This window comes from Canis lupus, chromosome X (assembly GCF_011100685.1).
Source record: "Canis lupus familiaris isolate Mischka breed German Shepherd chromosome X, alternate assembly UU_Cfam_GSD_1.0, whole genome shotgun sequence".
Taxonomy (NCBI): Eukaryota; Metazoa; Chordata; class Mammalia; order Carnivora; family Canidae; genus Canis; species Canis lupus.
The window spans coordinates 45555195-45843552 of record NC_049260.1 but is presented as its reverse complement, the minus strand read 5'-3'; the positions used below and the strand labels follow the sequence as shown (position 1 = coordinate 45843552).

At 39.1% G+C, this 288358-nt stretch overlaps 1 protein-coding gene and 1 non-coding gene across 9 annotated transcripts; both read left to right on the top strand.

The window, feature by feature from the left end:
• Positions 1-96478: 96478 nt before the first annotated feature.
• Positions 96479-271602, top strand: HUWE1 (HECT, UBA and WWE domain containing E3 ubiquitin protein ligase 1). Of its 8 annotated transcripts, XM_038587503.1 has the most exons (85): positions 96479-96624; positions 96824-96931; positions 102665-102801; positions 141672-141740; positions 146042-146140; positions 146795-147001; positions 148211-148363; positions 171465-171527; positions 175994-176071; positions 177111-177158; positions 177241-177309; positions 177923-178022; positions 179305-179405; positions 179870-180020; positions 180158-180285; positions 180887-181027; positions 181237-181342; positions 183676-183810; positions 184287-184388; positions 184795-184875; positions 190853-190959; positions 191123-191300; positions 192707-192798; positions 193445-193656; positions 197976-198033; positions 199038-199214; positions 202481-202726; positions 203794-203927; positions 204723-204817; positions 214556-214747; positions 216432-216648; positions 217061-217183; positions 218119-218356; positions 218744-218974; positions 220003-220125; positions 220632-220727; positions 221541-221810; positions 223223-223375; positions 224825-224952; positions 225176-225257; positions 226306-226482; positions 226924-227083; positions 227371-227729; positions 230186-230381; positions 231854-232021; positions 233106-233251; positions 233661-233727; positions 234671-234885; positions 239936-240147; positions 240586-240768; positions 243393-243565; positions 243916-244064; positions 244811-244886; positions 245714-245812; positions 246400-246533; positions 246721-246889; positions 248233-248461; positions 249105-249283; positions 249570-249659; positions 249818-249972; positions 251506-251551; positions 253020-253307; positions 254720-255011; positions 255207-255337; positions 255860-256074; positions 256164-256452; positions 256590-256692; positions 257409-257955; positions 258837-259440; positions 260127-260248; positions 260357-260513; positions 261732-261864; positions 262154-262356; positions 262961-263088; positions 264243-264339; positions 265224-265379; positions 265820-266065; positions 266390-266507; positions 267160-267300; positions 268257-268544; positions 268658-268763; positions 269364-269481; positions 269746-269927; positions 270196-270386; positions 270972-271602. In XM_038587503.1, exons 4-85 carry the CDS (start codon positions 141696-141698, stop codon positions 271072-271074), a joined length of 13299 nt encoding a protein of 4432 aa, XP_038443431.1. In that variant the 5' UTR covers positions 96479-96624; positions 96824-96931; positions 102665-102801; positions 141672-141695; the 3' UTR covers positions 271075-271602. The 8 variants fall into 8 exon arrangements, with proteins under 8 accessions (XP_038443431.1, XP_038443432.1, XP_038443436.1 ...); XM_038587504.1 differs by lacking the exon at positions 96824-96931 and having other exon boundaries at positions 96519-96624; XM_038587505.1 differs by lacking the exons at positions 96479-96624; positions 96824-96931 and adding an exon at positions 99073-99268 and having other exon boundaries at positions 204723-204790.
• MIR98 (microRNA mir-98) lies at positions 252498-252577 on the top strand. The gene has a single exon (NR_049408.1). It is a non-coding gene; the product is annotated as a microRNA mir-98 (primary transcript).
• Positions 271603-288358: the final 16756 nt, after the last annotated feature.

Below are 288358 nucleotides of genomic sequence, written 5' to 3'. Positions count from 1 at the left end.
TCCAAGCCACTGAAAGAGAAAATGATTTTTGTGAGGTTTTGCAACTAGTGAGACTCAAAGACTGGAGTTTTAAAGGTAAGCGGGCGTGGCTGGAATAGAGCCCTGGGGCACTGCCCTACTCCTAGAGAGAAGGCAGGCAAACAACCCCAGGGCAGACTGTGCAATCTGAGGATGACCTAAGGCACAAAGAGAGATTGTTCACTCTTCTTGGAACCCATCTGTGAGAGGTGGTATTCACAGAGATGCATCTCTGGAGACTCAAGAGCCAGCAGGTGCCATTTCCCTCCTCCACCCCTTTGCATAGGCACAGAGACAGTTGCTGATGGCAACTAATCTAGACTGGCTGCTTAGGCTGCTGTGTTCCAAATCCTATACCCTTACACTCTGGCATGACAGTCCATTTTGGTCAAACCTGCATCTGTCCCAGCATGGTGAGACTCTCCCCCAGAAGATCACTGTAAGCCACCATCACAACGTGTCCCTAAAGTGTGGTGTTTTAAAAGTTGGCAGACTTGCCTGGGATACAGCCCAGAGTGCACTGTGCTGCTCCAGGCAGGCAAGCAATCTAGAGATGGATAGCATGAAAACAGTGATCTGAAAAGTGCCTGGGACACATGAGGGGGAATTATTCACTGTTCAGGGAATACTCCTTTGATAGCAGCAAGCACAGAGACCCCCCTCTCCAGGAACAAAGGAGCAGGCTGGCAGCATTTTATCCCTTTGCCCCTCAGCATAAGCCAACTTCAGTAAACAGTATAGCACCAACACTGACTGCCTAACCTGCTTACACCAAGTCCCATGCAGCCCCCACTCATGCCCTGCTGGTACTGCTTTTTTCAGGTAAGTGTGCCTAAGGCCCAGTTCAGTGAGCCCCTTTTCCATAAGACCAGCAGAAACACCTGCACATACCATGTCTACAAACTAGAGAGTTCTATGAGCCTTCAGTTCTAGTGGAAGTAGCAACATATCTCATATAATAAGCAGTCCAGAGCACACTTAGTTAAAACTTGCCACACTCTAGTCAAGGACCAAGCACTACCCAATGCAGTCAAGGAAAGCCTCTGCAGACAACTGCCCTGAAGGACAGAGCAGCCAAAACACAGTAGCAGAGAGCACACAGCACACATCAGAAACCCTCCCTGAAGCACCAGGCCCTGGATACTATATAACATTTTCTGCATTAAGCCATTACTATCAAAATCAGGAAACAGGCTTTTCTAACAAGAGAAGAAGACAGAGACTTAGACAAAATGCCAAGATGGAGGAATTCATGCCAAGAGAAAGAACAAGAAAGGTCATAGCCAGAGATATAATCAAAACAGATATAAGTAATATGCCTAAAGGAGAATTTAAAACAACTATCATGAGAATACTTGCTGAGCTTGAGAAAAGCATGGCAGACATTAGGAACACCCTTACCACAGAGATAAATGAGTCTAAAAAAAACCAGTCAGTAATAAATGAAAATTTCTATAACTGAGATTTGAAATAGACTAAATGTAATGGCCACAAGGATGAAAGAAGCAAAGGAATGACTAAGTAACATAGAAGATAGAATAATGGAAAATAATGAAGTTGAACAAAAGAGAGAAAGAAGAATTATGGATCACAAGAATAGACTTAGGGAACTTAGCGACTCCATCAAACATAATGACATTCATATCATAGGAGTCCCAGAAGAAGAACAGAGGGAAAAGGGGACAGAGATTTATTTGAGGAAATTATAGCTGAAAATTTCCCTAATCTGGGGAAGGAAACAAATGTCCAAATCCAAGCAGCACAGAGAACTCCTATGAAAATCAACAAAAGCAGGTCAACAACAAGACATATTATAGTTAAATTTGCAAAGTATAGCGATAAAGAAAAAAATCCTAAAAGTAGCAAAAGATGCCTGTAACTTACAAGGGAAGACCCATTAGCCTAGCTGCAGATCTCTCCACAGAAACTTGGCAAGCCAGAAGAAAGTGGCACAATATATTCAATGTGCTGAATGGGAAAAATCCGCAGCCACAGCTCTCATTCAGAAAATGAGAGATAAAGAGTTTCCCAGACAAAAGCTAAAGGAGTTTGTAACCACTAAACCTGCCCTGCAAGAAATATGAAAGGGGACTCTTTAAGTGACAAAGCGACAAAGACTAGAAAGAAAAAAAAGAAAATCTCCAGAAATAACAAAATAAATAACAAAATGGCATTAAATTCATATCTATCAAGAATTCCTCTGAATATAAATGGACTAAATGCTCCAATTAAAAGACATAGGATGTCAGAATGGATTACAAAAAAAGACCCATCTATATACGGCCTACAAGAGATTCATTTTGGACCTAAAGTCACCTGAAGATTGAAAATGAGGGGATAAAAAAATCATTTATTGTGCAAATGGACATCAAAAGCCAGAGTAGCCATACTTATACTAGACAAACTAGATTGTATTTATTTTTTTAATTTTATTTATTCATGAGAAACATACAGAGACATAGGTAGAGGGAGAAGCAGGATCCCTGTGGAGAGCCTGATATAGGACTCAATTCCAGGACCCCAGGATCATGACCTGAGCCAAAGGCAGACACTCAACCACTGAGTCACCCCAGTGCCCCAACAAACTAGTTTTTAAACCAAAGACTGTAATAAGAGAGGAAGAAAAGCACTATATCATCATAAATGGGTTATCCAACAAGAAGACTTAACAATTATAGTTATTTGGGGGAGCACCCAAATTATACAATAATTAATAACAAACAAAGGAATTCATTGACAATAATACAATAATATTAGTGGACTTTAACACCCCATTTACATCAATGGACAATTCGTCTAAGCATAAAATCAATAGGGAAATAAGGGCTTTGAATGACACAGTGGAGCAGATGGACTTAACATATATTCAGAACATTTCATCCTAAAGCAGCTGATACCATTCTTTCTGAGTGCACATGGGGCATTTTCCAGAATAGATCACATGCTAGGTCACAAATCAGGCCTCAACAAGTACAAAAAGATTGAGATCGTACCATACATATTTTCTGACCACAACAGCTTGAAGTCAACCACAAGGAAAAATTTGGAAAGACCACAAATTCAAGGAGGTCAAATAACATATTACTAAAGAACAAATGGGTCAACCAGGAAATCAAAGAAGAAATTAAAAATACATGGAAACAAATGATAATTAAAATATGATAGTCCAAAACCTTTGGGGTGCTGCAAAAGTGGTATGCCTAAAGCCAGCAGAAGAAAGGAAAAAATAAAGATCAGAGCAGAAATAAATGATGTAGAAACAAACAAACAACAAAAACCCCAGTAGAACAGATGAAAGAAACCAGGAGCTGGTTCTTTGAAAGAATTAAAAACATTGATAAATCCCTACTCAGACTTACTAAAAATAGAAAGGACCCAATAAATAAAATCAGAAATGAGAGAGGAAAGATTACAACCAGAAATACAAATTGTAAGAGAATATTATGGAAAAGTATATTCCAACAAATTGGGCAATCTGGAAGAAAAGGACAAATTCCGAGAAACATATAAAATACAAAACTCAAACAGGAAGAAATAGAAAACTAGAACAGACCAATAACCAGCAAAGAAATTGAATCGGTAATCAAAAGTCTTCCAACAAACAAAAGTCCAGGGCCAGATGCCTTCACATGGGAATTCTACCAAACTTTTAAAGAAGAATTAATACCTGTTCTTTTCACACTGTTCCAAAAAGTAGAAATGGAAGGAAAATTTCCAAACCCATTCTACAAGGCCAGCATTACCTTGATTCCAAAACCAGGCAAAGACCCTACTAAAAAAGAGAATTACAGGCCAATATCCCTGATGAGCATGGATGCAAAAATTCTCAAGAAAATATTAGCAAATCAAATCCAACATATAGCAAAAGAATCATTCACCACAATCAAGTGGGATTAATTCCTGGGCTGCAAGGATCATTCAATATTCACAAATCAATCAACATGACACACCACATCAATAAAAGAAAGGATAAGAACCACGTGATCCTCCGGGCACCTGGGTGGCTCAGTGGTTGAGCATCTGCCTTTGGCTAAGGTCGTGATCCCAGGGTCCTGGGATTGAGTCCCACAGTGGGGAGCCTGATTCTCCCTTTGCCTATGTCTCTGCCTCTCTCTGTGTGTCTCTCATGAATAAATAAATAAACTCTTTAAAAATAAAAAAAACATATGATCCTCTCCATAGATGCAGAAAAAGCAGACAAAATACAGCATCCATTTTTGATCAAAACCCTCCACAAAGTAGGGATAAATGGTGCATACCTCAACATCATAAAGGCCATATACAAAAGACCCACAGCTAATATCATCCTCAATGGGGAGAAACTGAGAGCTTTTCCTCTATGGTCAGGAACAACACAGGAATGTCTACCCTCACTGTTTTTTTTTTTAAGATTTTATTTATTTGTTCATGAGAGACACAGAGGGAGGCAGAGACACAGGCAGAGGGAGAAGCAGGCTCCATGCAGGGAGCCTAATGTGGGACTTGATCCCCGGACTCCAGTATCACATCCTGAGCTGAAGGCAGATGTGCTCAACCACTGAGCCACCCAGGCGTCCCTCACCAGTGTTATTTAACATAGTACTGGAAGTGCTAGCCTCAGCAATCAGACAACAAAAATAAACAAAAGGCATCCAAATCAGCAAGGAAGAAGTGAAACTTTCACCGTTTGCAGATGACATACTGCAGATACTCTATGCAGAAAATCTGAAAGACTCCACAAAAAAATTGCTAGAACTGTTACACAAATTCTGCAACATCGCAGGATACAAAATCAATGTACAGAAATCTGTTGCATTTCCATACACCAATAACGAAGCAGCAGAAACAGAAATCAAGGAATTGATTCCACTTACAATTGCACCAAAAACCATAAGATACCTGTGAATAAACCTAACCAAAGAGGTAAAAGATTTGTACTCTGAAAACTATAAACACTGATGAAATAAATTGAAGATGACACAAAGAAATGGAAGGACATTCCATGTTCATGGATTGGAAAAATAAATATTGCTAAAATGTCTATACTACCTAAAGCAATGTATACATTTAATGCAATTTCTATCAAAATACCAGCAGCATTTTTCACAGAGATAAACAATCCTAAAATCTGTATGGAACCACAAGAGACCCCAAATAGTCAAAGCAATCTTGATAAAAGGTGGTTAAATAGGTGATGGGGATTAAGGAGTGCACTTGTGATAAGCACCGGGTGTTGTACGTAAGTACATCATTAAATTCTACACCTGAAACTGGTATTATGCTGTATGTTAACTAACTGAAATTTAAGTAAAAATTTAAAGGAAAAAATATTTAAAGAAAGGAAAAAACTGAATTATTTGTTTTATAAGTCAAACATATAGGCTTCCTCATGTTGCTAGCTTTTTAAAAACCTGTATTAGGCCATACTTTCCGTTTCTTTATATGTCTCATAATTTCTATATTGAACTGGGTATTTTAAATAATATAATGCGGCAACTCTGGAAATCTGATATCCTCTCAATGGTTTGTTGTAATTGTTGTAGCAATTCTTCTTGCTTTTTGTTGTTTAGTGACTTTTCTGGAATATTTCTGTAAAGTCTTCATTCTTTTGTCATGTGTAGGCACTAAAGTCTCTTTTCATTTAGCTTCGTGGTCAGCTAATGATTGGAAGAGATCTCAAGTGAATTGAACAAATGAGTGTTCTATCATTTGCCAAGGGGTTTTGTATGTGTTAGGACGTGCCTTCAACACTATGGCAGTTTAAAACTATGAATTAGCCTTCACTTCCTTCTTGTGTCAGTTTTCAAGGCCAGTGACAAGTGATAGATAATGGCCTTCTCAGACATTCACTTGGCTTTCTAGACTCCGAGGAATAGGCTGAAGCTTTTCAAACCCCTCTATGGACATCTAATTCAAAAGATTCTTTCTCTTTCTTTCTTTCTTTCTTTCTTTCTTTCTTTCTTTCTTTCTTTCTTTTCTTTTCTTTTCTTTTCGTCTAGCCTCTTATTGATACAACTAGTAACACATTTTTAGGCATCTGCACTGTTAACAATTGTCACTGATTATTTCCTAGAAATGTTCTAGGGATAGAGCTTTCCTCATTGAGTGAGCAAGGTAAAATCAAGACAAATTCTGAGAATGGGGCTTTTTCCAGAGAGCTGCCAGACAGATCAGATAGTGACAGTTTTGTGGGAATGGGATTTTTTAAAAGATTTATTTATTTATTCATGACAGAGAGAGAGAGAGAGAGAGAGAGACAGGCAGAGGGAGAAGCAGGCTCCATGCAGGGAGCCCGACATGGGACTCGATCCTGGGTCTCCAGGATCACACCCTGGGCGGAAGGCGGCGCTAAACCGCTGGGCAACCGGGGCTGCCCGGGGCTGCCCGGGAATGGGATTTTGAAGGCATGAGTGAGCCTACTGTTCTAAAACTAATTTATGGTTATGGTTGTACACTCAGTAAAATTATTAATGATCATTGAACATTTGAAATTGGTGAATTTTATGTTAAAAATATAACTCAATATAAATGTTTAAGATAATCTAGACTAGCCATCAAAAGAAAAGACATAGGTATGTAACTTCCAACAGTTAGAAGGAAAGTAAATTAAGGAATGAAAAAAATTGTAAAACAATCCACACCAAGGTAAAATCAATATGTAAAGAATCATTTAAAAGGTGAATTTGAAAAAAAATTAAAAATAAAATAAATAAAAATAAAAGGTGGATTTGAATGGGAGGAAGGGACGCAAAACCTTAAAGTGTGAAAAGTAATGAATTGCTCAAAAAATGATGGGGACATGTCAAAATGACGCAAGACCAAACTTTAAAGAGCTCCTGGGATGCCTGGGTGGCTCAACGGTTGAGTGTCTGCCTTCGGCTCAGGACATGATCCCAGGGTCTGGGATCGAGTCCCACATGGGCTCCTGTAGGAAGCCTGCTTCTCCCACTGCTTATGTCTCTGCCTCTCTCTTTCTCTCTCTCTCTCTCTCTCTCTCTCTTTGTGTGTGTCTCCTGTGAATAAATAAAATATTTAAAAATAAATAAATAGCTCCCAATTCCCAAATCTGGGATAATTTGAGCAAAAAGAAAAAAAAATGTATACACAAATATCCCTCAATCCATCTGGAGTTAAATAAATTGAATAAACAGAAAATAGGGGGAAAAGGAAATCAGCAAAATTCCAAATTAATAAATGTATGCAGATTAATAGACATAGAAAACCACCATTTATGAAATAGCACAGGAAAAATTGTCTTAGGCCAGAAACTCAATGGATGTTAAAATTATTGGGCATATGATGAGAAACAAGATATTTAGATATTCTCAAAGTATCTTTCCACGAGATATTTATTAATTTCAAAGGGAAAACTTCTCAGCGGAAAATCCTGAAATATAGCACTTTTTTTCTGGAAGTCATCACCTTAGCCAAGTATCAAGATAATAGATATACAGAGTATGTATCCCATAATAATGATGTATTGAGAAAGGCATGATGGGATGAGCACTGAGTGTTATACTGTATGTTGGCAAATTGAACTCCAATAAAAAATATACATATACAAAAATTTAAAACAGCCAAAAAAAGAAAAAGGCATGATATCACTTTTATTGTGTTCTTGCCAAACTTGCATAATTTGGATTTGATGAACCATCAGACAAACTGAAATTGAGAGACATTCCACAAAATAACTGGTCAGTACTCTTCAAAAGTGTCAAGATTATGAAATACAAAGAGAGACTGAGAAACTGTCAAAAATCAGAGTAGATTAAGGTGACATGACAACTAATGCAATATGGAATCCTGAACCCTACATTACTGGAACAATTGACAAAATTCAAATGTGGTCTGTAGATCACTTAATAATATTTATCAATGTTAATTTCCTGTTTTCCATAATTGTATTGTAAAATGTTAGCAATTGGGAAAGTTGGGTGAAATATATTCAGAGATTCTTTGTACTAAGTTTGCAACTTTTTTGTAAATCTGAATTTTTTTCAGAATGAATGAATGTGGATAAAGGGGAACCCTCCTGCACTGTTGGAGGCGAAGCCACCCTGGAAAACATCATGCAGTTCCTCAAAAAGTTAAAAATAGAACTACTCTACTATCCAGAAGTTGTACTGCTAGGTATTTACCCAAAGAATAGAAAAATACTAATTCAGAGGGATACACGTAGCCCAGTGTTTATAGCAGCATTACTTACAATAGCCAGATTATGGAAATAGCCCAAGTTTCCAACAACCAATGAATGGATAAAGAAGATATGGTATACACATATACAATGGAATATTCCTAAGCTATGAAAAAGATTGAAATCTTGCTATTTGCAACAATATGGATGGAGCTAGTGAGTATTATGCTGAGCAAAATAAGTCACTCTGAAAAAGACAAATACCATATGATTTCACTTGTATGTGGAATTTAAGAAACAAAACGAATGAGCAAAGAAAAAAAAGATAGAGAGGCAAACCAAGAAACAGAACAAACTGATGGTTACCAGAGGGGAGGAGGTGGAAGTTGGGTTAAATAGGTGATGGGGATTAAGGAGTACACTTGTTTTGATGAACACAAGGTGTTGCATGGAAGTGTTGAATCACTATGTTGTACACCTGAAACTAATATTACACTGTATGTTAACTAGCCAGAATTTAAATAAAAACTTTTTTAAAAGAATGAATGGGGCAGCCCCAGTGGCGCAGCGGTTTAGTGCCGCCTTCAGCCCAGGGTGTGATCCTGGAGTCCTGGGATCGAGTCCCACATCGGGCTCCCTGCATGGAGTCTGCCTCTCTCTCTCACTCTGTGTCTCTCATGAATAAATAAAAAACAAAATCTTTAAAAAAAAAAGAATGAATGTTCCAAAATTTTAGTTTAAAAAAGAAGTAATGGGCTTATAGTTCTAGTACCATGGTGACTAAAAGCTTTGAGTGGTCTTCCACAACAACTAGACCCTAGATATGATATGTTGTGCCTCTAGCAACAGGTAGGGGAACTTTCTGGCAATATCCCATCACTGCTGCCACACAGCTGTATGAGCTGGACATGGGGTGCAGTTGGGAAAACATGCCATTTGGGTGGTAATACTGTGTAATAGAGTATCCAGGAGTCATCTACTAGGGTTCAAAGCCTTATAGGCAAGGAGACTTTCCAGGACAAGAAATCAAACAGCTCTGAAGCCAGAGTAGCAGGGACCAGGGAGGTGCTGAGTTTCCATAAATCCTGAGTTCTTTGGCAATAATTTGTGTAGATAATGGCAATTGGAACAGCAAGGAGGTAGGTAAGCTGAGTCTGAGACTCCAGCTCAGAGACAGACCTTTAAGAAAGAGGCTTATGTGATCCTAGAATGGGAATACCCACTTCTACCAGCAGAGTTTTTTTAAATTTTATTCATTTATTTATCAGAGACCCAGAGAAAGAGGCAGAGACACAGGCATAGGGAGAAGCAGGCTCCCCATGGGGAACCCGATGTGGAACTCAATTCCCAGACAGAGGATCACACTCTGAGCTGAAGGCAGATGCTCAACTGCTGAGCCACCCAGGCGTCCCCCACCAGCAGAATTTGAACCAAGTTCTTTTGAAAAGAAAGTTTTCTCAAGTTAAACCCATAGCACTTAACACTGATTAAATGGAATATGATTTCACAAATTAAGATTATCAAACACCAAATCCTCTCCATTAGTAAGAATCAGTAGAAATAAGATATTTTTTAAAGTATGTAAATCTTTAGGATGACAGATGTTGGAATAATCCAGGATGTAATAGTTATGTATAAAATGTTTGAAGAAATAGGGGCAGCCCAGGTGGCTCAAGCGGTTTAGTATCGCCTTCAGCCCAGGGCCTAATCTTGGATTCCCCGGATGGACTCGATGGAGTCGGTCAGGCTCCCTACAGGGAGCCTCCTTCTCCCTCTGCCTGCCTTTCTCTGTGTCTCTCATGAATAAATACATAAATTTTTTAAAAAAAAAGATTAGAAACAGTAACAAAGATAATTAGTGAATTGAAAGATAATATGGGAAGAATTTATTCCAAAAACACCATTGAGAGATACAGAGATGAAAAACATTAAAGAGGTTAAGAAATATGGAGAATAAGATGAGAAGATCAAACAAATGTTTAGAATCTTGGAGAAAGTGGAGACAGAAGAAGAGATAATATTGAAAAAAATAATGACAGCAATTTCCTGGTTGCAGTAATGCCATGCAAGGCTATTTGGATCAGTTATCCTACATAAAACTAAAAATGTATAAGGTTAAAAGGTATGAAATATACATCACACACATACACACTACACAATAGTATTGTGCATGTATGTGTATATGTGCATATAAAAATCTTAGAAAAGTGAAGAACTGAAAAGATAGTTAGTAAACTTCCAGGTTATATTTGGGAGGCAGTGGGTGGAAGGTGAAGCAAAGCCTGAATACAAAGAGGTAAGAAGAATATCAGAATATCAAAGAGGCTTTTGCCTTGAGGGTATTTGTTCACAATTATGCCTAGTTTCTCTTCAATGGTAAGGGGAATGAAAGTGAAGGCTCAGCTCCTCCTTCTGGGCAAAGAAGATGGAGAAATCCTCCCTGTGTTAACTGGGGCCTCCAAAAATCTACACTGTCAGGGTAAGGGCAAACCAAAACTAAACTTCTTTTTTCAATTCCAGGGGTTATAGAAGAAGCCATACTAGCGTGTCAACCTATAATTAGATAACCAACTCCTTCTCATTCAAGAATGAGGGCAAATGAAGGCATGTTCTTAGAAACAACAAACTTAGAGGGTTGATCACCATTGTACTCTCACTAAGGATGATCCTATAGGGTGCACTTCTGGAGGAAATAAAGATCCAAAATGGAAGGGCTGAGGTGCAAGAAGGAATAATAAGGAGTAAAAAATATGTGGGCAAATGTAAGTAACACTGACCATATTAAGCAGTAATAATAATAATAAGGATCAAAAAATTAAAGTAACATGTAGGTTGGGAGGGAATAAAGGGAAATATTTAGGATGAAGGTAAAGGTTTAATGAACTTTAGACTTTGATCAGATGCAGGATAACAAGTTAAATAATAGAAACCAAGGATATGGGATCCCTGGGTGGCGCAGCGGTTTGGCGCCTGCCTTTGGCCCAGGGCGCGATCCTGGAGACCCGGGATCGAATCCCATGTCGGGCTCCCGGTGCATGGAGCCTGCTTCTCCCTCTGCCTGTGTCTCTGCCTCTCTCTCTGTGTGTGTGACTATCATAAATAAATTTAAAAAAATTAAAAAAGAAACCAAGGATATAACTTCCAAACTAGTAGAGAGAGAAAAAATGGAGTGATAAAAATATTCAACCTAAAAGGAATAAAAAGCAAGATGGGAGAGAAAAGGAAATAGAATTGGTATCTGAAAAGAATGGAAAAAATGAGATGGAAGATATAAACCTCAATACATCAGTAACCATTTCAAAGGAAAATAAACTTAAATGTTCCAGTTAGGAGATAGAGATTATCACAGTGGATAAAACAAATAAGCAAAAGACAAAACAAAAAACAAAGTCCTTAACTTAATGAATAGGGTGTATAAAAACATATAGCAAACCTCATATTTAGTTGGAGAATTAATAGAACCACTCCATTATGGTCAATAACAAGGGGTGCCTGGGTGGCTCAGTCAGTTAAGCGTCCAACTCTTGGTTTCAGCTCAGATCAGGATCTCATAGGTTGTGAGATTGAGCTCCATGATGGGCTCTGTGCTCAGTGGGGAGTCTGCTTGAAGATTCTCTCCTTCTGCCCCTCCCCTCACTCACTCACTCTCTCTTACTCTCTTTCTCAAAAAAAATAAATAAATCTTTTTAAATTTTTTAAAAATAAATCAATAACAAGACAAGATTTCTTATGTCTTCTATCACAATGTTGTACTAAAGGACTTGACCTATGCAAAAATGGGGGGAAAAAGAGTCTAAGACTCAGGAAAAAAAGGACAAAATTGCCATTGTTATTATTATTCAATATGATTGTGCACATAGAAAATCTACAAATTATTAGGTCTAATAAGAAATTTCACTAGGGTATCTGGATAAAGATCAACATATAAACAATAATAGCTATTTATTTTTTAATTAAAATATTTAAAATATTTTATTAAAATATTTTATTTATTCATTCATGAGAGACACATGCACACACAGAGACAGAGACACAGGAAGAGGGAGAAGCAGGCTCCATGCAGGAAGTCCGATGGACTCAATTCTGGATTCCGGGATTGCGCCCTGAGCCAAAGGCTGATGCTCAACCGTTGAGCCACCCAGGCATCCCAATAATAGCTATTTTAAAACAAAACATTAAAATGAGCTCATTCACAGTGAGAAGAGAACAAACCTATTCACAGTAATAAGCAGAGGGGGAGCAAATGACATAGTTGATGTATATGTTTTTTCTTGCTGCATAACAAACTTAAATAAACTTAGAGGCTTAAAATGACACATTTATTATCATGGTTTCTGTAGACCAGAAGTCTGGATACAGCTGAGCTGGATTCTCTGCTCAGGGTTTCATCAGAATGCAATTAAGGTTTTGGCAGTGTCTGTGGTCTCATCTTGGACTCAGGGTCTTCTTCTTCTTCTTGTTTTAAAGATTTTATTTATTTATTTATTTATTTATTTATTTATTTATTTATTTATTTAAGAGAGAGACCACAAGCTGGGGGAGAGGCAGAGAGAGAGGAAGCACACTCCCCACTGAGCAAGGAGCCCAATGTGAGGCTCGATCCCAGGACTTTGGGATCATGACCTGAGCCAAAGGCAGACACTTAACCAATTGATCCACCAGGTGCCCCATCAGGGTCCTCTTCTAAGCTTACATGATTGTTGGCAGAATTCAGTTCCTTGCTGTTGTAGAATTTGAGGGCCCTAATTTCTTGCCATCAGCTAAAGACACTCTCATTTCCTAAAAGCCATCCTCAGGTCCGACCTGTAAGGCCTCCCTCTCATGGTATATCACCTTACTCCTTCAATGCCACCAGGGGAATCTCACTTCAGTCTGCTATGATGGAGTCTTACATAATGTAATGTAATCATGCGAGTGACTGTTCCATCACTTTTGCTAATGTCATTTAATCAAGGGAGCAACTATCCCATCGTATTCATACCCACACTCAAGGGAAGGTGATTATACTGGATATGCATACCAGCAGGTGGAAAATCTTGAGGGCCATTTTCAAATCCTGCCTACCAACTTAAGAATAAATATAACAGAAAAATATGGAAACATTTTTGGGAAAAATGTGAAATATAGGCCATCAAAACTCTACTCAAATAACTGGAGAGCTATAAAAACTTTGTACAGTAAGATTTATATCATAAAACTACTATCCCCAATTAATCTCTAAGTTAAATTAAATTCCAAATCCAATAGGATTTTCTCAAACTGATTCTAAAATTCATATGAAATAGATTTGTTGAAGAATAATTAGTACAGTTATGAAAAAAGAATGAGGAAAAAAGTGACTCATTTTACCAGATATCGAGATTTGTTTTACAGTTATAGTAATTAGAATAGATTATGGTGAAGAGAGAGACAAATGGATTACTGAAAGAGAATAGAAAACCCAGAAACAAGTCCATGGAAATTAGAATATTATAAAAATGGCATTTCAAACAGTTGGGAAAGGAAAGAATACTCAATAAATGATATCGGAACAACGTATTCTTTTTTTTAAAAAAACATTTTATTTACTTATTCATGAGAGACACACAGAGAGAGAGGCAGAGACACAAGCAGAGAGAAGCAAGCTCCATGCAGGGAGCCCAAGGTGGGACTTGATCCCGGGACTCCAGGATCACGCCTTGGGCCAAAGGGAGATGCTCAACTGCTGAGCAGTCCAGCCGCTCCCAGAACAACACATATTCTTATATGGAAAGAATAAAATTAGATCACTACTTTATATCTTACACAGAGAACAATTCTAGATGGACCAAAGCTCTAAATATGAAAAGCGAATTTTAAAACCTAATAGAAAAAAATTCTGAAAAAACAATATGACCTTGGAGTAGGATATTTTTTAAATCACTAATCCTAATGACACACTATTTTTTGTATATATATTCTTTTTCTATATTTCTTTATGGAGTTCGATTTGCTAACATATACCATAACACTCAGTACTCATCCCGTCAAGTGCCTCCCTCAGTGCCCATCATCCAGTCATCACATCCTCCCGCCCATCTCCCTTTCCACTACCCCTAGTTCATTTCCCAGAGTTAGGTTCTGTCACCCTCACTGATATTTCCCACTCATTTTCTCTCTTTTATAACCTTTCATTATTTTTTATATTCCCCAAATGAATGAGATCATGTTTGTACTTTTCCGATTGACTTACTTCACTCAGCATAATACCCGGCATTTCCATCCACATTGAAGCAAAGGTGGGTATTCGTCGTTTCTAATGGCTGAGTAATATTCCATTGTATACATAAACCACATCTTCTTTATCCATTCATCTTTCGATGGACACCGAGGCTCCTTCCACAGTTTGGCTTCTGTGGACATTGCTGCTGTGAACATCGTGGTGCAGGTGTCCCGGCGTTTCACTGCCTCTGTATGTTTAGGATAAATCTCCAGCAGTGCAATTGCTGGGTCATAGGGTAGCTCTATTTTTAACTCTTTGAGGAACCTCCATAGAGTTGTCCAAAGTGGCTGCACCAATTCACATTCCCACCAACAGTGCAAGAGGGTTCCCCTTTCTCCACATCCTCTCCAACATTTGTTGTTTCCTGTGTTGTTAATTTTCCCCATTCTCACTGGTGTGAGGTGGTATCTCATTGTGGTTTTGATTTGTATTTACCTGATGGCAAGTGATGCGGAGCATTTTCTTATGTGCTTGTTGGCCATGTCTATGTCTTCCTCTGTGAGATTTCTGTTCATGTCTTTTGCCCATTTCATGATTGGATTGTTTGTTTCTTTGCTGTTGAGTTTAATACGTTCTTTATAGGTCTTGGATACTAGCCTTTTTTCTGATAGGTCATTTGCAAATATCTTCTCCCATTCTGCAGGTTGTCTTTTAGTTTTGTTGACTGTTTCTTTTGCTGTGCAGAAACTTTTTATCTGGATTAAGTCCCAATAATTCATTTTTGCTTTTGTTTCCCTTGCTTTCATAGATGTATCTTGCAAGAAGTTGCTGTGGCTAAGTTCAAAAACTGTTTTGCCTGTGTTCTCCTCTAGGATTTTGATGGATTCTTGTCTCACATTTAGATCTTTCCTCCATTTTGAGTTTGTCTTTGTGTAAAGTGTAAGAGAATGGTCTAGTCTCATTCTTCTGCATGTGGCTGTCCAATTTTCCCAGCACCATTTAATGAAGAGATAGTCTTTCTTGCTTTGTCAATAGGAGTTGACCACAAAGTTGAGGGCCCATTTCTGGATTCTCTATTCTGTTCCATTGATCTATGTGTCTGTTTTTGTACCAGTACCACACTGTCTTGCTGATCACAGCTTTGTAGTAAAACCTGAAATCAGGCATTGTGGTGCCCCTGGCTCTGGTTTTCTTTCTTTCTTTTTAAAAATTTTTTTATTTATTCATGAGACACACAGAGAGAGAGAGAGAGAGAGAGAGAGAGAGAGAGAAAGGCAGAGACACAGGCTGAGGGTGAGGGAGAAGCAGGCTTCATTCAGGGAGCCCAAAGTGGGACTCAATCCCGTGTCTCAAGGATCACACCCTGGGCTGAAGCTGGCGCTAAACCGCTGAGCCACCCGGGCTGCCCTGGAATGCATTTATTTCTTTTTGTTGTCTGACTGCTGAGGCTAGGACTTCTAGTACTATGTTCAATAGTAGTGGTGAGAGTGGACATCCCTGTTGTGTTCCTGATCTTAGGGGAAAGGCTCCCAGTGCTTCCCCATTGAGAATGATATTTGCTGTGGGCTTTTCATTGATGACTTTTAAGATGCTGAGGAATGTTCCCTCTATCCCTACACTCTGAAGAGTTTTGATCAGGAATGGATGCTGTATTTTGCCAAATGCTTTCTCTGCATCTATTGAGAGGATCCTATGGTTCTTGTTTTTCTCTTGTTGATATGATCTGTCACGTTGATTGTTTTACAAGTGTTGAGCCAGCCTTGCATCCGGGGGATAAATCCCACTTGGTAATCGTGAATAATCTTCTTAATGTACTGTTGGATCCCATTGCCTAGTATCTTCTTGAGAATGTTTGCATCTGTGTTCATCAGGAATATAGGTCTATAATTCTCCTTTTTGGTGGGGTCTTTGTGGGGTTTTGGAATTAAGGTGATGCTAGCCTCATAGAACGAGTTTGGAAGTATTCCATCCCTTTCTATCTTTTGGAACAGCTTTAGTAGAATCAGTGTTGTTTCTTTAAACGTTTGATAGAATTCCCCCTGGGAACCCATCTGGCCCTGGACTTTTGTGTCTTGGGAGGTTTTTGATGACTGCTTCAATTTCCTCCCTGATTATTGTCCTGTTCAGGTTTTCTATTTCTTCCTAGTCCAGTTTTGGTAGTTTGTGTTTTTCCAGAAATGCATCCATTTCTTCTAGATTGTCTAATTTATTGGCGTATAGCTGCTCATAATATGTTTTTAAAATAATTTGCATTTCCTTGGTATTGGGTGTGATCTCTCCTTTTTCATTCGTGATGTTATCAGTCTTTTCTCTTTTGTTTTTAATAAGGCTGGCTAATGGTTTATCTATCTTACTAATTCTTTCAAAGAACCAACTCCTGGTTTTGTTTATCTGTTCTAGGGTTCTTCATGTCTCTATTTCATTGAGTTCTGCTCGAACCTTTATTAACTCTCTTCTTCTTCTTGGTGTAGGTTTCTTTTGCTGTTCTTTCTCCAGTTTCTTTAGGTGTAACGTTAGCTTGTGTATTTGACTTTTTTCCAATTTTTTGAGGGATGCTTGTATTGTGATGTATTTCCCTCTCAGGACTGCTTTTGCTGTATCCCAAAGATTTTGAAGGGTTGTATATTCATTCTCATGAGTTTCCATGAATCTTTTTAATTCTTCTCTAATTTCCGGGTTGACCCTTTGATCTTTTAGCAGGATGCTCTTTAACCTCCACATGTTTTAATTTCTTCCAAATTTCTTCTTTTGATTGAGTTCAAGTTTCAAAGCATTATGGGCTGAAAATATGCAAGGGACAATCCTAATCTTTTGGTATTGGTTGAGACCTGATTTGTGACCCAGTATGTGGTCTATTCTGGAGAAAGTTCCATGTGCACTTGAGAAGAATGTGTATTCAGTTGCATTTGGATGTAAAGTTCTGTAAATGACTGTGAAATCCATCTGGTCACAGTGTATCATTGAAAGCTCTTGTGTCTTTGGAGATGTTGTGCTTATAAAATCTTTCAATTGCAGAAAGCGTCGTGTTGAAGTTTCCCAGTAGTAGTGTATTATTATCCAAGTATGTCTTTACTTCGGTTATTAATTGATTGATATACTTGGCAGCTCCCACATTAGGGTCATAAAGATTCATGTTTGTTACATCCTCTTGTTGGATAGATCCTGGAGTATGATATAGTGTCCCTCTTCATCTCTTACTACAGTCTTTGGGATAAACTTTAATTTATCTTATGTGAGGATTGCTACCCCTGCTTTCTTTTGGGGATCATTTGAATAGTAAATGGTTCTCCAACCTTTCATTATGCATTCTGGAGGTGTCCTTAGGTCTAAAATGAGTCTCTTGTAGACTGCAAATAGGTGGGTCTTGCTTTTTTATCCAGTCTGAAACCCTGTGTCTGTTGATGGGATCATTAAGCCCATTCATGTTCAGAGTTACTATTGAAAGATATGAATTTAGTGTCATCATGATACCTATTCATGCCTGTTTTTGTGGATTGTTTCTTTGGGCTACCTCTTTCTTTTACAGAGTTCCCCTTAATATTTTTTGCAGAGCTTGTTTGGTGGTCACATATTCTTTCACTTTCTGCCTATCATAGAAGCTCTTTATCTCTCCTATTCTGAATGAGAGCCTTGCTGGATAGAGTATTCTTGGCTGCATATTCTTCTCCTTTAGGACACTAAACATATCCTGCCAGCCCTTTCTGGCCTGCCATGTTTCTGCGGAGAGGTCTGCTGTCAATCTACTATTTCTCTCCATATAAGTTAGGGATCACCTGTCTCTTGCTGCTTTAAGGATTTTCTCTTTATCTTTGGAAGTTGCAAGTTTCAGTATTAAATGTCGAGGTGTTGAATGGGTTCTTTTGATTTAAGGGGGGATCTCTCTATCTCCTGGATGTGAATGCCTCCCCACGTTATGGAAGTTGTCAGCTATGATTTGTTCAAATATGCTTTCTCTTCCTCTGTCCCTCTCAGCGTCCTCTGAAAAACCAATTAAATGTAGGCTTCATTTATTTTCCTTAACCTTTCCTCATGGTCTTTTAATCGTTTTTCTCTTTTTTTCCTCAGCTTCCTTCCTTGCCATCAACTTGTCTTCTATGTCATTCACTCTCTTCTACCTCATTAAGCCTCGTCATTAGGACCTCCAGTTTGGATAGCATCTCATTTAATTGATTTTTAATTTTGGCCTGATTAGATCTAAATTCTGCATTCATGAAGTCTCTTGAATCCTTTATGCTTTTTTCCAGAGCCACCAGTAGCTTTATAATTGTGCTTCTGGGGATCCCTGGGTGGCACAGCAGTTTAGCGCCTGCCTTTGGCCCAGGGCGCGATCCTGGAGACCCGGGATCGAATCCCACATCAGGCTCCCGGTGCATGGAGCCTGCTTCTCCCTCTGCCTGTGTCTCTGCCTCTCTCTCTCTCTCTCTCTCTCTGTGATGACTATCATAAATAAATAAAAATTAAAAAAATAATTGTGCTTCTGAATTCGCTTTCTGACATCGAATTGTAATCCAAATTCTGTAACTCTGTGGCAGAGAGCACTTTTTCTGATTCTTTCTTTTGTGGTGAGTTCTTCTTTCTAGTCATTTTGCTTAGTGCAGAGTGGCTAAAAACAAGTTTTACTGTAAAAATGAAGACAAAATGTAAAAAATAGGAGGAGTACCCTCTGGTTCTATATACTGTAAATCCCTCGACTTCCCCTGGAGTTTTTCAGTGCTGCTAGGTCCAGAACTTGCTCTTCTCCTGTCCTTCCAGCTGGTCTCTGGGAGAGGGACCTGCTGTGCTGATTCTCAGGTGTGTGTACCTGGGGGAGCTGCTCCACCCCCACCAGGTGCCAGGTTCAACGGAAGCTGTTTACTCCGTGAGGCGCATGTTCCCTGGTTGGTCCCGCTCCATCCCAGGCAGTGGGCGACACCAGGAGGAACAACACCACTGGCGGCGGCCAGCTCTCCAGCTCTGGAGTCAGCTCCTGCAGTAACTACCACAGTCTCCCAGTCCACACTGGCCTGGATGCTCCAGGGGGCGGGGGGGGGGGCGCTGATCTGCACAGCTCAGGGGTGCCCAGCAGCAGGAGAGTCCTTGCTGTCCTGTGCCCTCGCTGCCTCCGCCTGTCTGGGGGGATCACAGGATCGTGGGCTAGGGCTGCTTGGCGCCCTAGGACCTGGGGCCTGTGCTGCTGGAATTGCGCCCTGGGACCACAGCTTCCAAAGGCAGCAGGGCGCAGCCCCCTCTGTCCAGAGCCATCACCTGAGCTTCTCCCGAGGTCCCACTGGGTGCATGCTCCAACCCTTTACCGAGATTGGCTCGCAGTCTGTGGCATACTCTTCCCCGGGGTGCACTTCCTCTGTTAGTGACCCTGGGAACCTGGAGACTCCACTGCCCCTCCTGTGGTTCTGCCTGAGTTCTCTGCTAAGCACCTTTCTGTCTGGGAAGAATCTGGTGAGGATTTTTAAAGTTCCTGCTTCTCTGGGACTGGACTTTCCAGTCCCGAGATTCTTTCAGTGCCGGCCTTAGCTCAGCTCCTCACGGGTGCCCCTCCCCCACTGAATTCTTTTTTTTTCCGCCTTCCTACCTTGTTAGAAGGGAAAGCCCTTCTCTCTGTAGTGTTCTGGCTGTTCTCTCTTTAACTCTCAAGTCGAATTCATAGGTTTTCAGGATGATTTGAAAGTTATCTAGGTAATTTGGGGGGGACAGGTGACTTGGGGACCCTACTCCTCCACCATCTTGCAGGATATTTTTCATTAACCAGGTTACAAAAAGCCCCAACTATAGAGGAAAAGAATTATTTTGACTTTATTAAAATTAAACCTTCTATAATATGATAGCACTATAACCAAATTTATAAGACAAGTGCCAGTCTGGGAAAGGACACTTGTAACACATATAACAGACAAAAATTAAAAACTGGTATAAAGAATTCCAACAGCACAATAAGAAAAAGGCAAAACTCAACAGATGAATCAACAACATATATTAAAAGACTATTACAGAAAAGGAAAACCAAATGTAAAGATAATCTCACTAAATATCAAGAAAATATGAAATAAAATAATGAAAAACCATTTTGCATCCATCACACTGGCAAAAAGTTTCTCTTCTGATACAGAATATGTGGAACAACAGAAATCCTTATGTACCGCTATTGGAAGTGTAAATTGAGAGAATGATTTTGGAAAGAATTTTGACACTATTTAATGATATATAAGGTATGTTTACCATATTACCCAGTAATTTCACACCTACCTATTTTCCCTAGAGAAATTCTCCAACATGTGCACAAGGAGAATGTACTAAAATGTTCCTCATAGCATTGTAATAGTGTAAAATTGGATAATATGAAAATACCTTCAATAAGTAAATGGGCAAAAAAAATGTGGTATAGTCCTACAATCAAATATTACACACCAGCTAAAAGAAATGAACTAGATCTATGTATTATCAATATTTGACCAAAAAAGCAAGTTATAATGTAACATATATATTAATATATATTTAAATATAATATATGTGATAAATATATGCTTATATATGTTTATATAAATATATATTTAACAATTTAATATATTATTAAATATGTATTATGGTCTGAAGCTTTTTAAGTTAAAAAATGTACAATGCTATACTTTATCGCTTATAGAGATATAAATGTATGTAAATAGTATTAAATATTCATTTATTGAATAGTATTAAATTAGTTTGAACACCAAATTCACAATAGTGTTTGTACATGCCTAGGAACAGAAAAATAGGATTGAGGATTCATGGACAAAGCATACTTCAACTTAATTATTGAATTGCTTTTATCACTTTTAAAAACACAGATTTGAAGTAGAATCAATTAAACTTTAACAATGAAAAATCCTGGGGTGTGTGATTATTTGTTGTATTATTCTTTGTACTTTTCTGTATTTTTAAATTATAAAATAGAATATACCATAGAAGACAAAATTAGAAATTCTTCCCAAATGATGCTAGCAGACAAGGTCACGTTTTGGAAACAGTTACAGGATGTTTGTGATAAGCAGCAACCAAAAATACAAAGGGAACAAAAGAAAAGGAGCTATTATGCATTATCACTGTTCCCATGGATATGCTACTTAGGTATTCTTGTCTATTTGTAAATCTTATTAGTCTTCCCAAAGCTCAAAACAATATAAGATGACTAATACATCATTAATATTCCTATGTGTTCTATTAGAACAAAACTATAAGGCCCTGGGCAGCAGCTGTATGAAATATCATATTTTATAGGAAGATAAAGAACATAGGTACACAATTATTGAAAACCTTGCATATCAAAACAAGATTCCCAAAGAGGAATCTAATAGAAGCTGTCTTATCTGATGCAATTACAACTGCAAACAGTTAGCAAATGGGAAAAGTCAGTAAAGCAGAGAATCAGAGCCATGATATATTAAGTATATTAATACACTAAAACCTTTACTTTAACATATAAATGTCTATGTTTATCATACTTTAACATAAAAACATTCATTCACCAATCTGTTTTTAAGATCAAGGATTTTTCTTTGTGTATGCTCCCATTAAATGGCCTTATTCCTCATTTTTCCTATACATACCATACTAGGTGAATTATCAGTGAGTTATACTTTTGGTTTCTTCAAAGTGTAGCAAGAACCTAAAGAGGATTCTGAAGCAATCTGAGAGCAGAATCCTTTCAGAATTTTAAGAGTGGCTAATAAAGTTGAATGTATTTTTATATCCTCATTTGCCATTTCTTTTCTTGAGAAAAGAAATTTCTTCCTGTGTGTTTCCATTTAACACCCTGTTTAGCAATATGGCGGAAGAGTAGGGTCCCCAAATCACCTGTCCCCACCAAATTACCTAGATAACCTTCAAATCATCCTGAAAATCTACGAATTTGGCCTGAGATTTAAAGAGAGACCAGCTGGAATGCTACAGTGAGAAGAGTTCGCACTTCTATCCAGGTAGGAAGACGGGGGGAAAGAAATAAAGAAACAAAAGGCCTCCAAGGGGGAGGGGCCCCGCGAGGAGCCGGGCTGAGGCCGGGGCGAGTGTCCCCAGGACAGAAGAGCCCCGTCCCGGAGAAGCAGGAGCTGCACCAACCTTCCCGGGCGGAAAGGGGCTCGCAGGGAGTTGGAGCAGGACCCCAGGAGGGCGGGGATGCTCTCGGGCTCCCTGGGACACTAACAGACACAAGCACACCCAGGAGAGTGCGCTGAGCTTCCTAAGGGCTGCAGTGCAGACGGCGGGACCAGAGCAGCTCAGAGGGGCTCGGGCGGCGGCTCCGCGGAGGGGGCTGCGTGGCTGGGAGCGCGAATCCAAAAGCGCAGGCCCCGGAGCACAGGGCGCGGGGACACAGCCCAGGATCCGGCCTCCCCCGGGACAGGCAGAGGCTGGGAGGGCCCAGGACAGCAAGGAAGCTCCAGCCTGGAGCTAAGCAGATCAGCGGCCCCGCCCCGGAGCCTCCAGGCCCTGAAGACGGAGAGCTCCGGAGTTACTGAGGGGGGTGAATCCAGGTTTCCAGAGCTGCAGCAACCACTGGGGTTGTTCCTCCTGGGGCCTCATGGGGTAAACAACCCCCACTGACCCCTGCACCAGCAGAGCAGCTCCCCCAAGTGCTAACACCTGAAAATGAGCACAGCAGGACCCTCCCCCAGAAGACCAGCTAGACGGACAAGTTCCAGGGGAAGTCAAGAGACTTAAAGTACACAGAATCAGAAGATACTCCCCCGTGTTGTTTTTTTCTTTTTGATTTCTGATTGCTTCCTCCACCCTTTTTTTTCACCTTTCTTTCTTTTTCTTTCTCTTTTTCTTCTTTTTTCCTTCCTTTTTTCTTTTTTCCTTTTCTCTTTTCTTTCCTTCTCTCTCTCCCTTTTTCTCCTTTTCCCAATACAACTTGTTTTTGCCCACTCTGCACTGAACAAAATGACTAGAAGGAAAACCTCACCTCAAAAGAAAGAATCAGAAACAGTCCTCTCTCCCACAGAGTTACAAAATCTGGATTACAATTCAATGTCAGAAAGCCAATTCAGAAGCACTATTATAAAGCTACTGGTGGCTCTAGAAAAAAGCATAAAGGACTCACGAGACTTCATGACTGCAGAATTTAGATCCAATCAGGCAGAAATTAAAAATCAATTGAATGAAATGCAATCCAAGCTAGAAGTCCTAACAACGAGGGTTAACGAGATGGAAGAACAAGTGACATAGAAGACAAGTTGATAGCAAAGAGGGAAACTGAGGAAAAAAGAGACAGACAATTAAAAGACCATGAAGACAGATTAAAGGAAATAAATGATGGCCTGAGGAAGAAAAACCTACGTTTAATTGGGGTTCCCGAGGGCGCCGAAAGGGACAGAGGGACAGAATATGTATTTGAACAAATCCTAGCTGAAAACTTTCCTAATCTGGGAAGGGAAACAAGCATTCAGATCCAGGAAATAGAGAGATCCAACCCTAAAATCAATAAAAACCGTTCAACACCTCGACATTTAATTGTGAAGCTTGCAAATTCCAAAGATAAAGAGAAGATCCTTAAGCAGCAAGAGACAAGAAATCCCTGACTTTTATGAGGAGGAATATTAGGGTAACAGCAGACCTCTCCACAGAGACCTGGCAGGCCAGAAGGGGCTGGCAGGACATATTCAGGGTCCTAAAAGAGAAGAACATGCAACCAAGAATACTTTATCCAGCAAGGCTCTCATTCAAAATGGAAGGAAAGTTCCAAGACAGGCAGGAACTGAGAGAATATGTGACCTCCAAACCAGCTCTGCAAGAAATTTTAAGGGGGACTCTTAAAATTCCCCTTTAAGAAGAAGTTCAGTGGAACAATCCACAAAAACAAGGACTGAATAGATATCATGATGACACTAAACTCATATCTGTCAATAGTAACTCTGAACGTGAATGAGCTTAATGACCCCATCAAAAGGCGCAGGGTTTCAGACTGGATAAAAAAGCAGGACCCATCTATTTGCTGTCTACAAGAGACTCATTTTAGACAGAAGGACACCTACAGCCTGAAAATAAAAGGTTGGAGAACCATTTACCATTCAAATGGTCCTCAAGAGAAAGCAGGGGTAGCCATCCTTATATCAGATAAACTAAAATTTACCCCGAAGACGGTAGTGAGAGATGAAGAGGGACACTATCTCATACTTAAAGGATCTATCCAACAAGAGGACTTAACAATCCTCAATATATATGCCCCGAATGTGGGAGCTGCCAAATATTTAAACCAATTAATAACCAATGTGAAGACATACTTAGATAATAATACACTTATAATTGGTGACTTCAATCTAGCTCTTTCTACCCTCGATAGGTCTTCTAAGCACAACATCTCCAAAGAAACGAGAGCTTTAAATGATACACTGGACCAGATGGATTTCACAGATATCTACAGAACTTTACATCCAAACTCAACTGAATACACATTCTTCTCAAGGGCACATGGAACTTTCTCCAGAATAGACCACATACTGGGCCACAAATCGGGTCTGAGCCGATACAAAAGATTGGAATCGTCCCCTGCATATTCTCAGACCATAATGCCTTGAAATTAGAACTAAATCACAACAAGAAGTTTGGAAGGACCTCAAACACGTGGAGATTAAGGACCATCCTGCTAAAAGATGAAAGGCTCAACCAGGAAATTAAGGAAGAATTAAGAAGATTCATGGAAACTAATGAGAATGAATATACAACCGTTCAAAATCTTTGGGATGCAGCAAAAGCAGTCCTAAGGGGGAAATACATCGCAATACAAGCATCCATTCGAAAACTGGAAAGAACTCAAATACAAAAGCTAACCTTACACATAAAGGAGCTAGAGAAAAAACAGCAGATTGACCCCACGCCCAGAAGAAGAAGAGAGTTAATAAAGATTCGAGCAGAACTCAACGAAATCAAGACCAGAAGAACTGTGGAACAGATCAACAGAACCAGGAGTTGGTTCTTTGAAAGAATTAATAAGATAGATACACCATTAGCCAACCTTATTAAAAAGAAGAGAGAGGAGACTCAAATTAATAAATTCATGAATGAGAAAGGAGAGATGACTACCAACACCGAGGAAATACAAACGATTTTAAAAACATATTATGAACAGCAATACGCCAATAAATTAGGCAATCTAGAAGAAATGGACGCATTCCTGGAAAGCCACAAACTACCAAAACTGAAACAGGAAGAAATAGAAAACCTGAACAGGCCAATAACCAGGGAGGAAATTGAAGCAGTCATCAAAAACCTTCCAAGACACAAGAGTCCAGGGCCAGATGGCTTCCCAGGGGAATTCTATCAAACGTTTAAAGAAGAAACCAAAAAAAAAAAAAAAAAAACCAAAAAAAAAACCAAAAAAAAAAAAAAATAAAGAAGAAACCATACCTATTCTCCTAAAGCTGTTTGGAAAGATAGAAAGAGATGGAGTACTTCCAAATTCGTTCTATGAGGCCAGCATCACCTTAATTCCAAAACCAGACAAAGACCCCACCAAAAAGGAGAATTACAGACCAATATCCCTGATGAACATAGATGCAAAAATTTTCAACAAGATACTGGCCAATAGGATCCAACAATACATTAAGAAAATTATTCATCATGACCAAGTAGGATTTATCCCTGGGACACAAGGCTGGTTCAACACCCGTAAAACAATCAATGTGATTCATCATATCAGCAAGAGAAAAACCAAGAACCATATGATCCTCTCATTAGATGCAGAGAAAGCATTTGACAAAATACAGCATCCATTTCTGATCAAAACTCTTCAGAGTGTAGGGATAGAGGGAACATTCCTCATCATCTTAAAAGTCATCTACGAAAAGCCCACAGCAAATATCATTCTCAATGGGGAAGCACTGGGAGCCTTTCCCCTAAGATCAGGAACAAGACAGGGATGTCCACTCTCACCACTGCTATTCAACATAGTATTGGAAGTCCTAGCCTCAGCAATCAGACAACAAAAAGACATTAAAGGCATTCAAATTGGCAAAGAAGAAGTCAAACTCTCCCTCTTCGCCGATGACATGATACTCTACATAGAAAACCCAAAAGCCTCCACCCCAAGATTGCTAGAACTCATACAGCAATTCGGTAGCGTGGCAGGATACAACATCAATGCCCAGAAATCAGTGGCATTTCTATACACTAACAATGAGACCGAAGAAAGAGAAATTAAGGAGTCAATCCCATTTACAATTGCACCCAAAAGCATAAGATACCTAGGAATAAACCTAACCAAAGAGGTAAAGGATCTATACCCTAAAAACTATAGAACACTTCTGAAAGAAATTGAGGAAGACACAAAGAGATGGAAAAATATTCCATGCTCATGGATTAGCAGAATTAATATTGTGAAAATGTCAATGTTACCCAGGGCAATTTACACGTTTAATGCAATCCCTATCAAAATACCATAGACTTTCTTCAGAGAGTTAGAACAAATTATTTTAAGATTTGTGTGGAATCAGAAAAGACCCCGAATAGCCAGGGGAATTTTAAAAAAGAAAAGCATATCTGGGGCATCACAATGCCAGATTTCAGGTTGTACTACAAAGCTGTGGTCATCAAGACAGTGTGGTACTGGCACAAATCAGACACATAGATCAATGGAACAGAATAGAGAACCCAGAAGTAGACCCTGAACTTTATGGTCAACTAATATTCGATAAAGGAGGAAAGACTATCCATTGGAAGAAAGGCAGTCTCTTCAGTAAATGGTGCTGGGAAAATTGGACATCCACATTCAGAAGAATGAAACTAGACCACTCTCTTGCACCATACACAAAGATAAACTCAAAATGGATGAAAGATCTAAATGTGAGACAAGATTCCATCAAAATCCTAGAGGAGAACACAGGCAAAACACTTTTTGAACTAGGCCACAGTAACTTCTTGCAAGATACATCCACGAAGGCAAAAGAAACAAAAGCAAAAATGAACTATTGGGACTTCATCAAGATAAGAAGCTTTTGCACAGCAAAGGATACAGTCAACAAAACTAAAAGACAACTTACAGAATGGGAGAAGATATTTGCAAATGACCTATCAGATAAAGGAGTAGTTTCCAAGATCTATAAAGAACTTATTAAACTCAACACCAAAGAAACAATCCAGTCATGAAATGGGCAAAAGACATGAAGAGAAATCTCACAGAGGAAGATGTAGACATGGCCAACATGCACATGAGAAAATGCTCTGCATCACTTGCCATCAGGGAAATACAAATCAAAACCACAATGAGATACCACCTCACACCAGTGAGAATGGGGAAAATTAACAAGGGAGGAAACCACAAATGTTGGAGAGGATGGGGAGAAAAGGGAACCCTCTTACCCTGTTGGTGGGAATGTGAACTGGTGCAGCCAGTCTGGAAAACTGTGTGGAGGTTCCTCAAAGAGTTAAAAATAGACCTGCCCTATGACCCAGCAATTGCACTGTTGGGGAATTACCCCAAAGATTCAGATGCAATGAAATGCCGGGGCACCTGCACCCCGATGTTTATAGCAGCAATGTCCACAATAGCCAGACTGTGGGAGGAGCCTCGGTGTCCATCGAAAGATGAATGGATAAAGAAGAAGATGTGGTTTATGTATACAATGGAATATTACTCAGCCATTAGAAACGACAAATACCCACCATTTGCTTCAACGTGGATGGAACTGGAGGGTATTATGCTGAGTGAAGTAAGTCAATCAGAGAAGGACAAACAGTGTATGTTCTCATTCATTTGGGGAATATAAATAATAGTGACAGGGAATATAAGGGAAGGGAGAAGAAATGTGTGGGAAATATCAGAAAGGGAGACAGAACATAAAGACTCTAACTCTGGGAAACGAACTAGCGGTGGTGGAAGGGGAGGAGGGTGGGGGGTGGCGGTGAGTGGGTGACAGGCACTGAGGGGGACACTTGATGGGATGTGCACTGGGTGTTATTCTGTATGTTGGTAAATTGAACACCAATAAAAATTATTTTATTAACAAAATAACACCCTGTTTAATACATATTGTTGATTCATTATGATTGAACTCACAGCCAACAGCACTATAACTCATTCCCAAATAAAGCTTATCTAACACATGTAATTTTTCTATAAGGCATATCACAGCCTTCTTGTACTTAGAAACACTAGACAGCAAACCCTATCAAAATACCATCAACATTTTTCACAGAACTGGAACAAAAAATCCTAAAATTTGTATGGAACCATAAAAGACTCCAAATAATCAAAGGTATGTTGGGAAAAAAAAAAAACAAAGCTGGAGGCATCACAGTTCTGGACTTCAAGCAGTATTAAAAAGCTGTTATCAGCCACTCTGGACAACTGTGTGGAGGTTCCTCAAAGAGTTAAAAATAGAGCTACCCTACGACCCAGCAATTTCATTGCTGGGGATTTACCCCAAACATACGGAGGCAGTGAAACGCCAGGACACCTGCACCCCAATGTTTATAGCAACAATGTCCACAATGGCCAAACTGTGGAAGGAGCCTCAGTGTCCTCAGAAGATGAATGAATAAAGAAGATGTGGTCTATGTATACAATGGAATATTGCTCAGCCATTAGAAATGACAAATACCCACCATTTGCTTCAACGTGGATAGAACTGGAGGTTATTATCCTGAATGAAGTAAGCCAATTGGAGAAGGACAGACATTATATGGTTTCATTCATTCGGGGAATATAAAAAGTAGTGAAAGGGAATAAAGGGGGAAGGAGAGAAAATGAGTGGGAAATATCAGAGAGGGTGACAGAACATGAGAGACTCCTAATTCTGGGAAATGAACAAAGGGTAGTGGAAGGGGAGATGGGCTGGGGGATGGGGTGACTGGGTGATGGGCAATGAGGGGGGCACTTGACGGGATGAGCACTGGGTGTTATACTATATGTAGGCAAATCAAACTCCAATAAAAATATACCCCAAAAAAGAGAATAATAATTTTTAAAAAGCTGTTATCAAGTATGGTACTGGTACAAAAACAGACACATGGACCAATGGAACAGAATAGAGAACCCAGAAATGGACCCTCAACTCTATGGTCATCTAATCTTCAGCAAAGCAGGAAAGAATATCCAATGGAAAAAAGGACAGTCTCTTCAACAAATTGTGTTGGGAAAATTGGACAGCCGTATGCAGAAGAATGAAATTGGACCACTGTCTTACATCAGACACAAAAATAAACTCAAAATGGAAAGAAGACCTAAATGTAAGACATGAATCCATCAAAATCATAGAGAGCACAGGTAGCAACCTCTGTGACTTTGGCCACAGAAACTTCTTGCTAGACATGTCTCCAAAGGCAAGGGAAATAAAAGCAAAAATGAACTATTGGGACTTGATCAGGATAAAATGATTCCACACAAAAAAGGCAAAAGTCTACAAAACAAAAAGGCAAAACAAAACAAAACCCTAAAAGGCAATCTATGTAAAGGGAAAAGGATATTTGCAAATGACTTCTCAGATAAAGGCTAGTATCCCAAATCTATAAAGAACTTATCAAACTCAACACCCAAAAAACAAAATCCAGTTAAGAAATGGGCAGAAGACATGAACAGACACTTCTCCAAGGAAGACAAATAAGTGGCTAACAGACATGAAAAAGTGCTCACCATCCCTCAGCATCAAGGAAATACAAATCCACAATGAGATACCACCTCATACCCTTCAGAATGGCTCAAATTAACAGGTCAGGAAACAACAGATACTGACAAGGATGTGGAGAAAGGGGAACCCTCTTACACTGTTTGTGGGAATGAAAACTTTCCAGAATACAGCCACTCTGGAAAACAGTGTAGTTCCTCAAGAAGTTAAAAATAGAGCTATCCTGTGATCCAGCAATTGCCCTACTAGGTATTTATCCAAAGGATACAAACATGGGTGACGGGCACTGGGTGTTATTCTGTATGTTAGTAAATTGAACACCAATAAAAATAAAAAAAAAAAAAAAAAAAAAAAAAAGGATACAAACATAGTGATTCAAAGGGATACATGTGCCCTCATGTTTGTAGCAGCAATGTCCACAATAGCCAAAATATGGAAAGAGCCCAGATGACTTTTGACAAATTAATGGATAAAGATGTGGTATATATACACAATGGAATATTACTAAGCCATCAAAAATAATGAAGTCTTGCCATTTGCAATGATATGGATGGAATTAGAGGATATTATGCTAAGCAAAATAAGTCAGTTATAGAAAGACAAACACCATATGATTTCACTCACATGTGGGATTTAAGAAGCAAAACAGATGAACACAGAATAAGTAAAGGAAAAATAAGATGAAAACAGAGAGGGAGGAAAACCATAAGAGACTCTTAACTATGGGAAACAAACTGAGGGTTGCTGGAGGGGAGATGGGTGGGGGAAGGCATTAAGGAGGGCACTTGAAGTAATGAGCACTGGATGTTGTATGCAATTGAATCACTGAATTCTACTTATGTAACTAATTATACAGTACATGTTAATTAAATTGAATTTAAATTAAAAAATTGAAAAAAGAAACACTAGCCAGCACTTTAGCACTAAGTTTGGGGGCCATTTTAAACAGTAAACCACCTTATGAATAATGGAACAAGGGATTTTGAGGGCAGTGAAATTATTTTGCATGATACTGCAATGATGGGTACGTGATATTGTGCCTTTTGCAAAACCCATAGAATTATACAAAACAAATTATACAACACAAAGAGTGAACCCTAATGCAACTTATGGACTTTAGTTAAGGAAAACATATCTATATCAGTTCATCAGTTGTAATAAATGTACTGCACTAATGAAAGATACTAATAATGGGGGAAATTGGGTGAGGGGAGAGGGAGTATATGGGAACTGTTTATACATTCTGTACAACTTTTCTACAGACCTAAAACTTCTCTAAGAAGAAAATCTATTAATTAAAAATGTATTCAATTGACCATAAAAAATAAACAGTAAACCACCAACAAAAATCACAAAAATGTGAAAAACATGTCACTAAATATACCACAGAGAGGGCATTTGTTTACAGTATGAGAAAACATGAAGGCAGAATATCATCTTTTTTGTCTTCTACTGGGAACATGCACATTAGGCAATCCAAAAATTTTTAAAGATTTTATTTATTTATTTATTTGAGAAAAGAGAGAGAGCACACAAGCCAGAGGGAGGGCCAGAGGGAGAAGGAGAAGTAGACTTCCAGCTGAGTGGGTAGCCTAACAGGGGCCTTGATCCTAGGACCCTGAGATTATGACCTGAGCTGAAGTAAGATGCTTAATCCACTGAACCACCCTGGAGCCCCTGGTAACCCAAAGTTTTTGCCACTCTGCTAATCCACATGTCTGCAAATAACTGAGAGTACTGCAAGTATTGATTTTAGGGTGACAAATAAATTTTAGAGAGTAAGTGAATTCATAAATATAGGATCCATGAATAATGAGAATTGACTGACTATTCAAGATCACTCCATAATAAGGATGCCGCACCTGGCATATCACCACTATCAAAGGTCTCTTCGTGCTTCTATCAATTCTGTGAATAATTTCTCAACGTTTTCTGTCGCTCTGCATTACTCTCTTAAGATTCAATGTTGTAATGGAAGCACCTTATGAGAAAAACCCAGGGCCCTTTCTCTTACCAAGATTTATAATGGGAGATGATTTTTGCATAGAAAGGGTGTTCTGATGTTAGATAATACCCACAGTGATAAATGCTGAAGTTTACCACTTTGCTCAGAGTCTGCATACACCCTACTTTGCATGTTTACACTTCATATTTCAAATTGCTCCCACATAAATCATGCAGTTAAAATTCCAAAAACTGAAAATAGGCTCATTCTCTCCCTAAAATGAGAGACATCTCAAAGTCTTATCATTTACTGTATCTGGCTCCAGTTCCAGGATAGCTATGTAATGTTCATTCTTCCTCTAGCTCTGCTGCAAATACTATCACATACTGAAACTAGCGATCCCTGGGTGGCACAGTGGTTTGGCGCCTGCCTTTGGCCCAGGGCGCGATCCTGGAGACCCGGGATCGAATCCCACATCGGGCTCCCAGCATGGAGCCTGCTTCTCTCTCTGCCTATGTCTCTGCCTCTTTCTCTCTCTCTCTCTCTCTCTCTCTCTCTGTGTGTGACTATCATAAATAAATAAAAATTTAAAAAAAATACTGAAACTATGGTATAAAAGGTAAAGTTCACTCTTGCTACTAGCATTCCCCACATAAAGTAATGGGCAAAAAAAGAAGGAAAAGGGAGATTTATTAAAATATATTAAAACATATGTGGCATAATAAAAACTAAATTCAGGTGGTGTCTATAATTCACAGTCTTATACCTGGTGAAGATGTAATTTGTACAAAAATAATGGTACAAAAGGAAGGGAAAACAGGAATATATTGGAGCACAGCTTTGTACGTTATTGAAGTTAGTATGGAATCAATTCAAAGTCTATTGTTTAAAATACAGGTGTTCATTTTAATCCCCAAAGTAATTATAAAATACCTCAAAATGTATAAAAAGATGGTTCTGGTCCAAGATGGTGATGTAGGAAGACCCTGAACTCACCTCCTTCATGGAACACACTAAATTACACCTATTTATAGACAATTCCTCCTGAAGAAGAACAGAGGGGCAGGCAACTGAACAGCTTCTGCACAACAAAAGATAGAATGGTAAAAGAAAATAGCAAGAGAGATAGAGACATGGGTGCCCAATGCATGGCTGGTGGGACCCCCAGATCCCACTAGCCAAAGATCCAGCGAGCCAGCAAAAGTCATTAATCACATACAGTCTACACAGGGAAGAATCAGACATGAGACTATTCCTTCAAGTTAAGGAGAAGCATCTGTTCCATCTAATCCATAAAAACAAACACAGAAAAATCAAACAAAATGAGGAGACAGAGGAATATGCTCCAAAAGAAAGAACAAGACAAAAACCTCAGAAAAAGAGTTAAATGAAACACAGATAAGAAATATGCCTGATAAAGAATTTAAAGTAATGCTCATAAAGATATTCACTGGATTGGAGAGAAAGGTGAAAGAACTCAGTGAGACCTTCAATAAAGTGATAGAGAATATATAAAAAAGAACAAATCAGAGTTGAAAAATGCAATAACTGAAATAAAAAACACACTAGAGGGAATCAATTGTAGACTGGTGGATGCAAAAGAATGTATCAGCAATCTGGAAGACAGGGCAATGGAAAGCAACAAGCTGAACAACAAAAAGAGAAAAGAATTTTTTAAAATGAGGATAGGCTAACAGATCTGTTGGACAACATCAGGCAAGCAAACATTTGCATTATAGGGGTCCCAGAAGGAGAAGAGACAGAGAAAAGAGGACAATTTATTTGAAGAGATAATAGTTGCAAACTTCCTTAACCTAGGGAAGGAAATAGGTATCCAGATTGAAAAAGCATAGAAAGTTCCTAATAAGAAGAACCCAAAGAGATCCATACCATGACACATAATAATTAAAATGTCAAAGGTTAAAGATAAAGAAGAAATTTTAAAAGCAGCAAGAGAAAAGCAAAAAGTTACCTACATGGAAAAACCTATAAGGCCACTAGCTGATTTTTCAGCAGAAACTTTACAAGCCAGAAAAGAATGGCATGATATATTTCAAAGTGCTGAAAGGAAAAATCCTACAACAAAGAATATTCTAACTGGTAAGATTTGAAGGAGGGATAGTTTCCTAGACAAACAAAAGAAAAGGGAGTTTATCACCACCAAACCAGCCTTACACAAAATGCTAAAGATAATTCTTTAAGTGCAAAAGAAATGGCCATAATTATACGTAAGAATATTATGAATAAAAGAACGTAAAATGTGATAGCATATACATAAAACATGAAGGAAGGAGTAAAAAATAGACAGAAAGAAGTGTTTTTTAGAATGTGTTTGAACTTAAATGACCATCATATGAATATAGACTACTATATACTTAGGATGGTACATAAGAATTTCATGGTAACCACAAACCACAAACCCATAATAGTTACATAAAAAGATCAAGAGGAAGAAAGCCAAACATAACATTGCAGAAACTCATCAATCACAAAGAAAGAGTGTTAGAGAAGAAAGGAACAGAGAAGAACTACAAAAACACCAGAAAACAAATAACAAATTGTCATTAAGTACATGCCTATCAATAATAAATTTAAATGTAAATAGCTTAAATGCTCCAATCAAAAGACATAGATAAGGTGGCAGAATGGATAAATAAACAAAACCCATCTGTATGTTGCCTACGAGAGACTCACCACAGACCTAAAGACACATGCCGACTGAAAGTGAAAAGATGGAAAATAATTTACCATGCAAATGGAAGCAAAAAAAAAGCCAGAGTGGCAATACTTATACTGGATAAAATCAATTTTTAAAAAATATTTTATTTATTTATTCATGAGAGATGCACAGAGAGAGAGAGAGAGAGAGAGGCAGAGACACAGGCAGAGGGAGAAGCAGGCTCCATGCAGGGAGCCCGATGCGAGACTCGATCCTGGGTCCCCAGGATCAGGCCCTGGGCTGAAGGCAGTGCTAAACTGCTGAGCCACTGGGGCTGCCCAGATAAAATCAAATTTAAAACAAAGAATGTAAGAAGACAAAGAAGGGCATTACATAAGGATAAAGGGATCATTAAAGGGATCAACCCAACAAGGGGATATAACCATTGTAAATATCTACACACCAATAGTGTAGCACCTAAATACATAAAACAAATATTAACAGACACAAAGAGAGAAAATGATAGTAATAGAATAATGGTAGAGGACTTTAACACTTCACTTACATCCATGGGTAGATGGTCAGAAAGAAAATCCATAAGGAAACAGTGTCTCATAAAGACATTAGACCATGACATATACAGAACATTCCATCCAAAAACAACAGTACATACATTATTTTCAAGTGCACACGATATCTTGTCTAGAATAGATGATGTTAGGCCACAAAACAAGCTTCAATAAATACAAGAAAATTGAAATCATTCCATGTATCTTTTCTGACCACAACAGTATGAACCTACCAAAAAAATCACAAGAAAAAAATTGAAAAAATACAAACATGTGGAGGCTAAAGAGCATGATATTAAACAACAAACAGGTCAATAAGGCAATAAAATAAGAAACTTAAAAATACTTGGAAACAAAGGAAAAAAACACAACAGTCAAAAATCTTTGGGATGCAGTGAAAATAGTTCTAAGAGGAAAACATACAGTGATACAGGCCTACCCCAAGAAACAAGAAAAAGCTCAAGTAAACTGTCTAAATTTGTACCTAAAGAAACTAGAAAAAAAAACAGTCAAAGATGAGTAGGATAAAGGAAAAAATAAGTCAATAGAAATAAATGACATAGAGACTAACACAATTTTTAAAAAATCAATGAAACCAAGAGCTGGTTCTTTGAAAAGATAAACAAAATGGACAAACCCTTAGCCAGACTCATCAAGATAAAACGGAGAAAGGATCTAAATAAATAAAATCAGAAACAGAAGAGAAGCAACAACCGACACCATGAAAATACAAAGAATTATAATAAAATACTATAAAAAATTATATGCCAATAAATTAGACACCCTAGATGATATGAATAAATTCCTAGAAGCATACAATCTTCCAAAACTGAATCAGGAAAAAATAGAAAATCTGGATAGACCAATTACTAGTAATGAAATTGAATTGGTAATTTTAAAAACTACCAAAAAGTAAAAGTCCAGGACCAGATGGCTTCACAGGTGATTTCTACCAAACATTTAAAGAAGAGCTATTTACCTAATCTCTTCAAACTATTAGAAAGAAAGAAAGAAAGAAAGAAAGAAAGAAAGAAAGAAAGAAAGAAAGAAAGAGGAAAAAAAAGAAAGCTTCCAAATACATTCTATGAGTCCAGCATTACCCTGATACCAAAACTAGACAAAGAAACCACAAATAAGGAAAAGTATAGTCCAATATCCCTAATGAACATAGATAGAAAAATACTCAACAGAATATTAGCAAACTGCATTCAACAATGCATTAAAAGAGTCATTCACCATAGAGTGTAATTTATTTTGGGGATGCAAGGATGGTTCAATATTCACAAATCAATCACCATAATATACCACATCAACAAACTGAAAGATAAAAATCATATAATCATTTCAATAGATATAAGAAAAGAATTTGACAAAATTCAACATGCATTCATGATAAAAACTCTCAACAAGGAGGGAACATACCTCAACATAATAAAGGCCATATATAAAAATACACAGCTTTACTCAATGAAGAAAAACTGAGAACTTTTCCTCTAAAGTTAAAAACAAGACAAAAATGTCCATTCTCACTACTTTTATTCAACCTAGTACAGGCAGTCCTAGCCATAGCAATCAGACAAGAAAAAAAATAGAAGCATTCATATTGGTAAAGAAGAAGTTGAACTGTCACAATTTGCAGATTACATGATACCATATATAGAAAACCCTAAAGACTCCACCAAAAAATTACTAGAAGTCATAAATCAATTCAGAAAAATTGCAAGATACAAAATTAATACACAGAAATCAGTAGAGTTTCTATACACCAATAACAAAGTAACATAAGGAGAAATAAAGACACTTATATAATATTCTACTAATAATAGCAAAATACACATTCATCTCAAGTGTGCATGGAATATTCTCCAAGATAGACCATATTCTAGGCCATAAAACAGGCCTCAATAATTTAAAATGTTGAAATATGTTCTCCAACAGATGGATGTAACTATAAAGGCACAGCATCGAGGGATTTATTGTGGTTATGGAATAGTACTGTGTGTTGATTGCAATGGTGGTTACACATATCTACATATTTTATACCAATGTCAATTGGGGAAACTGAGTGAAGGGTACAATTAACCTCTTTGTGCCATCTTTTTAACTTCCCATGAATCTAAATTCAAATTTAGATTCAAATAAAGTTTCTTTAACAAACAAAACCGTTCAAATAAAGTTTCTTTAACAAACAAAACAGTTTGCTTACAAATCAAGCTGATTGGGGATCCTTGGGTGGCTCAGCGGTTTAGTGCCTGCCTTCAGCCCAGGGCGTGATCCCCGGTCCCGGGATTGAGTCCCGCGTCAGGCTCCTTGCGTAGAGCCTGCTTCTCCCTCTGCCTGTGTCTCTGCCTCTCTCTCTCTCTCTCTCTCTCTCTCTGTCTCTCATGAATAAATAAAATCTTTAAAAAAAATCAAGCTGATCTTTCCCATAACACTAAATGCCAAAAGACAATAGATCTATATGTCTACAGTTTTGAATGGAAATGGCTGTGACTCAAGAATTTTATACTTAGCCAAATTGTCTTCCTTATGTAAAAGAATAGAAAGATATGCTCAATTTCGTTTATTTATTCTCCAAGGTATTTTGAGTTCATATTCTGTACCAGGTAATATGCCAGGTGCTAGGGATAAAAAGATGAAAATATGGATATGTTTCCTGACCTCATGTAGCCCCACAAAAATACTACGAAGTGTTTAGAATTTAAAAAGTACAAAAAACAAATGAAGAAATACTTTAAAACTGAAATCATGGGATCCCTGGGTGGCGCAGCGGTTTGGCGCCTGCCTTTGGCCCAGGGCGCGATCCTGGAGACCCGGGATCGAATCCCACATCGGGCTCCCGGTGCATGGAGCCTGCTTCTCCCTCTGCCTGTGTCTCTGCCTCTCTCTCTCTCTCTCTCTCTCTCTCTATGTGACTATCATAAATAAATAAAATTTAAAAAAAAATAAATAAAAAAATAAAATAAAATAAAACTGAAATCATGTCCATAAAGAAAACAGACTGCCATGATTTAGGATAATGTGAGAGAATCTAATTTAGAAGGTATGACAAGTACTATTGGTTTCCCACCCCAAATCATTCCCAGCCCCTTTATTGACAGAGATGCCTTCTCATTGCAGAAACCAAGATTCAAACATCCACCTTTCCAACCTCCTTTACAACTAAGGGGTAGACATGTGAACTAAACCTGGCCAATGGTACCTGAGAAGTCTGCTTTGAGGCTTCTAGGAAAGATCTCCCTTCCTGATAGAAATGCAAAGGAGAACTTTTTCTTTCCTATTTTTTGATGTCTGAAGCCCCTGAGAGGACTAGGCTATAACAAAAGCCAAAATGTTTTCTGCTCTTAGGCCACTATTTTCCTGGTCCTTTTCTTAAAGCTTTTTGTGGGGGAATAGGCTCTTCTAAAAGCTTTGGTGTCTGTGCAATTCAGGGATGGGGGCTTCTGCAGCACTCTATCCAATCAGGATATATCCAATCAGGATATAGTGCCTATATATAGGCACTAAGGAGACCAAGGGAACTCACAGCTGTGTAGTTCCTCAAGTCCTAAGGTCCCCAGACAGTATATCTTCCTTCCACCTTTCAGAGTTTTCACATGCTTATTTGTTGTATATGTCCAGGGCTTGTTAGTTGTAAGAGACAAGACCTAGGAAGAATGGGATTATTCCATTTGGGAGAACTGGAAGTCCAGAAATTAGTTTTAAGTGTTTATTCTGGTTGCTCTGTAGAACTTGGTTTATATGGAATAAAAGATAGAGCATGGACACTTATTAGGAGACTGTTTCATTGTTCCAGGACAAAGATGGTAGCTTGAACTAAAGTGATGGCACTGGAATCAGATAGAAACAGACAGATCTGGGATATATGTTGGAAATATAATTAGATGGACTTATTTTTGAATTGGGAATGGGGAATGAGGAAAATAAAGGAATCAAACAGAAACCATTCAATATCTGGCACTTTCAGAGATGGAGGAGACTGGGGCAGAGATTGCTTTTAAGGGAAGGGGAAAGGAAAGGAGCATTTCTGTTTTGAGCATGTTAAATATGAAACATCTGTGCAACATCCTAGCAGAGATGTAATGTGAGCAGTTGAATATATAAGTCTAGAGCATAGAGTAGTGGTCTAGGCTAGAGAGTTTAAATTGGGAATCTAGTGAGAATATGTAGAAGGAGAAAAGAGCCAGGATCAAGTCCTGAAGAGTTCCAAAACGTAGAGGCAGAAAGTCATAAGTATGAGAAGAGGAGGCTAGTGATGTAAGGCGCAAACTTACAAGTCATCTGTGACTCTGCTGTCATAGAAGCTGAGAAAGGAAAACATTTCAAAAGTGACAGAGTGGTAAATTGTGTTAAATCCTGATGAAAGTAGAAATTAGAAGTCAGCAAGTTAGCTACTGGATTTAGCAACATGGACTTTACTTGTCATATTGACAAGTTTCAGCTGAATTATGATGTTGGAAGCCGAATCTGAATGGGCTGATAAGTAAAGGGAAGTCAAGAGGTGGTAGCCATAAGGAAGAGTATAGACAACCATTTTTGAGAAGTGTGGCTGTGAAGGAAAACAGAGATATTCATTCATTCACTCTGCAAATAGTTACTGAATGACTAATATAGGCTCGGTATTGTTTTAGGCTCTGAGGATGTACTATGAACAAGACAAAGTAGAATAAGCCTTAATATGAAAAATTATCTGGATAATGAGGATTTTGAGGTTAGAAAAACTAGAGTATGTCAACAATCTAGCTAAAAGAAAAATACTATTCTGCAGGAGAGTGGAAGACACAAAAAGAAATGTCCTTCAGAAGGTAAAAGAGAATTCTAGCCTGAGAAAATATATATCACCAGTACCTTGTAAAAATTACTTGAAGACAATCTCCAAACAATGAAGTAAAGTTTAAGAATCAGCTTCTAGTTTGAAAATGATTTTTCAACATTTATTGTAGTTTTCTCAAGCATACAGAAAAATTATAAGAATGATACAGTGAACACTCATATACCCACCATCCAGATTCTGTGATTAATATTTAGCTAAATTTGCTTTGTCACACATACTTAGAAACATATTACTTTTTGATGCATTTCAAAGTATTAGAGACATCAACATACTTCATCCCTAACATTTCAGAATGCATAAAGGATAATGATTTCAGCACATTTTAATCCCATTAAAACAATGTAAAAGCTATAAAGATAGGAAAAACTCTTAAAAATTAAAAACAAATAGATCAGAAACTTTTAAAAACTTCTACAAGACATATAAAAGCAGTGAATAGCCTACAATTCAACTCAGACAAGGTAAGGGTTCATGTGAGAAATAAGAGGGCTATTCCTCCCAGAAGAGCTTTGGAAATGTCCAAAGTCAGCAGCTGAGAGTGGAAACAGATGCAGGCCATAAGACAGACACCAGAGAGAAAACCAAAGGACTGGGATAACTGTTTCAGCATTCCACATGTGGACCAACTGGCTGAAGTCTGACCCCAGCCTTCATTTACTGCAGATGGTAAGGAAAGTGGGAGGCATTACCATAGCAAGATTCTAAAAAAGGTAGTTGAACCAGTTAGAGAAGGGGTGTTATGCCCCAACTAGCTGCAGGCTATCACAATTATCATAGGCACATCAGGAACGTTCCTTGCCCTGTGGGCACCCTATTTTCCATGGTCAATTAGATTTAGGACCCAATAAAAGAGCTCTAAATCTCAGACATCAGGAGCCTGAGGCAAGAGTGAAATAAGAGGTCACTCTAGGGAAAAAGTCCAAGTCAGGAGAGACATTGGGCACTAAACACCATGGTGTTGGTCCATAGAATGGCTAGGGAAAAAACTGGTTGTTTGACAAAATATTTAACCTCCCTGAGGGATCCCTGGGTGGTGCAGTGGTTTGGCGCCTGCCTTTGGCCCAGGGCACGATCCTGGACACCCGGGATTGAATCCCATATCAGGCTCCCGGTGCATGGAGCCTGCTTCTCCCTCTGCCTGTGTCTCTGCCTCTCTCTCTCTGTGACTATCATAAGTAAATAAATAAAAATTAAAAAAAAATTAACCTCCCTGACATATGACTGCCTTTTGGTAGTTCACTCCATACACCTCATGTCCCAATTGAATTCCCTCAATACAGCAAAATAAAACTACAGAAAATATGAGCCTTCACTTTTTCTTTGTTTAGAACATTATCTCAGAGGGAATCTGTCTCAAATGTCAGGAATAGACAAACATAGGCGCCTTTTCAGAATTAGCATTTAAACATAAGTAATGAGCTTGTGAAAAGATTTAAAAACTTATTTTTTAAGATTTTATTTATTTATTCATGAGAGACACGGGGAGAGAGAGAGAGAGAGGCAGAGACACAGGCAGAGGGAGAAGCATTCTCCATGCAGGGAGCCTAACATGGGACTCAATCCCGGGTCTCCAGGATCACACCTTGGACTGAAGCTGGTGCTAAACCGCTGAGCCATCGGGCTTCCTGAAAAGGTTAAAAAAATTAATTCCAAAACCAGACAAAGACCCCACCAAAAAAGAGAATTACAGACCAATATCCCTGATGAACATGGATGCAAAAATTCTCAACAAGATACTAGCCAATATGATCCAACAGTACATTAAGAAAATTATTCACCATGACCAAGTAGGATTTATCCCCGGGACACAAGGCTGGTTCAACACTCGTAAAACAATCAATGTGATTCATCATATCAGCAAGACAAAAACCAAGAACCATATGATCCTCTCATTAGATGCAGAGAAAGCATTTGACAAAATACAGCATCCATTCCTGATCAAAACTCTTCAGAGTGTAGGGATAGAGGAAACATTCCTCAACATCTTAAAAGCCATCTACGAAAAGCCCACAGCAAATATCATTCTCAATGGGGAAGCACTGGGAGCCTTTCCCCTAAGATCAGGAACAAGACAGGGATGTCCACTCTCACCACTGCTATTCAACATAGTACTGGAAGTCCTAGCCTCAGCAATCAGACAACAAAAAGACATTAAAGGCACTCAAATTGGCAAAGAAGAAGTCAAACTCTCCCTCTTCGCTGATGACATGATACTCTACATAGAAAACCCAAAAACCTCCACCCCAAGATTGCTAGAACTCATACAGCAATTTGGCAGCGTGGCAGGATACAAAATCAATGCCCAGAAGTCAGTGGCATTTCTATACACTAACAATGAGACTGAAGAAAGAGAAATTAAGAAGTCAATCCCATTTACAATTGCACCCAAAACATAAGATACCTAGGAATAAACCTCACCAAAGAGGTAAAGGATCTATACCCTAAAAACTACAGAACATTTCTGAAAGAAATTGAGGAAGACACAAAGAGATGGAAAAATATTCCATGCTCATGGATTAGCAGAATTAATATTGTGAAAATGTCAATGTTACCCAGGGCAATTTACATGTTTAATGCAATCCCTATCAAAATACCATAGACTTTCTTCAGAGAGTTAGAACAAATTATTTTAAGATTTGTGTGGAATCAGAAAGGACCCCGAATAGCCAGGGGAATTTTAAAAAAGAAAAGCATATCTGGGGGCATCACAATGCCAGATTTCAGGTTGTACTACAAAGCTGTGGTCATCAAGACAGTGTGGTACTGGCACAAAAAGAGACACATAGATCAATGGAACAGAATAGAGAACCCAGAAGTAGACCCTGAACTTTATGGTCAACTAATATTCGATAAAGGAGGAAAGACTATCCACTTGAAGAAAGACAGTCTCTTCAATAAATGGTGCTGGGAAAATTGAACATCCACAGGCAGAAGAATGAAACTAGACCCCTTTCTTGCACCATACACAAAGATAAACTCAAAATGGATGAAAGATCTAAATGTGAGACAAGATTCCATCAAAATCCTAGAGGAGAACACAGGCAACACCCTTTTTATTTTTATTTTTATTTTTATTTTTTTTCAACACCCTTTTTAAACTCAGCCACAGTAACTTCTTGCAAGATACATCCACGAAGGCAAAAGAAACAAAAGCAAAAATGAACTATTGGGACTTCATCAAGATAAGAAGCTTTTGCACAGCAAAGGACACAGTCAACAAAACTAAAAGACAACCTACAGAATGGGAGAAGATATTTGCAAATGACGTATCAGATAAAGGGCTAGTTTCCAAGATCTATAAAGAACTTATTAAACTCAACACCAAAGAAACAAACAATCCAATCATGAAATGGGCAAAAGACATGAACAGAAATCTCACAGAGGAAGACATAGACATGGCCAACATGCACATGAGAAAATGCTCTGCATCACTTGCCATCAGGGAAATACAAATCAAAACCACAATGAGATACCACCTCACACCAGTGAGAATGGGGAACATTAACAAGGCAGGAAACAAAAAATGTTGGAGAGGATGGGGAGAAAAGGGAACCCTCTTACCCTGTTGGTGGGAATGTGAACTGGTGCAGGCACTCTGGAAAACTGTGTGGAGGTTCCTCAAAGAGTTAAAAATAGACCTGCCCTACGACCCAGCAATTGCACTGTTGGGGATTTACCCCAAAGATTCAGATGCAATGAAACGCCGGGACACCTGCACCCCGATGTTTCTAGCAGCAATGTCCACAATAGCCAAACTGTGGAAGGAGCCTCGGTGTCCATCGAAAGCTGAATGGATAAAGAAGATGTGGTTTATGTATACAATGGAATATTACTCAGCCATTAGAAACGACAAATACCCACCATTTGCTTCAACGTGGATGGAACTGGAGGGTATTATGCTGAGTGAAGTAAGTCAATCGGAGAAGGACAAACAGTGTATGTTCTCATTCATTTGGGGAATATAAATAATAGTGAAAGGGAATATAAGGGAAGGGAGAAGAAATGTGTGGGAAATATCAGAAAGGGAGACAGAACATAAAGACTCCTAACTCTGGGAAACGAACTAGGGGTGGTGGAAGGGGAGGAGGGCGGGGGGTGGGGGTGAATGGGTGACGAGCACTGATGGGGGCACTTGACGGGATGAGCACTGGGTGTTATTCTGTATGTTGGTAAATTGAACAACAATAAAAAATAAATTTATTATTTAAAAAAGAATTTTAAAAAGAACTCAAACATTAAATACATTAAATTAAAAAAATTTAAGAGAGAAGACCATTCTGAGCAAATATTTACCTTTGAAATAGACTAATTACAATATGTAGGTGATAACTTTAGAAAATTGCAAATTAGTATTCTCAGTAAAATTTGAGTGGACATTCCATTTCTGAAGAGGGAACAATCCAAGCTTAATTTTAGATGAAAAACCTGTTGCTGAATTCGAAAACACAATGGTGATAGTGAACAGTACATTAGATATTGCAGCAAAAATTCAGTTATTGAGAATAAAGGCTAAAGAAACTCTTTTATAACCTAAAAATAAAAAAGATTATGATAATGAGTCAAAAAAAAGCAACATGAAAGAATTTCATAAGAAATAAATGAAATCCTATAAGAATCCAGAAAGAAAACAGCAGGTTAACAACAAAGGGAAAAAAATCAGGTCACCATTGTATTTTTCTTCCATACCATAAAATATGAGAAGACAATTGAGTATTATTATCTATATAGATTTTTAGGGGAAACCAAAGTTGTGACCCAAGAACTCTATATCCCACCAAGCTATCACTCATGTGAGGGCAGAAAAAAAAAAGACATTCCCAAATATTCAGGGACTCAGAAGGTAAACACATTTATTTCCTCCGTGCCCAATGCTGCTTTGTAGAAAAATTTCCCTGTGCACGAAACATGTAAAGTGTCCCCAAGTACATGGCCACAGCTCTATGGACCAGCTCTAGATACATGCCCCAAACTGAGTGAATTGGGTTCTTCAGAGAACTAGAAATGGGACCCTGAGAGACTGATCCAGGAGATAGCTCTGGGCATTTGAATCAAAAAGTCATTTAGAGTAAGGGTGGGAATCACTCATATTGTAAACCTGCAAATTCAAATTCTGGTGGAGTAGTAGGGCTCTAAGAGAAAGGAAGAATCTAATTTACAGAAAGAAGCAGGAGAATGGAGTGGATCCAGAGAGAGAAAGGAAAGAAAGACAATGACTTATTTTCCTGTCCTTGGTTATCTAAAAAGATTGCCTGTTGTTTTTGTTTTATAAAACCCCATTTTGTCACTTTTCATGTTTTGTTTCCGTATTGGTTAATGTTCTTTTAGTTGAAATAGCAGAAACAAATTCAAGTTAGTTCATACAAGAAAGGGGATGCTTTATTTCTTTTTTTCATATTTTTATTGGAGTTTGATTTGCCAACATATGGTATAACACCCAATGCTCATCCCATCAAGTGCCCCCCTCAGTGCCCATCACCCAGTCACCCAAACCCCCCGCCCACCTCCCTTTCCACTACCCCTTGTTCGTTTCCCAGAGTTAGGAGTCTCTCATGTTCTGTCACCCTCTCTGATATTTATAAGATAAAAAGTGGCTTGAGAAATCCAAAGAAAAGATGAAACTGGGCCTCAGGAAGCAAAGCTTTAAATGCCCAGGAAGTTCTCTCTTTCCATCGCTAAACATATTTGCTTCATTCTTTTCTCTCTTTTGCTGCCAATTGCTTCTTGTGGTTTCCTGGTCCACAGGCTGGGAAATGATTACCAACAGCTCTAGAGTTTCCATATCTTCCATTGTTTAAGAGAGCTTTCAAATTGAGGTGGGAATCTCTTAATCTCAATTCCAAGGGCTGCAGGGAAAAGGCTTATTGGTTCTGTTCAGATCAGATACCCACTCCCAGTCCAATCATGTGTATCCAGGGTGATTCCCAAAGTCTTACTAAGAGGTGTCGACTATAGATTATTTCAGTTACAAAAATTAATACATTGGATAATAACAAATGTTGAAGAGGATGTGGAGAAATCAGAACACTCTTACATTGCTGGTGGGAATGTAAATGGTGTAACTGCTTTAAAAAGCAGTTTGGTAGTTTCTCTAATGGTGAAGCATAAAATAACTATATGACCCAGCAATTCCCCTTCTAGGTATATAGTCAAGAAAGTATATGCCCACATGAACTCATATAAAATGTTCATAGCAGCATTATTCCTAATAGCCTCAAAGTGGAAAAAAACCAAATGTCCATCAATTGACAGATAAACAAAATGTGGTATATCCATACAATTCAACATGATTTAACCATAAAAAAGAATGAAGTAATGCTATGTGATATAACATGGATAAATCTTGAATACATGCTAAGTAACAGAAGCCAACATAAAGGCCACATATTGGGGCACCTGGGTAACTCAGTGGTTGAGGTTGAGCATCTGCTTTTGGCTCAGGTCATGATCCTGCTGTCCTGGGATCAAGTCTCGCATCAGGCTCCCCATGAGGAGTATGCTTCTCCCTCTGCCTATGTCTCTGCCTCTCTCTGTGTCTCTCATGAATAAATAAATAAAATCTTTTAAAAAAACAAAAAATAAAATAAAAAGCCACATATTGTATGATTTCTTTTATATGAGGTGTATAAAAAAGGGCAAATCTATAGAGACAAGAAGTAGTTGCCAGGGTCTGGGGGAAGGAGGAGTGGAGAATAAATGTTAAGGGGTATGGGTTTCTTATGGGATGAAGAAAATATTCTAGAACATTCAATACCTTCAATTAGTCATTGGTGATGGCTGAACAATCTTGTGAATACACCAAAAGTCATTAAATTGTACACTTTAAATGGGTGATATTTTTGGTATGTGAATATTGTCTCAACAAGAGAAGTGTATAAGAAAAAAATGAAAAAAACCTTAAAACAATACATGCTTATTCTTTTTTTAAAAAAATCTAAACAATAAAGAACTCCATAAAGTAAAAAGTAGTAGTTTTCTGATCACCTCTAAGGAGTAACCATTGTTAATAGGTTGCTGTATATTCTTCCAGAGCCTTTGCTATGGATATAAAATGTATATATAATCTCCATAAATAGGTTTGGTGAGGTTTTTTTTCTTTTTCACAATGATCATCAAATCAATAGAATCATATTATATGCTGTTTTGAAATTTTTTCTGCACTTTGCTACATCATATTGACCAAAGCCTGCACTCAGTGCCAGGGAGTGGGGTCAGAGTATGGTTAATGTGCTGATGGACAGAGTGTTCTCCTCTGTAGTCTTCTGGGGGTAGGAAAAGTCCTTGCCTTTCAGGGGGCATCAGTGCCTGGGTACTGCCTTCACTCTGCAGCCCAAGGGCTTCTGTTCACAAAGCTGTCCTTGTTTCATTTTTCAAGCAATCATCCTTGACCCTCTTCTGCTACACGTTTCTATTATCTTTAAACTCCAAGATGCCTCCACCTTTCGTAGCATTTTTTGCCTGCTTGTGTGGTAAAAGGACTTGGTTTCCTTTGTTTGTTTTTTTTTCAATCACATTTGCCTTCTCTCTTTCACAAATTTCTCATAATACTAGATCTCCTGGTAGTATCTCTTTCGATTTTCAAGCACAATATTTTTTCTTTCAGAAATATATCATTACTGTCATTTCCAAATATTTAGAGTAAAAGCAAGATGCTGGAGCATAGGCTTAGTCTTCCATCTTGATCTACTCTCCTTCATATTGCTTTATGACATCTTTTTTATTGAGCAATATATAATGAGGTATTGGTTAGGGTCCCTTGATTGCAAGCAACCAAGTCTGATTTTTTTGTATGTTTTTTTATTGGAGTTCGATTTGCCAACATATAACATAACACCCAGTGCTCATCCCATCAAGTGCCCCCCTCAGTGCCCGTCACCCAGTCACCCCATTCCCCTGCCCACCTCCCTTTCCACTAACCCTTGTTCATTTCCCAGAGCTAGGAGTCTCTCATGTTCTGTCACCCTCACTGATATTTCCCACTCATTCTCTCTCCTTTCCTCTATAATCTCTTTCACTATTTTTTAAAAAGATTTTATTTATTTATTCACGATAGACATAGAGAGAGAGGCAGAGACACAGGCAGAGGGAGAAGCAGGCTCCATGCAGGGAGCCCGATGCGGGGACTCGATCCCGGGACTTCAGGATCGCGCCCTGGGTCAAAGGCAGGCGCTAAACCGCTGAGCCACCCAGGGATCCCCTCTTTCACTATTTTTAATATTCCCCAAATAAATGAGACCATGTAATGTTTGTCCTTCTCCGATTATCAAGTCTGATTTATTTTAACAAAAGAAAAAAGAGAATTTACTGGAAGAAGAATGAGATAATTCACAGAATCAAAGAAAAGCTGAACAACTGAACCTCAGAAAGGGCCAGAACCAGGACAACTTTTAGAATCTAGGTAATCAGTTCTAATGGACAGGATTCCAACATTGAGATGAATCTACTCCTAGAATAATTTTCCTATTTTTGTGTAATTACACTCAAGGCTCAAAGTTCCTGAGAGAGACTTATTGGCCTAAACTAGATCACATGCTCAGCCCTTCATCATGGAAAATAAAAGGACTTAATGGGTAGTTTTATCAAAAGTATATGTAATTATTGGTATAGGATAGTTCTCCATAGGAAAAAGGAGGAATTATTACTAAAAGAAGTATACTATGCAGACAAGAAATAATAGCTGTCCACCACAGGCCATTTTTCATTTGCCCAATAGCCACCTTCCTACACTTAAAATTTCAAAAATGTCCCCTTATATAATTCATCTGTTCCATGCACAACTGAAAGCATGCTCACCCTTTTCCTCTAGAGAGTCAACAGAGGTCTCATCAGTTGCTACACCCAGATCCAAGTCCAGAATCTCTGGACTTTCCTTCTCCACTCCATCCTGATCCTTATATTCTGTAACCTATGGACTAAATGATAATGGTCACCATCACATCCATCACTTCTATATAGAACAATGGACAAGAGTAAAAGAAAAAAAATGTTAAAAAAAAGAAAAAAATGTTAAACATATAAAAATATAGACATACATATGTATAACAAATGAAGTAAAATATTTAAATAAAAGTGTAAATATTCATTTCTACAACTGGTCAGGAGGCTGTGGTTGGTATGTATGACTTCCTTTCCCCATTACCCATTCTACATTTTGAGCTGTTGGTGGTCCTGCCTATATGAAGTTGCTTTAGTCTTCCACTAGCTTTTACTTCTGGACATAGTAGTAGCAGAAAGTGCCTCCGAAAATCTGCCAGGGAGGGCCGCCCATACTCATCTTTACCTCATTGGGCAGTAGCAACCCTACTTCCCTTTGATGAGTCAGTCATTCCAGCCTAATCAGTCACTCCCTCCCTTTTTCTGGCCTATTTCCCCAGCAGCATGAGAAGCTTGGAAATGACAAGGTGGCTGTTTTCAAATATACTTAGGAGGAAAAATTCCTCTCTTCATTATTAAAACCTCTAAATTGATAAGAGTTCAGAATCACAGAGACAGGAAGCAACATTTTTACAAGTGATACATTAAGTGTAATAGTAAGAAGGATCATTCCTCTTTACATCCCTTGATTCCTTGATCCATGTGTTTCCAGAATAATTAGACATTATAAGACAACAAATAACTGCCTTTTCCATGAGAGAAGGGAAGTAGCATAATCAACATGCCACTGTGTAGCTGATTTGTCCTCTCGAACCATAATGTTTCATTGGGAAGCTCATGACAAGCAATCAGGGTTAACAACATAGTCACTCAGCAAAGACCAATTCAGACTTAGGAGGGAGAAGTTGAACTTTTTTTCATGAGTCCATTTAGCAAACACTGGGGTAGCTGGGAAGGGAGGCTGACTGATGTTCATAAAATGGTTCATCTTGTCCACTTGACTACTGAGAGCCTTTTCTGTATTTGGGGGCTGTGGTGACTATTCTAGAACTATACATACAGTCCCAAAATCTGGGACCATTTTGAGAATTCTGTGTGTATGTTTCTTCTTCAGATTGCTATGCTATTATACCTCCGATCATGCTCCTTTCTAGTCTCCAATCCTCCAACAAAATCATTAGAAATTGCCTATGATTTGGTATGGATCCAAACCTCTGATTGTTTCTCTTTCATGGAAAAGTGGACATCCAGTTTTATTGCTTAAAAGTTCTACCTACTGATAAGATGTTCCTTCACCGCTGTCCTTCAGAGCTGTCCATGAGTGGAACTGTAACACTGTAGCAGTTTACTTCTAGCTGGTGACAGCAAACGTTTTGTGGAACAATCTGTAAACTAGGCCAAATCGGTTTTTTAAAATTTTGTAATCTGGCCATAGGTAATCCCTCATCATCTCTTAGGTATGCAACCCAGATAACGTGAGATACTGAGATACCTGTTCATGCAATGTACTTGGGCCTCCAGGATCTGTTTGAGTGTAGTCTTGTATTTACTTTCCTTTCATTATAGAATATTTGTGGGGACACCAATTTTATCACTTGGTAAGATCAAAAAAAAATTAATGACAAGCAGCTTAGGCTGTATGCCTAAGGATGTTGTATACCTATGGTCAGGCATTCAGTCTCTACCAGGGCAAAATAAGATGTGCTGCTCAAAAGGAGATCAGTGCTTGACGAAAGGGTCACAAATTTATTTCAAACACTTAAAAATCTCAGTTGTGATTCCCCTATCCAGGGCCTTCCATAAGATCCCTTCCCATTGCAGATTAAGTTGTTTGTTCCATAAAGGAGAGGGGAAAGAGCCTGGGTAGATTTCAGATTTTGAAGTGGCTTCTGTTTCCCTCCCCCCACCCAGCACCAGAAAGAAGAGAGAGAGAGAGAGAGAGAGAGAGAGAGAGCCAGTGAGGGAGCACTTTTTGGATTCTCCCCATTCTATTATTAGAGCCTCGGGTGGGGAATTCCTGGAGGAAAATATAGCAAGAATGCCCTTGTCACTCCCAGGAGATCCATACTTTCGTGCTAGCTCACACTCCAGCAATTGCCTCCAGCAGTTCATCAAAATTTCTAGTTTAATGTTCTTACTGGCTTATATGATATCAAGCAGTGTCTGCTCCAGGGAAGCAAATGCTCAGGTCCTGTGTCTTTCTGGAGGTGCCCATCTCTCCCTACGTCATTTGGTTTGAGACCTCAGTTCTCTGAAGTATTCATGAAAAGTCATTAATTTGTAGTCTTTCCAGCCTTTTTCACATGAGGGCAGGAGGGACATCTTTCTAGCTCTCTACCTCTCCACGTTGAAACTGGAGACTGAAATTTGAATTTCATATGATCTTCATATGTCACAAAACATTCTTCTTTTGATCTTTTATCTCTTTAACATGTAAAACCATCATTAGTTCACAGGCTGTACAAAAGCAAGCAGCAGCCTGGATTTAGCCCACTGGCAGTAGTTTGCCAACCCTGATCTAAGGGATTTATGCTAGCTTATGGTCATGTGATATGAGAAAAGTTCTGCTGAGTGTCTTTCCAGAAAGGCTTTGGATGTGTCCTCAGGCTGAGGGATGCATAGTAAAAGTCCAGATTCTTCCATTGATGTTACATGATTGGATGTGATACACAAAATTTGAGAAGCCACAATGCAACTGCAAGAGATTAGCTTCAGGAGGCTTAGGATGGCAGAACAGAAAGATGACAAGATTCTGGGTCCTTGATGACATTGTTGAGCAGCTAAATTAACAATCACTGGAGCAATCCACCTCATACTGAATGAGATAATAAATTTTTATCTTAAATTATTGTTATCTTACAGTTATTTCTGTTCGGCATTCTAACAAAAACAGTAAGTCAGAAATTCTTGTTTTTTAGAGACAAACAAAAGAAACAGCCTTTTAACTACAGAGAGCAAACTGATGATTGCCAGAGGGGAGGTGGGTGGGAGGATGGGTGAAATAGATAAAGATCAAGAGTACACTTATCAAAAAAAAAACCTCTTATCATGATGAGCAATGAGTAATGTACAGAATTGTTGAATCACTATTTTGTACACCTGAAACTAATATAACATTGTAGTTAATTATATCTGATATAAAAATTATAAAAAAAGAAAAACTCTTTTCTTTATTTCATCGAAATAATTGTGTTCACTGAAAGAAACTTAATTTTAATTCATTAACATACAGTATTATATTAGTTTCAGGTGTACAGTATAGTAACTCGACAATTCCATACATTACCCTGTGCTCATCATGACAAGTGCACTCCTTATTCCTCATTATGTGTTTAAACCATTCCTCATCCCACTCCCCTCTGGTAAACATCAGAATGTTCTCTAAATGAAGAATCTGTTTCTCTCTCTCTCTCTCTCTCTCTCTCTCTCTCTTATTCTTCCCTTTGCTTATTTATTTCTTCAATTCCACATGAATGAAATTATATGGTATTTGTCTTTCTCTAGCTTTCTTATTTCATTTAGTATTATACTCTCTAGCTCCATGCATGTCCTTGCAAATGGCAATATTTCATTCTTGCTGGAAAAATATATATATCTCACATTTTCTTTATCCGTTCCTAAATCACTAGACACTTGGGCTGCTTCCGTATCTTGGCTATTGTAAATAATGCTGCTATAAACATGAGGATGCATGTATCCCTTTGAAATAGTGTTCATGCATTCTTTGGGTAAATACTCAGTAGTGTGTTTGCTGGATAACAAGACAGTTCTATTTTTAACACTTTGAGGAGCCTCCATACTGTTTTCCACAGTGGCTGCACCAGTTTGCATTCCCACCAACTGTGCATGAGAGTTCCTTTTTTTCTACATCCTCCTCAACACCTGTTTCTTCTCGTGTTGTTGATTTTACCACTCTGAGAGGTGTGATGGGATATCACATTATAGTTTTGATTTGCATTTCCCTGATGATAAGTGATACTGAACATCTTTTCATGTGTCTGTTGACCATCTGTATGTCTTCTTTGGAGAAATGTCTGTTCATGACTTCTGCCCATGTCATAAGTGGATTATTTGTTTTTTGGGTGTTGTGTCAATTCTTTATATATTTTTGACACTAACTCTTTATCAGATACATCATGTGCCAATATCTTCTCCCTTTACATAGGTTGCCTTTTAGTTTTGTTGATTGTTTCCTCCAATGTGCAGAAGTTTTTTTTTTAGAAGTTTTTAATTTTAATGTAGTCCCAATAGTTTATTTTTGCTTTTGTTTCCCATGCCTCAGGAGACATCTCAAAAGAAGTGTTACAGCCAATGTCAAAGAAGTTACTGTGTGTGTTCTTCTATAGGATTTTTATGGTTTCAGGTCTTATATTTAGGTCCTTAATCCATTTTTTATTTATTTTTGTGTATGGCATAAGAAAGTGGTTGAGTTTCATTCTTTTCTTTTTAAGATTTTATTTATTTATTCCTGAGAGACACAGAGAGAGAGGCAGAAACACAGACAGAGGGAGAAGCAGGCTCCATGCAGGGAGCCCAATGTGGGACTCAATCCTGGATCACGCCCTGAGCCAAAGGCAGGCGCCCAACTGCTGAGCCACCCAAGCATCCCGAGTTTCATTCTTTTGAGTGTTTTTGTCCAGTTTTCCCAGCACCATTTGTTGAAGAGATTGTCCTTGTCCCGTTGGATATTCTTTCCTGCTTTGTCAAAGGTTAATTGACCTTACAGTTGTGGGCCTATTTCTGGGTTTTCTATTCCATTCCATTGATCAATATGTTTATTTTTGTGCCAATACCATACTGTTTTGATTACCACAACTTTTTAATATAACTTGAGGTCCAGGTTTGTGATGTCTCCAGCTTTGTTTTTCTTTTTGAAGATTGTTTGGCTATTTGAGGTCTTTTGTGGGTCCATACAAATTTTCAGATTGTTCTACTCTGTGAAAAATGCTGTTTGGATTTTGGTGGTTTTTGCATTAAATGTGTGGAATGCTTTTGGGGAGTATGGGCATTTTAACAATATTTGTTCTTCCAAGCCATGATTATGGAATGTCTTTCCATTTCTTTGTGTCATCTTCAATTTCTTTCATCAGTGTTTTATAGTCTTCAGAGTACAGATCTTTCATCTCTGTTAGGTTTATTCCTAGGAATTGTATTATTTTTTATGCAATTGTATATGGGATTGTTTTCTTAATTTGTCTTTCTGCTGGCTCATTATTAGTATATAGAAATACAACAGATTTCTGTACTTTGATTTTGTATCCTGTAACTTTACTGAATTTGTGTATCAGTTCTAGCAGTTTCTTTGGTGGAGTCTTTTGGGTTTTCTATATATAGTATCATATCATCTGCAAATGGTGGAAGTTCTACTCCTTCCTTATTGATTTGGATTCCTTTTATTTCTTTTGGTTGCCTGATTGCTGTGGCTAGGGCTTCTAGTACTATGTTGAATAAAAATGGTGAGAATAGACATCTGTATCTTGTTTGTGACCTTAGGGGCAGTTTTTCTCCATTAAGGATGATGTTAGCGGTGGGTTTTTCATATATGGCCTTTGTTATGTTGAGGTATGTTCTCTCTAAACCTACTTTGTTGAGGGCTTTTTATCATGAATGGATGTTGTACCTTGTCCAATGTTTTTCCTGCATCTATTAACAGGATCATATGGTTCTTTTCCTTTCTCTTAGTGATGTGACGCATTACATTGATTGATTTGCATATATTGAACCATCTCTGCAAACCAGGAATAAATCCCACTTGATCATGGTGAATGATTCTTTTAATGAATAGTTGGATTTGATTTGCTAGTATTTTATTGACAATTTTTTCATCTATGTTCATCAGAGATTTGGGCCCGTGGTTCTCTTTTGTTAGTGGAGTCTTTGTCTGGTTTTGGAATCAGGACAATACTGTCTCATAGAATGAATTTGGAAGTTTTCCCTTCTTTCTATATTTTGGAATAGTTTAAGAATAGTTATTAACTCTTCCTTAGAGTTTGGTAGAATTTCCTGTGAAGCCACCTTGTCCTGGACTTTTGTTTGTTGGGTGTTTTTTGACTATTAACTCAATTTCTTTGCTGGTTACTGTCTGTTCAAATCGTCTATTTCATCTTGCTTCCATTTTTGTACTTAATATGTTTCCAAAAAAATATACATTTTTTGTTGTCCAATTCATTGGCATATAGTTTTTCATAATATTATCTCTCATTGGTTGCCATTTCTCCTCTCTCTCTCTTTTTTTTTAAATTTTATTTATTTATTCATGAGAGACACACAGAGAGAGAGGCAGAGACACAAGCAGAGGAAGAAGCAGGCTCCATGCAGGGAACCCAATGTGGGACTTAATCCCGGGACTCCCGGATCACGCCCTGGGCTGAAGGGAGGCACTCAACTGCTGAGCCACCCAGGCATCCCACATTTCTCCCCTTTCATTTGTCATTTTATTTAGTCCTTTCTCTTCTTTTCTTAATAAGTATGCCTTGTGATTTATCACAAATGAGAGGAGAAACAACAACCAACACCACAGAAATACAAACAATTATAAGAGAATACTATGAGCAATTATATGCCAACAAATCGGGCAATCTGGATGAAATGGATAAAATCTTAGAAACATATAAAACACCAAAACTGAAACAGGAAGAAATAAAAAACTGGAACAGATCAATAACCAGCAAAGAAATTGAATCAGTAATCAAAAATCTCCCAAAAGCAGAAGTCCAGGGTCAGGTGGCTTCACAGGGGAGGTCTAGCAAACATTTAAGGAATTTTTTTTAATTATTTATTTATTTATTTATGATAGTCACACAGAGAGAGAGAGAGAGAGGCAGAGACACAGAGGGAGAAGCAGGCTCCATACTAGGAGAAGCAGGCTCCATACTAGGAGCCCGACATGGGATTCGATCCCAGGTCTCCAGGATCGCGCCCTGGGCCAAAGGTAGGCGCCAAACCACTGTGCCACCCAGGGATCCCCCATTTAAGGAATTAATACCTATTCTTCTCACACTGTTGCAAAAAATAGAAATGGAAGGAAAACTTCTAAATTCATTCGATGAGGCCAGCATTACCCTGATACCAAAACCGACAGACTGCACTAAAAAAGAGGACCACAGGCCAATATCCATGATGAACATAGATACAAAAATTCTCAAAAATACTAGCAAATCAAATCCAACAATTCATTAAAAGAATCACTCACAAAGATCAAGTGGGATTTATTCCTTGGCTGCAGGGGTGGTTCAATATTCACAAATCAATCAACATTATACACCACAGTAATAAAAGAAAGGATAAGAACCATATGATCCCATCAATAGATGCGGAAAAAACAGTTGACAAAGTACAACATCCATTCATGATAAAAGCCCTCAACAAAGTAGGTTTAGAGGGAATATACCTCGACATAATAAGGGCCACCTATGAAAAACTCACAGTTAATATTATCTTCAATGAGGAAAAACTGAGAGCTTTTCCTCTATGATCAAGAACAATACAGGGATGTCCATTCTCACCATTGTTATCTAACATAGTACGGTATGGCCTAGTCTCGGCAATGAGAAAACACAAAGAAATAAAACACATCCAAATCCATAAGAAGTCAAGTTTTCACAGTTTGTAGATGACATGATACTCTATATAGAAAACCCAGAAGACTCCATCAGAAAATTACTAGAAATGATACACAAATTCAGCAAATTAGCAGAATTTTTATTTTTTTTCCAAAAAAAAAACCAGCTTCTGGTTTCATTGATCTGTTCTATAGCTTTTTTAAAAATTTCTGTATAATTTATTTCTGCTCTAATCTTTATTTTTTCCCTCCCTCTTCTGGTTTCAGGTTTTGCTTGTTGTTCTTTTTCTAGTTCCTTAGGTGTAAGGTTAGGTTGTTTATTTGAGAATTTTCTTGCTTTTTTAAGGTAGGTGTGTATTGCTATAAACTTCCTTCTTATAACAGCTTTTGCTGCAATCCCAGAGGTTTTGAACCATTGTGTTTTCACTTTGATTCATTTCCATGTTGCTTTTTATTTCTTCTTTGATTAACTGGTTGACTCATTTATTCTTTAGCAGTATGCTATCTAGCCTCCATATGTTTTTGATCTTTCCAGATTTTTTCTTGTGGTTGACTTCTAGTTTTATAGTACTGTGTTCAGAAAATATGCATCATTTGATTTCAATCTTTTTGAAGTTGTTGAGATTTGTTTTGTGGGCTAATATGTGATCTATTCTATTCTAGAAAGTGTTTCATTTGCATTTGAAAATAATGTGTATTCTGATGTTTTAGGATGGAATGTTCTAAGGGCACCTGGGTGGTTCAGTTGGTTAAGCAGCTGCCTTTAGCTCACGTCATGATCCCAGGGTCCTGGGATCAAGCCCCGCATCAGGCTCCCTGCTCAGTCGGGAGCCTGCTTCTCCTTCTCCCTCTGCCCCTCCCCCCAGCTTGTGCGCTCTCTCTCTCTCTCTCTCTCTCGCTCACTCACTCTGCACTGTCTCTCAAATAAATGAATAAAATCTTTTTTAAAAAAAGGATTGACTGGTCTAAATATATCTGTTAAATCCATCTATTCCAATGTGTCATTCAAAGCCATCACTTCCTTGTTGATCTTCTGTTTAGATTAACTGTCCATTGATGTAAGTGGTGTGCTAAATCCCCCTACTATCTTTGTATTACTATTCCTTCCTGTATGCTTGTTTTTAACTGTGTAATATATTTGAGTGCTACTATGTTGTGTGCATAAATATTTATGATTGTTATAGCTTCCTGTTGGATTGTCCCTTTTATTATTATATAATGTCCTTCTTTGTCTCTTATTACAGTCTTGTTATAAAGTCTATTTTGTCCAATATAAGTATTGCTACCTCAGCTTTCTTTTGAAAACCATTTGCATGATAGATATTTTTCCACACTCACTTTCAATCTGCAGGTCTCTTAGGTATAACATGAATCTCTTGTAGGCAACATATAGAAGGCTCCTTTTAAATTCATTCTGTTGGGATGCCTGGGTGGCTCAACAGTTAAGCATCTGCCTTTGGCCTGAGGCATGATCCTGGAGTCCTGGGATTGAGTTCCACATCAGGCTCCCTGCATGGAGCCTGCTTCTCCCTCTGCCTATGTCTCTGCCTCTCTCTCTCTCTCTCGCTCCTTCTCATAAATAAATAAAATCTCTAAAATAAATAAATTCATTCTGTCACCTTATGTCTTTTGCTTGAAGTATTTAGTCTATTAACATTCAAAGTAATTATTGATAGATATGTACTTATTGCCATCTTGTTGTTCTGTGGTTGATTCTGAAGATTTTCTCTGATCCTCTCTTGTCTTTCTCTCTTTCATATTTTGCTGATTTTTTTTAGTGATATACTTGGATTTCTTTCTCTTTATTCTCTGTGTATATATTAGTGGCTTTTGATATATAGTTACCATTAGGCTTTATATAACTTCTTCTGCATATAACAATCTATATTAAGTTGATGTTCATTTAATTTTGAACCCATTCTTTTCTCCTCCCCCCACATTTTAGATATATGTTATTATATTTTATACCCTTTTCTGTGATCTCCTTGACTGATTTTTTACATAAAAATTTATTTCTACTGTTTTTGTGTTTCCTACCTCTCTACTATGACTTTTAGTCTTTCCACTCAAAAAGCCCCTTTTAATATTTCTTGCAGAGCTGGTTTAGTGTTCCTGAACTTTAGTTTTTGTTTTTCTGGGAAAATCTTTATCTCTCCTTCTATTCTGAATGATAGCCATGCTAGGTAGAGTATTCTTGGCTACAGATTTTTCCATTCAGCACTTTGAATAAATCATGCCACACTCCTTTCTGGTTTGCAAAGTTTCTGTTGAAAAATCTCCAGGTAGCCTTGTGTCTTTTCCCTTACAAGTTAATGATTTTGTCTTGCTGCTTTAAATTTTTTTCTTTATCACTATATTTTGCAAATTTAATTACAGTATGTCTTGGTGTTGGTCTGCCTTTGCTGATTCTGTTGGGGGTTCTCTGTACCTCCTGTTCTGGATATCTCTTTCCTTCTCCAGAGTAGGGAAGTTTTCAGCTATTATTTCTGCAAATAAATTTTGTGACTCCCGCTTCTCTTTCTTCTTCTTGTTCTGAGATTTCTGTAATATAAATGTTATTATGTTTGATGGAGCTTCCCTAAGTGTATTCTCATTTTGCATAATTATTTTCTCTCTCTTTTGTCTAGTTTGATTATTTACCATTACTCTGCCTTCTAGGTCACCAATTCCTTCCTCTGCTTCTTCCATCCTGACTGTTCATTCCATCAAGTGTGTTTCTCATTTCATTTATCAAGCACTTTATGTCTACTATGTTATTCTTTATCTTTGTGTAAGGGTCTCACTCATATCTTCCACTTTTTTCCCAGGTCCAGTAAGTATCCTTATGATCATTGCTTTAAATTCTCTTTTAGACATATTACTTATGTCTGTTTCCCTTAGATCTGTGGCTGTGATCTTGTCGTGTTCTTTCATTGGGATAAATTTCTCTGTCTCCTCATTTTATCTGTCTATTTGTGTCTGTTTCTTTGTGTTAAGAAGTCAGCTGTATCTTCTACTCTTGAAAGTAGTGATTTTAAGAAGAGATCCTGGAGAGCCCTGCATTGCAGTGTCCCCTGTCCTCCAGAACCTGGCCATTTAGGAGAATATCCTATGTGTGTTGCTTATTCCCTGCTGCTTTCTCTGAGTCAATTTTCCCTTCAGTGCAGTAGTTTGCACTGACTGCCTGTTGTGAGTGAAGGAAACTATTAAGAAAATGAATACATGGCCGCAGAATGGGAGCAAATATTTGCAAATCATACATTTGGTAAAGGATTTGAATCCAAAATATATAAAGATCTCTTGAAACTCAGTAATAAAAAAATCCAATTAAAATAAAAAATGGCAAAATATTTGATCAGACCCTTTACCACAGAATATATATGGATGCCAATAAGCAAATAAAAAGATATTCAAGATTATTAATCTTTAGGGAAGTGTAAATTAAAACTACAATGAGATACCACTACTGTCTTATTAGAATGGCCAAAATTAAAAAGATTATCCAAACCAATTGTAGAATACGTAGAGGAACTGGAACTCTCACACAGTGCTGGCATAATGTAAAATGGTTCAGCAACTTTGGAAAGCAATTTGGCAGTTCCTGGAAAAGGTAAATATACATCTGCCATATGATTGATTCAAACATTCCTCTCCTAGGAATTTACCTAAGAAAAAATAAAAGTATTTTCACACACAAACTTGTACAAGAATGTTTATAGCCATTTCATTTTTTCCAAGTTTTTATTTAAATTCCAGTTAGTTAACACTGAGTGTAATATTGGTTTCAGGAGTAGAATTTAGCGATTCATCACTTACACATGACACCCAGTGCTCATCACAACAAGTGCCCTCCTTGATGCCTATCACCCATTTAGCCCTTTCCCCCACTTACTTCCTCTTCAGCAACCCTCAGTTTATTCTCCATAGTTACAAGTGTTTTATTATTTGCCTTCCTCTCTGTTTTTGTCTTATTTTATTTTTCCTTTCCTTCCCTTATATTCATCTGTTTTGTTTCTTAAATTCCACATAAGAATGAAATCATATAGTATTTGTCTTTCTATGACTGACTTATTTCACTTAGCATAATACTCTCTAGTTCCATCCACATCATTGCAAATGGCAAGATTTCATTCTTTTTGGTGGCTGAGTAATATTCCACTATATGTGTGTATATGTATATATGTATGTGCATATATATATGTATGTATATATGTGTGTATATGTATGTATGTGTGTATATATATACATGTATATGTGTGTGTGTGTATACACATACACCACATCTTCTTTATCCCTTCATAAGTTGATGGACACTTAGGCTCTTTCCATAGTTTGGCTATTGTTGATAATGCTGCTATAAACATCAGGGTGAATGTATCCCTTTGAATCTGTATTTTTGTATCCTTTGGGTAAATACCTAGTAGTACAATTGCTGGACCATAAGAAGTTTTATTTTTAACTTTTTGAGGAACCTCCATACTGTTTTCCAGAATGGCTGCACCAGTTTACATTCCCATCAACAGTGCACAAGGGTTCCCTTTTCTCTGCATCCTCGCCAACATCTGTTGTTTCTTTTTTTTTCCATCTGTTGTTTCCTGTGGTGTTAATTTTAGCCATTCTGACAGGTGTGAGGTGGTATCTCATCATGGTTTTGATTTATATATCCCTGATGATGAGTGACGTTGAGCATTTTTTCATGTGTCTGTTACCCATCTGGATATCTTATTAGCCACTTTATTTTTAGTAGTCACCAATTAGAAATAATTCAAAGGTCCATCAACAGGCAAATGGATAAACTAATTGTGATGCATTCATGCAATGGAATTTGCTCAGCAATAAAAATGAATGAACTACTTATACAACTTCATGGATGAATCTTGAAATAAAGTGCACTGAGTGAAAGAAGCCAGACAAGAAAGACTACATACTGTATGACTCCATTCATATAAAGGTCTAGAAAGTGAAAGCGAATCAAGCCACAAAAGGTCATGGAGGAATTTTAAATTCACACTGCTGAGTAAAAGAAGCCAGGCTATGGAATGTATGATGCCAACTCAATGACAACCACATAAAAAGCAAAACTAGGGCAGCCCGAGTGGCTCAGTGGTTTAGCGCTGCCTTCAGCCCAGGGAGTGATCCTGGAGACCTGCAATCGAGTCCCACTTCAGGCTCCTTGCGTGGAGCCTGCTTCTCCCTCTGCCTGTGTCTCTGCCTCTCTCTCTGTGTCTCTCACAAATAAATAAAATCTTTTTTTTTAAAAGCAAAACTATAGAAAGAACAAAAAGATCAGTAGTTGCCAAGGGTTTTGGGAGAGGAAGCGAGGGATGAACAGGTAGAAAACAAAGGATTCTTAGGGTAGTGAAGCCATTCTGCATGATATTGTAATGGTGAATGACATGCATTTGTCAACCAAAAGAACTACACAACACAAAGAGCAAACCCTAATGTAAGCTAGGATTTTAGTTAATAATAACGTTATCAGTATCAGTTCATCAATTGTAACAAATGTGCTACACTAATGCAAAATGTTAATAATAGGGGAGAATAGGGAGGTGGTGGAGGGGAAGTAAATGGAAACTATTTTTGCACAATTTTTGTGTATACATAAAACTTCTCTAAAAAATAACTTACTTAAAAAGAGAGAAAGTTAAACCTAACCTATAATGACAAAAAGCAGAGCAATGGTTGCTAGGAGTAGGGGCAGAGGGGCCAGGGTAGGTGGGAGTGATTTCAAAAGGCCATAGGGAAATTTTTGTGGTGATAAGTATTCATTTTATTGATTGTGGTGGTAGTTTCATTGGTATATATATATATATATATATATATATATAGTCAAAATGTATCGAATTGTGGACTCTAAATATGTGCACTTTATTAAATACCAATTAGAGATATCAATAAAACTCTTTAAAAATCCTTGCTTACACGAGTTTAGACGGTTTTCTATTGCTTTTAACTAAAACTTTTAACTGATAACAATCATTGTAGATAAGCAAACTATGTCTGAATGACACATTTAACCAACCTTAGATTTACCTAGCTACACAATGTTAGAAGAAAAACTAAGTCGTTAACTTAAAACTAGCATCTGGAAGAGAGAAAAGGAAACAGCACATGGCAGTCACTACCTGTCAAAAGTCCAGATTCTACTAGGGTAACAAGGATTCCATTCCTTGCTAGTAGAGTACATTCCTTGATCAACCCATCTATCTGCAGCCACCACTGGGTCTATCTTGGGAGAATTACTCTGGCCTGTTGTCCAACTTTGTCTCATAGAAGACAGTTTGGGGAGGAATTCCTCTTCTTGGGGATGTATTACTTTAATGGTGCACTTCTTCTTGGCAGATTCAGTGTTTCTGAAAGTATGATCCATGATCCACCTGAATCAGAATCGCCTGCTTAAAATGCAGGCTCTAGAAGAGGGACATCTGCTTCTCCCTCTCCCTCTGCCCCTCCTCCTTTTTTGTGTTCTCTTTTTCATATAAATAGATAAATAAATAAATAAATAAATAAATAAATAAATAAATAAATCTTTTTTTTTAATTTTAAAAATTTTTTTAAATAAATAAATCTTAAAATAAAATAAAATAAAATGCAGGCTCCTGGGTCTCATCTTTGAACTACTGAATCATAATCACTGGGAGTATGGCCTAGAAATCTACATTTTACCAACCATTCTAAGTGATTCTTAGGTATATTGTAGTTTTAAAAAAATTGTATGAAGCCTTAATTGTCATCCTCATTTCATACAAAGGAAAGTTTAATTTAGGTTTCAATATTATTTATTCTCATATTTATAATCCCTTCTGAGACTGTCCTTACACAGTTTTTCAAAGTAGGGTTCATGGCCTGGAGGAGGGGTTCAAATGTATATTCTCAATTGTCCATAAATCCTTCATAAAATTTTTTTTTTTTGTAAACAGCTCAGGAAACAACAGATGTTGGAAAGGATGTGGAGAAAGAAGAATCTTCTTACACTGTTGGTGGGAATACAAACTGGTGCAGTAACTCTGGAAAACAGTATGGAGATTTCTCAAAAAGTTAGAAATTTAACTACCCTATGACCCAGGAATTACACTACCAGGTATTTATCCAAAGGACACAAACATAATCATTGGAAGAGGTACATGCACCCCAGTGTTTATAGCAGCAATGTCCACAATAACCAACCTATGGAAAGAGCCCAGATGTCCATCGACAGACAAATGGATAAAGAATATATATCAGGCAGAGAGAGAAGCAGGCTCCATGCAGGGAGCCTGACATGGGACTCCATCCCAGGTCTCCAGGATCACACCCTGGGCTGAAGGCAGCGCTAAACCGCTGAGCCACCAGGGCTGCCCTTTAATGTGGAATTTAATAAACAAAACAGATCAATATAAGGGAAGGAAAGGAAAAATAAAATAAGACAAAAACAGAGATGAAGGCAAAGCATTAGAGGTTCTTAACTATAGAGTACAAACTGAGAGTTGCTGGAGGGGTGGTGGGTGGGGGAAGGGGTAATTGGGAGATGAGCTTTAAGGAGGGCACTTGATATAAGGAGATATAAGGAGAACTGGGTGTTATATGCCACTGATGAATCACCAAATTCTACCCATGAAGCTAATAATACACTGTATGTCAACTAAATTGAATTTAAATAAAACATTAAAATTTTTTTTCTTTTGATGATAATCTAAATGCAACAATTATAATTCTAGATTTGAATAATTGCCTCAGAACCAACTCCTGTTGGTTCTTTGAAAGAATTAATAAGATAGATAAACCATTAGCCAGCCTTACTAAAAAGAGGAGAGAGAAGACTCAAATTAATAAAATCATGAACGAGAAAGGAGAGATCACTACCAACACCAAAGAAATACAAACGATTTTAAAAACATATTATGAACAGGTATACGCCAATAAATTAGGCAATCTAGAAGAAATGAATAATTGCCTTATAGTAAAGTCCAGCTATATAATTTTGGTAGCCATGTTACCACTGTTTCTGTAATAAAGTCAGTACCCAGGCATATTATTTCAGTTGTCATGTGTACAACAGTATCTGTGTCCCTCTGTCCCTAGCTAGTGATGCATTCACATGTCCCATTCCTTGTCTCAAGGTGTAGATATAGAAGTTCCTCTCTGACACAATACAATAGATGTCCAGGGTGACCTTAAAGCATTCTTTCATGTGCTAGAGCTAAGAGTCTTCACACATTGGCTAGATGATTGTGATAGAGGGTCTTTAGGCACAGACAGGATCTTGTTTTCATTCATGTCACAAGAGGGCAGTGAGAAAGTGAGGTCCTGGGATAGAGTAACTCTTTTGTCACGCAGATGCCTAAGGGGCAAGATCTCAAAGCACAAGGTGATGTTTCCATTCATGAGATGGATACACTTGAAACTTAGGCCTTGGCCATGGTTCTGGGTTTGGTTCCCTGGTCCAAATCAGTGTTTCTCATGCCAATACTCCTCATCCATTTACAATGCCTTCTAAGGCACTTCTCAGGTTATGTAACTACACCCAGGGACTGGTCTCTATTACTTTAAAGGATAGATAATGTTTTCATTTTTTCAAGATCAAGATCACAGCCTACCTCCAAGAAGGACTTCTCGCCACAGCATGTTAGTGTCACAGTTTGAGCTCTTGCAACCTTCTACACTATGCTCCCAATAAAAGTCTTTGTGTCTCCACAAAAAAAAATTCTGTCCCCATCCCACAGCCCTCTTCAAGAGAAAAAAGAATATGTGATTTTCTAAAACTGATTTAAAAATTCCTGTGTGGTGGTTTCAGAGTCGATTGAATTAGTAATCAAATAACATCAACAAAGGCACAGCGTCTTCCATTCCTCTTTCTGTCTTCTTCTACTAACTAGCAGATCTTTCTTCCTGGTTGCAAGGTGACTGTAGCAGTTCCAGCATTATATGCAGACACAGAAACATCCTGTTAAGAAGAGGAGTTTCCTCCTATACATCTCCTTTTATTACTGAGGAAAACCATTTCCAAAAAGCCCCTCAGTAGACTACCCCTCAGATCCTAGGACATGACCCCCTCAGATCCTAGATCACATGTCCATATCTAAATCAATCACTGACAAGGAAAATGAGCCCGATAATGATTCATATTGACTATTCAAGATTTCACCACCACCTCAATAGAGGACCAGGATAAGGCCCCTTCCCTAAGCACATGACCAATTCAGGACTGTACCAGCAAGGAAGAAGGGGCAGAAATGAATTCAGGCAAACAACTAGCATTGTCAGCTTTTTACCCACTTACCTCCAGATGCCCCACATATGGATTGATTTGAAGGGTGCTGAGCAGGATTCCCCAGAGGTGTAGGTGGGTGGGCAGCTTGATAGGTGGTGGTCTCCATCTCCCCACTTAAATTCACCACCTAACTCCCTTACTCTGATAGTTTAGGTTCTGTTTCCCTTAATTTCATACAAAGTTGAATCCCTCAAAAGATTTGTTTCTGCCTTTTGTTCTGGATGTAGGGAGATTGTTCCCTGTCCACACTGGGATATGTAGAGGTAGTGCTTATATTCCCTTATAAGCAGTGAGTTGGTTTGGTAGATCACTTTATCTGGTCCTGACCCATTTTCTGACTGCACTTTGTACACTGTAGAGGGACTCAAGTTACCTTACCACATCCTAGGAAGTAGCTGTCTAATGATGGTTCATAGGGCAACCCCAAATTTCACAGCAGCACTCAAGCCCCTTATCCTGTCACTTCCCTTGCTTTTTCTTCTTGTTCACGATGTGAGGCAGTAGTACCTAGCTTACCAACTACCACTAAGGGTATTAAGGGTAGATTAGCACTGAATGAATTTCTCTATAGTCTTGCCTCCCTCACCTATTCCATATCAGAGATCAGTGAGCAACCAAGTATATTATCCAAATACCAAAAAGCAGTGGCAAATCCTATGGCATTAATTCATCCTGATAGTATCTCATCCAGGTAGCCAGGAATGCCTCATACTGGTTCCACTGCCTTTTCTCATCAGGCCTGAGTAGCCAAATACATCTAATACAAATCAGTTAAACCCCTCTGGGTGTGAGTCTCCCCAGGGATGGTGGGGCTCAGTCCTGAGTTTCTGTACCCTAGTCATTCAAAGTACTGTCATCTTTGCATCTTTGCATCTTTGCTGTACATCAAAGCAAATGTAAGTCTAGGGGATAGATACTGAGAATTTTAGAGCAGAAACTCCCTAAAATTGTTATACATAGATTTCTTATATTTGGAACCAAATAGCTGCAACCAGAAAATGTACTCTGGTGCTTGATTTTGTCCCCAGGTGTATTCAGGTGCATCCCATCAAGGGATCAAAGGCAATGACTTGCTGAGAAAAGTACTCTAAATTCTCTCCCTCCACCCACCACCACCACCCACTTGCTCCCAGATAACCCAAGTCATCATGCCAGGGTCTCTAGACAAGGAAGTTATATTCCAAGGACAACACAAATTGCTTTCTTTGCCTTATATAGGGCACTGAAACTCCTGGTACTGTCCCCAACCCCAACCATTAGGCAGTTCTCATTCCCTCCAATCTTGAAGCAAATTACTAAGGCCCTAACTCTGGGAAACAAACTAGGGGTGGTGGAAGGGGAGGTGGGCGGGGGGTGGGGGTGACTGTGTGGCGGGCACTGAGGTGGGCACTTGACGGGATGAGCACTGGGTGTTATTCTGTATGTTGGCAAATTGAACACCAATAAAAAATAAATTTATTATTAAAAAAATTACTAAGGCCCTGAGGGAAATAGAACTCTTGTTCTTTTTTGATCGCTTTTCTCAAGTCAGGGTCAGCCCACTCTGCCTTCCTCTACTTTACCCCCAAATGAGGTAGGAATGACTAACTTGGTGCCACGTGACACCAGGCAGCCCCCAACCGTCAGCCTGTGCTGGGTCTTTTGCTACTCTTTTTACGTGTACATTTGAACCCACTTCCTCTGGTTAGGGACTTCCCCATCTTACAATTCTTGGAAGGAAGCAGAGCTTGTCTCCCTCCACAGACTTAAGAAAGCCACATTTACTCTCTTGCAGTTAGAGTGTTGGTACATAATCTAGACCACTTGTCCTAGACTTTGTCCTAGGAGTTAGAGACTAGGAGACTGAGTCTCTCTCTCTCTCTCTCTCTCTCTCTCTCAGGCAGCACTAGCATTCACAGCAAGACAGAGCTCCCTGCAGGGAAACAGTGGTGAAAGCTAAAGACTGGAGTGCTCAGAGGTGCTAGCAGTGGGCTCCTCACCAGACCAGTTCTACAGCGTGGTTTGACTGTTGTTCCTGCCTGCAAACCTGCTTCTCCAGCTCGCCTGCTCATTCTGGGAGCTGCCCAATATCCTTTTAATGAATTATTTTTCTACCTAAATCATCCAGAGTCCAATTCTGTTGCTTGCAATCAAGGATCTGGACTGTTAAACAGCTGTTTCCCCTTCAGGGATTTGTTCTAGTTCCAAGAAGTCCCCAAAAGCTTTCTTTGTCCCCAGGGAGAGTTGAAGGGGATTCTTTGTAGATTTCCATTTTGTTATAAATACTAAAATTAGAAAGAGTAAAGCTATCCACTATTGTCCCACGGTATCTAGTTTAGTATCAGTGAGCACATACATTCTGAGCAATGCCGGAAAGCCCCTTATAAAGAGATTTTGTCCTGGCAAAAGACTTTCAAATGCTTCTTGAAATAATTAGTTTCGTGACTTCTTTTATATAGTAGACCTGATCTCTGTGAACACATTATTTTGAAGTGGGGATTTAAAATGTGCTTTGGCAGGAACTAACTATTCAAATGTAATGAGTTTAATTGATTATAAGAATGTTTCTTTTGAGATGATGCAATAACTGCCTGGTATTGAGCCTGCTTCTCCAGTGTGTGCTGGCAGGAAGGTTTTCAAAGTTTATCTTGGTACATTTGAAATCTAGTAAGTGATTGGTTCCCTTTCTAAGCTCTGGGGCAGAATCTAGGCCTATGTGATAAGGCACTAACAATGTCCTAAAACCTAACCAAAACAAGGCTGGAACATCTTGCTGGAAATTTGAATTTCAGCCAAGTCAGTATGTCTGGGAAGACAATGGGGCCATTCCCCCTGTCATGACTGCCCAAATATCTTTCCCATTTATCTCCACCTACTATGCCCACTTCAAGAGGGTCAAAATCAGGTTGTACTGGGTGTGGTGCCAAAACTGCCCATAGAGACACTGAGCACCTGGGGCTTGAGGGTTTCTGCATGTCAAAAACATATGAGCTGGTAATGGAATTTGGGGGAAATGATGGAACTGTTCTGTATCTTGATTGTGGTGATTATGATTCTAGGGTATGTCCAAAATCATAGGACTATACACTAATAAGAATAAATTTTATTGTATGTAAATTAAAAATAAATTTATTTTTTTCTTCAAAGAATAAGAGTGCTAGAACATTCCATGTATAAATTGTGGCTATGCAGTAGCATAGCATATAGGCACATGACCACAGTGGAGGACAGTGTCTCCAACTCCTCTGAAAGTACTATGTGACTGTCAGTTCACACTTACATAGCCACCTCAAACAGAAAATTCTAAAACTTGTGAGTAACTACACATTTTAGGGCCAGGAATTCAAATTTGTGAGGAGGGTACTAGGTGTGGCTTTCTCTCAGGCTTCTGCTGGAAGCTGAAAGAATCTGTTCTCCTTTTGTCTTGATATAGCACTATTTTTTCCTAGACCCTAAAAACTAACACCTATGTGCATAATGAAAGGTTTAGTTGGATCACCTAACACTAAGAAAGCAATTTGCACTGAACAGCCCATAGGGCCCAAACTCCCAGTATAGGACCAACTTTTCCTAAAAGTTTTGTGGGGTGGCTGGATTCCCACCATTCCTCTACTTTGTTGGTGAAGCCCTGGTCTCAAACATCTTCGGGTGCTGTGCCACACAACTCTTAGTTGACCTCCTATCCTAGTAGTTCTCAACCTCAGCTGTAGTTTAGAATCACTTGGTGCCCAGATCACCACTCAGACCAATTAGATAAGAATCTCTGGGATGTGGGACTTAATATCAGTGCTATTTTTAAAGAACACCTCAGGGTATGTCTATACTTTTGAAAAGGGGCAACTTTCTATTTTATGAGCTAACACAAACACAGGAAAAGGCATTATATTAGTCTGCTCAGGCCACCATAACAAAATACCTCAGACTGGGTGGCTTACACAGCAGAAATTTATTTTCTCCCAGTTCTAGAGGCTAGAAGTCCAAGATCAAGGTGTCATCAGGGTTGGTTTCCCCTGAGCTCTCTTCTTGGCTTTCATATGGACACTCTCTTGCTGCCTCCTCACCAGGTAATCCTTCTGTGTCATGTACTCCTGGTATGTGTTTGTGTCCTAATCTCCTCTACTTACAAGGACATGAGTCAGAATGGATTAGAATCAATCCCAATGGCCTCATTTTAATTTAATTTCTTTTTTAAAAGGCTCATTCTCCAAATATAGTCATATTCTGAGGTACTGGAGGTTAGGGCTTTATATGAAATGGGGCTGGAGGACACAATTGAGCCTCTAACAAAGGAGATCATGGTTCCTCTAATAGTCCTCAGCCTTTTTATCTTAACCTGATGGGTTTTATAGACAAACTCAAGGTCCTTTGGGAGTGTGGCTGACTGCATCAAGAATAGTGGACTACAGTTCAACAGGGCCATCCAATTTCTATCTTCACAAGACCATTCTCCCAATAACAGCCACTGTTTATCTTAGGACCAATGTTGGGCATTTCTGCTTTGTCTCCAGAAGGCTCTGAAGTGGATAAGAATAGGACATTAATCAAGTGAACTTCAAATTCCCTGCTGTGCCCGAAGCTGTGACACCTGTCCCTCTTGTGTTTCCCATATCAAGTCATGCCTGGTCACATTGTCTAAAATGGTTCATCAGAAATTACATGTCCAGCCCAAATGATAGTATTAAAGTGTCCCAAATAACGTATACATGTCCAAAATCTTAATAGTGTGAAATTTCTCCACTTCTGAAACTCTTGGGAGGAAAATAAATTTTAAAATTCCAAAGAAATTTAAGTTCAAAATTATTTCCTTTTCAATTACTATTACTGCTCACTCATGGCTAGACGGGTCTCACTCTGAGGTATGAAGAGAGCAGGTTTTCCTTTGACAACTACAACCTGGGCTGTCCTCCACTGGAATAGGTGAAGTTCACTCAGGATCCCCCCCAAAAAAAGAATTAACCCAACTTCAAGATTCTCAGACGTCCCACTAAGAGTTTTAAAAAGTTAACTAAACACCCAAGATTTTCCCAGCACCAATGTCATGTGTACAAACTTTAGAAGAAAATAATGCAAAGAAGCAACCAAACAAACCCAGTAGGTGGAATATTCTGCAGAACCATTGGCCTGGTATACTCAGCAAATCAGTATTATCAAAAATGGTCTGTGATACATTAAACAAGGGACATAAGAACAAGATGTAATGCATGGTCTGGATTGATACCACTTTGGATGAAGCAATCACAAGGGATATTTTTAGGTCATTTGAGGAAATATAAATATGATCTGGGTGTTAAGTCAGTTGAAATATTACTAAAATCGTGAGACAGAAATGAATGACTGAAAAAAAACAGGCTAATAGAATGTAGAATATGTAGTAAGATCTCTGATGATAAAATAAAAGCACATATAGACAGAGAAAGAGAGAGAGAGAGAATAAGGAGAGATCCTGAAAGGACTGCACTGGAGTCTTACAGTGATTTCTGGGTAATGGAAATTTTAGTTATTTATTTATTATATTTCTGCTTGCCTAGATAGGCTCGTTTTCTACAATGCCACTGTACTGGTTTTGTATTAATAATATAATATTTTAAAAAATTCTTAGTCACAGGCAATGTTCAGCCACTGAAGCAGTTGTCCCAAGCAAAATTGTGTTGGTGGAAAGTAGTACATAATACAGTCCCGACCCACACCGCTGGGTCAGAAAGCACAGTGACAGCATTATCTGGAGGAAAGAAGGATAACCGTAAAAAAACATGAGAGAAAGAGGCAATCATCTTGCTTACAGTCTCAACAGGAGGCAACTTAAATTGTGCTAGTTGTCTAGCTAGGGTCCACAGCCTCTCACTTTAAACTCTACTGGGAGAGGCGCCTGGGTGGCTCAGTCAATTAAGTGTTTACTGTCCACTCCTGTTGTGATCCTGGGGTCATGGGACGGAGTCCTGTGTCAGGCTCCCTGCTCAGCTGGGACTCTGCTTCTCTCTCTCCCTCTGCTGCTCCCCCTGCTTGTGCACTCGCCCGTGCTCTCTCTCTCAAATAAATAATAAAATCTTTTTAAAAAAAACTCTACTGAGATTTATCAAGAGATTGATGATGGCCCTCAGTTTACTGTATGGGGACAGGTGGAGTTCCATGCACATTTGCTGTTACCTCTCCCAAAGAGTGGCATTTGAGACAATTTTGTCTTCTTGAAAAGTTAAAAGATGTTTTGTGATGGCACTCCAGTCCTTAGATCATTTTTGTGGCTGCTTTCGTCAACCTCCACTCTATTTGAAACCACTGAATTCCCCATTTTGAACCTCATGCTCTTGGCATCCCGCATCCCCTAAGGATGGGCTTTGTGTGGTAACCCAGCCTCTACACTGTGAGCAGTTACATGTAGTAAGCATGGCTCTGAGCATGGTTCATAATCTTGCTGCAGGATTTTTCTATCGCTATGGAAACAAATTATCACAAACTTAGTGGCTTAAAACACACAGTTCTGGAGGTCAGATTTCCCACATGGGTCTCACTGGCTGATAATCAAGTGTCACCAGGCCTGTCCCTGTTTGGAGGCTACAGAGGAGCTCATCTGTGCTGTTGGCAGGATTTGTTTTTTTGCAGTGGTTGAACAAAGGTCCCCATTTTCTTGCCTACTGCAAACTGAAGCTGACGGCATTCCTTGGTTTGTGGCCCCTCCTCCACCTTCAAAGTCAGCAACAAGGGATCAAGTCCTTCTCACATTGAATCTTTCTGACCCACTCTTCCTCCACTCTTAAAGACTCATGTGTTTAGACTGAACTATCTGTTTCTGACCCTGGGAGAGCTTCTTTTTTGTTAATTTTCAACCTCAGTCATCCATTTTTTTAACCTTTTTAAAGCTTTATTTATGTATTTGGGGGGGGTAGAAGGAGTGGAAAAGAATCTCAAGCAGAATCTCTGCGGAGTGGAGAGCCCTACATGGGGCTCCATCTCGTGACCCTGAGACCATGACCTAAGCTAAAATCAAGAGTCTGAGGCTTAGCCAACTGAGCCACCCAGGCACTCTGTCCATTTTTTTAACTTTAAAAAATAGTTTATGAAAATTTGGGACTACTATTTCAAATTCAAACAAACTGAAGAGACATAAAATGCAATGCCTGAAACTTGACTGGATCCTGGTTTTTAAAAAAGCTATGAAAATTATAAAGCTATGAAAATTATAGTAAGATATTTTTGATGGAGGATTAAAATATTCCCCAATGGGAAGCTAAAGGACATTTTTTAAAAAGATTTTATTCATTCATTTGAGAGAGAGAGACATAGAGAGAGAGTACAAGCAGTGGGGAGAGAGAGGAACAGGCCCCCTGCTGAGCAGGGACAACCCCCCTCTGCCCCACAACGTGGGGTTCAATCCCAGGACCCTGGGATCATGACTCAAGCTGAAGGCAGTCAACTGCCTGAGCCACCCAGGTGCCCCAAAAGGACAGTTTAAAATAAATCCCAACAGCCATTTATGTCTCTGCGCTACTTCATTACCTTGCCAACCAATAGTAAAGAGATTTTCTAAGATGCTGTATCTCTTTATGCTTGTGTATTATTTAGTGTTCATTTGGAGAGAGGCTTTCTTTCTTTTTCTCCTACAATCAGTAAGTGACCAAATGATACTGACACTTGGGATCATGAGGCCCTGAATATTCCAGAACCATTTTCTGAGTGCTTGATAAAATAGTTAGAAAGTTCCAAGTTATGGAGATTGCTAAATTTAGGGGGAAATACAACTTTCTTTCACTGTTTTTATGGCAGAATTTAGAAATAGTATAGCAGTGTTAGAGAAAATAGGTTAAATATATTAATAAGATCTCATAAAACCAGGTGATAATTTAATGGGATGGGAACAATCTGCTTAAACACGTGCCTTCTTATCTTCTTGTGTTATTTTCTGAGATGACTGTTTCTCTATGTTTTTTGTTTGTTTGTTTCTCTATGTTTTAATTAGCTTCCACGAATTATCCATGAATTCAATAGTAATGAGAAACAGTATACTCTGCTCCAACAATAATTCAGATATGATGTTGAAAACTGCCTTCTACTAAAAGGATTCAAAACTCCTTGATTCCTTATTCAGTACAGGAGAATTCAAGATGATCCCATGATCTCTTGCTATTGTCGTAAATCAAGGACTCACGGAGAGGTAGCAGGATATCATTAAAAACAACAGGTCATCATCTACAGAGAGCTGATATAGTGACAGTTTGAGCATCCAAAAGGAAATGATAATGAAAAATAAGTGGATCCACTTGGGTCTGTGTAAAGTCATAAGGTATGATGTGTTAAATAATACACACATAAATTGTACTAGAAATAACCCTCTATGCCCAATTCTTGCATAAATATGGAAGACAAATGACTCAAATAATAAGTCTGAAGTGTTTTAAGTTGTAAAGCCAATACAATCTCTTTCTTACATGAAGAGATTTAAACAGATGTTATAGTGAAATGATAATATATTTATTTTGTTTTCTTCCTACAATACATGAAGTGGTAAATTTTAGAACCAGTTCCCCAGTATATATGGGTTTGTCTCATTTTGTCTTTATTTATATAATCACTTAGATTTCAACTTTCTCACCATTGCTTAGTCAGTTAAAATTTTTCAGCTGCTTTCCATCTTTAAAATTTTTGTTAATCTCTTGTCTACTACTGTCTTTCTGGTTTACTTCTTTTATATTCCTTAATTGTAATTTTGGTAGAGTTTGAATGAGAAATGACAATGTAAGTGAATAGCCATTCAATTATGCTTTTGTGTAAGTAGGAGTTATTTTTTTTAAAGAAATAAATTATAGGGACGCCTGGGTGGCTCAGCAGTTTGGCGCCTGCCTTTGGCCCAGGGCCTGATCCTGGAGTCCCAGGATTGAGTCCCATGTCGGGCTCCCTGCATGGAGCCTGCTTCTCTCTCTACCTGTGTCTCTGCCTGTGTGTGTGTGTGTGTGTGTGTGTGTGTGTGTGTGTGTGTGTGTGTCTCATGAATGAATAAATAAAATCTTTTTAAAAAATAAAGAAATAAAGTATTTCAGTTACAAATGAAGAAAAGGCTATGAAAAGACACTCTAGGGACAACTAGGGAAATCTTAATATGGCCTCAATATTACTTGATGATATCAAAATATTATTGTGAAATTATTTTTAATTTTCTTACATGTGATAAAGGTTTTGGAATTATGTAGGAGAATTTTCTTTCAAGATGCGCACTGAAGTTCTTAAGAATGATGTAAGTCAACTCACTTTTCAATGGTTCAAAAAATTAGATAGATGATGGTAGATAAAGCAAATATGGCAAAACGTTAACAATTGAAACTGAGTGGTGGGCATAATGCCATTCATTGTACTAATTTGAACTTTTCTGCATGCTTAAGATTTTTCACAATAAAAAACTGGGAGCATTTTACACTAGGTTTCTAGGTATTTGAAACAGGGCTGAGGGCATGTTTTAGCAAATGCCCAAGTCACCATCTTGATCCCAAAGCTCAGCTAAATTTTTCATATTTTAATCTACTTAGATTGGTTACCCCTTCCTTCTCTAAAGTGTATGTGGCTGTATTAGTTAGGATATAGGTTCAGCCTCTTGTGACAGATACCCAAATTGACAGAGGCTTAAATAAAACCGAAATGTATTTCCTTCGGATGTAACAGACCAGAAGAAGGCAGCCCAGGACTAGTGTGGTAGCTGTTCTATAAAGTTATTCAGAGACTCAGTCTCCTCCTTATCAACCAGAATGGTGCTTCTGTCTAGATGGTATAAAATGGCTCTCATTTTAGCCAGTGGGATGAAGAAGGGAAAGGCCCTCACATTAAGGGCTCTGCTCTGATTTTAAGGGCTCATCCTATCAGATTGGGTCTACCTGGAAAATCCAGGATAAATTCCCTATCTTAAAGTCTGTACCCTTAATTATGTCGGCAAAGTCCCCTTTATCATGTAATATATCATATTCACAGTTTCTAGGGATTAGTGTAAATATCTTAGGGAAGGGGGCATTGTGCCTACTAAACTGAGGTCTCTAAGGTCAGCTTTCAGAGAATACCTTTTTATGCGAATACTTGCCAATAACATTGTAGATCTGGACTCTCACTGGTAGAGTAATTCCGATGTGTTTTTTTCTTCTCTGCCTATCTCTCTTTTGTCTCTTTAGGACTCAGAAAACCTCTCTGACCTAGTAACAATTAAAATATCTCTCTCTGTTTTCTAGTTTCATCTTTAAGAACTTTTAGATCTGAGTATATGCTCTTTTCCCCTTTCATCTCTATTTAGCTTGTTACCCAATTTTCCTAAGACAGGCTCTCTCTTTCTCCAGTTTAAATGGCATAACGTCTTGGATATTTTTCATTAACTCTCCTATTGCTCTTGTTCTGACTGAGCAAAGCTTGTTTTTATTTTTCTAATGCTATATTATGGGAAATTTCAAACATACACAAAATTAGAGATCTACTATAATGAACTCCATGAATAGTATAACTAATCACTCAGCTTCAAGATTATCAACACTTTGCCAATTTTAATTCATCTATTCTTACTTTTTTTTCTGGAATACTGCAAAGCAAACCTCAGGCATCATGTCATAAAACTCACACGTGAATTAGTATAAAACATTATTTTGAAAGAAATCCAATACCTCCTTGATTTTGTGAGCAAACCCTATTCCTAGAGAAAGTGGTCTTTAAAGGTTGTTTTTTTTTTTTGCGTAGTCTTTGGTACTTTGATAATTTAAAGACTTGTTTCTTTGCCTCAAAACAAGAAAATGCTATATCTTATATATGGTGAGGACTCCCATTTCTCTATCTGTACCTTGATAAAAACCACCTGCCTGGGCAGCCCGGGTGGCTCAGCGGTTTAGCGCCGCCTTCAGCCCAGGGCGTTGATCCTGGAGACAAGGGATTGAGTCTCAGTCGGGCTCCCTGCATGGAGCCTGCTTCTCTCTCTCTCTCTCTCATGAATTAATACATAAAATCTTGAAAAAAAAACACCTGCCTTCCTAGGTTAAACCCAGAGTTTGGGTCTGTAAAATCCAAAGTCATAATCATGGTTCATGTAATTATTAAGTCCAGTGCTAGTCTGACACCATGCAGAGGTGGTGGTGGTATCTGTGTGTGTGTGTGGGGGGGGGTGAGTCTAAGAGGCTGGGGAGGTCCCACAAAAATTCAAGAAGGCAGCTCCACCACAGTTTTTTTCCTTGCCTCTGTAACAAGATGCAATTCAAATCAAGATAGAGGGACAGTACTGATGGAATACCACCTACTAAATGCAAAATATATAATCTTACTCCTTTTTTTCTTAAAAGATTTATTTGTTAGAAAGAGAGAAACAGAGAGAGAGAGATTGAGCACAAAGGGATAGAGAAGCAGAGGGAGAAGCAGACTCCCCACCGAGCAGGGAGCCCAAAGCTATGTGGGGCTGGATCCCAGGGCCCCAGGATCATGATCAGAGCCAAAGGCAGACCTTCCAGGCACCCTATAATCTCACTATTTTAGTACTTTGTGGTTCACATGGAATTTAGCTACTTTTGCAGTTAAAAGCCCCAGCCCTTAGTCCTACTGAGAAATAGGGAAAAGGGAGCAAAAAATTTTCAGCCCTCTGATGCTGAAAAGCTTGATTATTAAAGCTTTGAAAAGGAAACTATTGAAAGGAAATAGTCCCACTATCAAACCTATTGAAAAGGAAACTAATGTAATGTTGCGTGTCGACTTTACTTCAATAAAAAGCTGTTTTGAGGCAAACCTAATCAAGACCAAAATACTCTTTTCCTGATACTCTAATCCTTATCTCAGCCACAAAAGCCTGCACAGTCTGTTCTTACTGGGGTCCACTTGGTTCCACCTGCTTCTAGACACCAGCCACAGCTGTAAGGTCAAAAACGTCTGAGGCCTGTGCTTTATAAAGCTGCTATTAAAAGCAGTCACCGGAACCCTGGGTGGCGCAGCGGTTTAGCGCCTGCCTTTGGCCCAGGGCGCGATCCTGGAGACCGGGGATCGAATCCCACGTCGGGTTCCCGGAGCATGGAGTCTGCTTCTCCCTCTCCCTCTGCCTATGTCTCTGCCTCTCTCTCTCTCTCTCTCTCTCTCTCTGTATGACTATCATAAATAAATAAAAATTAAAAAAAAAAGCAGTCACATGCCTGCAGACACTAATCATAATGTAAACTGTTACAAACTCCCAAAGTCTATGATGCACAGAGCCAGTGCTTTCCAGGGCTTCCCCTTATGGAAAGAAAGAAAGAAAGAAAAGCAAGCAAGCCAGTTGCAACACTGGCCACCACACTCCCGCAAAGAGAACTCCCTCCCTCAAATGTAATTCTAGATTTCAAATGTCAGTCTTGTATTCGTTTCTCAAGGTTTCTCTACTCATACATCATGGGGTCTCTCTGAAGGTTCTATAATCACATCACTCTCTCCCTTGAATTCCAAACTAATTAAGAAATAGAAACAGGAGTCAAAGAGCGATCTGAATATTGAGATTTATTGTTGACAAGACTGATTTGAAGAATGGATCTGTGGCCTGCAGCCTGAATCTGGTTTTCAACTTTTTCATCCCAAATCTAGATTTATCCACCTTCCTGAGGGATAGATAGGTCTGTACAGCAGAACCTTACTTCCGCTAAGTGGCGTTAGGATACAGCATGCTATAGGCAGTGGAGCTCTGAAAAATACAGAGCAGAGAGCTCAGCAGATGCTGAGCAATAAGCCCTCAAATTTTGTAATCTCACCAGTCACCTTGGGGAGAAAGTGGTAGTGAAAGAGGTAGGGTGGCACACAGTGGAGATGGGAAAGCTCTCTCCCCATCACTTCTGAGAGAGCAGAAATTTCTAGTTCACATGCGGATGGGAATACTAAAAAGGGAAACATCACATAACTAATAAATATGGTCAAAGGGGAGGGACCAAGAGAAGGGCTCCTTTGCCACAAAGGCCAGTGCTTTCTCCAGTGGTCAGCCTTACATATTCACGCCATGACTATAATAAATCAGAATGCGATAATATGTAGAAATTGGTGTTCCAGTGCCCAGGAGAAACACTGGAACATACTGGTTTCACTCCATGAATATCTCTTAAGATATTGACTTAAGAGACTTGACTGATTACTGTGGCCATATGGAAGGGAGAGAACTTTAGAGCTAATTTAAGCCTAGTTATTGGTGTGGGGTTTTTTGGTTTTTGTTGTTGTTGTTGTTGTTGTTTTTGTTTTTGCCCCAGATGGCAGAAGACATCAAGTCCAAATGCAAGACAGAGGATAAAAAAGAGCTTAAAACAGAACTTGCAAAATGGTAGCCTGCTGATCAATCCAGTCTACAGATGTGCTTGATCTGACCCCTAAGAATTTAAAAAGATATTTTTAAAATTACTTGTCAACATATAAGTTGGTAGAGTCTGTACAAAACCCCAGACTTTATGGCTTCTCTAGATTACTTTGAAGATTCCGGCCATGTGAATGTGCATTTCAGTAGGGCAAGATCAGCTGGACAGAGTAGCCATTGCTTCTTTCAGGAAGGGGCACAGTCCCCACCTAGGCTTTTGTAGGACCTACCTAGCTCCTGCCTACATTCCGGTTTGTGATCTCCGACTTAAATGGACCAGCATTAGCGATTGTTTGTGATCTGAAAAAAATGCAAATCACCCATCTCTGGGAGTGTTTAATCATGTCAGAGTGAGTATTTGGCAATGTGGAGAGTGCCAGGGAGGTGTGTGTCAAGAATCTGACCGTCCATCAGGAGGGGGAGGGATGAGAAGACATCAGTCTATGTAACGAGGATGGAGAAATTGTTATGAAAGGCAGGAGAAAAGGGGGCCACAGCCCACAGTGTGGAGAAGCAGGCTAGGCTGGAGCAGGTGACAGCGGGAGTCAATTACAGCCAAGTGTTGCTAGGGCAACTCAGTCTCCATGAGCAGCCTGGAGGGCCTCTGGCCCTCTCACTGCTAAGGCAGCTGATTTAGGAGGCCAGAGCTCTGAGGTCAGGGAGGCTTATGAGAAAAAAGATAAGGTTGCTGAAGCATTATCCTGGGTTAGGGCTCAAGCCTTGGTAGTGAGCACAGAGGGAGCCACAACACCCCACACAGAGCTACTGGTAGCCACTCTAAAGGCCTCTGGGGACGCCTGGGTGGCTCAGTGGCTGAGCATCTGCCTTTGGCTCAGGGCGTGATCCTGGAGTCCCAGGATAGAGCCCCACATCGGGCTTCCTACATGGAGCCTTGCTTCTCCCTCTGCCTGTGTCTCTGCCTCTCTCTCTCTCTCTCTCTCTCTCTCCCTCCCTTCCTCCCTCCCCTCTGTCTCTCATGAATAAATAATCTTAAAAAAATTAAAGGCCTCTGGAATTAGGAACCATTACGTCTCCATCCTTAAGGGCATTTCTTTCCAAAGTGCCGGTTGTAACTCATTGGTGAGCTATGCAATTAATTTAGTGGGACAAGACCAGCATTTCTTTAAATGAAAAAAAAAAGAATGCATTTTTTTAAACAATAGAGGGAACTGCACACAGTAAATACTGCTTTGTGAAACAGTGCTCTCAGATGTCTGTGTGCGTGCACATACTGAGTTGTGATGTCAAATATGTTTCTTACTCAGTTAAATTGGGCTCAAAAAAGTTTGAAAGCCTCTGTCACATGCTACAGAAGCAGTCACTGTGGCCAGTTGACTGGATGTGTCTCATTTGGCAGGTCTAGTGCTTTTTTTTTTCTCTTTTGCTTTTGTTGTTGTGAGCAAGAATGGCAGATGTAGGTCAATTATAACCTTCTAAGGAGGAGTCTCTGGAATCAGAAAAAATACAGGTAATGTTGAGACAGATGGCAAACAGGTTTTGAGGTGTAGCTTCTCAGAAGTGCAACTCCAATTGACTGCTTGATTCTCTCCCCACTGGGAGTGGTAGCACTGCAGGTGATGGTGCAGGTGATGTCAAAAGAAGAGCCGGCTCCAGAGTAATGGACCCAAATTATGTTTTTGTCTGGAATTTTCCAGGTTTTTTGTTTAAATTCCAGTTAGTTAACATACAGTGTCATGTTAGTTTCAGGTGTAGAATTTAGTGATTCAACACTTCCATGCAACACCCGGTGCTCATCACAGAAATCCTCCTTAATCCCCATCACCTATTTTACCCATCCCCCCCACCCATCTCCCCCTCTGATAACCATTAGTTCTCTATAGTTGAGAGTCTGTTTCTTGGTTTTCCTCTCTTTCCTCTTCCCTTATGTTTGTTTTGTTTCTTTAATTCCACATTTGAGTGAAATCACATGGTATTTGTCTTTCTCTGACTTATTTCGCTTAGCATAATACTCTCTAGCTCCATCCATGTCATTGCAAATGGCAAGGATTCATGTTTTTATGGCTGTGTCATAATCCATTATATATACATTCCACATCTTCTATATCCACTCATCAGTCAATGGACATTTGGGCTCTTTCAACTATTTGGCTGTTGTTGATAATGCTGCTATAAACATCGGGGTGCATGTATCCCTTCAAATCAGTATTTTTGTAACCTTTGGGTGAATACATAGTAGTGCAATTGCTGGCTCATGGGGTACTTCTATTTTTAACTTTTTGAGAAAACTCCATACTATCTTCCAGATTGCCTGCACCAGTTTGTATTCCCGTCAACATTATAAGAGGGTTCCCCTTTGTCCACATCCTTGCTAACACCTGTTGTTTCGTGTGTTGTTAATTTTGGCTATTCTGACTTGTGTGAGGTGGCATTTCATTGTAGTTTTGTGTTTCCTTGATGATGAGTGATGTTGAGCATCTTTTTATGTGTCGACCATCTGTGGCTCTTCTTTGGAAAAATGTCTTTTTTGTGTCTTCTGCCCATGTTTTAACTGGATTGTTTTTTGTGTGTTGAGTTGTATAAGTCCTTTATATATTTTGGATATTAACACTTTATCTGATATGTCATTTGCACATATCTTCTCCCATTCCATAGGTTGCCTTTTAGTTTTGTTGATTGTTTTCTTGGCTGTGCAGATTTTTATTTTGATGAAATCCCAATAGTTTATTTTTGCCTTCCTTTCCCTTGCCTCCAGAGACATATCTAGTAAAAAGTCGCTATGGTTGATGGCAAAGAGGTTACTGTCTGTGTCCTCTTCAAGAATTTTACTTGTTTCCTGTTTCACATTTAGGTCTTTAATCCATTTTGGTGTAAGAAAGTGGTCCAGTTTCATTCGTTTGCATGTTGCTGTCCAGTTTTCCCAATACCATTTGTTGAAGAGATTGTCTTTTTCCTGTTGCATATTCTTTCCTGATTTGTTGAAGACTAATTGGCCATATAGTTTTGGGTTCTTTCTGGGTCCTTCTCTGTTCTGTTGATCTATGTGTCTACTTTTGTGCCAGTGCCAGACAGTCTTGATGATTACAGCTTTGTAATATAAGTTGAAGTTCGGAATTGCGATGCCTCCAGCTTTGCTTTTCTTTTTGAAGATTGCTTTGGCTATTGGGGTCTCTTGTAGTTCCACATATATTTTAGGATTGTTCTAGCTCTGTGAAAAATGCTGTTGGTATTTTAATAGGGATTGCATTAAATGTGTAGATTGCTTTGGGTGATATAGACATTTTAACAATATTTGTTCTTCCAATCCATCAGGATGGAATGTCTTTCCATTGCTTTGTGTCATCTTCAATTTCTTTTATCAGTGTTTTTATACTTTTCAGAGTACAGGTCTTTCACCTCTTTGGTGAGGTTCATTCCTAGGTATCTTATGGCTTTTGGTGCAATTGTAAATGGGATTGATACTGTGATTTCTCTTTCTGCTGCTGCATTATTGGTATATAGAAATACAACAGATTTCTGTATGCTGATTTTATATCCTGTACCTTTACTGAATTCGTATTTAAGTGCTAGCAATTTTTTGGTGGTACCTTTTGGCTTTTCTATATAGAGTATCATGTCATATGCAAAGAGTGAAAGTTTGACTTCTTCCTTACTGATTTGGAAGCCTTTTATTTGTTTGGTTGATTGCTATGGTTAGGACCTCCAGTACCATGTTCAATAACAATGGTGAGAGTGCACATCTCTGTCTTGTTTCTGACCATAGAGGAAAAGCTCTGTTTTTCTCCATTGAGGATATTAGTGGTGGGTTTTTCATTTATGGCCTTTATTGGATTTAATTTGCTAGTATTTTATTGAGAATCTTTTCATCCATGTTTATCAGGGATATTGGCCTGTGGTTCTCTTTTTTAGTGGAGTCTTTGTCTTGTTTTGGTATCAGGGTAATGTTGGCCTCATAGAATGAGTTTGAAATTTTCCCTTCCTTTTCTACATTTTGGAATAGTTTGAGAAGAGTAGATATTAACTCTTCTTTAAAAGTTTGGTAGAATTCCCCTGTGAAGTCATCTGGCCCTGGACTTTTGTTTGTTGGGAGATTTTTGATTACCTATCCAATTTCCTTGCTGGTTATTGGTCTGTTCCAGTGTTCTATTTCTTCCTGTTTCAGTTTTGGTTGTTTATATGTTTCTAGTTTATCCATTTCTCCCAAGTTGTCCAATTTGTTGGCACATAATTGCTCATAATATTCTAATTGTATTTCTGTGGTGTTGTTATTTCTTATTTCTCCTCTCTCATTCATGATTTTATTTGGGTCCTTTCTCTTTTCTTTTTGATAAGTCTGGCCAGGAGTTTATCAATTTTATTAATTTTTTTCAAAGAACCAGTTCCTGGTTTCATTGATCTGTTCTACTGTTTTTTGTTTGTTTCTATGTCATTTATTTCTGCTCTAATCTTTATTATTTTCCTTCTGCTGGCTTTAGGCTTTGTTCATTGTTCTTTTAATAGATCTTTAGGTGTAAGGTTAGGTTATTCATTTGAGATTGTTCTTGCTTCTTGACCTAGGCCTGTGTTGTTATATACTTTGGAATTTTACAAATATTTTAGGAGTTACCTCATTCCCATAACTTTCTTTTCATGTCCCACATTGTTGGTACCCTACCCAATGGCCACCCTTTGGTTTCTTCCTCCCTAATACACCCCCATTTCTGTTCATAATTAGGGCAACCCTGGACTTCATGGGAGCTGGGATCTCAAATGAGACCTACAAAATGCCAGCCCCCAATTTTTATTATATTCAGAAGACATCACAATTAGTCAGTTAACTTGTTATAAAAGTTTCTACATGTGTAACCTCAATTTCTGCACTTAGTTTGTCGTGGACTGGTAACCAACAGTTTGTAGACTAGCATCAGCCCAGGAACCAGATTATGAGTGGCACTGGTCTGAGCCAACTAATCATGGTAATTATATTTCCCTTGTCAAATGATTGGTTTGGGCATGGACAAGAAACATGATTTCTGGCCACTAAGATAAGAGGTAATGTCTACTGGAGACACCTGAGAAAAGTTTCTCTTGGTCTTAATAAGGGACACAGTTATTATCTTTCCTCAAGCCTCTTGATGTTAGTGTATGACCATGTTTTGGAGTAGCTTCAGCCATCTTGGGGTCATAAAGTGAAGGACCAATAGGCTGAGGATAGTGGAACAGGATGGAGGGACACTGCATTCTTAATGATGTTGCTGAGCTGATGAATTACCTACTCTTGAATCCTTCTATATCTGGGAGATAATAAAATAGCCTTATTGGTTGATCCACTATGTGTTGGTTTTGCTGTTAAGTGCAACTGAAAGAATTCTAATTGATGCACCTTGCAGGACATAACAGGGTTAACTAGTTTGGGTACAGAGGCCTATCTGTACTTAGGATATTTTATAGTGAGCTTAGAATTCCCAGAAGAAATTCTAAGGATAAAATATAGTTAAATAAAGCTGCAGTTGTGTACTGACCCACTAGACATAGCAGGTATCAGTCTCAATCTAGCATTAATTTTCTTTGTATTTTAATTTTAAATTCACATACAGTAAATTTGATTTTCTTGTATCTAGTTCCATGAATTTTAACAAATGCAGAGATTCATGTAACCACCACCATAATAAGGTTACAGAATAGTTCCATCATCCCATAAAAACTCCATCATGCTATTGTTTTGACATCACACCCTTTCCTCATTCCTAACCACTGATCTGTTCTCTATCACTATATTTTTGATCTTTCAAAAATGTTATATAAATAGAAGCAAACAATACATAACATTTTGAAATCGTCTTCTTTCATTCAGCACAATGCTTCTGAGATTCATCCAAGCCATTGACATTCATTCCTTTTTACTGCTGAGTAGTATTCCATTAGATGACCATATCACAATTTATCCATTCATTCCTTAAAGGATATTTGGGTTGTTTCCAAGTTTCAGTAATTATGAGTAGAACACTTTTAAAGTTTTTATGTACAAAATCTGTACATAAATAAAAACACAGGTTTTTATTTCTCTAGGACAAGTACCTAGGCTTGGGATTGCTGAGTCATATGGTAAGTGTATATTTAACTTTATAAGAAGCTGCCTAACTGTTTTCCAGGGTGACTATAATATTTTGTATTCTCACCAGCAATATAAGAAAGTTCCAGATGTTTCTCTATATTTTCCTTGAAAAAATCTTATAATTTAATGATTTACATTTAGGTCTGTGATTCATTTTGAGTCAATTTTTATAATAACTGTGAGGTTTTAGTCAGAATTCACTTCTTATATATGGATGTCCAATTGTTCTAATATAATTTGTTGAATAGACTATCATTTTCCCATTGAATTCTTTGTATCTCTGTCACAAATCAATTGACTGTATTTGTGTGGGTCTATTTCTGCATTCTCTATTTTGTTACATTGATCTATATGTCTGTCCCTTCACCAACACCACACTGCCTTGATTATTGTACCTATATAGTAAGTTTTAAAATCAGGTTGTGTGAATCCTCTAACTTTATTAATCTTTTCAAAAAATTTTTGGTTATTCTACTTCCTTTGCCTTTCTGTTTGAATTTTATTTTTTTTTATTTTTATTTATTTATGATAGTCACACACAGAGAGAGAGGCAGAGACATAGGCAGAGGGAGAAGCAGGCTCCATGCAGGGATCCCGACGTGGGATTCGATCCCAGGTCTCCAGGATCGTGCCCTGGGCCAAAGGCAGGCGCTAAACCGCTGCGCCACCCAGGGATCCCTCTGTTTGAATTTTAGACTCAACACATCTGTATTTACAAAAGATCTTGCTGAGGTTTTGATATGAACTGCATTAAATATATAGCTGAATTTAGGGAGAACTGACATCTTTAATACTTTGTGTTCCAGTCCATAAACATGGTATGTTTGTTCAGTTATTGAGGCCTTTGGACATTTCTTTCACCAGAGTTTTATAGATATAAGCATATAGATCCTATACATGTTTTGTTAGATTTTTCCCTAAGTATTTCATTTTCTGAGCTATTATAAATAGTATTGTTTATTGCTAGTATATAGAAATGTGATTGATTTCTGTGCTGACCTTGTATTCTACAAAACTTTACTTATTAGTTCTAGGTTTGTGTGTTTTATTTGGGGTTGTCATCTGTGAATAGGGATGGTTTTATTCATACCCTCTTCTTTCTTCTCCTCTCCCTCCCTAACTGCCTAGAGTTGAGCTGCCTAAATCAGATGAAATATAAGAGTGGAGGATAAATAGAGTTGTTATAGATCACCTGCAAATTATTCAAGTTGCTTAGAAGTCATTCTACAATAAGGTGGCCAAAAATTACCTGCAGATGATGTGATCATATAACTATGATAAATGGTAAAACAATAATAAAAATCTTACAATAATATATATTACAAAAATACCAGTACCTCTTATTGACAGGGACTGTTCCAATTATTGCACATAAACAAACTTTTAAAATCACAACCGTATGATATGGATATTATTATCCCCATTTTACAGATGTACAAATTGTAAATGGAAAAATGGGGCACAAACCCAGGTAGACTGGCTCCATTGTTTGTGCTCTTAATCATTACCCATTGGAACAGAAGAGTCTAGAAATGGACTCCAAAATTTCCAGGAGATTAGTATGATTTCAAATGAATGAATAAAATATCAACTATTCAATTACATAGAAATAATTGGGTAGCTATTGGGAAAAATTAAAGTTAGAAACCTATATTTATACTGTACATCAAAATAAAACCCATTTGGGACAAGTATTTAAAGGTAAAAATTAAACCCATAAAGTTACTAGAAGAAAACAGAGAAAGTTTTATAATCTTGAGGTAGGGAAAGCTTTCCAAAGTAGAGCACATAAGTCAGCTACTACAAATGAAATAATCAGTAATTTGATTATATAAAATATTTTAAATTTGTATATTCTAAGAAATTTACAAGGGTAAAAGACAAATAACAAACTAAGGAAAATATTTGTATCAGGAAGCCAAAGTGTTACTATCCACAATATAAATAGAGTTATTCCAAATCAATAAAAAATACTAAATTCAATAAAAACTTGAACAAACAACACAAACAGGCTACACATTTGAAAAGAAAGAATTCAAATGGCTAAGAAACAAATTAAAAGGTGCTCAATTTCGTGGACCCTGAACTTTACGGTCAACTAATATTCGATAAAGGAGGAAAGACTATCCACTGGAAGAAAGACAGTCTCTTCAATAAATGGAGCTGGGAAAATTGGACATCCACATGCAGAAGAATGAAACTAGACCACTCTCTTTCACCATACACAAAGATAAACTCAAAATGGATGAAAGATCTAAATGTGAGACAAGATTCCATCAAAATCCTAGAGGAGAACACAGGCAACACCCTTTTTGAACTCGGTCACAGTAACTTCTTGCAAGATACATCCACGAAGGCAAAAGAAACAAAAGCAAAAATGAACTATTGGGACTTCATCAAGATAAGAAGCTTTTGCACAGCAAAGGATACAGTCAACAAAACTAAAAGACAACGGACAGAATGGGAGAAGATATTTGCAAATGACGTATCAGATAAAGGGCTAGTTTCCAAGATCTATAAAGAACTTATTAAACTCAACACCAAAGAAACAAACAATCCAATCATGAAATGGGCAAAAGACATGAAGAGAAATCTCACAGAGGAAGACATAGACATGGCCAACAAGCACATGAGAAAATGCTCCGCATCACTTGCCATCAGGGAAATACAAATCAAAACCACAATGAGATACCACCTCACACCAGTGAGAATGGGGAACACTAACAAGGCAGGAAACCACAAATGTTGGAGAGGATGCGGAGAAAAAGGAACCCTCTTACACTGTTGGTGGGAATGTGAACTGGTGCAGGCACTCTGGAAAACTGTGTGGAGGTTCCTCAAAGAGTTAAAAATAGACCTGCCCTACAACCCAGCAATTGCACTGTTGGGGATTTACCCCAAAGATTCAGATGCAATGAAACGCCGGGACACCTGCACCCCAATGTTTCTAGCAGCAATGTCCACAATAGCCAAACTGTGGAAGGAGCCTCGGTGTCCATCGAAAGATGAATGGATAAAGAAGATGTGGTTTATGTATACAATGGAATATTACTCAGCCATTAGAAACGACAAATACCCACCATTTGCTTCAACGTGGATGGAACTGGAGGGTATTATGCTGAGTGAAGTAAGTCAATCGGAGAAGGACAAACAGTGTATGTTCTCATTCATTTGGGGAATATAAATAATAGTGACAGGGAATATAAGGGAAGGGAGAAGAAATGTGTGGGAAATATCAGAAAGGATGACAGAACATAAAAACTCCTAACTCTGGGAAACGAACTAGGGGTGGTGGGAGGGGAGGAGGGGGGGGGGGTGGGGGTGAATGGGTGACGGGCATTGAGGGGGACACTTGATGAGATGAGCACTGGGTGTTATTCTGTATGTTGGTAAATTGAACACAAATAAAAAAATAATTTATTTAAAAAAACAAAAAAAAATGGAAAAAAAAAATAAAAGGTGCTCAATTTCACCAAAAAGTGAAAAGCATGAAAATGACGGCAATGACATATCACTTTGTGCCAGATTAGCACAAAGATAAAATGAGGGAAAATACACAGCTTTGGCAAGAGTATAGAGGAAAAACATTCTCGTACTCTGGTACTAGGAATATAAATGTGCATCATTCTCTTGGAGAAAGAGTTGGCAATATCTATACAATTGTAAAATGCGCATACCCATTGCAGCAATTCCATTTCCAGGCATTTGTTTTACAGGAATACATACATTTGCAAAGCTATGTACAAGGATGTTCATTTCAGTACTCTATAATAATGAAAGCTCAGTAAGAATCCAAAGAAGCATCTACCACATGCAACTAATTAAAAAATAAGGTATATATTTAAGTATTGAGATATTAAGAAATCCATAATTGAGTGTTATCTCATCCACTTATTTCTGAGGATCCTCAAGCGATTTCATACAGGATGACTAAAATGGGCATAATGATAACACTTGCCTCATAGGGGTTTTTTTTTATTCATTCAGTCTTTCAAAAATATTTATTGAAAAAGATATAATTGCCAGGCACTATGCTAGGTGCTGGGGTACAGATATAAACAAAAAAGAGATGGCCCTGTTCTCAAGACGTTCACTGCTTAGTATAGAGTGTGGAGGGGTGTTGGGGAGGGGCAGGGAGAAGGGACAGTCATTAATCACACAACTGTACAGTTGTCTTGGGTGCCTAGCGAGAAAAATAGCAGAGTATCATAAAAGTGTATTACAGGGTGCCCTGATCCAGTTTTGGGGGGTCAGTGAAGGCGACTCTGAAGTGATATTTGATTTAAAAAAAAGATGGTGATGGGCCAGATACTTTGTATAAATGCCAGCTCCAGAAGTTAATTTAAAAGAATAAGGTAAAAAACAAAAGAAAAGAATAAGATAGATGTATATATGCTGACATGGAAGAATGTCAAGAATACATTAAGTCATTCATCAGTTGATGGACTTTTGGGCTCTGTCTATAATTTGGCTATTCATAATACTGCTATAAATATTGGGGTGCATGCATCCCTTAAAATTAGTACTTTTGTATTTTTTGCATAACTACCTAGTAATGCAATTGCTGGATCACAGGGTAGTTCTGTTTTTAATTTTTTGAGGAACCTCCATGCTGTTTCCCGGAGTAACTGCACCAGTTTGCGTTCCCACTAACAGTATAACAGGGGAGGTAGGTAGGGGGATGGGTTAAATAGATAATGGGGATTAAGGAGTGTTCTTGTTGTGATGAGAACCAGGTGTTCTGCGGAAGTGCGGAGTATCTAAATTGTACACCTGAAACTAATATTACACTATGTTAACTAGAATTTAAACAAAAACTTAAAAAATATACTGTCAATAAAGCAAACTGTAAAACATATATAGCATGATTTGTCCCCTTTTTATGGTTTAAAAGGACCTATGTTATAATACACATATGTATCAATGTATAGATAGAAAATCTAGAAGAATATATACCACAGTAACAGTTGTTAACCCTATCTGAATAATTTATAAATTTATAAATTTGTCTGATATTCTATAACCATAAAAAAGATATATATTATGGAATGACAGCATGAACATTAGCAATATTAGTATTCGGGATCCCTGGGTGGCGCAGCGGTTTGGCGCCTGCCTTTGGCCCAGGGCGCGATCCTGGAGACCCGGGATCGAATCCCACGTCGGGCTCCCGGTGCATGGAGCCTGCTTCTCCCTCTGCCTCTCTCTCTCTCTCTCTCTGTGTGTGACTGTCATAAATAAAAAAAAAAAAAGAAATAGAAATATTAGTATTCAATCGACATGAAGAGAAATCTCACAGAGGAAGACATAGACATGGCCAACAAGCACATGAGAAAATGCTCTGCATCACTTGCCATCAGGGAAATACAAATCAAAACCACAATGAGATACCACCTCACACCAGTGAGAATGGGGAACATTAACAAGGCAGGAAACCACAAATGTTGGAGAGGATGGGGAGAGAGGGGAACCCTCTTGCACTGTTGGTGGGAATGTGAACTGGTGCAGCCACTCTGGAAAACTGTGTGGAGGTTCCTCAGAGTTAAAAGTAGATCTGCCAGGCAGCCCAGGTGGCTCAGCGGTTTAGCGCCGCCTTCAGCCCAGGGCCTGACCTGGACACCCGGGATTGAGTCCCAAGTCAGGCTCCCTGCATGGAGCCTGCTTCTCCCTCTGCCTGTGTCTCTGCCTCTCTCTCTCTCTCTCTCTCATGAATAAATAAATAAAGTCTTTTTTTTAAAAAAATAGATCTGCCCTACGACTCAGCAATTGGACTGCTGGGGATTTACCCCAAAGATACAGATGCAGTGAAACGCCGCAACACCTGCCCCTCCCCCCGATGTTTCTAGCAGCAATGTCCACGATAGCCAAACTGTGGAAGGAGCCTCGGTGTCCATCGAAAGATGAATGGATAAAGAAATTGTGGTATATGTATACAATGGAATATTACTCAGCCATTAGAAATTACAAATACCCACCATTTGCTTCAATGTGGAGGGACCTAGAGGGTATTAGGCTGAGTGAAATAAGTCAATCGGAGAAAGACAAACATTATATGGTCTCATTCATTTGGGAAATATAAAAATTAGTGAAAGGGAATAAAGGGAAAGGAGAGAAAATGAGTGAAAATATCAGTGAGGGTGACAAAACGAGAGACAGCTAACTGGGAAATGAACAAGGGGTAGTGGAAAGGGAGGTGAGCGGAGGGGGTGGGGGTGACTGGGTGATGGGCCCTGAGGGGGGCACTTGGGATGAGCACTGGGTGTTATGCTATATGTTGGCAAATTGAACTCCAATAAAAAAAATTAAAAAACAAAGAAATATTAGTATTCAAGGCAAAAAGTTTTAAATAGGGTAAAGAGATATATTGGTAAAGGAAATTATCTACCAAGCATATGTTCTATCATAAATATGCATACCAAACAGTATTATATTAAAATATATGAAGAAAACAAAAAGTAGGTAAAATGCAACCCTTGCAAAAATTGATCATATACTGAGTCACAAAAGAAAACATAATACATTTCCAATAGTAAAAACCATAAAAGTCACATTATTGGAACACAGTGCAATACGATTAACTTCTAATCGCAAAAAAAAAAAAAAAGTTGAGTCACACTCTACAATAGGCCAAATCCTAAAATGTCCCCTTCCCCAGATTTCCCACCCTAATTTCCAGAATGTGAATATGATTATACCTGTGATTATGTTACATTACCTGGCAAAAGGGATTTTGCAGATTAAAGTTCCCCTCAAAATAAGGAGATTATTCTGGATTATCCCAATGGCCTTAATCCAATCACATAAACGTTTTTTTTAAAGATTTTATTCACTTATTCATGAGAGACACACACAGAGAGAGAGGCAGAGACACAGGCAGAGGGAGAAGCAGGCTCCATGCAGGGAGCCGAACGTGGGACTCAATCCCCGGTCTCCATGATCAGGCCCTGGGCTGAAGGCGGCGCTAAACCGCCGAGTCACCCGGGCTGCTCTCACATAAACCTTTTAAAAGTAGAGAGTTTTCTCGGGTTAGTGGTGGAAGAGAAAGGCAGAGAGATTCTAAGCAAAAGAAGGATTCAGCGTGCCACTACTGGCTTGATGATAGAAAGGGATAAGTAAGGCGAAGAAAGTGTGGGTGCCTCTAGAAGCTAGGACCATGAGGATCTCAGTCCTACCATATAGCAAGGAATTAAATCCTGACAATAGCTTAAACGAATTAGAAATGGATTCTTCCCCAGAGCCTCTAAATAAAAGCCAAGTCTGGGGTAGCCCTGGTGGTGCAGCGGTTTAGCGCCGCCTGCAGCCCGGGGTGTGATCCTGGAGACCCTGGAGTCCCACGTTGGACTTCCTGCATGGAGCCTGCTTCTCCCTCTGCCTGTGTCTCTTGCTCTCTCTGAGTGAATAAATAAATAAATCTTTAAGAAAAAAGAGGCCAAGTCTGGGGACACCTTGATTTTGGCATTGTATGATCCAAAGCAAGAACTCAGTAAAGCCCACCAAGACTTCTGACATATAGAACTGTGAGACAATAAGGTATTGTTTTACACTGATAAATATGTGATTTGTTATGCAAAATGAAAACAAATACAAAATACTTTACATCCATAAAACAATGAGATATGTAGCCTATCAAATTTTCAGTTTCAAAACCTTTAATGATCCAGTCATGCAAGCAGAATAGGGAGATGGCGCACCCATACGTCCCAAGGGAATGTAAATTGGTAAAATCTTTCCTAAAGTACACTGGGCCCCTAAAATGTGGATGTGCTTTGCCTTGTTGAAATTTGTTGTAGTCGAATAATCATAGTGGTAAGCAAAGAATTTTCTGAATATCCTTTACAGAACTGCTTTATAACAGTGGACAGTTAGAAACAACATGATTGTACAGCAACAGAAGACTGGTTTATCAAATACTATATCCTACACCCGTTTGATGAAACAAACTTATGCAAGCAAAACCCAATAGGAATTCTTACAGAACTTTACAAGCTAATTTTCAAGTTTATCTGGGAAAAAAATGCACAAGAATAGTCAAGAAATTTGTGGGGGGAAAAAACAGAGGGGCTTGCCCTAGAAGATATGAAATAATAATTTATTAAAGCAAACAGAATTTTTTTCTTGGACTGCCTGCTTTTTTTTTTAGATTTTATTCATCTATTCATGAGAGACAGAGAGAGAGAGAGGCAGAGACACAGGCAGAGGGAGAAGCAGGGTCCACGCAGGGAGCCCGACATGGGACTGGACTCCTGGTCTCCAGGATCAGGCCCTGGGCTGAAGGCGGCGCTAAACTGTTGAGCCACCGGGGCTGCCCCAGGAATTTGGTTTTTGATAAAGGGAAATAATGATCTGTTGAATAAATATTTAGGTCCTAATGAAAAATACTAATAAGTAATTATCATTACAAGGGAATAATAGTCATCTATTAAGAATAATATTGTTAGAATATTTAATGACTTAGAAAAATGTTTACCAAAAAATTTCCAGATAATTAAAGAGCTAAACATAAAAAAATTCTAAAATATTACAAGGAAATACAGAACAGTGTTGGAGTAGAAAGGCTTTCTTATACAAGATTCAAAATGCAAAAGCCATAAAAGAAATGATTGGTAAATCTGAATACATCAACATTTAAAACATCTATACCCCAAAAGACCCCATGAGCAAAGTTTAAAAATAACCAGAAGTCTGCAAAACATTTCCCACACATATAACAAAGATTTATATCCAGACTGCATAATTTTTTTAAAGACTTTATTTATTTATTCATGAGAGACACACAGAGAGAGAGGCAGAGACACAGGCAGAGAGAGAAGCAGGCTCCATGCAGGGAGTCTGACGTGGGACTTGATCCCAGGTCTCCAGGATCACACCCCAGGCTGAAGACGGCACTAAACCACTGGGCCACCAGGGCTGCCCCAGACTGCATAATTTAATAACAAGAAGCCAAACAATCCAACTGGAAAACAGATAAAAGATATGAACAGGCAAGTTACAAAAAAACACACAAGCAAGTAGCCAACAAAATATGAAACTTTCCCTTAACCTCACTAACAATCAGGGAAGCACAAGTAATGGACACTTTTTAGTTATTGCACTGGCAAAATATTCAAACAATTGGTTAATCTGTTTTGTTTCTTAAATTCCACATATGAGTGGGATCATATAGTATTTGTCTTTCTCTGACTGACTTATTTTAGTCAGCATAATACCGTCTAGTTCCACCCATGTAGTTGCAAATGGCAAAATTTCATTCTTTTTAATGGCTGAGTAATGTTTCATTATATACATATATATATACAATGAACATAGGGGAAGGGAAGGAAAAATAAGATAAAAACAGAGAGGGAGGCAAACCAGAAGAGACTCTTAACTATAGGAGACAAACTGAAGGTTGCTGGAAGGGAGGTGGGTGGGGGGATGGGGTAATTGGGTGATGGGCATTAAGGAGGGCACTTGCTGTAATGAGCACTCGGTGTTACATACAATTGATGAATCACTAAATTCTATGCCTGAAACTAATAATATACTATATGTTAACTAAATTGAATGTAAATAAAAAATTTAAAAAAGCAATCGATTAATAGTGTGAATAAAATTTAGGGAAATAGTTATTCACTGCTGGGGGAGCTATAAACTGAATCATTCAATGAGGCAATTTGGCATTAAATATTAAAATTTCAAAATGTGCTGTCTTTGAGCTACCTATTTCACTTTTCCATTTTGTCTTACAGAAATATTTTAGCATATGAAGGAAAAATGTATACGTATTTTTCACTGAAGCACTGTTAATAGTAAGAAAAATAACACTCTAACAGTAAAAGATTGAGAACAATATATATTTATCAATAGGTGACTATATCAGTAGTTAACTATAGTGCACTCAGTCAATGGAATACTATACAGTACATAAATGACAAATTTATATAGACTGACATGGAAAGATCATCAAGCATAGAAAGTGAATAAAGCAATTGACAGAAGGATACATAAAATAGGATACCATTTATATCTTTAAAAAGTAAAAAACAAAGCTATGTATTTCTATATATATATGAATGTAAGAGGAATTTTAAATTAATCTGTGTTAAGTGCTTTGCAATAATGTATTCATTTATATGTAATTAGGAAAAATTTTTTAAAATGAAAAACAACAAAAACAAAGCTAATTACATGTTAAAGGAATGTTTCATGTTGCCATTAAAATGTTATAAAATGATATAGAAAAATATTTATTACATGGCAAATATTAACTAGGCTATTAAATAATCACATGCTATGATAATATTTTTACTTATAAGTATTTTAAATAAATCACTTATTTACTTAAAAGGCGTAGAGCCCATGGATTATTAGGATTAATGTAGATGCTATGAGAGGTTGGAATTAGAATCAAAGGCCTTACTAAATTAAAAGGTTTTTTTGAAGACTATACTAGCAGTATTGGTGAAGATAATGTGAATATCCAAATAAACTGGAATTCTTATATATTTCTGGTGAGACCTTATATTGTTACAACTGTTCTGGAGAGCCTGTTACATGTTTTTTGGGAGGAGTTACCTTTTGACCCTATCTACTCCATTTCTACAAATTTCTCCTGGAGGGAAATCTTAGAAATATGCACATATTTAGTTACACCAAAGTTCATGTCCTACTTCTTTTAATAAAAAAAAAGACCTAAACATGGAGTCTTGGTTAAATAATTAACATTAATGGAATAATATTCACTCATTAAAAATAACACTGTAAAAAGATCTCTCAAAAGGGGCCTCCATAAAGCTAGATCATACACAAAATTTTTGTGTAAATATATATTTGACGGGCAGTGAATCCATTCATCGGATTCTCAATTCGGGGCATGAACCACTGTTCTGTAGGGTTAGAATTAAAACTGGAAGATGTAATTACAGTTTTTATTTCTTCTGTGTCTCAAGAGTAAGTACTTCGGATTGTGCTTTTGTCTTTATACTTTAAAATACTGAGTTAATACTTAAAAAAAATTCAAACCTTACCAAAGTATCTTAAATTGCCATTCAAAGCTCCCCTCTATTCCCATCCTCTAATCTCCTTCTGCAACCCAGATGAAGCCCGGTCAATAGTTAGGGGTACGTGCTACCAAATTCTTTTTAATTCCTATGTATTCACAGGTGCAAATCCTCTTGGATTTGCACCTTGGTAATAGCACTACCACCCCAAATAATACCAAGGAGAACAATAAAGATAATATTTATTGAGAGCTTACTAAATGCCTGGAGTAAGTGTTGTAAGGATTTTCCCAGAGGGGGGGCGGGGGGGTTGACCCCGGCGGCGCCCCTGTTGGCTCCAGCCCTCCACACCGCCTCCCTGCTTGCCCTCTTGCCCCCTACTCTTCCGCAGGCAGCTGGAGAGACTGTTAATTTTTAAACGTAAATCAAATCAAATCACGTCACCCTTCGTCGTGCCTCGAATCAAATCTAATTCCTTAGCGACCCTACAATCCTCTACCGTTGGGTTTGTTGGACCGAGAATAGCTCAAGCGCAGTCCCCTACAAGGTAGACTGCTCCACCGCGGAGGGAGTGCCTTCCCGAGGGGCAGGGGCGGGGCTCCTCAAGCGGTGGGGTGGAGCCTCAGATCCGGTGTGAAGAGAGCCGGAGGGGTAGGTTTTCCGCGGAGGGTGAGCGAGGGGAGCAGGGCTAAAGCAAGGCCCGAGGACTCGGCACGCTCCTGCGGGCTCTGCGGAGCTACTGCCACCGAGGTGAGCATCTTACCCTGGGTTGGGGGGCGGGCCCTGCTAGCGAGGCCATCCTCCGCTCCTCGCGGAGGGTTGTTCCCACGGGACCCTACGCGGAGTCGCGGAGGTGGCGGCCTTGGGGAGCCAGCGGGAGAGGCTGGTGAAGGGGCCCGGCGGCCTGCCCCAGCCCTCCCTCAACTCCGCCTTCTCTCCCCTCCCCCAGGCCTTGGCCGGCGCCAGCTAAAAGCTAGCCGCATCTTCTGGGGCTGCGGGGCAGCGGCAGGCAGCGCGGCGGGAGAGCGGCTGACAGTGCTGACAGTGGGGATGCGAGGTACCGGCATTAGTCGTGGCCAAGTGGCCTTAGAGAGGGAGTAGAGGCTAGGCCTTCGGCGTTTCTCTCAGGTTCTCGGAAGGCGGCCTCAGGAGGGGGAAGGTGAGGGGCCGCCAGGCAGGCTTCGCGGTAACTACTAGGCTTTGTATATGTATATTTTGGTATCTAAATGGTACTACACACACACACACACACACACACACGCACAAACATTCATTTCGGGTAATTGCCTTTTAAAAACTTAATATGTCTTGTAGCTCTTCATATACCAGGGAATCTAAATTTATCTCATTTATAAACAGCTGCATTGTACGATTGTACTACAGTTTATTTAACCATTTCCGATTGATGTACATTATCTTGTTTCCCTTGGGGGGGGAGAAGGGCTATTACAAGCAATGCTATAATGAATGGGTTTGTATATATACGTTTCATGCACATGTATGAGTATTTCCGTAGGAGAAATTCTTAGAAGAGTAATCGCTACTCAAAGTGTATATGCATTTTGAATTTTGATACATTTGTCCAAATTGCCTTCCCAAAAGGCTATACTGATTTACACTCCCCAATGTTGTGCAATATTGCCCATTTTCCACAGTTATGCCAACATGGATTATTATCAATCTTTGTCATTTGGACTAATTTGAAGCGCAAAAAATGGTATGTCATTGTTTTCATTTGCATTTCTCTGATTACCAGTGAAATTGAACATATTTTTTATTTGTCCGATTACAAAAGTAAGTAGGCAAATATCTATAAGCAATAAGCATTTCAAAAATGTAATATTAATTACTCCATGCTCAGTAGCAAGAAAAATTAAAAAATACCTAGAAGTAAACTACAAAACTTTATTGAGGTATATAATAAAAGAATGTTTGCATACATGGAAAAGGAATATCACGCTTCTTGCTAAGAAGGCTCAATTTTGTAGTCCTGCCCATTTTTCCTATATTGATTTATACAATTGATGGAATTTCAATAAATATGCCAAGTTTTTGGAACTCAATACGATTCTAAAGTTCATCTAGAAAAAAGATGGCTAAGAATAACCGAGAAAATATTTTAAAAGATAAGTAAAGATGGGGCTATTTGTACTACCAGGTATTAAATATTGTACTCTAAGGAACAATATTTAAATTAGAATGGACAGAACAAAGCATTAGACTAGAAAAGCCCACAAATCGAGCCAGATTGGATCCAAGATTTATTGGAGAAACATTGTTGGCTAGACGTGGGAAAACTGCCATATTAAAAACTGCAAGCACGCACCCCCCCACCCCAGCTTGAATTTTCCTTTGAGGTCAGACTCCTTTGTTTGGCGAAAACCACTTTATTCAATCTTTTGGTTATGCCAAGGTAAAGGGTCAGGAGTTAAAAATTAGTGGCTTTAGAGCTAGAACTAACGATAAGAGCCCTTCGTTACATTAAGATGGATTCAGGTTAGCCTGCAGTGCGGCGAGGGAAGGAGTCAGGATATTATGTCTTAAAAAAATTTTCCCCCGATCTAATGGGCAAAAAGTGTTATGTCATTGTTTTCATTTGCATTTGTGAGCTTATTGTGAGACTGAACGTCTTTTATGTGTTAGTCCAGGATAATATGTGATTACTGGAGGCAGGTAACAATGGGAGACCCATTGCTTCTCTTCCAGAATGGAGTTTGGCTAATTGGTACAGATCTGTCCGGAAGCATGAGAATAAACAGGTTGACTTTTTAAATTTTCCTCAAGCACTAGGCTCTAGACACCTTAGATCGGGGGCGGAGGCAGTTTTCAGGACATGGCCGAGATTTGGCGCTGAGCTGTGTCATCGCGAGGTTTGGCAGCCAGCTCCGCAGTGGGTCGGAAACCTCGTGGTAGGCGAGATCCCTGCAGGACGGGAGGTTCCTCCCTTCCCCCCGAAAAACTCCCAGTCATTTTCATGAAGCCCCGCCTCTCTCCTTTTTAGGAGCATGCAATAGGTCTCGCGAGAGCTCGTGTTTCCTAAAGGCGAGGCGCGGGCCGTATCCTGCAGTGAATTCGAAGGTCTCGCAGAGACTAAAACGTAATATCGCGATAGTTCTGTCGGCGCATGCGGGAGCTGGCGGCGGCAGACTGACTCCGCCCCTCGGTGCTTCGTGAGGTTGTGCGTCATTTGCTTTTCGCTTCGCGTAGGGTGAGAGCGAAGCTGTAGCGACTTTGGCTTTGGTGGGAGGAGGGGTCTGGGAAGGGCTGGGCTCAGGCTTTTCCCGTCCGGTAAGAGATTCTCGCGGGATTGCGCGGAGGCGGCCGCGGTTCTGCTACGGACTGCAGCAGCCGCGGAGGCGGCAGTAGCCTCTTTGGGTCGTGCTGTTCTTACCTGGTGAGTTCTCGCGCGAGCGGGGCTACGTCCTCGTGGGATTCTTTCGCGGTGGCGGAGGTAGCTTGTGGGGTGGGGGGGGGGGGGGGGCAGTGACTAGGGTCGGTCCGCCGCTGTTAAGATGGCGGCGGAAGCTGATGTCTGTCCGGCCAGGACCCGAGACTGAGGTGTTGGCTGTCCGGGTTTGTGACGCTTCCCGGGCAGCCGACGTTAAGGAGGTGACTGTCGGCGAAACACCGAGGTGCTAGTAAGCTGAACCTGGGGCAAAGACCAAGCTGTCTCTGTTCGAGGCGACACCATTTCCCGGGCCTCGGTCGCGTGTGGGCCCGCCTTTGCCCCCACCAATCGGTCAACGCCTCCGTTGTTGCCACTGCAGTGGGCGGGTTGGGAGGGTTGGGGGGGCAGGAGTCCTAGAGTTAGTTAAGGAGTGGGGTCGGGGGTTAGATTGGACAGTGGGGGAAAGGGAACCAACCTATGACGACTGGTTCCCTCCCCGCTACCTTTTTTTCAGGCCTGCCTCTGTTCTCCGCCCATTTAGCGGCCCAAATGAATCCCCTAGTTTTTCTTGAATTGAGGTGGGCTCTACTTTCTTAACTGGTTTGGTATTTGAACTAACGTTTAGGGGTCAAGCTTTAGTGTCTCTGACGTACTCCTCCTTTTTTCCCCCTAATTCTGTCCTCATCCACATGGATATTTGAGGTTCGTAAATTTAAGAGGGGTAATCAAAGCTTTCCCTGTCACCCCCTCCCCAGCCCCACTAAGGAAGAGCTTAGCCCAAGTCCCTTAGCCTGTCCTGTCACCCTCTTTCCCTTGGTCCCCTTGACGTAAGGCTTGAGTAGAGCCTTTCCCGTTCCGTGCATTTACTCCATCTTTGTGGCTAGAACTATACAGTAGCCTTCCGTTTCCTCAAGTCTTCATGCTTGTATGACCCTGATTCGAGTACAGGGCGGGTTTCTGAAACTTTGCAGACTGCTCAACCATTCTTAGATGGAACAATGAATGGGTTGGTGGCTGGATGATTGCAGATCTCTTGTTTTGGAGCTCTTAGCCTTCCCTTTCTCATAACGCCCCTATCCCCCCGCAAAAACCTAAAGAAAAGGCTGTAGAGGATAATCCTCCAGTAAACCAACTTTTGTCCTTTTCTGTCCCTTGACATCCCTCTTTGCAAGTTCTGGAACCGCCCCTTTTCCCTGCCTTCTTCTGAGTTGCTGAGTCTTCTTGGTCCGTGAACCTCTGTTTTTGCGCTAACCACCTTTTAACATGCTTCCCACTTAATTCTTTGATTCCCTACCTCCGTGTTCTTTTTTTCAAGAGCTGAATCCCCTAGAGAGAAGATATCCGCCTGTCAGTCTCCACTACATTTCCCTTCCATGTGATAGAAAGTAAAATAGCTTTGATTATCTTCTGACCCTCAATCATTGCCCTGTTCTACTTTCCTGTTCCCTTCCTCCGCTCCACCATTACTGTAAAGGATTCCCTATCGTTTCTTTTCTTTATAGATTACATGTTCAGTCAGTATTGTTTTCTGTTAGCCCCAATGTTGCCTAGATTGAGGAGACCTCAACATTCTCCGGTCAAGGGAGGCACCCTGGTATGGTGGAAATAACTGTGTGCTTTGGGTTCACATCGAACTTTGTGACCTTGAGCAAATTAGTTTTGTTCAGTTCATCTGTATAATAGGAATAGTGGCGCTCATAGTAGCTAGAATTAGTTTGTAAAGTGCCCAGCTTATGTTAGGCACACAATATATTGTGGTTACATTTTCTTGGTGGAAGAATAGGTTGGAAGATGGATCTGTTTCATATAGTAGTTTTATGACCTGGGGAAAAAAAATAAGAGATTTTTATTCCTCTAATTGTAAGTTTTTAGTATATTTCTAGGCCAGCGTGGTCGTTTTTGTAGTTTTTTTTTCCCCTCTTTTTCTCCAGTGGTTCATGATGTTTGATTGTGATTCCTACCTGTGTTAACCTACTAGTGTAGGAATTTTAGTGCAAAGTCACTATCTTGAAATGACAACTAGCCATAAAGGTTCCTATCAAGAACCACACCCAGGTGTGCTGCCTTTTAGAAGGGATGCCTCATCCCTTGCATACTCCTACCTTTCATTCAAAAAGAGTTTATTCTGTTATTCACTCAAAGATGAAATTTATTGTCATGCTTTTCACAGTAATCAAGGGAACTTCTACCAGCTAGTTTTCAAGTATTCATACTGCTTTTCCCTTGCCTCCTTTCTTTGGTTCCTCAGATCAGTGTGGTGATCTATTTGGCTATACCTGCACAGGGTAATTCCTAGCTGAGAGAATTTAGGAAAGTTGCTTGGAATACCAAGCTTCTTTCCCATAGCAAATTACTGTCAGTTCTTTAATACACTACCTCCTGTTGTGTTTTGCCATTTTATATTTCCTGGCATTCTTATTAAATTATTAATTAAATTCTTATTAAATTCTAAATTAAATTAAAGAAGTGAGTGTATTCAGTTTGAAAGTCTTACTGTTAATATATTGATTAGACCAATATGAAACTGAATACTTTTATCTATCACCTTGGCCAGGTGATGAGGTTTGAAATAGGAATATGATGGTGAAAAGTTTACCGAGGATTAAAGATTACCATGGGTAACCATCTGGTAATTATATGGACACTAATTTTGAGTGTTAGGGTTTGCTTTGTTCAGTTTAAAGTGCTTTGGAGGTAATAGGATTTCCCCCTTTTTCATTGGGAGGACAGAAGAGCACTTTCTGCTCTTGAGATACTGCCTTGGAGTTCTTTGCAAATGTCTAGCAATGAATCAGAAATTAACTAAACCTTAATTTGACTCTTGTCATTCAGAACTAGAATAAATCTGGGAATGATAATTTAGGTATGACCTAAAAGATTTAATTTATTCTAGGTAGATCTCTAAAAAGAGAGGAAAGAGTGGCAATACTAGTTAAAAGCTTTGTCTAAGGTTCAGTGGCAAAGTTCAGCCTGAGTTTCCCAGGTGTTTATCAGTTGTCTCCCAGTATGCCCAAAAAGTGTATGTGAAGGTGAAAAGTAGTTTCTGTATGTGCATTTTTTTCCACAAAAAAATAATAAATTTAGCGTTGCCTTAGTATCAATTTATAGTGAGGATGTAAAATTGTAATTACTATCCCCTATAATTTCATTGGGTTTGAGGATGGAGATGAGTTTTCAAAGGTGTTGCCTAGATGTCAGAATAGAATAATTGGTTTGGCTCTTGGTTCTGAATTCTTGTTGCTGTTTAAAGCAAGTCCTTAAAAATGCAAATTGATATGTAAGAGCTATTGCTTAAGAAATAACAACTGTGATCATGTTTGAACATTGATATAATGATTAACTCCCCCATACTCTAATAAATGTATCTCTCTCTCCCCCTACCCTTTTTTTTTTTTTTTGTAGGTCCTCCAATAGTCTGACCTGAGTGGGTTAGCACTCCGGAGGAACTAGCTGACCAACTTGGTCAGGAAGGTTCAGGAAACTGTTGGAGAAGTGTTGGGATTTCCCACCAGGATGAGCATGATTGGCTGTGATTTTAGGTTAGTTTTTGTAGATCTTTGGGTAGTATTTGTATTTTACTTCCTGGAATGGAGTTGGGGGTGGTATATGTATTTCCATTCTGTAAATGAGCTACTTTGATTTCTTCCATTGTTTGGATCTGATGTGGCACTGGCTGCTTCTTGTATTATTGTTTAAATGAATTCTGTCTGTACATGATTTTTAAATCACCCTAAGCACCATTCAAAAAATAAAATTGCAAGATATTATGTCTAATCCTTTTTCAGTTATGAAAAATGTCAGACATACACAAATCAGATAGTATAGTGATCTCCCTGTGTATCCATCACCATGTTTAACAGTTACCAACTTGTAGCCATTCTGCTTCATCTGTACTTCTACCTACTGTGCCCACCCATTTTTTTTTATTTTTTAATGTTTGCTGGTTGTTTTTTTTTTTTTAATATTTATTCATGAGAGACACAGAGAGACAGAGACACAGGCAGAGGGAGAAGCAGGCCCCATGCAGGGAACCCGACGTGGGACTTGATCCTGGGTCTCTAGGATCATGCCCTAGGCTGAAGGCGACGCTAAACCACTGAGCCACCCGGGCTGCCCCCCACCCGTTATTTTGAAATAAATCCCTACTGTCATATTTTTACTTGCCAAATACTTCTATGTCTGAAAGAAAAGGGCTTTTTAAACATAACTTCAAAACCACTATCACAACTCAAAAAATTAATAATGATTTTTGAAGATTCCAAATATGAAGCTAATATTCACATTTTACTTTGAGTTAAAGTCCAAAGAAAATCCATTTATCACAAAGGTGGATTGATATATATTTTTTAAATCTATTTTAATCTGCAGGTTCCCTCCCTTTTGTTTTTTTCTTGATTTATTTGTTGAAGAAATTGTTGTGTAACTTCCCTCGTATTTGGTGACTGTACCCCAGCAGTGGTATCTAACCCATTCTTACTAAGTTAAAGACCCTGGAGGACCCCCCCCCCCTCCATTATAATGGAACAAAGGCAGTAATCTCCTGTATCCCAGTTGGAGTTGATACTGCTGGCCTAGGCACTATCCCAAAATAACTAGTCATGGATTCCCTTTTCTGTGGCAGAGTCTGATTTAATTGATACCTGACCTCAGTTTCATGTCTTGGCTCTGCTTACTGCTCCACATGAAAAGTAGGCCTCCTTATGGAAGAAGCTAATGTTTCCTAGATAATGACCTGAGTGTGCCTTTGGGATTTTTTATGGTTTCAATTTCCTTAGGTGGTTTAGTTATTTTTATACTATCTTACAATGTTGCTTTTTATTCTTTTGATGTTGGTATCAGCTGCTCTGACCCATAACTTCTAAGCTATTAAGACTTAGTGATGAGTTCTTCTGGCTATAATACAGTTTTTGAAATGGCAATACTAAACAATTTTTTTATTTTATTTTTTTTAATACTAAACAATTTTTGAGAGCTTCCACTTACATTCTAATTTTCAGCTATTAATATGCAACCATAGTTTTCCTTTTGTTATTTTTCATTTTATTTCTTTTGGAAATGATGATCCACAGCATAAAATCCTTTAAATATTTCATTTCTGTCCTTGTGCAGAATTGGTTATCTTGGGATCTATTGTATGTCCCTTCCATAGTCAAAACCTGGGAATGGATTTTGGACATCTAGATAGGCTCCAGCCAGCCTTTGACTTAAGCACAAATGTGAGCAGAGCAAGATCACTTGTGCCTACCTTTAAAATGAGGGTTATTCTGAGTTGAGGGGCAGAGAGGGTAGAGTTCATGAATGAACGTTTTTGAAGTATCTAGATGAAATATGATTTTGAATCACCAGTGCTATGGTTCATGAGTTCAGGCTTTTCAGTTCTTTGTTCATTAATGGAGAAATCAGATCACTAGTTGAAAAGTGACTATTTAGGGATGCCTGGGTGGCTCAGTGGTTGAGCAACTGCCTTCAATTCAGGGTATGATCCCAGAGATCGGGGATCAAGTCCCACATCAGGCTCCCTGCGAGGAACCTGCTTCTCCAACTCTGCCTATGTCTGCCTTCTCTCTCTCTCTCATGAATAAATACATAAAATATTTTTTTTAAAAAGGTGATTATTTAAAGAAGTGATTTCTTGGGAATTCCAGTGAAGTCCATTCAACAAAATATTTTGGGCATATTAGAAATAGTGGTTAGATATTTACTCCTGTCTTCAGTTTTCTGTAGTTATTAGGAAGTTTGAACAAAGTCCCTTAAACCTTCTAATCCAGAGTTTTGAATCTGGGATAACTGGATTTTTGGAACAGTTTTATACAGTAGGCATTTCAATATTTGAATTGTTTCCGGAGTTTTTAACAGCTACAGGTTTATAATGGCAATGCTGTTGATTTTTTTCTCTTTTGTTGCATGTTTTCAACCATGGGTTCAAAGTATTATTGAAATGCCAGACTTGATTGCTTTGAAAATGTTTGCCCTTCATATCCTGAGTTACCTTTCCTACCGTTACGTTATGTTAAAATTTGATGTGTATCTGTAACCATATTAGGCTCCTTTACAATGATTGCACTATGTATAAGGTTGATAGTCGCAAATACTTGGGCTCTGGATGTTTTGCTGTATTGTTCTCTGACTTGTTTCCTCAATGACTGGGTATCAGATGTTTATATGTTAATGTCAGGGATAATTCAGCTCAGAAGATTCTTTGGAAGCCCTCTCATTTGATGTGTCATAGGGGTTAAGTTGCTAAAACTTGATGTACTTGTTAACCAGCTTGGTCTTCTGGTTATTGAAATGCTTTCAGATAGTGTGAAAGAGTGGCTCTCTCTGAGTAAAACAACTGTAGGTTTTGTTTGGGCCGTTCATACTGAGCATTTTCACATTTTAGTGCCCTTAAAAAGCGTTTCTTTTTTTAGGTTTTTAAAATGTTATTTGTCAGAGAGCACACAAGCAAGGAGAGTGGCAGGCAGAGGGAGAAGCAGGCTTCCCACTGAGCGAGGAGCCTGGTGCAGGACTCAGTCCCAGGACCCTGGAATCATGACCTGAGCTGAAGGCAGACACTTAAACGACTGAGCCACCCAGGCGTCCCTAGTGCCCTTAAAAAGTTCTTAATCATTTGGCTTTAAAAAATTACAGACATGGATTGATCTCAGAATGTGATTTTTCAAAAAGTTGGAATTTCTTTTAGCTTCGTATGAATATTAAATGGAGATCCATATTTCAGTCTGAATTACTAATTGGACTAGAGGAATGTGAAAGTTCTTTTTCAAGCCCTAGATTCTGATTGTATAGTGACTTAAAGGGACTAGGAGTAGGGAGATTCAAATATTATGGAATGACCTTTTATTTTTTTAAATAAATTTATTTTTTATTGGTGTTCAATTTGTCAACATACAGAATAACACCCAGTGCTCATCCCATCAAGTGCCCACCTCCATGCCTGCCACCCAGTCACCCCCCACCCACCTCCCCTTCCACCACCCCCAGTTCGTTTCCCAGAGTTAGGAGTCTTTCATGTTCTGTGGAATGACCTTTTAATATAATCATTTAGATTTTAAAGATTGGTAAATGTGAATGTACTGCCATGAATTCATGTACCATCTTTAGTATAACCCAGATTTTAAGTCCTTATAATTAGATACTTGAGATAATTGTTTTGGAAATGCTGGGATATAGTATTTGGTAGCTGCTTATGTTTTGGAATGCTTTTGGAAGATTGCTTTTTTAATGATAACATTATTTGCTGTAATTATTTTATTATTTGCCTCTGTGTATTAGACCTATTTCTCCTTGTCTTTGCATTTTTTTCTTCCACTAATTCTTTATTATTGCATTCTGCCAATTGAGTTCTTACAAGTGGGAAGATCTTTCAGCATAGTGATTAAGAACATGGACTCTGGAGCCAGGCTCCTTAGGTTCAAGTTTTTACCAGTTATCATCTTGTGCAAATTATTTAACCTCTGTGCCACAGTTCTTAATCTGTAAAATGCTAATAGTGTTACCTGTGTCATAGGGTTTTGGAGAAGTTTAACTGAGTTAATGCATATAAAGTGCTTAGAACAGTAGCTCTGAAACTTTAGGGAACATCAAAATCACCTAGAGGGCTTGCTGAAGCTGGGCTCCAACCCAGAGGTTCTGATCCTGTAGATCTGGAAGGGACCCGAGAATTTGCATTTCCAGCAAGTTTCTAGGAGATGCTGATGTTGATGGTCAGGGAATCAGTTGGAATAGAACAATGCTTGGCAGAGTGTTAACTGCTTTTTTTCTGGACTGATTTCTCAGTCCCTGAGTAAAACACTTCACTTTCCAGTGCTGTTTAGTACTGCTGTGAGCTAGAAGCCGTTTTGAAATCCTTTGTTGCAGTGGTTCTTAAAATGTGGTCCCCAGATTAACGGCAGCAACAGCCTCTGGGAACTTGTCAGAAATGCAAATTCTTGGGCTCCACCCCAGTCTTTATTTTAAAAGTGTGTCTTGGTTTAACTGGGGTGTCTTAGACTTTACAGAGTTTTATTGAGATAGTCCCATAGCATACAACTCATCCACTTAAAGCATACAGTGGTTTTTAGTGTTCACAGTCATACACATCAATTTTAAAACATTTTCATCACCCAAGTAACTCATTAGTAGCGACTCCCTTTCTCCCAACCACCCCAGCCTGTGGTAACCACTAATTACGTTCTGATTTGCCTAGTCTGGGCATTTCATACAAATAGAATCATATCATACATAAGCAACTTTAATGTGATTAAAGTGCTTCCTTTTTATTGTAACAAATAGAATACAGGTAGGGAAAACCACCCCAAAACAAATCTACAGTTTAATAAATTATTTTAAGGCAAACACTTTTGTAACTCAAGAAATGAACTTTACCTGTTATCCTAGAAGTCCTTCCATTGGCCATCCCTGTCACAGCATCCTCTGTCTCCAGAAGGTATCAACTCCTCTGACTTTATAGTGATCACTTGGATTCTGTTCTGGTTTTATCATCCAAGTGTGCATCCTTGGACAGTATAATTTGTTTTGTCCACTTTTTGAAACTTGATGTATTTTAAATACCTGTAGCTTCCCTTTCTTTCTTTTTCTTATACTATATCTGTTGAATAACTCAGGCCATTTGACCTGTGGAGTTTCCCACAGACTGAATTTTGCTTATTGCATACTCAGTACTGTTCTCAACATGTTCCTCCATCCTTTATGTTTCCTGCAAATTGATAGTGGATCCAGAGGCTTTTATAAATTCAGGTTCATTTCCTTTGGCAAGAATATTGGTGGTGGTGTGTTTATTCACAACACTCATTAAGTTGTAATGATGTCTTGTGGTTTTTTTTTTTTTTTTGTATTAACAGCCATTTCTGCCTAAAGCCTAGATCGATTAGTTCATTGGTAATGTCAAAATGATAATGTTCTAACGCTGTCATTTTGTTTTCGTACATTAGGTGGAATAATTTTACAAGTTTACTCAGTGATAACAGTTTGTATGAGAAGGGTAGGATAATTGCTGAATTAAAAAATATTTTAAAAAAATTTTTTTTTTAATTTATGATAGTCACATAGAGAGAGGGAGAGGCAGAGACACAGGCAGAGGGAGAAGCAGGCTCCATGCACCGGGAGCCCGACATGGGATTCGATCCCGGGTCTCCAGGATCGCGCCCTGGGTCAAAGGCAGGCGCCAAACCACTGCGCCACCCAGGGATCCCCTAAAAAATATTTTTTTTCTGGGCACTTAATAGTTCTGTCACTTTGAGCAAATTAATTTATCACTTGCCTCATCTGGAGAAAATAACTTTATTGTGGGATTATTGGGATTAAATGGGGAAATGTAGGTTGTTAGTACATTCCACGTGGTCAGCAGATGGTCATTTCTTTAACATACTATTTCACTTAACCCCTCCAACAGCTCAGGGATGGGCAGTCGCAGTGGTCAAGTGATGGCCAGTTAGCAAAGCCTGTCTGGACCCTTCAGGTCTGTGTTGGATCACCAGTGGTGGGGAGGAAAGGGGTTTGTACTTTGGTCATTTGGGGGCTGACTCTGGCCGGTGAAAACTGAGTGTTCCACCAGAGTAGTTTCTTACTTTGCCAAGAGGTAGGAGTCACATTCACACCCTCTGAAGAGTCTTACCCATTTCTGTGGTTGCCTTGATCTCCCTACAGCTACATAGCCCCCTACTGTTCAGCTTTGTTCTGTTCAAGGTTCTGCTGTAACCTTAGTAACCTTAACCCATAATGAGTCTTCCTCATGGTCATCAGTATCACCACTATTAACATACTTGAGTAGCACCGTATATAGCAGATTAGAAAAGAGGTAAATATTATCCATCACTTTTAACATTTTATTACTGAAGTATAGTGCATGGCACATAGTGCTCAATAAATTTGAGGCCATTATTTTGAAAATTATATTTTTTCCCCTCACATCTTAACCTCTTTTTAGTTCAGTAACCATTTACTGGTGTTTTTAAGTACAAGGAGCTAGGGACAAAATGAATGAGAGTTGGTCTCTTCACTTAAGAAACTCAGTCCATTTAAGGACTGAGATAATGTTTAAAGTTCCTTATTAATTAGCCTTTTCTTTTATGTTGTCATTTTCCCCCTGCTTTGTCCATGTGTGATATAACCTGTTTTTCAAGGCTCTCCTTAGCTCTGTATCCCTCGTCTTTGAGACTGATACTCTGTGAGAAAGCCTGCAGTTGTCTTCTATGAATACAGGGCAGTAGCAAGAAAAACCTTTGGGCCAAGATTGGATTTCAAAGTGGCACATGTGGTTGACACTACAGTATCAGCTTATGGACCTATAACTGGTTTCCAGTCTCTATCCTATTGCTTTAACTGTCTTCCTTCTGCCCCCCCCCCCATCATTCCCAAGATGTTTGTTATATAAAGGTAGAGGCTCCTATACCTAATTATTGATCTATAAAGTATGTAAAGAGACAGCTGTGCTTCATAAAATTTAGGGTTTGACTGTGCCTCAGGTTTCATTCTCACCTATCGATTGGTAATCAAAAAGCCTACTTCATAAGTTGCTGTGAGCATTAAAGTGAGATGATGTGTGATTTAAAATGTTTAAATTATACAGTATACTACAAAGATAAGGCCATTGTAACTTATGTAAATTAAATACTTAATAGCTATATTACTTGGGGCAAATTACTTCACTGAGCCAGTTTCCTCATCCTTTTAATGAGGATGAGATATCTCATTCTCTGAACAAATATTTGAGGACATAATAATGTCAGATGATGGAAATTCAATGATAAGCAACTAGAGAGTGGTCTACTAGGAGAGGGAGACTTGTAAATCACAGAGGGATCAGTACAATGACAGTGAACAAAATGTGCTATAGAAGTTTATAGGAGGGCATCAGAGAATGTCACATAGAATTTTGTTAGGGTTAAACAAGGGACACGATGAACTAGAAAAATGCTTTACAAAAATGAAGTTAGTTAAATGTATCCCAAATGAATGAATAGCCTCAACCAGTATTTAATTTCTTAACAAGACTTGAAACTAGAAACTAGAAACAGACTTTCTTAACAGAAACTAGAAAATTATAAAAGTGGGTAAAAAAAATCCTTTTAGATATAAGTAGTACTTTCCAGCTTTAAGCTGGATTTCATAAGCTCCACTAGGGTGTTATATGCTCCTATAATAGGATATCCTGAAAGTACTACTTATATCTAAAAGGATTTTTTTTACCCACTTTTATAATTTTCTAGTTTCTGTTACTGAATTAATTTAGGAAAAACTAGAAAATGTGTTCTTATTTTGGAAAAAGATTCCTACTCCCACAAAAATATTCAGTCATCATTAACATTTTGGTTGGTATGCTCCCATCTTAATGATAAGAGTAACGTTTTAAAAATAAGAGCCGTAGAAAATTAGGGACAGGCTTTTCCCAGAATAGGAACTAAAACTGTCTGGTAACAAGAAAAGATACTCAAACTAAATACCAGAAATGCAAATTAAAATGAGATTTTTTTTAACCATTAGATTGGCAAAAAATAATTAAGTAATATCAAGTCATGGCAAAAATACAAGAAGAAGAGTATGGTCTTAGATACTGCCCACAAGTGGTATAAGTTATAGCTATTTATGTGGAGATTATTTTGGCAAGCTGCAAGATAGTATGTACTCTATGGTGCTATTTATATATTTTTAAGAGCTAAACTGATTATTTGGAAGGAGTGGTTAAGGTAAGGAACTTCAGCTCTTTCTGTAATTGCATTTCTTTTTCTGAGAAACTTAAAATACACTGAAGAATACAGAGAATAATGTAACAAAAACCCTTTCCCTACCCCTACCCTTGAACTGATCATCTTTAACATTTATTTTTGCCTCATCTTTTATTGGGGAGGTGTGACATGAAGGGTAATACTTAAGTACTTTAACTCAATAATCTCCTCCCCACTGTGATCTTTACCATGAATTGTTTAAATTGTTATACTGTGCGAATGGTATAAATTATTCTTGTAAGTAGAAATTTTAAAACTATGTGATGTTCACACAATTTATTAGTTGTGTAATATTGCTTGCATTATTTAGTCTTTGTTCATTTTATTGTAGTTTTTGGTTGAAAATGCTTTCCTGACTTTATTTTTAAGTAATGGTCCTCATGTCCTCATGATTATAGTGGTATATATGGTTTATTGTTGAAAATATACACGTAAGCACAGAAATCTGCCATTCAGATAAATACTATTAGTATGCTGGTACACAATATATTCTTGCAAGGGTTTTCTTTATGCTTGTGTAGCAAAAGCACACTTTTCCCCCAAAACTTTACTCTTTAAAAATGTAATTCATAACTTTGCCTCCAACTTTTTATTGTGAAAATTTTCAAACATAAAAATGCTGAAAGAATAGCATATTGAGCATCTGTATATCACCAGCTATATCTAACAATAGTTAAAATTTGCCATATTTAATTTATATGTATGTACATGTGTCTTTAATTTTTCTGTAGCATATGAAGTGAGAGCGACAGTTCATCCTTAAATGTTTTAGCAGGCATGTCTTAATAAGGACCTACAATATATACAATACCTTTTATCACACCTAGGAAATTTGTTCTTTTTCTTAATATTATCTAATATCCAGTCCATATTCACATTTCCTTAATTGTCTTTTTTAAAGCTGTTTGTCCAAATCAATATAGAAATGGTTTTTTTTTATTGGAGTTCAGTTTGCCAACATATACCATAACACCCAGTGCTCATCCTGTCAAGTGCCCCCCTCAGGGCCCATCACCCAGTCACCCCATCCCCCGCCCACCTCCCTTTCCACTACCCCTTGTTCATTTCCCAGAGTTAGGTGTCTCTTGTCTTCTGTCACCCTAACTGATATTTTCACTCATTTTCTCTCCTTTCCCCTGTATTCCCTTTCACTGTTATATTCCCCAAATGAATGAGACCATATAATGTTTGTCCTTCTCCAGTTGACTTACTTCACTCAGCATAATACCCTCCAATTCCCTCCACGTCGAAGCAATGGTGGGTATCTGTCGTTTCTAATGGCTGAGTAATATTCCATTGTATACATAGACCACATCTTCTTTATCCATTCATCTTTCGATGGACACCAAGGCTCCTTCCACAGTTTGGCTATTGTGGACATTGCTGCTAGAAACATCGGGGTGCAGGTGTCCTGGCGTTTCACTGCATCTGTATCTTTGGGGTAAATCCCCAGCAGTGCAATTGCTGGGTCGTAGGGCAGGTCTATTTTTAACTCTTTGAGGAACCTCCACACAGTTTTCCAGAGTGGCTGCACCAGTTCACATTCCCACCAGCAGTGCAAGAGGGTTCCCCTTTCTCCACATCCTCTCCAACATTTGTTGTTTCCTGTCTTGTTAATTTTCCCCATTCTCACTGGTGTGAGGTGGTATCTCATTGTGGTTTGGATTTGTATTTCCCTGATGGCAAGTGATGCGGAGCATTTTCTCATGTGCTTGTTGGCCATGTCTGTGTCTTCCTCTGTGAGATTTCTGTTCATGTCTTTTGCCCATTTCATGATTGGATTGTTTGTTTCTTTGCTGTTGAGTTTAATACGTTCTTTATAGGTCTTGGATACTAGCCCTTTTTCTTTTTTTTATTTTTATTTTTATTTATTTATGATAGTCACACAGAGAGAGAGAGAGAGGCAGAGACACAGGCAGAGGGAGAAGCAGGCTCCATGCACCGGGAGCCCGATTGGGTCTCCAGGATCGCGCCCTGGGCCAAAGGCAGGCGCCAAACCGCTGCGCCACCCAGGGATCCCACTAGCCCTTTTTCTGATAGGTCATTTGCAGATATCTTCTCCCATTCTGCAGGTTGTCTTTTAGTTTTGTTGACTGTTTCTTTTGCTGTGCAGAAGCTTTTTATCTTGATTAAGTCCCGATAGTTCATTTTTGCTTTTGTTTCTCTTGCCTTCATAGATGTATCTTGCAAGGAGTTGCTATGGCCAAGTTCAAAAAAGGTGTTGCCTGTGTTCTCCTCTAGGATTTTGATGGAATCTTGTCTCACATTTAGATCTTTCCTCCATTTTGAGTTTATCTTTGTGTATGGTGTAAGAGAATGGTGTAGTTTTTGCTGTTCCCACTTAGTATATTAATCTCTGTTCCTTGTCATAATGTAATATGACAGTGCTTTTAATGGCTACATTATGTTCTATTGTATAGAATATATAATAATTGATCAACTAAGTCCTATTGTTCAAACCTTAAAGTCCTCGTTTTCCATGATCTTTAAACAATGCTTCTTAGCACACAGTAGACCATTTGGTGAACAGGTGTTGAATAAAGGAAAGAAGCTTAAGAACATCTGAATGAGAAGTCTTTGTGACATTATGTTTACTTAAGAAATTTCTAGAACTGGAATGCAAAAATATAAAGGGCTTTTGGGGGATCCCTGGGTGGCACAGCGGTTTGGCGCCTGCCTTTGGACCAGGGCGCGATCCTGGAGACCCGGGATCGAATCCCACGTCGGGCTCCCGGTGCATGGAGCCTGCTTCTCCCTCTGCCTATGTCTCTGCCTCTCTCTCTCTCTCTCTATCATAAATAAATAAAAATTTAAAAAAAAAAAAAAAATAAAGGGCTTTTGGTACTTACTAAATTGCTCTTTAGAAAGACTATCCTGCATTATTCACTGTGTTTAGTATATAATGCTTGTTGACTTAGAGTATGACAGCACCTCAGGCTAAGCCTTGATACATTAGTATTAGAGAAGAGCATAAATCAAGATAGAATCCAGTATCATTTCTATAGGTGACTCTCTCCTTACATCTATACCTACTGCCATAATTTGTAGGAGCTAGCTTGACTCCTCCACCCTAGAGTGCCTTATAATCTTTTGACCTAATCTGGGGCTCCATTTCCCTGCTCCTCAAATTTTCTTAACTGTCTTGGCAAGGCCATCCTTAAGAGGAAGTATAGTCTGGAGGGATGCAGATATCACTTGAAGACAACCTTTTACATAGAGCATTTTTTATTTTTGCTTTTTAAAAGTAAAGGCAGGCTGCTTGCATAGTTAATTCAAATCTCTACCTCTAGCAAAGCAAATTACCAGTGGATTTAAAATGGTTGTTTTTTTCTGTGTCCAATGTAAGAGCTGAATAAGAGCCTATATTTGATATTATCCATATCAAACTCTTTATTTTATAGGCCCAGATTAGGGGAAGTGATTTGTCCAAGATAACAAATGTTGCTGGTTAGTGGTGGAGTTGGGCATTGAACCCAGGTTAATCTAGTCCAGTATTTTTTCACTGTGCTATATCTTTTCTTAAAACTGAACTTAATCTGTTTCTAAATGTGCCAGGAGATGTCATCCATAGAAGTATAGAATAAGTGACCCCATCCTATAAGAAAGTTACCCCCAAAAAATGGGGAGTAGAGAGGTAAATGAGAAAAAGTCCAAAAACTCAGTTTCTTTGAAAGCCCTTTTGACTGTAGGTGTTATTTTTCAACACGGGGTCAATTTTGAGCTCTTTCAGGAGACATTTCTATGTGTTTTCATGCATATGCATGTTCATGGATGCCATAAGCCTGTAGGTAAGTCTGAATTTCCTCTTTGTAAAACTTTCAAGTTAGTCTTTTTTCCCCCTAAGCCTATCTATTTATATTTATTCCTTTTCAATTGTTTTATTTATTTTTTATTTTTTTAAAGATTTTGTTTGTTTATTCATAGAGACACAGAAAGAGAGAGGCAGAGACACAGGCAGAGGGAGAAGCAGGCTCCATGCAGGAAGCCTGACATGGGACTCGATCCTGGGTCTCCAGGATTACACCCCAGGCTGCAGGCAGTACTAAACCGCTGTGACACCGGGGCTGCCCTTCAATTGTTTTAAATTATAGAAGTGTTTGCTGTTAAAACACAAAGATTCAAACAAACATTTTAGGTAAAGATTAGTGTCCCCCCCCCAAATAATAGTCTTGTTTTATTCATACCACACTTCAAAAATCTGTTGACAATTGGTATATATTCTTTTATACCTTTTAGCATTCACATACCGTGCTTATCCATTTGTGTGCTGTGTATATCTTTATTTTTTTTAAGATTTTATTTATTTATTCATAAGAGACACACAGAGAGGCAGAGGGAGAAGCCGTCGTCTTGCGGGGAGCCAGATGTGGGACTCAATCCCAGGATCCTGGGATCACGACCTGGGCTGAAGGTAGATGCTCAACCACTGAGACACCCAGGTGCCCCTGTATATTTTATATGTTAAAACATATAGCTCAACTCTATCCTTTTGAATGATTGCATAGCATTTCAAAGGATGGACCTACTATAATTTAATCATTCCCTATTGTCGAGCCAAAGTAGAATTCATTCTGGGTCATAAGTGGTACCATTTAAATTTTTAAATAATTTCTTTTTTTTTTAATTTTTATTTATTTATGATAGTCACACACACAGAGAGAGAGACAGACAGAGACACAGGCAGAAGGAGAAGCAGGCTCCATGCACCGGGAGCCCGACGTGGGATTCGATCCCGGGTCTCCAGGATCGCGCCCTGGGCCAAAGGCAGGCGCCAAACCGCTGCGCCACCCAGGGATCCCCCATTTAAATTTTTAATAGGTAGTGCCAAAATGACTTCCTGAAAGGCTATATTGAATTGCTGTTCCCACCAGCAGTGTCTGTCAGTACCCTTTTCTCTCCACCTGTATCTGCCAAAACAAGATAATTGTTGATCTTTTTAATTTTAACCTGTCTTTTGAATGAGACATAACATCTCTGGGTGCCTGGATGGCTCAGCGATTGAGCATCTGCCTTCTGCTCGGGGTGTGATCCCGGAGTTGGGGATCGAGCCCCACATCGGGCTCCCTGCATGGAGCCTGCTTCTCCCTCTGCCTGTGTCTCTGCCCCTCTCTGTGTGTCTCATGAATAAATAAACAAAATCTTTTTTATTTATTTTATTTATTTTAAATCCTTTTTAAAAAATAACATCTCCTTGGTTTGATTAGAATTTTTATAATTATTAGGATGAGCAAATGTATCCTCTGCAAATTGCAGGTTTGTGGTCTTTTACTTGGTTTTCTATCTGATTATTTGTCTTACTGAGTTTTGGGAGTTGTTTGTATATTAGAAATACCAACTGTTTTTGTATCCTCTTGTAAATATTTTCTGTGTTTATGGTTTGGAATTTTTGCATAGTCAAATCTGCCCTTTTTTTCTTCCTTTACGGTTTCTAGGTTGTGATTTCTTTTTGGAAGATCTTTTCTTTGCCAAGATTACAAGAGTATTTATCTGCATTATCTTCTGAATAATTTTACAGTTTAGCTTTTTATGTTTAAGTAATGGTGTAAAGTAGGTGTGTGCTTTTATTTTTGTTAACCAGCAGTTATGGTTAACCAGCAGTTCCTGTTTTATCTTGGGAAAGAGTATTTGATTTTTATGTATATATGTTCAGCTTAAAACTGAATTATTTGGAAAAATGTAGTTTGTTAAAACAAAAAAAATTGGAATTTGTGCGAAGTAGAAAAACAGCTTGGTTACTTTTTGGTCTTTAAGTTTTGAGAATGATTCAAATCGTTCATGTTTAATACTTAGCATTTGTCTTGAACTGAAGATGAAGTATTACAGGTTTTAAGAGATTTTAGTTATTTTTTATAAAGATTTAATTTATTTATTTATGGGAGACTCAGAGAGGCAGAGACATAGACCCGGGAGTAGCAGATTCCCTGCAGGGAGCCCAAAGCGGGACTCCATCCCAGGACCCTGGGATCATGACCTGGAGCCAAAGGCAGACGTTGAACCACTGAGCCACCCAGGTGCTTCCAAGATTTTAGTTATTTCATTTTCATTTTATATGTCTGAGGCTCAGATTGTCCTAATGTCACAAAGTCAGTTGGTAGCAGGGAACTAGATTACCTTTGCATACTATTCTTCCATTCTCAGCAAACATCTTTCATGTTACAGATATAAATGTTTTAAAGCAGCAGATTGTTCACATTGTTCGGTTTATTTAAAGAACATCGGAAATGAGTATGTGCCAGGCTGTGTGTGGTGCTGTTAAATTTACTCAAACAGCCAGTTTTGTCTATGTGTTGGGACATAATTTTTTTTCTAAAAGTATTGTTTTAAAGTTTTCTTGTCAATGAATTGATTTTAGCTTCATAATCTGAAGTTTGAGTTACTTTGTATTGAGTTTGCTGCCATTGGTAATTGCTCCAATTATTGTTCTCTTAAATCATACAGAAAAATCTTAGTCTCTCTTCATTCCAAGTTCATTTGAACCAGCTCAAAATAGTTGAGATACACTTAACATCTCTGATTCTTAAGTTGCATGGCCCAGACAGTAGTTAGACTATTTAACCTTTGGAGAACTATAACTAACTTGAGAATGAGACCCAGAGCTGCCCAGTCTCATCATCAAAGTTGAGTTTAACTTTTTGGTTCATTTAGTACTTAAAGGTAACAGTCTATATTTTATATTCTTTCATATGCAGATAACATGTAGACAGTTTGAAAAAACTAGCTCTTTTTTGCTGTGTGTGTGTGTGTGTGTGTGTGTGTTTGTAATAACCAGCAAAAGATTGTTTCCCTTAGACTAATCTGGAGCTTAAAGAAATAGAACAAATAATAATATAGCTTTCTCTTTGCCAGATACAATCCCTTGAAATGGACTGTGTTGTTAATTTTAAATATAGAGGTTACTGACACCGAGAGGTATAGTAACTTGTCTAAGATCATACAGCTAATAAATGGAATTTAAGCCCATTTCTGTCCAACTCCCAGGCCTTTTCACTATGCTGTTGTCCTCTACTTCATTTTGACTTTTTTTCCAGTTGTTATTCCTTAATCTGTCTTTAAATTTAAATAATCCACAATGTAAGTTAGCAAGTAAATACATTACTGAGGTTTCTCATCCTCTTTCCATACAGATATATCTTTTGTCAGAATATTTTAAAGCATTAAAACATAGCTTTTGTTTAGAAATATACTTAATCTAGTCTTTTTTTAGGTTTGTGCCCTTTCTACCTTTCTTCAGGATACATGACTAGAGGATTTTATCCAGGAATACAGAATTCCCTCTTACACAGAGGAGGTTTAATCTTGAGATGCTGCATATTTGTTTTTAAACCCAGGCATATTAGACAATTTGGTGCTGAATAATGCAAAAGGATTGGAATTGTTTCTTTGGTTTCCTGTACTGTTTTATTGTATGTGACAGTAGCCTATCATGTGGCTTTAGGGGAAATACCATATGCCTGTGTTTCATAAGTGAAAGTGAAAACATTGTAATCACTAAGCTGACAGTGTCTTGGAGATCTTTCAGTGGGGTGATGGTTCCTCCTATTTCAGGTCATGGATAACTTTAAGAAGCCAGTGAAGGCTATTCACTGTCTTCTCAGAAAAATTCCAACATATGCAAAACTTTTTCATAGAGTTCAGAATTTTTGTGGACATCCCTCAGTATAGGACAAGAAGAAATCTAAGGATTTCTTTATATGTTTTAAGAGGATGTCCGAATTGCTGTGTTTGTTCTTATATTTCCTAGTGTATATTATTCTAGACTAAAGCATTATGTTCAAAAAGTGAAACTGGGCTAATTGTTTCACTTTTGCTAAAGCTGTACCCTGTTTTATGCAACTTGAATCTCTAAAAATCTAAGTTTTTTTAAAAAAAACAAGAGGATTATGGTTGGTGTTATATATGGATTTATTCTATGTATTGTTGATCTCTTGTAATTGTGTGTCCAGCTTTGGCCACTAGGAAGTTGTAATTTAATTGTTTTGTGTACTGATTTTTCATTGCTTTTATACTATCATTGCTTCCAGTTTTCCTTTTTCTCTGATTTACATTTCTGAACACCTGGCCATGTCATAGTACCCATTGCAATGCCCTCTATATTGTGTGTTCATACGTACATGTTGAATGGAAAGATGCAGAGCAAATGAATATTATAAATTGGTTTTCTCAGGTGGAAATTTCACCAAGAGTCTGACTTGGATTTTTAGCTTCCTTAAACATTTACTGGATAGACATTCATTCATTAATCTAGTAAGTGACAGTTCCTGTGTGGTGACAGGAATGCAAAGATAGACACAGTCCCACTCATGCAGAACTCTTCACCCTAGTGGTGAGATTGATGTGTAAATAAAGAGGTGTGTTGATTGAGGGTATATCAGGGCACAGTGGGGGCACAAAGGAGAGAGTGACCACTTTTATTCTGAGAGAGGATATCTCAAAAGGCCTCATATGTGACATTTAAGCTGAGCTTTAGGGGATATGCAGAGAGCAGCCGTTTTAGCAAAAAGTGCAATCTGAGTTAAGGTATTCAAAGTCTTGAATGTTAGAGAAACTATAAAAAGCCTCACATGGTTAAAGTATGTGGGGAGCCAAGAGGAATATTATGTAGTGTTGTGGCCCTGTTAAGAGAGGTAAGCAGGTACCAGTTCCTAGAGGTCTTGGATGCTGGGTTAGGTTTAAGGAGTTTGCACTTGATGATATAGGTAGATTTTAAGTTTGAGGGAGATTGTTCTGGTAGTAATGTGGAGGATGGAATGGAGGGATCTGGCAGGAAAAAAGTCTTAATTTAAAATAATTTATGAGATTTTCAAACATATACAAAAGTTAGAGAATAGTATAGTGAACCCTGGTGTACCTATTACCCAGCTTCAACAGTTAGCAGCACATGGCTATTCTTGCTTTATTTATACCCCATTCTTTTAAAGAACATTCCTTAATGAGTCACAAATAGACAAAGAATAATAATATCTAACAAAGTGGTTCTCAAGTCTGGCTGTGTAGCTATATCACCTGTATAGCTTGGGGAAAAAAAGTTCCCACTTCATATTTACTAAGTCAGATAGTTGTATGGCCAGACATTTTTAGTTTTTAAAATAAGTCTCAGGTGATTTTGCACAGCCAGGGTTGAGAACTCTGGATTTAATTTTTTTTTAAATTTATTTATGATAGTCACACACACACAGAGAAAGAGAGGCAGAGACATAGGCAGAGGGAGAAGCAGGCTCCATACACCGGGAGCCCGACGTGGGATTCGATCCCGGGTCTCCAGGATCGCGCCCTGGGCCAAAGGCAGGCGCCAAACCGCTGCGCCACCCAGGGATCCCTGGATTTAATTTTTAAGTAAATTATTTTTAGGTACTTTTTAAATATATTAATTTTTCTGGCAAATACAAGTTTTTCCTGAACTCACTAAATGTTGTCTCTAGCCCTTCTGGGTGAAGTTCACCTATTAGAAAGTGGCAGGCTTTTCTGTGGTTACATTCTTGATATTAATTTGAATAAAGAGTATTAGTTTAAAGACTGATGTCTTCATTTTTTGTTAGAGGCAGGAAAGGCTGAAAAAACATTTGCATCTCTGAAATTGGGTGTGATGACATAGGGAATAACCATTGTTACAATTGATCTTTTGCACCAAAGCCAGCCACAAGTAAGGAAGAGGATAGGAGACAGATCAGTCTTAGAGAGTAGATGAAAATTATTCCAGAGCACCAGTTGAAAATGTGTAGATGAGGAATTTCTTCCTCTCCTCCTATATTTACATAATTTTCACATAGTCATTGCTGCTGGTTTTTTGTTGTTTGGAATACGAAAAAGGGGCTTCTTTGGCGTGCTGCCCTTTCCTCTCTACTGGCAAAACTGATCTACAACTTTGGGGAGTCCTGTTTTGTTGCCTGATTCTTCTTTTTTTTTTTTTTTTTTTTTTAAATTTTTTTTTTTAATTTTTATTTATGGTAGTCACAGAGAGAGAGAGAGAGAGAGAGAGAGGCAGAGACACAGGCAGAGGGAGAAGCAGGCTCCATGCACCGGGAGCCCGACGTGGGATTCGATCCCGGGTCTCCAGGATCGCGCCCTGGGCCAAAGGCAGGCGCTAAACCGCTGCGCCACCCAGGGATCCCCTGTTGCCTGATTCTTCTGATGCCACTTATCTCTTTTAAGTAATCAGGAGTAATGACCAAAAGGGTAACCTTGGATCTGCAGCTTCCCGGGGTTTAGGTAGAGCATATGTAGGGGATGCTTTCTCAGACATCATTCTTACCTCCAAAGTCAGTGTTGGAGGTTTCAGATTCTTCCTTCGTGGTATCCCTGCAAGAGATTTTCTTTGAATACACTGCAGAGCAAGGAGAGCAAGGACATACACTTGTTTATAGATTATACACTTGTTTATAGATTATAACATACACCTGTTTATAGATTTTTTTAAGGAGATTGTATCAAGGTAATTCTGCAGATAATTTCCAGATTTGTCTTGGGTGAATAAAGGCTACTTTTTGGTTGCTTTATTATTACATTTTGTTATCAAGTGTCCAATAAAATCTAGGTCAGCAATCCTTAGGGTCATGTTTTATTTGGCTCAGGATAAGGATATTGGTATCTGTAGGAGGAGGGTGGCAGGGTGGACTATGCATTTGGACATTTTGTGTACTGTAGACTCATGGAGCAAATTTGGTTTTAATCCAGGTCTACCACTTAAGGTTATGTGTGGCTACTCTTGGACTTAGGAAACTGGAAACAGTCTTTATCTTCAAGTTGTTAAAAGATTAGAGATAATGCATAATTAGGTGGTAAGTAAATATTAGCTGTTTTTTTGTATACTTTTTATTACAGTTTGATTTGCCATCATATAGCTTAAAACCCAGTGCTCATCCCATCAAGTGCCCCCCTCACTGCCCGTCCTGCAATCACCCCATCCCCCCGCCCACCTCCCCTTTCATGACACCTTGTTCTTTTCCCAGAGTTAGGAGTCTCTCATGTTCTGTCAGACTCTCTGATATTTCCCATCATTTTCTCTCCTTTCCCCTTTATTCCCTTTCACAATTTCTTATATTCCCCTAGGAATGAAACCATATAATGTTTGTCCTTATCTAACTTGACTCAGGATAATATCCTCCAGTTCCATCCACGTTGAAGCAAATGGTGGGTATTCGTCGTTTCTAATGGCTGATATGTATACACACACACACACACACACACACACACATATATATATACACATCACACCTCCTTTTGATTTCATTTTTTGAAGCACATCAGGCTCCTTCCACAGTTTGGCTATTGTGGACATTGCTGCCATAAACATTGGGGTGCAGGTGTCTCAGATTTTCACCGCATCTGTATCTTTGGGGTAAATCCCCAGTACCGCAATTGCTGGGTCATAGAGCAGTTCTATTTTTAACTCTTTGAGGAACTTCCACACAGTTTTCCACAGTGGATGTAGCAGTTCACATTCCCACTAAGAGTGCAAGAGGGTTTCCTTCCTTTTCTCCACATCCTCTCCAACATTTGTTGTTTCCTGTCTTGTTAATTTTCCCCATTCTCACTGGTGTGAGGTGGTATCTCATTGTGGTTTTGATTTGTATTTCGCAATGGCAAGTTATGTGGAGTGTTTTCTCATGTGCTTGTTGACCACGTGTAACTCATCTTTCGTGAAGTTTCTGTTCATGTCTTTTGCCCATTTCATGATTGGATTGTTTCTTTGCTGCTGAGTTTAATACGTTCTCTATAGATCTTGGATGCTAGCCCTTTATTTGATAGGTCAGTTGGAAATATCTTCTCCCATTCTGTAGGTTGTCTATTAGTTTTGTTGACTGATTATTTTGCTGTGCAGAAGCTTATTTTTTAAATTTATTTTTTATTGGTGTTCAATTTGCCAACATATAGAATAACACCCATTGCTCATCCCATCAAGTGCCCCCCTCAGTGCCTGTCACCCAGTCACCCCCACCCCCCGCCCACCTCCCTTTCGACTACTCCTTGTTCGTAAATATTAGCTGTTATGATGACAAATCCGTTCTCTGAATATTTATTGGGTGGATATTAATAATCAGAAACTGGGTGGTAAATAATCAGAAACTGGCTGGGTGGAAATGTGTTCTCTTTAAAAAATCAGTTAATGTGATGTCTGTGTCTCTCTAATCAAGTAGTATATAGCCGGATGGGTATTAGGAGATTTTGCTGCTTCCTGAGATCATGAAAAGCCTAGGCAGTTCTCACCTGAATTTTCTTTCAGAAAAGACTTCATAGAGGCAAAGGCTTTTTGCTTTGTGGCAGGTTGAAGTTTAGTACCCCGAAGGCCCTTTTGTTTAAAAATGGCCAAAATGCTTTTCCATGATTTCAGTGGGAATCTTAGTCTGACTTGGATTCATCCACACTCCCATACATGTTTGCAGCATTTCTTAACCTACCAATAATAAATCAATAAATATTGAGTGCTTGCTGTGTGCCAAACTTCAGAAACAGCAGAAGGTATAGAAAAGAAGCTCCAAGAGCAGGCAGCAGCCACTCCGAGACATTTGTTTAAACGATATTGTTCTTAATTTGATGTCATGCCTTTTGGATTAGGGGCCACTCTTGTCTACCTTAAAAATTGTACAAAAGGAAAATTCTCATAAATGGATGTATGATTATAAAAAGTTTGGAAGAACCTGAAAAGCATGAAGCATAAATAAAAACTGTGCTATTCTGCCACCTAGAGGCAACCACTGAAAAGGTAAACACCTTTTCCCTTCCCAGATTTATGGGGTTTTGTGTGTATGCTTGTTTTAAACTTCCTTACCCTGTGGCAAACATTTTCTTGTTAATGGTCAGGGAAGTAATAGGTACCAGGTACAGTGTAAGCACAAACAAAGGGACCACTCAGTCAAGTTTTAATTGATCAGGGAGAGGATCGTCATAATTCTGGTCCGAATTTGTGCTTTCAAAACCCACCTGAGTGTTCATTATTTTAGGGTGAAATGGAGGTTAAAGGGTCCCCTACCCTCAACTTCCTTAGGAATTTTCTTTCTGTTATCTTCTCTTGCCCTCTACTTTTCAGTGACCCCATAATTCTCTGCTTGCATTTACAGCCAACATATTCAGAAGAGTTTTCAACACATACCATATGTGTTGCCTCATTTTCTATTCATTCTCTGACTCAGTCCAGCCTGACTTCCCTTCCTACTACCTCACTGAAACTATTGTTGGTCAGGTTATCTCTATTCCCAATTTCAGTGTACATTTTTTTGGACATACCTCATTTTGACATTGGACACAGTTGATCAGTCTTGCCATCCTTTGTCTTTAATGATACCATGATGAACTAGTTTCACTTCTACCTCATCAGCCTCTCCTTTTCTTTTTTTTTTTAAATTTTTTATTTATTTATGATAGTCACAGAGAGAGAGAGAGAGAGGCAGAGACATAGGCAGAGGGAGAAGCAGGCTCCATGCACTGGGAGCTTGATGTGGGATTCGATCCAGGGTCTCCAGGATCGCACCCTGGGCCAAAGGCAGGCGCCAAACCGCTGCGCCACCCAGGGATCCCAGCCTCTCCTTTTCTGGGTTTTCCTTTTCCTTACCTTTAAATGTTAGATCACATAGGAACTCACTTCTCGCCCTCTTTCTTTCCTTCCTTTGTAAGTCATCCTCTCCAGACCAATGGCTTCAAATAGTGTCTATGTGCTGACAATCACAGATTTTTATTCTCAGTGCATACTTCTTTCATGAACTCCATTCTGCAAATATTTGCCTATCTATCATGTGGTGGATGCTGTGCTAGATGCCGAGAGCTTAATACTGTGGAAAATCAAACTAGTTATATTGATATTTGCTATGAGAGAAACAAGCAGAGTAGTGTAATAGAAAAATAACAGACTAGCTTTAGGTGAGTTGCCCTGGGGAAGCCACTTTAGTTCTTAAAGTCACTCCTCAAATAGACTCCTCAAACAGCTATGGGAAAAAATAGGAGTGTGGGGCAGAAGCATGCCAATGGGAATAGTACTCTGTCTAGAGGTCAGATGAAAACTTACAGCCTTTTAGAAACTAAAAGGAAAGACTAAAGTAGTTGTGTGGAGAGGAGATTGGAGAGAGTTCCAGGAGCCAAATCATGCCAGGGCCCTGTGAGTCATGATCAGAGTTTGGATATAATATTGGAAAACTGTTGAAAGGTTTTAAGCAAGGAAGTAACGAGCTGATTTAGTTTTAAGAACATAAATTTTGCTGCTCTCTGGAGAATGGATTGGATGAAAGTGAATGTGGAGATGGGGAGATCAGTTATGCCTACTTCACAGTTGAAGAAACAAGTGCACGGAGACTGGTTTGTCTATGCTCATACAGTGAGTAAATGATAAAAGCAGGGATTCCTGGTTTTGAGCCTGTTTTCTGATTGGTTGCTTCTTAAACTTAAAATGTATTAATCACCTGAAGATCTCATTAAAATACAGATTGATTCCTCAGAGCTGGGTGGGCCTGAGATTCTGCATTTTTAATAATTTCCAGGTGATGTCAGTGCTGCTGATTCTTCAATCATACTTTGAATTGTAAGGCTAACCTGCCACTACACTCAACTGCTATTGAGCCAGATTTGGGAACTGCAGGTGTCCTCTGCCCTTAAGCTGATTCAGTATTGAGTCATTCTAAATTTGATCAACTGGAGGTGATTACTACAGAGTGAGTTACCCTTGATTCAAGAGCAACTTCTCTCCAATATATTTTAAGTGAACACACTTGTCTTGATGTAAACCCTACAAAGCCAAGATTCAAACCTCAAAGGTAAATGAAGTTTGGGGGGAAAGAGGAAGGAGAAAAAGTGGTTAATTAAATAGAATAGCTATGGATGTGGCTCGTAATAATTCATTAATTTCCTTAAAGCTTATTTTTTTAACCTAAGTTTAGGAAGAAATCTTTATTACATGTAAAGATTGCTTAGTGCTCAGAGTTCTGGTCTGACTCAACAAAGGCAGTAGGCCATTTTCAGGGATTTGTTTAGAACTAATTTCTTTTTGTTAGAGGCTTTTTTTTTTTACATAACAGGATTTTCACCCTTTTATCTCTTAAACGTTAGGTGGAACTCATTCCCCAGTTACTGTTCCTATCATTAGTGTGATTTGACAGTATCTCAGCTTCTTACCTTGTGCCCCAACTTCCTCTCTTGGAATAATTTTCTGAACACAGGATCCAACGGTGTAGAAGAGTCTGTCACAAATGTATGTTTTCATTTCAGGAATTTATTGTAATAAAACCAGCAAATAAAATGAAAAGCATGTTATTAAAGCATGGACTTGGGAGCCAAAAAGGCCTGGATTTAGATCTTGGTGCCAGCATTTACTAACTAGGCATAAGGTACTTAATTTCTCTGAGCCTCAGTTTTCTATCTGCAAATGGGGACAAAACTTGGCTTGAGTGATGAGAATTGTAGGAAAGGTTTATATATAAAGCCCCTGGGCAGCATGTCTCAAAGTTTGTTCTTTGGAATACTTAAATTGGTGGGCTTTTAGTAGATAACACTTGAAAAAAATGGTTCTGTGCCCTAGGAAGTCTCCTTTACCCAAGATTTCTTGGAGTAATGTCAGTCAGCCACTTGACTATCCTAAAGGAAGACCAATTCCATTTTTTAAATTTTATATATATATATATATTTATTTATATATTTTGGAGTTCAATTTGCCAACATATAGCATAACACCCAGTGCTCATCCCGCTAAGTGCCCCCCTCAGTGCCCGTCACCCAGTCACCCCAACCCCCCGCCCACCTCCCTTTCCACTACCTCTTGTTCATTTCCCAGAGTTGTGTCTCTCATGTTTTGTCACCCTGATACTTTCACCCCTTTCCCCTCCATTCCCTTTCCCTATTTTTTATATTCCCCAAATGAATGAGACCATATAACAAATTCCATTTTTAACATTTCCCAAATTACTGGAACCTTGGAACCTTGTCTTCCTTCATGGAGCAGGATGCTCTAAAATGCTTTAGGAAACACCAACCCAAGTATTGTCTGGCTTGTAGTGAGTGCTCAAAAAATACTTGCCCTTTTCACTGTGAAACCAGCTTAGAAGTAGGAACAAAAAAACTTTTGAATTTTTTTTTCTTAATTATTTTGTTTATTCATGAGACAGAGAGACACAGAGAGAGGCAGAGATCTAGGCAAAGGGAGAAGCAGGCTCCCTGTAGGGAGCCCGACAGAGGGGACTCCATCCCAGGACCCCGGGATCACACCCTGAGCTGAAGGCAGACGCTCAACCACTGAGCCGCCCAGGCATTACAAAACTTTTGAATTTTCTTAATTGATATCTCATGGACAGTGATACCCTCCTTTTTAAAACTACCGATGTTTCTTGCAACAAAATTATAGAAACTAGGTTAACATTGCACTTGTTCGGAGAATGTATGTGTTTGTTCATTTGTTTTGGCTTGGTTATTTAATTGAGTGCCTGTCATCTGAATCTGTTTATGAAAAGTTTGGAGCCCAAACACTGGAAACTGAAAAAGCCAATTTGCTCTTCTTGAACCTTGACAGCTAAGGCCTGGGCTTAGGACCCACACTTGACTGATTAGATGCTCATGCTTATGATTTTTTGTGCCTAGAGCCACTGAGGCAAAGAACCTGAGACCATTCAGAAGTCATTCTGCCACCAGCAGTAGCTTCTAGGCATCTAGAGTCTAGTGTTGGGGGTAGAGGCAACCCCAACTAAGCTGTGAGATGTCCTTGGCTGTAGTTCCAGGCTGCATAGCTTCCTTGGTTCCTCCCTATTTTCTGAATGTGGATCTATAAGCCTTCCTGTTGATTCCCTGAGCTGTTATCCTTCCAGTAAATCACTTTTCTGCTTTAGTCAGAGTCTATTGTTATCAACCCAGACCCTTGACTGGTAGAATCCTAAGTCAAAACAGCTGTAGTTTGAGTGAGACACATGTGTGAAGATTTGCCAGCAAACTCCTCTGTATTAAGCCAGTAAAAGAGTTGGGAGTTGTTTTTTAGTGCAAGTTAATCAGTGCTCTTGTTTTAGAGGATTGTTGGTTTTTTTTATTGTTGAATTTTGAGAGTTCTTTATCTTCTAAATACTATATATAGTTTGCAAATATTTTCTCCCAGTGTATTTTAAGTCTGTGATAATTTTTTTTTACTTTGCATTTTTTAAATTGAGATAATTAACATGACATGATAGTTTCAGGTGTACAACATAGTGATTTGATATCATATTGTGAAATGATCACAGTAAATCTAGTTAGAATTTTTTTCTTGCAATGAAAACTTTTAAGATCTACTCTTAGCAGTTTTAAAATAGATACTACAATATTCACTATAGTCACCATGCTACACATTACATCCCCATAACCTATTTGTTCTATAACTAAATGTTTGTACTTTTTGACCACCTTCACCCATTTCACTCACCCCTGCCTCTGGCATCTATCAATCTGTTTTGGGAGTTGTTTGATTTTTGTTTTTTGGGACTCTGTGAGTGAGACCATACAGTATTTGTCTTCCTCTGATTTATTTCATTTAGCATAATGCCCTCAAGGTCAAAGTTATTTGTCACAAATGGCAAGATACCCTTTTTCATGGCTAATATTTCTCTCTCTCTCTGTGTGTGTGTGTGTGTGTGTGTGTGTATCCACTGATCTGTCAATGGACAGTTAGGTTGTTTCCATGTCTTGCCTATTGTAAATAATGCAGTAAACAGGCGGATGCATAGATTTTTTTCAAGTTAGTGTTTTCATTTTCTTTTGCTAAATACCCAAAAATGGAATTGCTGAATCACATTTTTTTAAGATTTCATTTATTCATGAGAGAGCGTGAGGCAGAGACACAGGCAGAGGGAGAGGCAGGCTCTGTGCTGGGAACCCAACATGGGACTCAATCCCGGGACTCCGGGATCACACCCTGGAGTGAAGGGGGCGCAAACCGCTGAGCCACCCAGGCTGTCCCTCAGAATCATATTTTTAATATTTTGAGGAACCTCCATGTTTTCCTATATTGGCTGTACCAATTTACATTCCCACCAACAGTACACAATCAATCACTTTTCTCCACATTCTCGCTACATGATTCATTTTGAGTTAGTTTTTATATACAGAGTGAGGCTAGGTCACCTATAGACCTATAGACACCTACTTGCTGTGGCACCATTTGTTGATGAAACTATCCTTTGATTAAATTACTTTTTCTACTTTGTTAAAAATCAGTTGGGTAATGGTGCTTGGGTGGCTCAGTTGGTTAAGCATCCAACACTTAATTTTATTTTGTTTGTTTTTTTCCATTGGAGTTTGATTTATCAACATACAGTATAACACCCAGAGCTCATCCCATCAAGTGCCCTCCTCAGTGCCCGTCACCAGTCACCCCGTCCCCCCCGCCCACCTCCCCTTCCACTACCCCTTATTCGTTTCCCAGCGTTAGGAGTCTCTCATGTTCTGTCATCCTCTTTGATATTTCCCACTCATTTTCTCTCTTTTCCCCTTTAATCCCTTGCACTATATTTTATATTCCCCAAATGACTGAAACCATATAATGTTTGTCCTTCTCTGATTGACTTACTTCACTCAACATAATACCCTCCATTTCCATCCACGTTGAAGCGAATGGTGGGTATTTGTCGTTTCTAATGGCTGAGTAATATTCCATTGTATATATAGACCACATCTTTATCTATTCATCTTTCAGTGGACACCGAGGCTCCTTCCACAGTTTGGCTATTGTGGACATTGGTGCAGGTGTCCTGGCGTTTCACTGCCTCTGTATCTTTGGGGTAAATCCCCAGCAGTCCAATTGCTGGGTCGTAGGGTAGATCTATTTTTAACTCTTTGAGGAACCTCCACACAGTTTTCCAGAGTGGCTGGACCAGTTAACATTCCCACCACCAGTGCAAGAGGGTTCCCCCTTCTCCACATCCTCTCCAACATTTGTTGTTTCGTCTTGTTAATTTTCGCCATTCGCACTGGTGTGAGGTGGTATCTCATTGTGGTTTTGATTTGTATTTCCCTGATGGCAAGTGATGTGTGGAGCATTTTCTCATGCGCATGTTGGCCATGTCTATGTCGTCTTTGGTGAAATTTCCGTTCATGTCTTTTGCCCATTTCATGATTGGATTGTTTCTTTGCTGTTGAGTTTAATAAGTTCTTTATAGATCTTGGAAACTAGCCCTTTATCTGATAGGTCATATCTTCTTCCATTCTGTAGGTTGTCTTTTAGTTTTGTTGACTGTTTCTTTGGCTGTGCAGAAGCTTTTTATCTTGATTAAGTCCCAATAGTTCATTTTTTGCTTTTGTTTCCCCTGCCTTCATAGCTTGCAAGAAGTTGCTGTGGCCAAGTTCAAAAAGGGTGTTGCCTGTGTTCTCCTCTAGGATTTTGATGGATTCTTATCTCACATTTAGATCTTTCATCCAAATTGAGTTTATCTTTGTGTATGGTGCAAGAGAGTGGTCTAGTTTCATTCTTTGGAATTCAGGTGATGTTGGCTTCAAGGGCGAGTTTGGAAGTATTCCATCCCTTTCTATCTTTCAGAACACCTTTAGTAGAATAGGTATTGTTTCTTCTTTAAAGGTTTGATAGAATTCCCCTGGGAAGCCATCTGGCCCTGGGCTTTTGTGTCTTGGGAGGTTTTTGATGACTGCTTCAATTTCCTCCCTGGTTATTTGTTCAGGTTATTTGCCTGTTCAGGTTATCTATTTCTTCCTGTTCCAGTTTTGGGTAGTTTGTGGTTTTCCAGAAATGGCGTACGTTTTCTAGATTGTCTAATTTATTGGCGTAGAGCTGCTCATAATACGTTATTTTTTAATAAATTAATTTTTTATTGGTGTTCAATTTACCAACATACAGAATAACACCCAGTGCTCATCCCGTCAAGTGTCCCCCTCAGTGCCCGTCACCCATCCACCACCACCCCCCAGCCCTCCTCCCCTTCCACCACCCCTAGTTCATTTCCCAGAGTTAGGAGTCTTTATGTTCTGTCTCCCTTTCTGATATTTCCCACACATTTCTGCTCCCTTCCCTTCGATTCCCTTTCACTATTATTTATATTCCCCAAATGAATGAAAACATACAATGTTTGTCCTTCTCCAGTTGACTTACTTCACTCAGCATAATACCCTCCAATTCCATCCACGTTGAAACAAATGGTGGGTATTTGTCATTTCTAATGGCTGAGTAATATTCCATTGTATACATAAACCACATCTTCTTTATCCATTCATCTTTTGATGGACACCGAGGCTCCTTCCACAGTTTGGCTATTGTGGACATTCCTGCTATAAACATCGGGGTGCAGGTGTCCTGGCGTTTCATTGCATCTGAATCTTTGGGGTAAATCCCCAACAGTGCAATTGCTGGGTCGTAGGGCAGGTCTATTTTTAACTCTTTGAGGAACCTCCACACAGTTTTCCAGAGTGATTGCACCAGTTCACATTCCCACCAACAGTGTAAGAGGGTTCCCTTTTCTCCCCATCCTCTCCAACATTTGTTGTTTCCTGCCTTGTTAATTTTCCCCATTCTCACTGGTGTGAGGTGGTATCTCATTGTGGTTTTGATTTGTATTTCCCTGATGGCAAGTGATGCAGAGCATTTTCTCGTGTGCGTGTTGGCCATGTCTATGTCTTCCTCTGTGAGATTTCTCTTCATGTCTTTTGCCCATTTCATGATTGGATTGTTTGTTTCTTTGGTGTTGAGTTTCATAAGTTCTTTATAGATCTTGGAAACTAGCCCTTTATCTGATACGTCATTTGCAAATATCTTCTACCATTCTGTAGGTTGTCTTTTAGTTTTGTTGACTGTATCCTTTGCTGTGCAAAAGCTTCTTATCTTGATGAAGTCCCAATAGTTCATTTTTGCTTTTGTTTCTTTTGCCTTCGTGGATGTATCTTGCAAAAAGTTACTGTGGCTGAGTTCATAAAGGGTGTTGCCTGTGTTCTCCTCTAGGATTTGATGGAATTTGTCTCACATTTAGATCTTTCATCCATTTTGGGTTTATCTTTGTGTATGTTGAAAGAGAGTGGTCTAGTTTCATTCTTCTGCATGTGGATGTCCAATTTTCCCAGCACCATTTATTGAAGAGACTGTCTTTCTTCCAATGCATAGTCTTTCCTCCTTTATCGAATATTAGTTGACCATAAAGTTCAGGGTCCACTTCTGGGTTCTCTATTCTGTTCCATTGATCTATGTGTCTGTTTTTGTGCCAGTACCACACTGTCTTGATGACCACAGCTTTGTAGTACAACCTGAAATCTGGCATTGTGATGCCCCCAGCTATGGTTTTCTTCTTTAAAATTCCCCTGGCTATTCGGGGTCTTTTCTGACTCCACACAAATCTTAAAATAATTTGTTCTAACTCTCTGAAGAAAGTCTATGGTATTTTGATAGGGATTGCATTAAACGTGTAAATTGCCCTGGGTAACATTGACATTTTCACAATATTCTGCCAATCCATGAGCATGGAATATTTTTCCATCTCTTTTTGTCTTCCTCAATTTCTTTCAGAAGTGTTCTATAGTTTTTAGGGTATAGATCCTTTCCCTCTTTGGTTAGGTTTATTCCTAGGTATCTTATGCTTTTGGGTGCAATTGTAAATGGGATTGACTCCTTAATTTCTCTTTCTTCAGTCTCATTGTTAGTGTATAGAAATGCCATTGATTTCTGGGCATTGATTTTGGATCCTGCCACACTGCCAAATTGCTGTATGAGTTCTAGCAATCTTGGGGTGGAGTCTTTTGGGTTTTCTGTGTAGAGTATCATGTCATCGGCGAAGAGGGAGAGTTTGACTTCTTCTTTGCCAATTTGAATGCCTTTAATGTCTTTTTGTTGTCTGATTGCTGAGGCTAGGACTTCCAATACTATGTTGAATAGCAGTGGTGAGAGTGGACATCCCTGTCTTGTTCCTGATCTTAGGGGAAAGGCTCCCAGTGCTTCCCCATTGAGAATGATATTTGCTGTGGGCTTTTCGTAGATGGCTTTTAAGATGTCAAGGAAAGTTCCCTCTATCCCTACACTCTGAAGAGTTTTGATCAGAAATGGATGCTGTATTTTGTCAAATGCTTTCTCTGCATCTCATGAGAGGATCATATGGTTCTTGATTTTTCTCTTGCTGATATGATGAATCACATTGATTGTTTTACGAGTGTTGAACCAGCCTTGTGTCCCGGGGATAAATCCTACTTGGTCAGGGTGAATAATTTTCTTAATGTGTTGTTGGATCGTTTTGGCTAGTATCTTGTTGAGAATTTTTGCATCCATGTTCATCAGGGATATTGGTCTATAATTCTCCTTGTTGGTGGGGTCTTTGTCTGGTTTTGGAATTAAGGTGATGCTGGCCTCTTAGAACGAATTTGGAAGTACTCCATCTCTTTCTATCTTTCCAAACAGCTTTAGTAGAATAGGCATGATTTCTTCTTTAAACGTTTGATACAATTCCCCTGGGAAGCCATCTGGTCCTGGACTCTTGTGACTTGGGAGGTTTTTGATGACTGCTTCCATTTCCTCCCTGGTTATTGGCCTGTTCAGGTTTTCTATTTCTTCCTGTTCCAGTTTTGGTAGTTTGTGGCTTTCCAGGAATGCGTCCATTTCTTCTAGATTGCCTAATTTGTTGGCGTATAGCTGTTCATAATATGTTTTTTAAAATCGTTTGTATTTCCTTGGTGTTGGTAGTGATCTCTCCTTTCTCGTTCATGATTTTATTAATTTGAGTCTTCTCTCTCTTCTTTTTAATAAGGTTGGCTAATGGTTTATCTATCTTATTAATTCTTTCAAAGAACCAACTCCTGGTTCTGTTGATCTGTTCCACAGTTCTTCTGGTCTCGATTTCGTTGAGTTCTGCTCGAATTTTAATTAACTCTCTTCTTCTCCTGGGCGTGGGATCAATCTGCTGTTTTTTCTCTAGCTCCCTTATGTGTACGGTTAGCTTTCGTATTTGAGTTCTTTCCAGTTTTTGAATGGATGCTTGTATTGCGATGTATTTCCCCCTTAGGACTGCTTTTGCTGCATCCCAAATATTTTGAACGGTTGTATCTTCATTCTCATTAGTTTCCATGAATCCTTACTTAATTTCTTGGTTGACCCTTTCATCTTTTAGCAGGATGGTCCTTAACCTCCACGTGTTTGAGGTCCTTCCAAACTTCTTGTTGTGATTTAGTTCTAATTTCAAGGCATTATGGTCTGAGAATATGCAGGGGACGATCCCAATCTTTTGGTATCGGTTCAGACCCGATTTGTGACCCAGTATGTGGTCTATTCTGGAGAAAGTTCCATGTGCACTTGAGAAGAATGTGTATTCAGTTGAGTTTGGATGTAAAGTTCTGTAGATATCTGTGAAATCCATCTGGTCCAGTGTATCATTTAAAGCTCTCGTTTCTTTGGAGATGTTGTGCTTAGAAGACTTATCGAGGGTAGAAAGAGCTAGATTGAAGTCACCAAGTATAAGTGTATTATTATCTAAGTATTTCTTCACTTTGGTTAATAATTGACTTATATATTTGGCAGCTCCCACATTCGGGGCATATATATTGAGGATTGTTAAGTCCTCTTGTTGGATAGATCTTTTACACATGAGATAGTGTCCCTCTTCATCTCTCACTACTGTCTTTTGGGTAAATTTTAGTGTATCTGATATAAGGATGGCTACCCCTGCTTTCTCTTGTTGAGGACCATTTGAATGGTAAATGGTTCTCCAACCTTTTATTTTCAGGCTGTAGGTGTCCTTCTGTCTAAAATGAGTCTCTTGTAGACAGCAAATAGATGGGTCCTGCTTTTTTATCCAGTCTGAAACCCTGCGCCTTTTGATGGGGTCATTAAGCTCATTCACGTTCAGAGTTACTATTGACAGATATGAGTTTAGTGTCATCATGATATCTATTCAGTCCTTGTTTTTGTGGATTGTTCCACTGGACTTCTTTTTAAAGGGGAATTTAATAGTCCCCCTTAAAATTTCTTGCAGAGCTGGTTTGGAGGTCACATATTCTTTCAGTTCCTGCCTGTCTTGGAAGCTCTTTATCTCTCCTTCCATTTTGAATGAGAGCCTTACTGGATAAAGTATTCTTGGTTGCATGTTCTTCTCATTTAGGACCCTGAATATATCCTGCCAGCTCTTTCTGGCCTGCCTGGTCTCTGTGGAGAGATCTGCTGTTACCCTAATATTCCTCCCCATAAAAGTGAGGGATTTCTTGTCTCTTGCTGCTTTAAGGATCTTCTCTTTATCTTTGGAATTTGGAAGCTTCACTATTAAATGTCCAGGTGTTGAACGGTTTTTATTGATTTTAGGGGGGGATCTCTCTATTTCCTGGATCTGAATGCCTGTTTCCCTTCCCAGATTAGGAAAGTTTTCAGCTAGGATTTGTTCAAATACATATTCTGGCCCTCTGTCCCTTTCGGCACCCTCGGGAACCCCAATTAAATGTAGGTTTTTCTTCCTCAGGGTGTCGTTTATTTCCCTTAATCTGTCTTCATGGTCTTTTAATTGTCTGTCTCTTTTTTCCTCAGTTTCCCTGTTTGCCATCAACTTTTCTTCTATGTCACTCACTCGTTCTTCCACCTCGTTAAGCCTCCTCGTTAGGACTTCTAGTTTGGATTGCATTTCATTCAATTGATTTTTAATTTCTGCCTGATTGGATCTAAATTCTGCAGTCATGAAGTCTCTTGAGTCCTTTATGCTTTTTTCTAGAGCCACCAGTAGCTGTATAATAGTGCTTCTGAATTGGCTTTCTGACATTGAATTGTAATCCAGATTTTGTAACTCTGTGGGAGAGAGGATTGTTTCTGATTCTTTCTTTTGAGGTGAGGTTTTCCTTCTAGTCATTTTGCTCAGTGCAGAGTGGGCAAAAACAAGTTGTATTGGGAAAAGGAGAAAAAGAGAGAGGAGAAGGAAAGAAAAGAGAAAAGGAAAAAAGGAAGAAAAAAGGGAAAAGAGAAGAAAAAGAGAAAGAAAAAGAAAGGTGAAAAAAAGGGGTGGGGGAAGCAATCAAAAAGAAAACAAAAACAAAAACAACACGGGGGAGTATCTTCTGATTCTGTATACTTTTAAGTCCCTTGACTTCCCCTGGAACTGGTCTGTCTAGCTGGTCTTCTGGGGGAGGGGCCTGTTGTGCTGATTTTCAGGTGTTAGCACTTGGGGGAGCTGCTCTGCCCCCTGCCTGGTGCAGGGCTCAGTGGGGGTTGTTTACCCCGTGAGGCCCTAGGAGGAACAACCCCAGTGGCTATGGCAGCTCTGGAAACCTGGATTCAGCCCCCGCAGTAACTCTGGAGCTCTCAGTTTGCAGGGTCTGGAGGCTCCGGGGTGGGGCCGCTGATCTGCTCAGCTCCGTGGAGGAGTGTCCTTGCTGTCCTGGGCCCTCCCAGCCTCTGCCTGTCCCCGGGGGAGGCCGGATCTTGGGCTGTGTCCCCGCGCCCTGCGCTCCTGGTCTGCGCTGTTGGATTTGCTCTCTGGGCCGCGCAGCCCCCTCCGCGGAGCCTCCACCCGAGCCCCTCTGAGCTGCTCCCTGAGCCATGGAGCCTCTTCCTCTGCTGGAGCCGCTGCCGCTGAGCTGCTCCCGGAGCTGCGCAGCCCCCTCGGCAGAGCCGCTGCCCGAGCCCCTCGGTCCGGGTCCAGCCGTGCGGGCTGCAGTCTTTTAGGGAGCCGCGGGGTATGGCGCACTCTCCTGGGCGTGCAGGTGTCTGTTAGTGTCCCAGGGAGCCTGAGGGCATCCCTGCCTTCCTGGGGTCCTGCTCTAACTCCCTGTGGGGGCGCTGTTCCGCCGGGGAAGATTGGTGAAGCTCCTGCTTCTCCGGGAGGGAGGGAGCTTTCCTGTCCTGGGGGCACTCGCCCTGGCCTTAGCCAGGCTCCTCGTTGGGGCTCCTCCCCCTTGGATGCCTTTTGTTTCTTTACAACCCCCCCCCCCCCCCCCCCCCCCCCCCCCGTCTTCCTGCCTTGATAGAAGTGCGAACTCTTCTCACTGTAGCATTCCAGCTGATCTCTTTAAATCTGAGGCCGAATTCGTAGATTTTCAGGATGATTTGAAGGTTATCTAGGTAATTTGGTTTGGTGGGGACAGGTGATTTGGGGACCCTACTCTTCCACCATCTTGTCCCTCCCTCCTCATAATACGTTTTTAAAATCGTTTGTGTTTCCTTTGTATTGGTGGTGATATCTCCTTTTCCATTCATGATTTTATTAATTAGTCTTTTTTCTTTTTAATAAGGCTGGCTAATGGTTTATGAATCTTATTTATTCTTTAAAGAACCAACTCCTGGTTTTGGTTATTAATTGATATATTTGGCAGCTCCCACACTAGGGGCAGAAACATTCATGATTGTTAGGTGGTCTTGTTGGATAGACCCTTTGTATGATATAGTGTCCCTCTTCGTCTCTTACTACAGTCTTCGGGATAAACTTTATCTGCTATGAGGATGGCTACCCCAGCTTTCTTTTGAGGACCATTTGAATGGTAAATGGTTCTCCACCTTTTCATTTTCAGGCTGGAGGTGTCCTTAGGTCTAAAATGAGACTCTTGTAGACAGCAAATAGATGGGTCTAGCTTTTTTATCCAGTCTGAAAACCTGCGTCTTTTGATGGGATCATTAAGCCCATTCACATTCAGAGTTAGTATTGAAAGATATGAATTTAGTGTCATCGTAGTACCTATTCAGTTCCTGTGGATTATTTTTTTGGGCTTCCTCTTTCTTTTACAGAGTACCCCTTAATATTTCTTGCAGTGCTGGTTTGGTGGTCACATATTCTTTCAGTTTCTGCCTATCAGAAGCTCTTTATCTCTCCTCCTATTCTGAATGAGAGCCTTGCTGGACAGAGTATTCTTGGCTGCATGTTTTTCTCCCTTAGGACCCTGAATATATCCTGCCAGTCCTTTCTGGCCTGCCAGGTCTCTGTGGAGAGGTCTGCTGTTAAACTAATATTTCTCCCCATGTAAGTTGGGATCTCTTGTCTCTTGCTGCTTTAAGGATTTTTCTCTTTATCTTTGGAATTTGCAAGTTTCAGTATTAAATGTCGAGGTATTAAGTGGTTTTTATTGATTTTAGGGGGGGATCTCTCTATCTCCTGGATCTGAATGCCTGTTTCCCTCCCCAAGTTAGGGAAATTCTCAGCTATGATTTGTTCAAATATGCCTTCTGGTCCTCGTCCCTCTCGGCGCCCTCTGGAACCGCAATTAAATGTAGATTTTTTTTTTTCCTTCTGAGGCTATTTATTTCCCTTAACCTTTCCTCATGGTCTTTTTTTTAAGATTTATTTATTTATGATAGAGAAAGAGAGAGAGGCAGAGACACAGGAGGAGGGAGAAGCAGGCTCCATGCCAGAAACCCAACGTGGGACTCGATCCCGGGACTCCAGGTTCACGCCCTGGGCCAAAGGCAGGCGCTAAACCACTGAGCCACCCAGGGATCCCCTCCTCATGGTCTTTTAATTGTTTTTCCCTTTTTTCCTCAGCTTCCTTCCTTGCCATCAACTTGTCTTCTATGTCACTCGCTCTTTCTTCTACCTCATTAACCCTTGTCATTAGGACCTCCAGTTTGGATTGCATCTCATTTAATGGATTTTTAATTTTGGCTTGATTAGATCTAAATTCTGCAGCCATGAGGTCTCTTGAATCCTTTATGATTTTTTTTTTCAGAGCCACCAGTAGCTTTATAATTGTGCTTCTGAATTGGCTTTCTGGCATCAAATTGTAATCCAAATTCTGTAACTCTGTGGGAGAGAGGACTGTTTCTGATTATTTCTTTTGTGGTAAGTTCTTCCTTCTAGTTATTTTGCTCAGTGCAGAATGGCTTTATTAATGGGTCAACCATGACCTAAGTAAATTTCACCCTAGATGATTCTGAAGAGGTCAGAGGCCAGAAATTAAGAACCAAGATCAGAACAAAATAAAACAAAAGGACCACTAAAGTGAAAAACGAAGAGTAAAAAATAAAAGGCCAAGAATCCCAAAGAAGAAGTAGAAAAAGACAGAAGAGGGGAAAAAAAGAAAAAAGGGGGCCCGGGACAATGGTGGTGGTGACACAGTTGTAATGGAGGGAGAATGTAGTCTACCTGCCTACTCTTAATTTTGGCTCAGATCACAGTCCCAGGGTCCTGGTATCAAGCCTCACATTGGGCTCTGCCGGGCATGGAGCCTACCTAAGATTTCTTCTCCCCTCCCCCCACATTCACTAAGAAAAAAAAATCGGTTGGGCATATTTGTATGAGTTTATTTGGTTTCTATTCTGATTTGTTAATGTGTCTATCCCACCTCCAATACTACATATACAGTCTTGATTACTATAGGGGAGAAAGATGAATATGTATGTCATATAAATGGATAGAGTGATTCCTCCTTCTTTTCAAAATTATTTTAGCTATTGTAGTTCTTTTGTCTTTACATATACATTTTAAAGTTCTCTGAGAGAGAGCTCAAGTGAGTGCACAGGGTTGGAGGGGCAGAGGGAGAGAGAATCATAAGACTCCATTCTGAGTACAGAGCTTGATACAGGGCCTGATTCCACAACCCTGAGACACAGCCTGAGCCAAAACCAAGAATCAGATGCTCAATTGACTGTGCCACCCAGGTGCCCCATTATATTTTATAATAATCCCAACTTATTTACCAAAAAATTCTTACTGGGATTTGGATAGTATCTGCATTAAACCTTCAATTTGAGAGGGATCGACATCTTTACTGTGTTGAGTCGTCTTAATCTATGAGCATAGAATGTCTCTTCATATATTTATACCTTTGATTTTTTTTTAAATCAACATTTCATAGTTTTCAACATACAAGTCCTGTGCATGTTTTGTTAGATTTACACTGAAGTGTTTCAAGTTTTGTTTTGAGCAATTGTGAGTGGTAGTGTACTTTTACAGTTTGGAGGTTATGTTTCCATTGCCAGTATACAGAAATAGATTAATTTGTTTATCTGGGATCCTGCAACTTTACTGAGATCATTTATTAGTTCTGGGAGGGTTTTTAAAATACATTTGGGAGGTTTTCTACTATATAATCCTTTGTCATCTGCAAATAGGAAGTTTTGTTTTCTCCTTCCTGATCTGTATACCCGTCATTTCATTTCTTACCTTATTGCATTGCTAGAACTTCCAACACTGTGTTGGATCAAAGTGGTGAGAATGGACATCCTTACCTTGTTCTTAATTTTGGAAGGAAGACATTCAGTAATTTGGTTTTATGGTGTTGGGGCTGGCTGCTACTTTTGCAGTAGAGGTAGTCTTAAAGCCTCCCAGCAAATAACTGCAGCCACAATAGTGTGATAGTCACTTGCTTTAGGTAATGAGTGTGTTTTGTGAGAAAAAGCCAAAACTGAATACAGGTTACTTCACTTACAGTTTCTACTACCTGGATCAGATTGTTGCCAGAATCCTGTTGGCCTTTTTTAGATACTTGGAAGCTGTTGGCAGCAGGCATTCTGTTCACTTTCCTTTAGATGCTGAGGTAATTTTTTAAAAAGTAATCTGGAACCTCATATCCTAACATGTGAACCATAGAGGGAAAACTTTTTGTCTCTATAAAAACATTTTAGAGTATATTCTGGATGTTTCATTAATTTTTCCTGAATGCCCATTGGTTAAATAGATGCCAACCGTGCAGGCAAATAAACTTTATTTCCACAGTACGGAGTATGTTGGAATAAATCTAGACCAAAAGCTGCCTGAATTTTAGACTTGTGCTTGGTCAGCTTTGTGTTATGATGGCCTTCTTGGGGGAGAGACATTGGCTTTCAGTTATGCTGTGTAGCAAATACATTATTAATAGGAGAATCGGTGTGTAAAGAGCTTTCATTTCACCTCTACCTCTGTCCATGTGTCCTAGTTGCTAATGGGAGAAACTTTATTTCTTCCTCTACCTTGGTCTGGGCATCTTGAGGGACCTGTGTACCATGAAAGATGACCTAGGTTTATACTGTGGGTTGCCCACTTTTGTGCCTTAGTAAAAAATGATTAAATGTCCTTAGTAGAAATGATTGTGTTCTGTGCTCAGAACATTTCTAGTGGAGTCTTATACATCATTTTCTAATTTAAAAATGAAAGTATTGTGTTGCCTTTGTTCTTACAACACAACTAATTTATTTTTATTGGTTTAAAACAAAAGATACAGAGATGTATATGCATAATAATCCTTTTGGTTAGCAATGAGTTAACATTTTGATGTATACCCCTTCTAAGCAGTTTAAACATAGGTTTATATTGTTTATTTTGTTTTGTAACATTTTTATTTCACCATGAACATCTTTTAGTTATATAATTGTGTGCAGTGTTTATAACAGTTGGGTAATATTTCATTTTAAACCAATCCTTTTTGGACATTTGGTCCTTTCCAATTTTTCACTATTACATATGGTCATGCAGTATAGATTCTTGTGGTTAAATATTTGTATACATCCTTATGATTTTCTTTGACTAAATTCCCAGAAGTGGAATTGTTAAGTTTTCCAGAGAACTGCAAGGATATGGTAAATTTTTTCATCATGAAGTGTGTTAAAAACAATGTAATCTCTTATTTTCAATTATGAGTTTGAGAGGTTTGCTTAAAAAATGTTTTAATTTTGGCTTAAATTGATTATAGTCTTATGCAACATATGGATGTAGGCCAGTTTTGTCTGGAGATATTCCTTTTCCATGCTTCTGAGTTGGCATGGCATCATAACTCCAGAATTTTTGCTTTAAGCGTTTTGCATGTTCTTCATTCTGTCTTGTTTATGTCAAGCATGTAGTGCTCAAGATTGCAACTTTAAGTTCTCACTTTTTGGGGGAATTTTTTTTCAGATCATAAAACAGAAAATCGAAAACATGAAAGTAGACAGGACTAAACTGAAAAAGACACCTACTGAGGCTGTAAGTATCCAGAAGTATGGTCTATTTTTTTCATTTTGGAAAAAGTCCTGACAGTTCAACTGTACTAATCTTCCAAATACATTATCACTTATATATACAAAGTGCAATAAAACAGCAGGTTGTCTTGAAACAGATTTACTTTTGAGCTTCCCTTGATTAAAAAAGTGAATAAGTTAGTCACTAGTAGAAAGTGAGCACTAAACTGTTGGTAGCTTTATGTACCTGAAGTAGCTGCTGTTCTGTGCATTGGAAGGCAGTGTGATATAATAGAAAGAGCAGATGTGAATTCAAATTCTGTCTGTATTTGGAAGGGGCGGACTCTTTGTCAATTTTATTTTCTAGAAAATTTAAGTGGTAACTTTCTTAACTAGATTTCTTTTGAGGCCAGTGTTGTAGCTTTTTTATTATTATGGATTCTTAATTGTACAATTCAGCTTAATCGGTATTAACCTGTATATTGGGTGACCGTGTCAGTTGATCTATGTCAGCAGTAGAAATCCCAGCTTTAGTCCAATATTCAATCAGCTGGCTTAAACTGTATTTCGCTGTTAAGAAAGTATTGCATTGTTATGACGCTTGTGTAGATCCTATTATGCTGTAGTTTGAGGAGCACAAGCTTTGGAATTAAACATGAGTTTGAGTCTTACTAGATTTTTGCAGGTGTCAAACAGAGTTGATAATTCTTCCTTCCTTGATGTGAAGCATATGCTTAGTAAAGTATCTGGCACATAATAAATTAGTTCATTTTCTAAATACAGGCCACTTGGTTTTTAAAAACTGACTGCCTGCAAGTATCACCATGGATATCACTATTAACATTTTGCTATATTTCTTCTAGTCTTTTAAAGATTATTGCATGGACATTCTCCTGCCCTTTTTTATTAAGCAGTATACTAATGAATGTGAGAAATGCTGTCTTCCCATACTGTCCCTCATCAGCATTACAGATTATTTTTAAAATTTTTGTTAGTGAGGGGAAAATATTTCATGGTTCTAATTTGCATGCTTTAATTACTTATATTTTCAAATTTATTGGCTTTGTATTGGTTGTCAGACGCTCATGCTGTTCATTTTGTATTTGATGTTGGAATATCAGGTTGTTTCTTATTGAGTGCCATACATATTGAGTATGTTCGCTTTCATAACTGTTGCGGATACTTTCCCTTTGATTTTGTTTTTGATGTGTTTTGGCATCTTCTATTTTTGACAGTTATATGCTCAAATTATTTTGGAAGCCAAAGAGCAAAAAGAAAACTTGCCTTCAAAACTACACAAGTTGAAACAGTGGCATCAGTGTAAGAAAATAACTTACGAAAGGATCCTAGTGTACATGTGCATAAGAACTTCACATACGATAATTATAGGAATTACTGATTGGTAGAGAAGGACAATACTAGTCAAGAAACCATGTCAGGACAATTGTTTGACTTTTTAGGGGTGGGGACTATTGAAAGAAATTCTAGATAGACTGAAAGTCAAATATTTTTAAAAGAAAAATTATAGGGATCCCTGGGTGACGCAGCAGTTTAGCACCTGCCTTTGGCCCAGGGTGTGATCCTGGAGACCCGGGATTGAATCCCACGTCGGGCTCCCGGTGAATGGAGCCTGCTTCTCCCTCTGCCTATGTCTCTGCCTCTCTCTCTCTCTCTCACTGTGTGCCTATCATAAATTAAAAAAAAAAAAAGAAAGAAAAAAAAAAGAAAAATTATAAGTGAAATATAGATGAATGTTTAGCTGGGTGTTAGATGGAGATGGCCCTTCCAAGCATTAAAGCAAAGGAAAAATAACATTTTCTTTTTTCTAGTTTATTATAAGACTACAGTATATAATAACACATGCCATAAAAATATGTTGAGTGTTTATGTTATCATTGATGCTTCCAGTTAACAGTAAGCTATTAGTAGTTAAGGTTTTACGGAGTCAAAAGTTTTAGTTGGGTTTTCTATCGCAGGGGTAGTCAGCACTCCTGACCCCCATGTTCTTCAGCAGTGAACTGTAGTTAATATCTTAGGTAGCTACGTCAGTAGGAGGGATGAATGTCCCAATGACAAAATGGACATAGGTCATTTCGGAAAAGAACAAATTCAGTAAACTTCCAGAATAATTTAACCTTGTAGATTATCAGAGAAATGCAAATAAAATCAGAGAAATGCAAATAAAAAATATTTTTTCTTTTACCTACTAGGTTATTACAGGTTTGTTCTTGGGGTCACACCTGTATACAGATTCCTGGTTCACAACACTTGATAGCTCTTAGCAAATTACTCCTGGAATTGGAATTTTTAGATCATTGCCTATACATTTTTTCTTAAAGATTTTATTTACTTGAGAGAGCTAGAGTGAGAGAGAGAGCACAGAGGGAGAGGGAAAAGCAGACTCCTTGCTGAGCAGAGAGTCCGATGTGGGGCTTGGTCCTAGGACCCCAAGATCATGACCTGAGCTGACAGCAGAGACTTAACCACTTAACATCCAAGTGCCCCTGCTTGAAGATGCCTAGTTTTCTTGAGCAGCATATCCCATTTTTCTGTACTGTGATTAATACTAGGTATTATTTTTAAGAAGGACATTAAAAATTTTTTTTTTACTTTCGACCCCCTTTACCCTTTTTTCCCACCTGTGTACCACTCACTGACAACCACCAGTCTATTCTCTGTATATATGAGCTTGGGTTTGTTAAATTTTTTTTTGTGTGTTTTGAATTCTGTGTATAAGTGAGATTATATGGTATTTGTCTTTCTCTAACCTATTTCACTTAGCATAATGCCCTCACGGTCCACCTATGTTGTCACAAATGGCAAAATTTCATTTTTTAAAAAAGATTTATTTATTCATGAGAGAGACAGAGACACACAGGCAGAGGGAGAAGGCTCCTTGCAGGGAGCCTGATGTGGGACTCGATCCTGGATCCAAGGATCACACCCCGAGCTGAAGGCAGATGCTGAACTGTTGAGCCACCCAGGCGTCCCTGGTACAGGACATTAAATGCAATAATACTCATTATAATCGCTAGATAAATAGGTGGTGTTAGCTCATTTTGCAGAAGGAGTACTAAGATTAAAGAAGTAGCTTACCAACTATCTAATTCCAAAGCCCATATATACTCTTTGTAGTAGTATCCTGTCTCTCGATATTTAAGCCCCTGTTATGTGAAATAAGTGCTTTAGTATGTGGCAAACATTTGAGCCTCACATAACCTAGGTTATTAGGTCTCTTTCCCTGGTAAGAAAACTGTGGCTGAAAAATTGGACTAGCTCATGATCAGCTTATTAAACATCAAGCTAGGCACTTGGCGGGATGAGCACTGGGTGTTATGCTAAATGTTGGCAAATTGAACTCCAATAAAAAAAATAAACATCAAGCTAAGAACTGAACCCAGTTTTGTTTGGTTGCAAATCTAGGCCCATTTCCAGGATACCATACTGCTTTACAGAGAAAAAAGCAAGTGTAATCATTTCTAGCTGCCATCCATTAATAGGAGACTTCTCTGTTCCAGTCTCTAGCTGCCCTCCTCCTCCACTTTCAGAAACTTTACTATAAATTCTTAATCCACACCTTACTACCTGAAAAACAAGCCCTTTTCATCAGTAAAAGAGAGCAGGAATGTATGACAATGGAATCCCCTAAGAATGAAGTCCCAGTGTGTTACAAAGTTCAGAAGCTTTTGGCCCTCCTACAGTTAGGGGGTTTAATGTTGCAGAAAAATATAGCCAGTGCTAAACTTCACCTTTAACTGTAAAACCACTATGACTTTTCAGTGTTCCTCTGATTGAACATTTTTTATCAGGCATTCTAGTTAACTTTCAGACTGTGGTACAGATTCTTTCATTTTTGTTTTCATTGATGTCTAGTTTCCTTTATTCCTATTGTCTGTACCCTTCCAAGTAGATTGTCTACATGTTCATGTCTGTCCAAGTTAAAAATGCACAGATGGATTGTTCTATTTTTTTAAGATTTTATTTATTTATTCATGAGAATACACGGGGGGGGGGGTAGAGACACAGGCAGAGGGAGAAGCAGACTCCATGCAGGAAGCCCGACATGGGACGCGATCCTAGGTCTCCAGGATCACAACCTGGGCTGAAGGCGGCGCTAAACTGCTAAGCCACCGGGGCTGCCCTGGATTGTTTTATTATAAGATTTTCATTTAATCTCAAGTGTTTGGCAAATTTCCCATTTTTAAAGCAGCATATTCTATCAAAAGTTAAATTGTGGTGTTGGCTTAAAGATTCCTTTTCCCATTCTTGGTTTTTGTGTGTATCCCTCAGACTCTAAAACACTTTATGAATACCCATTTTTCTCAGCCTGCAGACTGCAGAGCCTTAATAGACAAACTCAAAGTTTGTAATGATGAGCAACTCCTCCTGGAACTGCAACAGATCAAAACATGGAACATTGGGAAGGTAAGTGAACCCATGCTCCCAAAAAATGGGGGGGGGCTCCTGGGACTAGTACATCATTTTGTATTATCTGATATGGAAAGAGAAACCACAATGAGGTATTATCATTCATCAATTACTTAATAAGTATCTATGTCTAGTGCAGCTCTAGGCCAGTAGCTTTTAGTTTGTGAATACCAAGGAAATTTTGAAAGAAAATGTGAAAGGAAAATTTTGCTACCTGAGGATGAGGAACGTTTCCATAGGTGATAAAGAATTGCAACCACAGAATTCCTTTATGTTAACTGACAACATGAGTTTGAGATAGTTAAAAGAATCTTTAACTCTAAAAATGAATACTTCTGAAAAAAATAGGTCCTGGCAGGGAGAGTCATTGTGTTAATAGACCTCAAAATGTAGCCAGAACTCCCTCTGAAGACCTGGTTAAGGTGTCAGCTAATGTTAGCACATATATATTTTGATGGATGTAATAACTCAGGTTTCTATGCCTCAGAGTATATTTCTCATATGGGTTTCTGTACTGGTGGAGGATTAAAGAGAAGCAAATGTGGGAAGTGAACTTGTTTGGGTGGCATGCTCAGCAATCCATTGTAGCAAAGCACCTGCATAGTACTTCTACTTATTCTTCTATATTCCTCTTTCTCTTCCCTTCTCCAGTGTGAGTTATACCACTGGGTGGATCTCTTGGACCGCTTTGATGGAATCCTGGCAGATGCTGGACAGACAGTGGAGAATATGTCATGGATGCTTGTATGTGATAGGCCGGAAAGAGAACAACTGAAAATGCTTCTCTTGGCTGTGTTGAACTTCACAGCCTTGCTCATTGAGTATAGCTTTTCCCGACATCTGTACAGTTCCATAGAGGTAGGAGAAGCTCAAGCCTATGTGATCTCTTTTCAGGTAGAATTGATCATGTCTAGAGATAAAGAAATTGCTATTTCTTACTGATAATTCTTTCCTTTTCATTATGGAGATCTGGAGTTTTCAGTGTCAAAGATCATACTTCTTGGATATAGATACCCTTCATAGGTTGGTGGGAAGGTTCTTTACTGTCACCTTCACTCCGTCTTTCCAGATTCAAGAAATTAATGAGAATGTAATACATGTATTGAAGTATTCTTGGGAATTTGCAGGAACCGATCTTTGTTCCAGGTTATTAGAACAGCCCCAAATCACTTAAACAATTAGTTGATTTCCTTGACACATTACTCATTGCCTAAGTGCCCTGTTGTTAGTGTTAATTCTCCTAAGTCTTTGGTAAAGAAACAAGATTAGTACTGAAAGGAAATGGCTTGGGAAAAGAAGTGGAATAACAACTAAAGTATAGCACCCAGAGTGTTTTAAGTGAGGAATAAGCAGTCTGTTAAAGATAAAATAGATTAGTTGCAAAAGAAGTCCGTAGCCTTTAGGATTATCAGCAACCAGAAATACCTAGGTTTATTGCCAGCTAAATGACATAATGATTTTAACATTGACCAAATGCTCCAATATATTGATGAACTTTGATTTTATTTGAAAATCTAAGCAGTCACTCTTGGGTTACTGTTACATATACTATACTGTAACAGTCATAAATGCCACCAGCTGTTGTTGATTTCTTTAGCTTCTATATGAAGGACCCTGCATTTTAATTAGTTCCAATTTTATATTTGTCTGAAAGGATATAGAAGAAGCATAAAATTATTCTTTTTTCACAATACTTTAATCTTGTTGGAGACTTAATGTTCTTGAGTTCCACTATGTATTAAAATACCACATTTGTCTCTAGTAATCTGCTTTTTTCTGTGGGGACACCTGTGCAATTTTGAGCTGCTGCTCACTTTCTTTTTTTCTTTCTTTCTTTCTTTTTTTTTTTTTTTTTTTTTTTTTGACTTTCTGGCTTGCTCCCAGATTATAAACTGCTTGAGGACAAGGTTGCATGTAGTAGGCGCCCAAATACTTACAGATTTTTTTAGTGTTAAACTTCTTGATAGCTTTGTATGTGTGAATAAATCTATTATTACATAGGCATTTTAAGTTTTCAAGGCCTGGTGTGCCTGATACCATGAACTTGCCCTTTTTTGTTCCCTGTAGCATTTGACAACTTTATTGGCTTCCTCTGATATGCAAGTGGTGCTGGCAGTCCTTAATCTTCTGTATGTATTTAGCAAAAGATCAAACTATATCACACGCCTTGGATCTGACAAGAGAACCCCACTGCTAACCCGGCTGCAACACTTGGCAGAGGTGAGTCATTGGTAAAGAGTGGGAAGGCACAAAAATTGGACCAGTTCCTTTTCACAGGTGTTTTTTGCATTCTCAAAATGGATAGTAATCCCTAAGTTTACTGGCCTAATTGAATAGAATTCTGGGGACCCCCTTAATGAAGTTCACTCAAAACCTAAGAAGTATTTTCAATTGTTAAGCAATTTTGAGGGATTTCATGAATCTCTACTCAAAAAGCAGAATCTCTCTTTTTTCAAAAATGGCAACAGCTTTTCTAGAAAGTAAGTTTAGAATCAGCTTCTATTTAGGAAGAAAGTATGCAATCTGGATTTGAGTCTTGTCTCTGCTTATAAGCTCTGACACTAGTTTTCTCATCTGGGAATTTAGTATATCTACCTTAAGGGTAGTTTCAGAATAAAATAAAATGTAAGGTACTTAGTGATGTCTGTGCTCAGTAATTGGTTTGTGATGGTAGTAATTATAATTGAAGGCAAAAAAAATCCTCTCATATAATAAAGTTCAACTCAACCAAACTGTTGCATATTGTTCCCACAGACAAATTGGTCATACATACTTAGGGTTTGAGAGAGATAGAAAGCTTTCTTAGAAGAAAATTGATAAGAGGGGAACTGAGTGGGAAAAGTTAGAGGGGGAGACAAACCATGAGAGACTCCTAACTCTGGGAAACCAACAAAGGGTTGCAGAAGGGGAGGTGGATGGGGAGATGGGGTAGCTGAGTGACAGGCACTGAGGAGGGCACTTGATTGGATGAGCACTGGGTGTGTTATACTATATGTTGACAAATTGAATTTAAATTTTAAAAATGTAAAAAATAAAATTGATAAAGCTGACTCTTTAAAAGCCAATTAGTGATTGCCTCACACTATAACTCAAATATCAGGCTATTTTTAAATACACAATTCCTTAAAAATCATTTTTTAAAAACATTATTTTAGAGAGGGAAAGAGAACTGGGAGTGGGTGGGAGATGAGGAAGGGCAGAGGGGGGAGGGAGAGGGAGAGAGTCTCAAGCAGACCATGCTGAATGTGGAGCCCAACATAGGGCTTGATCTTACAACCCTGAGTTCACAACCTGAGCCAAAACCAAGAGTTGGACACTTCTTAGAAATCATTTTTTGAAGGCAGCCCTGGGTGGCTCAGCGGTTTAGCGCCACCTTTGGCCCTAAATCACAGGGTGTGATCCTGGAGACCTGGGATTAAGTCCCACATCAGGCTCCCTGCATGGAGCCTGCTTCTCCCTCTGCCTGTGTCTCTCATGAATAAATATCTTTTAAAAAAAAGAAGTCATTTTTGAATGATACTAAACGTAACATGTATTGTGAAAATTCTAGGGCATACAGAAAAGTATAAAGAGAATATTAATCACCTTTAATTCAGCCAGATGGAGCTTACTTCAAAAGTTGATCGTATTTTCTTGTATTTGCAGATAACATATATACAGATGTGTAACCTATCTTAACATAAATTTTTTAAAAGTTTTATTTATTCATGAGACACAGAGAGAGAGGCAGAGACATAGAGGGAGAAGCAGGCCCCCCACAGGAAGCCCGATGCAGGACTCGATCCCTTGACCGGGGATCACATCCTGAGCTGAAGGCAGATGCTCAACCGCTGAGCCACTCGGACATCCCTCTTAACATATATTTCTCATGTTATCAAAAAATGTAAGACCATTCAATATTGGCTCCCCAAGTAACAGAGGAAAAAGAAGCCAAATTGCAGTAGATGCTTCAAAAGAATTTGATAAAATTCAGGACATAAATAAAAACTAATATAAACTCTTAGAAAGCTCGGAAAAAAAACCTTTAAGTTTATAAATCATCTACCGGAAGTCATGGAAAACTGAACCATCTCAATTGAATTCAAAAGTTACTCAAAAATGCTATTATATTTGCCACTTAAATTTATAGTAGAGGTCCTAACAAATACAAGAGAAAAGAAAGACATGAAGGATGCATATTAAGAGAAAACATGGAGCGCCTGCGTGGCTCAGTCAGTTTTGTGTCTGCCTTGGGCTCAGGGCTTGATTCCAACGTCCTGGGATCGAGCCCCACATTGTGCATGTCCCCTTCCCTCTGCCCCTCCTCCCCCTGCTCATGCATTCTCTGCCTCTCTCAAATAAATGAAGTCTTAAAAAACCTTGTTACTATTTGAAAGTGATGGGATTGAGGCTTTTGGTTTTCTGGGGAGACAGTATAAAATTATTAGAACTGATAAAAGTATAATGAGGTAGCCAAGTAGTAAACAATCACTATATAGGAACAAATATCTCCTCCATACATTAGTAATAACCAATTAGATGATTAGAAAAAGACTCCATTCATAGTTTCAACAAGTATAGTTAAAATAAGCCATAATGGGTAAAACCATACTTTTAAGAGAAGATAATTTAGAAGGTTATATTGTGATCTATTGGTAGGGAAGGAACTCTTTAAAACCCCAAAGCATAAATCTTACTGTAAAAATTCAAATTTTATAATAGAAAATTAAGACTTTCCCATTCAATGAAAATCATAACTCACTGTGATATTGGCATTTATATTGGAATGTAAATACATACTCCATACTGCTTCCTTGGACAAGAAAAACATCCATTGAGATAAACCATGTACTTACTGATACCTTTGACTAACATTCTGTTGCAGTCTTTGTCATGGACCAATACAACATTCAAACAATTGGTGGAATATCAGTTGGTCTGTGGATAACACTAAGCAGCTCTGCCCAAGATAAAACTTAGTAGAGTAATGATAGATCAATAACTGTTTAGCCATGTTTTAAAACTGTCAAGGGGGGACACCTGGGTTGTGCAGTCATTTGAGTGACTCTTGGGCTTCAAGTCAGGTTGTGATCTCATGGTCATGGGATCGAACCCCACATTGGGCTCTGCACTCAGCGTGTAGTCTGCTTGAGACTCCCCTCCCTCTGTCCCATCTCTCCCCAAAATAAATAAATAAATAAATCTTTTTTCAAAACTGTCAAGGAATTGTGTCATTGTAGTATATTTAAGGAACTCCTCCAAATTAACAAGAATAAACAAAGGCTATGGATAGATAATTCACAGACCAGGGAATTCAGCATATTTAATTGATGTTCAAATTCAGTAGTTTTTTTTTTTAAGATTTTATTTATTTATTCATGAGAGAAGCAGGAAGCCCGATGTGGGACTTGATCCTCAGACTCCTGGATCACACCCTAAGCCAAAGGCAAACACTCAACCACTGAGCCACTCCAGCGTCCCTCAAATTCATTGGTAATTAGAGAAATAATAGCTTATTTCTTAAACTATCAGATTAATATTAGAAAACTGTGTAATGGTGTTGGGCATGTGAGGCTATAGGAAACCTTGGCTGGTACTCCTGAGTATATATCCCAAAGATGATACAACATTATTCCATAAGGTAACATCTGGGAGAACAATGCATCATTGTGGCAGTTAGTAGACTAGATAAGTAAAATGTGGTGCATGGGTATTATGGAATATGTAGCAGTTAGAAGCAGTGAACCAAATAATACACATAGCAACCTCAGTAACTTTTTAAAATAATGTTGGGGGGTGGCTAAACATGTTTATTGGTTAGTACTATTTCTGAAACTTAAAAATGTGCTCATCTCCTTTTGAAAGAAAATTAAAGGATAGATCTCAGAAGTGATAAGTGTTGCCTTAAGCAAGGAGAAAGCAATGTGAATGGACAATAATCAGATGATTTACATAAATAAGTAAAAGAAAATAAAGCTAAGGGATCCCTGGATGGCTTGGTGGTTTAGCACCTGCCTTTGGCTCAGGGAGTGATCCTGGGGTCCCGGGATTGAGTCCTGCGTCAGGCTCCTTGCATGGAGCCTGCTTCTCCCTCTGTCTGTGTCTCTGCCTCTCTCTGTGTCTCTGTCTCTGTCTATCATGAATAAATAAATTTTTAAAAATCTTTAAAAAAAAAGAAAATAAAGCTAACCAGCAGTATTTAAAATCTGTTAGAACAAAACTAAACCTTTTTTTACAGATTTAAAAGATGATAATTTGTTAGAGACAGGTGATACCATTTTTTGCATGGGAAGACTCAATATAGTAGAAGCCCTTTTAAAGATTTATTTTTAGAGAGGAAAGTGTGAGTGGGGGTAGGGGTGGAGGGAGAATGAAAGAGAATCTCAAGCAGACTCTGGACTGAGTGTGGAGCCTGGTGTGGGGCTCAGTCTTTACCATGACCCCTTAGATCATGACCTGAGCCAAAATCGAGTCAGATGCTTAACTGAGCAACTTAGGTCCCCCAGTATATACCACTTTTTATTTATTTATTTATTTTTTTTTATATACCACTTTTTAAAAACTAAAACACAAATGTCAGTTCCTTTTCCTATTTTTCTAATGTAAAGCCACAGACTTGACTTTGAGTCAGAAATAGTCTGTTCTCTTATTTATGTAAGTTATAACTGTCCTCTGATTTCTTTAAAGTAGAGCAACAATGGTGTAAAGACATTAGTTTGTAAAGTAACCTGAATAATTTACCCCTGGATCTCTTTTCCCTAATTTGACACTATTTATTTTAGCATTTTGCCTTTTAGCCTTTGCCAAATATTCAGATTAGTTTTTATTTTTTTTTTTTTTTTTTTTTTTTTTTTTTTTTTAATTTTTTTTTTTATTGGTGTTCAATTTACTAACATACAGAATAACACCCAGTGCCCGTCACCCATTCACTCCCACCCCCCACCCTCAGATTAGTTTTTATAAAAATAGTTCCTTTTTCAGTTTAAATCATTGTTCTTTATATTAGTATTTTAACTTATATACAGCTGACATAGGTGAGTTTAGAGACACACCTGGCTTGGTACACCTAGAACTAACTGGCAGGAGCAAGAGTGACTGCAGCAAGGCTGCATTATTCAATGTTTTAAGTTTGTTAATTGGCATAGGAACAGACAAATATGTCTGCAGAATAAAATAGTAAGCCTTATAAGGAAAAGTGGGACAATTGACTGAGGCGAAAATGTTTTTAGATCATTTCTTTACATTATTCACATACATCCTACAAATGTATTTAGAGGTAGGTAGATATAGGCAACTCTTTAACATCTTTCATGAGGAAGGATTTCCTAAATCAAGAAATCTATAAGTCTTTAAAAAAATTGACAGATTTTATGTGAAAATGTTAAAACTATTGTATGATAAGATAGTTATTTATAAATAAAAGGCAGATGACTTCTTAAACTGGGAAAAAATAGTTGCATGATATACAACAAAGGAGTGATGTAAATAGCTTCTGCAAGTCATTAAAAATGTAAGTAACTGAGTAGAAAAACATGCAAAAGTACATGGACAGATAATTCATAGAATATGAAATTTTTTTTAATTGGTCAGGAAAACATGAAAAATTGCACTAGGATTTATGGGGAAATGTGCATTATATGAGATCATTTTTTTACCATTAGATTAGCAATAATATCTATTATTGGCCAGGTTGTGGGGAAACTGGTACTTAAGGTACTGTTGGCATAAAAATGTCCTTTTGTAGGGTCACTTGGCCTGTACCTTTCATTTTAAAATGTATATACATTTTATTTCATCCAGTAGTTCTATTTTAAGGAAATTATGTTAGAAACATTCAAATGTGCACAAAAATTATGCTTAAGTATTCTCACTGCACCATTGAGAAAAAATTTTGAAGCATATTTAACAAGTTACAAGCATATATATGACTCTAAAAGAGTTCCTCAATGAAAGGATCTCTTAGCAAGAAAAGTTAGTTGAAGATCCCCATCCATGGTTTTTTTTTTTTTTTTAAAGTCCCAAAGTAAAACTATATTAATAAAGTGTCAAAAGTTGCAGATCTTAATAGTAAGCTTAGAAAAGGAATTGAATTGGGGGAAAAGATGATGGGTTCCACTTTTTATATTCTCTACTTTGTATGTTTTATAGTTATAATGTATTACATATTTTATAATTAAATGTAAGAATTTGTAATGGCTTTGTAGAGGTATTTTTAATGCCTGTAACATTCCATTGTTTGCTATAGTTTAGTTGTTACCTAATACAATGCCTACTATATGTAATCCTCTTAAATACTCTGAGGGTAGGAATTCTTACCTTCATTTTGTAGATAAAGAGTATGAAGTTAAGCAAGGTAAAGTGATTTGCTTATAGTCTCCATAGTTAGGCAGTGATTTGGGATTTGAAACTAGATCTTATTTGCTTATATGTGCCATACCCTTTCCAAGGGATGTGCCATATTGAATGGTTTTCAGATTTCAGAACAAGCTTTACATTTAGAGATGGAAGAAGAGTACTCTACTTAATCTGGTATTTTGTGTAGAGCTGTAACAGCATGTATCAATTAATTTAAGCTAATACTTCATATTTTATTAAGTTAAATGTTCTGACCATTTAGAAAGAAAAAGTTAAGATGCATACTATACTTTTACATGGCACACACATATACAAAGTGCAGAATTTTTTTGCTGCTGTTTTTGGGTAGTTCAAGATCATCATGTTCTTTTCTTCTCACCAGGAAGGATTGCTTAAATGATTGCTATTACAGTAGTCTCCCACTGTCTTATCCTTATCCTCAGGGGATACATTCCAAGATTCCCAGTGGATGCCTAAAACTGTATAGTACTGAAACCCATATATACTACATTTTTTCCTATACATACCTGTAATAAAGTTTAGTTTGTAAATTAGTCACAGTAAGAGATTAACAATAGTAACTAAAAATAAAATAGAAAAGTTATAAAAATGTACTGTAGCAAGAGTTACATGATTATGGTTTCTCTGAAAATAACTTATTGTACTGCATTCACTCTTCATCTTATGTTGATATGAGATGATAAAATGCCTATGTGATGAAGTGAGGTGAATGACTAGGCATTATGATGTAGTCATCGTGATATATCCTTAGTTGACCATCTGACAATATGTCAGGAAGATCATCTTCTTTCAAACTGCTGTTGACTGTGGGTAACTGAAATCCTAGAAAGTGAAACTGCAGGTAAGGTGGAACTGCTGTATTTTCTGTTGTGTTCTGGACTCCTTTTGCCTTTGACAGATGTGCTTCCTTTTTCCTCTGAATTGGGCTGACATAAAGACTGTAGATGGAAGGTTGATTTTTAAGTCCCAGACAATTCCGAATCTTGATGGGTGCAATAGACTGCAACTTTTGTTACTACATTATGTGCTTGATGCTTTGTTGTTGCAAATAAGAGCATCTTACAGGTTTTTGAGGGATTAGGCATAATATGCTAGATGTTTAGTAATAGTAACTACTGTTACTCAAACTCCCTATTAAAAATTTTAAAACTTAGTTATTCTCAAAAACGTAAAATTCTCTAAAAATGTAACTTGTTGACCTTGGTTGCTTTCTTCTACATGTTCTTTTGAAATATAACAGTTCTTATAACAGTAGTCTTCAGTAGACATTTTGCTTCATGTTTCTTCATTTTTTAGACTGCTTCCTGAATCTGAATTCTTTTTGTTTATGTATACCCTGTGAAACAACTAGATGTATGCACTTGCATATGATTAAGAACGTGGGTTTAGAAGGACCTAGTTCTGTCAACAGATACAATTAATCTGTTTATATATCTATAAATTGGGGATTATAATATCTACCTCATAGATTTTAGGTATAAACTAAATGAGGTCATAAATAAAACTCCTATGTTTAATGTTGATCATGTTGGAAGCACATAAGTGGAAGCTATCGTTGAAGATGGTTGTCAGCACATAAACTACAGGATAGTCTCTTTTATATTTACTTTCTTTTAAAACCATATATATACATTATTTTACATAAATATATACATATTGCCACACTTTTTTGGTATAGTATTTTTTCTCTTGGGTCATCTTACAACCTAAAATGTATCCTTGTGTATATATTTTTATCTTCATATTGACATGTTTAGGATATTTTTGTCACTGAATTACAAAGACAGGACATTTTTGTAACTCAATTTTCTTATTTATTTATTTTTTTTTCAATTTTCTTATTTAATGGTTTGTTAAAATTTTGCTAAATCACTTCTATATCATTCTTTTCATGGCTACATAATATTCCATAGTTTGGGTGTTCCATAATTTATTCAACTATTTCCCTATTAATGCATACTTTTTTTTCCTTTTATGAACAGTGTTTGCTACATTAAGCAATCTTATATATATGCCCTTACTTACTGATACTTTTGATCCTGTGAAAGAGTCCCAGCAATTTCCATGTTACTTTAATTGGCCCTTACTTGATGAGTAGTGAATTTGAGCATCTTTTCGGGTTTGGCTATTAGGATTTGCTCTTGTGAATTATCTGTTCATTTGCCTGTTTTTCTCTTGGATTAAGTTGAATCGCTTTTAGAAAAAAATGTTAAACATCATGTTTTGGTCTTTATGAAAAATGACTTTGTATGTGGTATCTTCTTCTCATGATGGTTTTTTAGTGATTTCATTAACCCAGTGATGTGGGCCAGTTGTAAGTATGAACAGTGGGTTAGTGAACTGCAAATGTAGTTTACAGTTCTCCAGGAAGGCTTATTGAATTGTTAAAAGCCAGTTGGGTTTTTTGTTGTTTTAAATTTTTTTAAAAATTTAATTTAGTTAATATATAATGTATTATTAGTTTCAGGGGTAGAATTTAGTGATTCATCAGTTGCATAGAATACCCAGTACTCATCACAAGTGCATTCCTTAATGCCCATCACCCAATTGGCCCATCCTCCCCCCACCTCCCCTCCAGCAACCCTCAGTTTGTTTCCTGTAGTTAGGAGTCACTTCTGGTTTGCCTCCCTCTCTGTTTTTATTTTTCCTTCCCTTCCCCTTTGTTCATCTGTTTTATTTCTTGAATTCCATAAGTGAGATCATATGTTTTTTCTCTGACTTATTTCACTTAGCATAATACTCTAGTTCCATCCACATTGTTGCAAATGGCAAGGTTTTCTTTTTTGATGGCTGAGTAATATTCCATTGTATATATGTACCACTGTTCTTTATCCATTCATCTGTCAATGGACATCTGGGTTTTTTCCATATTTTGGTTATTGTGGATATTGCTGCTATAAACATTGAGGTGCATATACCCCTTTGAACCACTGTGTTTGTATCCTTTGGATAAATACCTAGTAGTGCAATTGCTGGGTCTTAGGGTAGCTCTTTTTTTTTTTGGTAGCTCTATTTTTTAACTTCTTGAGGAAACTCCATACTGTTTGCCAGAGTGGCTGCACTCCGGAAAATTTGCATTCCACCAACAGTGTAAGAGGGTTCCCCTTTCTCTGCATCCTCACCAACATTTGTTGTTTTCTGAGTTGTTCATTTGAGTCATTCTGATGTGAGGTGATATCTCATTGTGATTTTGACTTGTATTTCCCTGATGCCGAGTGATGTAGAGCATTTATTTGTGTGTCTGTTAGCCATTTGTATGTCTTCTTTGGAGAAATGTCTGTTCATGTCTCCTGTCCATTTCTTGACTGGATTTTTTGGTTATTGGGTTTGATAAGTCCTATTTTTTTTTAAGATTTTATTTATGAGAGAGAGCATAAGGAGAGGGAGGAGGGATAGTTGGAGAAGGAGAAGAGAAGCAGGCTCTCCACTAAGGGAGCCCGGTGCAGGGCTTGATTCCAGGACCCTGGGAAGTTCTTTATAGATTTTGGATACGAGCCCTTTATCTAATATGTCATTTGTGAATATCTTCTCCTGTCCTTTAGGTTGCCTTTTAGTTTTGTTGACTGTTTCCTTTGCTGTGCAAAAGCTTTTTATCCTGATGAAATCCCAGTAGTTCATTTTTGCTTTTATTTCCCTTGCCTTTGGAGATGTGTCTAACAAGAAGTTGCTGCAGCTGAAGTCAGGTTGCTGCCTGTGTTCTCCTCTAGGATTTTGATGGATTCCTGTCTCAGAGTAAGATCTTTCATCCATTTTAAGCCAGTTGGTTTTGTTGAAGGTCTAGTATACTGGTTCTCAAACTTGAACGTGTATCAGACTAATTTTATTAAACCATAGATTGGTCTCTCTTCTCTGTTCACATCCCATTATCTCCTTCCCCCTCCAGTTTCTGATTCAGTAGGCCTAGGACAGGGCCTGATAATGTGCATTGTTAACAAATTTCTAGGTGATACTAAGGCTACTGGTCCAGGGAACACAATTTGAAAACCACTGGTCTAGTTTATTCCTTCTGTGTAAAGTTACAAACTCTTACTGAATTCTTAACAGTTCCATCTCAAAGTCAAGCTTTTTTCGTGATGTCTGAATACTTAAATTCTTTAGAAAATCCCATCTAGTGAGGTGGTGTCAAATATGTCTCTATGGCATGGTTGATAAAATAGTTACTTTATTGAGTGTCAGTAGATAATGATTGCTTAGAATCATGGTAACACTACAGGGTAGGTGAAGATAATGAGATTCAGAAGTTATATTATTTTTGGGAAAAGCCTATGAGCTTTTAGCCTCTGATGAAGTTATTATTTGCTGTTACTGTCTTAGGTGTTTAGGGTTACCATATATATAGCCTGGCTTTTATTCCAAGCCTGGATGTGTCAGTCTGAGACCTGGCTCTTGAATCCACACCCAACCCTTCCAGTTAGTACCATTCAAGAAGTACATGACCAACCCTATGCTGGATGTAGTACAAAACCTGTTATTTTCCTTATAAGCTCACATAGTTGAGAAAGCAGATATTTGTGCATAATAAAAAGGACAAAGAACTAGTTATTGTGAGTAGTACTACTAAATACCATAGAATCTCAAACATTCCATAGATTTATTTTGTTGGCTGCAAAAGAAACTTTTCCTTACAATAAAAATATGTGCTCTGTATTTTAACAAATTGAGAAGTGTACAAAAGATAATTTATCATAATCATGTATCCTTAGCATTTTGGTAGATTTTCTTAGTCTTCTATGCATATTTCTTTACATAGCTGAGTACATGGTATATATAATTTTATAACTTTAATATCCTAGCATCAGTGTTTATCCCATATTTGTATAATTTTGTGAGAAATGTTTCTTTGTGTTTAATATAATGGTAATATAAATGTCACAGACTTTCATGAATCAGGTTTGGCTTGGCACATGGTTTTTTAAGGATTCCAGCTTAGCATAACTTTCTGATCGTTGGTGCTTGATTTTTATTAGGTTATAAAAGATAGGAAAGATTTTGTGGTGACACAGATAACAGAAGTATGGTAAAACAATTAGTTGTGACAACAGAAGAAACAAAAGGAGAACAATTGCGAAGTTGTATAGCCTTCCAAGCTTATTCTGCCTTGTAGATTCAGATCCTTGGTTTGACCTCAGTCTCATACTTGGTCTCTTCTATGTGGCATCAAATGTTTGTTATCTTTTATCCTCACAGTTATCAGCGAATTCCATGTTTCTTCCCTGCAAGCCCTGGGAATAGCCAAGAAAATAGAAAATGTAATGAGGGAAGTACTTTTCTTACTGGGTATTTACTTTTTAAATAAAGCTGTAGGAGTTAAAGTAGCATGGTAGTAACAGTGGAATTCAGTTGAACATTTCTACAAACAGATCCAATACTTAGGAGTTGAATTTATAGTAAAGATGACATTTTGCATTAGCAGAAAAGAAATTATTCAATAAATAATAATATAGCAGCTGGCAAACTGTGAGGCATTTAAAGTAGATTCTACTTCATCAAAGTAAAATTAAGATGTATTAAAAAGTTGAGTGTTGAAAACATGAAGCTAAAAGCATTCAAAGAAAGTATAACTATATGTTCTTCTGTTGTTTGGGGTGGACAGTCATTTTTGGGAATGAAACTAATACCATAGAGAAGAAATTGATATTAAAATACAGTTTTATGTCTTCTGTAAATGAATATTTTGAATGCTGTAAAGTTATGCCATCATATGTGTATCTCCATTTACAGAACATTTCTCATTGTTTGGGTTATTTTTCAGTATTTTTCTATCATGAATAATGCCACAGTGAATCTCTTAAATGCGTCAATATTTGGTAACATGTGCTTTTATTAAGTTCTTAATGAATGTTTGTTTTGGCCTTGTAATTTACACATTCTTGTCTCATTTAATTATCAGAAAGATGCTATAAGTATCATTTTCTCAATTTTAGGCCTAAGCTTGATTTTGAGATAAAGATAAAAAAAATTGACTACTCTGTTCTGGCTATCAAAGATGAACATAATAGCCAGCTGCCTTAAATTTTTCCCTTTTTACTGGTTCTCTCCTTATTTATATGTACATTTGAAAAAGAGCAAGAGAAAGCAAGAAAGTACACTTTTTTTTGGTCAGTCTAGCTAAAGGCATGTCTATTTGTTAATTTTTTTCAAAGAACCTAGTTGGTTTACTTCATTGTATCTCTTTCTGTTTTCTGTTTCATTTATCTCTGCTCTACTTTTTACTGTTTCCTTCTTTCTGTTTGCTTTGGGTCTAGTTTGCTCTTTTTTTTCCTGGTTCCTTAAGTTAGAAAGTTAGGTTACTGATTTAAGATCTTTATTTTTTTAATGTAGGCAATTACAGCTGTGAATTTACCTATAAGCACTGCTTTCAGCGTATCCTACAAGTTTTAGTATGTCATATTTTGATTCTCATTCATCTTAGGGGGAATTCTCTAATTTCCCTTGTGATTTTTTTTCTTTTACCCATTGGTTGTTAAGAGTGTGTGTGGTTTAATTTTTACATATTTATAAATTTTTCACATTTCCTTCTGTTTTATATTTCTATTTTCTTTCCATTGTCTTGGAGAATATAATTTTATAGGATTTTATTCTTTTAAGATTTCTTGAAGTTTGTTTTGTGGCCTAATATATATATTCTGGGAGAATGTTTTATGTGTACTTTAGAAGAATGTGTATTCTGCTGCTGGGTGAATTATATATACTTGTTATGTCTAGTTGATTTAATGTTCAAGTCTTCTAGTTCCTTGTTTATCTTTTGTCTAGTTACAGGTATTTGCCCTGTGGATTAGACTAACACTTGATTATTAAAGAGTTAGTTTGAATTAATACTAACTTTTTATAGTACACAAAAACTTTGCTCCTGTATAGCTGTTGCCCCCATTTTGTGTCATTGCCACAAATGACATCTTTATGCATTGTGTGCCCATCAGCATAGATGTATAATTATTATTTTATATAGGTGTCTTTTAAAACACGCAGAAAATGAGGGCTTACAAAACTAAAAGTATATTAATACTGACTTTTATAATTTACCTATGTAGCTAACCTTAATTGGTGTTTTTCATTTCTTTTATGTGGGGTCAAGTTACTGTCTGGTGCCCTTTCATTTCAACCTGAAGGACTCCAGCTAGGATTTCTTGAATCATGTACCAGTAACAAGCTCCCTTGCTTTTATCTGGGAATGCCTTAATTTCTCCTACATTTTTGAAGGATAATTGTGTCAGATACAGATTTCTTGATTGGCAGTTCTTTGAATATGTCTGTTCTAGCACTTTGTCTTCCAACTGTACTCTGAACTCCATGGTTACTGATTTTATTGAGGATCGCTTGTACATGACAAGTTCTTTTTCTCTTGCTGCCTCAAGATTCTCTTGAATTGGATTTGTAGATCATGTCTTTGATCAAATTTGAAGCATGATTTTGACAGTTATTTCTATGAGTAATTTGTGTGCTTCCCTTCCTCCTCTCCTTCTGAGAGTCATTATGCATATGTTGGTACACTTAATGATGTCCCACATACTTCTTAGACTTACTCTTAATTTTCCTTCTTTCTGCTCTTTCAACTGGGTAATCTCAATTGACCTAGCTTCAGATTTATTGATTTTTTCACCTTGCGATACTGATTTGTGAATATATGTGTCTCAGAATTTTTATGAACGTAATACATGTTTAGTTTTGAAAATTAAGAAAATACATAAAATTGTAAAGAAAATGGCAATTGTCAGTCACCATCATGTAGATAAAAATAACGGATAGCATTGTGTTTCATATGCTGTTTTTCCTTCCACATAACCCATGGTGGGTATTTTCCCACACCACTAAATATTCTTAGAAAAACTAATTTTAAAAATAGAACTAGCATATGATCCAGTAATCACATTACTGAGTATATACCCAAAGAATGCAAAAACACTTATTCAAAAGGATATATACACCCTTATATTCATTGCATTATTTACAGTAGCCATTTTATGGAAACAGCATGTGTCCATTGATAGATGAATGGATAAAGATGTCCTATATATACACAACAGAATAATATTCAGCTATAAAAAGAATGAAATCATCTTATTTGCAACAACATGGATGGTGCTAGAGAGTATAATGCTAAGTGAAAGAAGTCAGCCCGAGAAAGACAAATATCATATGATTTTTTATTTCATTTCAAAATCATTTCCCTATGATTTCACTCATAGGGAATTTAAGAAACAAATAAGCAAAAAAAGAGACAAACCAAAAACCAAACAGATGGTTGCCTGAGGGGAGGTGGGAGAGGTAGGTGAGGTGGGTGAAATAGGTGAAATGGATTAAGAGTACTCTCCTTGATGAGAACAGAATAATATATGAAATTTTTGAATCACTGTATTATATACCTGAAAGTAATTTAACACTATGCTAACTATACTAGAATTAAAATAAAAATGAATAGGGGCATCTGGGTGGCTCAGTGGTTGAGTGTCTGCCTTTGGCTCAGGTCGTGGTCCCGGGGTCCTGGGCTTGAGTCCTGCATCGGGCTCCCCACAGGCAGCCTGCTTCTCCCTCTGCCTATTTCTCTGCCTCTCTCTCTCTGTCTCTCATGAATGAATAAATTAAATCTTTAAAAAATGAATGAATAAATAAAATGTGTTAAAGATTTTAAAATAATAAAGTTGAATTCATTTCAGTACATTTTGAGGAAAAAACAAAATTAATTTTTAAAGACTAGGCAGTAGTCTTGGCTTCTAAACTGCCTCCTGGTCCTCCTGAGTTTCCACAACTGCCCTTCCATGTCTTGGCTGGTACCTCCTCCTGTGCTCAAGCTCTGAGTATTAGAGTGGCTCAGAGCCCCACCCTGGGCTTTCTCATATAATTACTGCCTCAAAATCTCTACTTTGTATCTAATAGATACCTCAGTTGTAATGTGTACAATATCAAACTTCTGATCTCTCATCCCATTTGCTTCCCCCAAGTTCAGTCTGTTCTGTGTACCTGGCCCTCTTCCTTTCCTGGACGGTGCTAGCTACACTCTTCCTGCAGGATCTCTACACAGCTGTGTTCCCAGTTGTCTCTATGGCTTGCTCCCTCATCTTTTTTTTTTTTTTTAATTTATGATAGAGAGACAGAGACACAGGCAGAGGAGAGGGAGAAGCAGGCTCCATGCCCGGAGCCCGTTGTGGGACTCGATCCCGGGACTCCAGGATCGCGCCCTGGGCCAAAGGCAGGCGCGAAACCGCTGAGCCACCCAGGGATCCCCTTGCTCCCTCATCTTTAAGTCTTAAGTCTGCAGGGTCTTCCCTAACATCCTGATTTATTTTTTTTTAAGATTTTATTTATTTATTCATGACAGAGAGAGAGAGAGAGAGGCAGAGACACAGGCAGAGGGAGAAGCAGGCTCCATGCCGGGAGCTCGACGCGGGACTCGATCCCGGGACTCCAGGATCACGCCCTGGGCCAAAGGCAGGCGCTAAACCGCTGAGCCACCCAGGGATCCCCCCTAACATCCTGATTTAAAATTGGAACCCTCTATGTACTCCGTATCACCCTTTTTGCCTTTTTTTAAAATAGTACATAGTACCATCTGATATTCTGTATATTTAATTAGGTTTGTTGATTCAATCTTCCTGCTTACATCTGCTGTTGAAACACTTAAGTGAATATTTTCATTTCTGTTATTATGCTTTTCAGTGCTATAATTTGTATTTGCTTCCTTTTTTATAATCTTGTGGATATTTATTTGATGAAATACTCTCATGATTTCCTTTAGCCCTTAGAAGCATATCTAAAATCATTTATTTAAAGTCTTTGCCTATTAAATCCAGTATCTGGACTTAGGGATAGTTTCTATTTTTTCCAGCTTTATTGAGGTATAATTGATATATATAACATGTAAGTTTAAGGTGTACAACATGTTGATTTGATACACATATATTAGAGTGATTTCCACACTAGAATTAATGAACACCTCTTCACCTCACAGTTATCATCCGTTTTTTGTGGTGAGAAGATTTAATATTTACTCTCAGCAATGGCAAGTATATAATACAATATTGTTAACTGTAGTCACCATGCTGTACGTTAGCTCTCTGGATCTTATTTATCATATAACTAGAAGTTTGTACCCTTTGACCAGCATCTTCCTATTTACCCCAAGCCCTTGCCCCTGGAAACCACCATTCTGTTTCTATGAGTTCAGCTTTTTAAAAATCCACATATAAGTGATAGGATACAGTAATTGTCTTTCTCTATCTGATCTGACTTATTACAATTACTGGAGTACCCTCAGGGTCCATCAATGTTGTCACAGAAGGCTGGAATTCTTTCTCATGGTTGAATAATACTCCAGTGTGTGTGTACGTGTGTGTGTGTGTGTGAGAGAGAGAGAGGGAGACATCTTTATCCATTCATCCATAGATGAACACTTAGTTTGTCACCCAACGTAGGTTATTGTGAATAATGTTGCAGTTAATAGGAGGGGGAAGATCTCTCTTTGATGTCCTTGTATTATTTCTTTTGGATATATACCCAGAATTGGGATTGCTGGATCATATACTATTTTTAATTTTCTGAGGATAGCATTTTCCATAGTAGCTCTACCAATTTACATCCCCACCAACAGTGCACAGGGGTCTGGTCTCCAGATCTTCGCCAATACTTGTTATCTCTTTTTGATAATAGCCTAGATTCTAACCGGTATGAGGCAATATCTTTCTGTGGATATGATTTGCATTTCCCTGATGATTAGTGATAACTGAATGCCATTTCATATACCTCTTGGCTATTTCTACGTCTTCTTTGGGAAAATGTCTACTTAATTCCTCTGGGGTTTTCTTGTTTTTATTTTTTTAAGCTTTTTTATTCATGAGAGACACAGGGAGGCAGAGATATAGGCAGAGAGAAGCAGGCTCCTTGCAGGGAGCCCAAAGCAGGACTCGATCCTAGGACTCTGGGATCATGAACTGAGCCAAAGGCAGTTGTTCAACCCCTGAGTCACCCAGGTGCCCCTCCACTGCCCTTTTTTAAATCCTATTTTGTGTGTATTACTGAGGTGTATGAATTCCTTTTTTTTTTTTTTTAAGATTTTCTTTCTTCATGAGAGACACAGAGAAAGAGGCAGAGACATAGGCAGAGGGAGCCCGATGTGGGACTTGATCCCAGAACCCTAGGACCACACCCTGAGCCGAAGGGAGACACTCAACTGCTAAGCCACCCAGGCGTCCCTGTATGAATTCTTGAGTGTTCCTTCTCACTTATTTTTGCCCTTGTTGCTTATATTTTTGGTATCCAAAAAAAGTAATTAGCAAGATCAGTGTCAAGGAACTTTTACTCTGTTTTCTTTTAATAATTTTACTGTTTCAGGTCTCATGTTGAAGTCTTTAATCCATTTCAAGTTCAGTTTTTGGATGGTATAAGAAAGGAGTCCGATTCATTTTGTTATCCAGTTTTCCCAGTACCATTTATCAGAGTGTGTGCTTTCCCCGTTGATTATTTTTGTCTCCCTTTCAAATATTAGTTGACTATATATGTGAGGGTTTATTTCTGGGCTTTTGGTTCTGTTCTGTTGGTGTACTTATCTGTGTTTATGTCAATACTATTCTTACTGCTTTACCCTTATAATAATGTTTGAAATCAGGAAGTGTGATACCTTTAGCTTTGTTGTTCCTTCTCAGGATTGCTTTAGCTATTCAGGGTCTTTTGTGGTTCCACATAAATTTGAGGATTTTTTTTTCTATTTCTCTGAAAAATGTCATTAGAATTTTAATAGCAATTACATGAAGCTGTAAATGGACTTGGATTGTATGGACATTTTAACAATGTTCTTGGGATTGTATGGACATTTTAACAATGTTCTTGTAATTCTTGAACACAGGATATCTTTCCATTTGTGTCTTTATATTCTTTCATCAGTGTTTTATAGTTTTCATTGTATAGCTCTTTCACTTTGGTTAAATTTACTAAGTATTTTACTGTTTCTAGTGCAACTGTAAATGGGATTGTTTTCTTTTTAGAACTTGTGGTTTTTTTTTTTTTTTTTAGAGAGAGAGAGCGAGCAGGAGGGTAGAAGCAAAGGGAGAGGGAGAAAGGGAATCCCGAGCAGGCTACATGCCCAGCGAAAGCCTGCTGTGGGGCTCAATCTCACAACCCTGAGCTGAAATCAAGAGTTCAGTGTTTAGCCAACTGAGCCACTCAAGCTCCCTGGGATTGTTTTCTTAATTTCTTTTTCATATAGTTCATTGTTAATATATAGAAATATGACTGATTTTCTGTATGTTGATTTTATATCCTGCAACTTAACAGAATTTATTAGTCCTAACAGTTTTTTGGCAGCGTTTTTAGGCTTTTAATACATAAAATCATATCATTTATAAATGGCGACAGTTTTACTTCTTGCTTTTTGAAACGGATGCCTTTTATTTCTTCGGATTCTATTTATTTCTTGCCTAATTGCTCTGGCTAGGACTTCCAGTACTATATTGAATAGGAGTGTTAAGAATGGGCATCCTTGTCTTGTTCAGGATCTTAGAGGGAGAGCTTTCATCCTTTCACCATTTGAGTATATTACCTATGGGCTTGTCACGTATGGCCTTTATTAAAACATTGAGCTTCTATACCTCATTTTTTAGTTTTTATCATGAAAGGCTATTGAGTTTCTGTCAAACTTTTTTTCTGCATCTGTTGACATCATACGGTTTTTGTCTTTTATTAATGTGGTGTATCATATTTATTGGCTTGTATATGTTAAACCATTGTTGCATCCCAAGGATTAATCCTACTTTGATAATTGTATATGATCATTTTAATGTGCTGTTAATTTGGTTTGAGAAGGATTGGCATTAATTCTTTAAACTTTTGGTGAATGTACCAGGAATACCATCTGGTCCTAGGCTTTCCTGTATTGGGTGTGTTTTGACTACTGATTTAATCTTCTTATTCATTATTGGTCTGTTCATAAGTCCCTTTTTTAAGTTTTTTGTTTTAATTCCAGTTTAGTTAACATACAGTGTTGCATTAGTTTTACGTACTGCTGAATCTGTATAGTGATTCAGCAATTCTTTACATTACTCAGTGCAATCCCCACTACCTATTTCACTCATTTCCCCATCCACCTCCCCGCTGGTAACCATCAGTTTTGTTCTCTATAGTGAAGAAAGAATCTGTTTCTTGTTTTATCTCCCTCCTTTTTCCCCCCTTTGCTTGTTTTGTTTCTTAAATTCCATATATAAGTGAAATCATAAGTAGTCTCTTAATCCTTTCTGTGATATCATTTGTAATGTCTCCTCATTTCTGATTTAAGTCTTCACTCTTATTTTCTCAGTCTAGCTAAAATTTCATCTCTTTCATTTATATTTTCCAAAAAACTCTGCTCTTGTTTTTATTGACCTTTTCTGTTTTGGGGGGCGGTCATCCATTTCATTTATTCTGCTGCGATCATTGTTATTTCCTTCATTCTACTAACTTTGGGGTTAGTTTGTTCTTTTTCTAGTTCCTTGAGTTAACAAAGTTAGGTTGTATATTTGAGATTTTTCTGTTTCTTACTGTAGTAATTTATCCCTATAATCTTTCCTTTTAGAACTGCTTTTGGTGCATCCCCTAAATTTTGATATGTTGTGTTTCCATTGTCTTTTGTCCCTATTTATTTATTTGTAAAAGATTTTATTAATTTATTCATGAGAGATGCAGAGAGAGAAGCAAGCTCCCTGCAGGAATCCTGATGTGGGACTCCATCCCAGGACCCCGGGATCAGGACCTGAGCCAAAGGCAGACACTCAACCACTGAGCCACCCAGGTGCCCCCTGCCCATATTTTTAAATTTCCCTTTTGATTTCTTTTTTTTTTTTTTTGATCCATTGGTTCTTCAGGAGTGTATTGTTTAGTTTCCATATATTGTGAATTTTCCGGTTTTTCTCCTATTACTGATTTCTGGTTTTATACCACTGTGGTTAGGAAGGTTACTTGTTACAATTTCAGTCTCTTAAATTTGTTAAGACTTGTTTTGTAACTTATCATCCTATAATCTATCTGGGAAAAAGTTCTATGTGCATTTGAGAAGACTGTGTATTCTACTTCTATTCAGTACAATGTTCTGTATATTCCTGGTAGGTCCATTGATGTAAGAAAGTATAGTGCAGTAATTCAAAGGGATACACATACACCCTGATATTTATAGCATCATTATCTACGGTAGCCAAACTGTGGAAAGAGTCCAAGTGTCCATCAACTAATAATGTCCATCAACTAATAATGATATATATGTATATCAATCACACACTCACTGGGATAGTATTCAGCCATAAAAAATAATGAGAATCTTGCCATTTGCAACAATATGAATGGAACTAGAGAGTATTACGCTAAGCAAAATAAGTCAGTCAGAGAAAGACAAATACCGAATGATTTCACTCGTGTGGAATTTTTTTTTTTAATTTTTATTTATTTATGATAGTCACAGAGAGAGAGAGAGAGAGAGAGAGGCAGAGACACAGGCAGAGGGAGAAGCAGGCTCCATGCACCGGGAGCCCGACGTGGGATTCGATCCTGGGTCTCCAGGATCACGCCCTGGGCCAAAGGCAGGCGCTAAACCGCTGCGCCACCCAGGGATCCCACTCGTGTGGAATTTAAGAAATAAAACAAGCAAAGGGATAAAATAGAGAGGCAAACCAAGAAACAGACTCTTATCTATACAAACTGATGGTTGCCAGAGAGGAGGTGGGGTTGGTAGGGGGATAGGGATTAAGGAATATACTTGTGATGGGCATTGGGTGTTGTATGGAAGTGCTGAATCATTATATTGTACACTTTAATATAAAAGTAATATAATACATCTACATTTAGAGTAATTATTGATAGACAAGGACTTGGTAATATCATGTTACTGTTTAATGGCTATTTTGTATTTTCCTTATCCTTTCTTCCTCTCTTGCTGCCTTCCTTTGTGAATTGATGGTTTTCTATAGTAGTATGCTTTGATTCCTTTCTGTTTATCTTTTTTGTATCTAGGTTTTTGCTTTGTAGTTACCATGAGCCTCACATAAAACATCCTATAAAAAAAAACATCCTATAGATATAAGTTTTTAAAGTTGGTAACAACTTTGGTCACATACAAATACTCTACCCTTTTACTCCCCCCAACCTCATTTTATGTTTTTAATGTTCAGTTTACTTCTTTTTAAATTGTATATTCATTAACAAATTATTTTAGTTCTTATTATTTTTAGTACTTTTGTCCTTTACCTTTATCATCCATGGATGTTTCTTTTAGACCATGTTTTCCTGGGGCTCCTCAGAGTGGCTGTAGCTGGTTCACAAGCCACTACACGGTTTATAGTTGTGACCCAAGATCTGTATTTCTGTTATCCAACAGGCAGGTGCATGAGACTCCTCTCCCATCCCTTGGCTTGTGGGGGTAGGTTCCCCAACTCCTGGCCATCATGCTGACATCACTGCTCATGCTCATGTTGCTGTAATTTATTATTTTTTTCCTTTGTGTGTTTCACGGTCTTGTTTCTTTGTATATATCACAGGGGTTTTTTGTTGTTGTAGAATAATGGACATTGTTAATATTATAATGTGGCAGCTCTGGAAATCAAATTCTCACCCTTCCCCAGGGTTTGTTTGTTTAGACTTTTCTGAACTGATTTCATACTTGTGATCATTAAAGTCTATTCTCTTTGCTTAGTGGTTAGCTAGCGATTTGCCATAAACTTCTGGAACAAAGAAATACTACTTCCCCCCCAGTCTTTGAAAGTAGGTTCTTTTTTTTTTTTGAAGGTAGGTTCTGTATGTATATTAGCACCTTAAGTGGTAATACTCTTATCTTCACTACTCAACTAGGATGTTTACAACTCTGCCTTAGCCTTCACTTCTAACTTGCACAGAGCCTGATGATGAGCCAGGCATGTAGAACTTAGGGCCTTCTTGGGTCTTTTCTGAGAATGTGCTTAAGCCTTGGGCATATGTTTGGCCTTCTAGAGTCCCAGGAGTCTGTGGAAGTTATCCAAACCCTTAGTCTCCAAACCATCTCACTCCCCAGTCTTTTCCCCGAAACTTTTCAGTTTGTCTATTGTTTAACCCAATTGTATGCCTTGGCCTAGGAGGCAAGGACTAATGCATTTACTTTTTATGTTTTCAGCAAGTTCTCACCCCACCCTTGGTAGCATTCTGAATCAGGCAAAAATGTTTGGTATCAAACACTGTTGAAAATGCAAGCCTGTTTATTAAGCAAGAATATATGGTTGGAGGCTTGGATTTGGAGGCCAGTAATAGTGTACAATTTAGTCATTCTCCCCCATTGCCTTAGGGGCTAGTACTTGATGAGTTTTCATTTTTTAAATTTTTTTTAAGATTTTATTTATTTATTCATGAGAGACACACAGAGACACAGAGACACAGGCAGAGGGAGAAGCAGGCTCCATGCAGGGAGCCTGACATGGGACTCGATCCCGGGTCTCCAGGATCAAGCCCTGGGCTAAAGGCGGCGCTAAACCGCTGAGCCACCTGGGCTGCCCTTTGATGAGTTTTTAGACTTCATGGTGGCAGAGTATAGTAGGAAGGAATAAGCAACATAGAGTCTTCTGCTTTGCTACTTGGTTCATGTCAAAAAGGAACTGTGGAGCATGTAGTTCCTTACTGTAGTGAGGAAGGTGAACAGTCCGAGTATGGAAAGCATAATAAAGTACTGAAGGCCTGATGAGATAAGACTGACCTGACCTGTCAGCAAGTATGACTGCAAGCATATGCAGTGCAATTGTTTAGCTATTTATGCTCTTTCCAGTAGCACCCTCACAGAACAGTGAAATTGATCACATTGTAGAAATCTTACCTTTAGGCAGACCTTGCCTTGAGTCTTATTAAGTACTTGCTTCTATTTGCTCCCTCTCTTTGTTGGACTTTCACATTGGTTGTCTTCTCAACACTGTATTCCAAACAGCCACATACTGTTATTTTATACACAAGGCTATTGTAAGCACTATTTTAACACTGTCTTTTTCCTTTTTTTAAGAGCTGGGGTGGAAAGGAAAATGGCTTTGGACTTGCAGAATGTTGCAGAGACTTGCATATGATGGTAAGTAACTCTCGGATATGGGTGTCTTTTGGCAGAGCTATGTGTAGTCTCTTTTTGAGCCTTACTTTACAATGAATATATGGTATATTAAGTTGCCACTTCAAATCAGGACCTTTGAGGAACCTGAGATCAACTAAGACCTAGCACATCTTGTCTAGAAATGCTTGGGCCCTCAATCTGCTGACACTAAGAAGAATCTCAAAAACAGTGTATGTTCATTCCCCAGCTCTTGACTAGGAAGCTGTATTTGGTGAATCCGTTTGAAAGTGTTGAAGTATCCCAGAAAGTGTATTTGTTTGTATTCTCTCACTGGAACCATTGGAACTCTGGGCAGTATGATGTGATTTTTAAGAATGGATGCTTGGGGAACAGTACGTGAGAGTCATTGAGAACTTAAAATGTTTTGTGTGTTTTCCATGTTTACCTCTCATGCCCTGTCTTGTTCATACCTTTCATCCATGCTTAGTTTACAAGGTTAGGCCATCCTCCCTTCCGCTTTGATATGTTGTTTTGGAACCACAATGCACAATTGGATTTGTTAAAAACAATTCTGTGCCAAGAAGCAACTATATTTTCCAGCAGATATTGCTGTTTTTGTCAGTTTATTGTGTATAGGACAAATACCTGCGATGAAATTTAGTAAATTTATCTTAGCAAGCCTTTTTCCCCTGGGAGAATGGTTCTTTTTCTGGTCAAAGAAAATAACAAATTAGAACAAATTGCTTTCTCACCTTGGTTGGTATACTTTCTTAGTGTGTATTATATAAATTAATACTGGGTAATATGGGAGGTAAGTGTTTATTTAATAATCAAAGCTACATAAATCTTAAAGAGTATTCAGTTCATGTGAAAATGACTTTCATCTTAAAATTAAGTTGGTTAATAATTCTTAGCCTCCTTTTGTTTTTTTTAATAAATTTATTTTTATTGGTGTTCAATTTGTCAATATATAGAATAACACCCAGTGCTCATCCCGTCAAGTGCACCCCTCAGTGCCTGTCACCCAGTCACCCCCACCCCCCGCCCTCCTCCCCTTCCACCACCACTAGTTCGTTTCCAAGAGTTAGGAGTCCTTCATGTTCTGTCTCCCTTTCTGATATTTCCCACTTATTTTTTCTCCTTTCCCCTTTATTCGCTTTCACAATTTTTTATATTCCCCAAATGAATGAGACCATATAATGTTTTTCCTTCTCCGATTGATTTATTTCACTCAGCATAATACCCTCCAGTTCCATCCACGTTGAAGCAAATGGTGGGTATTTGTCGTTTCTAATGGCTGAGTAATATTCCATTGTATACATAGACCACAATTTCTTTATCCATTCATCTTTCGATGGACACCGAGGCTCCTTCCACAGTTTGGCTATTGTGGCCATTGCTGCTGTAAACATCGGGGTGCAGGTGTCCCGGAGTTTCACTGCATCTGTATCTTTGGGGTAAATCCCCAGGAGTGCAATTGCTGGGTCGTAGGGCAGGTCTATTTTTAACTCTTTGAGGAACCTCCACACAGTTTTCCAGAGTGCCTGCAGCAGTTCACATTCCCACCAACAGTGTAAGAGGGTTCCCTTTTCTCCGCATCCACTCCGACATTTGTTGTTTCCTGCCTTGCTAATTTTCCCCATTCTCACTGGTGTGAGGTGGTATCTCATTGTGGTTTTGATTTGTATTTCCCTGATGGCAAGTGATGCAGAGCATTTTCTCATGTGCTTGTTGGCCATGTCTATGTCTTCCTCTGTGAGATTTCTCTTCATGTCTTTTGCCCATTTCATGATTGGATTGTTTGTTTCTTTGGTGTTGAGTTTAATAAGTTCTTTATAGATCTTGGAAACTAGCCCTTTATCTGATACGTCATTTGCAAATATCAAATATCTCCTCCCATTCTGTGAGTTGTCTTTGAGTTTTGTTGACTGTATCCTTTGCTGTGCAAAAGCTTCTTATCTTGATGAAGTCCCAATAGTTCATTTTTGCTTTTGTTTCTTTTGCCTTCGTGGATGTATCTTGCAAGAAGTTACTGTGGCCGAGTTCAAAAAGGGTGTTGCCTGTGTTCTCCTCTAAGATTTTGATGGAATCTTGTCTCACATTTAGATCTTTCATCCATTTTGAGTTTATCTTTGTGTATGGTGCAGGAGAGGGGTCTAGTTTCATTCTTCTGCATGTGGATGTCCAATTTTCTCAGCACCATTTATTGAAGAGACTTTTTTCCAGTGGATAGTCTTTCCTCCTTTGTCGAATATTAGTTCACCATAAAGTTGAGGGTCCACTTCTGGATTCTCTATTCTGTTCCATTGACCTATGTGTCTGTTTTTGTGCCAGTACCGCACTGTCTTGATGACCGCAGCTTTGTAGTACAACCTGAAATCTGGCATTGTGATGCCCCCAGATATGGTTTTCTTCTTTAAAATTCCCCTGGCTATTCAGGGTCTTTTCTGATTCCACACAAATCTTAAAATAATTTGTTCCAACTCTCTTAAGAAAGTCCATGGTATTTAGACAGGGATTGCATTAAACGTGTAAATTGCCCTGGGTAACATTGACATTTTCACAATATTCTTCCAATCCATGAGCATGGAATATTTTGCCATCTCTTTGTGTCTTCCTCAATTTCTTTCAGAAGTGTTCTATAGTTTTGAGGGTATAGATCCTTTACATCTTTGGTGAGGTTTATTCCTAGGTATCTTATGCTTTTGGGTGCAATTGTAAATGGGATTGACTCCTTAATTTCTCTTTCCTCAGTCTCATTGTTAGTGTATAGAAATGCCACTGACTTCTGGGCATTGATTTTGTATCCTGCCACACTGCCAAATTGCTCTATGAGTTCTAGCAATCTTGGGGTGGAGTCTTTTGGGTTTTCTATGTAGAGTATCATGTCATCGGCGAAGAGGAAGAGTTTTGACTTCCTCTTTGCCAATTTGAATGCCTTTTATTTCTTTTTGTTGTCTGATTGCTGAGGCTAGGACTTCTAGTACTATGTTAGCCTCCTTTTGTATATCACGCTTGTTTACCCCTTGGGCAAAACAGTATGATAAACTCCACTAGTTTTGTATAGTATCTGTTTTGGGCCCAGCCTATGTTAAGAAATCACACATCCTTTTATTTACTGATATTTGGTAATCAGTGAGACTTTGGAAAATACGATGTGTACTTTATTTTTTTAAATATTTTATATATTTATTCATGAGAGACAGAGAGAGGCAGAGACATACATAGGTAGAGGGAGAGGCAGGCTCCCCACAGGGAGACAGATGCAGGACTTGATCCTAGGACCCCGGGATCACAACCTGAGCCAGAGGCAGATGCTCAACCACTGAGCCACCCAGGCACCCTATGGTGTGTACTTTAGAAGGAAGTAGTACGTGGGCATGTTTTTTTTTATTGAAATAATTATTGTATATAATAATTGTCCATTTTCAGAGGCAGCCACTGCTACTGGTTTCTTTTAAGGATTCATTTTATTTTTATTTATTTCTTTTTTTAAGATAGTTTATTGGGATCCCTGGGTGGCGCAGCGGTTTGGGGGATCCCTGGGTGGCGCAGCGGTTTGGCGCCTGCCTTTGGCCCAGGGCGTGATCCTGGAGACCTGGGATCGAATCCCACGTCAGGCTCCCGGTGCATGGAGCCTGCTTCTCCCTCTGCCTGTGTCTCTGCCTCTCTGTCTCTCTCTGTGTGACTATCATGAATAAATAAATAAAATCTTTAAAAAAAAAGATAGTTTATTTATTCACGAGAGACACAGAGGCAGAGGGAGAAGCAGCTCCCTGTGGAGCCTGATGCAGGACTCAGTCCCAGGATCATGACCTGAGCCAAAGGCAGATGCTCAACTGCTGAGTCCATAAGGATTCATTTTAATGGGCATGCTGTTGTGGTCTCAGTTTTGTTTTTGCTTTTCTAGAGTTAAAGAGGATTTGTTGTAAGGATTTGGTCCATATTGACCTGGTATTTACCTGTACAGAAAAGCATTTGATACCACAGAAAGTGGTGTAGAATGGTATAAAGAGATTATTTGAAGAATTAAGAAGATACACCACCGAAGCATAGTTTGAATAAAATATTTCAGAAGGCAGTGATATAAACTAAGTCTCCATAAGAATGTTCTTTTCCATTCCCAAGTTGGTACCTAGACCCTTGTATTTATCCTCCATCCTTTCTTGGATTCTTATTCATTATTGCTTGGCAGACTTACCTGTCTTTTTTCTCTTGAGAATAGCTACAGAATTGATCTCTTGGAAGAAAGGGCAGCAGATAACTTATAAGTAAGAAATATGAAGGCTTTTGGAGCTCTGGGCTGCATCCTCCTGATTCTGTGTTGTTAAAAGACATCTGAGCTCTACTAAGACGAGTGAAGGCACTATACCTGCTGACAGCAGTGCTCCTCCTGCTGCTATAATGAGTTGGACAAATGGTTAGGACTTTGAAGGAAGATTTGGGGAAAAGATGGTATCTGATTCTTTTATGTGCTTTATACACAGAAATACCCACCCAGTGCAACTACACTACACTTTGAATTCTATGCAGACCCTGGGGCCGAGGTCAAAATCGAGAAAAGGGTGAGTCTCATTCAGACTTGTTCTGATAGAGTCTGTGATGTACTATAACTGGAGTTTACTTCTAGGACTCCTCAGTTAAATGAGGGGGAATGGTTTCGAGCTGCATTGCTGCCCTACCCAGTTAAATATACATAGCAGCTTCTCAGGAGTAAACTATTCATTGTATGCTCAGTTCTGACGGGTTTGGATATTACTTATGTTGGAGTGCTAAGAGACAGGACTCCCGATGAGGCGTTGTCATGACTTACACATTTTTCTCAGTCTCAGTTGAGAATTCCAACATTTAGTGTAATTGGATAGTGCTAACTCAATTTTCTCTATTTAAGTCAGTTTGTTAGGGTTACAGACAGGGTTCTGCTTCAATTATCTAGTCCTTCATATTCTTTGAGGAGATACTAAAATTCAGTTTTGTTTTAAAAGTAGCTTAGTGAATAAGATCTTTTCTTCTACCTACAGCATAATAAATCTTTATAGATGAATGGTGCCTTGAAAACAGCTGCAGTGCATATCTAGAATGGAAACCATTTTCATGGATTTGGTCTTTGCTATGAAGGTTAAAAGGGGATAAGGAAAGAGGCAATAGATAAATATAGAGAACAAACTGGTGGCTGCTAGAGTGGAGGTGGGTAGAGGGATGGGGTGAAATAAATGAGATTAAGAGTACACTTACTTACCTGATGAGCACTGGGTGATGTGTGGAAGTGCTAAGTCATTATACTGTACACTTGAAACAAATATAACAGTGTATGTTAATTATACTTAAATAACTTTAAAAAGGGCTAAGGAATATTAAATGTGTCTATGTGCATTATATTTTGATATTATCTTCAAAGAAGCTTGTATATAAAATGGGTATTTCGGGGAACTCTAAAGTTACCTTTTTTTTTTTTTTTTTTTTTTTTTTTTTTTTTTTTTAAGAGCACTCAGGCTTCAGCCTACAGTGACATCTTGGTTTTCAGACAGCTCCCTTGCAGTCTTATGGTAAGGGAAGCTAAGGTATTACAGTGACTTCTAACAACTCCTGTCTTTTTAATTTCAGACAACTAGTAACACACTACATTATATTCACATAGAGCAACTTGACAAGGTAAGAGGAATCTTTGACTATTGGCTCGTTTCCTAACATTCAGCTTACTTTTTGTTCCTAACCCATTTTTTTTCTAATGTAGATTTCAGAAAGCCCTTCTGAAATCATGGAATCTCTTACCAAAATGTACAGCATTCCTAAGGATAAGCAGGTATGATAGGTCCTAATATTTATCTAAAGTGTGTGGTGGCTATCCATGTAGATTGATATGTGCTCGGCTGGGAGACAGCATATCAAAAAGAAAGGAGTCAGATCATGAGTAAATTAGTTTTTGTGAGTCTTTGTTTCCTCAGCTTCTATAAGGCCAACACCTACTAACTTCCTACATAGATTCTTGTGAGAGTTTGAGGAAAACATAAGAACTGCCTTACTCACTGTGTGAATCTAGTAAATGTTAGTATCTTAACACTTACATACCAAAGAAGAAAATGTTTAGTTGTGTTTTTTTCTGTTCGTTGTTATGGTGATAAAATATTTTATTTGATTAGTAACAATCAGAACTCTTGCCAGATGTCTTCAGTTTGTTGCCTATCAGTATAGTGATACTTCTTGGCTTATGTTGGGATATTGGAATTTCCTGAGCCTGTGTTTTGCGGCTTATTTTGTCAGCTAGCCTCAGAGTACAACTGTTCTGTTTGACACCTTAACAAATAGCAATAGTAAACCATTTTACCAAATATCTCAATAATAGGTAAGATTTAGCCCTCAAAAAGTACATTCACTGTTTTCATTGGTTTCCTAATTTAGGTCTTATATTCCTACAGATGCTGTTATTTACGCACATACGGCTGGCCCATGGCTTTTCTAATCACAGGAAACGATTGCAAGCTGTTCAAGCCAGGCTGCATGCAATATCTATATTAGGTAAGATAATAACACTATAATTAACAGGCCCTGATTAGGTAATTTAGACATGATTTCCTTTGCATTTCATCTGTCTTTGTTGCCGTGAGGCTTTATTGTAGTTACCTAGGTGGCAAGTTAAATTGTAAAATTGCCTGTATTTCTAATGTTCACCATCTTCATCATTCTTGAGCTTCTTAATGTTGTATTAGAAAAAGATATAATACTTACAGACATAATCACTTGGGTTTAGTCTTGATTTTGGCCCTTTTTCTTTTAAATGAGTGTTCAGGTAGTTCTTTCCTGGCCCCTGTTCTTCCTCTTGCCATTTCATCTTCCTCTTCTGACCTGTCAGTGGTATAATTTTGAAGGTAGAAGGTATTCATTCAGAAGTCAATACTGTGCATTTTATTTTTGAGTGGTAGAATGGAAAGGACACTGGTTTTGGAGTCAGTCCTAGGCTCTCAGCCAGATTCTGCAGATGATTAGCTACATGTTTGTGCTTTTGGCCTATTTCTTCATTTAATATTGGGATACCACTCATCTTATAGACTGATACAAGGATTAAATGAAAACTTGTAAAGCACCTCACACAGGGTAGGCACATAGAAGGTATAAAATGGTAGCTGCTGTTAATATTACCAGCTTTAGTTATGTTATTACTTGTTTATCTCCTCTTTTAAACTATGATTTCCTTGAAGTAAAATTCATACTCTTCTTTTTGTACTCACACTTAGTATAACTTGTGGCATATTAGTGAGTGCATGTTTGTTAAACTAAATGAGTGTGTTCAAATCCATGTCTACTATTCTGTGTGGGATTCATTGCAAGTCAATTACACTCATTCTTAACTTTTACTCCACAGTGTCATACAAGTTTCTGACTTGGTCTGCAATAATCCAAAATTCTGTTCTTTTCAGCCTGTAATAAGTGTTTCCAGTGAAAAACAGAAGCACATGAAGAGGCTAAAATGGAAGTCTATATCTAAGACGTAATAAGTTATTGTATCAAGTAGTGATATTATAAAAATTTAATTCTTCACTTTCTCTTCATACTTCCATTTCCAAATATCCTTGGTCATGGCAATCAGTACTAATATAATAATAGGAGAATCTGTCCGTTTGGAAGGTATTTAGGGCTTACCACCATATTTGATTGGTCCTCTAGAATTCAGTGATTCTGCCCTCCAATGCTGGGTGGAAGGGAATCTTTTCCCAGAACCAGTAGGTGCTAAAAGGTTTGTCACCAGGCAGTGGCTTGACCACTGCCTTCTTGCCTAAAGTGTTTATTTCTCCTTTTGCAGTGTATTCCAATGCCTTGCAGGAGTCAGCAAACAGTATCTTGTATAATGGGTTGATAGAGGAGTTGGTAGATGTCCTTCAGATAACAGATAAGCAGCTTATGGTAAGTATTAATATTCACCTATGTATGTCAGGCTCATATATATTTATTTTTCTTTTGGTTTTTCCCAGGGGCTTAGCTCTTTTACTTCTTCCTCTTGGGATATTTAGCTGCAGAGTTAACAAGTGCTGGAGTTTCAGTGTTATTCTCAATAGACCTCCATCTATTCCAAACTGTTACCAGCAGAAGGACTTAAATTTTGAGTTCTAGCAACTTGGTTCATTTATCTACTTTTAAAAAAAGATTTATTTTGTTGATTTATTTTAGAGAGAGTGAATGGGGGGAAGGACAAAGGGAAAGGATTTCAAGCAGATTCTGTGCTGAGCATGGAGCCTCAACCTTAAGACCCTGAGATCATGACCTGAGCCGAAATCAAGACTTGGGCACTTAACTGACTAAGCCACCCAGGCACCCCAGTCATCTATTTCTTATTTAACACATCACATGTTTACCTTCCATCTTCATAGGAGATTAAAGCCGCTTCTTTACGAACATTAACATCAATTGTCCACTTGGAGAGAACTCCCAAACTCAGCAGTATTATTGACTGTACTGGAACTGCCTCTTACCATGGATTTTTGCCTGTACTTGTGCGGAACTGTATCCAGGCCATGATTGGTAAGTTTTGATGGTGGTTATTTTAGGTAACAAGAAGAACTTCACCCTTGCTTATCGGTCTTCGTTTAACATCTTGCCATCTTAACATCAAATTTTAGCTTGCTCTCTTTTTCTTTCTCTCCCAACCTCCCATATAGATCCTTCCATGGATCCATATCCTCACCAGTTTGCCACTGCTCTCTTCTCTTTTTTATACCATCTGGCCAGCTACGATGCTGGTGGTGAAGCCTTGGTCTCCTGTGGAATGATGGAAGCCTTATTGAAGGTGCTCTGCTTTTTAAAAATATATATATTTATGGGGAAATCAACTAAGAGCAAGTATAGAGTTATAAGTTTGGAATGGTTTACAGTGAGAGCAGATAACATAGTCAAGTCTATCCAGAAAATGTTATTCTTAATTTTTCTAGTTTTGCATTCTGGGTATCTATCTCATTAACAACTTTTAAGAGCAGCTATCTCCATTATTAAGAATTGGTCATAGTCTAGAATGATCTGAGAGTCAGGAGGCTCTGGGTACTAGTCAAGACTAGCCATATCTTATCATGACCTTATTAGGCTGTCACCCTAAAGAAAATACCTTTAAGGTAATAGGTTTTACTGTGTGCTTGGCCCTGGACACCAGCTTTTTTATCCCTGAATATTTTATTTAATACTGAAAGGTAATTTTTTTAAGGTCTCCATTATCTCAGGAGGTTGTGTCCCAGAAGTGATAGAGCTATTTATTATTTGACAACACCTGTTTTTTTTTTCTCCCGCACTATACTTGGCTCCCTGAGACCCTAGACTGCATGTTTCCAAGAGAGTACATTATTCAGTTTTGTGTCTTTTCATTTTATTGGCTTTGTCTCTTTTTCTCTCCTTGATAGGTCATAAAGTTTCTTGGCGATGAACAGGACCAGATAACATTTGTCACCAGAGCCGTCAGAGTGGTTGACCTCATCACCAACCTGGACATGGCAGCTTTTCAATCCCATAGTGGACTTTCTATCTTCATTTATAGACTTGAGGTATTATTATACAAGGAGCACTTTGAATAGACATACACCATGAGAGCTGAGCCTAGGAAGTATTCTAATAAACCTAAAGAGCCATCTTAGCCTTTTTCTGTTTTTAGAAAACAGTTTTGTAATCTGCCTGCGACATCCTTTCATTATAATTATTTTTAATTCCTGATACATATGTAAAATTTTCTTAACTGCTTTTCCCTTGATTGTAGCATGAAGTTGATTTGTGTCGAAAAGAATGTCCATTTGTGATCAAGCCAAAGATCCAGAGACCCAGTACTACACAAGAAGGAGAAGAAATGGAAACTGATATGGATGGTAATTATAGCTACTAAGTCAATATTTTGGTGCTTGACATTTTCCTATAATCCAACCCCAGTTTTCATTCTTCCTCCTTATAAATTCCAAAGTGCACAAGTGATTTGAGCACGTATTTTCAGCAACAAAACAGTGTTTTTCTTCATAAGTGATTTGTGTGTTGTTTTTCATGAGGATAATTATAAAAGAGGGAGGCACAAGTTGTTGGGAATAGAGAAGGAAGGTGAAGCAGATGGTGGAGCTGCAGTAAAGCCCCGCAGTCACTCTATGGGATGTTAATCTGTTTTATTTCAAGACTTAATAGCTATTTTCTACGTATTGGTTCATTATCTTCTTATTTCCGCTAAAATGTAAGCTCCATGAGATCAGGGTACTGTTTTGTTCACTGCTCTATCTTCAACAGTGCCTGATATATCGTAGGTGTTTAAATATGTGTTTGGGAAAGATAAGGAGAATGCAGACTCTAAAATGGGACCTTATAAAACTGTTGGGCTATTTCGAGAAGGAAGAAGAGAGGTGAAGAAGTTGTTGAATAGGGAGCATATTTTAAATCATAAAGTCAAAAAGCTTAGATGACCAGATGTTCTTAATCTCTAGGTGCATCCTTATGTGTGTCCTTTTTTAAAAAAAAAAAATCTCCCTGAACACCCCCCCCATGCATGGTTCATGATAATAGTAATTAAAAAAACTATTCCCCAAAACAACTTCCTTAGTTTAAATTCTTATCTTGATGACCCAGGGTGTCATTACATAAATCTGTTATCATGCTTATTTATAACAAAGGTACTAGAATTTATAATGCTTTAATTCTTGACACTTCGTGCTATAGGTTGCTTTCCTTTTTTTTCTGTTATTTTTCCTGAAGAGTTATTTACATGCATTGCTATCCCTAGAAATCCCTTTACCCAATTTCTGTCTCTGGTTTATTGTGGGCAAGCTGGCATTTGAGTTAATGGGTGAGATCCCAGAGTGTTGATTAAAATGTGACATCTGCTAAATAGAAGATTATTTAAAAGCCTCATTGTTTATTATAAATCAGTGGTTGTCAAACTTTGAGTATGCATAAGAATAAAAGTGTTTGCTAAAGATGTAGACCCTGGGAGCGCCAGGGTTTCAGTTGGTTAACCATCCAACTCTTAATTTCAGCTAAGGTCATGATCTCGGGGTCATGAGATTGAGTACCATGTCAGGCAGGCTATGCGCTCAGTGCAGTCGGCTTGAGATTCTCTACCTCTACCTCTACTTCGTGCACTCACGCATGTGCACTCTCTCTCTTAAATAAGATAAATAAATAAAAATTTTTTAAAGTTGTAGACCCCATCTGCAATGTTTAATTCAATAAGTAAGTCCAGGAAATCCACATTTAAAAGAATTTTTTTAAGATTTTATTTATTTAGGGATACCTGGGTGGCCTTTGGCTCAGGGCATGATCCTGGTCCAGGGATAGAGTCCCACATCAGGCTCCCTGCGAGGAGTCTGCTTCTCCCTCTGCCTATGTCTCTGCCTCTCTCTGTCTCTCATGAATAAATAAATAAAATATTTTTTTAAAAAGATTTTACTTATTTAGAGAGAGACTGTATGCAAGTTGGGGGGGAGGCGGGGAATAACAGGGAGAGAGACCATCTCAAGCAGAATCCCCACTGTGTACAGAGCCCTACCTGGGGCTGATCCCACAACCCTGGGATTGTGACCTGAGCTGAAATTAAGAGTCAGACAGTTAACCAAAGTGAGGCACCCAGGCACCTCAGGAAATCCACATTTTTAACAACCAATCCAGGTGATTCTGATGTATTTGTAGAGAAAATTTTATATTCAATTAAAATAAATGGGTTACAAAACCATGAGTTTGTGCTTCTTGTATATAAGTAGGCACAGGTATATAGGTTTGTATATGGATAAAAATATTGGAAGAAAGTATTTCAAAATGCAAACAAGGGTTTATTACTAGTGGAACTTTATTATATTTTACAATTTGTAAGAAGTAATTATGTATCTTGTACTTCATTAAAATTACAAAAAGCTCTACCTACTACTGTCTGCTACCCACCAATAGTGTGTGAAATTGTGTGTTTTACTTAACCACTGTTTTTCCTCCCACATTTGGTGGATGAAAAATATTGAAGGGGATTTCTTTTGAAGACTAATTTGCATGTCTTAGATACTAATGATGTTAAATACCTTTTTGTTTGTTTTGTGGCAAGCTTACATTCTTATTTTGGGTTTTAATATAATCTGTCACCATATTTGTATCATTTATCTCAATAAATTTCTCAACTGTACTTTTGGTGGTGCTTTTATTCTAACTAGTTTCTTTATCATAACTTTTACTTTAGTTGCAGATGTGACTATGGAAAGTAGTCCAGGCTCATCTGTCTCTGTGGAACACCGGCTAGATGTTGAATTAAGGGCATCAAGTTCTAGCAGCAGCGCTAGCATCTCTTCTGGCTCTGGTCCTGGCCCCCGTCCTGGTGGGTAGACAAGTAGATACAGTCTTATATACTGAATTACTAAACTAGTCAAGAAGGTGCTTTGGGAGCAGCTTTAGTGGTACATTTGGAGGTTTGCTTCTTAGGACTATGTTACCTTGCCACTAACATTTATTTCATAGTTTTCTAACTGTTTGCACATTGATTATTTTATCAAAGCAGCCATGTCAGAGAGCAGATAATATCTAAAACAGGAACTGAGGATCAGAGAGTTAATCTTTTTACTTTGTACTATTACATGAGTCTCTTTTCATTGTAGTATTAGTTTTGTATAGTCCTTGGTGATTTATTTTCCCAATTTCAAAGCTTAGTAGTAACTATTCTTACCAGCATCCAGAAGTCTCACTTTGAACATCTGCTAGTGTTGATATAGTGTATATGCATCTCTTAAAAATTTGTTTTATGTGCCTGCTTATTGTGGTCTAATGGTGAATCCTCCATCTTTCTCCCTTGCTTAGGAGTCCAGTGTATTCCACAAAGAGCAGCACTTCTCAAATCCATGTTGAATTTCCTCAAGAAGGCCATTCAAGACCCTGCTTTCTCAGATGGCATACGACATGGTATTTGATTTTGCATTTTCTTGATGGATATTTGACTCTCTCCAAAGATTAGTCCTTTTGATTCTTTCTGATGCTACTCTTTTTTTTATAAGACAGGCTTAAGAAAAGGCATGCCATTTTGAATAGCTTTTAGTCATTTAGTGTCACTTTTTCCTAGACCTAAGGATTCTCTAGGTATTTTCATAATGATTAACCTATTTTTTTCCTTTTTCAGCTTTTGACTCTGTGCTCACTTCCAGCCTGCTACTCCACTTTGTGTCTATATTCTTTTGTTCTAGTCTAAACCATTAGACTAGAATCAACACAGGAGTTTACCACAGTAGTGGTATATGCAGTATATTGCTCCCATCAAACTATTGCTAGACTGATCATATTCTCCTTGATGTTCTCTTTTCTTTTCTCTTAGTGATGGACGGTTCTCTCCCTACCTCCCTGAAGCACATCATCAGTAATGCAGAATATTATGGCCCATCACTCTTCCTTCTAGGTAAGTGGTATTGATAGTTGGTTATACCAAGCTGAAATAACCTGGCAGAGTTCTCTGTATATTTTTATACCCCTTTAGAGTTTTACTATCCACATTCATCCGCTGTGTTATTATGTATCTTTCTAGTTGGTGATGAAATAGAGAAAGGTCAGAATTCGGTTTCAAATACCCATTTCTTGAATGCCAAATATACCTTCTATACACAGTATATTATAAATCATTTGTGATAAGTAATATTGTACATTTGTTCTGTACTTAACATTGCAAATGTAATAAGTATGTCTTTATTCAATGGTAGTTCCTAATCTTGATCTGGAAAATTCAGTAAGAATGGTTTCCAGTCTTAGAACTGAATGTCAGACCCACAAACTATAATATAGAAAATTGTTTCTCTCTTTTGAAAATGCAGCTTTGGAAGCTGTGGGTACTTTGTAATTATTTGTAAAAACATCTTTGCAATTTTAGGTTGGCGATACTCTGAGTATTGCTGTTGTTAAAACTTTGTTTTTATTAATAGGCATTTATTGAGTGCCATACATATGCAGGACAATGTTTGAGATACGTAGGCTTTTAGAATTCCCTTTAAAACTAAAGGAATGTGGGGATCCCTGGGTGGCGCAGCGGTTTGGCGCCTGCCTTTGGCCCAGGGCGCGATCCTGGAGACCCGGGATCGAGTCCCACGTCGGGCTCCCGGTGCATGGAGCCTGCTTCTCCCTCTACCTGTGTCTCTGCCTCTCTCTCTCTCTCTCTCTCTCTCTCTCTCTGTGTGTGTGACTATCATAAATAAATAAAAATTAAAAAAAAAAAACTAAAGGAATGTAATAGGAAGTGTGGAAATAAAGAAAACCTCCTTATACCAGTGGCACATGTTCTTTTAATACTTTGGGATGTCTGGAGGGGGAGTAGTTTTGGCTACTACAGTTTAGGTACTTGTCCTCTTGCTGAAGTAAATTTGAGTTTTTATATTTTAAGTTTGTATCCTGTGACCTTGCTTAGTAGTTCATACTTTTTAAAATTTCTTAAGATATTCTGTATAGTCTTCTCATTTACAAATAGTTCTTTTTTTAATAATTGTTTTGCTTTTTGTGTCTTACTGCATTGGCAAAGATTTCCAATACAATGCCAAATAGAGGTGGTAAGAATGGACCTCTTTGCTTTGCTCCTGAACTCAGAGGAAGACATTCAGTATTTCACCATTAAGTCAAGATACAGGGAAGAAGGATGACTCTCTCTGGGAAAAAGCTCCAGAACACAGAAAAGCAAGTGCACAGGCATCTTATACAGGAGAAGTTTAAAGGAAGCAGTAAGAGGACATGTGTACATACGGGGTGGGGGCAGGGAGCAGGTGAGCCTTCAGAATGACGCAAGAAGCCAGAAATGAGACTTCAAGTGCTAAAGTAAATATCAGTGGAGGTCAGAACTCCTTCTCTAGAGTCTTAATTCATCCCTGCTATTTGAATTAGCATAGTAACCTTCCTGGTTTCCTGTAAATAAACTTATACTTGAGAGAGACCAAATTTGCAAAGCCAACTCAAAATAATTAGGCCAACAATTATTATTGTATGATATTGTATAAATGATAGTGTAGAATTTTTCACCCTAGACAGGAGACAGGAAAAGAAATTAATGGGGGTCTGAGAATCTGTTATAGTTGGCTGTTTGGTTTGTTGTTTTATTTGTTGGAACTATTCAGGATACCTTACCTGTAGTACTGACCCACATGCAGCAGGAAGTCCCCTTTAAGATACACACACCACCTTAAAATAATAGTAGTTTATCAAAAAATAGTTTAATGTTAATCTGTGTTTTTTAATATTCATTGATTGATTTGAGAGAGAATGCACACAAGCAGAGGGTAGAGCCGGGGAGGGGGATCTCAAGCAGACTCTGTTCAGCATGGATCCCAACACAAGGCTTGATCTCATGACTCCCAAGATTGTGGCCAAAACCAAGAGTCCGATGCTCAACTGATTGAGCCATCCAGGCGCCCCCAGTCTTTTTACCAACTATAGCAACTAGACTGCTTTGTTCTTCATGGAGGGCTTGCTTCTAAGGTTTGAGCTGTTTAGTTAATGTAGTTGGCCAGGAGTTGTGCCATTATTTGGGTAGCCTCTATGTGTCTACGTCACAGAATTAAAAACACCTAATCTTGGACCAAAGATGGTGATGGCAGCCCAATATAAAAGACAAAAAAAATGGCTCAGTGCTCCCTTTTGTGGCAAGACTTGATGAACAAGCTAGATATTCTGGTTGGATCTAGGGTACCTGGATACTAAATATCCACAGAACACAGGTCAGGGTGTATGGATTAGAAGGGAGCAGAGGGTGGAGTGGAATGTATGACCTTGCTGAACAAGAGTTGTGTCATAGAAGATCCAGTAGCCCAAGGGGGTTGGAGGGTGGAGTTTCTAGTGGGCCAGATTACATCAGGGCAGAAATGCCAGGGCAAAATAGTCTAAATGGGAGGGACATCATTGTCTAGACTGAATTGGTGGGGAAAGCTAGGAAGGGCATGGAAGTATCTGATGAGATTGTGCTGTCCTGCTACAATAATTCTGTGCTAAAACCAACCAAATAAGGATTCTGATTCTTCCCAGATTCAACCTCTGACTCTTCTACTTTTTACTCAACTTTTATACTCAACTGTATCCCTTTTAATTTCTCCAACTGCCTTTTCTTCTCCCAGTTCCTATCTTGGCCCTGCTGCACTTTAGTCTGTTTAAGTCTGCTTGTGCTCTGTTTCTTGCCTAGCTTATGCCAACACCATGATGGTTGTTATGGACTACTTAACCAGAGAGGGGGCAGATAGTCAATATGAATATTGAAGACCTCCCAGGGGACAAGAGTTATCTGCATAACTGTTTGCCTGGGCTAGGGCACCTGTTAACATTGCTAGAGTTCTAGTGCTCAGGTAACATTCTCTATTACCATTATATAAGTACTGTCCTTCAGGTTGAGGAAGATGGGAAATGTTGGTGCAGTGACAGTGGAATAATGGAAAGTGAAGCGAGAGACTATCAGATTAGGGGAAATCAGCTGATGAGGCCATGGGAATTGTGATGAGTGAATGTGGCTACCCATTACAGGGTGCCGTTAACATTTGGGAGTGTCACCACTGAGGCTGGGACTATCAGTAATGCTGAAGTCATCATCTAGGATATTGGGTTGATAGAAGTCCTGGCCTAACCCCAAGAATATTTTTTTTCTTCAGGAAAATTCCTTTGGTTTCTTTTAACTTCTATATTCTCTCTTGGAAACACTATTGTATAGCTAGTATGCCTGCCATGTTGATCTCATGTCACTTTTTGCTAGAATTTCTTTGTATAATCTTTCAAGATGCCTATTACATTATCAAATTTTTTATTTTTTTACAAATTTTTTAAATTTCTATTTCCTTATTCTTAAGACACTCTTCGTCTTTACACATTATTGCTGTTTTATGGGTTTTGTAGGTTCTAGAATTTGATTTTCATCATTAATTTTTGAAGCGTTATCTTTCGTTACTTAACTCATAGGAATCAGTTGCTAGGTTCCTTATGGAGCCAGTTGGTTTTTGTGTTTCCTTTTTAAAATTCTAATATTTAGTCATCTTTTAGTTTTAAAAAAGGGTTTAAACTGTCCCACTTAACAGTAGTATTATGACATAGCATTATAGTTAGACCTCTGTAAAATAACGGATTTGATGACTTAGCAACCTCTAGTAGAATATTAATTTTAGTTTATATATACTCAATTTTAGCAACCTCTTGTAATTTAGACGTTTGTGTAAAAAAAAATATAGTATGTATACCATAGGAACCAAAAAAAAGGACTTACGTTTTCCGTAAGTTTATAGTCCATCAGAAGTCTCAAAGGCCATTGATTCGACAACTCTTGGTCCTCAGTAATTGATACATATTTGCCATTTCAAGGACATTTGGAGTAGAGGAAAGGTACTCTATTCACCATCTTGAACTGAGAAAATCCTTTGGTTTCTTTTAGATCTCAGGTATCAGCATTACAAGTTTGTTTTACACATGGTTTACTAATACTGTATGTTTGTGCACCCTTTGTCAGGTTTTAAAATCAAAAATTTTAAATCTCATAAAATGAGTTGAGAAGCCTTGTCTTAGTTGCTCCTAAGAAGTTTAATAACCCATCTAAAACTGTCGGTTTGGTGCTTTTCTCTTACTTGATATTTTTACTTCTAAAAGTTTTTGTGGTTACTGATCTAATCTGCTTTACTATCATTTTTTGAAAGCCAATTTTTATCACATTTTCTTAAAAGTATTGCATTTCACTTGTTAGCATACAGTTTATAGAAGAATTTTATTTGTTCTGAATCCAGTTAGATCTCCTTTTTTCATTGCTGATATATTACTTGCTTTTCTTAGATTTCCCATAGCTTCTAAGCTTTCTCCGTCTTTTCAGAGGGTTATTGGTTTTAATTATTCATGCTATTTGTTTGCAGTATTACTAAATGCTATTTTTTTTCTATTATTTCTAGCTTCACTTTTGGTTACCTTTTAATGAATGCATTAATTTCCTCTTGAGCATTGATAATAGTCTTTACAGCCATGTTAAATATATTGTCAAAAATCGGTCAGATTGATACCAAAAAACTCTTCATGTTGCTAATGGTATTTTAAATAAGCTATATGCTATATGTTGGCAAATTGAACTCCAATAAAAAAATAAAAATAAAAAACTAAATGAAAAAATTGCTGAAAAGCTTTTTAGAAGACATTTTGTGCATTCCATCAGTTTACATTCACTTCAACCCAGCACCCCTCTTCCCATCTTAAATATTTTCCCTGCATTTTAAACAAAAAAGGATGTGTTTTTAGGTTTATCAGCCCTCATAATTGTAGACCAGTTCATATCCACGGTAGTTCATGTATTTAGTGGAATGGTATACAGCCATTCAAATTAAATGAACTGGGGTGCCTGGGTGGCTCAGTCATTGAAGTGGCTGCCTTTGGCTTGGGTCATGATCTCAAGGTCCTGGGATTGAGCTCCACGTCAGGTTCTCTGCTCAGCAGGAAGCCTGCTTCTCTTCTCTCTTCTCTCTCTCTGCCTACTTCTTTTTTTTTTTTAATTTTTTTTTTTTATTTATTTATGATAGTCACAGAGAGAGAAAGAGAGGCAGAGACACAGGCAGAGAGAAGCAGGCTCCATGTACCGGGAGCCCGATGTGGGAATCGATCCTGGGTCTCCAGGATCGTGCCCTAGGCCAAAGGCAGGCGCCAAACCGCTGCGCCACCCAGGGATCCCTCTCTCTGCCTACTTCTTATGCTCACTCATGCTTGCTCACTCTCTGTTAAGTAAGTAAAAATCTTTTTTTAAAAAAACAAATTGAATTGTAGTGACAGGGAAATATAAAAGAATATATGGCATATTATAATTTAAAAGAAACAGGTTATATAGCAATATAACCTCGTTGGTGTAAAAAAATACGCTTATAAAATCTTAATGTTTGTTTTTCATTTACACATATTTCTTAAAATTATACATAAGATGTAGAACTTGATCTGATACACATAGTGAAAGGATTTCAATAATCAAGCTAATTAACAAATCATTTTATGTGACTAAAGCACCTGAAAACTACTCTCGGTATATTTTTCAGTATTCAATATGGTATTATTAATTATCATTATGCGTGTACATTACCCATAAAAGTCTTGAAGGTTTGACACCTAATTCTTTTTTTTTTTTTTTTTTTTTTTTTTTTTTTTTTTTTTATTGGTGTTCAATTTACTAACATACAGAATAACACCCAGTGCCCGTCACCCATTCACTCCCACCCCCCGCCCTCCTCCCCTTCTGACACCTAATTCTTAATAGTGATCTCTTGATTGAGCAGTATTAGGAGCTTTCATTTCAGAGTAAGCACAAGCATTTAAATTGTTGTACATCAAATATGTTTTTTTAAGCCTTTGGAGTTTTGTTAATACCTGTGAAGAATCTCAGTTTCTCCTATTTCTCATCTTTTTAGCTACTGAAGTGGTGACTGTGTTTGTATTTCAAGAACCATCACTGCTCTCCTCACTCCAGGACAATGGATTAACAGATGTCATGCTTCATGCACTGCTTATCAAAGATGTGAGTCAGCTTCTTTTAAAGAATGCTCTGTGCATACCCCTCCCCACAATATACACAAAAGACATACTCCCTACTATCTGCTGTGCAATACCTAATCAAAGTTTTGTGGCATTCTATACCTGAACGCTTTTAGAAGTCTTCAAACACTTGATCTTCTGTCTAGGTTCCTGCTACCCGTGAAGTCCTTGGCTCCCTCCCAAATGTATTCAGTGCACTCTGTTTGAATGCCCGAGGTCTTCAATCATTTGTACAGTGTCAGCCTTTTGAACGTCTTTTCAAAGTTCTTCTGTCTCCAGATTATCTCCCAGCCATGCGAAGGAGGAGGAGTTCTGATCCTCTTGGTAAGTCACTAGGATTTATCTTACAATAATCTGTTCACTGTTGTGTCAAGATTTTAGATGATTATCAAGCCACCAATTGGCAAGAAAATCCTTTATTGACCTTACATCATTTCTCTGCTAGGTGTGCTAAGCTTAATGGGAGTTATCACTAGAGTTGTCATTATATCACTGTATACATCGTATTGCAGGTAGAAAAAGCATACTTCATCCTTACCCTCTGCTCATATTTTCATGCTTCTCAACAGTTCAGTGTGTGTGGGGGGTGTGTTTCAAAAAGTTCAGAGTTTTAATCCAGATGTGACCAGACTTCGGCCATAGAAACCTTTCCCTTCCTAGGCCACCTGTAGGACCAGATCACGTCCCCACGTGGTTCCAGATCTTCGAGCAGTACCTCCGGCCATGTCCTCATGCTCAATTTGCTGCAGCATTTGGGTGGATCAGAAACGGAATTGTAGCAGTGACTTGTACAGGCTATACCCCTTCCTCTTGGGTTAGGGCAAGAGGGGGCAGTCCTGGATTCTCACGTGGGCTCCCAGGAGGCGGGACCTGCACTGCGCCACTATCTCAGTGGGAAAACCCAGAGAAGCAGGAATTACCCAGTGGAGATCTTGGAGGTGAAGTCACCTAGGGCATGGAGTCTGGCAGAGGTGACAGCACAGGGGGAAAAGGGGCTCCTTGGGAGTCCAAATTTCTGCCTATCATCATTCTGTGCCATTTTGATGCCTCAGTGGTGAGAGTTTGAGAGAAGCTGAGGACTTGATCCCAGTGACCTTTGGAAGTTGGCAAATAAGGGATGGTATTCCTCGGACTATCAACAGCTCATTATTAGACGTACTATCATGGTGCTAGTGAATAATGGGTATTAGGGGTAGTATATTTCCGGGTTCACCATCTAGTCTGTAGCAACAGGAGATACAAAGTCTCTAAGATAGTGACAAATGAATAGATTTCCTTCTCAGTGTATTTGAGACCAGATTATTGAAGAATAAGGAGAAGATAGGACTCCAGAAATAATCCAGTTTTTACAAATGTGCTTTGTGCTTTCAGCCACCACTGTAGCATTCTAGCTATTATTATTCTTTATTGGGGCAGCCAGAGGATTAATGGTTTATGCTTCTTTCTTTTCTCTCTCTCTTTACAATACTAGTTCAGACCTTGGCAGTAGAGATTGCCAGGGTAGAATGTAGTATATGCAGTTATTTAAAATATGTTTAATAGACTGATAAGGGTTTCTTCTTCCTCTTCAGTGATTTGCTTTCAGAAGTTAGTCTGAATTCATTTGAGAAAGCATGGCATGAGGAAATCACAGCCACCAGCTCAGATTCTTCTTTTCTCCTCATTGGCAGAGAAAATAGCTCAAACTCTTATTTTCTTCAGTCTTTTAACAGTTCCTTTTTTGCTTTAAGGGGATACTGCATCTAACCTGGGGAGTGCTGTTGATGAGCTCATGAGACATCAGCCCACCCTCAAAACAGATGCAACGACTGCGATCATCAAGGTGGGAAGTGATAAGGCTGACCATGGGCATGAGATAGCAGTTAGGGTTTTTTGTTTTTTGTTTTTGTTTTTGTTTTAAAAAAAACTTGGCCTGTTGGAGGTCATTTGGATTCTTGGACTTAGGCCTAGAAGAGGATTATGTCTGCCTTATTTTCTCCATGTCCTTGGGTTGGTACTTTGTCCCCCTCCCCCAAAAAGTCACTTAGGTATTGCTTTCTTCTATAGGACGTGAACAAGTTGCCAGGATTTAGCTTCTGTTTGTAAAAGCATACTACTTTTTCTAATCTTTGTTTCTTGGTTGTTTTTTTTCCCCCACATTTAGTAGCCCTGCCAGTTGCCTGTTTAGTATATGAGTTCCTGGTGCTTGTGAATAAGGACATGGAGTCAATTAGTTAACATCTATGGGACCTTGAACAAGTTGTTTAACTTCGCTGAACTTCAGTTCCCTTGTTTGTAAAATAGGATTGATGACTATAATCCATGAGTGATGTATGTTACATATATATATGTGTGTGTGTGTGTGTGTATGTATATGTATATAAAGATAAAGTGTTTTGGCACTTATGTGTGTAACACATAGAAAATGCTCCAAAAATGTTAGTTGTCCCATTTCTTATTTACTTAATCCTATTTCCGGTGTCTTTCAGTTACTTGAAGAAATCTGTAATCTTGGAAGAGACCCTAAATACATCTGTCAGAAGCCATCAATCCAGAAGGCAGATGGCACTGCCACTGCTCCTCCTCCAAGGTCTAATCATGCTGCAGAAGAGGCCTCTAGTGAGGATGAAGAGGAGGAAGAAGTACAGGCCATGCAGAGCTTTAATTCTACCCAACAGAATGAAACAGAGCCCAATCAGCAGTAAGTATTCACAAGACAGGTTCCCTAGCCTCGTGATCTTAGGCATGTGATTTTTATCCATAAAAACCAAAGGAGTTAGTTCATTATAAGGTTCTTCCAGCCCTAAGAGTCTAGTTTTTCTTTCTTTAACCATTGTGTGCCATTTATGCCTTCATATTTATATTGGTTATCTTAGCAAGGTGTCTTAAAGTTCATGGAATTGAATCAATTCACTATATCAAGTTGATGGGCTTTTCTCAGAGGACTTTTCCCCCATTGTTGATTTGGCATTTGCATCATTGTTTTGTTTGCATAGGTGAACACATATGAAATATACTTTTGAAGCTTGTCTCCTAAGTGCTTAAAAATTACAGGGTTTTGGGCAGCCTGGGTAGCTCAGCGGTTTAGCGCCACCTTCAGCCCAGGGCCTGATCCTGGAGACCCGGGATCGAGTCCCACGTCAGGCTCCCTCCATGGAGCTTGCTTCTCCCTCTGCCTGTGTCTCTAACTCTCTCTCTCATCTCTCATGAATAAATAAATAAAATCTTTAAAAAAAATTACAGGGTTGGTTTGTTGGTTGGTTTTTGCTCTTGTTTCATTACTCTATTCATTCCAGATATATCTGAAGTCTTTGGAATGTACTATATGATTGTAACCAGGCACAGTAGATATTCCTTCTTATTTCTATTTATTTAAGAGGTTTCTCTTATTTTTTTTTATTTATTCATAAGAGAGAGGCAGAGACACAAGAAGCAGGCTCCATGCAGGGAGCCCAACGTGGGACACGCCCTGGGCTGGAGGTGGCGCTAAACCGCTGAGCCACCCAGGCTGCCCTAAGAGTTTTTTTAACGTAAAAATTTGACTACCTGGGTAATAAGATGGGCTCAAAATCTGCTGGCTGGTAGTGGATAGTGTACCAGGCTCTTTGAACTTATATTGTTCATATGCAAGGGATGCAATGTAACTTGTAGCAGTAGCTCTTAAGTTCATGGTAGAAGAGCGTGTGATCCCTCTGGACTGTCATTCATTTAGTCATTTCATAAGTGCTCTTTTGGTTCATAGATAACTAGTCCTAAGAAAAGCAAGAACATTTTAGGTGTGGATATGAATGGGTTTGGGCTGGTCTTGAAGGATGGCTTGGAACTCAAGAAAAAATTATTGTGGAGTACATAGAAGGAGCAAAAGCCTAGACTCAAACTTTGGTGTGCCCTCTTGGAGCTCAGGAAGTAAGGAGTTTGTTGGTACAAGGTTTGGGTTTGGGGTGGGGAGGTTGTTTCTTTTTGGAAGAGATGCATTAACTACTAAGTACATTGATTTGTTGAGCAGATATCTTACCCTTTTCTGCAAAGGCAACTCTACCTTCATTCTAGCAACATCTTCTATTTTGATTAAAGTGTTCTCTCTCCGGAAGAGGAGGACACCTGAAAGAAAACAAGACTTTAAGTGCAGAGGAGTCAGAATCTGTGCTTCCTTGCCACACCCTTGATTGTTAGCCACCCTGTTGGGATTTGGTTAAAGATTTTATCTATTAATGAGAGAGAGAGAGCGCGCGTGGCAGAGACACAGGCAGAGGGAGAAGCAGGCCCCATGCAAGGAGCCCGACACGGGACTCGATCTCGGGTCTCCAGGATCATGCCCTGGGCTGCCGCCTAGCCGGCTGCCCAACCCCAAGTTACCTTATCTCCTTTTCTGTCTACCAAGTTCCTGCAAAGACAGTTCAAATGTCGAATTCTTAAAGGAGCTTTTCCTTTTACCTCCAAATAAGAAGTCATGTCTTCTGTGTTCTTGCAAAAGTTTTGTTGGAATTATTCATATATTGTAATGGTTTCTCCCATTATTCTGTATGCTCCTCCAGGGCAGGGACAATGTCTCATTTCGTAATGTATCCTGATTGTTTTGTGTATAACAGATAATCTGTCAGTAAATGTTTATTTGGCACTTTGATGGAATGCCTCAGGAGCATTAGAGGAAGGATTTTCTGAATCTTAAATGCCAAGAGAAGTGGGTCCTAATGAAACATGAATAAGAATGAAGAGATAGTAAAAATGTAGACACCCACAAGCATTAATATTCTACCATAGTGTTAGTCATAATGTCACATCTACACTACAGAGGACTCTAGTAATTGCTGTTCCATGGTATTGATGTTTTTCTATACTCTGCATGATCTGGGTGTTCATCACTACCTTATTCACGTAACCTATCTAAGAATCTCATAAATGTTGACACACATACTTTCCCACTTCTGCCACCTTCAGAAGCCTTGATTGTATCACTGTGGATTATTAGGGCTGGAAGGAAAAAAAGCAAGAAACTGCCTAAACTCAACCTCCATCTTGAAAGCCACAATATATTAAAGGAAGTTCTTTTATCTCCTTGTGTGAGGTAGTTACGGTGGGAGTTACTATGTACTTTCTGCCAATATGGGAAGAGCCTTAGAAAAATATACAATGCGTGCCTTCCGTCTCTCCAGAAGTCTTGTTTGTATCCGCTACTTCACTCCCGGTGCAAAATTCTTCAGTGGGACTCCCAAACAAATTCCAGTCACACATGTCTTCATCTGTTGTCCAGTGCCTTAATTAAATGCATGAGTAAATTTTTTCCAATGTTTTTTATTGAGGTTTAATTTCTGTAAATTGCACAGATTTTTAGTTTCCTATTTCTCTACCTTAAAGCAAGGCAGGCTACTTCTTTCTTTTTTTTAATGGAGAGAGAAAGTATGCGCATGTGCGCTCACTTATTGTTGGGGCAGGGGCACAGAGGAAGAAAATCCTCAAGCAGATTCCCCATTGAGTACAGAGCCGAATGCTGGGCTCCATCTCACAACCCTGATATCATGACCTGCCCAAACCAAGAGTTCCTATGTGATGGTCTGAGCCTGGAAGCCAAAAGATGAGGATAGTAAAAAAAAGCGGTTACTGAACAAGCTTATTCCTAGATTTGGATTAAGAACCACTGTTGTTTTCTCTCTTGTTCTCCCCAACTTCTATCTAGCAAATGAAGGAAGTACCTGGGTCCCATTTCATAATATTACTTCGGGTCTTTGCCATTACCTTTGGTTTCTACAAAGGGGCAAGCATTTCAGTTGGGCTAGAGCCACACCTGTACTCCTTAGCTTGTAGAGATAGATTTCTGGATTCTTTCCCAGGAGGTGCATCCAGGCTGGGGTAGATGATTGATAAAAGTAGTAGGGAATGCTACAGTGGTTCTGAGAAGGAACTTTACAGTGAAGGAAAGGTCGCAGTCTTCCCATGGAATCATTCTACTCCTGGCTTATAGGTCCTCCCTTTGTACAGAGTTCTTCCCTAAATTCTTCATTGGGAGTTTTCACAACATCCTTGCCAAGCCCTGTTTCTGGATATTTCATCACTGAAGCCATTCATGATGCCTCTCCACTCGGTCTAGTCTACATTTTGCTGTCAAATGTCTTCATGCCTGGCAAATCTTTATTTATATCTTACCTTGCTTGAAGATAAGGACTATAACTTATTGGGAATTCTCTTGCTTTCTCTCTACCTTCTATTTCTGCCCCTCCCCCCAAATATCTTCAAGGGCCTATATGCAGAATGCTTCTTATTAGACTCAAGTTTTGACCCTTCCTAGGGTTTATCTTCGAGGTAGATTTCGTTTCACTTTAATATATTTTGCAGGTTTTCTTTCCTCTGTTTATTTTTTGCAAAAGCCAAAATTGGACTAAACGCTACATTTTCTGTAGTTATGGCATTACTGCAGCCTTCTCATCTGCAGTGCAATATTAAACTATCAGAAGCAAAAGACCTGATTACAGTTTCTCTGAATAGTTCAGGGACTATTGTGATACAAGTATAAATTGTTAGGAAAGGAGCCTTGGGTATTGGCTTCATCTCTGATTAACTTCTGAATGGTTCTATGCATGGAATTTTGAACAAAATTCAATTCCATCTCCTGTTCTCTATTATAACTTAAAACCTGATGCAAGAACATGGTAAGATTGTATCTTTGTCTAGCTCTTGTCTTCAAGCAAATGTTTCAATAGTCTCTTAATGGAACTGGCTTATTTTTTAGTATTTTCATATTGATGAATTCCTCCTCTGATAGTTTGCCTCAGGAGTTTCTTTTGAGATATGTGCAAATGCTGAGTTTGTGAAAGCTTGGTTTTTCCTTTTGTGCTCTCAACCTAGTCAGGCTAGAAAAAGCTAGCTTCAGAATTGATTTCAGCTTTTTTTTCCTGTACCGTACTAAAGACTAGAAGTCTGATTTAGAGAAAGGACCTAGAATTTCATGCTGTTTCCCTTTCCTCACTTTATTCTCTTGCACTGGTATTGTGAATTTGTGTAACTAACTCTTTTCTCCCTTAACAGGGTTGTTGGTACAGAGGAACGTATTCCTATTCCCCTCATGGATTACATCCTTAATGTGGTAAGATTCATGATAGAGCAAACTGAGTAGAGGTGTGTGTTTTTCTGGAAAATGTCTGGGATTACTAAATAGTCCAGTGATTTCCCCGTTTATTGTCACTGGGGCCCTTAAAGTGTGAAGCAGTGGGGAAAGATGTTGCAAACCTTGTTCTGTGAGATTGGTTTGCCAAACATTGGACAACACTCTTCCCTTTTTTTAGATAATCCCAATTTTCTGTTCATTGTTACTATTCCCCATTGGAATCCACACAGAAGAGTGGCTTTGTTAGGTCAATCCAATATTACATTCTTTGAATGTGTCCCCAAAATATATTTTTCCCATTATTTGCTATTTTCCCCATTAACTTCTCCTTTACTAATATGGCCATTTCTTTTAACTTCCCATGTGTCTCACAGGAAAAAAGGGAAGAATTTGAATTTTCTCAGAATCATTTCCCTATAAGTAGAAGCCCACTTCGCAATTATTCTATCTCGCTAAACACTTCCAAGACTTCCAAAGATCGTTTCTCTTGTGCCTATTTCTTGCCCACATTTTACTTTCTTCCCTTAAAAAATGCTTTGTTTGGTCCAAATCACTCTTCTAGAATTCTGGTTTTCATTTGCATTATGAACACACAATGAGGAAAAGTGTCCACTTTTGCTTCCGGGGGAGAGGCAATACACTATCATGCAAGGAGCAAATTAAGAGATTAGTTCTGATTTTGCCACTAATACATAAGTGTGGCCCTGAGCAAGTCATTTCTCTGGATGCTCTCAAATTACATGACTTTAGGTATGGCCAAAAAGGTAGATTGGGAAGAAGTAATTATTCCTGTGTTTGGTTTTTGTTTTTGTTTTCTTGGATGTTTAGGGACCATATCATATCTCTATCCCTATTTACTTGAGGTTTTGGTATTCTAGAAAATACTGATTTCATGACTACAAGGCTACCCCTGTCTTTACTCCAAGCTGGCCTTTAGTTCCAGGTGTCAGGCTCTAACTTTTTTTAAAATTTTCATTATCTAGATGAAATTTGTGGAATCTATTCTGAGCAACAATACAACAGATGACCACTGCCAGGAATTTGTGAATCAGAAAGGACTCTTGCCTTTGGTTACCATTTTGGGTCTTCCTAATCTGCCCATTGACTTTCCCACATCTGCGGCCTGTCAGGCTGTTGCAGGTGTCTGCAAATCCATATTGGTAAGAGCTTTTGGACAAATATTTTCATTTCTTTTTAGAAATCAATTTTGCAGTACTTCTGTACAAATGTTTTTACTCTGGTCTCCCTTTACTTTCAACTAAAAAAAGAAATTTGTGGTTATGTATTACAAGTGAATTTTGTGACTAATAGTGTGTCATGTTCTCATTGAAAAGTTCACGTTTGTTGAGTGTTTCTAGGTTTGGTATATAGTTCAACCATTAGTAGATCAAGTTCCAAGTTTTGGAACTGGGTTTTATTATTGTGTCATCCTTTCTCATGGATGCTTTTTAACACATTCCTCTGGTATTGTTTAGTCATACAGGGTTTTTTCCTTTTTCAAGCTTGATAGTCATGCATTTTAAGCATAAGTGACCTAGAGTTTATTGCTCAAGTTTTGCCAATAAATTGTTTTATTTACTTTAAATACTAGTAAAATACACATCACATGATGTTTACCTTTTTAACCATTTTTAAGTATATAGTTCAGTAGTGTTAAATACATTTACATTGTTACACCAGCCAATCTCCAGAAGTTTTTCATCTTGCAAAACTGAAATTCTATACTCATTAAACAACAACTCTACATTCTCCTCTCCTTCCCAGCCCCTGGTAAACATTATTCTACTTTCTGTCTCCCTGAATTTTACTGTTCCAGGTATCTCTTGCAAATATAATTCATTAAGGTATTTGTGTTTCTCTGATTGGCTTATTTTGCTTAGCATAATATCTTCAAGATTCATCCATGTTATAGCATATGTCATAATTTCCTTCCTTTTTATGGCTCTGTTGTATGTATAAGCCACATTTTGTTTATCCATTCATTCATTGATAGACCTTTGAGTTGTTTCTACCTCTGGGTTATTTTGAATAGTACTGCTATGAACGTGGGTGTATAAATATTTCTTTAAGACTACGTGTGTGTGTGTGTAGTGAGAGCACTTTAAGGATCTACTTACTCTCAGCAAATTTCAAGTATACAATATAGTATTAACTATAGATACCAAGCTGTATATTAGATCCCCACAATTTACTCATAACTGAAAGTTTGCCCTTCGACCAGCATCTCCACATTTCCCCCCAGCCCCTGACAACCATCATTCTGCTCTCTGGTTCTTATGAATTTGACTTATTTAGATTTTTAATATATTTTATAAATATTTATTTATTTATTTATTATTTAATTATTTATTTACTTATGAGAGAGGGAGAGAGAGGCAGAGACACAGGAGGAGGGAGAAGCAGGCTCCATGCAGGGAGTCCGACGTGGGACTCGATCCCGGGACTCCAGGATCACACCCTGGGCTGAAGGCAGACGCGAAACCGCTGAGCCACCCAGAGATCCCTGACTTCTTTAGATTTTATATAAAAGTATGATCATACCCAAGACTCCTTTCAGTTCTTTTGGTTATATACTTAGAAGTAGAATTGCTGGATTATATGGTAGGTCTATTTTTAATTTTTCAAGAAACCACCATTCTATTTTCCATGGCAACTTTTTCACATTTCACATCATTCCAACCAGCAGTGCACAAAGGTTCCAATTTCTCTTGCATCCTCACCAGCACTCCTTATTTTCTTTTTTTTCTTGATAGTAACCAACATGTAATAGATACAAAATGAGACCACATGGTTTTGATTTGTATCTTCTGTAATTATTATTGATGTTGAGCATCTTTTCACGTGCCTACTGGCTATTTGTGTATCTTTGGAGAGATACAGAAGTCCTTTGCCCATTTTTTAGTGGAGTTGCTTTTTGTTGAGTTGTGGGAGTTTAAATATTATGGATATTAATTCCTTATCAGATAAATGATTTGCAAATATTTTCTCCTGTTCTATGGTTTTCCTTTTACCTCTGTTAATAGTGCCCTTTGATGAATAAAATATTTTAATTCTGATGAAGTCCCATTTTACCGTTTTTTACTGCTGTTGCTGTGCTTTTGGTGTCAAATCTAAGAAATCATTGCCAAATCCAGGGTCATACAGCTCTTACCCTATGGCTTTGTCTATGTGTTTTTATAATTTTAGCTCTTACATTTAGGTCTTTGATCTATTTTGAGTAATTTTTTTATATGGTGTAAGGTAAGGTCCAGCTTGATTCTTTTGCACATGTATAACCAGTTTTTCCAGCACTATTTTTGAAAAGACTGTTCTTTCCCTGTTGCACCTTTGTCTTGGTACCCTTGTCAAAGATAGTTTGACCATAGATGTGAGGGCTTATCTGGGGATTTTATTATATTATGTTGGTCTTGGTGTCTGTCTTGATGCCAGTACCACGTTTTTTATTACTGTAGCTTTGTGATAAGTTTGGAGATCAGTAGGTGTGAGAATTCCAACTCTGTTCTTTTTCAAGATAGTTATATGTATTTGGGGTTCCTTGGAATTCTTTTACAGATTTTAAATTTCTATTTCTGCCCCCCCCCGCCATTGATATTTTTATAGGGATTGCATTAAATCCATGAAGACTCCTTCATTAGCTGGATTGTGCAGCGATAAGTAATTTCTGCTAAAAACCAGTAACTCAGTTGCTTATGGACTTAGAAAGTCCATAATTATAACATACTGTAATGTTTTATTTTGCTTTACTCTTTGCAATATTTAATTATTAAATGCTATTCATAAGAGAAAGGAGAAAAGGGGCTGTGCTTCATTTGTTATCCTACCTCTAAGATACTACTGAGTATGAGTAGATTTATTTAAAGCCACAGGAAAGACACAGAAGTTCTCTATCTTTAATGGCAAGTGATAGTATTTTCCTGTGAGATTTTTCTGCATACTCAAAAAGCAATTACAAAGGCCTTATTCTATAATCCTTGAGTTGTTTCATAAAAAGGGAATTGCTTACCTGATGTTACCCATTCTAGAATCATCTCTTTTAGTGAGAAAAGAACAGTTTTAATACTGGTTCACTTGCATGCTTTGGAACCTTGCCTAACATTGCTCCCTGTTGAGCAAAATTTACAATTAATCTTATAGTATGGAGTCATTACTATAATAGTATTTCAGTTTGGCTATCACAAGCTTTTAAATATGATTGGCTTACCACATTTGAAAGCCTTTCATTTGAGAGAAGTTTTGCTCTAAAAGGAGGCATTGAGGTATGTCATACCTGCATTCATATTTTGACTCTTACCATTTACCAGGTGGGAGACCGTGACCAGGTTTGAAATTTGTGACACTTGTCTTCTACTTCCATTGTGACCGTTAAAGACATGATGTATATGAAGTTCATTGTACACTAATGCTTTAACTATTACTCTTGTTTCAGACACTGTCACACGAACCCAAAGTTCTTCAAGAGGGTCTTCTTCAGTTGGACTCCATCCTTTCATCCTTGGAGCCCTTACATCGCCCAATTGAATCCCCTGGAGGCTCAGTATTATTGCGAGAACTGGCTTGTGCTGGCAATGTTGCTGATGCTACCCTCTCAGCTCAGGCCACACCTCTACTGCATGCACTCACTGCTGCCCATGCCTACATCATGATGTTTGTTCATACTTGCAGAGTTGGACAGGTAAGAATTGGGGGTGTACAGGTTAGTTTAAGGCTGGTGGAATACCTAAGGCATATACTAGGCATCTTACTATACTTAGAAGCAGTTCTAGCTGCTAAAAGAACAGATTTTTTTTTGGTGGGGGATTTAGGTTTATGCTTCAAGATGCTGTCTAGTTTCATTTTCCCTTAGTATTTTTTTTCATTAGAATTTGAGTGATCATATAATTTGCTTTGCGATTGGACTTTCTTGAGAGTGAAATTTGAGTTAGAAACCTTGTTGAGTGCTATCTAAGAAATTTGATATTGCAAATGTTTTATTAGGTTATTATAAATAATAGGCATTAATAGATCTGTAGAAGCCATATAGGCTAACTGGGATATATAGTCACCTTATTTAGTGGGCAAGCCTCAATTGGATGCTCATCTAGCGTTATTACTTCCTAATTTTTGTACAAATGCATGTAGGCTTGATAATGGGATGGTAAGAAGGAAATTTGTCCACAGTACATTTAAGTCAATGGTAATTAACAGAGATTACTGAAGATCACCTAAGTACCAAGCCCCATGCTGGCAATCCATGTGTGGTTCCTCTTGTGGTTCCAGAAAGATGGAGGATTTTTTGTGTGCTCATAGTTTTTACAACTTTTAGTCCTCCAGTAATCAATTCTAAAGATTAATAATGTAATGTTTGAGTACCCTTGTTTTATGCTATTGAGCAGGAGTGTATTCTTTGCATCAAATCAAATGAAAAGCACATATATAAACTATTTAGAAAATAATTCAATTACATAACAATGCTTTGGGTTTATTTTTATGACTTTTTATTTAAAAAGGTTAAATGTTCAAGGAATTAAATAAATCCAAATATTTATTGGAGTTAAGAAATTAGAGGGAAATAGCAAGCCCCTCACCACCTAAAAAAATTAAAAGGCTGTCAGTGAATCTATAAAACTGTTTCTTTAAAAAGAGTTGCCTATGACTATTCCCTTTCACTTTACAAAAAGCAGTAAGAAAGAATGTTAGATACAGACTATAAATGTTGCAGAGGGCATCCCAAAGATCAGCTTCTGTTTACTGTGATTGCAGAGTGAAATTCGTTCCATCTCTGTAAACCAGTGGGGCTCTCAGTTGGGTCTGAGTGTTTTGAGCAAGCTGAGCCAGTTATACTGTTCCCTGGTGTGGGAAAGCACTGTCCTTCTCTCCCTGTGTACCCCAAACAGGTAAGGGAATGGTCATCTGTCTATTATCTCTGTTGTGTGTCCTAATAGAGAAACTAAATTCAGTGATCCTGGAGGATTGCTTCGGTCAAGGACAAAGGCTATTAGTAAAGATTTCAGAGGGTTCCTTGTTTTTCTTAATCCACTGAGGCTGCTATAACAAAATACCACAGACTGGATCCTTATAAATAGCAGAAACGTACTGCTCATAGTTTTGGAAGCTGGAAGTCAGAGACTATGGTGCTAGCATGGCTGGGTGAGGGTCCTTTTCTGGGTTGCAGACTTTTCCTTGTTATCCTGTCACATGGTAGAAGTTACTAGGAATGTTTCTGGAGCCTCTTTTATGAGACAGTAGTCCCATTCATGAAGATTCTGTCCTCAAGGTTTAAGCACTAACCAAAGGCCTTACCTACTTAAACCATCACATTAGGCATTAGGATTTCAACTCATGAATTTTGAGGGGACACAAACATTCACTCCACAGTATTGTCCTTCCTGTTAACCAGCCTAGGGACATGCTTATAAATGTTTACAAATGTGTTAATCTTCCGCATCTTTGATCTTACGTCCCATTTATGCTGTGTTAGCATGATAGGTGTTTAAAATTTGTTAGCCATATCTAAAGTTGAGTTGGAAACCTTGTTGCCTGCTACCTCAGGAATTTGATTATCGCACATTTTATTAGGTTAACTTACCTGTAATAAGAGGGATAGTGTCAGCCAAACTGATTAGAAACCAAACACAACTTAAGAAATGAGCTATCAGGGTTCTTTTTGCTAATGGTTTGTCTTGTTGCAGTCTGCCATCTGGGTGTGAATTTGGCCAGGTGGACATGCAGAAACTTGTTCCAAAGGATGAGAAGGCAGGTACGACCCAGGGCGGAAAAAGATCAGGTAACTCCAAGAAACTAAAATCTTAGTCATTCTCTTAAACTTTGTCTCTATGTCTTTATTAGGTCTGTTGTGAAAATTTAATTACCTCTATTGTCTTTAGTCCTCAACTTTTTTCCTTTCATTTTTATTTTAAAATAAATTATTTTCAGTCAGTTTCTCTATAAAATATATATACACAATAGTAAAAATTACAAGTTGTAGTAAAAAGAATCACTTATATTTGTACCACAAATAAACTGTATTTTGGAACTATTTGTCTAAACTTTTCCCCCAGGAATACATTTTATTAGCATAGTTGTGATTATCTTAGAGATAATATTTTAGATCTCTGTTTACTTAACGTTAAGTGCCATGTAAGGGGCCTATGAATTAACCATTCCCTATTAAGTTTTCTAATGTACTATTTTGAAATATGAGTATTTTTATATAGTTTTATGCAAATGAAAGATTAATTCTGAGCAATTGCTATATTGAAGGATATGGCAGGACTCTTAATTTTTATATACTTATTTTTCACAAGTTTAATTTCACTGTTAAAAATGACAAATGGGGATGCCTGGGTGGCTCAGTGGTTGAGCATTTGCCTTTGGCTAAGGGCGTGATCCCAGTCTTGGGATCGAGTCCCACATCAGGCTTCCTGCATGGAGCCTGCTTCTCCCTCTGCTTATGTCTCTGCCCCCCCTCCCCCCCGTCTCATGAATAAATAAATATGGTTGTAGCAGCCATATAGGCTAACTGGGATATATAGTCACCACTGAGCCACCCAGATGCCCCCGTGGAACACTTTAGAACCACACTGTTCAGGGATGCCTGGGTGGCTCAGTGGTTGAGCGTCTGCCCTCGACTCAGGGCGTGATCCTGTGGTCCCGGGATCAAGTCCCACATCAGGCTCCCTGTGTGGAGCCTGCTTCTGTCTCTGCCTCTCTGTGTGTCTCTCATGAATAAATAAAATCTTAAAAAGGGGGGGGGGAACCACACTGTTCAATATGGTAGCCACTAACCATGTGTGAACTGTTGAACACTTAAATGTGGCCGGTACAACTAAAAAATTGGATTTTTTTTCCTTCCTCTTTTACTCTCCCTCTTTCTCCCTTCCCTTTCTGTCTTCCCGCTTGCTTTTTTTCTGTATTTCCTCTTGTAAGGGGGAGGGTATTCTGGGTTGATTTGTGTGTCTGTTTCCCTACCACACAAAAAAGTACTGTGTTGAAGCACTAACCCCCTCCTAGCACCTCAAAATGAGACTTTTTTTTTTGGAACTAGGGTTGTTAGAGATGTAATTAAGATGAGGTTATACATGGGATGAGAAAAACTCAATTCTTAATTTTTATTAATTTAAATATAACTATTATTCTGTTCAATTATTAGAAGGCTTTTAAGTGTTTAGTACAACTTTGGTATGTGAATGTATTTTTTTCCAAGTAAATTGTATGACATAAATGTAGGTCAGTTATTTTTATGAAAATTTAATGTCTGAAATGAGATGTGCTCTAAGTATATTTCATACAGCTACCTGTTTTTTAAAAATCCTGAGTATAAAAATGTAAAAACTCAGTAATTTTTATATATGCTTATATCTTGAAATAAAAGTTTGATTATATTGGGTTAAACAGTATATTATTAAAAATTGTGTTTTTATTTTTTAATGTGGCTACTAGAAAATTTAAAATTACATATGTGGCTCACATATTTCTATTGGACAGTGCTATTTTTCTGATTAAATGTTTAATATATTTTTAAATTTTTCTTTTATTTTTACATATTTTAAGGTTTTTTTTTTATTCCATTTAGTTAACATACAGTGTTATCTTAATTTCAGATATATAATAAAGTGATTCAACAGTTCCATACATCACCCGGTACTCATAAGGACAAGTACACTCCTTATTCTCAATCATCTATATAACACATCCTCCATCCCTTCCCCTCTGATAATGATCAGTTTCTTCTGTATAATTAAGAGTTTGTTTCTCGGTTTATCACTCTCTTTTTTCCCTCTTTGTTCTGTTTCTTAAATTCTGCATAGTGAAATCATATGGTATTTGTCTTTTTCTGACTTCACTTAGCATTATACTCTTTAGGTCTATCCATGCCCTTGCGGATGGCAACATTTCATTTTTTATGGTTGAATAATATTTCATTGTATGTATATGCCACCACTTCCTTATCCATTCATCAGTCCATATCTTGGCTATTTTAAATAATGCTGCTATAAACATAGGGTTGCATATAACCCTTAAAATTAGTGTTTGTGTATCCTTTGGGGAAAAACCTAGTAGTGCAATTGCTGAGTTGTAGATTAGTTCCATTTTAAATTTTTGAGGAACCTCCATACTGTTATCCAGAGTGACTGCAGCAATTTGTGTTTCCACCAACAGAGTAAGAGGGTTCCCCTTTCACCACATCCTCACCAATACTTTTTGTTTATTGTTACTGATTTTAGCCATTCTGACAGGTGTGAGGTGATATCTCATTGTAGTTTTGATTTGCATTTCCCTGATGGTATGTGATGATGAACATCTTTGCTTGTATCTTTCGGCCATCTTTATATCTTATTTTGGAGTATAAGTTCTTTATATATTTTGGATATTAACCCTTTATCAGATGTCATTTGCACATAGCTTTTTTCATTATGTAGGTTGCCTTTCGGTTTTGTTGATTGTTTCCTTCGCTGTGCAGAAGCTTTTTATTTTGATTTAGTTCTAATAGTTTATTTTTTATTTTGTTTCACTTGCCTCAGGAGACATACCTAGAAAAAAGTTAATACAGCTAATGTCATAGAGGTTACTGCCTGTATTCTGTTTAGGATTTTTATAGATTTAGGTCTTTCATCCATTTTGAATTTATTTTTGTGTATGGTATAATAAAATGGTCCAGTTTCATTCTTCTGCATGTTGCTGTTCCGTTTTCCCAACAACATTTGTTGAAGAGAGCTTTTTTCCCCCATTGGATATTCTTTCCTGCTTTGTCTAAGATTAATTGACCGTGTAGTTGTGTGTTTAACTCTGGGTTTTCTTATCTGTTTCACCGATGTATGTGTCTATTTTTGTGTCACCGCCATACTTTGACTACTACAGTTTTGTAATATAACCTGAAATCTGGAATTGTGATGCCTCCAACTTTTTTAAGATTGCTTTGGCTCTTGAGCAAGAGTCTTTTGTGTTTCTGTACAAATGTTAGGATTGTTTGTTCTGGTTCTATAAAAAATGCTGTTGGTATTTTGATAGGGATTGCATTAAATATGTAGACTGCTTTGGGTAGTATAGACATTTCAATGATAATTTGTCCTTCAGTATATGAGCATGGAAGGTCTTTCCATTTCTTTGTGTCATTTTGAATTCTTTCATCAGTGTTTTATAGGTTTCAGAATACAGGTCCCTCCCCTCCTTGGTTCAGTTTATTCCTAGGTGTGTTCTTTCTCATGTAATTATAAATGGGATTGTTTTCTTAATTTCTCTTTCTCCTGCTTCATTATTGGTGTATAGAAATGCAACAGAATTCTGTGCATTGCTTTTATATCCTGTGACTTTATTGATATATACATTAGTTCCAGCATTTTTTTAGCAGAGTCTATAGGGTTTTCTATATATATTATGTCATCTGCAGATAGTAAAAGTCTCACTTCTTCCTTACTGATTTGGATGCCTTTTATTTCTTTTTGTTGTCTGATCACTTGTGGCTAGGACTTAACAGTACTATGATGAATAAAAGTGGTGAGAGTGGACATCTTCAGTTTTTCCCCATTAAGGATGATATTAGCTCTGTGTTTTTCATATATGGCCTTTATTATATTTAGGTATGTTCCCTCTAAACCTACTTTGTTGATGGTTTTTCTTAATTATTATTTTTTTTTAATTTTTTGATTATTTATTATTTTTGAGAAAAAGAGCCTGAGCTGTGAAGGGGGCAGAGGGAGAGAATCCTCAGGCAGACCCTCCCTTGAGCCCAGAGCCTGATATAGGGCTTGATCCTAGGACCTGAAGCAAAATCAAGAGTGAGACATTTAACTGAGCCACCCAGGTGCCCCTTGAAGGTTTTTTTTTTTTTATCATGAATAGATATTGTACTTTGTTGGGTACTTTTTCTTTGTCTGTTGAAATGATCATATGCTTCTTACTGTTTTTCTTATTGATGTGATGTATCACATTGACTGAATTTGTGAATGATGAACTACCCTTGCAACCCAGGAATACTATCCCATTTGATCCTGGTGAATGATTTTTTTAATGCATTGTCAAATCAGATTGCTAGTATTTTACTAAGGACTTTTGCATCTATATTCATCAGGGATATTGGTCTGTAGTTCTTTTTTTTAGTGGAGTCTTTGGTTTTGGAATCAGGGTAATGCTGGCCTCATAGAATGCATTTGGAAGTTTTCCCCTTTTTTCTATATTTTGGAATAGTTTAAGAAGAATAAGTATTAACTCTTCTTTAAAATTTTCAGTAGAATTTACCTGTGAAGCCATCTGGTCCTGGACTTCTATTTGTTGGGAGTTTTTTTTATTACTAACTCAGTTTCTTTGCTGGCTATCAATCTGTTAAAATTTTCTATGTCTTCCTTTTCAATTTTGGTAGTTTAAATGTTTCTAGGAAATTATCCATTTTTTCTAGGTTGTCCAGTTTGTTGGCATATAGTTTTTCATAACATTCTCATGATTTTTTTGTATTTCTGTGGTTTTGGTTGTTATTTCTCCTATTTGTGATTTTATTTGTCTTTTTTTAATAAGTCTGACAGGATTAAAGAACCAGCTCTTGGTATCATTGATGTGTTCTGTTGTTTCTTTAATTCTGTATCATTTATTTCCATTCCAGTCTTTATTATTTCCTTTCTTCTGCTAATTTTATGTCCTGTTTGTTCTTTTTCTAGCTCCTATTGGTGTAAGGTTAGGTTGTTTGAGACTTCTTGCTTGTTGAGGTAGGCCTATATTGCCATGTTCTTCCTTCTGAGTACTGCTTTTGCTGCATCCCAAAGTTTTGGGGCCATTGTGTTTTCACTTGGTTTCCATGTACTTTTTAATTTCTTCTTTGATTTCCTGGTTGACTCATTCATTGTTGAGTAGCATGTTCTTTAACCTCCATGTATTTGTGATCTTTCCAGATTTTATCTTGTGGTTAACTTCTAGTGTCATAGCATTGTGGTCTGAAAAGATAAATGGTTATGATTAGATTTATTCTTAGATTTATTAGGCTAGTTTTCTGGACTAATAAGTGATCTGTAGATTGTTCTGTTCCACATAATTGAAAAGAATGTGTATTCTGTTTTGTTTTAGGATGAAATGTTTGGAATATATCTGTTAAATCCATATGGTTCAGTGTGTCATTCAAAACCATTGTTTCCTTGTTTGATTTTATGTCCATTGATGTGAGTGGGGTGTTAAAGTCCCCTACAATTATTGTTTACGACTGATAACTTTCCTTTATGTTTGTTATTATCTGTGTATTTGGGTGCTCATACGTGGGTACATAAATATTTGTAATTGTTACATCGTTTTGTTGGATTGTCCCCTTTATTACTTTATAGTGTCTTTGTCTCTTGTTACAGTTTTTGTTTTAAAGTCTGTTTTGTCCAATATGAGTATTGCTACTCTGGCTTTCTTTTGACAACCATTTGCATGGTAAATATTTCTCCATTCCCTCATGTTCCTCCATTTGCAGGTATCTTTAGGTCCAAAATGAGTCTCTTGTAGGCAGTACATAGATGAGTCTTGCTTTTTTATCCATTCTGTCACCCTGTCTTTTGGTTGAAGTGTTTAGTCCATTTACATTGAAATAATTATTGATAGTAGGTATTGCCTTTTTATTACTTGTTTTGTGTTTCCAGAAATTTTCTCCTTTCTTATCTTTTTTCTTTAATGGTTTGCTGATTCTCTTTACTGATATATTTGGATTTCTTTCTCTTTATTATTTACATATTTATTAGTGTTTTTTAATATGATTACCATTATATTTACATATAACATCTTTTATGTATAGCAGTTTATATTAAGTTGATGGTTATTTAAGTTTGAACCCATTCTTCTCTCCTCCCCACATTTTAGGTATATGTTATTACATTTTATCCTTTTTTTGTGAGTTCCTCAATACTGTCACTTTTGGTCTCTCCTTCTCACTCATAGACTCCTCTTTAATATTTTTTACAGGGCTGTTTTAGTGATCATGAACTCCTTTAGTTTTTGTTTTCTGGGAAACTCTTTATCTCTCCTTCAAACTGAATGATAGCCTTGCTGGATAAGAGTATTCCTGGCTGCAGATTTTTTCCATTCAACACTTTGAATATATCATGCCACTCTCTTCTGGCTTGCCAAGTTTCTACTGAAAAATCTCCTGCTTCCCTTCTGGTTTTTCCCTTGTAAGTTAATCACTTCTTTTGTCTTGCTGCTTTTTTTTTTGTTTTTTTTTGTTTTTTTTTGTCTTGCTGCTTTTAAATTTTTTTCTTTATCACTATATTTTGCAAATTTAATTGCAGTGTGTCTTGGTGCCGATCTGCTTTTGTTGATTTTGTTGGGGGTTCTTTGTGCCTCCTGGATCTGGATATCTGTTTCCTTCCCCAAATTAGGGAAGTTTCCAGCTATTATTTCTTCAAATAAATTTTCTGCCCCCTTTTCTCTCTTCTTCTTCTGGGCCTCCTGTAGTACAGACATTATGTTTGATGGACTCAGTTCCATAAATCTATTCTCATTTTGCATATTTTCTCTTGTTCAACTTGATTACTTTCCATTGCTCTTGTCTTCTAGGTCACTAGTTTGTTCCTCTGCTTCCATTCTGTTGTTCATTCCATCAAGTGTGTTTCTCATTTCATTTATTGAACCCTTTACCTCTCCTATGTTGTTCATTAGGGTTTCACTCATACCTTTCATTCTTTTCTCAAGTCCAGTGAGTATCCATATGATCATTGCCTTAAATTCTCTGTCAGGTATACTTATATCCATTTTACTTAGATTTCTGGCCATAGCCTTATGCTGTTCTTCATTTGGGATAAATTTTTCTGTCTCTTATTTTGTCTTCCTTTCTGTGTCTGTTTCTGTGTTAAGAAAGTCAGTTATGGGGCAGCCCGGGTGGCTCAGCGGTTTAGCGCCACCTTCGGCCCAGGGTGTGATCCTGAAGACCCGGGATCGAGTCCTGTGTCAGACTCCCTGCATGGAGCCTGCTTCTCCCTCTGCTTGTGTCTCTGCTTCTCTCTCTCTCTCTCTCTCTCTCTCTCTCTCCCTCCTCTCTTCTCTCTTCTCTCTTCTCTCTCTTGTCTCTCACGAATAAATAAATTAATCTTTTTAAAAAAAGAAAGTCAGTTATGTCTTCTGCTCTTGGAAGTAGTGACTTTATGAAGAAGGTGTCCTAGAATGCCTTGCAGTGCAGTGTCCCCTATTCACCAGAACCTGGTACTTCAGGAGAGTATGTGGTACTTAGGTCTTACTGTTTTGTCTGAGTTACTTTTCCTGTCAATGCAGCCATTTGCACTGATTCTCTTTACCTTTTGTGGGCTGTACTTGCTTTCTGTAATGTTAATGGGACCCAAGTAGGCCATCTCTGAGGGGGCATGTCCACTGGTGAACTTGAGAACTGGGTGGCTGTGTTAGGAAGATGTGCACTAGTCTTATGCCAAGTTCCTCAAAGCACTGAAGGGGCTAGGGGCACTCTGAGTACCTGTTAACCAGGGAGCTGGGTGGTGTGTGTACAGATTTAACAGATTTTTCCCTGAGTGGGCGAGTCCTCAGGAGACCTCATGGCTGCGGCACACTGCTAGCGGGTTGGATAGCAAGGGTCTGTGCAGCCTTCCCTCCTGCAAGTTGCTCTGTGTTAGTGCTGGGTGGGGGTGGGGAGGAATGGCTCCCACCAGCTCTCTCACCAGCTCTCTCCTTTTCAGAGAAATCTCCCAACATGCTTGGAAATCAGTATGAACAGATATGTCTGCCAGTTGCCCTCAGCATTGTGTAAACTGCCTTTTTTTTTTTTTTTTACGTTGCATCTTCATACAGGCTGCTCTCTCTTTAAGGGTGGTGACCCAGTGATAGTTGGCCCAGTGCTGAGTCATCTGGTTTTTAAAGCCAGGATTACTCTCCCTTTGTGAGCTTCCTGGTGCTCTTTGTGAGCTTCCTGGTGCATGTGCTGTTTCTCTGCCCTCGCTGTGCGCCCAGCTCTCCCTCCCTTTAGTGGGCAGCTTCACTCTGCCTTTCTGATCTTTCTGACCTTTCAGATGCAGTTGCTTCTCTATATTTAGTTGTGGAGTTTGTGTTCTGCCAGTCTTCGGATTGCTCTTCAGTTTATTGACGGATGTGGATGATACCTCTTTGTAAATGTAGGACTAGATGAGCTCAGGGTCCTTCTATTCTGCCATCTTCCCAAGCTCCTTTTTGTACAATGGGTTTGTTTTTTCCATGACCCCAAGATCAAGTGTTGCATGCTCTTCCAGCTGAGCCAACAAGGTGCCCCTGTATAGTGGTGTTTTAGAAAACAGCTTTTATGTTCTATCACAATAAAGTTGCAAATTGCAGTAAGCAGAAACTACACAATTTTGAGACTCCAATGCAACAAACTAAACTTAATGAAAACTTTTCTAGAAAGTTTTTCCCCTATGTCCTACATCAGAAAAGACATAAATTTAATTAACTATTAAGAAAACAAGACAGTTCCATGTATAAAAACTGATTGGATATGCTTAAAAATTATACTTGTTACTAAAGATAGGGGAAATGCTTAAAGAACAGATAAAGGATTTATATGACAGTTATTATGGGAGGAAGAGAGAATAAAATAAAAAACCTTTGGCCCATTTAAATTTGTAGAAAATGGACCAAACCAAAAATTAGAACCTCAGATTTAGTCAAAATACACCAAATTTAAGTCAAGGAAAGAATAATTTACTAAGAAGTACGAACAAAATTAGATTCAGTGTCAAAGAAGTACTTCACCTAATAATAATCTTGTTATATTTTTTCCAACAATTTATTTCACACATTTAACAAAGATGACTCCATTTCCACAAAGTTTTTAGAACATTACAAAGAAAACTTGGTGGTGTGTTTTTTTAAAAGTTTGTCTAGGGCAGCCTGGGTGGCTCAGCGGTTTAGCATTGCCTTCAGCCCAGGGCATGATCCTGGAGACTCAGGATCGAGTCCCACGTCAGGCTCCCTGCATGGAGCCTGCTTCACCCTCTGCCTGTGTCTCTGCCTCTCTTTTTCTCTGGGTGTCTCATGAATAAATAAATAAAATCTTCTTTTAAAAAAGTTTGTCTAAAGCTGTCTATTAGATATAAGCATGCATATCTCCACCCAATAAAAAAATACACCTCACATTTATATACAAAAATCTTAAATGCCAGAAAATAACATTTCTCCAGTGGCAGTCAATCTGTGATGTTTAATTTGAGTTTATTAACCATAAAATTGTAACGGTACTCACCTTGACAGCATGGGCTGAGGGCAGGGTACAGCACGCACATGGTAGTCTATGTAAATGGTACTCCCTATGTCATGCAGTGCCTACAGTCTTGCAAGGTAGCCCTGGGTTAAGACAGTTCATAAGCTTTTGCTGGAAAATGTCAGTATTGGCTATCTAGAAGGGCTCCAAGGAGAGGCACATATCAGTACAGTTATGTTTTGTTTTTCCTTTTCAGATATAGAAAGTTATGGACATTTAAAGAGTAACAAGCACCATAGGTAGCTCTTTTCTTGTGACTCTTCAGGACCAGGAACCAGGTAAGTGGTGACTCAACATGGACTTACTGCTCCCCTCTTATGTCTACAGATGGGGAACAGGATGGAACAGCTGCAAGTATGGATGCTTCTACCCAGGGCTTATTAGAAGGCATTGGGCTTGATGGTGACACATTGGCTCCCATGGAAACAGATGAACCTACTGCTTCAGACTCGAAAGGCAAATCTAAAATTACACCTGCTATGGCTGCCAGAATCAAGCAAATCAAGCCTTTATTGTCAGGTGAGTGATTTTTTTCATTTTACTCCCTTTTCTGGCTTTCAGACAAATTCAGTTGGTATGGCTCTGTTGTTTGCTTTAAGGAACTTTTAAACCATGGTGGCTTATTTTCAGGGTGTACTTAATATGGTATCTACTATATGACCGGCTCTATACTACGTGCTAGGGATACAGTGTTAAGAGACTTATTTCCTGAAAGCCATGTCTTTAATTCCTTCCTTCCGACTCATTCTTCAACTACTGCAAATGGCTCCTGCTCTTACCATTCCACTGAAAGGACTCACCAGTGACCTGCTGCTAAGTCATTGGATACTCTTCAGTCCCCTTCTCACTCATCTGCAGTACGATAGTTGGCCCACCATCTCAAAATACTCTTTTCCTGGCTTCTGTGGTATTATACTTTTCTGCTTTCCTGTTACCTTTTGGCTACTCCACCCTGTCTCCTTTTACTTTCTCTGTCCCTTAAATATAGCTGGCAAATTACATGGTTGATTCATGTTTTTTTTAAGGTTTATTTATTTATCTATTTATCTATCTATCTATTTATGAGAGAGAGGGAGAGAGAGAGAGAGAGAGAGAGAGAGAGGCAGAGACACAGGAGGAGGGAGAAGCAGGCTCCATGCTGGGAGCCCGACGTGGGACTTGATCCCGGGACTCCAGGATCACGCCCTGGGCCAAAGGCAGGCGCTAAACCGCTGAGCCTCCCAGGGATCCCGAGTCATGTTTTAATAGTGTCATTTTGGCAGCTCTGTGGAGCCTACATTAACATATATAAAACTGCATTAAAGATTTGCACTGATCACTCTTTGTCGTCCTTTGCCCCTTAGTGTTATATCAATGTTTGGGGAACCTGTTTTGTATGTTCCTTAATATTTGCCACTTTCCAACACCTTATGTAGAGGAAAGTGAAGTCATAACTCCTAGGAATCTGGAGCTCTGCCCCAAAGCAAGCAGAAAATGGCCTTTGGTATGGGGTGGTGCCTGGATGGCTCAGTTGGTTGAGGGTCTGACTCTAGATTTTGTTTAGCTCAGGTGGTAGGAAGCCCACATGTGCAGTCTCTCTATAAATTAATTAATGTTATGAAAGCCACTTTATAAAATTTTTATCCTTTTTTCTCCCTTTGCCCCTCCCCTGCGCCTGCATGCATGCTTTCTCTCAATGAATGAATGTGAAGAAAACCACATAAATTTTATGCTTTTCCTGGCCATCTTTTTTTCCTTTGAGGATCATATATTTAATGTTGTGATCAGACAATATATATGATATTCTTTCCTTGTCTAAGTGGTTAACAGTTTTGCTATTTTTAAATTTCTGTAGGTGTTTTAAGTGATTCTGTAACCTAATAGATGTATTCATTTACTTAACTGGTTCATATTGCTCTGTTGCTTTTTCTACAAAGGTAGTTTCAATCTATGCCTCCTTTTACAGTATGTTTATCTTATTTGTCTTTCACATTTGTTATATATTGAGTGCCAACATACTTCTCTGTCTCCTGCCTTCAAAAGAGGCATTTATTCTCTGTGGAACTTCATTTTTGGATTGTCAAATGTAGAAATAAGTCCAGGTGTTTTCTAGGTGTTATTGGGAGGAAGTGGTCAGTCATAAAATTGTATTGACAGTAATGTTAGTTATAAGGAAACCATTCTGAGCATACTCTCATGCCTTAATCTCACTTTTGGTTTGCAGCTTCCTCCAGATTAGGTCGAGCACTTGCTGAACTATTTGGACTCCTTGTTAAATTATGTGTGGGGTCTCCTGTCCGCCAAAGAAGGAGCCATCATGCTGCCAGCACTACTACAGCACCAACACCTGCTGCTCGATCCACAGCCTCAGCCCTCACTAAGCTCCTCACAAAGGGCTTATCTTGGCAACCTCCACCATATACACCAACTCCCCGCTTCAGGTGATATTCTGCTTGAGATACAGAATCTAATTGGTTCCTTTTCTACTTAACGTGGATAGTGAGCCACTGAACTAGAGGACTTGAAAGATCCCCTGTTAACTCTAGATGTGTAGCCTATATTATACGCAGCTTAATGTACTTGTCTTGGTTCTTCTTAGTCTAGAATATAAAGATTTTTTAAACATTTATGATCAAACTGTATTCCAATAACCTTGTATTTTTTAGTAGGTGAGAACTGTCACCTTTTTTGCTTTAGAAGTTTTAACAACCACACTAGCCACCTACCTGAATTGCAGTCTCTCAGCCACTTCAGTGCAGTGTTAAATTTTACTCTAGGCATCTACGTGGATTTCCCACTACTTCTGTGACTGCCTCAGAAAAGGCTAAAATTTTGCTTTTTCCCCTCTTTCAGGCTGACATTCTTCATCTGTTCAGTTGGTTTTACATCCCCAATGCTGTTTGATGAGAGGAAGTATCCTTACCACCTCATGCTGCAGAAATTTCTCTGCTCTGGAGGCCACAATGCTCTTTTTGAGTAAGAATCAAGTTGCTTCACAAAGAAGCATTTCTTGGAGTTTGGTCTTTCTGTGTGCCTTAGCAGCACACAACTTCGTCAGTCCTGTGACAGTGGGATACATAGATATAGCCATTAATTATATCCTTTCACATTCTGAGAACTAGCCATATTTGTGTCATCTTCCTTGGAGGGTGGGATTCAGCCTGTCCTAGAGGTGTTTGTATGGATCTCTGCTTTTCCTCATCTGGTTTTTAGTACCTGGTGTACATATTTTTCTAATAGATTTATCCTTTTCTATTGTTTCTCTGATAATTTTTCTGCTTCCCTTGATCTGAAGATTCTAAGCGAAGTTTGATGTTTTTTATTGAAGTATGGTTGACATAAAGTGTTATACTTGTTTCAGGTGTACAACATTGTGATTTGACAATTTTTGTACATTATGCAAATCTCATGACAATAAGCGTAGTTACCATCTGTCACCATACAAAGTTACTACAGTATTATTAACTTTATTTCCTATGCTGTACTTTTCAGTTCTCTGACTTGTTTATTTTATAACTAAGTTTATACCTCTTAATCCCCTTTACCTATTTCACCCATCCCCCTACTCCCCAACTCTCCCCTCTGGCAACCACTTTGGTGGTTTGTTCATTTTGGCTTTAAAAAGTAAAGCTAAAAGTTGTAATCATTTTGCATTCTATATGTGTATCAAATCCTCACATTATATACCCAAAACTTAACATATGTTATATGTCAATAATGTCCCAATAAATCTGGAATAAACCCTCCTCTCAAAAAAAGATAAAGCTAATAGATGTTGGATAGATTAACAGCTGTAGCTCCAAGAGGAGGGACATGTAGTGCCAATGTAGATACTGGGAACCTTCTGAATGTCCCCCTCCAATCTAAAATACTAATATTCTGTCTCTGTATTTTCTCTTATTTGAATTTAGAACTTTCAATTGGGCTCTGTCCATGGGAGGCAAAGTTCCTGTTGCTGAAGGATTAGAACATTCAGATTTACCTGATGGCACAGGAGAATTCCTAGATGCCTGGCTAATGCTAGTAGAGAAGATGGTGAATCCCACCACGGTGCTTGAATCTCCACATTCACTGCCTGCCAAATTGCCTGGAGGTGTCCAGAACTTTCCACAGTTCAGTGCCCTTCGCTTCCTTGTGGTAACTCAGAAAGTGAGTATTGAGCATTCTGAAACCAAGAGGAATTTCTCTTGCTAAGTAGCTCTCCCACTTTTTTGTCGTCCTTAATGAAATATCTTGATTGTTAGAGAATCTTTGGATCCTACTCCCAGATAGCTCTGCCTTACAGAGGGAGATAGAGACCACTGGAAAATTTCCTGTAGTGTAAATATTTGAACTATAAACTTGAGATTGATACTTCAGGTTGGGTTAAGTGCACCTTCTCTGTGCTTCTTTAGCCCCCCTCAGTACTGATCTAGGATTTTGTTGTTTGCACTGACCTTTCATGGAAAGACTATCCCAGAAGTATTTGACTTATTCCTCCAGTGGTTTTGAATTGAGACAAAATGATCTTCACACAGCTTTTAAAATGACTTCTAGGCAGCCTTTACTTGCATCAAGAACCTGTGGAACCGGAAACCCCTGAAAGTATATGGCGGGCGAATGGCTGAGTCCATGCTGGCTATCCTATGCCACATTCTCCGAGGAGAACCTGTGATTCGAGAGAGACTGAGCAAAGAGAAAGAGGGATCTCGAGGAGAAGAGGACACAGGGCAAGAGGAAGGTGGCTCTCGCCGGGAACCTCAAGTCAACCAGCAGCAACTACAACAGGTAGGGTCCTGGCTTCCCACTCCAGGGCCCAGACTTTGCACCCGGTAGAGTGTGTTTATGGGTTTTCTAAATTTACATGCTACTAAATAAGTTGTGAGTTTTCTAAGTTTACATGCCACAGTGTTGTCTGGTCCTCTTAGCCAGGAGATAGGTTTAAATTTGTTCCCTCTTAGCATTTCTTTTTCCTCCTGAGAAAGCTGAGGTGTAGTTTCAACACATCTAACAGGTAAAAGATTTGTGTCTTCCCCAGTATGTTTAGTATTAAAACTCTTATTATATATTCTTAGTAGGCTGTGGCTGCCATGTTCTTTGGAGGCAAACCATCCTCAGCTACTTTGTGACTTACCTATAGAGGGAAGAGTTAAGGATATTGTGACCCAAATTTATTCTCCAACAAGAGCTCTCTGAAACCTTACCTACAAAACTTGTTATTTTTAAGTAAATGCATAAACCACATTTTGAAAATCAGAGGTTAGAAGCAGAGGGGGAAGCACTTATGATCCTGACCTTTTTAACTTCTTGTCATTCTTTTATTACTAGATGTTAATTTTCTTATTATTTGATGTTGTAAAGCTGTGGTTTATAGTTTGTTTTTGTATAAATCTTTCTATACATCTCATGATTATTTCCTAGTAATAAAATTCCTAAGGTCAGTTTCTTAGGCTCTTGTTCTGTTGCCAGTTTATTTTCCAGAAAAGTGGGGTCCGATTTTTACTTCTATGTGTGAATCTGTCTTTGGATTAGAGTGATCCTATTAATGATAATAGCCATCTAGCCCCATTTTCTTAGAGCACAGAATTCAGAATCACCTTGGCTTCCTGCCACAATGTGTAGCTCTAATGTTTGAATACTATGGAAGTACCAAGTGGAAAGGATTGTTCATTTATCTAACGGCCTGAGCTATTAACGTTCTCAGTTCATATGAAGTTAGAATAACTTCTTTCTATCTTGAAAAGGTTTCTACCTTTTAAAAATGCATTTGGATTTCTCTTTTACTGTGGTTCTGAGATCTTGCATTCTTTTTATAGCTTATGGACATGGGCTTCACAAGGGAACATGCCATGGAGGCCCTGTTGAACACCAGCACCATGGAGCAGGCCACAGAGTACCTTCTAACTCACCCTCCCCCAATTATGGGAGGAGTTGTTCGGGTAAGTTGGCTCGGGGCTCTAATTTTGTAGGACATTGGTTTGACTGCTTCTGTGTTTTCTGTTGTACTTCCATCATTGGTCTTCCCTTATATAAACTACTTTTCATTTTCAGACTTTTGCATGCCAATCTTTTCATTTTGTGAGAACTCTCAGTTCTAGAATATAATGAGCAGAAGCTTCCCATCTCCCAGCCATGCAAATTACTGGACTTTTTTTTTTTTTTTTTTCAGAAGAACTCTTAAGTTATCCACAATCAGAAAGCAATAGAAGAAACTCACTTTTCTGAGATACAGGATAGGTGGTCACATTGAAGCCTGCTTCCTGTGCTTAATTTCATTGTGATTTTTCCCTCTCTGTTATTGTAGTGACCAAGTAAGTCTAGTTGGGTTTGACTCTAGAGAGCAGCATTCAGAGCACCTTCTCCTCTAAAGCTTAAGCACAGGATATCTGATTCCTTGTGAGTTGGTATGTCCTTTGTTGCTGGATTTTCTGTTGTTTCTCTGTAGGATCTGAGTATGTCCGAAGAGGACCAGATGATGAGAGCAATTGCTATGTCTCTGGGACAGGATATCCCAATGGATCAAAGAGCGGAGTCACCTGAGGTAACTAGGAAACAGGACGTCCAAAATGGTCTGACACGTTAATCATAGTATTTTTATGAACATTCTGGTACTACTACAAAATAGTTGGAGGAATTAATATCTAAAGAAAGGAATGGGGGAATCCCTGGGTGGCTCAGTGGTTCAGCGCCTGCCTTTGGCCCAGGGCGTGATCCTGGAGTCCCGGGATCAAGTTCCGTGTCGGGCTCCCCGCATAGAGTCTGCTTCTCCCTCTACCTGTGTCTCTGCCTCTCTCTCTCTCTCTCTCTCTCTCTCTCTCTCAAATAAATAAATAAATAAATAAATAAATATTTTTAAAAAAGAAAAGAAAGGCATGGGAGTGATTATTCTTTCATTCCAACCTTGTGATCACTGATACAATGTATTAACCTGAAGCTTTAAGTGAGGCAAATGAAATGTTAATCTTTACTCTCAAATAAGAGACTCAGAAATGTAGTAGTGTTCATTAGGCGAATTTTGGCTGTTTGTTGTTAGGTAACAATAACTTCAGTTTATTATGTTGGCAGCGAATGCAGGACAGTATCTCCACATGATTTTGTGGGAGGGTGTGATATAGCATTCTGTAAATAAATTGGCAATACTTTGGGGGTTGGAAGTGTCTTCCTCCTCTGCTTTTCCTGTCTTGCCTTAGTCTTTGAGGCTGCCCTCATGAATAACTGCCACATCCTAAAGAACATATCACCTGCTTGAGAAGGTAGTGGGCATTGAGTAATATAGGGCCAATACATTCTTAGAGTGTTCCCTATTCTTCTTCAGCTCTCCCATATGCTGTCATTCTTCCTTCCTTGCCTCTAGGAAGTTGCTTGTCGGAAAGAAGAGGAGGAGCGGAAAGCTCGGGAAAAGCAGGAAGAGGAAGAAGCTAAATGTCTAGAGAAGTTCCAGGATGCTGATCCATTGGAACAAGATGAGCTCCACACTTTCACAGATACCATGTTACCAGGCTGCTTTCACCTTCTTGATGAGCTGCCGGACACAGTGTACCGGGTGTGTGATTTAATCATGACCGCAATCAAACGTAATGGAGCTGACTATCGAGACATGATTCTAAAACAAGTAGTCAATCAGGTAAGTTCTTCAGGAGCCAGAAGAGGAGAGAGTGTATAAAGTGGATTTCTGCCATCATCAAACTCTTGATTTTTAAAAAAATAAAATATCTTTGTTGGTTTGGTTTCTTTTTTTTTTTTTGCCCGATATGGATATATTCTCTTTGAATTCTTTAGATGTGATGATCTTACTTTCTTAAATCTTCCCTGCAAAAAGTGTGAATAAACTACCTCACAAAAAATGTTTTTGAAAGCAAAAAACAAAGCTCTCTTTTACTAGGCATCTCCTACTGTGAAATTCATCCCAAAAGTCCCAAATGTGTCTCACTCTTGAACCAAGTTAGGTCCCATGGACTAACAGTGAATAAATGTTTTATTTTCCCTCTCCTGTGTAATAGCCACTTCGACAAAAAAGCCCTCCTCATAATGAATAGCTGTGAGCTAGTAGTTGTCTTTTTTTAAACAGTGTTTTTCCTTATTAAAAAATTAATGTATACTAATTGTAGGAATAGACAAGCAATAAATTATTTTAAATCCCCACACAAAGAGAGAGTTAATATTTTAATCATATTTACTACTTTTTTTTCTATTTATTTCTTAAGATTTTTGTTTAAAGAGAGCGAGCACAAGCAGGGGGAGAGAAGGAGAATTTCAAGCAGACTCCACACTGAGCATGTCATGACCCTGAGATCATGACCTGAGCCAAAATCTTGAGTCAGACACTTAACTGACTGAGCCACCCTGGCGCCCTTACTATTCATGTTTTTAAATCATTGGAATCTTGTCTTACGTGTTTTTTTAAGTCAAAAAGCAGAGAAAGAAGGTAAAAAGTGATGTATTATAAAAGCATAACTTCAGTGTATGAAAATACCACAAAAGTGAAAGGCAAACTGTATAAACCTTTTTTTTTTTTTCACAAGATAAGACCCAGGTTTAGTTATGTTAAAGAGCTTGAGCTTACAGAATTGATTTTAAGAAAACTAAAACTTAGAAAAGACCAATTATGTCAAGTTAATAAGAAATTTAACATGCTAAAGCAAGACTAACATTTCTAACATTCTGGTTTATTTTTGTTTTTAATGATAGTTCTGGGACAGATGTAGTAAAAGATTGTTGACGGAAGTGTAAGTTGGTAGAACCTTGTAGGCTTGACTCTCTACTAGAATTTTTTTCTCTAGAAATTTTTTAAATACTCATTTCCTTTAACTTACTAGCTGCTTATAATCTAGCCTAAGAAAACCCTCTTTTAGAGGTACTTTTATAGCATACATCTTTTGATACACTAAATCCCTGTAGTATTTTACTATTTACTCACCCTCCTTCAGCCAATGTGTTGAGGGTGGAGGGAGTATTTTATAAGGTTGAGAATGTTTTGACAAATCTCATCATACTCTTATCTATAGTTACCTGACTTGGCCTTTTCTGCCTTTGTAGGTATGGGAAGCTGCTGATGTATTGATCAAAGCTGCTCTTCCCCTGACAACAAGTGACACAAAAACTGTGTCAGAGTGGATCAGTCAGATGGCCACCCTGCCCCAAGCCTCCAATTTGGCTACTAGAATCTTGCTTTTAACACTTCTTTTTGAGGTAAGAATAGGTTTTTTGGTTTCTGTGATTCATCCTTAAAGAATTATCAAACACCTACCATTTGAGACCTTGAAGAAGGTAGAAATGTAAGGCATGATACCTGCATTTCATGAGTCCACAGTTTGTGATAGGCTGTAAGACATGTAATTAAGTACAAAATGCAATGTTTTGTGCCACAAATAATACAGAAAATTTTTTCTGAGTTTAAGGAGAAGGGCAAATGCATCGCTTCTGGGTGAGAAAAGGGCTTCTCAGAACAAGTGTTAATTGAATTATGTCTTAGAGGGTGGGATGTTTAAAGGTTTTTAGAATGACTATTATAGTACAGTTGTAGAATAATTTGGGCCTCTCTGAAGAGACCTAACTGGAAACCAAAGAGTAGGGTCAGGTGTGGAAATGATAACAGGCATCAGATAGAATCTGATTCTTCCTTCATACCTGATCATTCATATTATTTTAAGCAAAAGAGTGGTTTGGCCAGGAAATGTTCTTATTCCAGCCAACATGGGAATTAGGCAACTGACCTTGAACAAGTGACTCTTCATTTGTAGCTCATGTTTAATGGTAAAAGCTGAATTTAATGGAGAAAATCCTTTACAACAACTGAGGAGATTAAGTCCAATATATGTTTGTCAAATTGGGTGTCTTGGCTTTCCTTTTTTGATGGAAGTGGTGATTCTTGTTACAGCACTTGTGAATAGGTACTTCTGGGAAAGATTGCAAAGTACTGCATGCTAGAGGTCCTCAATAACAGTATAATATGAAGAGAAATCACTCATGAACCACCTTTTTAAAAATCACTAGTAACAGTCTTACATTTTAGCCCTTCCTATGCATTTAAACAATTATGATCAGACCATTTAGAAATTTTTATATCCTATAGTCTCAGTATTACGAATATTTTACAAGTCATGTATACATTCTATCTTTCGGGTGTCTGCTAGTTTAAGTAATTGCCTGTTGTTGGACATTGAAATTACTTCCAGTACAGCCCCTATAAAGGAACTACTTTAGTTAGTGTAGGCCCTATAGGGGAACTACTAATTATTACTGTTTAATTATTCCATCCTTCTAGAAAGAATACAGAGATTCTCTGTAAATAAGAAGCTTTTCAACTTCAACATAATTAAGACTGTATACCCTAGACGACAGTTCTTAATGATATTAATGATACTAATAGTTTCCATATTAACATGCCAGGTACTGTGTTGAGAGTGTGAGCAAATGTACACACACACTTCATGGAATCACCACAAGTAACATTGGAGCTATAACTTACTATTTCCTGTGACCCCTGAGGGTCTAAAAAACTCAGATCACACAGTTGGTAGGTGGTGGAGGTGGAATTTGAATTCAGCCAGTTCTCTTAGAGTTCACCTCTGTTTTCCTATACTGTGCTAATCCTTAATATTGATTAGAAGTTGGTATTTTTTTTCTTTGATCAATTAGGAATTGAAGCTACCTTGTGCCTGGGTGGTTGAATCTAGTGGCATCCTTAATGTCCTAATCAAACTCTTGGAAGTGGTTCAACCCTGCCTACAGGCCGCCAAGGAGCAAAAGGAGGTCCAGACCCCAAAGTGAGTGACTCTGTATCTTACCTGGTTTCACTTCTCTTCCCCTCAGACTTGGGCCCTAAAGCATAAGAGCCTGAATCAGGCACTTTTCTGGAGTATGTATGGGGCAAATCTTAGGTATCTTTTGTGTTTTGAAAATAGTTGAGGTGCCTAATGAAATCAAGGTAAGTTTTCCCATATTGTGCACGTTTCTGGCTTTCTCAGTAAATCGTTTCTTCTGTTTTAGGTGGATCACCCCAGTGTTGCTCCTGATAGATTTCTATGAAAAGACAGCCATCTCCTCTAAAAGGAGAGCCCAAATGACTAAGGTACGTAATATATAGTTGATAAAAACTACTTAGTTTCTCGAGGCAAGAATAAACCAGAAGAGAATATGGAAGAGTGGTAGAGAATCAGAAGAAAGCTCCCTGATCAAGACATAAATCTCTCCTTTTCTTAAAGATTTTGTTTATTTATTCATGAGAGAGAGAGGCAGAGAGACAGGCAGAGGGAGAAGCAGACTCCATGGGGGGAGCCCGATGTGGGACTCGATCCTGGGTCTCCAGGATAACACTCTGGGCTGAAGGCAGTGCTAAACCGCTGAGCCACCCAGGCTGCCCAAGACATAAACTCTTGAGGGATCTCAGTAGCTCTAGATTTCTCTTCTTATTAGTGAGTTAGAATTATTTTTTTGTGGAGCTACTTGCTAAAGGGCCCAAGAACTTACCTGGAAGTAAATGTTAAAGGAGTGAGCTATCTCCAGAGGAGAGAGTAGCTTTTATGTGAAGGACTTGAGTGTGCAGCAGTTCCTCCAAAAGCTAAGTGCTCCTTTTCTTTTTTAAGATTGTATTTATCTATCTATCTATCTATCTATTTACTTACTTACTTACTTACTTACTTACTTATTTACTTTGTTTGTTTGTTTTATTTTGGAGCAGGTGAGGAGAGGCAGAGGGAGATAGAATCTTAAGCAGACCAAGAGTCAGACACTTAGCCACCTGAGCCACCCAGGTGCCCTAAGCCAAGTGGCTCTTTATATGAAATTTATATATTACACATTATCTGAGTGCTTTCTCAGAAACAGAAATTTTGTTCCTGCACATCTAAGTGTTTCCCATTTGTAGAAAACAGTTGGAAACAAAATGAAAGCTGAGGATTACAGGACAAGGTTGTAGAGGGTTTTGTGCCTATGGAGAGGCTCAGGAACTCGAGGGTTAATGCATACAAAAACTTTTCTAGGCTCTCAAAATTTCATTAAATGTTTGGTGTTATTTCTTTTTCCTGGGTTAGCTTTAGCAGTGAACAGATGAAGTTACTATTTTTTCTAACAACCAACCTTGTATGAAATACAAAGAAACTTTGTGTTCTTATATTTAGTATCTACAGTCCAACAACAACAACTGGCGCTGGTTTGATGACCGCTCTGGGCGTTGGTGTAGTTACAGTGCAAGCAACAACAGCACTATTGATTCTGCCTGGAAATCTGGAGAGACAAGTGTACGTTTCACTGCAGGCCGAAGAAGATACACTGTCCAGTTCACTACAATGGTGCAGGTACATGCTCCCTCCGTGCCATAAGCTTTATTGAAAAGAGGGTAAGGTACTGGGTGTACCTTTTGATTTGCTTCTTCCTGAACCAACAAGCCTAACAGTGTTCTAAGAAGCACTATTAACCGCTACTAAATTTAGGGTATAATTTCCAGAGAACTCAGTCTTCCTAAAGTCATATTGAGACCATGAGTCAGTCTGGAAGTTTGATACTGTCCCACCCAGAAATGATTTGAAGTGTTATAGATGGTATCTGCTCTACTGGAAAGTTTCCAGTTTGTTATAGGGCCTTTGTGTATCCTACTTTCCTTCTGGGGACCTTCAGGCTTTCTCTCTGTAAATGATAGGGATGGGATAAATTGCCAGGGTTCCTTCCTATTACAGCATTTCCAACCCTCTATAGTTTCCTTTTTTTGTAGAGTGTTTTTTGCCATCTTCAATTTTTAGGTTAATGAAGAAACCGGGAACCGGCGCCCTGTAATGTTGACTCTCCTGAGGGTACCACGGCTGAATAAAAACTCGAAAAATAGCAATGGACAGGAACTAGAGAAGACACTGGAAGAAAGTAAAGAAATGGATATCAAACGTAAAGAAAATAAAGCTAATGGTATGGACTTTTCATTTTGAATCTCTCAAGAATGTTACATAAACTTTAATGTGCCTTTATGGCTTTAATTTGGGCCAACTTCTTCATGAGTGATTCTTTTAATCCATCAAATTGCTTGGTGACTTAAAGATACACAGTCCTTTTTATACACCTTTTAATCTGGTCTTAGAATTGGTGTTTTGTATGTTTCTCTTAATAGGACCCAGGTGGTTGACCTGACTATGAGGGAGAGATGTGGGAAGAAACGTCAAGTTAAACTGTCTGAACTCTTATTTCCTTATTTGTAGATACTCCTTTGGCCCTAGAGAATACAAATACTGAAAAGGAGACAAGCCTGGAAGAAACAAAAATTGGGGAGATCCTGATCCAGGGCCTGACAGAGGATATGGTGACTGTTTTAATCCGAGCCTGCGTGAGCATGCTAGGAGTCCCTGTGGACCCAGACACTTTGCATGCCACCCTTCGTCTCTGCCTGAGGCTCACCCGAGACCACAAATACGCCATGATGTTTGCAGAGCTAAAGAGTACCCGCATGATCTTGAATTTGACCCAGAGCTCAGGCTTCAATGGGTTTACTCCCCTCGTCACCCTTCTCTTAAGACACATCATTGAGGATCCCTGCACCCTCCGTCATACTATGGAAAAGGTGAGTCTTTTTGGTGTCAGAAGCTAGTTAGCTTTATATCACACACACACAGATACATTTCTGTTTCTTCATAGGGTGTATATATGTAGCTAGATACTTAGACTGTACTTTGTCGCAAACTTTCCCAGCTGTGTACTCAGGTATGGTAGATTGTCGTATTGAGTGACTTTTTTTTAAATAGAACATATTTTTCTATCCTTAAATCTGCTATAGTAATGAATCATACCTATAAAGTCTTCCCTGGCAATATAAGTTTCTTGAGTTAAAAACTGTTAATGAGGAACTTACCTTCTGCTAAGTTCATGTCTTAAAGCTAATTACCTTATAGGAGCATTTCTCCTATGTTTACCCATGAGCCTATTTTCCAAACATTGTATTTTGGAATGTTGTAAAAGTAGTAAAGTTTTGGAAATATTTATGACATGTTAGACACTTTTAATAAGCTCTTTACAGATAACCATTATTCAGATCAGAAAACTGTGAGATATGTATTTATTTTTAGGAAATATAAAGCAGTGGAAGAAATGACAATGCAATTAGAAAAAAATGAAAAATTTTTTTAAGATTTTATTTCTTCATTCACAAGAGACCTACAGAGAGAAGCAGGAGACCTAGGCGCAAAGAGAGAAGCAGGCTACCTGCAGGGAGCCCAATGTGGGACTCGATCCCAGGACCCGAGGATCATGCCCTAAGCCAAAGGCAGGTGCTCAACCACTGAGCCACCTAGACGTCCCAAAATGAAAATGTTTTTAACATCAACATTAAGACATTAGAGGGAGAAGTAGGGAAGACAAATGTCTTATTTCTTCCTAATTCTTTGTCAAGTCATCAAGTGAATATTACTGAAGTTCATTTTTCTCTCTCAGGATACTGTGTCCCACATTTATAAGTAGTGTTGCAATATGCATTTTTGTGCATAGCTTTATCACATTTAAGATTTGTTTTTCTTAGGGATTCCTAGAAATTGGATCAAAATGTATAAATATTTTTTAACTTGCTTGTCAGAAAGGTGGTACCACTTTATACTTCTACATGTGTATGAGTATACATCTCATATTCTTCAGACAGTTCTTTACCCAGCCCATTTGATTTCATCTGACGTTAGCAAAATCAAGGAGTGCTATCAAAAGCTGCATATACACTAATCCAAGGGCAAGAGACTGCCCAACAGGGAGGAAACACTATATAAGATAGAATTCTGACTTAAAAATACTTAAAATGTGTAAGATTGTACAACTTAAAAATTGCTAGGAAAAAAGTACAGGTTCTTGTTGGTTGAGAGAACTTTCTAAGCTTAATTATATTTGGGGGTGTGGGGAGCAAAGGAAACTCAGTGGCAGTTTTAACGTATCAAGTTGGCAAAATGTAAATGCTTGATAATATCCATTGCAGGTACGGGTGTGGACAACCAGGCATACTCTTACTTATGGTAGGAGTGGAAATTGGTGCAGCCACATTGGAGGGCAATTTGGTACTGTCAGTTTAAGATATCCTTTGACCTAGAAACTCTATGGCTAAGAATTTATTTTATAATTAAAGTCAAGTATGCCGAGGTACATGAAAAAGAATGTTCACTGTAGAATTGGTTGTAATAACAAGAATGAGATCTAATGTCCAGTAGAGGACTAGATAATTAAGTTTTCGCACATTCTTTATAGTGAAATTACACTTCTCTGTATTTAAAAAATGAGAGCTTATAATTGTAGCCTTACAGGCAAGATAAAGGGGCTATGCTAAACTTAAAGAGCATGACTGATTTGGTAAGAAAAGCATTAAAATTCCAAAAGATGTTCGTCTTTGCGAACATAATTCACAAAGGAATAAATAATGGAAAATACAGTGGAGTTTTTTTTTTTGTTCTTTCCTGTATTTTCCATTGACTGATGAGTCCTTTTATAAGAAGACTGAAAGCATAATGATGTAAGCCCTGTAGTGTCAGAACAAACAATCTGTAAACAGTTGAATATTTCATGTGTCTATCTGAGACTGATGATAGACTTTGAGGCATAAAGAAAACATTTAATTTTGTTAAACACTAAGTGGGTATCAGTATTGCATATTTTTAGATTTTGAACCATTTTGGTTTAAAATTGGAACAGCATTTGGGAACTCTAAGAGCTGGCACTTAATATGTGAGAGCTATAATTTTTAGATGGATGCTCAGTGGTCTAGATACATTTCTCAGTTTCTATGAAGATCACATGCCATCTGGTATAATAATTGATAGTTTGGGGATATGCTGAATGCTGTAACTTTTTTATAAGCCACATATTTTGAATCAGAAAGGAATGGGACTTAAAAGACCAAGTACATTTTTTCTCTAAAATCTAAAGCTGTCATCCACTGTCTTGAGGCAGTTTGGATAGTATTTTGATCCTTGGTAACTCTTCCTTAAAAGCAATTGTATTTTTAGAAAGTGGTCTTTAATCAGCAGAGTTTCTTCCTCTCTTTACTAGGTGGTTCGCTCAGCAGCTACAAGTGGAGCTGGTAGCACTACCTCTGGCGTTGTATCTGGCAGCCTTGGTTCTCGGGAGATCAACTACATCCTTCGTGTCCTTGGGCCAGCTGCATGCCGCAATCCAGACATTTTCACAGAAGTAGCCAACTGCTGTATCCGCATTGCCCTTCCAGCCCCTCGAGGCTCAGGAACTGGTGAGTTTCCACTTTTCCTGGCCTTTGAGACATTGAAGTTTATAGCCTAGTATAACCCCAGAGATTTTCTGTGAAGAGATCTATAACTTGGAAAGCCTCCTTAGGCAAGTGTTGACATTGACTGGATTGGTTATGTGGGCCAATTCAGAGGTACTTCAGTAGCTTCTTACTTGCCCTGTGGTAATTCCTACCAGAGATACCAAGGCCTTATTCGGTCTAGTCCTTGCCTTCAAAGAATTTGTCATGGTGTGACAACAGAGCTTACATACAACATGAATGTTTTACACATAGAGTGGTAATTGAGGGACAAGTGGACATGTGACTCACATGATGCAGTAAGCAGTACACAGTATCATCTGTGTGTTCTTGCTCAAAATGTCTAGCCTGTATTTAATTATGAGGAAACAATTAAATGTGAAGTTTGTGAGACATTCTATAAGACAGTTGATCTAGACTCTTCAAAAATATTAATGTCATAAAGGGGGAAAAAATGCAAGGTTCTCTTAGGTGATAAAAGGAAACTGGAAAGAACTACCAACCTTGATGGGACTTTGGATCCAGATAAAGACATTTGGAGAAATGTGAATACTAACTACGCATTAGATAATTATATCTGTGTTAAGTATCTTGGGTATTACAATGGTATTGTGGTTATTTAGAAAAATAATCCTTAATCTTAAGAAGTACAGGTAAATAAACCTACTTATGGGTAGACAAATGATGATTCTAGATGAAAAGTATATGGGTGTTTGTTATACTAACCTTAAAACTTTGCTGTAGGTTTGTGGGTTTTCTTTTTAAAATAAAAGGTAGATTGAGAAGGGGACTCATTCTCTTGGGAGCCCCAGATATGTGCCTGACCCTCTGTGCTGGGCATTTCTCATGTATGACCTCATTTAATTTTCAAATTTTAGGACTGAAAAAAACAATTCTAGGAATGAGAAAAAGTTTGTTAAGGTAATTTGGCCATGATCCTATAAGAGAACTAGAGTTCAAATCCAACTTTCCCCAACTACAAAGCTTGCACTCTTTTTTTTAAGATTTATTTATTTATCTGAGAGAGTGTGTATGGGGGAGAGAGGGAGAGAAGCAGATTCCCCACTGAGCCTCGATCCCGATACAGGGCTCAATCTCACAACCCTGAGATCATAACCTGAGCTAAAATCAAGAATCAGACACTTAACCAACTGAGCCACTAAGGAGCCCCATGTACTTCTTTGTTTTTGTTTTTTGGGTTTTGGGTTTTTTTTGCCTGTACTCTTCTTACTATTTGGTACTGCTATAATAAATCCTATTGGATTTAGGGAAAGTAAAGGCTAGATTTTCTAGTAGGCAACTTGAGCATTGTTTGTAAATGGCTTTCTGTCCTAAGCTTGTGTGTTACACAAGCCTCCTTCTGAGTCTTTATCAATAACCAAGTGTAGGTACTGGTTCACTATTGACTGATTTTTCTCTGTCTCACTTTGGCTTAGCTTCAGATGATGAATTTGAGAATCTTAGAATTAAAGGTCCTAATGCTGTACAGCTGGTGAAGACAACCCCTTTGAAACCCTCGCCTCTGCCTGTCATTCCTGATACTATCAAGGAAGTGATCTATGATATGCTGAATGCCCTGGCTGCATACCATGCTCCAGAGGAAGGTATGTAGCTATTGTACCTCAGGAGGCTGGGCACTTTCCTGGATCTTTCAACCAACTTAAGTCTTAGCATGTATCCATGTGATGGGAATCAAGATGAATAAGACCTATGATGATGCACTTTTCTGAAAAAAATAATGGTCATCCATTCTGACAGATGGCAAAGGTAGTGGTGAGCCCTAGAGCAAGGTACCTGACCTGGTGGAGGTGAGACATGTAGGAAAGTTCCTTAGAACAAGTGATTTCTGAAATAAGTCTTGAATGATAAATGAGGAGAATGTTGACATATGAGAGACCATCCCATACAGAGGGAAGAATAAACAATGATTAAAGAGGACATAATGGCATCTTGTGAGCAGAAAAATAAATACCAAGGAGTCTCTGTTTTCATTCTCAGAAACAAAAACATCTTTATTTCAAAAAAAAAATGGAATCAGTATTAGAGGGAGTGGTTAGGCTTTCTGACCTTTGAGAGCACCATCCCAATCCACCTTTATTCTTAACTAAGTGTTGCTTGTAAGTACTGGGAAAGTCACGAATGAATTACTTGGAACTTAAGATTTCATTCCAGTCATATCCTTCTGGATTTTTTTTTAGGACATATTTATTTGATAGGTCCCATAACATTACCAAAAATTGATGAATATAGTCTTTAATAAGTCAAAAAAATCTGAGTCTTTGGTACTTTTCATCCATTCGGCACTCTGATCCATAACCATATAACCCTCAGTTCACCTTATATATCCTCCCCCACCCCAAAAAATAATTTAGCTGTATAGTTAGAGCAACTATTTATTGACCTCTGTTGCATTAGGCATAATACTGGGTATGTTCATTTAAGCTTAGTAGTGATAGCTTAGGAAAGTTGAAGTGACCAAGTAAATTGCCTGCAGTCACAAAACCTAGGCAGTGAAAGAATAAGCCTCTCAACCAAGCTCTCTTGGTTATACTACATTTCTCCTCTTAAGTGAAAGCCTAGCAATATCACTATATAACTAGTCATAGTAAGTTGGAGTGAAGTTGATCATGCTGCCAAATAGGGATTAACATTGCACAGTTACAAACAAGTTTTGTTTTGTTTTTCTAGCAGAGAAATCTGACCCTAAACCTGGAGGTATGACCCAAGAGGTTGGCCAACTCCTACAAGACATGGGTGATGATGTATACCAACAGTACCGGTCACTTACTCGCCAGAGCAGTGACTTTGATACCCAGTCAGGTTTTTCCATTAATGTAAGTAAATTCCAAACTCCTACATCCTTTTGATAACTATGTGTTCTCCATATTTAGGGTTATGCCAGGGAAATATCAAAGTATTAATTTTGATGTACCTGTAAATTATCTGTTGCCTATGAATGAAGATAAATTTAGGGTTTCCTTGGGATCTTTCTCTCTTTAGATTGGAAATGTTTCCTTAAAATTCATTTTTCATTCTCATTTTCCCCTGTCCCAGTTCCCCAATATCCCAATCACTGTTTATAATGGCTTGCCACAGATTATAGTACATAGCAGGTAAAGGTGGTTAAAAGATCAGCCAAAAAGAGAACCTGTAGCATTCAGAATATGCTGGGAAGGGATCCTGTCATTTAGGGATAATGGTCTTTGAAATTAGTAATAGCTCAAGAGTACTCTTCTTCCATAGAGTCAAGTCTTTGCTGCAGATGGTGCCTCCACTGAGACTTCCACATCTGGGACATCCCAAGGAGAAGGTAATGGTTTACTTTCGCCCTCTTTTATCCTGGGCAGGGGCTATGGGAATATAGGCATAATTGTCGTTGCATTTACTTGTCTGAGTGAACTTTTCTCAAGGGTGAGCTCGGTGTTCTGTAAGTAAAGGGTTTCTATATGCTAAAATTAATAGAACTGTGACTTAACCAACCAAGTAATGGTTGCTATGGTAAGACCCTTTAGATCTACTCTTTAAACCACCCTATGTATTTCTTTTGTTAGCTTTCATGCTGGCTTATAGAACTTTGGTGCCAGTGACACAATTCTAGCTATAAGATTTGTGTGGTGGATTCTTGCCCTCTAGCAGTGTCCCCAGAGTCCATTGGCTGCCTAGCCAACAATTAGAGAAATGTCACGTGGAAGCAGTTCTAAGGTTACCTTCCAAGAGCTACTGCTTCTTGGATAGGGAAGAAATTTGAGATCTAAGCAAGCAGACATTGTACTTAATATAACTGCTGGAATGGAGGCATGCTGGGATAAGGTATAGTGGGCACATGATATAATAGCATCTCAGTATTCCTGGATGAAACAGGAAAGCATTTATAGAGGAGATAAGCTTTTGAGCTAAGCTAGATAAGTAAATGTGTGCCAGGGAGACATGGGAAGGAAGAGGTAAAAGAGTACATATGATATCTTTGGAGAACTATTAGTACAGTATTTCTGGAGCATAAAAGTATGTGTAAAAGGAAGGGAATGACAGAAGATATGTAAACATAGTCTCCCTGCTGTACTGTATCCACATATTATGTTTGAGACCTGTCGTTCTAACTATCTGTCCGTCCACTGCATTATGAAGAGGAGGACATTTCAGTTTGTTACCAGTGTCCTAAAGTGGAGCAGAAGTAGTATTCTCTTTGCACATAAGGCTTGATGTGTGCCAATATTTCAGTGAAATTGAACCAGAGTTTGGCTCTTTCTCAACAGCATCAACTCCAGAGGAGTCTCGGGATGGGAAGAAAGATAAAGAAGGGGACCGGACCTCCGAGGAAGGCAAACAGAAAAGCAAGGGCAGCAAACCTTTAATGCCCACTTCCACTATTCTTCGTCTTCTGGCAGAGTTGGTGAGGTCCTATGTTGGTATTGCTACCCTGATTGCCAACTACAGCTACACTGTGGGCCAGTCTGAGCTGATTAAAGAGGTAATATTTCCAATCTGCATAAGATTTTGTACTATTGACATTTGGATACAAATGTGTCAGACACTTTGCTAGGAACCTGTGCTAGTTACTAGCCCAGTGTTGCCAGGCAGAGGCCTCTTAAGATAGATTGAAGAACCTAGGCTTTTTCCCTTGATGTGATGCTGTCAGGCTCATTACAAGGAGTGTGTTGGTGCCATTTGTTAATTTGTTTTATAGAAAATCACTTGGTTGGCAGTGTGGCAGATAACTGCAGAAGACAAGATTAGGGGTCAGACCAATTAGGAATCTGATATAGATAGCAATCTCTAGGGTATACAGGATCTTGGTGAAGTTGCAGGGGAAAAAATGGGTGAGTTGAAGAGATGTTTTAAAGGTAGAAATGGACAAGAATTTGATTTGGAAGATGAAGACAAAATCAGGGACTCGGAGACGTTTGTTTTACGTTTTTCTTTTTTTTTTTTAAGATTATTTATTTATTCATTTATTTATTCATTTAAGATTATTATTATTCATGACATTCATTCATTATTATTATTTTTAAGATTATTTATTCATTCAATAATTCATGATTATTATTATTTATTCATTATTTTTATTATGAATTCATTCATATTTAAGATTTATTATTTATTCATTTATTTATTCATTCATTTATTCGGGGGGGGGGGGGCAGAGACACAGGCAGAGGGAGAAGCAGGCTCCATGCCGGGAGCCCAACTTGGGACTCGATCCTGGGACTCCAGGATCACGCCCTGTGCCAAAGATAGGCGCCAAACCTCCGAGCCACCCAAGGATCCCCTGTTTTATGTTTTTCTATTCCTTTTATGTTAGAAGAAGAAATGGTTTGAAGAGAAAAAGGTAGAATTTGAAAGGTATCTGTGGTTCATTTACATGAGGGTATCTAGGGGACAGTAGAATAAGACAAATACACAAGAATAATGGGTATTTATCTTCCAGATGTATTCACACCTGTGCAGAGACATCTGATGTGGTATTAGATTGGTGATATAAGATATAAGGAAACCCTAAATGTCAGAGCTATGAGAAAGAATGAAGTCATATTTTATATGTCCTGATACGGATATGGAATTCTCATGTTTAAGAGACTAGATCATGTTCCCATATACGTCAAAGGAGTCCCCAGGGAGGTTTTTTTCATAAAGTGACCTTGTTTTGGGGGGAGGAGTGTCATATTGTAATTTTATGGTTAGTAAGCAGTAAAGGGTTTGAGAGTGGAATGGAGGCAATAATGTTGCAGGCAAAGAAAATGAAAGCAGCTGCCATTTTTAAAGCTATTTTGACTTTAATCTGAGTTTTTAAAATACATACAAAAATACACAATTCCTGAATGATTCATCAGTTTTCTTGGGTGACCATTACCCAAATTAAAACATTACAAATTCCATAAAAGCTTACCCCTTCATGCCTTTGTACATCTCCCTCCCCTTTAAGCTTCCATAAAGTCACCATTATCTTGAGTTCTATTGCCATAGATTGGTTTTGCACATCATATAAATGGAATCTTATAGTATGTACTCTTTCGTGTCTGAATTCTTCTGTTTAAGATGTTTGCAAGATTCATTTTTGTGTGTGGTTGTAATTTTATTTGTTGTATGGAGTTTCATTGTATGAATGTAACACAGTCTTATCCATTCTAGTACTGATAGTCGGGTAGTTTTCCATTTATGGGCATTAAAAGTAGTGTTGCTACATACAGTCCATTCTTATACATGTCTTAGTGAATATACACAGTTGACCCTTGAACAATATGGGGGTGTTGGGTGCCGACACCCCCTTTCCCCCATGTATGCAATTGAAAAATCTGCATATAACTTTTGACCCCCCCAAAAGCTTTGCTAGAGCCTACTGTTGACCAGAAGCCTTAGGCAGTTAACACATATTTTGTGTGGTTATATGTATTAGAGAAAAGGAAAAAAATTTTTAAGATTTTATTTATTCATGAGAGACACAGAGAGAGAAGCGGGCTCCATGCAGGGTTCCCGATGTGGGACTTGATCCCGGGACTCCAGGATCACGCCCTGTGCCAAAGGCAGACGCTCAACCACCAAGCCACTCAGACATCCCAAGAAAACAAAATGTTATTTTAAAAATCATAAGGAAAATAGACCCACACAGCTCAAACCTGGTTTGTTGATAGATCAACTATATAAGTATTTCTGTTAGCTGGTATGTGCCTAGGAGTAGAATTGTTAGTCTCTTCAGCTTTAGCAAATGGCACCAAAAGTTTTCCAGAGTGTTTGTGTCAATTTATATTATCACCAAACACAGAATATGAGAGTTCAGATTGTTTCACCTTCTTGCCAACACTTGGTATTTTTCTCATTTTTCATTTTAGCTAATCTAGTAGATGTGTAGTGGTATTGCATTGTATCTTTATTGACCATTTGGATGCTCTTTTATTTTTTTAAAGATTTTATTTATTCATGAGAGACACACAGAGAGAGGCAGAGGGAGAAGCAGGCTCCATGCAGGGGAGCCTGACGTGGGACTCAATCCTGGGTCTCCAGGATCACGCCCTGGGCTGAAGGTGGCGCTAAACCGCTGAGCCACGGGGGCTGCCCCTCCCCACTTTTTTTTTTTTTTTTTTTTTAGAGTTCAATTTACCAACATATAGAATAACACCCAGCGCTCATCCTATCAAGTGCCCCCCTCAGTGCCCTTCACCCAGTCCCCCCCACCCCCCGCCCACCTCCCTTTCCACCACCCCTTGTTCGTTTCCCAGAGTTAGGAGTCTCTCATGTTCTGTCTCCCTTTCTGATATTTCCCACTTATTTTTTCTCCTTTCCCCTTTCTTCCCTTTCACTATTTTTTCTATTCCCCAAATGAATGAGACCATATAATGTTTGTCCTTCTCCGACTGACTTATTTCACTCAGCATAATACCCTCCATAATACATCGAAGCAAATGGTGGGTATTTGTCGTTTCTAATGGCTGGGTAATATTCCATCATATACATAGACTACATCTTTATCCATTCATCTTTCAGTGCACACCGAGGCTCCTTCCACAGTTTGGCTATTGTGGACATTGCTGCTAGAAACATCGGGGTGCAGGTGTCCCGGCGTTTCACTGCCTCTGTATGTTTGGGCTAAATCCCCAACAGTGCAATTGCTGGGTCGTAGGGCAGATCTATTTTTAACTCTTTGAGGAACCTCCACACAGTTTTCCAGAGTGGCTACACCATTTCACATTCCCACGAACAGTGCAAGAGGGTTCCCTTTTCTCCGCATCCTCTCCAACATTTGTTGTTTCCTGCCTTGTTAATTTTCCCCATTCTCACTGGTGTGAGGTGGTATCTCATTGTGGTTTTGATTTGTATTTCCCTGATGGCAAGTGATGCGGAGCATTTTCTCATGTGCTTGTTGGCCATGTCTATGTCTTCCTCTCTGAGATTTCTTTACATGTCTTTTGCCCATTTCATGATTGGATATTCTGTGAAATTTGTCCCAAGTTTTGTATTTTTGTTTTCTGTTGAATTCTTTACATATTCTGGATATAACTCTTTTGTGGAGTTACATATATTAAATATACATTAGACATTTATTTCAAAGCTTTTAATCATTATGCCAATTGTAGTTACTTGTGGAATAAGACATTTAATTCCAAACTTATTAATTCCATGACCTTGCGGTACTGGGTACTCCTAGGTGCTTTACAAATGCTATTGATGATCTTTACCTCAGCACTGGAAGATTGTTGGTATTGCTCCCCTTAAGAAAGAAGTAGAAAGGCTCAGAAAGGTTAGTAGCTTGCTCAAGATCAGCTACAGAGTAGTAGGATTAGAATTGGAACCCAGATCTCTGATTACAAATGTAAGTCTTTTTACTGAATCACACTGCTTTCCCAAATTGCAAGGCTTTTTTTCCAGGTTTTTCCTAATAATTTCATATAACATATTTATACAATTTTATATTTTGTTCAGTACTGGGGAATTTTTATTTCTAATAGTTACATCTTAACCAGCCCACCTTACCTAATTTTCCGGACTCTAGAATTCTTCAGTGCTTTTTTATTATTATTATTGAGACAAAATTTCCATAAAATTAAGCTTTTTAAAGTACATAGTTGAGTGGCATTTGGTACATTCAGTGTTGTGCAACCATCATCTCTTTCTAGTTAATTCCAAAATCGTTGATGTGTTTTGATACAAAATCTGCTTGAACGATACCTTTCTAATATAAGGAATTACCAGGGAAGAAATCATTGTTAGAAGGAACAAGTCTCACTTAATTTCCTTCCCCTGTTGGGCCTTTTTTGCATATTCATATCTGTGACTATGTTGGTTCTTTTTCAACTCCTGCCAATTTTTATCTAGGGTCCTTTGCATATCGTAGGTATCAGTAAATGTTACAATTTTTTTTTAAGATTCATTTATTTATTTATGAGAGACACAGGCAGGCAAAAGGAGAAGCAGGCCCCTCGCAGGGATCCCAATGTGGGACGTGATCCCTGAGTCCCGGAATCGAGTCCCACATCAGGCTTCCTACATGGATCCTGCTTCTCCCTCTGCCTATGTCTCTGCCTCTCTCTCTCTGTGTGTGTCTCTCATGAATAAATAAATCTTTTAAAAAACAATTTAATTGGATACTGAGGGAATTATAGCACTCAATTATGAATCAAGATTTGAATCCTTGCCAATGGCTAAGTTTTTCATGCAGGCCATGTTTCTTTGAGCCTCAGATTACCCATTTTTTTAGATGGTGAAAATCTTGAACTTGTCTTAACTGTTCTATAGGTTTTCTGTGAACAGTTTTATCAAATAGCACACTTAAAAATGTTTTAAGAAATGCCAAGAGACGTGTAAATGAAGATGCAAAACTGTGTAGTGAGAAATGAATGGGATTTAAAAGCATAAAATCTAGATTTGTTACTCAGCTTAGCTTGTACCTTTAACCCTTAGTCTTCTCATCTATGAAGTGGACCTGATAATCACTGACTGGATGACTTCAATGATCAACTTTATGTATACGTACCTTGTTGATGTGCAAACAATATGGCATAATTATGCCTTGCTTAATGACTTTTCAGGACTGCAGTGTGCTAGCTTTTGTTCTGGACCACCTCCTCCCACATACCCAGAATGCAGAAGACAAGGACACACCTGCCCTGGCCCGCCTATTCCTCGCAAGCCTGGCTGCTGCAGGGAGTGGCACAGATGCCCAAGTGGCCCTTGTGAATGAAGTAAAAGCAGCCCTGGGACGGGCACTGGCTATGGCTGAGAGTACAGAGAAACATGCCAGGTAAAATCCATGCCTGACCTAGTGCTAATAACAAGTAGCATTCCCTTACTCTATTCCTTGCCCATGGGATTCCTTGCATTTGAACAAGAGTTCTGGTTCGACTGGCACTGTGTATATTCTCTGGTCCTCTCAAATCACTCTAGTGCTTCAAAATACCTAGAGTACATTTGGAGGAGTGTACAGCTTAGAGAAAACAAAGGGATATTTTCATTATATTTCTGAGGTCTTGAAGTTGAGCAGGCTATTCAGTCTTATTTTTTATATTACATGTAAAGAAAATTAAGAATGCTACTACTCAGGGAGTGAGCTCTCATCTGATTAGATGTTATTTCCAAAAGGAAACACTGAGGGCACAGTAGGGTTATCTGAGACAAGTTAGTGAAGATGCCAAAGAATAGGCATTATTCATATGATAGAGGTGTCAAACTTCTTTCCCAGGCTTCAGGCAGTGATGTGTATCATCAGTACTATCATGGAGTCCTGCCCCTCCACCTCCAGCTTCTACAGCAGTGCCACAGCCAAGACCCAGCACAATGGCATGAACAACATCATTCGACTCTTTCTAAAGAAGGGACTGGTTAATGATCTGGCAAGAGTGCCTCACAGCCTGGACCTGTCCAGGTAAAATTATTCCTGATTTCCAGCTGCAGGCCTTTGGCCTCTTTTTAGTCATGCTGCTTTTATTTCTTCGTTTGCTTGTATTTTATGTATCCTCGCCAAATGAGGAGTGAGCCCTGATGTGATAGGAAAAGTTTGGATATAGATGGGAACCTGAGTTCTTAGTATTGTGGTTTTTAAGCAAGGCACTTGCCTTTCTTTAGGTCATAGTTTTCTCATTTGCTGCAAACTGAAGAGTTGGACTGTATGAGTAATTTTTACCCCAAGCTTCCCCCACCTTAATTAAAAAATAAGCTCCTATTATTATAAGATGTGTATCATGAAAAATACAGATGAATAAAAATCTAGTAGAGACAATATTTCTGCCACCAGATATCACTGTTACCTTACCACCGTATCGCTCAATGGTTTTCTTCACACACATATAAAATACATTTTTTACTAAAATGTGCTGTTGTATAACCTGGGTTGGGTTAGGGTTTTTTCTTTTTTTCAGTTACTAGTCCCTATCTCCCTGTGTAAGTAAATTTTCATCCTGTAGGATACCTAAATCCATACTCAAAAATTTTTGTCTAAACCAGAATCAAATTATAGACCTTGTATTATTACATCTGGTTATGTCCTTTGAATCTCTTCTTCTAACTCAGAAGCTTAATTAATTTTTTAATCTTTATTTTATTTCTTTTAGTGACACTTATTGAGGTGATCAGGTCTGCTGTTCCTACAAAATGTTTTGCCTTCTAGATTTGGTCCATTGCAGTGTTGTTTAACTTGTTCCTTTACTCCGTTTTCTATTAACTTCTAATTAGAGCTAAAGGCTTAATGGAGCAATTTAAAATTATTGGTTAGGATATATCATAAGTGATTTATATCATATTCTATCATGGGGAGACACATCTCTTTGAACTGTCAAAATTCATGATAAAATTGGCTACTAGAGTGATAATCATCATTGTACTGTTACATTTTCCCCCTTCTTACTAGAAAATAAATGTTTTGGTACTGTATAAATGTTTGGTTTCCTATTAGCCATATACCTAATTAATGATCTTAGTACTAGCTGATAACCCTTTCCTGTGCTAATTTCTTTGGAGATTATCAATGACAATTTCTAATTTCTGTCATTCCTTCTACATATTATTAGCTGGCGTTTTTGTGTGACAAAGCCCCAGTTCAAGAGGGGAGAGTCTGGTTACCCTGAAAAGGCAGGATGAAAACTGGGTTTTTTTTCTTAAGTCACCAATTTTTAGGGTAAATAGTTAATTACCACCTCAAATGCAACTTTTATCTGGCATTTTCTATTTTCATCGGTGATTGAATTATTTAGATCACTGCAGTCATTCTTTTTCATTACACCTTTGGCCCATGGGGCCTCTTCAAGTTAACTTCTTCATCCTTTTGATAGAAGCTCATCAAATTTTTTAAAAGTTTAAAAATTTCTAACTCAGGAGTGTAATGAGCACCGTATGTCTCATCTAGATTAACCAATAGTTATCATTCCTGTTCTATTTGCTTTACTTCTCCCTTCCTTTTAGGAGCTGAATCATTTGAAGTTCCTTACAAACAACATGATGCTTAACCTCTGAATACTTTAACATGTGTCTCCTAAAAATAAACATTCCTTTACAATGGCTAGAATATCATCACACCTAAGAAATTTTCCTTTTGTAACATTACTCTATGTATTTCATACTCAAATATCCCCAATTATTCCAAGTATTATACCTTGAGGGAGAATGTTTTGATCCAGGATCTAATGAGCATCACTAATTGCACTTGATTGTCACATGTCTCTTATTTTTTTATGACATAAGACTGTTTCTGAAGAATCTAGAAGGCCAAATGTCTTATAGAATATTCCATAATCTGGACTTGTCTAATTGCTTCCTTATGATTCAGGTTAAACTTTTTGGCATTAATACTACATAGGTGATGTTTGCCCTTCTTGGTGCAGCACATCAGGAGACACATAATGCTAATTTGCCCTGTTATTGTTTGATCACATAGTTAAAGGTTAGCTTTCCCCTTTGTACTTAATAAGTTTTTAATGGGGTGATGCTTTTGAGTCCACATGAAGATTATATGAATATCCCATGCCCTGAAGATTTTTAACTCCATAGTTTTAACATTTATTGGTGATCTTTCCTGGATCACTTAACATTGCTATTTGAGAAGTAATGATTTCTGGTTTGTCTCATTCCTATTTATTAACAGGCATTCCTTTTTTTTAAGATTTTATTTATTTGAGAGAAAAGGAACATGGGGAGTGGCAGAGAGGAAGAAGCAGGCTCCTTGCTGAGCCAAGCCACCCAGGTGCCCCAGCAGTCATTCTTTTATAGTGAAGATTTCCTTCTGCCTGTTTGTATCCTTGTAGCTGCAGATTCTTTTTATATTTAACAGTATAATCCATTACCATCATTATTTTTGATACTCCAATTATCTCAAATTTGGCCTGTGGTAATGACCCCATTAATTTTTTAAAGCCTCTGGCACAAGATGTCCCAGGCTCACCTTGTACCCTCCATGCCCCATCCATCCCTGCAATCAGTCATTACTCTAATGAGCCTTGGTTCCTTTTTGTGTAGATTTCTGCACTCAGTCCATCTCTGTATCTTCCTTTATCTCAGTCCAAACATGGCCAACACAGTCAATGCTGCTTTGAAGCCTTTGGAAACACTTTCCCGGATTGTGAACCAGCCCAGTAGCCTTTTTGGCAGCAAGAGTGCTTCTAGCAAGAGCAAGTCTGAGCAGGATGCCCAAGGAGCTGCTCAGGACTCCAATAGCAACCAGCAAGACCCAGGTAGGGAATCAGCCAATGGACTGGAGAGCTGGCTGGGTGGACATAGCTTTTTTATGGGCATGGCATCACAACTGTTCTGGCTTGGTATTGTTTCCCTGGGAACTTGCTGGCCTTCCAGAGATCTGTTATAGTGGCGTGGGAATCTGCCCCACAAAGAATTCCTTAAAATTGCAGCCTTATTTGGCTATCCTCACACGTAGCCTTGTCTTTTCCTTTGTCACCCATTCATTTATTCTCTGAGAACTTGTAAACTTGCCCAGGGAAGGAACGTTATTGTCTTCATGCTTGCCTCATGGTGCCCTGCACATAGGCACCCTTTGATTATTTTGCTGGTTGGTTGATTGTTTCAGGCGAGCCTGGGGAAGCAGAAGTGCAGGAGGAGGATCATGATGTCACTCAGACAGAGGTGGCAGATGGGGATATCATGGATGGGGAGGCTGAAACCGACTCAGTGGTGATTGCTGGGCAGCCTGAGGTGCTCAGTTCACAAGAGATGCAGGTAGGGAGGCAGATCACCCAGCACACCCCTATTGCGGCGCTGAACCAAACCCCCAAGCTGTGTGGGTGGGTGAGTACTTTAGATCTTTGCCTCAATGCTGTCTGTTTTGCAGAGGAGCACAGATGATATGCTTAGTAGTAGATGCTCAGTAAATGTGTTTGAATTGTATTAAATGAGGGGCGGGGGCAGAGCCAGGATGCCATCCATGTGCTATGAAATGGAATAGATCCCAACTTAGACATAGGTGAAATGTGGATGTAGAAAACTGGCCTGAGCCCTTTGGGTCCAAGGTATTTGATTTATTTGGCTCTGGTCATTAATGGAAACTCCTTAACATCACTGTTGTACCTATAGCACCTGGTCTCATTGGAGCATGCAAACAGCTATTTTCTAAAGACCCTAAAGAAAGCATTATAATTTCTGGAGCTAGTAGCAGTGGTAAGAAATGGGGCCTATAGTCCTAAGCTGCTAGCTCTAAGGAGATCTGCATGTATTCCTGGATAGTATAATGATTAACCTGGTCTGAGATAACTGGGATGAACCCATTTGAAGGACAGTCTGATTGTGGATTGGCAGCACATGGTAGTTTCTGTGCTCTTAGCACCAAATGTGTGGTGTTTACGCAACGTTCTCTGTCACATATTATCCTAGAAATATTTACTCCCTTGCTGGCTTTTTTTAAGGTTTCCGTGCTAGCACAATGATAGACTTGTGTGCATCCATATATATGTTCTATTTCTCTCCAGGTTGAGAATGAGCTGGAGGACCTGATAGATGAGTTGCTTGAGAGGGATGGCGGATCTGGGAACAGTACAATTATAGGTGAGAGCCCCAGAACTGAGTATAGCCTCTTCCTTTGCCTCAGTCTCTCTTGGGAGGACCCTTTTTCTCATCATCTGCTTGCTCAGCTCTGCCTAAGGGCTCATAGCCAGCCTAGATTGCTGCTTGTCTTGATGTTGACGGTCTTACAGATGAGAAATTCACAAACCATCTACAGACCTGTGGCAGGTTTGAAGCGTTGCCTGTGTGGGGGAGGTGAAGGGGGTGGCCATCAGTATAGATGATACATCAGGCACATCAAGAGTGTTTATTCATGGAAGCCTAGAGGAGGCTTTAGAGGCTGTAGGGTGAGAAAGCGCTTTCCTTTCAGTTCTTCAGCAAAATCCAGGGGCTTTCCGCCTCTGAGTCTCAGTAGTGTAAAAAGAGTGATCAGTCCCTACGGGTGACCCTACAACTCAAAGGGAAAATGGCAAAGGTACCCTACTGTCACTTGGCTCCAAGGGTCTATGTGTTACTTGTTTTTATTTTATTGATGAAGGAAATCAAAGGATAAACGGAAGTAGACATGTATCCTTAAATTTGACTAGGCTTTTTCACACCCATTATCCTCTGTGGCTTCACAATTAGTGGGATTGGCAGGGCAGATGTGATCATCCCATTTTACAGATGAGGAAACTGAGACTCAGACAGGTAAAGTGACTGGCCAAGCTCACCTAGCTAGTCGACAGCAGAGAACCTAGGTCTTCTCCCTCATCCAAAAAAAAAAAAAAATGGATATCTGCTGGGTGTACATAGCTACTTTAGGCGCACCCAATCTGGAAAGGGAAGTCCTCTGTTGTTCAGTGAAGGCTCTGCTCTGTAACCTTCAGTGAGCAGAAGTGGAGAGGATGAATCACAAGAGGACGTGCTGATGGATGAAGCTCCTTCCAACCTCAGCCAAGCTTCCACCTTGCAGGCCAACCGAGAAGGTGAGAGTGCCGAGGCCAGAAAGGCCTCCCTTCTTGCCCTGCACGTCTGACAGACACTACACTAGGGTTTTCCTGGAGGCAGCTGCCCACATGTGCAGAATAAGGAAGCATCTGTCTGCATGCGCTGACATACACCATCCACTTTATCCTCAGCCAGTTTTTCAAATAACATGTTACTACTGCTTGCCCAAAAGTTTGTCACTTCTTACTTGGTTCGCTTTCTTCTCACCCACCTGCTATCATCGCTCCAGATTCCCTCTTACCAACAGGATGCAGTCAATAGCAAAGTAGGGCTGGAAAGGCAAGGGGGCACCAGCAGAGTTGGCCAAGTCCTAGATCATGGCTCCTGAAGCACCACCCTATAGCCAGCCTCCACATTCAGCCACCGTGCTCAGCGTGTTGATGCATTGATTGGCACTCTCAGGAAATCAGGGCTGGCTCACTAAGTCTGTACATCACCCCAGATCTGGTTCTTCCTCTCCTAGAGTCAGATATCCCATCGCCTTTCCACTCAATCTGCTGGCCTGCACAGTAGTCTGTTTGCTAGCTACTCAGTATAGTCCTCCAATGTGCTCCCTTTGTTTTAGATTCCATGAATATCCTGGACCCTGAGGATGAGGAGGAGCACACTCAGGAAGAGGACAGCAGTGGCAGTAACGAGGATGAGGATGATAGTCAGGATGAAGAGGAGGAGGAGGAGGAAGATGAGGAAGATGATCAGGTGAGGGGGGACTGTGTTTGGGTTGGTTCAGACAACCTCTTCCATGGGAACACAGAGCTGGAGAAAACCAACAGTCTGGGTTGCTAGCCTCAGCGCCTCCCTCCCTCATGTGCAAATGTGGCCATGACACCAGACTTCAGAAAACCCTTACCTCCAGCAATTCTCCATCTCCTATTTTCCCCTTAAGGAGGATGATGAAGGTGAAGAGGGAGATGAAGACGATGACGACGATGGCTCTGAAATGGAATTGGATGAGGATTACCCTGATATGAACGCTTCTCCCTTGGTCCGATTTGAGCGCTTTGACCGGGAGGATGATCTCATCATTGAGTTTGACAACATGTTCTCCAGCGCTAGTAAGATACAGGGGCTCAGCTGGGTTTTACCTCTTGATTCTTATACCCTTCTCTAGGGTAAGCCAAGCAGTGAACCAGAGCAGCTATCAATCTGATTACAGCACTTCTTTTCCTATGCTGACTTCCTGGGGCAAGGGATATCTGAAACCATCTATCTCTCTCAATAAATGTATACTTAGAAGAAGGAATTGTGAGAGGCTGCTTTTGTTCTCTCCACCTCAGTAAACAGGCAGCCATTTTAGAGCCTGGACAACTTGCTGATTTGCCTCAAACTTTTTTTTTTTTTTAAACTGAAACCAAGGCTGACCGCATCAGGCACCCATGTGCATGCTACAGTGACAGGGCAATCAATAATTCTTATGTCTATAACACTGGATCTTGGGAGTTTGGATGAACACCTTTGAGCTTGGCATTGGGGAGTAAATTTGAGCACATTCACTCTGTTCATCAAGGACGCATCTTTTCGGAGGAGAGAGTGAATCTCTTCCCTTCTCCCCCCCCCGCCCCCATCAACGTCAAAGTTCACTTTTAGCATCTAGTTCTTAATATCAAGCTGTCTTGAGAAGGCAGGTCTTGACTCCAAATCACAAGCATAATATAGCAGAAAATACTGACTGTTCTGGTCTGTTGTCTTGGCCAAGTAGTCTCTTACCTCTTTGAGCCTCAGTTTGTCACCTGTAAATGAAAAGTTTTTTTTAAAAAAAATGGGTTGTACTACATAATTTTCAAGGTGCCTTCTGTGATTTTCTTTGCATTTTTGTGATTTCCGTCAGTCTTCCTTATGTTGAGCCTCCCTTCGTTTAGCAAATTAAACAATATTTGAGGAGTGCCTACTATTTCCTAGGTACTCAGGATACAGCAGTAAAAGAACAGTCCTTTTCCGTGAAAGGAGCATATGATCTGTTAGGAAGTATAAGTAAGCAGGCGTTACGTTATAGTATGGTAAGAAAGCCCAGACTAAAGGATTATTAAGCCAATCTGTAGAATCAGAGGAAGTGACATCTGGGCCAAGAACAAAAGAACAAGTGAAGAACGGGAAGAGGAGTCTTCAAGGTGGAGGGAGCAGCATGTTTCTGAGGGGCTTAGAAGCATCACTGTGGTTATAGTGTGGAGAATGGTTTGGGAGAAGGTACTATTTAGGAGGCTGTTGCAATATCTAGGTAAGAGATGGTGGCATAAGCTATGGTAGTGTCAGTGATTATAGATGAGTTGTGGGAATGAGGGAGAAAGGACAAAGCTCAGGTTTCCGTGTGAGGAAGTAAGGCCCAGGAGACATGGTTCTGTTTGAACAACCATGGAAGAAATTTTTTTGGCACTGACCCCTTTACAAATTGTCCTTGCAGCAGACATCCCCCCATCCCCAGGAAATATCCCTACCACTCACCCACTGATGGTACGCCATGCAGACCACAGTTCTCTGACACTGGGCAGTGGCTCCTCCACAACACGTCTCACCCAGGGCATCGGGCGCAGTCAGAGGACCCTAAGGCAGCTGACAGCCAATACAGGCCACACCATTCATGTTCATTACCCTGGGAACCGCCAGCCCAACCCTCCTCTTATACTCCAGAGGTGAGTTACATTTGTCCCATTTCTTTGTGGATTATATGTGCGGCCTTTTGGGGAATACCAAATTGTGTAACAATCTTTTTGCTTAAATGTTCTATACATACATGCATCAATCAAGCATCTCATATGCCAAGCACATGACACTTTAAATATAGGCAGGACAGGATTTCTGCCCTCGGGCTTAGAGTTTAGTGGAATTAACAATTTTAAAGTGAGAGAAAAGGACATAGGTGTCCTAATGGTCAATGTACAGGCAATAGGAGATACATGAGAGAGAGATTATACCCTCACAAAGTGCCTGGCATTATCACCGACACTCACTCTATCAGGAACTATGGAATAATATGCAACCTCAGACCAAATAAAGTTCACAAACTGATGGAGTAGTTAGGTAATTAAGATTTCTGCTCAGTGGGGCACCTGGCTGACTCAATCGGAGGAGCATGCAGTTCTTGTTCTTGGGATCGTGAGTTGGAGCCCCATGTTGGATGTAGAGATTACTTAAATAAAAGCTTTAAAAAAGATATATGCTTAATACGATCCAGTGTTAAACATTTCTTAGAGGTTACAGAAAGGATCTCGCAGTAACAGATTACAGGACCCCTATGAATTACAGTGACCCTGGCACCCCACCATCACCCTACAGGTTGCTTGGTCCTTCTGCTGCTGCTGACATCCTTCAGCTGAGCAGCAGCCTTCCCCTACAAAGCCGTGGACGAGCCCGCCTCCTGGTAGGCAATGATGATGTCCACATCATTGCCAGATCTGATGATGAACTGCTGGATGACTTTTTCCATGACCAGAGCACAGCTACCAGCCAAGCAGGCAAGTTTGTGTGGTGAAAGGGAGGGTACAGTTTTTCACATTCTATTTTTTCCCTTCTGAGGGAAAGCAGAACAGTATCTGCCCTGCCTAGAGAAGCGACATTTCGTTGGAGCCAGAACCGCTTGATAATTGAGCCAAGATTAACAATACTTTTACTATCACTGGATATCTGTGATGTGGCAACTCTTGTGATGGACATTGGGTCCTGTTAGAGAAATATGGAGATTTTTGGATCAGATAACACATGAACAAGCCAAGAATCTCACTCTCTTTTGTTCCTCTACAGGGACCCTATCCAGCATCCCCACAGCCCTGACCCGCTGGACAGAGGAATGCAAAGTTCTTGATGCCGAGAGCATGCATGACTGTGTTTCAGGTGTGTGGCAGCTTGGTTATCTGAGCAGTAGTGAGTCTAACACAGCTGGCATGAGTACATAGGAATTGTTGCCTTCATTCACTAGCCACAAGCTCTACCTCTTGGCTTCCTCCCCTACCTCCCTTGAGCAACCTCTGCTCTTTGCTTCTTTGATCCAGTTGTTAAAGTCCCCATTGTCAATCACTTGGAATTCCTGAGGGATGAGGAGCTGGAAGAAAGGCGGGAGAAACGCAGGAAACAATTGGCTGAGGAAGAAACAAAGATAACTGACAAAGGCAAAGAAGATAAGGAGAACAGGGATCAGAGTGCACAGGTGATTTGCAAGGGCTGGGAGGATTCATCTTTGGCTGTGTCTTCCTCTACTTTCGTATGGTTTTTGGCATACACATAGCTCCCATCAGTCATTAAAGAATCCTGGGATGTTCACAATGAACCTGAAAAATGATTCATTCCAAATTCGCCACATATTCACATGTGTTTTAGGGAAAAGAATTCAACCCCAGAGGGAAAATTCCTTCTCCAGTGTCTCTTGCAGGGGAAATCTGGAGCAAGAACTAGAGTGGCTCTGACTTACCAGTCACACTGTGTAGTCTCTACCTTTGGTGACTGCAACTAGACAGGAAGAATAACTGATTATTCCCATGCTCTTGGTGGTTCAGTTCTACTCTACTCAGTGGACTGACTTAGCAAATGTGGGGGAATTTTACCAAGATGACTCCATTCCATCATTTGAATAAGTTAGGCTTAGACTTCAATCAGGAAATACTCCTGCCCTAAAATCATCACCACGTGTCTTTTTCTAAGGCTTGATTTTCAATTCGTAAAATATCTAGCATGACTTTGGTTTGGAAAGAAGCTACCTATTTTGAAACTTCTGGAATGTTGAATAACATTAGCTTAAAAATAAATGAAGTAAAAGCTAATAGAAATATGAAGGAATTAAAAGACTTAAGTGAAAGACTTTATTATATCCCATACATGAAGTAGAAGTTAATAGAAATATGAAGGAATTAAAAGACTTAAGTGAAAGACTTTATTATATCCCACTTAGCAGATTGGATATCGGATTAAGGATTTTGAAAATGTTCAGTTAGCATAGCAAATTTGATGTAACATACTTTTGTATGAAAGTTTTACCAGATAAACACAATAACTATTTCAAACAGATGAAAAGGGATAGAAAATAAGCAAGCCTGGCATATGTGATTTTAAAAGCTGGATTTGACAATTGGGGTACCTGGGTAGCTCAGTCAGTTGAGCATCCAACCCTTGGTTTTGACTCAGGTCGTGGTCTCGGGGTCACAGGATGGAACCCAATGCTCAGCCATTGAGTCTGCTTGTCCCTCTCTCTCCCCACTCTTACCCCTTCCTCACCCATACCTCCCTACTCACTTGCTCTCTCTCAGGTAGATAAATGAATAAAATCTTTAAAAACAAACAACAGCACATGATGAGATGAGCACTGGTGTTACACTGTATGTTGGCAAATTGAATTAAAAAGTAAAAATAAAACAAAAAACCTGGAGTGGACAAAATGAGCCCAAGGAAGGAAAATACATAGAGATGAAACTTAAGAAATTCTTGCTGGTCTCATGATTGTATTTAGGTCATGTCCTGTGCCCAGCCCAGTTCATTATTCAGTCAGCCTTCTGGCAGTTTCCCCTTGTCCCCAAACCATTCTTGAATACAAGTATGTATTAGAGAAACGTTTGCACACTAAAGTGCTCATCTTTCATCTAGGTCATCGAACTCCTAGGTGGCTTATGTGAGCGAGGGTAGCTATTATAGTTGACCCTGTTATATGTGCTTGCAAAAGTCCCACATTGGTCTATCCTTCTTTTTCCAGTGTACTGCATCTAAAACAAATGACTCCGCTGAACAGAACCTCTCAGGTAACTCTACCCCTCCTTTTCACCTTCTTGCTAATTGGTTGGTTCTTTTTCCTGACCCTTTCAAGTAGCTGGCCCAGTTGGGCTGAAGATGAACACTGGTGCTCTGTGGGATGAGGTAGTAGATTGTATAGTTTTAGGGTCATACCCCATCTTGGAGATAACTATACAGTCTACTGTCTTTCCCACGGTGGTACACTTCCCCTCCGACGTTCTCTGTCCTCACTCTGATCATGCTGTGCTGCATGTGTAGCAAGGCCATGTGCCCCATCCCCTTTGGTGGTGCTTCATAAGAGTGCCTGATGGTGGGGACTCCCAAATGCCAGCCCTCAGTGGAAATGAACAAAATAAAGAGGGTTTAATGAGTTTTTCAGAAAGCTGAATTTATTCAGTTTAAAGGACTTTTTATAAAGATTATGTCCTTAGTTCTTTGGTATCAAAATATTTTTATTAAGGGATATCGACAGGCTTCTTTTTTATTTGGCTAAACTAATCTAGGTTTTGGTAACCCTATGTTAGTCTCTTTCTATTTTTTTTCCTTTTTATATGAACTTTGAGTCTGTGGAATCTAAAAGTCTGGGAATATTATCCTGAGCAATCTGCTTTTGGCATCTGTGGGCTACATGGTATTACTACTGTATGTTTTGTATTCTTCCTTCTAATCTTAACGTCAGCTATTTCATGGTTCTAATAACTCGTCCATGTGATATTCTCCCCCACTTCTATTTCCTCAGAACTTCCTTCTTCCCTATGCCTTCTGTCTCTTTTGGCATTTGAATTGCAAAATGATGATACTAAAGCCTACACAGTATTTTTTTAAAGCAGTGAAAATGAGTGGTAGGTGTTCTGGTGCCCCTTAATCTAGCAAAAGGTCTTTGAAAGGGTCTATTATCAGGTAAAATGGCCTTTTGTCTACTGTCCTTGCTAGAGGATTCTGCTCATGCCGGGGTGAGGTAGTAAGTTGTATTGTTGTGGGGTAGGGATTTTAGGCCCCAATTAGAAGATAACTATACAACTTACTACTTTCCCTGGTGTTGGCATATTCATACTTAGTCTTGGCACTGTTACCTCCATCAGAGTTGTAGATGTTCCTTGGATAATCAGGACCAGAAGAAAAGGGAAGTGGAAGAGGATAGGTGATATTTAGGGTGAGGCAAATATCATTATAAAGTGACTTGAACTCTTTCCCCTTCCACCCAGGGCACAGAAAGGATTTAATTCTTATGACCTACAAAGGTTCAGATCTCCAGTTCTTGAGACTAAGATAGCACTATACCTTAGCCCTCATCCTAAGTATACCGGATCAGCCACAAACTATTCCTAGGAACAGTTGTGGTCGGGGGCAGGGATGATAGTCCTACATTACTGGCTGGGTGGGATACTTGTCAGGCCACATGTGCTGATTGAGTGGCTCCCTGAGTTCTTGGCTGATTGTCCCTTAACACCCCCATTGTCATTCTTTCCGAGAAAGATGGGACTCCTATGCCTGACAGCTACCCAACAACCCCATCTTCAACTGATGCAGCCACATCTGAGTCCAAGGATACCCTTGTCACTCTGCAGCCCTCACAACAGCAACAAACACTCCCACCCCCACCAGCCTTGGGAGAGATTCCTCAAGAGCTACAGTCCCCGGCTGGAGAAGGGGGGAGCTCTACACAGCTGTTGATGCCTGTAGAGCCAGAGGAATTGGGTCCCACAAGGCCAAGTGGAGAAGCAGAAACAACTCAGATGGAGTTGTCCCCAGCTCCTACTATAAGTGAGTAGTAGAATTTCAAAATTGGGGTGGGCGGGTGGTATGATAGGAGGAAGAAATGGATATCTTTCTCCTTAACTAGCTCTTTTAACTCTCCTTAGAGAAATAATAGAAGCTCAGGTCCTCAGAGTGGGGTCTCAGCTTGCACATTTGCTTTCTTGCTAAAGTAGAGGCCTCTTCTCTCTGTTCTCAAGTGATAATATACCTGAATGCTTAATGATACAGATGATGATGCCAACAGTTTATTGAGGTAATCACTTTTCCTGGGCTATCATGGCAGGATTGTTACTTCTTTAAATACAACCCTCTGGGGCCAGAAGAGCATGTAACTCTTTATCTTGGGGTTTTGAGTTTGAGCCCACATTGGGGGTAGAAATTATTTTAAAATAAAACTAAACTTCAAAAACAAAAATAGGGATCCCTGGGTGGCGCAGCGGTTTGGCGTCTGCCTTTGGCCCAGGGCGCGATCCTGGAGACCCGGGATCGAATCCCACATCGGGCTCCCTGCATGGAGCCTGCTTCTCCCTCTGCCTATGTCTCTGCCTCTCTCTCTCTCTCTGTGTGACTATCATGAATAAATAAATAAAATCTTTAAAAAAAATTTAAAAAAAAAAAATAAATAAAAACAAAAATAACCCTCCAAAGTAGGTAGGTTCATGAATAAACTGAAACCCACATGAGATTTTTAAGCCCAAGACCACTCAGTAAGTGATTGAGCTGAAATAAAAATCCAGACCTGTGTGGCTTTATTTTTTTTAATTTATTTATTTATTCATGAGAGAGAGCAGAGGGAGAAGCAGGCTCCCTGCGAGGAACCAGATATGGGACTTGATCCCAGGACCCCAGGATCACACCCTGAGCCAAAGGCAGACGCTCAACCACTAAGCCACCCAGGCATCCCCAGACCTGTGTGACTTTAAAGCTTGCTCTCCTTCAACGTCCTTCAGAGATGGCAAACATATGAACACACACACACAGCTCTCCCATCCTGGCATACGCCATTTATTTCATGTCACTGTTTCCCACTGTTTTGAAGTAGGGCTTCAAAATTCTCAGCAGCATTCCAACAGGGTAAGTTGAAACCTCTTTTACTCTTCCTGCTCTGTACTATGCTGCCTGTGATATACTTTGGAAAAACCTTGAGGTGTAGTAGGTTTTTTTTCCAAGGAACCTTATTTAGATAAACAGAACCATACATATATAAATGATGCCTGCCGGGAATCTGAAAGTAACAGACTCCCTTACCTGGGGCACCTAGGGAAAGGTATTTCATAGGCATACCTGGAGCACCATGAGGATTTGAGCTGAGCTTTATAAAGCATAGGAGATAGGGGGAATATGAGTCAGGCCAGCAAAGAAGGTAGAGAAGTGAGAAATCTAATCTGGCTGCATCTTAATTCGGCCCCCTCTTCTAGGCAGAGATCTAACCTCTCCATGTGACTTCCTCCTAGCCTCTCTTTCCCCAGAGAGGGCTGAAGATTCTGATGCGCTGACAGCTGTCAGCAGTCAACTGGAAGGCTCTCCCATGGACACCAGTAGCCTGGCTTCCTGTACCCTAGAGGAGGCTGTGGGTGACACCTCAGCAGCTGGCAGTTCTGAGCAGCCCACAGCAGGCAGCTCCACTCCTGGGGATGCCCCAACTGTTGTGACAGAAGTGCAAAGCAGGGGTGATGGGTCAGGTGAACCTACCCAGCCCCCTGAAGACAGGTAAGCATTGTGTGAGCAAAAGGAGGACAAGATGTGATAATGGGATTTTGAGCCACATGCATACTTGTTAACTATTGCACATGCTTGGTGCACTGGGGAAACCAACTTAGCTTCTATGAGAAAGGGGTATCATAGGAGTATTTAAAAATGGAAAAATGTTAATATGAAGAACAACCTGAAAATTATTTTCTCCAGCTCTCCCCCTGCATCCTCTGAGAGTTCTTCCACCAGAGATTCTGCTGTGGCCATTTCTGGAGCAGATTCCCGAGGAATCCTAGAAGAGCCACTGCCTTCAACAAGCAGTGAGGAAGAAGATCCCCTTGCAGGTGAGCTTCGTGTGTGCTTGGACCATTCTGGGGTTATTTATTTAGGCTTTTAGTAGCCTTTGGCATGAAAATGCCCACCAAATGATTCCACCCAGATGGAAGGCAGCATATATAATGGAAGCAGGACCAGCAGTAAGGGGGTGCTGATGTTGCATGGCGGAATGAGCCCAGGCTTTGGAGTCAAACAAATCTTAGCTCAGGTTACCCCCTCTGCAGCCACCTACCTTCAGAACTTGGAACCATTATTTCTCTGATCCTCATCAGTACTGAGTGAGGTGATAATAGCTACATGGTAGGGCCTTGATGAAGATTAAGTGACAGTGTACACACAGACTCTAGCACATAACAAGAGCTGTTCTGAGCCTGGGGAAGGTGAGCTTTCTGTGTGTCTTCTGTCCTTTGCATGCAGTGAGGACACACAAGGTTCGTTTCCCTCAAACAAGGCATGGGTTTCTTTATTCCAAGTACATCTTAAGCGTTGGTAGAGACGAGAGTCCCTTCACATCTTGTGCCTCCCCTCAGGTATCAGTCTACCAGAAGGTGTGGACCCCTCTTTCCTGGCTGCCCTGCCTGATGACATCCGCCGGGAAGTCCTACAGAACCAACTGGGCATCCGTCCACCAACTCGGACTGCCCCTTCGGCAAATAGCTCAGCTCCTGCAGTGGTGGGGAATCCTGGTGTGACCGAAGTGAGCCCTGAGTTCCTGGCGGCCCTGCCTCCAGCCATTCAGGAGGAAGTATGTGAGCCAGGGAGGTGGGGGGAGGTAGGGCGGCTCTAAGCCATCTAGCTGTGGGTATGCCCCCATTGACAACCTCTGCTCCGTAGGTGCTGGCACAGCAGAGAGCTGAGCAACAACGACGGGAACTGGCACAGAATGCGAGCTCAGACACTCCCATGGACCCTGTGACCTTCATCCAGACCCTGCCATCAGACTTGCGCCGTAGTGTCCTGGAGGACATGGAGGACAGTGTTTTGGCTGTGATGCCACCTGACATTGCAGCTGAGGCTCAAGCCCTGAGGCGAGAGCAGGAAGCCCGGCAGCGACAGCTCATGCATGAGCGGCTCTTTGGCCACAGCAGCACCTCTGCGCTCTCTGCCATCCTCCGAAGCCCGGGTACAGAGGGAGGCAAGTGGGAGGGTTCTGAAATGTTCAACTTTGGCCACATGAGGCTCTGCTGTTCCCCTTTGTGTTACTGGACCCAGCTCACCACCCACCTCCCCAGTTTCAATTTCCATTTTCTTTCTTTCCAGCTTTCACCAGTCGCCTCAGTGGCAACCGAGGAGTCCAATACACTCGTCTTGCTGTGCAAAGAGGTGGCACCTTCCAGATGGGGGGTAGCAGCAGCCATAACAGGTACCTTTGTCTTTTTTTGACCTTACCATACCACCTCTCACATCTGTTGCTAAGTCCAATTCCCTTAATATATAGGTGGAGAGACTAGATGACCTCTTTAGGATATTGCCTTGATTGAGGAGGGGAGCCAGATCTTTGGACCTCCCCCTTCAAAAAGCCACACTTTTGGGTTAGTGTAGCTACTGTGGACCATAATCACAAAGTAAGGCAAACTGGCGGCAGATGCTAACTGTGGTTGTAATAAGGAAAGTCACTTGCCTAAAGCTTATAACATCTAGGCTGTGGGAGAAGCAAACTGCACCCAACATGCTGAAATGTAAAGGGAGTGATCAGTCCTAAGAGGCAGGCAAATTCCTGGTAGTTTAGAGAAGGCAGAAGTAAACGTTTTTAAGACTTTGAGTGCAATCTGCTTTTACCAATTCATAATACTGACATCATGTGATCTAGAGAAAATCACTTAACGTATTTTGAGCCTTTGATCCATCATCACAAAAATGGGCAGTTCTTTAGTCTTTTCAGCAGCCCCATACCAGCTGGTGTGGAGTACTTGATACCCAGTAGATACACAAGAGGGCAGCTCTTATTAAGAGCCCCTGTACTAGACACCTTCTTGTGCCTCCTTGGAGATATGCAGCTCATTCCCCTTCCCTAGGCCTATACCTAATCCCAAAGCTCTAGCTGAAGTACTACCGTGCTGAAACTGTGCTCTGTTCCAGGCCTTCTGGCAGTAATGTGGATACTCTTCTCCGCCTCCGAGGACGGCTCCTCCTGGACCATGAAGCCCTATCCTGTCTCCTGGTCCTACTTTTCGTGGATGAGCCAAAGCTTAATACTAGTCGTCTACACCGAGTACTGAGAAATCTCTGCTACCATGCCCAGACCCGCCACTGGGTCATCCGCAGTCTGCTCTCCATTTTGCAGCGCAGCAGTGAAAGTGAGCTATGCATTGAAACACCCAAGCTCTCCTCAAGTGAGGACAAGGGCAAAAAGTCAAGCAAAAGCTGTGGGTCAAGCAGCCATGAGAACCGGCCCCTGGACCTCCTACACAAGATGGAGTCTAAGAGCTCCAACCAGCTTTCCTGGCTCTCAGTATCCATGGATGCAGCCCTCGGCTGCAGGACTAATATATTCCAGATTCAACGTTCAGGAGGTCGCAAACATACCGAGAAGCATGCAAGCAGTGGCTCCACTGTCCACATCCACCCCCAGGCTGCTCCTGTTGTCTGCAGACATGTTCTAGACACACTCATTCAATTGGCCAAGGTAAGGAGCTTGAACTCAGCCCTTGGGGATGGAAGAGGGGTGGCAGGCCACAGCCTAGATGAAATCTGAATTCTAAGAAAGCTAGAAGGTCTTTGTTCACTGTTTATAGTGCTAAGGCCTGTATGGTTTCTGGGAGTTGACCAGTAAATTATGGGTTCTTTTATTCTCACTTTTTACAATTTTTGTGCGTTACTTCATTTAGTTATCAAAACAACTCTCAGTGGTCTATATAATTTCTGTTCTATAGGTGACGAAGCTGGGGTGCAGAAAGTTTTTTTTTAAGATTTTATTTATTAATTCATGAGAGACAGAGAGAGAGGCAAAGACATAGAGGGAGAAGCAGACTCTGTGCAGGGAGCCCGATGTGGGATCCAGGGACTCTGGGATCATGCCCTGAGCCAAAGGCAGACACTCAACCACTGAGCCACCCAGGTGTCCCATGAGGTGCAGAAAGTTTTATTGACTTTGTCATGTGGCTAGTAAGTGATGCAGCTGGATCTAGAACTCAGTTCAGTGTTCTTTTTAATAATCATTGCTGCCATCTCTTGAGGGCCTACCTTGTTGCCAGGCACTATGCAAAAATATGTTACCTCATTTAATCTCAACAATTTTTTGATAAAGCATAGGTATGCTCCCCATTTCATACAGAGACTGATACTCAGAAGTTAGCTAATCATCTCCCTACAAAGCCCTTGTTTGTTTCTCTGGGTCACTCCACCATCAGATAATGTAGACCTTATGCTCCCGTATGACATCTCTCCCATGTCACTAAAGCTATTCAGAGAAGTGGAGAATCTAGGAACCAATTGTCTTCACTTGTCAGGAAGACCGATTTCCTGTGTAGACCCCCTAGACCAAGCCTGTCCTCCTTTTGCCGGCAGGTATTTCCCAGCCATTTTACACAGCAGCGGACCAAAGAAACAAACTGTGAGAGTGATCGGGAGAGGGGCAGTAAGCAGGCCTGCAGCCCATGCTCTTCACAGTCCACCAGCAGTGGGATTTGCACAGACTTCTGGGACTTACTGGTTAAACTGGACAACATGAATGTCAGCCGGAAAGGCAAGAACTCCGTGAAGTCAGTGCCAGTGAGCGCTGGTGGTGAGGGGGAAACCTCCCCATACAGCCTTGAGGCCTCTCCACTGGGGCAGCTCATGAACATGTTATCACACCCAGTCATCCGCCGGAGCTCTCTCTTAACTGAGAAACTCCTCAGACTCCTTTCTCTCATCTCAATTGCTCTCCCAGAAAACAAAGTGTCGGAAGCACAGGCTAATTCTGGCAGCAGTGCTTCCTCCACCACTGTTGCCACCTCAACCACATCTACCACCACTACCACTGCTGCCTCCAGCACGCCCACTCCCCCTGCTGCAACCACCCCTGTCACTTCTGCTCCAGCTCTGGTTGCTGCCACGGCTATATCCACCATTGCCGTAGCTGCTTCGACCACGGTGACTACCCCCACGACTGCTACCACTACTGTTTCAAGTAAGTGTGGATGTAGGCTGGGAGCTTTGGGGTATGTACACCCACCTCACTCTCCACTCCCTTATCCAGGTATTCCTCCCTAAATGATAGCAGTCGGCTTGGTTTATGTTTGCAAGAGCCAAATGTGTTCATTCTTGCCCTCCTCAGTCCCAGTTCTCTCTCTCCATCCTCCTCCTCCCCACATACATCTACCCACACAGACACTCGTGAAGACCAGCAGGCATTCACTGAATGTGGCTTCCCTAGGCTAAGCACCAAAGGGAGGAGAGAGAAAGTCCCTGTCTTCAAAGAACTCCCAGCCTTTCCAGCCTGGGTGAGGGAGCCAGTTCCAGGAAAAAGATTAAGAGCAGACAGGATACCATTTGAATCAAGGTGGAATAGCCAGGGTATCCTAGGAAGTAAAGGGAGCGAGCCCTACAGCAGACTAATAAAAAGTACTTGAAAATGGTTTTGAAGAGGGAACTCAGATGATAGGGAAACAGTTGAGAAATGTTTGGGATTCTTTGTCACTTTAGAAAGTATGGTTATGAGAGTCCTTGACATCCCAAGTCATTTGTATTTGGCTTTGGTGGGTGGCTTTTCATTTGTACTACTTTCCCATTTTGAAGCCCTGGACAGTTTAGTGATTGTTTGGTTCTGGCATGTGAGTTTTAGAGGCTTACTATGTTCCATCTGTTTGCTCAAAGCTTCTACAACTACTAAGGCCAGCAAATCTCCAGCAAAGGTGGGTGATGGGGGCAGCAGCAGTGCTGACTTTAAGATGGTATCCTCTGGCCTCACTGAAAACCAGCTGCAGCTCTCTGTGGAGGTGAGTCCGAGCTCTTCTGAATTCCCAAGATTGGGGGAGGAAAGGTGGATGGGAGTAAAGTTTTAGTTCTTAAGTTGAGACCTACCTCTTCTCTCTTCTTTTTCCCAGGTGTTGACATCCCACTCTTGTTCCGAAGAAGGTCTAGAGGATGCAGCCAATGTGTTACTGCAGCTCTCTCGGGGGGACCCTGCAACCCGGGACACTGTTCTCAAGCTGCTACTGAATGGAGCGCGCCATCTGGGTTATACTCTTTGTAAACAGATAGGTAATAACAGAAGTAAAGCATCTTGTCTTTCTGAAACCTTCCACTGAGGTATCACCTCTTTATGGAACCCTTCCCTGAATCCCCAGGTTGAATCAAACTCCTCTATGCTTCTGTAACACCACCCCTGTGCTCTCCTCTGTTGCAACACTGATAATACTGAGTTACCATCTGTTTTCCTCTGCTCATTTGTTCATGGAGAGCAAGGCTGGGCTCCTCTACATTGCCAGTGCCTGGCACATACCTTGTAATCAGGGTTAAGTAAAGGAAAATGAGCACGTGTAGGATCTGCAGTGCTCTTTTGCTTCTCCATTCTGGACACTTACAAGAGCCCTGCAATGAGCCTGCTAAGGCAGCTTCACCACCTCAGAGATGCACCTGCACTTCACTTAGGCTCAAGAATTGGGAGTCCAAATGATACCCTCTGCCTTTGTGCAGTTGTGAAGGTACAGAAGTTATAAGGACACTTGGAAATTGTCTAGTTTCAGTCTTCCTTCCAGTTGTGTTACCAAAAAGAAAATTAAAACCCTGGGTGATAAAGCAATTGAATTGAGGAGTAGAGCCAGATTTTAGCATAGAGTCTGTTTGCTCTCTCCCACCTGCATCCCAGTCATGGATCTCTGTAGATGTCAGCTGCCGAGATCTCATTAGTTATCTCCTTCTCACAAATGTACCTGGAGCTGAGGTGATACGGATATTTATCAGTGTATGACCCCAGGATATTCTTGTTACATGAGAACTATAAGGTTCTTCCAGAGGAAGGAATTTGATTACAGTCTCTGTCTTTTCTTGACTCCCAGCATTCAGCACCCATGGGCCAGGCAGTGTCCCACCTACTCTACTGTAGTTATCTGCTAATTCTCAAAACAGCCTTGTGACATTAGGCAGTATTAGTCTCAATAATTATTAAGATGGAGAAGGGAACTGGGAGAGGGGGTTAAGCAATTTGTCGGAGATTACCACAAAAACTAATAGTTTTTCCTCCCTGCACTGAGCTGCATTTCATGTAGATTCAACAGATTCTTGAGGGCAAGGTACATTGGTGGTCTCTGGATAGTTGGTCCATGAGGACACATAGTAAGATGGAACAGAATTCCTGCTCACTCCAGATTCTCTGCAACTGAGCAAAGATAGCCTGGGCAGGTTTCTTAGAAAGGTTTGGCTTCCAGCTGCTTCACTAGGGAAATCTCTGAACACTTGCTGGCTCCTCTGCCTAACCAGGTACCCTTCTGGCTGAGTTACGGGAATACAACCTAGAACAGCAGCGACGAGCCCAATGTGAGACCCTCTCTCCTGATGGCCTGCCTGAGGAGCAGCCACAGACCACCAAGCTAAAAGGCAAAATGCAGAGCAGGTGGGTGGTTACCACCCATTTGGCTGTGGGGCTGGAATCTGGGGTATTCTAAAAAGTGGCTCTTGCTGGTTTCCTGGTGGTTGTTTTGTTGTTTGGGTTGTTTTAATTTTTTCCTTTCTGGTCAGATTTTCTTATATGTTCTATGTATACTTGATCTTATTTTTTCCCACTTGTGGGATTTCCTTCTGAGATTCTTTAACCCTCTGATTGACACCAAAAAGCCCTGCTCGCTCTGGATGTTTATGCTTTGATGCTATCAGTATACGCAAGCCACCTCTACACTATCCAGGTTTGACATGGCTGAGAATGTGGTAATTGTGGCATCTCAGAAGCGACCTCTGGGTGGCCGGGAGCTCCAGCTGCCTTCTATGTCCATGTTGACATCCAAGACGTCTACCCAGAAGTTCTTCTTGAGGGTACTGCAGGTCATCATCCAGCTTCGGGACGACACACGCCGAGCTAACAAGAAAGCCAAGCAGACAGGCAGGCTAGGTATGGAACTGGAGTGTCCAGTTGAGGGGCAGGGTTGGTGGTGGCAAACTCCAAGTCCTTGGAGGGCAGGACTTAATGTCATGTCTCCATCCTGCTTGACCTTTCCAAAAAAGGAAGTGATGATCCTTTCCTAGACTGTTGATGGCTGCGTTCTGTATCTCACTCAAGCTGTCTGCATAGGAAATTCATTAGGGCAAGTGAGAAGTAAGGGGGAGGGAAAATCTGGCAAAGAAATTGGGGACAGATCTTTTGTTGAACAAGATTTAAGGCACTGAGCGTGTCTCCTTTCTGCCTCTTTGATCACTCCTAACTAAAACATTGCAGCCATGTTGCCTCTTCTGTGGCCTGCCAAATCCTACCTCTTTCCTCTTGTCCCACAAAACCCTCTCCACCTGCCACTATCCATCTGCCTAACACCATGTCCCTTGCCCTTACTTGTAATGGTAGCTCTTAGTGCCTGGTGATGAGCACTCTGAAGCTGCCCTAGCCAAAGCTCAAAGATTTCAACAAGATGCCCTGTGGCAGCCCAGGAGATGGGAGAGAGAATATTGGGCATTCCCTCTTCCTGCATTTTATACCTTGCCTTCTTTTTTCTTTCTCCCAGGTTCTTCCGGTTTAGGCTCAGCTAGCAGCATCCAGGCAGCTGTTCGGCAGCTGGAGGCTGAGGCTGATGCCATTATACAAATGGTACGTGAGGGTCAAAGGGCGCGGAGACAGCAACAAGCAGCAACGGTTAGCATGATGCCTGTAGCCCCTCATTCATTTGTCTCTCCCCTTCCCCACCACATCATCAGTGGGGTTTCACTGCCCTTAACCTTGTATGCTTTTGCATTAAGTATGCTGTATGAATGCTTCTGGGCAACAGGGTTACTTTCTGTTGGTGTTTTCTCTACTGTCTGTTGGTTGTTTTGGATCGATAATGACTTAAAGCTTGGCCATCATACCCCACTCCCAGCTATCCAGTCAACAGTGGCGCTTTTGCAAACTGCATAATGCTTAGTGTCTGGGTTCTGAGGGGATGTGGGATGAAGATTTTTCTGTCTCATGGAACAATGCAAGTACATCAGGAATCCTATCCTTGAAATTCCCCCAAGCTTGGTATACATCCCACGCAGCCTCTTCTAGGCTATGGCTGGTCCATCTACCCTGGCCTCTGCTTCTGTTCTCCGTACTCTCTTGGTACCTTGGCACCAAGGCACTCAGGCACTTTTAGGAAAAAAAAAAACTTTGAGATTCCTAGATAGCCAACTCATTGTTGGGATCCCAGCACAGAGTGGCTATGGGGAAAGCCTGGCATTGTGTATGTATGCTGTGGCACTCTCTCGTTGTTTTCTTGTTCTTGCAACATGCAAGTCACCTTCCCAAGATCCAGGAAATAAAGGTATCCTGAGGCCTGGTTTTTCTTTGCATAGGATTACTATTATACAGTATGATTTCATTGAGCATGCTGAGAACATCATAGAATTTGAGGGCTGTGGTTCCCAACATGGTAGAAAGGGAAAACAACTATTCTTTTGGAGTATTTTCTGCCCTGTCTTTCCCAAACCCAAAAGGACAGATGTTGGCTTTATGAATAATCCCACCTATCAAAGGTCCCTTATTTCCCCTTTTCTGAGCAAACAGAAACAAGCTAGTGTCTGACTACACATAGGTCTGAAATAGAGTGGAGGCAGTACAGGCACCCAAGGAGCTTTGTGGAAGAGTTTGCTAGCTCAGGATGGAGGACAGCAAAGGAGGTGGGAAGAGGCCATTCTTTTTGAACAGTTAAAGGAAACTTTATCTTTCCAAGCTTATGTTGTGTGAGAATGGATAGAGCCAGCCTCTAGCCTCTCCGTGAGGAAAGCAGAGTTGCACCCTTTATGTGACTTTGTCTCCCTTTTATCCAGTCGGAGTCAAGCCAGTCAGAGGCCTCTGTCCGGAGAGAGGAGTCACCCATGGATGTGGACCAGCCATCTCCCAGTGCTCAGGATACTCAGTCCATTGGTAAATACTACTTCCTATTTCTAGTGCAGGAAGAGAGAGAGACAGTCTTCATGGAATGTCTGCTGGATCCCCTGTTTTCTGTATACACAAGCTGAGTGTTTTCCAGTTTGTTCCAGTGGACACTGGTTTTGTAAATGTTAATGGCATATACCAACCAAGATCACTACCACCACCTCACCCTTATTGGAAATTTATAACATACCACTATAATTCCTATAGTAAAGAAACTATGATGTGATGATGTTAGACATGGAGACAGCATGTGTTTGAGTTGTGGCTCCCCCATTTACTGGCTCTGGAACCTGAAACAAACTTCTCTTAGCTTCTGTTTCCTTATTTAAAATAGGGATGTTCATAGTAGGATTGAACAAGTTAACACACACACACACACAAATACTTAAAGTAGTACCCAGCACACAATATATGCTATTAGTAGCAGCATTTTTCAAAGTTAATTGTACATAGAATACTTCATGATGCCTTCTCTTAACACGTTTCTGTGGAATAGTGTTGGCCTGAGACATTTTTGAAATACATTAAATCATTTCATAATCCACAGATTCTCTGAGAGCTAATGAGGCAATGAATAAACCAGTACTATCTGCTAGAACTTCAGTCACTAACCACAGGTGGCTACTGAGCACTTGAAATGTGGCTATTTCAGTTGAGGAACCAAAATTTTTATTGTATTAATTGCATTTGATATAAATTGAAATGTCATCCAGTGTAGGGCTAGAGTTTGTTTTTAGGTGTGGCTCAGTATTACTTAGTAGCCAGTGGGCTAGTCGTCTTGATCTGTTTAATGGCCTGCACATTTGGTCTGGGAAAAAGCTAAATGAAAGAAAAACCTCAAAGGCTTTCTGTCTCCTCTGTGTGGCCTGTAGGCTCAGATGGAACCCCACAAGGGGAAAAGGAGAAGGAGGAGAGGCCACCTGAGTTACCCCTGCTCAGTGAGCAGCTGAGCTTGGACGAGCTGTGGGACATGCTGGGAGAGTGTCTAAAGGAACTGGAGGAATCCCATGACCAGCATGCAGTGCTAGGTGAGTTGTGGCCTTTGGGCCAAAGTCCAAACCCACTAATCTGCTCTGGAGCTCTTTCTGCCAGCATATTTTTCTTCCTTCCAGGTCACCCCTGTCTCTCAGTGTCTTTGTAATGGAGAATTCAAAGGAGAGGTGTTTTTTCTCTCACTTCACTATTGGAAAAACAGATTTGCCTTCTCTTTTAGTAGTTGATATCTTTTTACCTTTTAGACCAGGGAAATCTTTATAACCAGTTGCCTATTCCATTTTCTTCAGTTTCAAGGAAGCTCAGACTTCCTCTGTGGCTTCATTTTTCTTTGCTACAATTGTATTTTTTCCTCTAAGTTTTCATTATTTCTTCTTCCATATTGTGCTTCTGTAACTTGATTATGAAGGAAAAGAGGTTTGCATGTTGAAGTTTCTAAAGTAAAACATCATTTCCCTGTCATTCCTACCCCCAGTGCTACAGCCTGCCGTCGAGGCCTTCTTTTTGGTCCATGCCACAGAGCGGGAGAGCAAACCTCCTGTCAGAGACACCCGTGAGAGCCAGCTGGCACACATCAAGGACGAGCCTCCTCCACTCTCCCCTGCCCCCTTAACCCCTGCTACTCCTTCCTCCCTTGACCCATTCTTCTCCAGGGAGCCCTCCTCTATGCACATCTCCTCAAGCCTGCCCCCTGATACACAGAAGTTCCTTCGCTTTGCAGGTACAGGCAACTCTTAGGCCCCCAATATAGGCTTCATTTTTTACAGGGTCATTTCAAACACTATATTCTTAACTGTTTCATGGGGGAGAGTGGTGAGTGAGTGTGTGTATGTGTGTGTGTGTGCGTGTCAGGATCGGGACGGAGGGGGAAGAAAGAGAGGGGCAAAGAATGAAGCTAGTGAGGTGTAGGGACTGGGTCTGAAAGCCCTTTTGGGCCACACTGTCTTTTTTCCATGAAACAAGAAAGAGTTGCTGTCTGGTTGGCTGTCATGTAGTCTTCTGAGAGCCAGGATGTGTTGATTCCTGCTGTCCTTTCTCCCCTCAGAGACTCACCGCACTGTGTTAAATCAGATCCTACGGCAGTCCACCACCCACCTCGCTGATGGGCCTTTTGCTGTCCTGGTAGACTACATTCGTGTCCTCGACTTTGATGTCAAGCGCAAGTATGTGTCCTGGAGGCTGTGGGATGGGAACTTTTCAAATGGTATCTCCTCTCCCAAAAAGGAGCCAAAATTCCTCCTGAGGGAGTGTTTTCAGGGAAAAGAATTTTCCCTTGGTGGCAGCCCTTGGAATGGTGCTGGGTGGGAAGGTGGAAATTCTTATGTGCCATCAACAGTCATTATACCTAAATATTCCTTGGCCTACTCCATTCTCATCTCTGTTCCTCATCAGAGAAATGCAAGCCTTTGTTTAGTCACATGACTTCTGAAATACCATTCTATTCTTTGGGGTAATACAGGAAGTGCAGGTAGCTATGGTACACTCATAGCAGGGCTTGGGGTTGACAGGGGCTCCACAGCACTCCTGTCATCCTTATCCTTCTCTTCTTTCCTGTCCACCTACACATACTTACCTACTTGTTGCAGAGATTCTGTGCTACAGCCTCAATGGGCCTTTATTCAGTGGAGATAAGAAAATTTAGAGTTGGTAATGAATGACCTGTCTCTTCACAAGTACTGGGCACTTCCAGTTCCCCTTGAAACAGATATTTGGAGGAGGGGAGGAGCATCATTGTAGGTCTTCATCCTAATCAACCAAAGAGAAGTTTGCTCTGCCACACCCAAACCTATTTTCTTTTCTTCTCTACTTCCCAAGATATTTCCGCCAAGAGCTGGAACGTCTGGATGAGGGGCTCCGGAAAGAAGACATGGCTGTGCACGTCCGCCGTGATCATGTGTTTGAAGACTCCTATCGTGAACTGCACCGGAAATCCCCTGAAGAAATGAAGAATCGATTGTAAGAACCCAGAACAGAGAAATGACAGGATGGGAGAGAGTGGAGGACCTTCCTACATGGTAGTGAAGGCTTACTCTGGTGCCAGATGGCAGGGGAACTCCAAAGGAATTCCAAATAGGAACTTGGTGTAAATAATCTCACTGAGCTGCCTCCTGTCTTCTCTGCCTGGTCTCATGAGAGTGGTCTCTTATTCTGGCTAGCTGGCCCTTGAGCCGAGCTACCCAACAATTCCCAGAGAGACAGGAGAGTCTTTGGCATTTACAAAGATAGACCCGATGGCATTGTAAAGAGCTTTCTCTTACTACACTAGGAATGGGAAGCCTGCTGAGCAAATGGTATCCTGGCTTGGCGGAGACCACACTTGCATGAATAGCCCCTCACCAAATTGGTAATCACTCGCTGGTAATTCTGAAGTCACCTAGAAGAGACCAGCAGTTTGTAATACTAAGTGTCAGCCCGTGAGATGAAATCAGGAACTTGATTCCTCCTCTCCCTCATGACATGGGCTCACCATCCATGTTATCACAAGAAGTCAGGCTTCTGAGACAGACTGGGCCCTGCTCCTCCACCACCAAATCCTTAAAGACCTCAGCCTGAGTTCAGTCCCCTCTGACACCACTTAATGACTCCTCTCCCTGCTTTCCCGAAGAGGCTTCATTTAAGCCTCTATACCTTTCCTGTTGGTATTTACTGGAATATTGGTGACCTTTACTGATAATTCAAGACCTCTTTTCTTTTTTTTTTTTTTTTTTTTTTCAAGACCTCTTTTCTATCGATGTTTTTTTTGTCCCAGATCCTCACCCTTCCTCTGGGCTTTCCTGGCACTCTGCATTCACCTCTGTTCTCTGATCCTGCACTCCCCAGCCACTGCTTCACTCACTCACTTGGGTCATACTACATAAATGAATGGATTTGTCCTGGGCTTTCTGCACATCTGTTTCTGGTCTCTTACGCAGGTATATAGTGTTTGAAGGAGAAGAAGGGCAGGATGCTGGAGGGCTCCTGCGGGAGTGGTATATGATCATCTCTCGGGAGATGTTTAACCCTATGTATGCCTTGTTCCGTACCTCACCCGGTGATCGGGTCACCTACACCATCAACCCATCTTCCCACTGCAACCCCAATCACCTCAGCTACTTCAAGTTTGTTGGACGCATTGTGGCCAAAGCTGTATATGACAACCGTCTCCTGGAGTGCTATTTTACTCGGTCCTTCTACAAACACATCTTGGGCAAGTCTGTCAGGTGAGGATGTGGCACAGAATCCACATTCTCACTTGACAGGTCCTTTTCTTATGTCCTACCCCCATACTTCCTCTCCTCCACCCTAACCCATGACCTTAATTGTGTTTTTCTAGATATACAGATATGGAGAGTGAAGATTACCACTTCTACCAGGGCCTGGTTTATCTGCTGGAAAATGATGTCTCCACACTAGGTTATGACCTCACCTTCAGCACTGAGGTAGGTCAGGAAATTTTGACTGCAGCACATCCTAGCTAGTCCAGAAAACCCATTCTGGGACCACCCTTGAACTGGCACTGGATAATCTCATGCTTCTAAGGAAGCATCTCAACTTCTTAAAGTCTCATGCCCCATTTCCCCATCCAGCAGTAAGCAGTGGGTATTTGTACAAGACATCACAAACAGAAAAAACAGGATTTGTAAAACAGTCTGGGCTCTTTCCTAGTTCTCTCTTCATTTAAAAAAAATTATTCCAGTATAGAGATATTATACAGGTAAATATAAATGAAAAAACTTTTTAAGCTTATCCCTCCTCCAAATTGTTTTCCATATAGATTGTGCTATGTCATGTTAACATGTGAACCATGCCTTTTTCCCTTTTACCATTGACAATTTCCTTACTTGTAGCCTTCATGTTTTGGGGCCAAACCCTTGGCTTTTCCCTGTTATGAAGTTGCGTGCTCATACAAAACACATTTTTATTAACTTGTTTCATCTTTCTGCCCAGGACATGGCAAAGAGTTTAAGTATTCCCAGGTGTCCATATAAATCCCATCCTAGACCAACCCTGACAAGTAATTGGTGTTTTGGGTGTTCTAGGTCCAGGAGTTTGGAGTCTGTGAAGTTCGTGACCTCAAACCCAATGGGGCTAACATCTTGGTAACTGAAGAGAATAAGAAGGAATATGTACACCTGGTGTGCCAGATGAGGATGACAGGTAGGGGAAATGTCCTTTAGACCCCATGTTCATATGGGAAGCAATCAGGCCTCACTCATTTCACAGATACTGGTTTTTTCCTTCAGATAACTGACCAAAAAATTATTTCCCTTTATCCACCCTAATTCAAGGGTGTTAGGTGAGTCAGGCAGACCATTCAGCATCCTAGTTGCAGCAGGAGCCAGATTGAGAATTTCTGACCACTAACAGTTGTGTGAGTTTAGAAGTTTAGACACCACATGTCTTGTTGATTTTTCTCCCCAGGAGCCATCCGTAAACAGCTGGCAGCTTTCTTAGAAGGCTTCTATGAGATCATTCCAAAGCGCCTCATTTCTATCTTCACTGAGCAGGAGTTAGAGCTGCTCATATCAGGACTGCCCACAATCGACATTGATGATTTGAAATCCAACACTGAATACCACAAGTACCAGTCCAACTCTATTCAGGTGAGCTGCTGCTGGCATCCTTCCCCATATCCCTAAGCAGTGCTACTTGGTATGACACCACATAAACCTGTACTCTTAGGAGACAAGGGGATATAGGTGACAACTTATTTATACCTACCTCTTCATCAAGGAATGTTCTTGCTGATCTTATGAAATGGAAGAACTAAAGCCCATTTCACAGAATGGACTGCCTAAGATTCCAGATTCCATCCCCCCTCCTTCCAAGAGCTCTCTACCTAACCCTGGCTTCTTGTGTCCTTTCCCGCAGATCCAGTGGTTCTGGAGAGCATTGCGTTCTTTCGACCAAGCTGACCGTGCCAAGTTCCTCCAATTTGTCACGGGTACTTCAAAGGTGCCCTTACAAGGCTTTGCTGCCCTTGAAGGCATGAATGGCATTCAGAAGTTTCAGATCCATCGGGATGACAGGTCCACAGATCGCCTGCCTTCAGCTCACACATGGTAAGAGGAAGGGTTTGTTCTTCTTTTTAGCATTCAGACTTAGCTTGCATATTTGCTGCTCCTGGGTGCCTAACCAAGGGCAGGATCCCAAATCTGGCCCCAGCTATGCTAGACCTAGAGTAGCTCACAAGTTGGTGGTTTTGTGGAAAAGGGGATGTTTGAGATGAGAAGCTGGCTCAGATTCACAGTGGGGCTGGGGAGACATTGCAGGTGAACACTGCCATGTGAGAGTGCAGTGTATTCCGTCCAGGACTCTCTGAGCAAGGAGTTGCAGGAAACAGAAGGCTTGAAAAGGTTGGATCAGCAGAGGTTGGATCACCAGTGACCCCAAATGCCTCCTTGGAATTTATACATTAGCCCATAGGTAAGACTGTGGTGTTTAAGGAGTGACCAGGTCAGATTTATATTTTAGGAGCCTGATAGCTAGTATTCGGGCCAAATTAGGGCAGGGCAGACCAGGCTAGGACAAGATTTCAAGTCTGCAAGAGAGGAGTGGGTTTCCTCAGGGAGGAGAGGTCAGTGGGCACTATGGGAACACAGGGATTTGGTGAGTTTGTCACAAATTGGTCTTTCTTCTTTCTCTAGTTTTAATCAGCTGGACCTACCTGCCTATGAGAGCTTTGAAAAGCTCCGCCACATGTTACTATTGGCCATCCAGGAGTGCTCTGAAGGCTTTGGGCTGGCCTAATAAGGCCCCACACACCACTGTGGGGTTTTTCTACCATTGTTGGACCTGGGAATGGGGGGAAATAAAAAAAGAACCAGAAAGAAAATGTCAAAAACCAATAAATGAAATCCACCAACTCACCATGTGTGTGTCCCAGCTTCCCCATCTTCCCCCAGCGCATACCCAAGTCCCCCACCCGCTCATTCTCTCTTCCTGTCCTTTTTCCTCACCTCCTCCTCCTCCCTGTTCCATGCCGTCCATGATCCCCAGCCCATGTGTTAAAAAGGCATTAGCCTTTGCAGGGACCTGTTTGTCCCAACTATTTGAACAGTGTGCTCCTCAGATTCTGTGTTCAGAAGGATTTGCTGCATTGAGACTTGAAACCTTTGGATAGGGGAAAAATTATATATATATATATTTTTTTGTTCTGTTTGCATTTCTTAATTTGTGCTTGGAATGTGTTGATGTGCACAGCTAATGATTCAATGCGAGACAAGATTGGCGTCTGTGTTGTGGAGGTTTCAAATAAAGAGCACTCTTCATAACTCACTTTTCACAATGGAGTTTTTTTCAAACTTTAAACAGCTCTTGAACACATGCTAGACATCTGGAGAAAAGATGCAAATGGACTCTCCAGAAAACATCTCTGCCATCACCACTGGTGCATCTTCTTGAAACGAATTTCAGTAAGCAGCAAGTAATTTGACTAGCTCTCCAGAACAGTCTTCCCATCCGTTTTGGTTTTTTGTTTCATTGTCTGCCAATCTGTTCACAGATCATCCAGTAGTCTCATGGTTTTTACTCCATCCAGCAGTTAAAGCTGATCCAAGGACTTTGATGGTTCCAGCTTTCAAAGAAAAAACAATAAAGGTTTAGTTAGAAAAATAACCCCAAGTGAAGCTTGCTTTGTGTGGTTTTTCCTCATTCTCTGAGGCTCTCAGATTTTCTGCTTAACCTGATACACACACGCACACGCACACACCCCGGTCCTGATGCAAATGGCTGCTAGACCTTTTCTCCCTTTTTTTAAAAATATTCACTCGGCCTGTAACTCATCTTGCTGACAACTGAAAAGACAGATGAACTGACCCTGTCCCTGCTTTTGAGCTTCTAGTCAAAAGGGAAGGAGACTGAGTAGTTCTGTGACAGACGTAGGGAGAGGTCCCTAGGTTCCTGGAGCAGAAGTATTTGACCTAGCCTGGAAGATCAGGGAAGGCTTTCCATTGTCAGGCACTCATGAGTTGAATCCTGGCTGGAAGTTAAGATTAAGGAGGGAAGATTAGTAATCTAGGTCAAGACAGTAGGAGTCTCCCACTGATGGCACAGCTTGGCCAAAGAATAGGGGCCTGAGATGCTGGGAATTCAGATTGAAGATAAGCAGAAATACGTTAGAATTGATAAATAAGCTTAAGAACTGATTTCTTGAAAAACTAAAAACTAACTTTTGAATTTGGTATAGGGTTTGGGAGTTGTGGAAGCAGGGAGTACAGACGGAATAATGCTGAAGAAAATAAAACCCTAATTCAGTGGCATACAAAAGTCTAACATGCCCAAGGATGACTTGCCTTTGGCATGTGTGTATGGTGTACTATTCATCACCTCAATGTCAAAAATCCTGTTAATTGATGCAAGGCATTTGCTAACCATAATTATTACTTGATAAGGTTGCCCCAGACCAATAACCCACATCACACCAGAAGCATAAGGTGGCCAATTTAATGCTGTAAATGCCAGTTCTAACCATTTCAATAAACCAGAAAATAAGGTATAACTGTTGAGAAACTGCTTAACCAAAGAGAACCAAGTTATTGAAACTTCAAACAGTGCAGCAAGAGGACTGGCTATGATTAACAAAATATTCACTCATGTAGTAGACATTGTCCAACAAATGTAAATAATTCATACAATGGAATCCTGTGTAGCAGTAAAAATGTAACCATTGTACATATCAACCTACATAATCTCAATGATAAAAGTATGAGACCTATTTAAAATTTAATCACAATGGGACACCTGGGTGGCTCAGCGGTGGAGTGTCTGCCTTTGGCTCAGGGCGTGATCCCAGAGTCCCACATTGGGCTTGCATGGAGCTTGCTTGTCTCTCTGCCTATGTCTCTGCCGCTCTCTATGTCTCTCATGAATAAATAAAATCTTTTAAAAAATAAAAAAATTTGGTCACAAAACAATACTACATAGCATATGTACCAAGAGCATGAAAAATTACATATGTATGAAGAGTGAAAATCCACACAGAAGTATAACAAAGTACTGCACAATGTTCAGGATAGCTGTGGGAGACCAGGAGATGCAGTTTGGAAGAGGAAATCACACAGCTTCAACTATTTTGGTGATGTTTTATTTCTTTGGGTGGTACTAGAAACATGGGTATTCCTTCTAATGGTATATACTATGATTATAACACTTTAAATTTTTCAGAATAAACTTTTGAGGTAGGCAATTTATCAAATTTCACAATGAATTTGAGGTAGGTAGCAGGGGAGTCAGTAACAGGCCTAATTCTACATGAAGGCTGCTTGCATGACATGATTAAACATGTCTCTTTGCCCCCACATAATAATTCCCCCCACTGATGTGTCTGCGTTATGATTACTGTGGGTTATCTCCTTATTAAAATAGTCCTCTTTTAATTAAGGTGGCCATGTAATTTATCATCCAAAGTTGGAAAAACTTAAAAAGGATGTTATTGATAATTATTCTGGGCCACAGGTGCAAACCAGATAAACTGGAATGTATGGTTCTATATTTTGGATGTGTATCTATCTGTCTTGGCTGGGGAAACAGTTATTACCCATGATAAAATTCCATTGAGCACTTACCATATACTGACTACTGAGAAAGGCTCTGTATGAAGAGAAGGAGGCAGGTGTTAGGAAAGTATGGGGGGGCAGTGGGTACACAGACTGAACAGGCAGGGTAGCAAGATTAAACATGTTCTCAACTACAAGCAATAACCAGTTACAGAACATAACAGGCAATAGATTATCTTCACAACAATAACAAAATACCTAAGAATAACCTTAAGAAGGAGTGTTTAGGACTCCTGAAAGAAAATGCCAAAACTCATGAGAAGCATAAAAGACAAATAAATGAGACTTTCATTTGCATAAAAATGCAAGTATAGCTAGCTTTGAGACTAGGGGACAAACGTGCTAAACAAAATGGGAGTTAAGGGCAGCTTGGGTGGCTCAGCAGTTTAGCGCCGCCTTCAGCCCAGGGTGTGATCCCACAGTCCTGGGATTGAGTCCCATGTTAGCCTCCCTGCATGGAGCCTGCTTCTCCCTCTGCCTGTGTCTCTGCCTCTCTCTCTCTCTATCTCATGAATAAATAAACAAAATCTTTTTTAAATGGGATTTAAAAGGCAGACCTGACAGAATGGCCTCAGCCATGAATATTCAGCGTGCTGTGGTCTGTAAAAAAATGAAGCGCCAACAGCCAGTTGTGGAAGGAATGGCTTTATCAATGTTAAGGTTAGGAAAATTGCCTAAGTATTGGGAGGGTAAAAAATACAAATTTTGCCCTGCACTTCACACTAAATAAATTCCAAATGGAAGATTCAAGAGTGAAAACTATGAAGTGACTTTTCAGAGCACAAAATGAAAAAATGGGCAAACAGTGGCTGATCTGGGATATGGAAAACCTAAGGCTAAAATCTACAAAGACATCATAACAGAAAATGTAATGATATATTTGGCTACTAAAATTTGGCAACACCAGGAACAGAATTAAAAAACAATGACAATCTAGGGTAAAAAGTATCTCTAACAGGCAATGGGTTACTGCTAAACAGAATTCCCCTCAATATATAAAGGATTTAACCCATTCTTACAGATTTGTAAGTTAAAATATATAAAGGATTAACCCATTCTTTGTGTGTGTGTATATATATAAGCTTACAAATCACTAAGAAATTCCCCAACAGAAAACCATGCAAGAAAAGAAAACCATGCAAGGATATGAAAAGGCGATTCACAAAAGAAATATAAATGAGCAATAAGCATATAAAAATGCTTACCTCTGTGATAATTATTACCTCTGTAGTAATCAAAGATCCATTAAAAGCCCAGCGGAAACCACTTACCAAATTGAAATATATGATGGTTACCAAAGGGAAGGTGGGTGGGGGCGGAGGGGGGGTTAAACAGATGATGGGGATTTAGGAGTGCACTTGTTATGATGAGCACCAGGTGATGTATGGAATTTTTTAATCACTATATCATACACCTGAAACTAATATAACACGGCTTAATTCTCTGGAATTAAAAACTTAAAGTGTATGTGTGTGAACACAGGTGGGATACAATGTGAAGAAACAGGCACTGTTATATAGTGCTGAGAAATTAGTACCACCTTTCTGATGTCTACTGAGAAAGAGAAAAGCAGCCCCTGACTTCTGGGAGCTGGCCTGGAATTGGAATTCACGGGCTTTGGTGTTCTTCTGTTGAACATAAACAACTTCACAGAATAGTAACATCAGGGAAGGCCATTCTATAACCGTGATAGATTAAGACAAAATTGAGACCACTTTGAAATCATGTCTGAACACAGACAAAAACATTAGAGACATTGTCTAAACCACCCACAAAAATTAACTGAACATCCCCTATCCTGATTGATAAGTGGCTGCTTTTTTTCTTTTTTCTTTTTTTTTAAATAGCTTTAGCCTCTTTCTAATCTGTCCCCTCTATGGAGAAGATGTATTAGCATACCCAATCATAAAATTACCCCCCCTTCTGGATAGTATTCAATCTAGAGCAAAACTTCGCTTCTTTGAATTGTCCCCAAATCATCTAACAAGCCCAAATCCTATGATATATATTTTCTCTTACTGCAATACCCCACAGTCCCCCATGCTGTGTGTTCCCCTTCACTGTCAACTGTCTTGACTCAGGGCAGGTTTATGCTCCTGACCTTTAGCTGCAGGGGCACTGAGAGCATAAAGAACCTCAAAATATACACAATAAGATGCCACATGGTATGTATCCTATACTCTTGTTCATGCTTTTTAAAATTTATAAATTCAGATGGAAACTGGCAGCCTGAACTCTCTGGCTTGCAGACAACAACCTGGTATATGTGTGAGGGTGTGTGGGGGCTGTGTTGATGTGAATGGTTTGGGGTGGGTGGACATATCTTTTCTAGGTAACCACAGTCTCCACCACTCCTTATTACACTTATATCCTCCTGCTTTGTTCACTGAACAAACATTTACTGAGCATGTACTGTGTAACAGGCTAAGGATGCAGCAGTGAAAACATCAGACATAAATTCCTGCCACCATGAAGCTGACATTCTAATGGGGGAAGGCAGACAATAAATATGTCAGGGAGTGAGTAACATATCTTCTTTTCTAAAGAGAAATACACATAAAAAGAGAGAGAGTTGAGGCGGGGGGAGGCTATTTTAACTGCAGTGGTCAGAGGAAGGCCTCTCTGAAGAGATGGTATTTAAGCTTAGAAGACCTGCATGGAAGAAGCCATTGGAGGAGCTGAAGGAACAGTTTTCCAGGCAGAGAGAACAGCTAGTATAAAAGCTCCAAAGTGGGAATTCTCATGGCATCCAGAAGGACGACCAGTGATGGAAGTGTCCGAGGTGTTGTGATCAGACAGGAGTGAGATCCCAGGCTTTTACTCTGAGTAAGGCAGGAACTATCAAAGGGGATTGCACAGAAGAGATGTGATGCAGACCTCTCTACTCCAAGTGAGGAGTAGGTGGGAGGGGTCAGCGTGGAGGCTGAGGAAGCCTGAGGAGGCTGCTGAGGCCCTCTTTCAAGCAGGACACAAGTTACCCAGGATGAGGATTCTGTAAAGAGTCCTTAATAGGCTTATTGTAGGCTTGGTTGAAACAAAGCATTGTTAGAGGGAAAGGGGGACTGAGGACCTAAGGTGAACCAGAGCCCCTTCTGGATGATGATGATGATGATGATGATGAAGAATTCATCGGTTTTTCACCGTGGTCAAGTATTTATTTCTACAACCGAAAATAAATAGCCTAGTTCTAGGGGGCACGCCCTGCTCCCTCCCCTCCCAGACGCAATCCTTAGGAAGGAGAGGCGTCCCACCTGTACCTGCATGCCCACTTCAGGGAAGCCTCGCCCCAACTCCTCTCGACTTGCCTGGGGCTTCCCCGGTTTCACTACTGAAAATAGCACCTCCCCGGCAAACCAGGACAGTTGGTCCAGTCCCCAAATTGGTTACCGCCCCCGCCCTAGCCAGACTAGCGGCTCCTCTGCCTCTCACCGAGAAGGCGGGGGCGGCAAACCCCGCCCCAGAGCTGGGCCTCCAGCCAATGGCGGAGCGGGACGTGGAGCCCTGGCTTGCACTGCCGGGTAACCCCGGGGCCTGCCAGAAGCCGCTCAGTCTGAGGCCCCATCTTGGAACAGCCTCCCACCCCGTTGCCTGGAAAATCAGTGGGTGTGACTCTGGGTTTGTGTCACTGGACAGTTTAGGAGAGGAGGCATTGTTACTGTGTTGGGGAGATTGTGTGTGGTTTAACTGCAAGTGATCCTATGACTGTGTGCATTGCTGCTTGTGCATAACCGAATGGGCTTGTGGGGGCTAACTGCTTCAGTGGCTCCTTCTGAAGGGTGTGTGACTGTGTGACCGCTGGGGCCCGGATCCGGATCCGGTGCCTTGAGTTAGGATGATTGTGTTGTTAAATAACAAAAATTCAACCGAGTAAATTTTAATAGAACGAATTGGCCTTATTAATCCATTCATGAATCCGGGCAGCATCCCATCTAGCAAATAGAGGGGAGTCCAAAGGGCTACAGAGATGGAAAGGTTTTTAAAGGCAGGACAGGGGAGTCATAAATACAAAAAGGGATTATTGGGAGTGAGGTGAATTCCTTTGTGGGAAAAGGAGTCTTATTAGACTCCTTTGGATAGAGAGGGCCCATGTGTGACAGATCATCTTACGGTGCTGGCCAGAAAATTCCTGACTGGCTGGTTAAGACTACACATGTGGGGGACGTTGAAACTACAACAAGGTTAGGTATTAAGCCCCAGTTTGGTGACTTGGCCTAGCATAAATGACTCCATTTGGGGCCAGTGGTTTTGTTTTTAACAGAGTGAATATCCATATTTGATAATCGAAGAGTAGCCATCAGTGAGTTTGTGCTTCTGTGTGTGCGTGTGAAAACTCTGTGAGCACATGTCTACATGGGATTGCCTCTGACTTTGAAACTAGCTTTCTTATGGCCAAAAATTGTCTCTATGTATCCCTGGGCCTCTCTGGGCTTGTGTATGACTCTTGCATATTAGTTAGGCTTATAGGGTCTCGAATTAGACAAACTGGCCTGGGTGCAAATCCTGACACTTAGTGGCCAGATAACCTTGAACAAAGCACTAAACCTCCCTGTTCCTCAGTTTCCTCATCTGCAAAACACAAATCCTAATCATCTCTATTTGGTGAAGCATAAAATGAAGCAATACTTATCTGGTGCTCAGCACAGTGCCTGGCCCATAGAAAGCACTGGGTAAACATCAGCTCATATTAACATATGGCTGTATCAGCAGGAGTGGTCACCTGTGGTTCTGCTGGCATTTCAGAGATCATGCACCTAGGCATAACTCTCATGGGTCTCATCAATTTAAGAAATATTAATTTGGCACCTCCTAGATACCAGGCCCTGCACTAGACACTGCATATGCAGTTATGAAAAAAACAAACTGGCCATAAGCCTCTGCCTTCAATCAACTGCCACCTTCAGGATCTGACCACACTGACTACTTTTAACACTACAGATATACTTAATGATGTATAGGTTTGCATGGGCACAAATGTATTACAGGAAAGGATCAAAGATAATTTATTTTTTCCTTAAATTCAGTTAGCCAATATATAGTACATTATTAGTTTCAGATGTAGTGTTCAATAATTTATCACTTGCATATAACACCCAGTGCTCATCACATCATACATATGCCCTCCTTAATGCCTGTCACCCAGTTACCCCATCCCCAACCTACCTCCCCTTCAGCAACCCTTAATTTGTTTTGCAGTTAAGAGTCTCTCACAGTTTGTCTCCCTCTCTGATTTCTTCCCATTCTGTTTTCCTTCCTTTCTCTTATGATCCTCTGTGCTGTTTCTTATATTCCACATATGAATGAAACCATATGATAATTGTCTTTCCCCAATTGACTTATTTCAACTCAGCACAATAACCTCCAGTTCCATCCACGTCGATGTAAATGGTAAGTATTCATCCTTTCTAATGGCTGAGTAATATTCCACTGTATACATATACCACATCTTCTGTATCCATTCATCTGTCTGTGGACACCGTGACTCCTTCCACAATTTGGCTATTGTGGACATTGCTACTATGAACACTGGGGTGCAGGTGTCCCGGCGTTTCACTACATCAGTATCTTTGGGGTAAATACCCAGTAGTGCAATTGCTCGGTTGTATGTATGTATTTATTTATTTTTAAGATTTTATTTATATATTCATGAGAGACACACAGAGAGAGGCAGGGACATAGGCAGAAGGAGAAGCAGGCTCCACACCAAGCAGGGAGGCTGATACGGGACTTGATTCCAGGACTCCGACATCATGACTAAAGCCAAAGGTAGATGCTCAACCACTGAGCCACCCAGGTGTCCCTGCTGGGTAGTATTTAAATTAGTGGGTGACTAATTTGGGTTACACATGCTATAGTCCATCCTCATTATGTTCCTTATGCCTCTTCTATTCCTTGACTCTCTATTTTGTTCCATTGATCTATTTGTCTATCTTCATTCCAATACCATGCTGTTTTGATTACTGGAACTTTATAATAAGCCTTGAAATCAGGTAGTGTTAGGCCTTCCAACTTTGTTCTTCTAACATCGTTTTGGCTATTTTAAATACTTTGCATTCCATGTGAATTTTATAATAAGCTTGTCAATGTTTACCCTCCCCACCCAAAAAAAAAACACCTCCTGGTATTTTGATTAGGATTTCATTGCATCTATAGATTAATTTGAGGAGAACTGGAATCACAGCAATATTGAGTATTTCAATCCATGAACATGATATATCTCTCCATTTATGTTGGTCTTTAATTTCTCTCAATGATATTTAGTGCTTTTCAGTGTAAAACACTTGCAAGTCTTTTGTTAAATCCCTCCACCCAGTATTTCACCTTTTTATGGTATTATGTTTTTTACTTCAATTTCTAACCATTCATTGATAGTACATAGAAATACAACTATTTTTTTCTATTAAACACGTCCTACAATCTAGCTAAACTCATCAGTTCTAGTAGGGTTTTTTTGTAGATTCCATAGGATTTTCTACATAGATAATCATGTTGTGTGCAAGTAAAAACAGTTTTTAAAAAGATTTATTTATTTGAGAGAGAAAGGAGCAAGGAGGGGCACAGAAAATATCAAACAGACTCCTCGCTGAATGCAGAGCCTGACTCAGGGTTCAATCCCATGACTCTGAGATCATGACCCAAGCCAAAATGAAGAGTTGGACACCTAACTGAAAGAGCCACTCAGGAACCACAGTAAAAAGTTTTACTTCTTCTTTTCCAGGCAGACTGACTTGTATTTCTTTTTCTTGCCTTATTGCCCTGGTTAGACTCTCCAGGACAACATGAAAAAGAAATGGTGGGAGTAAGGCATCCTTGCCTTTTTCCTGATCTTAGGTTTAAAACACACCATCTTTTCTTTTTCTTTCTTTTAGAGGCAGAAAGGGTGGGGGCGGGGCCCAAGGAGAGAGAGAGAAGCTTAAACAGGCTCCACACCCATTGAGCCCCTATACAGGGGCTCAATCTCACAACTCTGAGGTTATGACCTGAGCCAAAATCAAGAGTTGGATGCTTAATCAACTGAGCCACCCAGGCACCTCTGTCTTTTACTTTTAAGAATGAAATTAGATGAAAAAAAAAAAAAAGAATGAATTTAGATGTAGTTTTTATTTTATTTATTTATTTTTTTAAATATTTTATTTATTTATTCATGAGAGACACACAGAGAGAGAGAGAAGCAGACACACAGGCAGAGGGAGAAGCAAGCTCCATGCAGGGAGCCTGACGCGGGACTCAATCCCGGGTCTCCAGGATCATGCCCCTGGCTGAAGGTGGTGCTAAACCGCTGAGCCACTGGGGCTGCCCTGTTTTTTGTTTCTTCTTTTTTTAAATCACAAACGGATGTTGGATTTTGTCAAATGTTATACTAGTGTCAATTGAGATGATCATATGGTTTTTCTTTATTAGTCCATTAATATGATGAATTACATTGATTGGTTTTCAAGTGTTAAACCAACCTTGTATTCTTAGGATTAAGCCCTACTTGGTCATGATGCATTATCCTTTTTATATATTGTGTTGGATTTGATTTGCTGGAATTTTGTTTAGAACTTATGTATCTCTGTTTATGAGGGATATTTGATCTGTAGTTTTCTCATATCTTTCTTTTTTACAAAGCCTTTATTTTTATAGCACTTTTAGATTTATAGTAAAATTGAGCAGAAGATACAGATATTTCCCATATAACCCCTACCCCTACACATGCATAGACTCTCCCATTAGCAAAATCTTGGACCAGAGTGGTACATTTGTTACAGCTGATGAACCTACATTAATATATCAGAATCACCCAAAGTCCATAGTTTACATTAGGGTTTACCTGTGATGTTGTATATTCTATAGGTTTGAACAAATGTGTAAGGACATATATCCATTACATAAAGAGTAGTTTCACTATACTACCCTAAAAATCCTCTGTGCTCTGCCTCTTCATCCCTCCCTCCTTCCCCCTAACTCCTGGCAACCACTAATCTTTTTACTATCTCCATAGTTTTGCCTTTTCCAGAATGGCATATAGTTGGAACCATATAATATACAGCCTTTTCAAATCAGCTTCTATTACTTAGTTATATGCACTTAAGTTTCTTCCATGTCTTTTCATGACCCGATAGCTCCTTTCTACTTGGCAATGAATTATATTCCATTGTCTATATATATGATGATTTATTTATCCATTCACCTACTAAAGGACATCTTGGTGCTTTCAAGTTAAAGCTGCTACAAATATCCATGTGCAGATTTTTGTGTGGACATAGTTTTCAAATTCTTTTGGGTAAATACCAAGGAGCATGGTTGCTGGATAGTATGGTTTAAGAGTGTGTTTAGTTTTGTAAGAAACTGCCAAACTGTCTTCAAAAGTGGCTGTATCACTTTATATTCCCACCAGCAATGCATGAGAGTTCCTTTTGCTACATATCCTAATCAGCATTTAGTGGTGTCAGCATTCTGAATTTTGGTCATTCTGATAGGTATGTCATAGTATCTCCTTGTTGTTTACATTTGCATTTCTCTAATGACATAGGACATGGAGCATCTTTCCATATGCTTATTTGCCACCTGTATATTTTCTTTGGTGAGGTGCCTGTTGAGATTTTTGGTCCATTTTTATATTGAGTTGTTAATTTTCTTACTATTGAGTTTTAAGAATTCTTTATATATGTGGATAATAGTCCTCTATCAGATAGGTCATTTTCAAATATTTTCTCTCAGTTTGGAGCTGGTCTTTTTTTTTTTTAAGATTTTATTTACTTATTCATGAGAGACACAGAGAGAGGCAGAGAAAGAGAGAGAGGCAGAGACAGGAGAAGCAGACTTCATGCAAGCTGTCTTTTCGTTCTCCTGATAATGTCTTTCACAGAGCAGAAATTTTTTAATTTTAACAAAGTCCAGCTTGTCAATTCTTTCTTTCACAGATCATGACTTCGGTGTTGTATCTAAAAAGTCATTGCTAGTCCCAAGATCATCTTGATTTTCTCCTAGGTATCTTCTAAGAGTTTTTAGTTTTTCATTTTATGTTTGGGAGTGTGATCTGTTTGGAATTAATTTTTGTGAAGAGTGTAAGGTTGGTGTCTAGATTCATTTTTTGGCGTGTGGGTGTCCAGTTGTTCACAATTTTTTTGTGGGTATGTGTGATAAGAACACTTAACATGAGATCTACCCTGTTAACAAATTTTTAAATGTACAATGCATAATTGTTGACTACATAAGTACAGTATTGTACAGCAGCTCTGGAGAGTTTATTCATCTCATTTGACTGAAATTTTATGCCCATTGATTAGTAACTCCCCATTTCCCTCTTATTCCAGTCCCCACAACCACCATTCCATTCTTTGATTCTATGAATTTTACTATTTTGATTACTTCATATGATTGGAATCACATAGTATTTGTCTTTCTGTGACTGGCTTATTTTACTTAGTATATTGTCATCAAGTTTCATCCATGTTGGGCAGCCCTGGTGGTGCAGCGGTTTAGCGCCGCCTGCAGCCCAGGGTGTGATCATGGAGACCCAGGATCGAGTCCCACGTCGGGCTCCTTGCATGGAGCCTGCTTCTCCCTCTGTCTGTGTCTCTGCCTCTCTCTCTCTCTCTGTGTCTCTCATGAATAAACAAATAAAATCTTAAAAAAAAAAAGTTTCATCCATGTTGTCATGGTCTTTTTAAAGGTTGAATAGTATTCCATTGTTTGTATAGACCACATTTTCTTTATCTACTCATTAATTAATGAATGCTTAGGTTGTTTCCATATCTTGGCTATTGTGAGTTCTGCTGCAGTGAACACAGGAGGGCTTACATCTTTTTGAGATCCTGATTTCAAATTTTTTTTATACAACCAGAAGTGGAATTGCTGGATCATATGATCATATGATCATATTATCTTATGGTAATAGATGATAATTCTAATTTTAATTTTTGATAATTATGATATGATAATTCTATTTTTAATTTTTTGAGGAGCCCCAGTACTGTTTTCTAAAGTGGCTGCACCATTTTGCATTCCCACCATCAGTGTGCAAATGTTCTAATCTCTCCATATCTTCACCAAAACTTTTCTTTTGTTCATTTGGTTTTTAAGTAATCTCTACACCCAACGTGGTGCTTGAACTCATGACCCTAAGACCAAGAGTTACATGCTCCATTGACTGAGCCAGCCAGGTACTCCCTTTTCTTTCTTTCTTTCTTTCTTTCTTTCTTTCTTTCTTTCTTTCTTTCTTTCTTTCTTTTCTTTCTTCTTTCTTCTTTCTTTCTTTCTTTCTTCTTTCTTTCTTCTTTCTTTCTTTCTTCTTTCTTTCTTTCTTTCTTTCTTTCTTTCTTTCTTTCTTTCTTTCTTTCTTTCTTCTTTCTTCCTTTCTTTCTTTGCTTCTTTCTTTCTTTTTTTGTAATAGCTATCCTGACAGTTGTCAGCACCTGTTGAAAGATTTTTCTTTAGCCCATTGCTCTTTAGCCATTTGCTCCTTTGTCAAATATCAGTTGACTTGGGGCACCTGGATGGCTCAGTCAATTAAGTGTCCAACTCTTGATTTTGGCTCAGGTAATGCTCTCAGGGTTGTGGGATCAAGCTCTGTGTACAGCTCCATGCTGAGTGTAGAGCCTGCTTATGATTCTCTCTCTCTCTCTCTCTCTCTCTCCCTCTGCTCCTCCAGTCCCCTCTCTCTCAAAAAAACATCAGATGACTACACTTATGTGGATATATTTCTGAGCTCTCTCTTCTGTTCCATTGATCTATGTCTATTCTTTTGGCAATATCACACTATCTTAAATGCTATGGTTTTATAGTAAGTCTTGAGGTTGGGTAGTAGTGTTGGCTACTTTGGGTCTTTTGCCTTTCCGTTATATATTTTGCAATCAGTTTGTTGATATCCATGAAATAACTTGCTGAGATTTCTTTGTCTGGTTTAGATATCAGGATCAGAGTAATGCTGAGTTCATAGAATATGTTGGGAAGTGTTCCCTCCTTGTGGTAGGTAGAATTCTAATATAGCCCCCAAGATTCCCAGCTCCCTGGTATACACATAACTTTTCCTAGTTATTTAATTAAACACAAATCCAGTTACTGCTGTGAAGGGACTTTGAAGATGTAACTGTCTAAAATCAAAAACACTAGAAGCATTTGACACACTGTTGCTGGCTCAAAGACCCGGGGGGACACATGGCAAAGGATATGGTGGCCCCTAGGAGATGAGAGCAGCCTCCACTGATTGCCCACAAGAAAGTGGGGCCCTCAGTTCCACGACTGAAACAAACTCAATTTTGCCAACAACAATGAACTTGGAAGCATTTTTCCCCAGAGCCTCCAGGTAAGAACTTAGCATGGCCAGCATCTTTTTTTTTTTTTAAGATTTTATTCATTCACTCATGAGAGATACAGAAAGAGAGAGAGGCAGAGACACAGGCCGAGGGAGAAGCAGGCTCCTTGCAAGGAGCCCAATGCGGAATTCATCTCGGATCCCAGGATCATGCCCTGAGCGAAAGGCAGACACTCAACCGCTGAGCCACCCAGGCATCCCAGCATGGCCAGTATCTTGATTGCAGCCTTGAGCCAAGAGCCCAGTTATGTTGTACCGGACTTCTGACCTACAGAAACTGAAATAATAAATGAATATTGACCAAAGTCATTATGTTTATAGTAGTTTGTTATGCAACAATCAAAAATTAATACATTCCTCTTCTACCTACTGGAAAGTTTGTATACAATTGCAATTATTTCTTCCCTAATTGTTTGCTCAAATGGAATGGCCCAGTGAAGCCATCTGGGCATGGGATTTTCTTTATGGAAACGTTTTTAACTATGAAATAAATTTCTTTAAAGACATATGGCTATTCAGGTTGTATTTTTCTGGAGTAAGTTTTGATAGTTTAAGGGATGTGTCTATTTTATCTAAATTGTCAAATTTAGTGTAAAACTATAATATGAGCATAAAATTCTTTATAACATCCCTTTATTACTATCTCAATTTCTGTAGGATTTATACGTTGTCCCATATCTTATTCCTGATATTAGTCATTTGGGTTTTCTCTCTCTTTTCCCTCCTCATTCTGGCTAGAGGTTTATCAATTTTATTGATCTTCCCAAAGAGCCAGCTATTGGTTTCCTTCATTTTCTCTATTGTTTTTCTGTTTTATACTTCAGTGATTTCTGCTCTTATCTTTGTTACTTCCTTTCTTTTACTTATTTTGGGTTTAATTTTCTCTTTATATCATAATTTCTCAAGCTGAGGTCATTGGTTTGAGACCATTCTAATATAAGCATTAAATTCTGTAAATTTCTTCTTGGCACTGATTTTGCAGCATTCCATAAATTTTGATAAATTATATTTTCATTTTAATTCCACACAAAATACTTTCTAATTTTCCTTATGATTTCTTCTTTGATCCCTGGTGTGCTGGTTGTCAATTTATTGCCTCTCAACTTCAAATTCACCCTTTCTGCCTGCTCTGTGATAATGGAGCATATTTTAACTATTTTTCCTTTGCCAACTGGCACTGAAGCCTTCTCAGTAGAGGGTGCTGGAGAGATATCACAAGAAGAAAAGAGGCTTCCTTCCTGATTCCTGTGTGCTTGCTTGGCAGGCTCCGTCTTCATGGCTTTTTCTAGCATCAGACTTCTGCAGTGCTCACAACTTTTCCAGGGCCTGGTTCTTACACTGCATGGCGGCCAGTAGCACCCAGTGATCAGTAGCTTTTCCTTCCCCCTAGCACTCACCCTCAGGCACTTTGGTAGCAAGCTAAGTGCTTCTGGATCCTGTAGCCTCCCCAGAGCCTGGTTCCTTCAGTGCACAGAGGCCAGCAGCACTCAGTAAATCCCTACAACATGCAGATTTCTGGCAAGTTCCAGAGAATAGATTTCCAGCAATTTCCACTAGTGCAGCACCATAGTGACTTCTCTGCTATTCAGTGAGCTACAGTCATGCCTCTCCAACAAAATCGGGATCTCAGCTCCAGAGCATTGTATCTCAGTCTAGAGATAGTGACTACTTCTTATTTATGCTATTCCTATATTCTTTGGAGTTCTCTTTTATCTTCCTAACCAACTTCTCATTATTCCAATCCCCCATTGTAGATAATTCCTTATATTAACTTTCCCTGTTCAAATTACTGTATCATTCCTCTCTCCAGAAAGGACTCAGGCTTATATAGAATTGTCACCAAGAGTGGTTCCAGGAAATAGACCTGCAGAGATGAAACTTTGGGTTTGATTTGTTCACACCTCTGGGCTTGAGCACAATCCTTGTAATCCACAGCATACGGTGGCATCACAATTAATCAACCTATGGCTGATTGTGTTGAAATGCCAACTGAAGCATGTCCTTGGAAGACAAAATGGCTGCTGCACTTTGACCATTATGGCAGTAATCATGGCTATAAAGACTATGATGTGGGATGGATTATTTTGAGTGCACAGAGCACTTACAAAGAGAAAATGACAAGCTTAGGTCCATTAATTTCTCAGCTCAAGCCATAGTCCAAGAACCAGAGAACTTTTATGATGGCTAAAAAATGCTCTTATTTATTGTAGCTACAGGGCTAATGTTGCTGAAAATCAAGTACAATATTTAATTGTATGGGTTGTTAAATTGCAATGACAGTTGAATTCACAGTCTTGACAGGTTTCTCATTTGAATATTAGGGCATTGACTGGTAAAGAATGGAATCCTGAAACTTAGAATGATAATATCAGTTTGGTTCCAGATGAAACTGACAATCTTGAACTACCAAGTCACTGTGAGTCTCTCTTACTAATGGAAGTAGCTTGCCTTTCAGTGTCTGAGTCTAGCCTTTCTCTCCTTGAAAACACTGTAATAAACTCACCTGGTCCAGAGGCCTTGAAAGCAAATGACCATTCTTCTCAAGACCAAACACAACCACCTCCTATTGCTGATAGAATCATAATTAAAGTCAAATCTTAGCAGAAACCTGGGAAATCTTTGCAAAAGCAGATTCTAAGGGTGTCAGATGAAGGAGGACAGAATTTATTGATATGGGTACACTTACTAGAAATTCTGGATTTGATGTGTCAGCGCATGCAGCTAAGGGTGGCTCTAAGAGCTTACTTTGTTGATTGGCTGAAACTAGCACTCATTCATGGCTCACATTAGTGAGATTGAGATGCCAGAGGTGCCCTGACATGATATGGAAGAGGGAATCCAAAAACTTAGGGTGATAGAAATGTTAGACAAGATTTATCATGTATGACCGGTACAAAACCCCCAACTATGTTCCATGAAAAGGCTCAGAAGACACCTCCTTCACATTAGACATTAAGAAATCCATCAGTAAGAAGAACACCTGCATCCTTGGGAGCTTTGCAGTTGTTTTCCTTTGCAGGCCACGTATGGGGAAGAATGACCCTGATGGCAATCCAGGGGTCATTAGGACTGCCCCTCTGATCATAGGCCCAGAGTACAAGGATGCTAGGGACAGAGTGGTTTCAAAGGAGGAGCTGCTGGCACAGTACCCAACATCGCCTCACACGGTGATGGGTTCTGC

Excerpts from the sequence above, each read along its gene's own strand:
- HUWE1 (XM_038587503.1), top strand. The coding sequence starts at position 141,696 with ATGAAAGTAGACAGGACTAAACTGAAAAAGACACCTACTGAGGCT. Across the intron at positions 199,215-202,480 it reads GTGTCTGCAAATCCATATTG|ACACTGTCACACGAACCCAA; the intron begins GTAAGAGCTTTT and ends CTCTTGTTTCAG. Across the intron at positions 260,514-261,731 it reads TACTCTTTGTAAACAGATAG|GTACCCTTCTGGCTGAGTTA; the intron begins GTAATAACAGAA and ends CTGCCTAACCAG.